The 247,591-nt window shown below is 46.1% G+C and overlaps 9 protein-coding genes across 12 annotated transcripts; 3 read left to right on the forward strand and 6 right to left on the reverse strand.

Moving 5' to 3' along the window:
- The first annotated feature begins 1,515 nt into the window (after positions 1 to 1,515).
- LOC131080241 (alpha-2-macroglobulin-like) lies at positions 1,516 to 38,329 on the forward strand. Of its 3 annotated transcripts, none has more exons than XM_058018402.1 (36): positions 1,516 to 1,742; positions 5,737 to 5,920; positions 6,618 to 6,774; positions 7,311 to 7,363; positions 8,045 to 8,065; positions 10,830 to 10,998; positions 12,872 to 12,956; positions 13,653 to 13,776; positions 14,502 to 14,616; positions 14,743 to 14,852; positions 15,261 to 15,422; positions 15,689 to 15,916; positions 17,210 to 17,273; positions 18,499 to 18,641; positions 18,986 to 19,135; positions 19,347 to 19,517; positions 20,237 to 20,336; positions 21,714 to 21,840; positions 22,118 to 22,346; positions 23,424 to 23,550; positions 24,151 to 24,272; positions 26,655 to 26,706; positions 27,345 to 27,428; positions 27,536 to 27,712; positions 28,594 to 28,678; positions 28,863 to 29,019; positions 29,253 to 29,327; positions 31,454 to 31,619; positions 32,481 to 32,704; positions 33,072 to 33,290; positions 33,646 to 33,773; positions 34,123 to 34,213; positions 34,783 to 34,857; positions 35,064 to 35,166; positions 35,746 to 35,787; positions 37,206 to 38,329. In XM_058018402.1, exons 1-36 carry the CDS (start codon positions 1,654 to 1,656, stop codon positions 37,229 to 37,231), a joined length of 4,434 nt encoding a protein of 1,477 aa, XP_057874385.1. In that variant the 5' UTR covers positions 1,516 to 1,653; the 3' UTR covers positions 37,232 to 38,329. The 3 variants fall into 3 exon arrangements, with proteins under 3 accessions (XP_057874385.1, XP_057874386.1, XP_057874388.1); XM_058018403.1 differs by having other exon boundaries at positions 20,237 to 20,330; XM_058018405.1 differs by having other exon boundaries at positions 20,237 to 20,327.
- A 1,738-nt stretch (positions 38,330 to 40,067) lies between these two features.
- Positions 40,068 to 69,702, reverse strand: A2M (alpha-2-macroglobulin). The gene is made up of 36 exons (XM_058045433.1): positions 69,617 to 69,702; positions 67,767 to 67,950; positions 66,507 to 66,666; positions 65,574 to 65,626; positions 65,042 to 65,062; positions 64,526 to 64,694; positions 63,225 to 63,309; positions 62,344 to 62,467; positions 60,787 to 60,901; positions 60,438 to 60,547; positions 59,781 to 59,939; positions 58,244 to 58,471; positions 57,857 to 57,920; positions 57,231 to 57,373; positions 56,435 to 56,584; positions 55,606 to 55,776; positions 54,844 to 54,979; positions 53,045 to 53,153; positions 52,503 to 52,731; positions 52,112 to 52,238; positions 51,356 to 51,477; positions 50,040 to 50,091; positions 49,467 to 49,550; positions 48,892 to 49,068; positions 48,327 to 48,411; positions 46,993 to 47,149; positions 46,616 to 46,690; positions 46,176 to 46,341; positions 44,946 to 45,169; positions 44,360 to 44,578; positions 43,877 to 44,004; positions 43,437 to 43,527; positions 42,125 to 42,193; positions 41,636 to 41,738; positions 41,015 to 41,056; positions 40,068 to 40,244 (listed from the first exon to the last, which is right to left on the reverse strand). Exons 1-36 carry the CDS (start codon positions 69,700 to 69,702, stop codon positions 40,219 to 40,221), a joined length of 4,443 nt encoding a protein of 1,480 aa, XP_057901416.1. The 3' UTR covers positions 40,068 to 40,218.
- Positions 69,703 to 73,027: 3,325 nt separating this feature from the next.
- On the reverse strand, positions 73,028 to 81,754 carry LOC131096818 (killer cell lectin-like receptor subfamily G member 1). Its single transcript, XM_058045442.1, has 5 exons — positions 81,637 to 81,754; positions 76,949 to 77,041; positions 76,113 to 76,264; positions 74,127 to 74,230; positions 73,028 to 73,139 (listed from the first exon to the last, which is right to left on the reverse strand). Exons 1-5 carry the CDS (start codon positions 81,752 to 81,754, stop codon positions 73,028 to 73,030), a joined length of 579 nt encoding a protein of 192 aa, XP_057901425.1.
- A 3,588-nt stretch (positions 81,755 to 85,342) lies between these two features.
- On the forward strand, positions 85,343 to 90,188 carry M6PR (mannose-6-phosphate receptor, cation dependent). The gene is made up of 7 exons (XM_058045441.1): positions 85,343 to 85,498; positions 86,922 to 87,092; positions 87,261 to 87,433; positions 87,524 to 87,633; positions 87,824 to 87,954; positions 88,518 to 88,644; positions 89,190 to 90,188. The coding sequence occupies exons 1-7, from the start codon at positions 85,434 to 85,436 to the stop codon at positions 89,310 to 89,312; spliced, it is 900 nt and encodes a 299-aa protein (XP_057901424.1). The 5' UTR covers positions 85,343 to 85,433; the 3' UTR covers positions 89,313 to 90,188.
- On the reverse strand, positions 89,711 to 109,277 carry PHC1 (polyhomeotic homolog 1). 2 transcript variants are annotated; one of them, XM_058045439.1, is made up of 16 exons: positions 109,219 to 109,277; positions 105,283 to 105,439; positions 104,568 to 104,678; positions 103,308 to 103,385; positions 102,772 to 102,813; positions 102,413 to 102,562; positions 101,340 to 101,495; positions 99,916 to 100,414; positions 98,840 to 99,597; positions 97,051 to 97,198; positions 96,742 to 96,950; positions 96,038 to 96,152; positions 95,319 to 95,427; positions 94,492 to 94,642; positions 93,739 to 93,970; positions 89,711 to 93,439 (listed from the first exon to the last, which is right to left on the reverse strand). In XM_058045439.1, the coding sequence occupies exons 2-16, from the start codon at positions 105,394 to 105,396 to the stop codon at positions 93,285 to 93,287; spliced, it is 3,027 nt and encodes a 1,008-aa protein (XP_057901422.1). In that variant the 5' UTR covers positions 105,397 to 105,439; positions 109,219 to 109,277; the 3' UTR covers positions 89,711 to 93,284. The 2 variants fall into 2 exon arrangements, with proteins under 2 accessions (XP_057901422.1, XP_057901423.1); XM_058045440.1 differs by lacking the exon at positions 102,772 to 102,813.
- Positions 109,278 to 115,201: 5,924 nt separating this feature from the next.
- Positions 115,202 to 143,938, reverse strand: LOC131096813 (alpha-2-macroglobulin-like protein 1). The gene is made up of 37 exons (XM_058045436.1): positions 143,780 to 143,938; positions 143,001 to 143,184; positions 141,709 to 141,759; positions 141,223 to 141,367; positions 140,512 to 140,564; positions 140,178 to 140,198; positions 139,600 to 139,759; positions 138,950 to 139,034; positions 138,447 to 138,558; positions 137,052 to 137,160; positions 136,410 to 136,519; positions 135,461 to 135,625; positions 134,491 to 134,709; positions 133,536 to 133,599; positions 132,947 to 133,092; positions 132,227 to 132,373; positions 130,845 to 131,018; positions 129,751 to 129,853; positions 129,089 to 129,197; positions 128,769 to 128,994; positions 128,425 to 128,551; positions 128,162 to 128,283; positions 127,937 to 127,988; positions 127,533 to 127,616; positions 126,867 to 127,043; positions 125,563 to 125,644; positions 125,309 to 125,465; positions 123,231 to 123,305; positions 122,339 to 122,492; positions 120,737 to 120,918; positions 120,118 to 120,333; positions 118,798 to 118,919; positions 117,990 to 118,080; positions 117,273 to 117,341; positions 116,917 to 117,019; positions 115,731 to 115,772; positions 115,202 to 115,329 (listed from the first exon to the last, which is right to left on the reverse strand). The coding sequence occupies exons 1-37, from the start codon at positions 143,845 to 143,847 to the stop codon at positions 115,304 to 115,306; spliced, it is 4,332 nt and encodes a 1,443-aa protein (XP_057901419.1). The 5' UTR covers positions 143,848 to 143,938; the 3' UTR covers positions 115,202 to 115,303.
- Positions 143,939 to 145,637: 1,699 nt separating this feature from the next.
- On the forward strand, positions 145,638 to 169,457 carry LOC131096812 (alpha-2-macroglobulin-like protein 1). The gene is made up of 36 exons (XM_058045434.1): positions 145,638 to 145,708; positions 147,861 to 148,047; positions 148,386 to 148,548; positions 149,265 to 149,317; positions 149,608 to 149,628; positions 150,321 to 150,474; positions 150,904 to 150,988; positions 151,542 to 151,662; positions 151,774 to 151,891; positions 152,755 to 152,864; positions 153,214 to 153,384; positions 153,834 to 154,058; positions 154,185 to 154,248; positions 154,755 to 154,900; positions 155,047 to 155,196; positions 156,032 to 156,229; positions 156,906 to 156,993; positions 157,616 to 157,769; positions 158,555 to 158,783; positions 159,148 to 159,271; positions 159,450 to 159,571; positions 159,894 to 159,945; positions 160,342 to 160,425; positions 160,787 to 160,963; positions 161,275 to 161,356; positions 162,221 to 162,377; positions 162,941 to 163,015; positions 163,171 to 163,342; positions 163,827 to 164,041; positions 164,336 to 164,551; positions 164,965 to 165,080; positions 165,733 to 165,823; positions 166,109 to 166,177; positions 167,394 to 167,496; positions 168,193 to 168,234; positions 169,288 to 169,457. The coding sequence occupies exons 1-35, from the start codon at positions 145,638 to 145,640 to the stop codon at positions 168,231 to 168,233; spliced, it is 4,404 nt and encodes a 1,467-aa protein (XP_057901417.1). The 3' UTR covers position 168,234; positions 169,288 to 169,457.
- A 342-nt stretch (positions 169,458 to 169,799) lies between these two features.
- LOC131096815 (alpha-2-macroglobulin-like protein 1) lies at positions 169,800 to 191,512 on the reverse strand. The gene is made up of 34 exons (XM_058045438.1): positions 191,454 to 191,512; positions 190,667 to 190,850; positions 189,584 to 189,746; positions 189,013 to 189,065; positions 187,033 to 187,053; positions 186,383 to 186,554; positions 185,900 to 185,984; positions 184,488 to 184,599; positions 184,070 to 184,184; positions 183,532 to 183,641; positions 182,850 to 183,017; positions 181,655 to 181,745; positions 181,163 to 181,308; positions 180,731 to 180,880; positions 180,337 to 180,489; positions 179,651 to 179,735; positions 178,760 to 178,874; positions 178,027 to 178,252; positions 177,788 to 177,914; positions 177,102 to 177,223; positions 176,584 to 176,638; positions 175,878 to 175,961; positions 174,749 to 174,925; positions 174,528 to 174,609; positions 173,592 to 173,748; positions 173,305 to 173,379; positions 172,773 to 172,935; positions 172,177 to 172,391; positions 171,834 to 172,049; positions 171,605 to 171,729; positions 171,210 to 171,300; positions 170,414 to 170,482; positions 169,967 to 170,069; positions 169,800 to 169,840 (listed from the first exon to the last, which is right to left on the reverse strand). The coding sequence occupies exons 1-34, from the start codon at positions 191,510 to 191,512 to the stop codon at positions 169,800 to 169,802; spliced, it is 4,110 nt and encodes a 1,369-aa protein (XP_057901421.1).
- Positions 191,513 to 195,671: 4,159 nt separating this feature from the next.
- On the reverse strand, positions 195,672 to 217,162 carry LOC131096814 (alpha-2-macroglobulin-like protein 1). Its single transcript, XM_058045437.1, has 35 exons — positions 217,112 to 217,162; positions 215,960 to 216,122; positions 215,552 to 215,604; positions 214,666 to 214,683; positions 214,019 to 214,178; positions 213,340 to 213,424; positions 212,448 to 212,562; positions 212,001 to 212,115; positions 211,486 to 211,595; positions 210,773 to 210,940; positions 210,240 to 210,470; positions 209,783 to 209,846; positions 208,898 to 209,043; positions 207,772 to 207,921; positions 207,292 to 207,408; positions 206,615 to 206,762; positions 206,071 to 206,182; positions 204,621 to 204,846; positions 203,999 to 204,125; positions 203,590 to 203,711; positions 203,040 to 203,094; positions 202,239 to 202,322; positions 201,666 to 201,842; positions 201,423 to 201,504; positions 200,918 to 201,074; positions 200,646 to 200,720; positions 199,395 to 199,557; positions 198,539 to 198,756; positions 198,141 to 198,356; positions 197,536 to 197,660; positions 197,083 to 197,173; positions 196,572 to 196,640; positions 196,249 to 196,351; positions 196,115 to 196,156; positions 195,672 to 195,748 (listed from the first exon to the last, which is right to left on the reverse strand). The coding sequence occupies exons 1-34, from the start codon at positions 217,160 to 217,162 to the stop codon at positions 196,116 to 196,118; spliced, it is 4,137 nt and encodes a 1,378-aa protein (XP_057901420.1). The 3' UTR covers positions 195,672 to 195,748; position 196,115.
- Between the last annotated feature and the right edge of the window lie 30,429 nt (positions 217,163 to 247,591).

Raw genomic sequence — 247,591 nt, forward strand, 5'->3', positions numbered from 1 at the left:
TATTTCATTTCATTGTGTGTCTTCCTGTTCCTGCTTGGTACAACTTGTAAAATGTTCATATTTTCTGAGGTTCTTTTTAATAGATGACCTTCCCTTCACTGTGATCTGTGAAGCATTTTGTCTCCTATACAATGAGAAACCCCTTTTTCTGTCTTTGGGTGTTGCCATTATTCCTATTGATTTATCTAAGTACTTTTTCCTGTCATACTTCTTTGTCATACGAAATAAATTGCTTTGGGTTTGTTTGCTTTTGCTTTTTCTCAGGCTGGGAAAACTAATATCATCATTTGGATTTCCTTTAAAATAACAATACTGATGTTTGTGGTTTTTTTCTCTCCTGTAGTATTTTTTCTGCCTTTAGCTGAACAGCTAATACAATTTGTTAACTGGAGCTGTTCATATAAGTCTTGAGTTTTACAGTGGATTTTTCCTCACCTGTCACCACACAAAGCTGCTGGCATTAAGGAGAGACATTCCTCTGCTAGAGCTGCTGGTTTCCAACAGGAGTTCTTGGGTGAAAGTGCATGGACCACCTTTGGCATGATACAAGTGTCTTCAAGAAACGTTTCCACAGCTTTTTCTTTTCACACATGCCTGTTCTTCAAAGGTTAAAGTTCACTTTATTGCTTGGCTTTGGCCTTGAGGGTCGAGCATTGTGCTACATCCTTGAGGAGACTGAACAGGATCACATTAGAGAAACGAGTGTCTTTCTTGGGATTATTTACCTTTGGTGGCAAAGGTGCCAAAACTGTTTAAGACTTCTGGAGCAGACAAGGATTTCCACATGTACAAGTGTTGTGAAAGTACAGAGAGCATTTACAGACACCTTTTCTTCTTGCAATTGCTGTCAGCAGCGAGGAAGCACTCTGCTTTTGGACAATTGGCAGTCACCTACAAAGCTAAAAAATAGAAACTGAAAAATCAGAGGAAACTATACCAGGATTGGGTTAAAGTGATTAAAATTAAACAGCTCAATATCTTACTTTGTTTTCAAGGGAAAATGTGTTTTCTATAGTGGTTATAAACTTGGAGGTGTAGGACACATCAAATTTTTGTGTCATCTTTGCCAGGCAAAGCAGTGAGGACTGTAAGGCTCGGAGGAAATTTTGCAGAATGAGGCATGCTGTGACTGGAATTCATCAATATTCATGATGGCCCGTGTTAACTTATTAATTTCACCTTCTGTGTCAGTCAATCCAAATCAAAACAATATATTTTAAAGTGCTGATAAAGAGGAACTGTGAAGGAAATATTGTGGAAATTTAAATCAGATTGCTGTGATTGGATGCTGCCCACAGGGAATATTACCATGTGCTGAACACAGTTCACATCCCCAACACTGTGGATTTCTGATGGGTTAAGGAAAACAGGGTATGAATCATTCAAAGATTTCTAATATAAGCATTACCCAAATAAATACCCTTCCCCCACTTGCAGAGTCTCTGGCCAAATACTGTCCCTGTGTTCCAGCTCCTCCTTGCTGCCTCTCCCTGTTTCCGGATGGGCCCTGGCCCCCAGCCCTTATCTCCTCCAGCCCCTGGGCTGTTTGCAGAGAGCAGCTATAAAGAGGCTGACAGAGCACCGAGTGGAGGGGAATTACAAGGTGCAGGAAAACAGCAGCACTGCTTGGCTCAGCACAACCTGCTCTGCACCATGGGGAAGGACAAGCTGCCCAGCAAACCAAACATCTTCCTCCTTCTTCTCTTCTTCCTTCCTGGAAATACTTCTCTCAACACAGAACCGTAAGCTACACGTGCGGAGGGGGGAGGGAGGTCTACGTGCTCCCTTTTTCCTGCAGTTTCCTTCCCACTAATAACCAAGCCCTGAGTTTCCTGCACAGCTCTGACAGTGCTCCTGCTCCCATCCTGTAATCCCCCGGCTGTCCAGCCCTGGGACCCCTCCCCACCACCATCTCTGCCCATGGCCTCCTTCCACCCTCCCCAAATCTCTGCGGACAGTGCCCACAGTCCTGCCCTGGTAGTCCAAACCTGGATCTTCTCAATACCTTTGCCCAAGTAGGTTTCTGCCTTGAAACCTCTCAGGGCCTGGGATGTTGTGGGCATGATGCCGGGATCCAGGTGCTCACCTTTCCCGGAGTGTCCTTGTTTCAATCACTGAGTTACTTCTCCCCATTCTCCTGTTGCTTCCCAAGCCAGTTTGTTCCCCTTTCTCCTGCCAGTTTGTTTCCCTTGGCAGCCTCAGATGTGCTTGTTCTCGGAGAGGATCTGTGACCTAGATTCCCTTCCTGCGGCTCGGGGCTGGTGCCAGCACCCTCCCCGGGCACCCGCACCAGGGCAGCTCAGCCCGGGAGCGCGGCTGCAGCGTGGGATCTGCCGGGAGAGGGGCAGCCCGGCACGGGACGGGCAGGCTGGAGCCTGGCGTGCCCACCCCAGCCTTGCCCGCCGGACAGTGCTGCTCTGAAGCCTCTTGTCTGGGTGGGAGCAGCCCCTCTCTTCTTGGCTGGGTTCCCCTTGCAGTGCTGACAGAGGCACAGCTCTCACCAGCACTGGTCCAGCGGTGCTCGCTGCAGGGATTTCATGCCCACGAGCACTGCCCCAGGGCTGGCAGAAGGTGCAGCACTGCTGCTGCCACTTGCTGTGTGGTCAGAGGTAAAGCTGCCACTGGGTCAGCCTGAAGGACCTTTGACTCATGCTGTACCATCAATCCCTCATTTGTCTGCCCTGTTTGGGTTCTTCTGGGGTGGATCAGCCAAGCAAGTCTGCTTTGGGGTCAGGCTCTGGTCCCCTGCAGTTTTCTGATTTCCAAGTTATTAAGTAATCTTCATTCATTCTTGCCCAACATCAGGGGGAAAGGGAATGAAACCATACTGCTCAGACCTGTGGGGAGCACAGAACCATAGACTGGCCTGGGCTGGAAGGGACCTTAAAGATCCCTCGGTTCCAAACCCCCTGCCAAGGACAGGGACACCTTTCTCTAGAACAGGTTGCTCAGAACTCTATTTAGCCTGGCTTTAAGCATCTCAAGATGGGCTATCCACAGCTTGACTTGGCAATCTGTGCCAGTGCCTCACCAGCCTCACAGTGAAGGAATTTTCTCCATAATATCTAATCTAAACCTAGTCTCTTTCAGTTTGAATCCATTTTCCCTTGTCCTGTCCCTTGGACACAGTCTCTTTCCATCTTTCTTGTAGGCTGCATTTTGTCCCTTAACTGAGCCCCATTCTGGGAGGGAAGAACAGAGAAAGGCAGAGAGGTGAGAGAGAGAGGGGTGTTGTTGGGGTCCCCAGAAGGAAGGCAGGAGCCCAGTGAGGAGGCAGTTCTGAGCAGTGAACTGCTAGGTAGCATAGGTAGTTTTGCTGTGGGTGCAGCATAGATCAGATGCTGCATACAACACAGAAAGGAACCAACCCTTGAACTGAAGACAAAATAAACTTCCAACCAAGACTTGCTCCCTGTGCCCTATGCAAGTGGGGGTATCACTTATTTGGGCAGAAATAGCTGCTGCTATTTCTGCTTCAGAGGTGACCAGCTGGACAGGAGACACAATTTAGGCTCAGATTGCATATTGCAAAGAAACATATTCATCAAATTAGTGCAGCACTGGAACAGATGACCCAGACAGATGGTAGAAACTTCATCTATGGTGTCCTTTGCAAAAGTCCTGTTCCAGGAGGGAAGGTGGGCTTAAGACATCCAGAGATCCTCTGTAACCAAAATTTCAATTATTTTGGAAGAATGCAGCCAAAGGTATTATTCTCCTACTCTGGTTGTGCATGTAAGCTGTTTTACAGTGCAGTGGACATGCTTGGGAGTACTCTGCATTTGGTCATAAGTGTAAGGCCATAATGACACTTTAATTGGCAGGTATTGATTTGGGCTGATGAAGTTCAATGCCTTCTTTGGCTGGGCGCTTGCTCTAGTGAGCAGCTGAGAGTCAATACTCAGACAGACATTATTCCACCTTCAGCTACAGTGTTACCTTCTCTGTAGAGACAAACTCACCATTTTTGCCTCAGCCTCCATCTCTGGGGTCTCCCATTCCTCTTTGATGTGTGCCTCTGTCAGAGTCTCTGCCTCTCTCATCAGAACAGCTCATTGCATGCTGAGGTCTCTTTTGGCAGCCCAGATGCTTTTTGTCCTGGAATGTGTGTACATGGGTTTTGTGACCACAGTTGCTTAAAACACTCATGGTGATTTAATTCATCTGTCTCTTCTAAACAACACATCCCCAAACACCTAAAGAGAGGTCTATAAACAGCATGGTTTATATCTCTGTTTCAAAGGCAGGGAAACGGGCCTAAGGGGAAGTTCTGCAAGTTGGCCATAACTTCAGCAGAATAGTGAACAGGAAGAGAAATGAGGCCAAATTCCCCACAAACTAGGTCATGCTGTCCTTTCTGTAGACTGGATGTTATTGTCACATTGCCAGTGCCACTGACAAGGGACAGAGGGGAAGGCAATAGGGGAAGCAGCATGGGCTGAAGCCATGGTAAGAGGGTTGTGGAAGAAAGGAAACGCTGGAGAAAGCAGAGAGTCACAAGCTGTAACTCACTCTCTGGGAGGCTGGAGTTCCCTCCTTTCACAGCTTCTGCAGCAGCACTGGCTGAGCAGAGCTGCCAGCAGGCTCCTCACTACATTTCACCACAGTGCTGCCTCATGGTGAAGGAAATGCAGGAGCTGCTGGGATCCCACTGCCTCCACAATGGCTTTAGGACTCCCCAGAAAGCTCAGAGCCCAGGCAAAAATGTAGCTCTGGAGGGATGCATTTGTACTTGTCCTCTATTCCTTTCTGAACCCTTCCTGACAGTCAGTTACTTATTACTGATTGAGAATTTTCCAAAGCTGACCAACAGTGGTCAAGTCTGAGTGGTAGGAGCTCACTTATTATGTTCCCTTTATGAACAGTTCATTTGCTATTTTTGCTACTCAGTTCTATCATACAAAAAAATCTTTTCCACAAATATCTAAGTCGATTTTTAGAATTTTCTTATCCTGCACAATTATGAGAGAATTGTACTTCCAAGATCATTTAGGTATGTACTGAAAAACAGGGGTCTCAACACAAACTGGAGGTTTTCACTGGTTCCTACTCCTTCTGCCCTATCTTTCAACCAATTAATCCAGGAGTGAATTAATGACTTGATTTATTAGTAACATGATCCCTTTTATTGAATAGCAGCTTAGTTTAAGGGTCCTCTGTGAAGGACCTTTCTCAAAGCTCTTTGAAGATGCAAGTACACTTGAGGTGCAATAAAACACTACACCCCAAAATCCTTTGTGGGCTCATCTTAATAAGGTCCCAACCTGCAAGCACTCACATCTTTGCTCAGCATGTGAAGGATTTGGAAACCTGGATAGGCAAACACTGGAGGAATCAGACAAGTGGGTGGGTTTTTTCCTCAACTGTTTTTAGCTAATGCCTTTGAGTCTCAAAAGGAGATTGTGGGATATACAAAATTCAATTAACAGCCTGAAACCTTTCAAACCATCCTTACTCCCTGCTGTGAAGCCAAACAAAACATCCTTTGTAAAGCACTCTCCATTAGCATAGAAATTGTTCCTTCTACTGCAAGCATTTTCCTGCTTTTAGGCTAATTAGTTAGACCGTTTAATATGTATAAACCCAAAATAAAACGAATGCTCATGTTATATGCACTGCAATTCGCAGGGATGGCAATGGATTAGGCATGCTGATTTGTTAATTTCCCTTCACTTAATACTGTTGCCTTAAAACTGTTTCACATTTCTGATCTTTCTTGCTTCCCTCTCTTCACAGGCAGTACATGGTGCTGGTGCCCTTTCTGATCCACACAAATTCTCATGAGAAAATCTGTGTTCAGCTGACCTACCTGAACGAGTCTGTGACCCTGAGTGCCACACTCGAGTACCTAGGGGAGAACAGGAGCTTGATTGATGACGTGGTGTCAGAGAAAGACGTGTTCACCTGCATCCCTTTCTCTGTGAGTATCTCATCCTCATGGGGTGGGCTCTTGTGCTTATTAATGTGGGACAGTAGATCCAAACAGTCCAGAAACGAGAAATGAGACACAATGCAATCAGAGACCCCTAAGCTAAGTCGAACAAAAGAATTAACTCAATGTGAATGACTGACTGTGGTAGTTTTACAAGGACTAATTTTCCCCCATTATCAAATTCTGTGTCCCACATGATACTTCTCTGCATGCTTGCATTAGAGAAGTATTTTGGAACTTTGACTGACAGAATGTGCCCCATGTTTATTTGACATGAGTAAGCCTGAGACAAAAAATAGTAGCGTGGAGTGAAAACTGTAAAAGTTGGGGAATTGTTAAAGACAGTGAGGTCCATGAAATCATATGACTGCTTCTGGAGTTTATTCCAAATCTTTTACTGCAGAAGGCTGGTTGGTGAGTAATGTAAGCAACAGGTTCCATACCCTAATTAATGAATCTGGGTTAATTTTCTTTTTGATAAATCGTGTGACAGAATAAGATCAGGTTCAGTATTTGTCTAAGAAAAGTATATAAATGAAGGAAGGCAATAGTTTTTTTCTTGCTCCCTGCACTGAGTCATTTTTGTCCCTTTAGGAAACTTTCTGACCCAGCTAGCACTTCTTCCTTCAGTGCTCAGTTCAATGGGGTGGATCAGTAATACACTCATCCTCTTCATTCTCCTTAGCTCCCAAAATCCAATAGCACATCAGTGGCATTTCTCACTGTGACGGTGACAGGGGACACACTGCACTTCAAGAGCCGCAAGTCAGTGCTGGTCAAGAATTCTGAAAGCTTGGTCTTCGTCCAGACAGACAAACCCATCTACAAGCCTGGACAGACAGGTACTGGGAATTGGGCTGGTATTGACTCATAGCAAAACATCTTAAGGGCTCCATTCTCCAGAGGTGCCATACTTGTATTGAAGTTTTCTGGTTTCTTCATGGGGGGATCTAAAGTACTCAGTAAATCTTATTTCTGTCAGCTGAGGTCTAGTTCACGGCACTTTCATCATTCCTAATCTCCATTCTCCAGGCACAGCATCTCAGCCAGGTGTAGGCACAGGCTCTGATTCATTCTACTCAAGTAGAGACACAAAACTGGGATGACTGCAAAGCATAGTCTCCCTTGGCTGCACCAGAATCAACAAAGCAGGACAGGCACTCCCAAGAGATAATTCAATTCAGCCAAGACCTGATTATCTTTCTAAATTTATCTGCCCCTCACTATCTGCAAGAGAAAGACCCTGAAGTAATTGTTTCTATCACTTAGAGATCTCAATTCAGAGCCTGTTGATCCCTGGAATGAACCTGGGTAATAAATTATTGAAACATTTCCTGGGATGGCTACAAATTTAACTGTGGAATTTCCTTTTCTTCAGTTCAGTTTCGGATCGTCTCTCTGGACAAAGACTTCTACCCGCTGAATGAGAAGGTAGAGCCTTAATTCCTTCTTGTTAGCCAGGAGATTTAATTCGTAAATTAACACCATTGCTGTCATCATCCAGAACCACTGAAGACAGCCTTTAAAGCATATGATACTCTCTCACACCATGCTTTACCTGTTCCATAATCTATCCTAGGACACATTCTACCTCTAAAAAATCCCCCTTTTCAGAAGCATATAGATGTTTAAAACCAGATTTGCAAATCAATGTGTGTGGCTAAGCATGTGGGCAGGGATGTCATTACTGAAAAAATGTGTGGGACAAATTTGCATGGGTAGTGACAGGTGTGAAGTTGTTTCTGGCAGTGGCTGCAGTCCCACACTTAGAGAGCAGCATGACAAGATCTTGGTTTTATGGAACTGACCAGGGGTGCAAGCCCACCTTTTGTTTTATTTGACAATCAATTCCTTATGCAGACAAATTCTTTGAAAATTTGTGCTTCATCACATCTTCATACAGTGGTAAGACAAAAGGTCAGGGCCCCAAAATATTATCGTAAGATTCCCTTAGCCACCAAGATCCAAGGAAAAAGAGCAAGTACAGAAAGGGAACAACCCAAAGGACTTCTTAGAAGTTCTTTGTTCTTCTTCCCCTCAGTCCAAATCTGCAAAATAATTCAGTGTGATTAATATTTCTAACATTGATTTTCTTTTGATCTTTCCCCACAGTTTCCCTTTGTCTACGTTCAGGTGAGTGGATAACTACATTATTATTTGCAGAAGAATGTGCAGGCACAGAGCAACCAGTCCCAGCAGTGTTTTCAGGCTGAAGGGCAAGGGAAAAATCACAGGCCTGTGACCTTTTCCCTTTGGTTAAAGGAAGGCTGAGTCGCTGGGCATCAAAATAAGCTCCAATAATTATTCTTTGAGCTGTAGGAGAAAACTAATTAACCATTACAAGTCATGCTGTGAACAGAACTACACTTGGCAGTGTAGTCTTCCCAGTCAGAACTGGGTCTCTGTCTGCCAAGTGTGGTTGAAATTAGAGACCAGTGTTAAATAAGCTTTCAAAACCAAAGAAACAAAATTAAATAAATAGACATCCCTTGTCCTCCCAAGCATGTTCTTTTTGTCTGGCTTTTTTTTTTTTTTAATTATTGAACTTCAGTGACAGGCAAAAGTTAATAGAAAGGATGTTTCAATGATTCAAGCACTCACTTTTTTCAGATGAGACCCCAAAATTTATAATTATTATTTGAGATATCTTCTTTTGAAAAAACTTATGATGAGGGCTCATGGACGGATCCTGAAATTAGTGTGCACAAAATTTATTTTGGTTTACACAATTAATGGGCTCTGTGTAGTCAGTCCTTTTACTGTTCCTTGCTGTGTGGGGTTGCTGTGTCCATTCTGCACCATCTCTGTGTAGAGCTGGAGAGTCATCACAACAGAGGTAGGCCAAAACCAGGCTGTGCCCCTCTTTTGTACCCTCTTTTCAGAGTGCTGTCATTCTCTCTTCCCATCAACAAACTTCCAAAAAAGAGCTGCAGAGCTGGTGGGCCACTGATGATGTGTGAACATTGGGAAAAAGAAGAGCAAGACAGTGGGAGGTGTGGATTAGCAGGTGGAGGGGAGCATCTCAGAGCTACCTTTTGTTAGGGATGTCCTATGGGGTCCCTTCCCTTTCAGTAAGATTATAGTTTACTGAGCACAGAAATTTAATAATAGGAGCAAAAACAAATACATCTTCCAGAAATATGTCCTTGCCTAACAAGCTGAATAATTTAATAACCTTTGTGTGTGTCAATACCATGGAAGCCTTCACTTTTATATCCCTAGGAAGGCCATCTGTGTTTTCAGCTCTAGTCTGTAAAGCATGGTGTTTGTCTGTGCTGCTTAAACCAGCTTATGTAGGTCCTTCATCTTCACCATCCCCTCTCCCTTGCTCAGTGCTCCTTCTCAGCCCAGTACCGCCCTTTGTTTGGATTTCACAGCTGTCTACAAGACACTCTTGTGGAGGGGGGAACTCCCAGGGCAGAAAATTCACCAGATTACTCTAGAGTACTTTCTTCAGCCAGATCAGATCTGTCAGTGCAGTTTACTACATGATTGCATGAAATTTGGACTGGACCAAAGGAAGGAGTGGCAGGAGTGAAGAAAGGTGACAGCCTAAGCATCAGCATTTCTAAGGAAATAAATGTCTGAAAATCCACACCCTAGTTGTCACTAATTTATCTTAGTTAAGCACAAAGGCAGAAGTCAGTACGAGTCTGCTACTTCTGAACTATTATCCTGACCTATTGCTTATGTAATTAAAAAAAAAAACAGAGCACATTTCTGAGGAAGAAAACAAACTGGTTTTCAGGCTTTCCCTATAGATACATCACAGGAATGGCAACAAGTTCACTAGCCCAGCTTGAAATGTAAACATTCACTGTAAACATTTTCTTGAATTCCTCTTCTGAGGAAGACCAGTGGTGTCCCTCACAATAAGTGGTGAACTTTTCAGCAGGGTTGAAACGTGATGATGAAGAGAATTTGGTCAGAGCCATGGGATGCATTTTACTGACTGTGCCACCTGCCCAGCTGGCTTTCTGGGAACATGGCCCCCTCTTCTGCCCCCTGACTGATGACCTCCAGCTGGGAGAATGACACTCACATCTCACATCTCACATTTTTCCTAAGCCCTGAGATAATATCTCAGTGAAGTAAATGCACATAGTCACATACCTTGAGTTACACACCTATCTAGAGTAAATAAACTTTTGTGACAGCCAAGGTACAAGGATGCATTAAACTAGGCAGAACAACTGTGCTGTTTTAGTGACTTCTACAAGAAATTTGGGGCTGAGGTGATTAATTATTGATGGTCAGTTAATAATGAGCAATACACAAATGTAGTAGTGGTGAGACTTCATCTCCAGCATTAGGAGCATGGAGACACAAGGGAGGGCTCTCAGCTGGATGCCTCTGTGTGGGAGTATACTTTCCTCCTTTCCTCTGTTCCTGTCACCATTCCCCCACCCGACCATTGGCTTAGGACTCTTATACATGTACATTTCTCAGTCCCGTAGGTAAGTCAGGTGTCTGATTCCTCAGCTGATTGTTTATTGGTACTTCAGCAGTCTTCATTCCAGCCGGGAGAAAACTAAAACTTTTGCATGCTGTATGGCCAGTCAAGAAAGCTGAAACTTCCTCCTTTTCTCCATGTGCTTCACTTATTTCTGATACCAGTTCTGTTCCCTTCTGTTACCCTGCCAGTCTGCCTTGCCTAGCTTCCTGGCCCCATCCTTTGCAGGTACAGCTGAGGGGGAGACAACACAAAAGTGTTTAAAAGCTTTCTTGCTTCCAAGTTATGCAGAATTGGCAGGTAAGTACTTTCAGAACCTCACAGACTGTTGAATAATTACAGATAGGTATTTCCCAGCTGGGATGTGCATACACTGGGCACTGCACTGCTCTGTTCCTGGCACTCTCCTGTACTGTCTGGTGACACTGTTACCCTCACCTGCAGGACCCCCAGAGGAACCGTGTGTACCAGTGGCAAGGGGTGGAGCTAGAAACAGGCTTTACACAGCTCTCCTTCCCCCTCACCTCGGATCCCATCCAAGGCTTCTACAAAATAGTTGTGCAGAAGAGCATCTCGTCCCATGTGGAGCACTCCTTCAGTGTGGAGGAATTTGGTAAGGAGAGGAATTTGACAGTAATGCCTTTTACTGTGACTGCTCAATTTGGAATTTCCTTGGAACAGCAAGGACAGGATGTAACAGGCAATGGGATTCATAGCGGCGGAGCCAGAAAGCACTAAGTGTCAGAAGTGTTTGCTGACTTTACGGCATCTCTGCAACCTGCCCAAGCTCGTATTTGCTCAAAGTGCTCTGGGGAGCACAGGACATGCCAGAATTCCTGTGTATGGCTTGTGGCACCAATTTCAGCTGGCTTTGTCTCAGTTGATTCCAGTCCAGCAGCTTGTTGCAAGTAGCACTAAATATGAATGTAAGAGATGACAATATTTTGGTGGCTCTATTTTGCTTCTCTCATCATCTGCATTAGGTCTCTTTCTCCATTCGTGGTCTTCGTAGCCCTCTCTATTTTTGCTCTTCCTTGTTTCTGTAAAAGCTTAGAAAACATGTTTGGTAGAAAACTTGTGATTGAAGAACAGCCCATGAATGATACAAAAAGACTGCTAGGAGAGACTGAGTAAGAAGAAATGTGCTGCTGCAGGGACCCTTTTAATCCTCAGCTCTCTAACAAAGCTTCTTGGGTGATCATAGGTGTGTATTCTGACCACAGGTGTAGATGTGTATTTTGACCATAGATGTGTATTCTGACTGTAGTGCACATTTGAAGAGGCTGATTGGCCAGTGCTTCTGGCTCTCCATTAACTCTGCATGAAGACCAGATGTTTATTCCAGAAACAGCAGATCCATTGATCAGGACCTGCTGTTTCTGGAATATGCAGCCCATAGATTGCTACTGAAGTCCATGAGAGATGGCTTATTTGGCTTTGAGTCAGGAATGGTAAGTAATGTGACCACAAACCAGGCTATAGGCTTCAATGTGCCATGGTGACAGATGGCCTGTTCCTTGTCCCCCAAAGGCCATTCTGAATGCCCTACAAAATTAAAGGTGTTAAGTCCTGTTGTTAGCCTCCTCCTAACCTGATTTTTCTTTCCTTTGTCCTTTAGTCTTTAGTGCACCCTGGGATTGAAATATTGAGCTTTGCCTCCCATCTTAGAGACAAATTTATGTCTAAACTGTATAACCCAGGGTTATTTCCCATTTCTCAGATGTGCACCCACTCTGCTGTTATTTCCTTGCACTGTGAAAAAACCACTCAGCTGCACCACCTGGAAGCAGGACATTACATGCTGCATTCCAGTCCTGGGCATGAGGAGTTGGAGGTGTAGGGCTGCAGGATGCAATGTGGGAAGAGGGATGTAACTTAATATGTAAAAAAAAAAAAAGTAAAAAAATATATATATTACTTGTGCTCCTTTATATTGGGCTTTAGTGCTACCTTTTCCACTTGAAAATATAGATCTGAGAATCTGTGGCTAGATTCACTTGAACTCTGTGGGTATGCAGGACGATATCCCACGGTGCAGCTTAGTGAGCCTAGGAGCAACTCTGCATCTCCAGAACAGTAAGAATGAGCCAAGAGAATCAATGATTTGGGGCATTTCAATGTGGTAAATTACAAAGGTGGCAAATATGCTGCTCTAAGTCCCACCTGCAAATTATGCAGGTTGTGAAGACACCACACAGGACCAGTGTGTCCTTGTGAATGGACTCAGGTGGGGGATCTGCTCAGCTGTCTGGAGCCACATAAGCCCATGCTGCCAATAAAGCAAGGTAAAGACTACAACCTTCCTTAATTGCCTTTGAACCCAAACAGTGGTGAAGGCTCAGAAAACCTATGAAAGGGATATGGATGTATGCTGGAGACCACAGGGAGGGTCATATGAAGATGATCCTGGCTCTATGCTTGGGTTTCTGTGTAGTACACAGCTCTTATTCACTCTTCTCATACCAGACTTTCTCTCTCCCATCTAGTGCTGCCCAGATTCGAGGTCCTGGTGAAGGTCCCAAAGATGATCACTATTAAGGACAACGAGCTTCCAGTGTCTGTCTGTGGTCTGTGAGTCACAGAGCTCCAGTAAATCTCTCTTGCTTATTCTTCACTCTGCCTCTTTGCTGAGGACCAAAAGAAGTGCTCAGGGAGGGTTTTTAAACTTTTCCAAGGCATGTAGTGAACACTTATTTCATTCTGTCAGTCCTGAACGTGCTGCTTGGCCTGAACATTCAAAGTGAAGGGATTTCCTTGTGTTCCTTAAAAGATTATGTCAAACAAATCTGCATTTTTCTCTTCCCAGTTTATTTCACATTTTCTCTTTCTGTCTTTACATTTCTTCAGTTAGAGTTTGTCTATACTCCATACTCCAAGATGTTAGTTCAGACATCATTTAAATTGATGATGCTAACCCAGTGTTCTCATTTTTAACTCATAAGTTGCTCCTTCTGAGCACCTGGTTGTCTTTCCATTTCTTCACTGAAACCTGAGCAGTTTGTAGTACACAAATGCTCCTGGCTGAAATAATTTTCTAAAGTCAACCTTTTTCTGCAGAGATGTCCCACCTAGAACAAGATGAATGTATCTTCCATGGATGATGGAAGAATCCCACTATGAAAGTGATGGAAATCATTAAAATGTCAGATTAGTCAGCCTTTCAGAAGTATTAGGAAATCATCCACAGAGGTCTTTAAGGAGATGTGTCTGTGTGACTGTGCCTGATTGTCTCCCTATCTGATTCATTGTTTAACACACTGTGATTAGGTACACCTATGGGAAGCCCGTTCCTGGTTTGGTGAATGTCCAAGTATGCCGGAAATTTTCTCAGTCTGCTTCAAGTTGTTATGGAAAAGAAACAGAATCTGTGTGTGAAGAATTCACTAGGCGGGTGAGTCCCAAGATCAAAATGTAATGGTTTTTCTGAAGGTTAATGGGCCATCTTGTCTCAAGAAAGATCAAATATGTTGGGAGAGAGTAGGGCATTAGAGATAGCATTCTCTCCAAGGAAAAGCAAAGAATCTCAGAAGAAGGCATTCTTAACAGAGAGATCATTTAGCTGGAAACAGAACTGATGATGAAAACCTGACCCCATTGAAACCAGTGGCAAACCTCTAGCTGCCAGCTATGAGGTCTTTGCTATTGTTCCACAAACTGAGAAAAGAGTCTTTGAAGGAATTTTCTAACTGTGAGAGGGATTGACTGTGAGCAAGGAGCAAAGATGAGGAGAAAACAAGAAGGCTGTATAGAGAACAAGGAACAAAGATGAGGTGGTATTGTATATGGGTCAAGTACAGGAGAAAGAGCAACAGGATGAAGAGAGAAGACAATGGAAGAAACTGGAAGAAAAACAGAGCTAAGGCAGGAGGGAATTAACAAGGAAACCAGTGTGGCCCTTAGAAAACTGTGTGTCAGATACCTCACAGAACACAGAAAATATGTGGATGAAACACTAGGAAAGAGGCTGAACACAAGTTCTTGGAGACAACCCTTGAAGAAATTCTGGAATTTCATGAACAGAAGTCAAGCATGTTGGGTTTGGGGCATCTATTCTCATTCCTCAATGCACAAACTTTGTTCACAGAATTTCAATTTTCTCTCCAATCCCTCGCTTAGGCAGATGCTCGTGGGTGTGTTTCTGGTGTGGTGAGGACCAAGGTGTTTCAGCTCCTACGCAAGGGATATGAGATGAGCATTGAGGTACAAGGCAAAATCACAGAAGATGGCACAGGTACGTAGGACACAAAGAAGGCAAAGTGATGGCAGGCATAACAGGAGCAATGGGCAAATACAAGGAAGGTGGAGTAATGTGACTAGAAAATCATTCATAATCCCTCTTTACTGTGCTCTGTTGCAGGAATTGAGATGACTGGAACAGGCTCCTGTGGTATCACATCCACCATGAGCAAAATCCACTTTGACCTGTTGGACTATGCATACAAACCAGGAATCCCACTCTTTGGGACGGTAGGGAACTTCTGAGACCCTGGGCAACGAGTGGCACAGCAAACACACAAGTGCACAATCTCACCAGATGGGGTCGTGGGGTGTGTGGGTTACATGGTTCAAGAGGCAGGTGATACATGATGGAGGGCCCAAATGAAGCTGGCCGGGGGAGTTAAAACTACTGAGGAACTAAGGATACTAACAGATAATTCACATGGGCTGACTGGGTTGTTTTGCTGAGAATTTTCTTAGTTGTACCCTCAGACAATTCCAGAGGGCATGCCTCACACATTTCCACATTCTTTTCCTTTGTTCTTGTATCAAGAAATATCCTGCCTGGCAAGGAGGAAAAGAGAGAAGAGGATGTATTACTTGTCAATTGCTTTTTGTTGCTAGTCTAAAGCCTGAAGTTTGTTATTGCTTTGTTAGGTGAAGCTGGTCGATGGCACCGATGCTCCACTTGCCAATGAAACCATCACAATTACTGTGGGTGGAAACAAATACAAAGGGAATTACACTACAGATGAGCAGGGACAATCCTGGTTTTCCATAGACACTACCAGCTTCACAGAACTCTCCCTGGAAATCCGAGTGAGTGGCAGAGACAGGGGTAAGCCTCTGTCTTTCTCTTCAACAGGGAAAATGTCTGTCCATGGATTATCAGTCTTTTCTGACAGCTGGAAAGTAAGGCAAGTTTCTTGGTGGGTCACCTCACTGCTCTCTGTCTTCTCTGCATGTTATCCACAATCTCCTAAGCATGCAAAATACAGAACACATCCAGAGTTTTTTCTGTGGATTTTTATGTGGCTTTATACCTGTATTTGTTTGGCCATGAACCTTTTATTCTTCCTTCTCAGGCAGAGCATAAACCTGTACTGAACTGTTATGACAGTGACTGGATGACACCGTCCTACGAGCATACCACGCGCAGAGTGACTCGCTCTTACTCCCTCAGTAAGAGCTTCCTCAAAATTGAGCCAAAGCCTGAGACTCTAAGCTGTGGCTCCTCAGCAGAGGTCCAGGTGCACTATATCTTCACACCAGAGGCCATAGGGGAGCAGAAGAAAATTGTCATTTATTATTTGGTAAGACAAAATTGGGGTTACTTTGATCTACAGCCACAGAAAGTAGTGTGTAGCCTCTAGCTGTGTTCCATGATGAGCAACCAGAGCACTGCTAGATGGCCAGTAATGATGGAGAGCATTGGAAACCTTCAACAGTGCAATCCACATACACTTTGCTAATCTTTCTCTTTTCTCTCTCTCCTGTGTGCAGAATTTTGGGAGACCACAGTAACTGGAACAGACTGTAGCATACTGGCATTAAGAACTATGAATTTGTTCATTTTGGAGTTCAGAGAAGAGAGACTAATTGAACTGTGACAAAACAATGACATGTCAGTCTCTTTTGGGAGAACGGGAATATTCAAATGAATATCCAAATAGAATGTCTTTCTCCCTAAATTTGTTTTTCTGGTTATCCCATTTAATGATGCTAGCAGAGAAGACAAGAGTAGCTTTGGATAACAATAAAAATATCAATAAAACAGATACTTCAGTTCTGGTGGACTGCACGGACCATCAGGGGACTTAGGCTGGTATTCAAAAAAAATAGAAACTTGTGCTAGAGATGTCTATGTGCTTATTTTCAAGACTTCTAGCAATTCATGGAAGGACAATATACTAGTTTACTCACTTGCCTGGGAAAATTGATTTTAAGTACGTGCATACAGCGGGTAAACAAACAGTGAGAAACTTCCATTTTTAGAGATGTGGAACCCACATCTTGAAATTGAAATATGGTGTTATGGAATAAATATTCCATATCAAAAGTAACTGAATAAAAAGCATTTTTGACTGTGCAAAAGGAATCTTTTACTAGAAATTACATAGGGAATTACAGGAGGCATTTAGGCTATTGCCTACTGTCTGACTTCAGGTACCTTGTTCAAGCATATTCTTTGCAGCTTGTGGTCTCCTGTCCCAACTTAGTGCAGTTATAAAACTAATCCTGGTGAAATTTTTCTTCACACTGTTTCACAAACCAACTGAGAGAGGAATGAGGAGACTTTATGGTGTCCAGTCTGTTCCAAATTGTTAGAAATGTGCAGATGACTCCCAGAGTTATGTGTGATTAGAGGCAAAATGCATTTTAACCTGATGTATATATGTAATATGTACAAAAGCAAAGATGTGTTTGATCAATGTGGTGCTCCTAGGAGCAAATATTTCTATTTCCAAAGACACAGTAAATTCCAGCCTGGCACTTGTTGAGCATCTTCTTGGTGTTGCTCACACTCTTACAATTAACCCAGTGAACATTCCTTCTCCTTTCAACACTGGAAACACCAATTCCAGGAAGATTTCTCTGTTACACAGGTGATGGCCAAGGGACAAATCGAATTAGCTGACACCCATGATCTGACTGTGAATCCTGGAGATGGTGAGCAGATCTATGCCTTTTTAACATTTCTGATGGTAATTTGGGGCAGAGGGGATGTAGGTAAATTGCTTCAATTCAAACATTGAATTTTGTTCAAACTGTGCATTTAATGTTTGAATTTTCAAAATTAAGCCTTTTTATATGACATGGCTTTGGTTAGTTTTGTTTTCTCTGGGTTCCAACAGGTGCTAATTTTTTAATGAGAAAATGTTAGAAAATTTAACCAAAAATAAGTATAATATTTTGGCCATTTCATAAAACCAGCACTTTCTGATGGCCACTCTACCTTATTCTGATTGTGGATGCTTACCAGTGTTGGGAGACTCACATGTACAACAAGCAGGAAGAGCATGCCTCCATTTCTTTGTCTCTCTCATTTCCCCTATTTTTTTTTTTTGTATTATTCCTGCCTTGTAAGCATGCAAACACATGCATATCTATATTCTAATCAACACATTTAAATTTATTCACATAAATGCCCAAGATTACACATTTAAGTACCAGAGACTGTGATGCAACTTTAAATGTCTTTTGAAAATGAGAAGAGGGAAACATTTTGCAAGTCTGTGAGAAGGAGTTTTACTGAAGTGGATATAAACAGATTGTGGCAGTAAAAGATCTTGTGTGCTGTACAAAGTTCTGTATCCTCACTAGGAGCAGGGACTGAACTCCCACCCAGGCTGGTACCAAGGGACGTTCTGTCACCTTGTCTAGATTATGACATAAAGCCCAAGCCCTGAATAGAGTTTTCCACCACAGAGGGGCATTTTCTACCATGTTTGGAGCAGTAGTTTGGTGTTCAGATAAGTGCTTGCTTAGCAATAACCTTGCCAAGTTATTCTTTCAGTCACTCTGCAACCTTGACTCCTGTCACCCTTTGCAACAGTTATGTTACGTTTTTGCCTCAACTATTTTTTTTAGATCTTGGAGCTTGAAAGGAAAAAAAGGTTTGGGAGCATCAAGAAATTGTGCCACGTGTTAACTGGGGAGAATCTAGAAGGCAGGGAGAGGCCCTCCAAACTCATGAGTTTTGTCAATTCACAATCAGTCCTTGAATGCAGACATCTTCAGTAGCAGCCATAAATTTTAGTCATGTGTCAATCTGCCAGCCTCTGATAACTAAAAATGTTCATCAGGAGTGAACTTGACTTTTTTTATCTGGGGAAGGCAAATGCATATAGTGGAACCCCTTGCATATTGAATAGCCTTTTGCTCTCTCTGTCAGCTTCTGGGACATTCCAGTTGAGCTTCCCTGTCGAGGCAGCAATTGCTCCCGTGGCACAGATGCTTGTGTACACCACTTCACCCAGTGGGGAAGTCATTGCCAGTTCACAGGATTTCCAGGTTGAAATGTGCCTCCCCAATAAAGTAAGTACAAGCCATGGTTTGTGCAACCCATGTTTGTCTTGTGGACAGCAGCTCAGTTTAGATTACCAGAATGAGGGCAGAATTCACAATGGATTCGTGAAATGTTCTGACCTGATGTTGACTGAGGATTGGTGACCAGAATAAGCTACAAAGCTATGAAAATTTTAAAAAGTGGAGCAAGACAGAAACAAAAAGAGAATCGCTCATCTTTATTAATTACATTGATCAAAGATGAATATCTATTAGACACGAGCCAATTTCAGTTCACACAGCTAGAAGTGTCAGAATAATAATGTAACAGTGTCTGGAAAAATGATTGCTTGAATGTCCTTTTGGATTTGCAGGTGAGATTGAGTTTTGCACCCAAGGAAGGTCTTCCTGCTTCCAACACACACCTGCAACTCCACACCTCTCCAAGATCCCTGTGTGCCCTCCGTGCAGTGGACAAGAGTGTTCTCCTTATGAAGCCTGAAAATGAGCTTTCTCCCAGCTCTGTGAGTCTTGGCTACTTTTGGTAATGAGCAAGAACAAGAACCAAGCAAGCCCTCACTAACAGCACTATAGACACGGGGCTATGTATTTTTACAGTTGCATTCCTTTCACTTGCTTTTTAGAAGCTGGCATTTACCAGTGGAGTGCTAGGTAGAGTCTGTCCCTGTAAGTGGTGATCTGCTGCATTGTTCCCTGTTATTTGCATTTCTCCAGGTGTATCAACTTCTTCCATTAAAGGAAAGCCAGGGTTATAGCTTCAGGGAATACTACTTGGAAGAAGACAACGTCAATCCATGTGTGTCACTTGACAACCTGCCATTAAATGGATTTCTCTACGTACCCATTTCTTCTGATGGCGAAGGGGATGCCTACAACATTCTCAAAGTAAGCACCAACCTTTCATTTTTCTCTTTTGTTCCCTTTTTGAATTCAGTCTCCTCTCTTCTTCTCACCTCCCCTGAAGGGCTTTTTAATAAAAAGATGAGCTCATTTGCTGTAAACTTGCTCATGTTTGCATGCAAGAAAATAACCAAGCCCAATTCCCACATCTATTTAGCCCATGAACAGTAACTGAGCGCTTCTCCAAACCATTAAAACTTTGAAAGGTCTCCTTATAGTACAGACAGCTGCAAATGGGCTTGGATAAGGCAACAGACCTGAAAAACTACCGCTAGTGGCATAATATTAGAAACTCCTCATTCACTCATGTTTTATTTCTCTGGTTTAAATATGTCTTTGTTAAAGTATCAGTTAATTTGATAACCCATAAATCCACGCATATGCACCCAAAGTGTCCCGCACAAAGTTTTTTGGGTACCTTCCCTCCATTTCATACATGCCATTTTCATGCTGGCAGCTGTCCCCAAGGTACTTTCCATCTGATCATGACAGGATTTAGCCTTAGTAGGAGAATAACATGATAGAGACTCCGCATCTGTGTCAAACCAGCCTATCTGGAATTTACATACAAGCCTTTCTTATTCTGATCAATACCAGACTCAGGTACATCCATTCATGACATACATACATGACATATCAAATAAAGTTTATTTTCAAACCATTTTTTTGCATATTTTTTGTTCTTCTTTCTCTTTGTTTACTAGGAATTGGGCTTAAAAGTCTTCACTAGCAGCAAGATCCATAAGCCTGAACTCTGCGAGCATTACCCAGAACACATGATGGAAAGGAGTTACAGTGGTTCTAGTACCTTTTATGTTTTACCTCTCACACAACCTCCTAAAATTTACCACCCTGCCTCTTTCCTTCCCTCTTTGAATCTTTGAATATTAATTACACAGGCAGATCTGATTGCATTCAGATATACTGACCTAATTCAGGATCCCTCCCTTCTGGACCTAGTCCTGAAATATGAACTGATTCACCTCTGCCTGCATCTTCCCAGGCAGCCAGATGTGCTGTCCCAGAGCTGTGTGCTTGGTGACTCCCATGCCACCCCTACAGCAGCAGAGAGCGAGTAGACACTAAAGGAATCTTTCAGCACAAAGTAATGGGGTTTTTTTCCCATCAGATCTGAGTCCAGCTATGAAAAACTAAAAAAGGAGCATCTGCTTCTAGGCAGCCAGTTCTAGGAATAGCTAGAGGAACAACTAGGGTAAAAGTGGGGCAAGATAAATGACAAAGTGGTACAATCCTGTGGTTCAATATTTTATCACTGGGGGCTGAGAAATTTGGCTCTGTTCCCAGTTTCCCCATTTACATGACTATAAGGGCTCAGTAGGTCATGTCACTTCTCTGTAGGTTCAATGACTGTGAAGATAGAGAGAATGATGCTGCTTTTTTTTGCTTGCCTTCTTAAACAGATCTGAGATTAGAAAGACTATATAAAAGACTCACCTATATCACTTTCAGTTACTGAGTTTTATGGTGCAGTACCCCAGCTCCAAATAACCAATTTAGCTTTTGGTCCAGTGACAGCTTCTAGCCTCTTACTCATAAGGATCAGATATTTGGTTTTGAAATGGAAGGATTGCCATCAGAGTATGGCTCAAGACAGCTGTCTGCTTCGAGAAGATGTAAAGTCTTCTAAGCCTGCTAGAAAAGCCTTTTGTAAGGCACAACAGTATGCAACACTGTGAGATGGCCAGAGATGTTAAGACCCATGTTCATTTTTTAAAAAATTCCTAGATGGAGTGCTAAGTGTGGCTTCTGTTTCTGGTCATGTATAAATGAAATCAGTTCTTCAACCAGATTATCAAACTGTGTGCCACAGTAATATCTGGGGACAGTAAGCTTCAGATTTGATTCTGTATTGCTATAGAAATATGCCCTCAAATCATCATGTATGGTTCTTTTGTCACTGAGAGGTTTTCTGGCAGTGGGGGAAGAATGCTCAACTCCATCCAATCTCTGTAAGAAAAGTAGCAACATTAAGAAAAGTTAAATACTGTGATGGCAACAGAGAAATTTATGTTTCCAGTGGCCAAGATGTCAAAGCTGTTCTTTCAATCTTAAAATTTGACCTAAGAATAGCAACTACCTGGAGGGAAAGTAGTTGTCCTGGTTTAGACTGGAGTTTGACACATCTTTTCCTTTCTTCCTGTCCTTGAATAAATTTGCTAGTCTCTGCAATGAATCTGCATGGAGAAATGAGTTATGACATGGTGGAAGATATGGTTGATGGCAATCCTATGGAGACTGTCCGGAAGTACTTCCCTGAGACATGGATCTGGGACATAGTTTCAGTGAAGTAAGTGTTCAAGAGGGTGTAGAGGGTGGTCACTAGGCCAGAAACTTGGACTAGGTTAAAGCCTTCGTGGATGCATCGGTATTTCAATGAGAGGAGTATTTCTAGTAGACAAAGGCATTTTTTAAGGACATAAAGTACAGGATGCTTTAGAGGAACATGCAAAAGCCAGTGCCTGTATCCCAGCTGGGCAGGGGTTTGCTGTCAGCAGATGTTGCTCAGTAGGAGAATGGATGAACACCAGAATACAACTGAAATCTTGTTCTCTGTCCCTCACCAGCTCTGAGGGAAAAGCTGATCTAGAAGTGACCATCCCTGACACCATCACTGAGTGGAAAGCCAATGCATTCTGCACTTCAGCAGACACAGGCTTTGGCCTGTCCCCAACAGTGTCCCTCAGAGCCTTCCAGCCCTTCTTTGTGGAGCTCACCATGCCCTACTCTGTGGTGCGTGGGGAGTCCTTCATGCTGAAAGCCACCGTTTTCAACTACCTGCCTGCCTGCATCAGGGTAAGGGATGCTCACAGCTCTGCTCAGCCTAACAGCCATGGGGAGACTGCAGTGGGCCCTTTTTAACCAGCTGTTCCAAGCCAGATGACTGATCTGCAAATGTAATTTCATGTAGGTGTACGTATCTACAAATCCTTGTTGTATTCAGTGAAGAGGGAATGTGTTTTCCTGTCAAAGGTTTGAAAGCTGCATTTGATTCAGAGCCTGAAGTGCTGCTACTGAGAGCCCCAGCCTTGTCATCACAAATTTATGTCACTGTTCTACAGAAATAGAGAACCTGGGTTTTCCACAGATCTCAGAATCATCGCATGCCCAAATGGAAATTCCAGGTTCTCCAGGGTGGATATTTCTGTTCAGCCTTTAGTCTTACCTCACAAAACTCCACAGAAGATTTGCTGGAATATGCAGACTTTCTGTAATTTGTTGCATCTGTCCCTAGAACACTGAGGAGAGCTATATAGCTTCACCATTCTTACCTGCATTTTGTTCTAACATATAAAGACAAGAGAAAATTTGGAAAGGGATTAGTACATAATCTCAATCGCCTTTGCTTAGTTTTTTATAAATACAGATTTTTATTCCAAAAGGAATGAAGCTGAAACAAGGAGGGGCACTTATCCGGTCATTCCAATGCACTCTCACTTGTGTCCCTATATTTCCCATTTTGTTTGCTATTTTCAGGCTCTTTATTCCACTTTTCCTTGCTCCCTTATTCTACTTTTCTTTGTTCCCTTACTAGCTTTCCCACTGCTGATGTTTTATCTCTTCACCTAACTAATCATGAGGGAGATCTTTAATTCATGGCACGACTGGTCTGTGCCATTCATTTTCCCAGAATCCATTTCCTTTCCAAAGATGCTGTTCTCTACAGTTACCTCCCTGATCTCCTACAATTGCATAAATTTCAGCAATTTCCTCCTTTGTCAGGCAGCACTTGCTCTGCAATACCCATAATAGATAGCTCCACTACCAATTATTAATACCCATAATAGGTAGCTCCGTGTACTGCATTGTCTGCAATAGCTCCAGCTTCTCTCCAAGTCCAGACCTCATGACCCCTCTCTGTACAACTGGCAGGTCAGTGTGTCTCTGGCTGAATCTACTGATTTCCTGGCTGTACCAGTGAGGAAACAGGAGGAATCCTACTGCATCTGTGTGAATGAAAGAAAAGCTGTTGCTTGGGCAGTAACGCCAAGATCTCTAGGTAAGAGACCAGACGACAAGAAGATATGGGGGTCAGATAGCAGTGTGTGGCACCAGATCTCTGGTGTGAGGAGCTAGGTGACTCCAAACCTGTTTGGAAGGATCTTCTCTGTGTCAGAAATCCAGCCCTGAGGTTGAGACACTACACTGGGTGCGGTGTTTCCAGGTCCTAAACAAGTGATGTGTTACAGGCCATGGCTTTCCCAGCATTTTAATAGAAATCACAAGTTCCCTTAATGCATGCAAAGAACTCAGGCATTCCAGCTGTGGAGCTAAGAATGTCTTGTCTTAACTTGGTTGGGTCCGAAATTTTTTAATCAAAACTTGCTTTCTCTGAAGCCTCCCAGAAAAAGACCATTTGATTTATGAGACCTTCCCCATCACTACTCTCCATGCTGATAGACTAACACCTGCTTGGGCGGCCATAACAAAGGAGGGGATCTGGAAGGCTGCATCTGGATCAAGATAAAACCTTGTCTCGGATTTAGTTCTCCTCTTGGAAAAGCTTCTCTGTAATGCATCACAGAGTTCCCAGCACAAATACAAATCCGTATTTCCCTGGCTCTGCCTGGCAGGGCTGACTGACCCCTGTTTCCTCCAGGGCAGGTGGAGTTCTCAGTGACCACTGAGGCCCTACAGAGCCAACAGCCCTGTGGCAATGACATCGTGGAGACCCCTGAGAAAGGGAGGAAGGACACGGTCATCAGGCAGCTGCTGGTGGAGGTATGTGGGCTGCTCGTTCTGGTGGCACAGAAAAGCAGCAATAGCAACAGCCAGAGCTCCTCTGTGATAAAGGTTTTCTGGTTTAGCCATGAGAACAGCAATAATGGAGTGTGGGACTCTTATTCTGCAAGCTTTTACAGAAGAAGCACTGATAAATTGAACACAGGCCAATAGAGGCCATAACTCATAGTGCTGCCATCTCACAGTCAAAGCAGGGTCTTACATTACGTGGAGGGACAGGAATAATAAGGCAGGCAATAATGACAGGGGTTTTTCTGAGACACATCATATCAGAGATAAATGAGAAATCCTTGTGTTTGCCTGTAATAAATCACAGGGAAAGGCTGTGAACAGAACACTATCCAGAAAGCTTATGCTTCTCCTCCAGCCCATGGCCAGTACTGTGGAATATGGAACGGTCACTGCAATCTACAAATATTTCTAAACAGAATTCTGTTTCGAATTATTTTTATTACACCTCTAAGAATGTTCAAAAAAGTGTAACTAACCTTTTATTTTTGCATTCTTTTGTACACTTCTTTTCTTAAGCTGTGTTTCGCAGTGATAAAATCATAGCTTTTCACATGGTAAGTTGCCAGTCATAAAATTAATCCTCAGTATAAAATTCCCAGTGATGCTATTAGCAAAAAAAAGCACCAGCTTGTTATATAGAGAAATTTATATCATAATCAGTCCTCCTTACATTGCAGACATTCTGGTTTTCAGTAAGGCAGAGCTAAGATTCATGTAGCTTCAGGAAAAATTTGCTAACTGGAATGTAATGATGGAACAACAGTCCTATCTGCTAGGCTTTTTTTGTTTGGCTGGTTTTTTACAAATGGATTTGAATGTATAATACATGAACAACTGGTTTATATTTCAGGAAATTTTCCTGATTTCACAGACCCCTTCAGGAAAAAGATTGTTTGTTTAGTTCTTTGAAGATACAGGAAGATATAGCACTGTAAAATCTTTTCTCACAAATGGCAAGGGAATGTAAATTACTGAACAAGTATTAGAGTTACTTCTGTCAGGGTGTCTGAGAGATTGCTCATCCTATCCTGTTATTGTAATGTGGCAATTAATCTACAGCAAGCCCTGACAGGATGAAATCAGAGATTAGCATCCAAGGATGAACAATTAATTAGCAGGGATGGATACAGTGTAACATGCTTGGGGTGAGCTGCATTGTCTTGAGCACATGGATGCAACATTCCCTGCAGCAGGCAGTGCATCCCAGAGAGAGAGAGAAGTGAGGGTGCCAGAGGCCCCAGGGCATCTTCCTGCCCCTTGAGAAACCAAGCCTCATTGAGGGCTCTTTGGGAAATGGGATTTTTTTTTTTTTTTCACCGAGGAATTTCTCATCTGGAAAGGAAAATCTTTCAAACCATTGCAGTTTGTACATTTTCATTTCCTGTTGGAAATCAAACAAAACAATGGATTTCTCATTTAGTTGCATACCAGAATGACATACTGAGACAAACAAGAAGGTGCCTTTTCAAACAAAAGCATTTAGCTCTGTCATAGTTTATCCAGAAAACTTTTTCTCTTTTTCTGTTGTGTTTTCCTGCTCTTTTAATACTTTTCTGTCCTTTCATACTGAAGAATGAGAGACAATGTATTCTGATTGTGAGAAAGTGAAGAAAATAACACCATTGTTTACATGCTGGGAAAAATATATCAGCTGGCAAATGCTGGAAACCAGTAGTGAAACAATGGGAACTCTCCTATTTAGAGGTTGAAAAACTGGTGCAGGAATCTCACTAAAATAAATTCTGACAAAAACCAGTTTTCTAGTAAACATTTGATTCCTGAGTTCTCTCCAAAATATTTTCACCCATCTTAACAGAAAAGAGGGAGTCTTTTCTTACTTCAAAGACTAAACTAGAACTTATAAATCGGTTGACCGTGGCACACATTTATATTTTGGTTGTTGTAGATCACATGTAGGTGCATTGGGGTGCTCTAGCAGCCACCAGTCAAAGTTCTTGCATACACATTCTCCCAGTGTGCCAGGCACTCAGCCATCACCACAGCCTGGAGAGTTCTGCTGGACTGGGCCACAGTGAGTGGCAACTCATATCACCAGGTCCCGTGCTCCTGTTGATAACATCACCCTGCATGTTATCTCCATCTCAATCTGTGAAGCTGCAGGGCCTCTCTCAGTAAAAAGAAAGAAAAGAAAATTTATTACATTTCATACTTTTTAGCCAGTAAGTTGCCGTTCACAATTGTCCCCAGTCTAGCACATGGAAGAGAAATATTTCTAGGCAATTTTCAAAAAGTGCTTTTTACTTTCCCTTTTGATATTTCTTCCTTTTCTTTGTTGCTGTTTTTTCTCACTTTTTTGCTTTTTTTTTTTCCCTTGCCCTTTTCACCAAGCCGGAAGGGACTGAAGTGGAAACCACGTACAATTCTCTGTTCTGTGCATCTGGTAAGAGCCATTTGTTTTTCAAAACTTTCTTTGCTAAGGTAGAAGCTAAAGACAAAGGTGGGAAAAAAGATTTGTGAGTGCTGCACTCTACAAAGAAATGTGTACGAATCTGATAAAATTGAACAAACTAGATGTACGTTCAACTGTTAGTGAAAACAATTCTTCCTGTGGAAGAAGAGCTGAGGGTGTCACAATGTCTACAATTAGAGAGGGAGAAGCACATCTTTTAGGAAATGAGGCTGGCCAGGTCAATGCAAGGAGAGAGTGTTTGGGATTTGATTCAGTTATCTCTAATGCCTTTCATTTAACAGATGTAAAATCAAAAACCAGACTCTGTGGTAAGCCAGGTCTGCCCACCAAAACATAAAGGGCCAGAAAAATAGGCTAGGAAAGGTGTATTTGTCAGTCAAAACTGGTTGATGATGCCGTGTAGAAGTCCATGACCACCTGTGTGTGCGGATATTGCAGGCCCAATACAAAATTTGTAGGATGGGAAACTTCATCAACAAAATTACAGATGAACGGATTTGTTGAAGTCAGGAAACCTCTCTTCAGTTTTCTCACCCATGGATAGCTGCTACCCATGCATTGTAGATACATCTGGAATTGTGACCAAATTAATCTGCTTTTTATCCCAGAAGAGTCAGTGTCGCAGACAGTCTCCTTGGCTCTCCCAGAGACTGTGGTGGATGGCTCAGCCAGAGCATATTTCTCAGTGCTAGGTAAGTGAAACCTCCTCAAAGTGTCACATGCTATTTTGAAACACTGCCACTTCAGGCTGTGCTCAGTCTAATGGCCAATTTACACTGTGAATTGTCCCATTGCCCAGGTGACATCATGGGCACTGCCATGCAGAACCTGCACCAGCTCCTCCAGATGCCCTTTGGCTGTGGGGAGCAGAACATGGTCCTGTTTGCCCCCAACATCTATGTCCTGGACTATCTGAACAAGACAGGGCAGCTGAGTGAGGAGATCAAATCCAAGGCCACTGGATACTTAGTGAGCGGTGAGCTTTTGCCTTTGTTCATCCCTTCCCTTGGCTATTGGATAAGGACACTGTTGGCCACTGGCCTGGATGATCTGTTGGAGGCTGTCTCTAGAGAGGAACAGGGTACTGGCAGCTTAGGGGTATTCAATACAGGATCTGTAAGAAGGAATCCCATGCTCAGTTGGAGGTACAGGGTGAGAGACAGCAGCATCCAAACAGGAACACAGAAAAAGCCCAGGGCTGGCAATAACTCAGGATTTCCCTCCATAAGAAATGGTTATATGAACTACATAAATCAGACTATAGCCATTAATCATGGTAGCTGCTTATGTAGAACTTGAATTCTCCTTAGGATTGAGGTGTGAAAGTATTGCTCATCTTTGACCAGGGCAGAATTTTACCACATTAGCTAGCGCATGATGACAGACACAACATCAGTACATGCGCACACAGTGGGCATCTGCCGACTAGCAAGGGGTGGTTGTGACTCAGTTATTTTTGCAGGAAAATTGCATTTCCTCTAAAGAAAATTATCCTGTCTTCTGCATTCCTAACCTGTGTAGGACTCATATTTTTAATCAGTTCTCATTTGGGAATCATTCTCCCATTTCTCTCAAGTTTGGGATGAATTTACCTCTCGTCCTGAAGTCTTGGGCAGAGAGCAGCAGTGACTACAGATAGCCAGGTTCCAGGTGTTTTTGGAGAGAGGAAGAGCACAAGAATAGAGATATTCAAAGTTCAGGGTTTCCCTGAACTTCCTTTTATAATACTGAGCAGCACAGGCCACATTTTTGCCATAGCCAATGGGGACAGTGTGTCCCATGTCTGCTGCATTTCCCTTGCATGGCTCCTTGAAAAGCACTGCAGCAACTGAAATATATTTTCACTCTTCATTTCAGGGTATCAAAGGCAATTGAAGTACAAACACCGGGATGGTTCTTATAGCACCTTTGGGCCACGTTATGGGCAAGTTGGAAATACCTGGTAAGACTTCAGTACCTCTGGCTTTTCGTTTCTGTTTTTACGCCCTCTTATTCCTAAGTGTTCTCTTGTACTTGGCCATTGTGGGGTTTGGAATGGAGGTGGAGATGAAGCGTACATGGGCCATACAACCTCTGATGGATACAGGGCCTACTCAGGACATCTTGGCTCCCTCAATCACTTTCAGGCTCACAGCCTTTGTCCTCAAGTCCTTTGCCCAGGCCCGGCCTCACATCTTCATAGAGGAGAAGCACATCCAGGATGCTTTGATCTGGCTTACTCAGAAGCAGAAGGAGAATGGCTGTTTCCGCAGTTCTGGGACACTCCTGAACAATGCCATGAAGGTAACAAGTCTGCCTGGTTGGCTCCACATGGGCTTTGTCAGGCTGGAACTTGACCATAAGTCACTCTGGCATCAACAGAGTTATTTCAGCACTCGGGGTGTGGGAGGGAGCAAGGAAGCAGGAAGAAGTCAGCACCATCTTCTGAAGGATTAAGCATGGATGTCAATATGTAGCACAGGGAGAAGCCAGCGGCACTCTGTGGGATCAACAAGTACTTCTGTGTTTCGCTGCAGGGTGGAGTGAATGACGAGGTCACACTGGCAGCCTACATCACTATTGCACTGCTGGAGATTCCTCTGCCTGTAACTGTACGTGTCTGCACCCCAACCTGAGCCACAGATGGTACTAACCTGCCCTACTAGTGTCCCCATGCCCAGATTACCAGGTTCCTTTACCTTTGGAAAGAAGAAATCCTGTCTGAATAGTATTTCCATTCAAGCCTAGACTGAAGGAACATCTTCCTCCATTTTTTTCCCCTCTCCCATTTTATATACACATTTTATTTAACATTTTTCTGAGTTCTTCTGTGGATGATAACAGATTTGCTCCATACAGCTTGGATTGACCGTGAGTTAAATAATATTTAATTCTCTGAAGTATGCCAAATAGGTTTTCTACACCCACAGAAATCTCCTTCTGTTTCTTAGAATAGTACAATCCTGTTGAACCATTCTTGGGCCTGTTAGGCAGATACAACACCACAGGTCTGTAAAAAGGGATGGCACACTCAGGCATTCATTGTCATTTTCTCTACTTCTTGTAGATGGTTTTGTGGGAAATCCCCATCCTTAATGCTTGAAGGATAAGGTATATCTCTAGGGAATTCCATCATGGCACCTGTGGAAAGCCTAAGGCCTATATCAGAGCAGTGTGGGTTTGGTCATTCTGATCCCCTCACTTTGAATCAAGGTGGTTGGGCAGGTAAAAGTGGGGTATGAATCACAGCAGAAGGACAGCTGAGCCAGTGTGGTTGCCAGGCTGTTGCAATCCCTCTGCTCCAAATGTAGTAGAGTATGTTCTGTGTCCAAAGTTTTTTTCCTGTGTAACAAGGACAAGCAGAAGGAATTATTGTGTTAGTAAGGTGACATGCATGGCCCTAACTTCACCAGAAGAGCATTCTTCCTTTGTTATGTATTGTGTTTAGAAGCCAAGCTGTCAGACAGAGCCATATTGGATAACAAGGACGTTTCCTAGCTCCCTGTCTGAGTCCAAAACTGCCACTGAATGTAAAGGAAGGAGTTTGTCACAATCTGAGTGGGGTATGGGGCATCTCAAGTTAAGGTGCATGAACTAAGATTAGCACAGTCCTTAAGTAATTAAGGCTCATACAGAGTATTTCTGTAAGTAAAATAAGCCATGTTAAACCCTGATAAAAACCTTAATAGCACTGTCCTTAGCATGTGTGTCTACTGCCACATCCTGTCATTAGGCTGCACTCCTCCCCAACATTTACCTTGCAAACAGTAGTAGGCATAGACACAACCAATTTTGGTTTTATTCTTTGCTTTCTTAAAACTAGCTGAACTTTTTCTCCAAAGGGGATCACAAAAGATTTCATCTTGCAGTACACACACAGTGAAATTCAAAGCACAAAGCAACAGAAACGTATGTCTTTTCCTTCTAGAACCTTTATTAAGCTGTAAATGTGCTGTTAGCTTTCAGGTCATGGCATGCACTCCCTGCAGAGTTACTTTTTCAATTTTATAGCAGCTTTTGCATCACAAATGAGGAGCAGTCATGTCTTGCTGAGGGTTTGTGGTGTAACAGTGTGTGTTATAACAACATGTAAAGTATTTTACTTTGCTGTAGTGATTGCATTCTTAAACCAATACATGTATTGCTACTGTGAACATCACAAAAAAACTTCCAGAAAATAGAAAAAAACACACCTTTTTTTTTGTTTTTTGTGTGGAGATAGAGTTCACCAGCAAACTAGAATCTATATTACTTCCATAAAGTGAATTTTTTTGAAAATGCCCTGGAAAAGGGGAAACAAACAAAAAGGAAAGGATAGAGCAGAGGGTGAAAGCACAGAACAGTATCTGGGTGATAGCTGGAGGAGGAAAGCAAGTATTCAGTAAACCTAAAGCAAGGAAGTATTTCAGAGAGCTCCTCTTACCCCAGAACACAATCAGACCAGTAATTCTGCACAAGGAAGAAGAATTGGAGCACTGCTTCACAGTCTTTAAATCAAACAGAGAAAAGCCATTCCAACAAGACATGTTAAAGAAAAGTAGATTCAAGAAAAGGAGCAGCCTTGGGCTGCCCATTTGTTCAGGAATCATTAGGCCTGGAGGAAAGGGGTACACAAGGGTAAAATCTTTGCCAGACTAAAAAGTGGGATGCTAAGGGTCCACAGGTACCACCCTATTCATATTGTTCCAAGATGAAGCTCAGTATGATCACCTCTGGTTCAGTCTCTCTCTCCTTCCAGCACTCAGTGGTGCGGAATGCTCTGTTCTGCCTGGAAACAGCAGCAAATCAGAAGGAAAACCATGTGTACACCAAGGCACTGCTGGCATACGCCTTTGCCCTGGCAGGGAACAGGGACCAGCGGAAGGCATTGCTTGACTCACTTGAAAAGGAAGCTGTGAGAAAGGGTGAGTGTTCCTTGTGGGACGTGTCTTTCACCAGCCTTACACCTTCCCTTGGTGTAAGATTGGCGTTTGCTGGTGGGGCAGTGGCTGCAGGCACTGGCCTCTGTGGGTGGGGAAAGGTGCAGGGAGAGCAAAGACTTGTGCAAAGGGATTGCTTTTCTGAGAGGTTCCTCTCAGGGCCCAGTCCTTCTGTGCTCGGAGAGAGCTCACCAGGAAGCACCAGGCACCATTCCCTTGGTGCTGAGCCCTTGGGGGGCTCTGCTCCCATCTCTCCTCAGCCCCCTCCTCTCACCATGCCAGGCACAGCTTAGCAAAGGCTTAGCAATGCCCAGGGACATTCCTTCCTTCCTTCCTTCCTTCCTTCCTTCCTTCCTTCCTTCCTTCCTTCCTTCCTTCCTTCCTTCCTTCCAGGGCATGGTCTCAACACAGAACAAAGGTGACCTTGCAGAGCACAAGACATGTCAGTCAGAGGAGAGATGGGTGTGCTGAGACAAAATGAGCATACAGGGCACTTTGGAGGCTGCAGCACAAGTTCTGAGTCATCAGGGGAAATCTTGTAATCCTTCAGAATTATTCTGTTTAACTCAGGCTAGAAAGTGTGTTTAACCAAGCTGTGGGGACTGTAGCCCATAAATGTGAATGTGGAGTCTAGGACAAAGTGGTGTCTAGGCCTGAGGCTCAGCAGTCTCACGCTCATTGTAAACCTGCAAAATGTGCAAACCTCACCCTTCCCACATCACCCTGCATGGCAGACGCATCGCGGAGGCTCCGTCCTCCCAGCTGGGTCAGGCAGCAGGGCAGGAAGTCCCTTGCAGTATTTACCAGTAACAGCTGCTTGCTATCTCTCTCCCTGGCTCTGTGAAGATGGCTCTGTTCACTGGCAGCGGCCTGGCAAGGAGCCCGAGGCTGATCTCCCGTTCCATCGCTACCGAGCTCCCTCTGCGGAAGTGGAGATGACGGCCTACGTGCTCCTGGCCCAGCTCACCTCACAGCCAGCCCCTGCCCAGGAGGAGCTGGTTTCTGCCTCCCTCATTGCAAAGTGGATCAGCAGCCAGCAGAATCCCAATGGAGGCTTCTCCTCCACCCAGGTGAGCTGCTTCCCTCCGGCCACCTCACACATCAAGGTGTCCCAGAAGATGGCACATGTCAGAGAGCCAGGTGGGAGCACAGGAAGTTTTGTCAGGAAGGTGGGAACTGTAGCCCTGCAATGGATCCTTGCAGTACCTCCCATGGCTGCCAGGTTCCTGAGAAGCTGCAGACAAATATGTCAGGTAGTGCCCCTGGCAAGGGAAATCTGTTGAAGCTGCTCTTTCCTTTTGTTTTTTCTTCTTAACACTTTTGGAGAAAGTGAGGATGGAGGGGAGTGTGCCAGCTGGCAGAAAGGGCAGGCTGTAGGAGGACAGGCTACAGGAGGAGAGGCTCATTGCATCCCCTGCTGGGACTCGTCTCTTTCAGGACACAGTGGTGGCTCTCCAAGCCTTGTCCCTGTATGGAGCTGCCACCTATGCCAAGAGCGGGGCAGCTTCCAAAGTGGCCCTGCAATCTGGAGGGGACTTCCAGCAAGACTTCCAAGTGGATCCCAGCAACCGGCTGCTGCTGCAGCGCGTGCCCCTTCCCCAGGTGCCAGGGGAGTACAGCGTGGAGGTGTCTGGTGAAGGATGCGTCTACCTGCAGGTGAGGCTGATGGGCACAGCTGGCATCCTGGAGGGGAGCCCCTGGCCAGCCTGGAGAGGACACAATCATAGGATCATCCAGGCTGGCAAACACCCTGAGATCATCAAATCCTTCTATTGAGGGAAAGGAGAGTAAAGGACAGAGAGAGGGGAGAGGTGGAAGGCTGTGGGTAAAGGGCAGAGGATAGAAAGAGTAGAGGGATGTGGAAGAGAGAGTGGGACTGAAGGAGGGCAGTGTCTGCAGTGTGGGGGAGCTGTGAGAAGTGGGGAGGCTGGGGGTGAGAGGGTGCCCTCTCTCCCACGTGGAGCACACACACACTCCAGACACTCACGCAGAGCTGCTGGCTGTCCCCTAGACCAGCCTGAGGTACAACGTGCAGCCCTCGCAGGAGGAGGCGCCCTTCCTGCTGCATGTGCACACAGTCCCAGAGGCCTGCGGGGACTCCAAGGCTCACAAGGTCTTTGACATTGCCATAAATGTCAGGTGAGTCTGCATTCCGGTCTGAGCTTTCCTCTTGAGCCCTGGGAGCTGGGGGAGGCGTGCATGTGCCCAGGGTGAGGCAGTCTGAGAGTGCAGCACATTCCTGGGAAGGTGGGCAGGGGGCGGCTGTTGTGTGAGGGGAGGCTCTGGAGGAAGGACTTGTCCTGCTGTGTGGGCAGCCCAGGGCTGGGCTAGGGGGAGGCTATGCAGATGACTAGGAGAACCTGGCACAGCTGGAGAGGAAGGTGCTGGACTGCCAGGTCTCAGTGGGCTGCCAAGTGTTATGGAAAAGCTGGAATCATGCCCAGCTCTGAGTTGATGTGCACTGGATCTTTGTTGCTTGGTTCCTCAGTTACACAGGGGAGCGCAATGTCTCCAACATGGTGATTGTTGATGTGAAGATGCTGTCAGGATTTGTCCCCTTGAAGTCCTCAGTGGGGAAGGTATGGTGCTGTGTGAAGCATTTCTTTGAGTATATCTGTTTTTAATATGGGGCATCCATTTCTTTATTTAAAGTAGCATTTAATTATTTTCCTGGAATCTTCACCACTCTTAGACCTGTCCATTTTTTCCTCCAGGTCCCCCGCCTCTCAGCTCTGGAGTAGGGGTGCATGAGGGATGCCAGTAGCAGCATTCCCTTCCACTTCTCAAGTTCTTGTGGTAGCTTGCACTTTTATGTGCTGTGTAGCCCCAGAACAAAAGATGGAAAGAGACCATCAGGTCTAATATCAGGGACTCAGGAGCCTTGGGAGATATATGACAGCCATGACAATGATGGTCCCTCATTACTTTCTTGTGTCAAGAAGGTGAAGGAGCCTGAGATGGTGGGAGCTGGGGGAAGTCTTAGTATGTGGCTTTACAGAAGAGTGTTTGACAAGTCCCCTGGGAAGTACACTTCCTGTGCTTTACTTCTCAGCCCTTCATAGTGAGATTTTAGTGGTGGGGAGAAATTGAAGAAGATTGACTAACTTCCCTTCAGAACATCAGCCTCCTCCACATCTCTTTTTCGCAGCTCTCAAACACACGGTTTCACCAGATCCAGCGAACAGAAGTGAACACAAACCACGTTTTGCTGTACATTGAGCAGGTGAGGACCAACCCAGTGCTGCCATGGGGCACACACTGAGCTCTGCAGCACAATGGCAGTAGCACAAAATGCAGATAGAGAGCACTGCTAACATCCCCAGAACACGGGTGGCCAGGGAGAGTGTGGGAGCCTGGGCTCAGTGCAGAGGCACAGGGGAGCCCCTGCAGTGCAGAGCCCCCCTGAGCCTCTTCTGCTTCCCTTCCCAGCTGGGCAGGGAGAGCCTCAGCTTCTCCTTCACGGTGGAGCGGGACATCCCCGTGCGGGGCCTGAAGCCAGCCCAGGTGAAGGTCTATGACTACTACGAGACAGGTGAGTGCCAGCAGTGCCCGTGGCAGCGAGCCTGGGCAGGGCACACGTGGAGGGGCACGGGAGCGCTGGGGACCCGCACTGGAGCTCTGCCCCAGCCTGGCACTGCCACCCCAGCCCTGCCCTGAGCTCTGGGAGGGCACAGGGACTGGGGCAGAGCCATCCATGCTGGGGGTGCCATGTTCATTTCTGGCCCTGCAGGGTGGCCTTGCCTGTGCTTGCAGGCAGACCTGCTGCTCCTTGGGCCTCTGCTGTCCTGGCTGCTGTGCCAGGGTGGCAGTGACAGAGCTCTTTGTGCCCACCTCAGCCCAGTGTGCTGGGAGGAGCTGTCTGAGCAGCCCTTGGCTGCGCTGGCAAGGAGACCTGATGGAGCTGCCTGTGTGGGTGGCTCTGCCTTGCTGCCACTGCCCCAGACAGGGCTGGCACTGGGGCTGCCCCCACTCCAACTGGCATCTCTGGGGGAAACTGGGGATGCTGGTATCAGCCTGCTCTGGGGGTCTGGGAAAAGCATCTCTGTGGCACCATCCCTCTGCCAGCAGTGCCAGGGGTCATGACAGCTCTCCCTTCTCTTCTGTTTTCCAGATGAGTTTGCCACACAGGAATACAGTGCTCCCTGTGCCACAGGTAGGGTACTGCTTCCTTCACCGCTCTCTCCATCTTCTTCATTATATTTTTGGTCTTCCAGACAACACTTGTCTCTTCCTGTTTGAATTTGGATGACATTGGCCCAACGAACAGGCACAGAATCTTGTGTGTAAAATAGAGAGCATGGGTGTTACAGACATGGCAAGTTTGCCTTTGGCTGCTGCTGTCTGGAGGAACAGCTGCCTCCTGCTAAGGTTCCTGCTGCCCCAGGGCCTCTCAGGACACTGCTGTGCCTCATAACCCTGGGCAGGCAGCCCTCAGTATTGACTTGGAGTCTGAGCTGTCAGGACAGAATACTGTCATCTTTGGGGTATTCTCTGCAATGCAAGGCCATGTGTGTTTGGCCTAGGAGCACAGGTAAGTTAGGAGCTTCTGTAATATGGTCTGACCAAGGTTATTTCTCCTGTCCTATATGGAGTCTTCCAATTTTCCGTCAATAGCCCAGATTCAGGTGTTTGGAATATGGAGGCTTCTGGAAAGCAGAGTTCCTGGGAAATGGTTTTTCACAGGACCTGACTGTGACACCTGAGAACAGACAAAAAGTGATTTGGACTTGGAGAAGGCAAAAGCTTTGCCTTCTGCTGGTGGTAAATGGTGGCATTTATCTCCTTTAGCATTTCTAACTGGAAAAGTAGAAGAGTCTGAACTGTCACACTTCTATTCCATAGTGCTTGTTAATCTAGGCCGTGTCCATAGGTACAGCTGATTTCTGCTGATTCTGGACCTACAACCTCCCTTCATGGAAAAATATGCATAAGTCCAAACATTGAGTGGACAGTAAAACATTTCCAAAGGGTGTGGTCTGGTTGTCAAGTGTGAGACTCATGGGGAGACCTTAGATTTTAGGCTACTTTTCCCCAGTTCTGATAAAAGGCAGAGATTTTATCTTCCTTGGAAAGGGGGATGGGAAATTGCCACTTAAGAGGCTTGTCCACTAGTTTAAGTGTACAGAGGTGGCCTGCACTGACTAGAAGGCAGATCTCAGTTGCCAAGCTTCCTTCACTGCCCTGTATAGTAGAGCAACAGAGTGCAGTGGTTTTCTTCCACTCTTTGCAGAGAAATAAACAGAGCACACCTCACTGGTACACCAGCCAGCTTTTCCTGTTTGCACTGTGCACATCTCAGTTGTGACAAATCCCACTCTGCTTATCTCTCCCCGCGGGTCAGAGAGAACTTCAGCCCTCTCTCAACCTCACACTGCCTTGAAGGTGACACAAGTAGTGAGTGCTGTGGATGACCCTCCACCCTGGTAAAACAGCAACTCTCTCCTGTGCTATTCTCCACACACAACCTGGCTTCCACATCCACATCTTGCTCCCTCTGTCTCTCAACCTTAGAAAGCAGATGGACATATCTCTCTGACTCCTGTTCCCTCCCATCTTCTTTCATCCTTGCAGAGGAAGCAGACCAGAGAAATGACTGAAGAACACTCCCAGATGCTGGAACCTGCCTGCCTCACCACCACCACAGCATGACATTAATAATGCCTGCATGGAATGGAAAGTTAACTTTACAAATAAATTAACTGTACTCACCAATGATTTTTGAACAATTTGTTCCCTGTTCTGATTTTTTCTGTTCATCTTTCAGTCACAGCTTTAATCTCCCTTGCTTCTTAGGTTAAAGAGTAACCCATCTAACAATGCCTGTGTGCAGGGAAATAAGGCTAACAAGTGAGGGGGGGGGAAAAGAAGACAGAATGATCTAAGTGGGGGTCAGCCTTTCTAATGTATCTGTCTCTGTGTTATGTTCTCTGAACTTATCATCTGAGATGGAGTCTAATCAATGGAGAAGGATAAGAAGTTCTTGGGAACCACTTCTCTCCCCTGGCTTACAAACCACATCCTCCATTGAATTGGTCTCTGCAGAGGCCATGTGTCCCACCATTAGGCAGCCTGGAAGATCAACTAATGTTACATGAAATTCAGCCTCTGCAACCTTCCCTGTAGACATCCCTCCTGGGATGGTTTCTCGTTTGTAGAAGAGTGGGAGGAGACAGAGTCTGCCCTCTTCAATGATTAGAGAGTGCCAGCGGGGCAGGGGGGATGTGTGCATGCATCATGCCTTCAGCTGCTGCCTTACAATGGCTTGGTCTCCAGCTGAAGATTGAGCCTTCTAGTGGAAGTTTCCATTATCTCATGTGTGCTGCTTCTGGAAAATTCCCAAGAAGAAGCTAATGGCATTTGCCACTAACCTATTTGCCTATGTCTAGTTTAAATGGCACATTCATTTAAATCACATAGCTGCTTTGATGAAACTGTCTACAGGCCTCTTAGACACCCTCAGGAATGATCCTACTTTCTTTACTTTGTCTCATGAAATTGTGACTTTAACTTCTGAATGCAAAAAATCTTATATGCCTGTTTATTCTCATGAAATGCTAACTGTTAGGTATCATGGCATGTTGTGCATCCAAAGTATGCTCAGTTGGCTGTTTCATCCAATTTTTGGTTTAGTGTACCTGCACAAACAGTGTCATTGAGAACAAATAAAATTCTTCATCTATTTTGCTAGATATTAACATTATGTCACTTTGTATTCTGTTATGTTTGGGGTTTACACACTCAAGGCCTTTTGACATCTCATATTCAGAGGAGACTGTGAAATGAACCGGCTTCAGTGACAGCTGAGCAAGATTTATATACAGTTAAATTGCATTTTGTTTTGAATTAGAAGTAATATAGCCATCTATTTTTTCTACCATGAGGCAATTGCTTTTCCAGAGAAAGGAGGGCCTGTATTTGTGAAATAAGCTATATGAGGGACTCCTATAGGTGTATTTGCTTAAGCCCACATTGGCAGGGTGAAAGGCACCTCTGCATGTAGAAACATGTAAGTAAAACACACATGGTGCCATATGATCTCTTGAACTGAAGCTGACTGCCTCTGCATCCATGTGAGACATCCAGAAACCATTTGGAAAATGTACATGAAAAATGTTTAGCCCAAATTAAGAGATATGAAGCCAGGTCCTCCCCACTGAAATCTGCTGAAGCACTATAAGCCTAGTTGTGAAGGAGAAAAAAAATAATATTAAAATTACTCAGACAACCCAGAGGAGATCTACGGACCTCCACTGAGGATAAGATGATAAAGTTCTTATGAAAAATGCAAGTGGTTCTTGGTTGAATTTTTGCCTAACATTATCTTGAGTGCCATCATGTGTCACATACAGGAGAACCAGGTGATCAGATCCAGCTAGCAGAGGTTTAGGAAAGGCAGGTCCGGCTTGACCAGTCTGATCTCCTTCTATGACAAGGTGACCCACTCAATGGATAAGGGAAAGGTCATGAGTGTAGGTTACGTAGAATTCAGTAAAGCCTTTGACACAATTTTCCACAGTATTTTCCTGGAGAAATTGACTGCCTGTTGCTCAGACAGGTGCACTGTTTGCTGGGCAGAAAGCTGTCTGGATAGGCAGGCCCAGGGAGAGGTGGTGAATGGAGCTACAGAATCCAGCTGGTCACCAGTGGGCTCAGTGTTGGGGCCACTCCTGCTTTATTTTATCAATGACCTGAGGGCATCAAGGGCACCCTTTGAAGGAAACACCAAGCTGGGCAGGAGTGTGGATCTGCTGGAGGGCAGGAGGGCTCTGCAGAGGGATCAGGACAGGCTGGATCCATGGGTCAAGGCCAGTGGTATTAGGCCAAGTGGTAGGTCCTACGCTTGGGTCACAACAACTCCATGCAACCCTACATGGTTTAGCCGAGGACTGGGCAATTATCGGTTAATAGTAGAACTTGACCTTAAAGCCCTCTCCAACCTAAAAATTTCTATGAATGACACTCTGAAGGTTCCAGTCCCTCTCTGACTTCACTTTAGCTGTTTAGAAGCAAGCAGACCCTGAAAGAATGGGAAAGCCCACAGGTCTTCACTTCTATCTGGGCTGCTGTAAAAGATGAGATTGGACAGGTTCACAGTGTCCTGGCACCTCACAGCAGTGATTTCACAGCACACAGGCAATATGTGATATGGGGTTCATGTCCAAGGATCACCTTGCAGAAAACACCCCCTGTAAAGGCAGAGTGACAAACTTCCAGTACATAATGGATGAGATACAATGTCCTCTCCCTTAAACAACTGGCAAGTATGGAGAAAAACCTCCCAGCTACTAAAAGCTGTCTGCCTTCTGGTATTCCTGAGGAGTTCTCAAACACCACCTTTCCATGGATGGCTCTGGATTGAAATCTCAGGCCATGACATGGATAGGAAGAGACACAAGCATAACAGTAACAGAAAACAAGGCCAGAGACATCTGATGAGAATCAAGAATTAATTTATTTACAGTGTTGCTTCGTTTTTGCTTTTGAGGTGTCCTCCTCTAACTTCTAAATATCCCATCCTTAACAAGACCTTCCAGGGGCAGAAAGACATGAGCTGATACAGCAAGGCTCCGACAAGATGCATTCTTCAGGAATTTCCTTGTTCTGCCTCGACTGGAGGTGGGAAAAGAACAAAGTGAGGTAAATATTTTGGTGAGTGGTATCCAGAGCCCTGGATGTCTCTGTGTTCTGGTGGCTATGTGAGTCCAAGCCTGTTAAACTCTGAGAAACTGCTTCACCTAAAAATGCTCAGTTGCAGACAGATAACAGAAAGGGGATGACTGGACACATTCAAAATATCTATGCTACAGAGAGGGGAAGCAGATTTGTCCTGGAGATACATGAGCTATCCAAGCACACATTCTCTCTCAGCAACTGCATTTCCCATGAGAAAGCAAAATCAGCCCGGGGAAGAGTTTGAAAGGTCCTCGTTAAAGAGATGTGAATAACACCAACATTTCACCAAGGTATTTGGAAGACAATTCCTCAGTACCTTTCAGTGTCTGCAGCATAGCAGATGTGGCCCTAAAAAGGGCAGAGACACAAACGGCTGAGTACGATGTTTCATCCCAAGGGAGACCCAAATCTTATTTGCATAAAGTGACACTAGCACAGAGGAAAAGACAATTGCCACTGTACAAACAAAGGCAGTAATACCCAGGTTGGAGGGAAGGAAAATGAAAGCTGTATCTCATCCTACAGGAGAAATTGGGTGGCAGCGTTTCTTTTGGTCTCTGTACTGACATGGGGACTGCAGTAGGCCCAGTGAGGAAAATGCTGAGAGTAGACACAGGCCAAGAAAACACAAGATCTACAAAGACTCTAAGTCAAGACAACTTGCAACAGTCCCTGCTGGAACATCTCAGGTGTTTGAGTGCACCTACCTGTGGCACAGGGAGCACTGTATTCCTGTGTGGCAAACTCATCTGGAAAACAGAAGAGAAGGGAGAGCTGTCATGACCCCTGGCACTGCTGGCAGAGGGATGGTGCCACAGAGATGCTTTTCCCAGACCCCCAGAGCAGGCTGATACCAGCATCCCCAGTTTCCCCCAGAGATGCCAGTTGGAGTGGGGGCAGCCCCAGTGCCAGCCCTGTCTGGGGCAGTGGCAGCAAGTCAGAGCCACCCACACAGGCAGCTCCATCAGGTCTCCTTGCCAGCGCAGCCAAGGGCTGCTCAGACAGCTCCTCCCAGCACACTGGGCTGAGGTGGGCACAAAGAGCTCTGTCACTGCCACCCTGGCACAGCAGCCAGGACAGCAGAGGCCCAAGGAGCAGCAGGTCTGCCTGCAAGCACAGGCAAGGCCACCCTGCAGGGCCAGAAATGAACATGGCACCCCCAGCATGGATGGCTCTGCCCCAGTCCCTGTGCCCTCCCAGAGCTCAGGGCAGGGCTGGGGTGGCAGTGCCAGGCTGGGGCAGAGCTCCAGTGCGGGTCCCCAGCGCTCCCGTGCCCCTCCACGTGTGCCCTGCCCAGGCTCGCTGCCACGGGCACTGCTGGCACTCACCTGTCTCGTAGTAGTCATAGACCTTCACCTGGGCTGGCTTCAGGCCCCGCACGGGGATGTCCCGCTCCACCGTGAAGGAGAAGCTGAGGCTCTCCCTGCCCAGCTGGGAAGGGAAGCAGAAGAGGCTCAGGGGGGCTCTGCACTGCAGGGGCTCCCCTGTGCCTCTGCACTGAGCCCAGGCTCCCACACTCTCCCTGGCCACCCGTGTTCAGGGGGACACAGTGCTGTAGGGTGGGTTGAGGGGCAGGGGCACACCCTGGGACCATTCCCCACCCTCGGGGAGGCTCTGCTGCTGCACAGGGTGGACAGAATGCTGACTGTGGGATAGGTGAGAAGTAGTATTAAGTCTAAAAACTTGAAGTTTGTAGTCAGAAAAAGACAGTAAATTATTCAGTCCCATTCTTAGCAGAGGCATGGTAGCTATGAGTCCAGAATTTTTCCTCTACACAGCCAAATTTCCCAATGCCTGTGTTTCTGCCCCATCCTCACCTTTTCCAGGTATAGTAGAACGTGGTTGGTATTCAGCTCTGTGCGCTCAATAACAGGGTGGGCTTCCAGCTGAAGAAAGAAGACCAAGATATTACTGCATTGAAGGAGGTCTCCCTGTGCCCCTCGCACAGCCCTGTGGGTGGGATGTAGTCTGGATGAAATACTGCAGCACTCAGGGAACTAAGCCAGCCAGCAGCACAGAGCTGTCTCCTGGGTGGGCCACACAAGTATCATGGTCTCCAGCTCTCCCTTCACCAGGCTGGCTGAAGAAGCACAACCTGGCTCCAGAAAAGCCTCAGCACTGGACCAAACACAGTGATGGAATGATTAAATGAAAATACATTCCATCTGGCTTGCTAGTTGTGCACTGCCTTTATTTTCCAGTTCATGTACCTAATGAGCATCTCAAACAGTTACCTGACTCCTAAAGAGTCACAATGTTATAAGATGGTTTTAGATCAGCCAAGGGAAAAAGGAAACAGCACTATTTTTGAATGTACTACGCATCGACAATGTTTATGGCGAGCTGTTAGGACACAGTGAAAATAAAAGTGCCCATCATCAGTCTAAAGAAAAAATTACTTATTCTATTTTTTCTTAGACTGATCATGTCATCTCCCCTTGTGCTGGCCTTAAGCCATGCATGAAAAGAGACTACTGTACATGCCAAATGTGCAAATGACAGTGACAAAATCAAGCTGAAGCTTTGTCGTTTGCTACAGACATTTGAAAGGTCCCTCAAATATAAGAAAGTGGATGTTTTCCCTTTGTATTTAGCATTGGTGATGCTGCACATTGAATTCTACACTCAGTTTTGGACCCCTCACTCCAGACCTTGGAGCAACTCCAAAGAAAGACAATGATCCTGGAAAAGGGACTGGAATGTAAGTCTTATGAGGAGCAGCAGAGAGAAATGAGATTGTTTCGTCTGAAGAAAAGAGGCTCGAGGGAACCTTATAGCTCTCTACCACTCCCTGGAAGGAGGTTGCAGTGAGGCAAGGAACAGACTCTCCTCCCAGACAAATAGTAATAGAACAAGAGGAAATGTCCCCAAGTTGTGACAGGGGAGATTCATGTTGAATATAAGGACAAATAGCTTCACTAAAAGAGAGATTAGGCATTGGAAGAGGCTTTCTGGGAAAGTGGTGAAGTGACTGTTCCTGGAAAAGTTAAAAACAAGAGTAGATGGGGCACATTGTGATATGATAATAAGCGGGTCTGGTTCTATTTCGTGGAAGGTTGCACATGGAGAATTTTTCAACCATAATGACTCTATGATTCAATGTTGCTCACATGACAAACAAGATCCTACCTTCCTCACTGAGGACTTCAAGGGGACAAATCCTGACAGCATCTTCACATCAACAATCACCATGTTGGAGACATTGCGCTCCCCTGTGTAACTGAGGAACCAAGCAACAAAGATCCAATGCACATCAACTCAGAGCTGGGCATGATTCCAGCTTTTCCATAACACTTGGCAGCCCACTGAGACCTGGCAGTCCAGCACCTTCCTCTCCAGCTGTGCCAGGTTCTCCTAGTCATCTGCATAGCCTCCCCCTAGCCCAGCCCTGGGCTGCCCACACAGCAGGACAAGTCCTTCCTCCAGAGCCTCCCCTCACACAACAGCCGCCCCCTGCCCACCTTCCCAGGAATGTGCTGCACTCTCAGACTGCCTCACCCTGGGCACAACCACGCCTCCCCCAGCTCCCAGGGCTCAAGAGGAAAGCTCAGACCGGAATGCAGACTCACCTGACATTTATGGCAATGTCAAAGACCTTGTGAGCCTTGGAGTCCCCGCAGGCCTCTGGGACTGTGTGCACATGCAGCAGGAAGGGCGCCTCCTCCTGCGTGGGCTGCACGTTGTACCTCAGGCTGGTCTAGGGGACAGCCAGCAGCTCTGCGTGAGTGTCTGGAGTGTGTGTGTGCTACACGTGGGAGAGAGGGCACCCTCTCACCCCCAGCCTCCCCACTTCTCACAGCACCCCTACACTGCGGACACTGCCCTCCTTCAGTCCCACTCTCTCTTCCACATCCCTCTACTCCTTCTATCCTCTGTCCTTTACCCACAGCCTTCCACCTCTCCCCTCTCTCTGTCCTTTACTCTCCTTTCCCTCTATGGAAGGATTTGATGACCTCAGGGTGTTTGCCAGCCTGGATGATCCTAGGATTGTGTCCTCTCCAGGCTGGCCAGGGGCTCCCCTCCAGGATGCCAGCTGTGCCCATCAGCCTCACCTGCAGGTAGACGCATCCTTCACCAGACACCTCCACGCTGTACTCCCCTGGCACCTGGGGAAGGGGCACGCGCTGCAGCAGCAGCCGGTTGCTGGGATCCACTTGGAAGTCTTGCTGGAAGTCCCCTCCAGATTGCAGGGCCACTTTGGAAGCTGCCCCGCTCTTGGCATAGGTGGCAGCTCCATAAAGGGACAAGGCTTGGAGAGCCACCACTGTGTCCTGAAAGAGACGAGTCCCAGCAGGGGATGCAATGAGCCTCTCCTCCTGTAGCCTGTCCTCCTACAGCCTGCCCTTTCTGCCAGCTGGCACACTCCCCTCCATCCTCACTTTCTCCAAAAGTGTTAAGAAGAAAAAACAGAAGGAAAGAGCAGCTTCAACAGATTTCCCTTGCCAGGGGCACTACCTGACATATTTGTCTGCAGCCTCTCAGGAACCTGGCAGCCATGGGAGGTACTGCAAGGATCCATTGCAGGGCTACAGTTCCCACCTTCCTGACAAAACTTCCTGTGCTCCCACCTGGCTCTCTGACATGTGCCATCTTCTGGGACACCTCGATGTGTGAGGTGGCCGGAGGGAAGCAGCTCACCTGGGTGGAGGAGAAGCCTCCATTGGGATTCTGCTGGCTGCTGATCCACTTTGCAATGAGGGAGGCAGAAACCAGCTCCTCCTGGGCAGGGGCTGGCTGTGAGGTGAGCTGGGCCAGGAGCACGTAGGCCGTCATCTCCACTTCCGCAGAGGGAGCTCGGTAGCGATGGAACGGGAGATCAGCCTCGGGCTCCTTGCCAGGCCGCTGCCAGTGAACAGAGCCATCTTCACAGAGCCAGGGAGAGAGATAGCAAGCAGCTGTTACTGGTAAATACTGCAAGGGACTTCCTGCCCTGCTGCCTGACCCAGCTGGGAGGATGGAGCCTCCGCGATGCGTCTGTCATGCAGGGTGATGTGGGAAGGGTCAGGTTTGCACATTTTGCAGGTTTACAATGAGTGTGAGACTGCTGAGCCTCAGGCCTAGACACCACTTTGTTCTAGACTCCACATTCATGTTGACATTTATGGACTTGGGCACTGCAGGGAACCAGAGACCTCAGGAGGATGCCACTCCTTCCCTCTGTGAGTAGAAATGCCAGGATCTGGCAGTGACAAACTCTGTGAGGCCAAATGGCCCAAAGAATGTGATCAGGGCTTACCCCACTTACCCAGTCACCTGCAGGTGGAGAAGGCAACAGGTGTGTGGGACACTCCCTTCACAGTTCCAATCCCCACAGCTTAATTAAACACACTGTCTAGCCTGAGTTAAACAGAATAATTCTGAAGGATTACAGGATTTCCCCTGATGACTCAGAACCTGTGCTGCAGCCTCCAAAATGCCCTGTATGCTCATTTTGTCTCTCAGCACACCCAACTCTCCTCTGATTGACATGTCTTGTGCTCTGCAAGGTCACCTTTGTTCTGTGTTGAGACCATGCCCTGGAAGGAAGGAAGGAATGTCCCTGGGCATTGCTAAGCCTTTGCCAAGCTGTGCCCGGCATGGCGAGAGGAGGGGGCTGAGGAGAGATGGGAGCAGAGCCCCCCAAGGGCTCAGCACCAAGGGAATGGTGCCTGGTGCTTCCTGGTGAGCTCCCTCCGAGCACAGAAGGACTGGGCCTTGAGAGGAACCTCTCAGAAAAGCAATCCCTTTGCACGAGTCTTTCCTCTCCCTGCACCTTTCCCCACCCACAGAGGCCAGTGCCTGCAGCCACTGCCCCACCAGCAAACGCCAATCTTACACCAAGGGAAGGTGTAAGGCTGGTGAAAGCCACGTCCCACCAGGAACACTCACCCTTTCTCACAGCTTCCTTTTCAAGTGAGTCAAGCAATGCCTTCCGCTGGTCCCTGTTCCCTGCCAGGGCAAAGGCGTATGCCAGCAGTGCCTTGGTGTACACATGGTTTTCCTTCTGATTTGCTGCTGTTTCCAGGCAGAACAGAGCATTCCGCACCACTGAGTGCTGGGGAAAGGAAGCCAGTGATTAGGAAGGTGGGGAGAAATGAGGCTTTTGCCTTACTGAAAGCACACCATCCTACTGAACTTTCAGGAGGGGACTGACGGAAGGAGGTCTAGAAAGAAGTAGGGTACAATGTTTCCCAGATATAGCAAATACGACAGTTGTTATACCACAGGGCTCAACAACCAAGTAATTTTTCCAATCTGGAGCAAATTGTGGTCACTACTGTGTTGACTGACACAGCACAAGTGGCCCAAGTTAGGGTGCAGACACATACAGTCACGGGCAGGGGAATCTCCAGCAGCGCGATAGTGATGTAGGCTGTCAGCGTGGCCTCGTTGTCCACTCCACCCTGCAGGGAAACACAAAGGCAGATGCTGACCCCACCCACCTTCACAGCCTCAGTCTTTTCTCCCACTCCAGTAGGAGCAATGCACTATTCTGCATTGCCGTCCTTTAGCTTGCCTCCTTCCTTTTGCAGCTGACCTGAAGGTACCTCCAATAAATACAGAACAGTGTGTGGCTCCCTCCCCAACGTTTGCCACTGGCATGGGAATATCCCATCTCCCTATGTGCTCAAGAAGCTCAATGGGCCCCATCTGACTTATGGCCAAGTTCTAGCCTCACAAAGAAACAACCAGGAAGACTTGTTACCTTCATGGCGTTGTTCAGGAGCGTCCCAGAACTCTGGAAACAGCCATTCTCCTTCTGTTTGTAGGACAGCCAGTGCAAAGCACCCTGGATGTGCCTCTCCTCTATGAAGATGTGATGCCGGGCCTGGGCAAAGGACTTGAGGACAAAGGCTGTGAGCCTGAAAGTGAGAAAAAGAAAGGGCCTGAGCAGGCCTGTTGCCCATTTCAATTGAGAGGGCCCATGCACACTTCATCTATCTGAAAATATACAAGAGGACCTGGGAAACTGTGGGCCAATTAGTCAGACAGCATGTATATTATATCCTCATCTCAAAAAATTCTGTCCAAAAATTGCTTTCCACTTTGATTTTTGTCTCTCAGTTTTGGCTCAAAAAACCCTGTAATCTTTTTGTGTTGAGGCTACAGTTTGAAGGACAACGATAGTTCATTTGTCTTTGAAAAAAGCTCTTTGAAAAATATCCATAATTGCATGCCAATTAGTTAAATATGCATAAGAGAAGTACTCAAAATTACAAGGAAGAATAATTAAATTCCTGCAAGCTCATGGTCTGCTGGTAGAACTCTTAAACTGTAAATCCATGCTTTATGAGTTTCTAAGAACTCTCCTAGAATTTTAAAGTAAAGCAGAACATGTTAAAAGAGTTTTTGTTAAGAGTTGTTGCAAGCAGTTATGGAGAAGAAGCAGGCATGTGGTAAGAAGCCAACATGCTGTCAAAAGCCAATTACCATTTCAGAAACTAAAAGCAAACTGAGGGTGATGAGTTCTTCCATTATTATCCTTACTTGAAATTGAAAACACATGACAATGGTATATAGGAGCAAGTCAAAACTTTTCAATAAGTCAAAACGGCAACACACATGCTCCTCCAGCCTGTCTTTGCTTAGTAGCATACAGTTAGAAAAAAAACCATTCAACACTGTTCTTGGATTATCAACCTTTCCACTTGTGTTTCCTCATATGTTTCCATATGGAACCATCTTTTCCAGCAGACTTTTCAGCAGATGCTAGTCAAGAAGAGCTGCCACTGCAACTTTTCAGCCTTCTTCAGTCAGGGTGTTAAATCCCTGCTCCCTTCTTCCCCAATTTATCTCTATTTTCTTTTTGTTTGTAATGGTCCTGGAAGCCACTGGTGGGAGGAAGCACTTCACCCATAAGCTGGCTGATGTAGCCCATTTATTAAGAAGGAGGCAGCCTAGAGACCACACCAGCCTTGGAAAGCCTGCTGGTCTACAACAGAATTTCCTATTTACTGTCAGGCAGCATTTATTATAAATGTGTGGGGGAGAAAGAGGAGCATACTGGGGGGAGATGCATAGGTGGCATTGAAATCTCACCAGGTATTCCCTGGCTGGCCATAACGTTGTCCAAAGGTACTGTAAGAACCATCTGGGTGCTTGTAGTTCAGCTGCCTCTGATAACCTGCAATGGAAAGATGAGGCAAGATTCAGATGCAAGAAAGAATCTGCTGAGGGATGGGGAAATAGAAAAATAGCTCCATCAGCAAAAGCAAATGGGAGAGGCATAGGTCAGTCCTATCCTAACCAATAGGCAGTGCTGCTACATCCCCATCTCCATGAATGAGGAAAAGCAACACCTGTCTTTCTTCAGAAGGATGACAAGACCTATAAATGACAATGAGTGAGTCACTGTAACAGTGACAACTCTGCACTGCATTGCCACCCCATGAGAAAAGTGCTTGCAACCATCAGGTACAGTAATGCTTAAGCAACACAAAATAATAAAGAAAAGAGCAGCAAAGGGCCCCCTCAGGCATACAGCAGAGACCATCTGTGTATGAGAGAAGACCTCTTTCAACATCTGGCCAGCATTTGGCAGATCTACCCCAGGCACGATCTAGAAAAAAGCCAAAGCAGAAGCAAAATCCATGTCCCAGCTCACCGCTCACTAAGTATCCAGTGGCCTTGGATTTGATCTCCTCACTCAGCTGCCCTGTCTTGTTCAGATAGTCCAGGACATAGATGTTGGGGGCAAACAGGACCATGTTCTGCTCCCCACAGCCAAAGGGCATCTGGAGGAGCTGGTGCAGGTTCTGCATGGCAGTGCCCATGATGTCACCTGAGGAGCAGGAGGTAACAGAGGGATGTTAACAATATTTAGAGCTGGCTATCAGAATCAGGGGAAGCTACTGAATGACAGAGGCAGGACATATCAGAGAAAAACAAAAAATAATCTGGATTGATAAAGATCCTGGAACAAAACACAGAACATCAGAGAAAAAGAAAAAAGGGAAATGAGAGAAAGGTTAGGGGATGAGAGAAAGGTGGGAAGGCTGAGACAAAAAGACTTGCAGAAAAGGAAAAGGAATAGCACAAACAGAAGGGCAAGTGCTCAGGACAGAAGAGATTAAAGACAAGAATGAGCTGTGCTAGAAACCAAGAGAAAGCTGTGAGGTAGGAGGTCAACACAATGAGTGAGAAACAGCACATGGTTCTACTGTGAGGCTGTTAACTCACCCAGCACTGAGAAATATGCTCTGCCGGAGTCTGGTACCACATTTTCAGGTAGCAATAGGGAAAACTCCTCTTTCACAGGCACTCCTGAGAAAGAAACAGCTTCAGTGCAGTTCCAAGAAATGGCTAATGGAAGGGGAGGGGGTCTCAGTGCAAAAACGGGAACTCTTCCTATTAGAAATGCCCTGATTTCAGTTACTTCATATTTCCCTGGCTGGAACAAAATCTCTGCATGAAACCACTCCCAGCCACTTCTAAGCACTGCAGATCATGTGTCTACAACTTCCTCCTGAGTGTGCAAGAAAACAAGAGTACATGTAACTCCAGTGCCAGAACTAAAGAGAGTAGGGATGCAAACATCCATCCTAAATCTGTCCTAGCTCATACCATGCTTAGGCAGGAGGGTCAATTCTTTAGGACTTTCTTCTGTCTTATGTCTCAAACTCCATACCAATGGGGCATGTGTTGACTACCCAAAAATGTCAGACTACATGAAATATGGTAGAGGCAGGCCTAAAACATCCCACCCCTCAAACCACACAGGAACAAATAGAAAGTGTGCAGAGTGGGCTTTACCTTTTCCACAGAGCACAGAATTCTGGGTCGTTTCCTTCTCAACTCCTTCAGGCTTGGATGGGATGAAGGAAAACAAGAGAGGTGAGAAATTAGTGAGACAGGAAACACAGACAGGAATCCTCACAAGGACAGCAGGATATGTAAAAAGAAAGTGAGGGAACTGAAGAAGGAGACGCAGTTACAAACATTCCCTGAAATATAGAGCTCTGAAATAATTTAAGCAAATAAAAGAAATGTGATCCTAGATGACTGGTGTTGTATGTGGAGGAACGACAGGAAAAAGAGAGGAGAACACTGGAGGACCATCAAATGGATGACCTGCAACTATAGCACACAGTGAGAGACACTTAACATCCTCGTGACAAAGGGACTGCAGCATTACAGAGGGCTGTGCTGAAGAGAAGTCTGCAGTGCTATTTATTGTGATGCTGCAGATGCTTTAGGGGAAAAAAATTGTGCATGCAAACAATAGAAATGGAGGATGTAGTACAGTGTAGTATCTGTTGACACTACTGCTAGCACATGTGGGCAAACATTAGGGGGTTTTATGATATGGAGGAAAGCTCAGAACATAGAACCTCACTGCCAGATTATCACCCTCAGTATATAATAAACCAATGATTTCCTGTAAAGGCTATCCAATACTGCCACATAGTATTTCCTTCTGTTCCACATCACATCAGCAACTCTTCCTGCCACAGGAAATGGGTAAGCTATAAAATTTCAACATGTTTTCTTGTGTAGTTTTAAGGGGATTTCTTTACAGCCATCAAATTCCCATAGGTACTTGTGAATCCCTCATCTTTGTCCTGGTGCCAGTCTTTGTTACCAAAGTGTAATTGCAAAACACTCAGCTTAAGAGGCAGTTTGTTTGGCCACTCTGAGGCACAGAGGCAGCATGTGCTGACTGGCACATTTACTGGGGGCGTGTCAAAAGAAGGAGAGAGGCTGTAAAGACAGTTTATTGAAATAGCAGGTGATGGGAGACCTGCTTAGATGGGAGCTAAAGGGAAGATGGATTGCAGTTACAGTAGAAGTTACAGGAAATGTTAATTGCAGCAGTAGACACAAGACATATTATTATGCTGAAGTCTTTATGCAGCCCTGCCAAAGTACAAAGATGATGTAAAGCCATCATATTACCATGATGCATAGTGATGCCATAAAATCATAGACCAGACCAGGTTAGAAGGGATCTCAAAAGATCTGGTCCAACCTAACAAGAAAGGGAGCTAGATGAGATTATCTAGCATGCCATCCAGTTGTGCCACGGTGTGAGCTAAAGGCTCAGCCCTCCCTTCCCACAGCCCACGTACCTCCACCAGCAGCTGCCTGATGACCGTGTCCTTCCGCCCTTTCTCAGGGGTCTCCACAATGTAGTTCCCACAGGGCTGGTGGTTCTGTAGGGCCTCAGTGGTCACTGAGAACTCCACCTGCCCTGGAGGAAACAGGGGTCAGTCAGCCCTGCCAGGCGGAGCCATGCAATGGGATTCACTGCTATGTTCAGGAGTTTCACCTTGTAGGCTCATGGATGGAGATTTCTGTCACAGCTGGGCCCTGCTTCTTTCCCACAAAACCCAAGCTCTCTACACGAGCTGTGCTGTCATTGAAAGGTGACTCTGTTTTGGAGGTTCTTTCACAGAACCTAGGACACCACAGAGCTGAGTGTGACCAGTCCCACTGCTGTTCAGCACATGCTGCCCTGCATGCACACCAAAGCTGCTGCCACAACAATGGTGAAAACAAAGTGTGAAGATCCCATGTCCTCCCTAATCTCTGTGAGCAATGGAGCTAGCAGAACATCTCTGCTGGCCAGCAATATCTCTGGCCTCAGGAGATGCTGTCCAAGGGCTATAAGGCTTGATGGTCCTGCATGTGATGCCAGACACACAGTTGGACCCTATGAATCCCCCAGTCTTTACTTCCCAAATATCAGTCTTTGCCCCCAGATCAGTCACACGCCACTGAAGTGCTTCCCAGGAAAATGTGTTGCTCTAATATCAAATACTGAACAGGGAGAACAGCACAAAGAAACCCTTCCTGCAGTTTTCAGGAAACCCTGAGACCTTTACCTAGAGATTTGGGAGTCACCAGCCAAGCCACAGTTTTCCTTCCATTCTCACAGAGACAATGAGATTCTTCCTCCTTTTCCACCAGAGTAGCCAGGAAATGAGTAGACTGAGCCAGAGTCACACTGACCTGCCAGTTGTAGAGAGAGGTGCAATTAAGGGTGATCATGAGAAACAGGGAGCTAGGAAGTCATAGAAACAGCTATTTCTTCAGTAGCAAAGGAGCAGGGAACTGGAGTTATGGGTTCTGCATTTGGACTATATAGGAGAAATAACATAAAAGCTGGGGCAAAGGGTCTAAGGGCTAATGAGAGTTAAGGTAAGAAGGCTAGGTAAAGGCAAGGGGTGCACAAGAAGGTACCCAGCTACAGAGAGTAATTTAAACCTCCCTTACCCTGATGCAGGCAGGCAGGTAGTTGAAAACGGTGGCTTTCAGCGTGAAGGACTCCCCACGCACCACAGAGTAGGGCATGGTGAGCTCCACAAAGAAGGGCTGGAAGGCTCTGAGGGACACTGTTGGGGACAGGCCAAAGCCTGTGTCTGCTGAAGTGCAGAATGCATTGGCTTTCCACTCAGTGATGGTGTCAGGGATGGTCACTTCTAGATCAGCTTTTCCCTCGGAGCTGGTGAGGGACAGAGAACAAGGACAGAGGGATCAATGTTACAGCATTTTGGTGACTACCTGCACCCCTTTTGGCCCACTGAACAGTATTTGCTGTGAGAATGATGGGGCACAGTACATTTGCTATTCTAGGACCACTCTACATCTTCCAGTCCACTCTTTGGACAGACCTAACAATGGCTGAAAGTAATTTCATCTCAAAGGATTGCCAAATAGTATCTGCAAACAGTGAAGGACAAACACTTTGGGATTCATGTTTTCATCTTATGAACCCAGTTTTATTAAAAAGGAATGAGGTAGCCCAAGGTACTCACCTTATAGGTACTAAACTCCAAATCCAGGTTTCTGGGAAATACTTTCGGACTGTCTCTGTCACCTCTTCAGGAGTGCTTAATTGGTAAGAAGCTGTCTCTGGTGAAATGTCTGAATGTGGAGAGATGAAAAAGAAATCAACTATTGATAATTCCAAACAAGCAAGACCTATATCAGCATCAAGCTTCAATCTGAGAAAGTGTCAATCAGAAGCAGATGCTTGTGATTGTAGTGAGCTGTGGTACCAACAGCAGTGGAGTTTCAGGGACAAGTCTTATTGGCAAGAAGAGCTAGCCTTCCATTATTTTCTGCTGGTCTCCAGCAGACCTCAAAGTTTGGAAGCCAGCACTTTACAACTTTAAAAAAAAATATTTAGAGCAAAAGCCTATTTAGGCTTCCATGCAAGCAGCCTTTTCTCTTTCAGGCACAGCCTTCATGAGATGGTCTTCTCCATCCTAATCAGTCCAGCCAGCAATGGAACATCCCTTGTTGAAGTGGTTTTTGTAGGGTCATTGTGACTCAGACTACCAACTTCCTGTCAAAGCTATGGCCTCCTTAAGAACTAGGCTGAAAATGCTCAAAATAAAAACAAGCAGCTGGAATTCGGGAGGGGTAAAAAGAGCTATTTTGATTAAAACAAAGTTTTCACATAAAAATTTTTTTCCAAATAAAATATTATGTGTTTGACATGAAATTTGTTTAAACATTTTACTTTACTTTTCAATAACTGGAAAACAAAGATGGGGTGAGTGGGACTTGGTTTGCTTGGCTTTCACAAACAGAAAGAGAAATGCATCCGAGCAGAAAAAGAAGAAAAGTTCTTAAAGAAATTCTAATTTTTGTCATCTTTACTTTGGCTAATTGAATTTCTTCATTTGGATAACAATTGAGTAGCCAACAAATATCCATACTAAGAGTGCAACATGCATCTCCAGAGCCTGAGAAGGTCTCAGGGACAGGTGAAAGATGCTATCAGAGCTATATTACTTTGCTCCTGGTAAAAGTGGCAGGCTGCTTGCTTGTGTTTTTCTATTGTAGTATTTCAGTCTTCTTAGTGATGGTTATTTCAGTTTAAAATAATTGAAAGGCATCTATCCTCCATCTTAGCAACTTCTGTCAGAAGCTGAAATTGTTTTCAAACTGGACACATACAAAAGCACAGGTTCTAGTGCCAAAGGAAAACTCTTTGAATCAGCTATCCAGCTAGAAAAGCTTAAAAATTCTAAGATATTTTCGTTGATATGAGACTGAAGGGTGATAGGGCCAATTGTGTTGCCCTAACTGTTACAGTGTAAGAATTAATATAGCCCTTAAAAATAGGATAATAGGATTTATCCATTTCAGACTGGACTTCTATCATATATGTCTTACAATGCTAAGCTCCCAAAGTCTACCAGCTCATCACTGAAAAATCTGCCACCCACTTCATAGTTTTGACCATACATAAGACTGGCTGAGTCAATGAGAACAGCCTGAAAATGGTATTGGAGACTCTGTAAGCGATAATCTAGGAATAGAAGCACACTGTAAAAACCTAATGAACAGGATCAGCAGGATAATATCCTCTGCTCTGCCAAGCTTTGCTTACTGTCTGGTTCTGCTGATTTCTTATGTAGAGTTACCAAAGTCTGTCTGGAGATCTACACAACCCATTCAGAAGCTGAAATCTGCGAACCCATCAGCTCAGGACTGCTTCCAAGGTTTTAATTCACAGCCCCAGCTCCTGTTTAAGTATTAACCCCAAAACACAAACAGGCTCTCTGTTGAGAACAGAAGCAGTAACAACATTGAGTTCCCTTACCGCTTGACCTCATTGCAACCATGGCTGCAGGTGCTCCTAGGCGACTTGCTGCAGGGACAGCGTAGTTGCGATTACTCGGGCTGCAAATCCGAGGTTTCTTCACGTTGGTATTCGTGAAAACCTTTAAACCCATCTCCTATGGGAGAAAAACCAAACATAACTTTACTACTGAATCTTGTTGAGATTTACACAGCAGACTTGACATTGGCATTTTACCGCCTCAAAATGGAGAAGCTGTTACTGTGTATGGATTGGACCTTGAGATGATCCCCTGATCTTTGGGTCTGAGTGCCTGGGCGGCTCAGAGAGCCCAAAGGATTTATCTGCTCTTTTTCTAGGACACTGGTTCCAGCCCAATTTCAGCCTAGGTGTCAGGATTAGCCAGGAAGCAGATATAAAGTTTTCTCTCTGGAATGAAATATCTGTGGCTACAATGCAGCTCAAGGACATACTGATTTATCTGAGGTAACTATAATGGCATGGGATCATTTACCTCCAATTAGAATCTCACTTCAAGTCAACCTCAAACCTTTTCTTGCAAGAAAACTTGAGACTGAACCCTTTTCCACCAAGTGTGAAGCATATCTGGCAAGACAAGTAAATCTTATGATCCTCACTGAATATGCCTCTGGATAAAAAGAAGTGCCAGGTCATTCAGATGCAGAAACCCTTCCCTTGCTAAGTTTCATGATGCCACAGAAGACTTAAGCATCCCAAACCTTCTCCCACTCCACTCCCTAAACCAGGCCAGGGGGGCTATACCTTTAGGATGCTGTAAGTGTCCTCTTCATTCATCCCCATTTCTGGAACATAGGTGATACCATCCCGAACTATTGGCTCCACAGTCACACAATTCCATGAGGACTCCTCCAAGGGTACTCTTGAATCATAGACATAGCCACGGAATTCCTTCACTGGAAGTAAGTCATACACCTTGGCAGAAAGAGAGAAAGTATTTGGCTTTTTAGTGTCCATTGTCATGAAACACAACTGAGGGAGTTGGATACAAGCACCATAACAATCACATCACCAGCTCATACATCCACATTGCCATGGTCCTCCCTGTGCTGAGAGCAATAAGAATTTGGGAATCAAAAAAAGGATCAAAATTCGGAGATACTGCCTCTTTTTTTATGCTCTGCATGTTACTCTGGTTATTCTGGCTCAAATATGTAAAAAGTTACATTGGCCAAACCATCTGCAATACCTTGTCCTTACTCAGGGATTGTCATTTTCTGCTTGGCAAAAAGCAAATAAACTCTTTGACACTTCCAGATGCTACACCAAGAAAATTAATCCATGCATGAGGAGAATAACTGAAAAATTATCATCAAACGCATAACAGCATTTGGGTCTGGCCAAGACAAGCAGGCCCCTTAAAAAGGCTTTCTAACTGCCATCCCTAAAATCACACAAAACCTCTAAGAAACAACTGCTGCCCAGTTCTCATCTTTTTGCCCACTGGAGGAAGATGAGAAGCAGCCCAGGGGAGCCTCCCCGTGTCAGCTCTGACAAGAGGGACTGTCCCCTGCTTCCACTCCAGCTCTTGCTCCGAGCAGGCTCTGACTTGTTCCACAGACCAAGAACTTACAGAGGTGGGTGACAGGTCAGCTTCTGGCTTCATGAGGAGCACACTCTTGTCCACAGCACGCACAGCACAGAGGGAGTTCGGCGAGGCTTGGAACTGCAAGTGAGCATCCGAGGCAGGCAGGCCTGCCGAAGGGGAGAAGCTCAAGTCCACCTGCAAGCACAGGAAAGGCTATGTCACAGATGCCCTACCCTCACAGGACTTTTCCTTCCAGCTGAGTGCATTCAGTTCTAACTTCACAAGGTCCCCATAGCCATGCACACTTCCCTCTGGGCTACTGCTCCTTTCCAGGAGTGTCAGGGGAATCAGCACCAAGCAACTTCAAGCATCACAATCACTCATAAAGTTTTTAAGGTGATTGTGGGTTTTGTGGTCATTGTGAGTGTGATGAGGCAATCCCACATAGGGGCTAGATGTGATCAGACAGTGGAGCATGTCCTTGAACTAGGACCAGTCACTGTACTGCACCCAGAAACTGTATGTGGAGAGAAAATCATCTTGCAAAGACCCTGCTGTTGTTCTCTTTTTCTTAGCCTGGAGCATCTGCAGGATCAGCAGTTTGACCAGTTGCTAAAGGGGGTTTTATCAGTGTAGCCCCTGCTAGCACTTTTTTTCCAGCAGTTGATCTCCTCCAGGTTAGCACAAACCAGTAAGCAGTGAAGCTGCCTACAACAATTGATATGTTGCCTGTCCAGTGTTAGTGTACCTAAAGAAATTAGCTTAACCAGGCTGAATCTAAATAAGTGAGCTTGAACACACTGCAGTCTTGTGGCTGCTCCCTCAGGAAGTGGACACTAACCTTATTGTTGAAACATAATTCTGTGTAGAACTTGGCTGAATCAGCAATCACCTCCTTTCTGGAGACTGTGGTGTAGACCAGCACTTGGGCCACTGGAGCAATATCAGCTTGTACAGACAACTGTAGTGAGAAGACACCATTGTCTAGCAAACAAAACAATGGCAAAAAGTTAAGGTGCAAAAAACTTTCTCTGGGAGCAGACAGAATTCTAGGTTTGACTTTATGCTGAACTTTATCCTAGCCGTTATGAAATTCCAGGCATCCAAGTGGGATAAATTGTTGCTCACAGTGATGTGTAAGTCTCCCTGTCTGACTAAAAAGGCCTGTTTTCCAGTGCACAAGTATGCTAAATTTTGCTTCAGCTTCTAAAAACAGACTATCAGATGTATCTCTGAGAAGCACTGGACCCCCAGAAAATGAAGTGTCAGGAGAAAGATAGTGGCACAGAGGATTAAAGCAAATCTGTGAAAAGCCTAAAGGCAGAGAAAATAAAGGTCAAGCTTTTCCCACATCTTAGAGGACATGCACATGTCAATCCCTGCATTTACATGGAAGCAGAGTGTATGTCTGCCACAGTTGCCTAGCCCTCCATAAGAGTGAAAATTTGGTGCGGGAAAGGAACTCACCACTTTCCTGGTCCAAATCCAGAATGTGAGTGCCTCCTTGCTTAATGTTTCCCTTGGCCATCACCTGAATGGAAGGAGAAACTTTGCTGTGATTGTGGTTTTGCATTAGACAAACCTGAAAGTGAGGGGCCCTGCAAGGAGAGCTCTGTGTCTGCTGCTCACGCCCAGCCCTCTGCCTCCCTGTAGCAGAATCCCTGGGCTCACCCAGAGGGTACAGGGACATCCTTACTTTTTACTCCCAACTCAGACCCTCCTTTTTGTTTCTAAAGAACATGTGAAGGATGACAAGAAAGTGTTTAAAGACCGCTGCCACAAACCACAGCTTTTATTTCTAATCCCCCTATAACTGCCAGTGACAACCTCACTGTATGGCAAGTGCAAACTTACCAGGTAGTAAAAGGTGATTTTCTTCTGCTCTCCTACAGCTGCTGGAGTAAGGATATAATGCACCCAGATGTCTGTGGTGGAGCCACAGCTTAGTGGCTTATACTTGGGCTCAATTTTGAGGAAGCTATTACTGGGAGAGTAAAAGCGCTTTAGTTGGAGATAATGCTCTCCGTAAGATGGAACAACCCAGTTATGATCATAGCAGAAGATGTTGTTTTTATGAACTGCCTGGAAAAGGAGAAAACACATACATAGATCCTCAAACACAGGTGGCCAAACCAGAGACAAAAACTCACGGCCTAATATTAAAGCTTTAGTGGTTTTTTGGTACTGAAGTAACACGAAAGTCAGCAAAATGAAAAAAAAACCAAACCCCAACACATGAGTTTGGAAAGTGCAAGACAGGATGGTGGCATCTTTAGCAAATCATTGGGAATTATCTCACTCACACAGAAGCTGGAGTTTGTGTCAAACAGGCTGAATCATATCAGATTTTTGCTTACTATCAGTGTCACTTTAAGGGCTTTTTACACTAATGCATTGCCCTCTCTAATATTCTAGTTAGTCTAAAGGGAAAAACCAAAAATTTTCATTTCTTTCCTTATTATTGGCACTGAAGAAGGGATAGTGCTGCTCAGTTCAGATATTAACAGTGCCAAGATCAACCTACAGATGCTATAAAAAAGAAGGGCAATCTCCAACTAATAATTCAAAACTTAAACTGAATAGAAGTTTAGGAGGAGAGAGTTCAGGTCCTCATAAAAATGAGAGCAAGGGGAAGATCTTTCACATTTAGAAGGGCACTTCAGAATTTGATATGTCTCACATGCCCTTTTTTCTTTATCTTTCTCATTACTTGGGAACCCTTGACTTTTCTTTATCCTACAAAAATCTGAAAACTTCAACTATCTAGTAGTAACTTCTGGAAAATTCTTTAGGGTTTTAGTGTGTGACAAGGGACTTGTAGGGAGTAGAGCAAATATAATTCTAAACACAATTATTCTCCCCTACTCCAGGACGTGATATTACAAAATATGCATATTACACAACAAATTGCATTTCCCACTAACAAAGAGATGCTCAGCAGCACCTGTTTGTCTCAGACAAACAAATTCCACAACAAACCAAAACAAAGCAAAACCAAACGAACAAAAAAAAACCCCCACAAACCAACAGGACCTGTATTTAGCAACTTGAAATGCTAAATTAAACTGAGATATGCAGATGTGAGACAGACCCACCCTTGACAAGATAGGGCTGGTGATCTCTTGGAGCAGAATGGACTATTATGATCTCCTGATGCTCCTTCTAACACTGTATTGCAATTGCTAAGCAGAAATCAAATATGTGCAAGTTAAATGCTATCATGACCTACAACCTCAGTCTGCTGTATGACTATTTCCACCAAACTGGTGTCAAGTTCACACAAACAACAAGGAACAATAATCTAAGTATTTTGCATATATAGTATAAATTTTAGAGCTTCCCCTCCAGCCCTGTGGGGGGCTTCATTATCTTCTCTGTCTAAAGGACTTACCCTAATTCCAACATTTTCCAAGGCCAATGAGGAAGTGTTTAGGGCAAACTCTGCAATGCCCTCTTCGTTTGTTGTATAGTTTTGTTCCTGTCTTCCTTGAACAGAAATTCTCACAGTTTCATTGGCAATTGGAGCATTAGACCCATCCACTAGTTTCACCTGGAGGAGCAAAACCAGCTCAGTTTAGAAGGAGAGGGATGGCTGCCACCTGAACAAGACTGGTAGAACACCAAGGTAAAGACATTGAGCCTGTGTCAGACAAGGAAGCCTCAGCAGCACTTTACATGTATCTCTTTCTGAGACAGCTGCAAACTTTCTGAATACTTTTTCTCTGCCTCTTTCTTGTCTCTGCCTCTGGGTCAGAGGAGTAGATGTGGAGAATGACAAGCACTCACACCCCCGGGGCCTCCAATTGAACAGGTGACTGTAGGAGGAGAATTTTAGTGGACTGGAGAGGCAGAAGCACAAGGATAGAATGAAGGCTGTGCTCTGAGCTGCTGTTCCCCAGTTTGAGAGCTTCCAAAGGAAAGGAGACCTACAGGGATTAGCAGCACTGAGGTCCAGCATCCTTGCAGAGCTGGGGCATAGATCTGACCAGAAGGTTCAGTAGCATCATTGCTTGGCACTCATGGCATTCCATTCTCATGGTTTTCCTACCTGCCCAAAGAAGGGGACTCCCCGCTTGTAGTAAGTATCTGAAAGCTCAAATGTGACTCTGCTAATGGTGGTTGTGATCTCAGAGAAGCTTGTTCCAGTCAACTCCACTCCTGCAGAAAGAAGCAAGAAGAACTAATTTGCCTCTGCCTAACCAGAATTCCTTTTACTCTAGGCCAACCCTCCTTTGCTGGAAAAACTCTTTGCTTGATAGTCCTGGACTAGAGGCAGGAAAATTCTAAGGTTCCAGAAGAGAGAGAATCTGCTTTTATGCCTCATTCCTACTGGGCAGGCCCCTCTGCTGGTCTCTCCTGGGCCCATCACATGGCTCTTTCATCCAGATGATCCATACCTGTATCCTCCTCTTTAATCTTGGCCTCTACATGGAGCTTATTCTCATATCCTCTTCTCTTGAGCTGGAATAATTTGGTCTTTACCACTTCAGAAATGCAGCCATAGATGTCTGTCTGTTGGAGGAAAACAAACAAGACCATTATATTCTCATTTATACAACGCTTATCCAACTTAATGAATCCATCACTGTGTGTTGCTCTGAACTGAAAGAGAAGCCCACAACCTCACAGATAAGCTACCTCTGTTGTTGTTATCAAAACTGAGAAAAGACATAAATAACTTGGCAAAAAGCATTTTGAGATATTCCAGTAAGATTAGAGGAAAAAAGGTTTGCAAACTAGACAATTTTTGTGTATGTTTGTGAAGCTTGAAGCTGCCAACACTTGGTACGAGTGCATAAGGAATTAGTCAATATGTGCCACATAAGAAATGTTTGTCAGGCATCAGGTTTTTTGGAAAATAAAGCTGCTTACTTAAAATGTGCAAGCCATATGAGTGATACATAAACCAAAGCCTGTGTATTTGTAGAAAGAGGATGACAGCTGGAAAAGTATTTCCAAACTTGCCACCTCTCTTCAGCAAACTCATGTACAAGGCAAGTCTCCACAGAAGAAGTGCCTAGAACAGAGGTTAGCACCGCAGTATTTATATTTTCTTTTGACATTTGTAACAAGATTAGTGGAAGAGGTAGCTGTGGACTCATGTGGCTCATGCTGCAGCAGAGCCCAGGGACCACAAGAACATCCATATGCTTTCTTCTCTTGGCATATTTCCACAAGTTATTACTCCAACTTCTGCCAATTAACCCAGTATTGTTGCATCTGTCTGTGCTCCAAACACCTTTCAGTTTCACTCTTGCCAGTTAAAAGGTGAAAAAAGCGGGGTTTTTTTCTGTCTGTCTTTACCACGGCTGCTAAACCCATATTTCTTTCCCTCTAGCTCAAAATGCATCAGCCTCTCTCCTGGTTTCTGCTCCTTTCCTTCCTCTAACACCAGCTTCTGTCCCCACACACTGTCTCCAGTGTAATCCAACTCCAACTCCGTTCTCATTGCTCATGGCTTTTCTATCTTTGCTCTTACAGTCTCTACACTCCATCTGATTTTTCTGTTATTTCATCTCTTAATTCTCCATCAGATTCCAGCCTTTACACACATTGCTCTCACTGCTCAGACCTTCCCCCTTATTTTTACCTTTCACATTTCATCTTGCACCCAATCTTCTCTCATCCTTCAGCCTTCCTTAAAATACATGGATTGTCACAGAATCATAGAGTCTGTTTTGATTGGAATGGGGCTTAAAGGCAATCTAAGCACCAATTCCCCTACCATAGGAAGGGCCATCTCCCAATATAGCAGGTTGCTCAAAACCCCATCCAGCCTGGCCTTGAGCACTTCCAGGGATGGGGCATCCACAGTATTCCTGGACAATCTGTGCCAGTGCCTCACCACACGTTAACACTAAGTTTGTACGTACTCAGAGCAAGCCTGTGCCTACAAGGCAAGCTCAATAATGCTTTCTCCAATCACTCTTCCCACCAGAGTAATCCTGACTCACCTGTCCAGAGAACTCCTCACAGACTGCTCTAGACTCTTCACCATAACAGAACATGGATGCACGCTCATAGTTCCGGCAGACACGGAAGTTCACGAGGCCGGGAACAGGCTTCCCAAATGTGTATCTACAAGCAGGGAGGATTGAAAGGAAAACAGAGACCTTAGGAATGTAGCAGGGATGTAGAAAAACTACAGGCTCATCCCCATTGATGCCAGCTATCTTCCCTAGAGCTGCCTCCTGGATACACAGGGCCATCATAGGAAATAAAAAGCAGAAAGGAGTTTGGTACCACACGCTAGTGCTGATTTTGTTGTGATTCCCCCTCATCCTGGAGAACATGTTGCAAGCATCTACCCAAACACCCAATTGTGACAGAACTGTTTTATGTATGTATGAGCACTGGGTCTTTACTCTCACTCTTCAGCCCAAGCCATGACTCTCCCTACAAAATGTATGGAACACTGCAAGGCAGAATCCAGTGAGGTGGCCCGAGGGAAGGAGGGCAGCTGCATCCCTTAGGGTTTCCTCTCCACAATAACAAGCAGAAGATACAGCTAAAACATCATTCCTGGGTAAACTGAACTAAAGTCCTCATCCCTAGTACTGTGGCTGGTGCGAAATCCTCAATGACTCAAAAAATATGCAAGAAACACTCTCACAAAAGAACAGATCAAAAATACATTTCTATATGTTACACACAAGGTGCATCAAACAGTAACTGTTGCCTTTTGTCTAACAGTAGATATAGTCTGCTTGATCCTGGGACCCCAAAAGGATTGAGAAATATAATAAAGTCTCATCTCTCAGCCTCCCGACTGAACTTTCATCAGCAACTCAAGAAAACATTGAAACCAAGCAGAATTTGAAAGAATGACACTCACAGTCCACAAACTGTCACCTTCAGCTCCTCATCAAGAATGCTGATCACCTTGGGCATTTTCACTGTCACTTCAAATTTTGGCAGCACTGCAGTAGAACCAAAAGAAAACAGTCTATGTGGTAGGGAATAACATCAGAATGTCACATGAAGGTGCTCAGAGGCTGTTCTGACAAATTATCTAAAAACCTTTTACATCTAAAGGGTCAGATTTCAGAGGCTTCTGTCACCTGCACATCCCACTGAAGTCATTGAAAACCCCTCAGCCAAGCATGGTGCCAGGTAAGAAGACAAGATTACTATACCAGTTATTAAAATTGAGCAGCTTCATAGGTAACACATGGGTTATCAGTCCCACAACAGCAGGATACAGTAAAACAGAGAGAAAAATCAGTAGAAGTTTCCCACAAATATGCAGACTGCAGCCTGGTGTCTGCATTTTTAGAGCATGTAGATCTTATCAATGTTCAGTACAGGAAGACACCCTGGCTTCTCCAGTGATACATCACAGGGTGGTATCTCATCCACACCCAGTTGCAGGAGGGGAAGTGGAGACCATCTTGGGAGAACTAGGAAGAGATTCTTTCAGGGCAGAGGACAGAGCACAGTCTGCAACTGGAAGAGGTCAAAGCACTTTGAGACTCATCTATCAGGACACCTCTCCACTGCATGAGCCAGGCCACGTCAGACAATGTAAGAAAGGCTGCAGCTGGCTCACTGGGGTGGGAAGATATGCTGGTTGTTATCCTGTGCTGATGTGTACTGGGATACCATTTTTTTAGCCAAGCAGATGGAAGTGCCATAGTGATGAGAGCACTAAAGGGAGGTTAAGGCACTACAGCATCACACAAGCTACAGGTTTAGCTTGTGGGGCAGAAAAGGCAAGATTTAATTTACAGCCTAGACAGCCCCAGCCTAGACCCAGACTTATGGTGTGACATTTGATAGGTGTGTAGCCAACTGGACATGAGGTTGTGGCCTAAAAACACCTCAGAAAGGAAGTAAGGCTTGTGGCTGTCAGCACAGACTGATCCAAGCACTTTGCTCCTCCTGATAGGAGCCTTGCTGAGGTGGGCGTTCTGAAAAGCTGCACTCCATGGTCTGGGGCTTAGGGAGGAGTGGAGATAGGTCACTCAAGTGCTTTAGTCTTCTCCTCCTAAAGAGAAGATTCTTGGGAGGAAAAGAACACAGAAACAAATTTCCAGCAATGTTGGGCATCCTGGTCAGATCTCCTGCACTGTTCAATTAAGATTTCATGTCCCATGGGACTAGCTGTTAGGAACTTGAAACTGCAGTGACAGTTACCATACTCTTCCACAGAGAAAGAATGCTGAACTTTCTTCCCAGAGGCCTTCTGTGCCACCACAGTGTAGGTGCCTTGCATAGGTTCAGAGGTGAGGTTGAAGAACAGCTGTATAAATCCCATCTCTAACTCTGCATTTGTCCACTGGTACAGACGATTTTTCTTCGGGTCCTACAGGTAATGAGATCACAAGGAGATTGTGAGAACAATGGGAGTCTGTAATGAGGTCTAGCAAAGCAGTAAAGGGAGGGACAGCCCCTGTGTTTCAGGAGGCTGCAGGCCAGGAGTGGAGGGCACTAGCAGAGCTTTGGGGGGAGTACACAGCAGGATGGCAGGGGAGCTGTAACCTGGGCCCAGGTACATGGTAGCCACCATATGAGTTAAAATTCTGTATAGTTAAATTAGCATAAGGGAACGGCTTAATAAAAAAATAAACAAGAATCATGTTGAGGCAACTGTTTACTCTGCCCAGGCTGAGGTGCAATAGATGTGAATGTGAATTAAATGTTTGTACATACCTCAATATACACCAGAGGAATCTAGGAAAAGAAGAAAGGAAGCAGCATGTTTAGACAGAGTGCAAGGAACACAGTCAAATGACATGGGCTATGACCACATTTCAGGCTAAAAGCTAATCATCCAGTGGAGTAAGGAAAAAAGTTGCTGGTATGGATCATCAGAGCACTTTGGGTGTGAGAAGATGGGGACAATCCTTATTCTCAGGCACAAAAGTCAGCCAAAATTACTAATTACTAACTCTGGATGATCTGCAGTTCTAATAAGAACAGGTGCACACTGTGGCAATGGCAGATTGCTCACTGTTTATACCAGCACTGTCCATTTGCAGTTTGTCAAACCTTTCCAGGAATGCAGAAGGCAGCTTTGTGCAGAAATTTGACAACAGATCCTGTTAAAAAGATCTGAGGTGACCCGGAATTTTCACAGTTATCTCAGTATACTGAGAGCTCTCCCCAACAGAGACTATTTTTCCTCCTTTTTCCCACATTTGACTGAAGGCCAAATAAGTTGAAAAACAAGTATCTTGCTCACCATTTCATTCACAGGTCGGAACTCCTCATCCAGAGAGACAATTCTGAACAGGACTGATGGAGAAAGAGAGTGAGGTTCCACAGTGCAATCGGTAACCAGAAAAATCAGTTGCAAAAACAAATGGTATAACAGGCAACAGGGTTGTTCTCTTCCAAGGAAATTCCATTGACTAGAATGCTAGGTCATGCTAGAAGGTTACCCATCTACTATGGGTACATGAATAAGAGGATATTAAGAGCAAATCCATAGCAGTGTGAACATCTTACTGATCACGGGCATCAGAATCTCATTGATCAGGGACAAAGTTAAATTTAAGTTGCCTTTGTCTACTTTGCAGTGAGGCATTTTTATGCCAGAATTCACATGGGTCTTCTAATTTTGTTATAAGTAGACTGGCTTCCTAGGAAGGATGAATGCAAGCAAATTACTTCACCACTTGGCTGCAAGTTTGTGTTGGCTCTGGATGGAGAGAGTACCTCTTTTAGGACATTTGTTTTTATCCAGGCCAAATTTAGGAGATCACTGTCCCAGAAGAAATAAATAGCTTACATAATTCTTTCTGTCTTCATTGAGCAAAATCAGCTGCTGCTTTGGAAGCTATTTCATGACTAAGTCTGAGTTTTGGCACTGTTCTTTATAGGATAAATACCCAGTCTTTCTCTGGTTTTAATGCAGACCTCCTAACTGCGTGGACCACAACAACAGAGCCCACAGTGAGAGAGGGAGAATGTGCAGGTGCCCCAGATATTTGCATGCACCTAAAGATTCCCCAGTTTTTCCCTTTATGGAGCAATAAAACATAAGTCTCAGCCACGAGGTTGCAGTTCTGGCCCCCCTGTGAAAGTAACTGATATCTGGCCAGTATGATCCAACAGTTTTAGTACAAAGTTTGTTTCAAATGTTTGTTTCAAATCTTCACCCCTTTCCCGGTACCTGTCTGTCCAGGCTTGTAGATGGGTTTGTCTGTCTGGATGAAGACCAAGCTCTCTGAGTTCTGGACCGCCAGCACTTTGCGGCTGCTGAACTGCAGCGTGGCCCCCCTCACTGTCACATTGAGAAACACGAAGGATAATGGGACTCTTGGCTTTGGAAGCTGGAAAGTAAGAAGGAAATTGTGTAACAGACCACCTTTAAAGGCTTCCTGAACTGAAATAGCCTTCCTGAAATAAGAGGTCTAATATAATTCTGATGGATCCAACACAGAGGTGAGAGGAACAATAATCAGGAACAAGAGACTGATTTTTATTTGTCCCATATATATATTCCTACCCACTCCTCCTGCTGTGCAGTGATTGTGCCAGTATTGAGCAGCAAAGGAACTCCTAGCTCTAGCACCCAATTTTTAAAAATTCTTACTGCCCTGACCAAACCTTTCCATCCTTTTCCTTTTGACATGCAGAAGCAGAATGGAATAGTCTGTCTTCTCCTTCAGGTTATGTCCCTAGTCCTCGCAGAACATTTCCTTTTCCAAACCAGACATGCCAAGACATCTATACCTCTCTTTTGCAAGTGACTAAGTCAGTCTTCAGCCTAAATCTGACAAACCAAGACAAAAATGCCAACCTTTTCAGTGTCTTGAAGACCAATTCCTCACTCTTCAGGCCAAAGACGTAATCTAGGTTGTATGTAACTAGGAAAACCTGATCATTTAGCTCAGAGCATAATCTAGGCTCTGAGCTAAATGATCACGTTTTCCTAGTTACATACAACTCATTATAGTCCCTGGGGTTTCAATTACATTAAATCATAAATTTCCTCCTTTGCTGGGTTTTTTTCAGATACAGGCAATCGCAGTTCTATGTTCTTACATTAATTCAGTATACACCAGGTGGAAAGTATCTGAGGTCCAAAAGCTCTACCACAATTTGAAGGTACTGAAGTGACAAATTGAGGATGTTGAAGGATGATGTGGAAAGCCATTTCACCAAACAGCCATCAGGAGTGTCAATGTACTAAACCCACTTTCTTCTCCTGTCCTAGAAAAGGGGTGACTTTCTAGGATTCAGCATCCCACAGTCATTTAGCTTATTAAGGAGATCTCAGCAGTAAGAGGGTGTTGAGGATAGACATGAACACACCTTTAATCAAGAGGTAAGTGAATATCTACATAGTGTTACTCTGGTCATTACTTCTCAGTGGCTTTACATTTTATGCCTGGCACAAAGGATCATCCCACGAGGATGAGATACTCACAGAGAAAGGGATGCAGGTGAACACGTCTTTCTCTGACACCACGTCATCAATCAAGCTCCTGTTCCCCCATAGATCCTCAACTGTGGCACTCAGAGTCACAGACTCGTTCAGGTGGGTCAGCTGAATGCAGACTTTCTCTTGAGAATCCGTGTGGATCAGATAGGGCACCAGCACCAGGTACTGCCTAGGAACAAGGGAGAATGATAGGTCAGAGGAGCAGGAACAGGTAACAGGAGCTGTGTAGAAAGAACAAACAAACCAATTGGATGACTACAGCTTTGGCTGCACAGGGAGAAGGGTGCATTTTCTAAGTGTGTAACAACACTTCCAGCATGTCTGTAGCAGCAGAGGAAAGCAGAGGTCTCAAATGTAAAATACCAGAGGAAATGCTACACACAAACATCTGGAAAGGATATGTTTTTCTAGGTTCTGACACAACAGCAGCACTTCTTCCTGGGATCCTGAATAAAGGCGGGGGGGAACTCAATTGTCACTTTTGCTAGACACTGTTAGAAGCATTCAGGAGCCACACAAATGCCAGTACCCAGTGAAAAAATTCCATTGACTACACACTGCGAAGTGTCTGCAGCATTACTCTCACTCCTCGCAAAGATTCAAAACCGCCACAGCGTGGTGCCAGATCTTAAGCAAAAACACAAACAAGTTTCAGGTTTTCAGGTAAGCAAGGCTCTCTGTCTCAGCCCGACAGGGGATCCCTGCTCAGCCCTGAGCAGCCTCCTTCCTTCCCAGGGTGGCAACTTGCTGGTGGTGTCCCGGTGCCCAGCACTGCATCTGGGAATCAAGCCCGATCCACCTAACGCTAACCACGCTCCCATTTTGGTGGACAGGACTGGCCTCCAGTGGGCACACTCAGAGCAGAGAGCAGATGGGAGAAGAGCCCTCAATACCTCAGCAGTAAGGCAAAGCATTCCCTTCAGCAGTGGCAGAAGCTCTGGCACCTTTTTGTCCAACAGCTGGTCTGCAGGGATCAAGCTCTGGCCCCTCAGATGCCACTGTCTGTTTCCCCTGCATTTGATGAAAGCACTACAGCACAGCCTTGCTCAGAAATTCCCCTGCACTCCTTGTGATGGGCTCTGTGATGGGTGAGGCGCTCTGTGCTTTGCAGGGGAGGAAAAGACATTGCAAAAAAGCCAAAGGAGAAAAGCTTTGGGATGTCAGGACACTTCATGTGCTGCTCCTACCACACATATACACTCACGCACACAACACAAATGCCCTTCACATACCAGTGGGGCAAAAGGGGGTGAAGAAGGGAAGCAGGACACTATACCCTCAGAAACCTGGACAGTCACAGTCTTACAGTGTCATATTACCCTGCATGAGAAGGGAATTTTCATTCCATTGGCTGAGCTGAAAAATGTGAATTAAAAAATAAAGCAATTTCCAAGCATGCCAGATGAGCTATTTGTTAATTTTCTTCTATTTATCATTTTTAAAAAGCACTCCCAGCTCCTGGGCATTTCAACTGGGAGTAGGACAGTCAACCCAAAATTAAACCTTTCATTGTCCTTTCAAAACAGTTTGTCTCTTAAGAAGACCTCATTGCACAAACATTTATGAAAAGTTGTCTTTCAAAAGGACTAATTTTGTGCATAAAACTTAGTTGAAATCCTGTCAATCCCCTGAAGTTTTACTGATATCTCAGTTTCACAGCTTGTTTTGCATCTCTCTAAAGCACTAGAGTTCCCATTTGTAGAAGGCACTTTACCCAGCCCTGGTATCTTTATTCCTGGATAAAAGAACTTAGATAGAAGACAAGGGACAGAGAATAGACACAGGAATACAGCCAAGGTCTCCTGCCTGCCCAGAGACCCCCCAGCATAGCTTACGGCTCTGTGATGGGTGAGGTGTCTCCTGGAAGGAAGAAGAGGAGGAGGAAGATGCTCGATTTGACAAGCAGCCCGTTCATCCCCATGGTACGTGGTGAGTCAAGCAGGCACTCAGTGTGTCCAGTGCTGCTTTTACTCCCCCTCTGCTCTCCCAGTCAGCCCCTTTATACTCTCCTCTGCAAACAGCCCAGGGGCTGGAGGAGATAAGGGCTGGGGGCCAGGGCCCATCCGGAAACAGGGAGAGGCAGCAAGGAGGAGCTGGGACTAGCAGCTCCAATCTGGGCAGAAGGCCAGGGCTGGGGGGGAGAGGGAGGGGAGGGTTCCTGGCAGGCCAGAGCTCTGTCTCTGCTGGGGCAGGACAGAGGCAATGGAAGAGGAAAGGCTCTAGCTAAGGAAAGAAGGGCTAACGGCAGAGCATGAGGTGAAGGCTTCCATTTCTGGCAGGGCTCTCTGCATGGAGCTGGACATGGCACTGGTCATGGGGATTGCTGGAAGCACAGGAGCTGTTTGATTTCCTTCAAACTGGGAGCAGGAGATTGAGCTAGGAATTTGGAAAAAAACCTGGGTGTGTCTAACTCCCACTAACAGGTTGTGAAAACAGGGAATGAAAATTAAAAAAACCTTCCCTCTCCACCCACGCTGTTCCCTCTTGCTCCCTGTTCCTGGTCCCATCAAAGCTAATGCCAGGAAAAGAGGCCACAAAATGCCTGGAAATTCAAGTCAACTAAAATGATCTGGCCTTCACCCTGGCAGAAACAGGGACAGTGACATGACGGGAAGCTGCCAAAAGTTCAACCCATTAACAGCATGTAACACATTAACCAAGTGGCCAGAGCAGCAGCTGCCCTCACACAGCAGAACATATGTGGCCTGGGTCTTACTTTCCTTCTACTAGTTCTGGTTCCAGATTAAGTTATTGATACATCTAGATCAAATTATTGCTGTTTGATGGAATCATCCTGATTTAATTAAGTGCATATTCATGTAATGCACTGTGATGGGCAATATTGTAACAGAGAGGGAAATGGAGTCTTCAGACCACTGTCTTTACTTGGGCTGCAGCAGAAGGATCAATAGCTCTGGTAATTATTACCCTTGCAAGTGGGAGTAGAATATCTGTCTTATTTATAGTTCTAATGCAAACTCCAAAGAATGGAGATCTATATTAGAGGATGTAAAGCATGATTTTCAGATTAAAAAGTGTGCAGGATAAAATGATTTTCTGTCTGTCCTACCCTTCTCCTCATATAATCATCAAAACTTTGTTAAGCTGAGTAACTCTGGAGTTAAGAAATCCAAGTGCAGTGCAATTACAAACCTTCATTACCAACCTCATTCTGCCCTGCAGTGACCTGCATAGGAAAAAAGAGGATAGTAGTGCATGTGCAATTTCCTTGGGGAGAGCCCAGATTTGTGCTCTTCCTTCAGCATCTGATACTAAAGATGGCTTTGCTTGCCCAAAAGAAACATAATCCAGGAAAGTCTGCCTCACCCACAGAGGAGAGGATTTATACATATGGGCTGGTCAAAGCCTTTTAAAAGATGACAATTTACAGTGGTAAAGGTCAGGAGCTGGACTGATGGAACACCAATCCGACAGGACAAGATGCAAAACTGCACATGGCAGAAGGATCTCTACAGAGATCTACCCTTTTTGTCAAACAGCCAAACAGCTCTCACAGCTCCCAAGCCTGCTCCTGATCATTAGGAGCTTGGTCAAAAATGTGCTCTGTAGCCAAAAACTGAAGAAAAATGTTTTCAATCCATTCAGGCAAGGTAAAGTAGGCAAGCTCAGAGACATTCTCATCTCACCTACATATGATAATATGAGAAGCTGTTTCTTCAGTGATATTCTCTGGTAAGGTAACTGATAGGTGCCCTTCTACAGATGCCACCATCATTTTGACAAAGCAAGCTAAGTGTTCAGCATTATTTCATAGTGTCTGGCAACTTTCCAGAGGTCAGAAACAACTATCTTTTGGTATTTGAATGGACTCTGGCACAGATAAAATGACTCACCCAAAGAAACTTAGACAACCCAAGATGAAAATTCTGTTTTGACTTCCTACCACACTGCAGTTCCCCAAGGTCCGGCTGCTGCAGTCATGGTTATGAAAAAGCAGACTCCTCCTTGCTGTAACACATTCTCACCTGAGACCCTCATCTCTGTGAACTCTAGATGAGGCTCAGTAGACATCCACTTAGCTAAGTGTGCTAAGATCCATAATTTTGTCTTTATCCACCTTGATACCTTCATGTGTAGCATCCTGTTAAGCAGGTGGAAGGTAATGCCACTGGCAAGGATTTCCTGCAATTATAATAAAAATATGAAGCAAATATATGTAATCTGAATTGAAATGTTGAAGCTGGTTATTGTGCTCCTATGATTGTAGGAATAAAATCTCTCCTCTGCTTTCTCTGCTTTAGAATAAACCATCCCAGCTGTCTGAGCCTCTCCACAGAGGGGAGATGCTCCAGTCCTTTTGTCATATTTGTGGCCCTGTGTTGGACTCTCCAGTCAGTATGGCCATGTCTCTCTTGTACTGAGCAGCCCAGAACTGAAGACAGTGTTCCCAAATATTCACTGTGGGTTTATGGCATTCAAACTCTGAGCCTGTCTCTGCTCTATTTGAATTGAAAGATCATTGCATTAAGGGCTTGCCCACTGCTTCCTCTATCTGCAGTAAGAAAACACACAGGTGGGGAGGAAAACAGGTTCCTGGTGGATTAAATAATTACACAGAATTAGCTGTATTCCTTTGACTCCAGAAGGCCAGTTTCTTGACTAGCTTGCTTAAACATGCCTAATTCCTTCCAACAGAGAGAAGAAGTGGCACAGGTACAAACTTTTGTTTCAGTGCAGTCCAAGATTTATTTTCACTGCTGGATTTACAGAAGCTGCAGGTTCATTTCACCCTCTTCTCTCCCACTCATACCACTGTCATGCAAAAGGAGAAGCTGCCACTAGGAGAAATATGTTTATATGTTTCTGTCAATGAACAGCAGGCCTCCTTTCCTGGTCCTTCTGATATCAGACAATGGAGTTGCAGGGAATGGAAATGAAATCTGATACTTAGAAGTGAGGGAAAATGACTAGGTCCCCCTCAGAGGTCTGAAGACACCTGTTGTGACAAAGCTTTTATTTGCCTTTATTGGATAAAAAAGGGAAAGAGTAGGTCAGGGAATACGTCCCAGGTCTCATCTGGTCACAAAGAGCAGTAATCCAACACTTGTGAACTGAAAATAAATCTATACTGAGAGTAATTGGACAACAAACCTGTCCTTGTAAAACACTTTAGTGAGGGTATGGAAAAGGCAAGTCCTTGGTCCTGTATGAGGCTACAGTTTGCAGAGCAATGATCAACTCATACCGCTGATGAGGTTGTTGTGAGATGAAAAAGCACATGGGATTTATCTAAGTGTTTTCTCACAGATCCACTGAAACAAAACTTCACAGCTGGAGGCACGAAACTGATCTTTCATCAGGACAGCACAACTTTGCACACGGCTGTTAGCATGGACCCTGCAAGAGACATGGAACAATAGTGAGAATGAAAGAAAATACTGAGATTGTCTCCTGGAGACAAGAAATTAAAAACATCTGCTTTTGAAGGGTGTAGCCCAGAGGAAGAGAAACAACCTGACCTCCAAAAGGCAGCTGTTAGAAAATAAAATGTACAAAAAGAACCTATCTACCTGCCACAGCTAAGTAATTTTGCCATCACAGAACCCAAATCAGAACCAAACTCAGACAAAATTCCCTGTAGTGGCAGTGATAGGCATCAGCATGTGAGTGGCAGTGGTATTTGAATGAAAGTCTCATGGAATGATCACTGCCTTCAAGGAGTTTGTAGGAACAGAAAGCTGAATTTATTCAGGGAACTAAGCCAAGTGCTCAGAGTACTGACCTGTTGACAGTGAGATCTTGGGCAAGTTTTGCTTGCTGGAGAGGCTTTAGAAACTAACTGCCATAACTGCCTTAACATTGCCTTAACTGCCATAAAAAGGAAAGGGCCAGGCAAAGTCACCAGATAAAAAAATGTTTTCCCTCATGGAACACACTGACTTTTGTCCAAATAAAGACTGAGATAAAATTAAAGTTCTCACTTAGGTTGGCACCAGTAGAGCAGGAAAGGGCTGGGTTCTTGCACCCAGTGACACCAGCATTCTACAGAATGGGTGCAAGGTGGCTAAAGCCAGTAAAGCCATTTGTCTTTCTGACCAAGCATCTGTGTGCTGGTGCAGGTAAATAAAGCCCTTGGTCTGAGCAGCTGGAGGGAAGCAGAGAATGAGATACTAATACTTGACCTGCTTTTGACAGGTACATGCCTTTACAAGGTACAGGGCAGTGAAAAGTAAACACTATTGAGCTTAGTGCAGTACGGTGACGGCAAGAAGAAAATCTGCCCAGGAAGAAAGCTCCTGACATCTGGAGGAGGAACTCTGGCTGTTCTGGAACACCAGGCAATCTGAATAAGCACTATTGTTATTAAAACAGAATGAAACTCACCTGGTATCATTTAATACAGAGCCATCCTCCCAAATCCATCCAGAGCTTGTACTGTTCCTCAGTCCAATCCAGAAATGTTCTGCTTGAATATGCTTGAACAGATCCTAGAAATGATGATGAATTACAAAGTGACTAATGAAAACCAGCTTGAAAATTGAGATAAGTAAAGAGAACAGAGAGCAAGATACATCCCCTCACCTCACTGTTCCTTAAGTGACTAACAATACTGCTTCCCCACACCTTCTAATGACACAGCCAGGAGTCAGATTCAATGATCCTGATGGGTCCCTTCCTACTCTGCATATTCTGTGAGTATATGATTCTATGAACTGCACCCCAGTCTCCTGGAATTTCCTGCACAGAGCTTTATGTAGGAAGATATGTTATTAATATTAATATCAACACCCTACTATACAGCTAACTAGCAAGCTAATAAGAAGTATTAACAATTAAAGGTAAAATCAGGGCAAGATGGGGCAGGAAGTGCAGGCACCAACAGATATGTGTAACGAGCCCAGTATGAAAGCTTTTTAAATTTCATACACATTTTCCCCCTATGTGTTTTCAATGTTCATTTCCTTTTAGCTAACTTTTAATCTCTGATTATTGTTAAAAGGTGAAGCCTGCAACAGAAATTAAGCCCTGAAGTAAATTCCCCATCCCCAACCCTCCTCTCTATAAAAAAGACAAAGCCAGGAAATGTAAGTTTATCTTGTCCACCTTTGCAACCAAAGAACAGCAACCTGTCAGAGGTATGGCTGGGCTCCATCCTTATCTCCTGCTGCCATAAGCAAAGCTTCAGAGAAGGCATCTTCAGAGAGAAGCATTAACAAAGCTGGCTTGGTAAAGTTGTGGGAATAGGAGCAGCTTGAGGAATCACTGGAGTGTCGCTGGTGGTTTGGAGATGACTATGTTTCCCTACCACTTGGAGGTTGAGCAATCACAGCCTTTGCAGTACAAGACATGGATAACTAGAAAAGTCTTGTATAGATGGGTGAGTCTAAACCCTAACCCTAATCTAACCCTAACCCTATCCCTGAGCAGGGATAATGGGTAACCTAGTAGCTGAGATGGTGGTAAGAAAGCAGTGGGAGCAGGAAGGTTTTCTTCATGCTGAAGAAATGGGTCATCTGGGGAAGATGCCTATTTCTCAAGGAGACAGGATTTGTCTAAGCAAATCTGAGAGCCTGGTAGATACTCCCAGTCAAGCAGAGACCTGGCTTTGTAATCCTCCAGAGGACATCACACAATGCAACTTCTGTCCACGGCCTGGAAGCTGTCCACGTTCATTGGACCTGAGCTAATAAGCCCTGGCTTGAGCAAAACCGGATCCAGGTTTCTGCTCTACTTAAGCAGATGTGCCTCAGCGCCCCAGTAATCAGCACTGCCCCTTTCTCTAGGGACAATACGTGCCCCTGCCCCCAGAGAGCACCTGCAGTGGAACACATGGTCCCTTATTCCACCAGCACAGCTGAGGTATTACGGCAGAGGGAGGAAATAAGCATTGAAAAGAGACTGAGAAAGAAATATCTAAGCATGAACCCAGGGAACGGCATGGGTCACTGAGCAGGAGGAGCTGGAGCGCTCACAGGGAGAACAAGTATTGCTTTTGCAAAGGAAGCACTCCTTGAGAGGGGGGACATATCAGTTTGTAGGCAATTAATACAATGACTGCTCCGTGCCACTGTAATCATTCATATCAGTCTTATTGGGAATAGGAGAGGAGGTGGAGAGGAACAGTGGAGAAGGCTGTCTCCTACCATCCCTCATAGGGTGCTCTGAGTACCTGACAGTGACCCTCATCTCTCCGTTCTCCCCTTTGCTTCTCTGCTTCCTGCAAACTTTGTGATGTGTAACACCACAGTCATAAAGCCCTCCTCTCCTTTAAAACCAAAATATTGCTGAAGTGACAGCACTGCTTGTATGCCAGTCACTTGGGTATCTGCAAGGAAATGGGAGATCCTCAAAGCCAAAGAAAACAATTACCATCTCCAAGGTATCATTGATCACCAGGAGGTGAGCTCCTTGTGCCCTGCAGAATTCCCGGCTGGAATTCCAGTCCTTCTTCTCTGTGGAGAAGGAGTAGCAGCTCCCTCTGTAGGCCACCCACTCTTGAGGGCAGTGTGGGTGGCCGTCACCTGTAAAGAAGTCAAAATACTCATCTTCTTCTCTACCATTAACCAACAGAAACACTTGTCAGCAAGGACCTACTGAGAAACAACTCATTTGAATAGCTGAAATGCAGAAAACTCAAATCAGGACAAGATTCTGAAAATAATAGTGTAATTTCAAAATCTTGCAAGCATGCACATACTCACCTCACCCCCAGGTTTCCACTAAACCTCTCAGATACCCAATAATGGGTATCTAGATACCCATTTCAGATACCCAGCTGGCTATCTGAACACAGATCATGCTCTGTGGGTATGGTGTGATCACATCTCAGCTTGAGTGGATGGATTTTAAGCAACTAACAGGAAGTTAGTCTAGTTAGTCCACATAGTCTTGCACCATCTGCATGCCTGCAAATATATTACAGACCTATTTGTTCTATAGTTTACCACTACATTTACCAGGCAAGTCTACGAAGACTTTTCAATATATTTAACTGTTCTTTGCCACAGGATCTGAAATGGTTTCCTGGAGTCTGCATGAGGAATCTATTCTTCAAAATATTCTGGACAGGCAGTGGGTACATAAGGCTGGTAGAAACCTAGAAGAGTTCCTGGTTTTAACTCCATAGGATGGAGTTTCTGTGGTTAGATGTGTCGCTGCTCCCTTGCTGTTGGTTGCTCCTGCTCAGCAGCCCTTTGTGCACTTACTCATCTTCCAAATCAAAGCAATTGCCAGGGAGATGCTCAGTGTGCCAAAGCCTATGGCCAACCCTTTCAGAACTGCTGACCACAGACGGGGAGCTGTAAAAGAGAAAAGAAACCACAGTGAACAGAAGCCACATGAAAACTGACTGTGGTTTTACATAGTCCTGGGCATTTCCCCAAGGAACTGCACTATTTAGAGCATCGTGTCTGTATACACTCTGCACATAGTAGACATCACTGTCCCTGCCCAGCCAAACTGGAGCCTCCCCATCAGCCCAGAGCCCCATTTCAGCTGGATTTGGGGCCACCAGTTCCTGTCTGAACTTCCCAGGGGGTACCTTTCTCTACATCAGCCATAGCTCTGCCCCTGCCTGGCCACAGAGCCTGCTGCTCCAGCCTCTGTGGTGGCTGACCCCAGCAGAGGAAGCACCTACCACAAGTGAGCTGGAGCCACCGAGGCACTATGTGACACTTCCTGCTGGCAGGAGCCTTCCAACAAATCCACTCCTGCCTCAGAATTGAAGCTTGGGGTGACAACCAGAGAGCTGCATTGCTACAGCCACCATGTTCCAGCTTACATGTAAAAAAGAAATCATAAGATCTTTCCCCCAGCTCTCCCAGCAATAACAAGAGGTTTAATCTCAGCATCCTGCTCACAGGCTCAGACACATGGTCATGTTACATCTTCCCAGGATACTCCCAAGGCAGTTCTACATTTTCATCATCCATGGTGGGGCGGTAGGATGGGTGAGCCAGCCTTGAAGACCCTGGGACATCTCCCACACTTTCACCACCACTGTTTGCTGCTCACTGGCTGCCAGTGGCAGAGGGTGAGTCCTTGGGGCAACTTCCACTGTAGCCCAGCACAGCTTGCTTTCAAAGGGCTGGTCAGGACTGGCCTGTAGAGGTCTGCTTATGTACAGCACAACGTGTTCACCTCCAGGCTACATGTTGCTTTTCCACTGCCATCTCCTGGAGCTGTGTTTGACCCGAGAGGCATTCAGTTTGCATAAAATATTTGAAATTTCAGCACTAAAATCTCTTCTCTCACAGACAGAAGAGAGGATGACACTTACTGGTACGGATGAGCTTCAGGGGAGTTTGGTTTGCTTTTTTTATTAATCTCAGTACAGCAGCTGCACAGACAACAGCACTCTCTAAGAAGCAGTAAATATGCAGCTAACTTATGTACCACATCCTGATCTTGTGATGTTCCAGAGCCTTCTACCCAAATCTAGCAACAAAATCCCCATGGATCTTATGAAATTTGAAGTGCTTCTCTCTTCATCATGTCATGAGACACAAAGAAACACATTTGATCTCTTAGGCAAGGCTGAAAACAAATGCAGATCACATATGAAGAATATTGTGAGAAAAACAAAGAAAGCCAGTGCTAAAACAGAAGGTTAAGGGAATCCAGTTACAAACAAGAACACATTCTTTACACACTGGAAGCTTTGTCCAAATACAGAAAGTAGACCAGACCAGTAAATAAATAAAAATCAATTTATTTTGATCTTGAGCAGTTTGCAGGCTCACTTGTTAAGGCCAGTTTCTCATCTACAGAGACACACTTAGGCCTGTGGTTTTACCTAGAAGTTTCTAAGGTAACAAGGAAGATCATGAGGGAGCGTTGTTGTAAGCATAATTCTTCTGGTATAAAGATCTTTTCTAAGATAGAGGTTTTCTCACGTTTCCTGAAGCTTGTAGGATCTTCTAGCTCTCCCAAACATAATTTAAAAATAGTATAATTTCTTATTTTTTAAAATCGTTATTACATAACATTTTCAGAGACAAAATACAGAAATACTTTTCAGTTACACCCTACTCCTCAGCTTCACACAAAGGAAAAGCAGGAGAACTGAAGGACTTGGACTGGGTCTGGAACTTAAACTTAATTCTGCTCTCTATTTCTCTTGTTTGTATCCCTGGCAGCTTGGGTTTTGTCATCAGATTAGGCCTCAAGAGAATTAAATCAGCCCAAGGTTAAGGGGTAGGGTGGAGATTTTTCTCGGCAGATTACAACTGAAAACTTGGCAAAAGTGGATAAACATCTGATGAAATATAATTCCTGGTTCTGAGATCACATCTGTACTTTTGTTTTCTGTCCTCTCTTGCGTCTCCAAAGAAGCTGTCTCCTGCATCTTTCTGATCACTCTTAGATTTTAGGGAAAACTACCAAGACAAGGCAACCAGGATGGCAGCCTTTGAAACAGTTAATCCTTAAATGTCATCACCAGGCAATGAACAGAGCAGTTCACTCTCTATTGTTTCAAACCAACTGCAGAAAAAAGGGAATGATTCATCATCAAAACAAAATCCCAGGGCACCTCCACAAGCCCAGCAGTGGGAGAGTCACTAAAGTTCATAAAAATGAAAAAAATATGGCATTAGATAATTTTGGAAGGAAAAAAAAAAAAACCAACGTGAAGTGGGAAAACAGGAAGTGTTTGAGGTGAATTTAAGCTTCACTCGAACTGCAGAGATCAATTCAGATAAGTGGAATAAAGTATTTCACAAATCAGGATTTTTACCAGCTGCAAAAGGAGCCCCTGCAGTTCACGCTTTTTAAAACAAGTTCAATGGTTTCTGCGTGAACCTCAGTCCCCGAACTACATGTGAAGCTCTTGTAGAAGTGGATGGGAGAAGTACCTAAGATGAGTTTGAAACTAGAGGAAAATCTGAATGGAGCATCCAGAAATATTTCCATGTAGTTGTCTGATGAATTGTGGAAGAGTCTGTCGAAGGGGGTAAGTGGATTGGTGGACATTTAATGTAAATATCCAATGTTATCACTTTCTGTTTACAAAACACCCCAACAAGTCTCTCAGTGCTCTGGAGAAATGACTGATACTCTCCATTCACTTGCAAGCAGTATGACCCAATATTTTTAGGTTTGTGAGTCCAGATTCAGTTCCAAAACTGAAAGCTGTTAGCATTTTTCAATTCAACTCTTTAGGACAATCTGAAGAATATCATGGCACTGTCCCAAACAGCTCCCTTCAGCTCCTGCCTACCTCAGTATGGGAGCAGCATGACTACCTAGAGCCAAGGAGGAGAAGTTGAGATACAAGGATTCTGTTCCTGGCTGTGGCACAGACCTGGTTATTGCTGTTACTACAAGCACACTACACAGGCTAAGTGACTGCTGTACTGACATTCTGGTAGTGCTGCATATCTAAGGCTCTCTGGAAGCCAAACAGAAGAAACAACCAGGGAAACTTTTCATTTTTGAGGAGTAGCACCAAAATTTGTTGGTTTGACCAGAGGACTGATCTACACACTCGTGATACTGTGCCTACAAAGTCAGCAAGGGAAAAATACCTGAGAGCATATCTCTCAGAAGTGATGGAGGCAGGAACAGAGTTGAACATAAAGACCTTCAAAAGAAAGGTACTTAAAGTGAGCTCAAGAAGTGTGTTCAAGTATCAGCTTTCTTATTTTCAGTTGTCTGACCATAGCTCAAAAAGATGAGGTTCCATAAAAGAATGTGGAGAGATGTTTAAAAGAAAAATGCAAACATCTAAAGAGGGCATTGGTTAATCCCCTTTCAACAGGGTGGGGGTGAACAGGAATGGCAGGGAATGAAAGGATGTTACTGTGTTTTTCTGATGCAACAGAAAACATAATTTCTGGTGAAAACATATGCAAAAGAAAGACTGCCCTCCAAACAGATGGAGTGTGAGTACCAGATAGGAACTGGGGAGTTTCACTTGTTTCCTTAGTGAAACAAGTGACCAGACAGCAGTAAACACCTTAGGTATACAAAATTATTCTGATCAGGGTATAGAAATCTTGTATCCCACAGTGAGAATCACCTTTGCTGTAACACCTCTGAGAATTTAAAGTCAACTATTAGTGTTGCAGCCAACACAACAGAACTCATCTAAAACTCAATGGCATTTCATAGAATCATAGAATTATCTGAGCTGGAAAGGACCCTAAAGCTCATCTAGTTCCAACACCTCCACCTTTTTGCATGAAGGAAATGCTTACAAAGAAGGATCACCAATGCAAAGTTTGACCCTTTGAAGGTGGTATTTCTACATTAAGCTGTCAGAGGAATTGTTTGGTGCGACATCTGCAAGTCTAATCAGGGGTAATGGAGAGGAAATTAGAAAAGTAAAAGTTTAAGGAAAGCACTAAGAAAATTTTCCTGATAGTAAAGTGCTCTGAAGAACTGTTTCACAGCAAAAGCTGAAAATTTTCTCACTGGGAGGTATGTAACACTAGAACACAGAAAACAGCAAAAAATCACAAAAGAATTCTGCATAGCCCCACAGGAGAGAGGCTGGATGATCTCATATGCTTTCTCTGTCTCTGATCTCTGATTAGCATGTGCCTCTAATTTATCTGTATTTGCATCTTGCCTGCCCTTCAAAGAACTATTGCTCACAACCTCTTGCTGCTGACAAGCAGACAACTTTAAACCAGTTTTGAAGAAAAGGATGCCTGGGTTGAATGCCCAGTAGACACTGAAGGAGGTCGGTGAGAGGGAGGGGAAAAATGCTGGGTCTCTATAACTCGTCAGCTTTAATCACATCAAAATATCCACAGTAATTTTAGAACCAAAGCAACAGCTCTCTAAGCTGGCACTCAGAATCAGTTGCCAGTTCAGAGTGTTTCTGTTAAATCTTGCTTTCACTCAAAGTAAAATTTTTGGTTGTCCTACCTGATCCATCTTTCCTCACCTCTTTTCTCCTGTGGAGCTTTCGGCCTTGGAGGAGGAGTCTGAGAGAATCTGACAGAAGTATACGTTACCTCCTCGCTCTCATCAACTGCAGAAATTTGTGATCTACTTGCCTCCATGCCAAAGCAAGGAGTGTGCACAAAAGGATGTTTCTATCAGGCTGTTGAACAACAGGGCTGTGAAACAGGAAGCCTGAGGCTATATTCAGAAGACAAGAAATATGAAGCTGCTACCTCTATCTCCAGCTGCTAAGATAACCAAATTTACAACAGAATGGAGAGCAGCGGAACTGCAGCAGCTTTCATTTTCTAACCTGATGGAGGATGTCTCAAGAACACCTGCTAATGGAAAAGGTGATTAATCACAAAGTTCAGGGGTACTCTAATTGTTGCCAATGCAAAAGGGTGTGGTTACCCGGATGCAGGAACTGGGAGGATTCGTGCTGCTCTGAGGAGCTGCCTTCAGGGCAGAGGCAGCAGGATGGTGACAGCACAAGGCAAAAAAGGGGAATAGTGAGAGTACAAGATGAAAAGTGGGATAAAGCAATGGCTATGGCAAACTGGCAGCCCATCTGGTGTGAGACAGGATGTAGATGTGGACAGCACAGGTTTGAAAAGGAAGCTTTGTGAGCTTTGGACAGTTCCACTTCAAACTGGGAACTGTCTATACCCAATACCAGTGTGACTGTGCTTGAGACACAAGGCAGGCCCTGAGAGCTGGCATTCCTCAAGTCCTTCCAAGGCAACATCTCAGCAGCATCCGTACAAGGAGGACAGGGACATACTGAGGAGAATCTACCCAAGGGGCACAAAGAGGATAAAGGGACCAGACCTTCTGTCCTGGGAAGAAAGACTGAGAGCTCTGGTACTGTTTGGCCTGGAGAAAAGATTGCTTGGTTAGGATCCAATTAATGTGTATAAATACCTGAAGGGAGGCTACAACAAGAACGAAACTCTTCAGTGGTGCCCAGTGACAGGACGAGAGGCCATGAGCACAAACTGAAAGACAGAAGGTGTTGCCTCTGAACATCAGGAGACACTTTTTTACTCTGAGGCTGGCTGAAAACTGACATAGGTTGGCCAGAGAGGTTGTGGTGTGTCCCTCAATGGAGAGTGGCCTGGACACAGTTCTGGGTTGTAGGTGGACCAGGTTGTAGGTGGCCTGGCTTGAGCAGGGGATGGGACCAGATGACCTTGAAAGGTCCCTTCCCAACTGAACCATTTAGTCATTCTGAGGTCAGCAACAACAGGAAAGGCTACTTTTCTTTTGAAGCATTGACCATTGATGAGAAGAGTTCAAGTTGTGAAGTTGTGCCAGGGGAGGTTTAGACTGAATACTGGCAAAAATTTATTCACCATATCAAGCACTGGGACAGGCTGCACAGGGAAGTGGTGGAGTCACCATCCCTGCAAGTATTTTAAAAAGATGCAGATGTGAGCTTAGGGACATGGTTTAGTGCTGGGCTTGCCATGGTCAGGTTAATGGTTGAACTCAATAATCTCCACGGTCTTTTCCAACCTAAAAGACTCTGTAACTCTGTGGTGGGGAGTACAGATGTTTCCAGCACCCTGAGAAATCTCTTAGCTGTATGGTTGGCTGGTTTTTGTTTTAATCCACATTCTGATCCCTTCCCTTTCATGCTTAGAATGGGGATATTGGTCAGGCTCAGGCTGCACTCCTTCAGCACAGTATCCTACAGTTAATTTCCAATAATTGTTTGGGCATGCTCAACAAAGGAGTTGGGATGACTGCTACCTCCGACAGGGATGATTGTTCCCCCTTCTGGTGACATGTTCTAAATTCAAGAAATGATTGCACGGGAGGATGCTTACCTGACACTGAGTGGCCAATTTGTTACAATGCACACGCTGGGGAAGGGATTGGATATTTCTGCAAATTTCTTCACTTGCCTCTAAGGGTGGCATATTGGACCCACAAGATTCCTTCTAATCCTAGGTGGGGCCTGTGGACAGCAGGATAGGGAATGTGTGCTTGAAAGGATGAGGAAGGCATAAGAGAGCAGAGCAAGATGAGAGGCAGATCTCTCCTCAATGCTTCAAATCAATAATAGAAAAGTCTAAAGAGAGCTCTCAAACTCAGAGAATTTGCTATACTAACAAGGGAGTTTAGCTGGGAATACAGTCCATATAGCTGAAAAGTAACTAACAGGATTCAGACACAGCTGAAGTGTCCAGATCTGATTTTGTGTTTCTTTGGTAGATTCTCTCCAGTATGTCCATGTTCTCTCATACTTTGGAATAAAGGTGTTTCTCCCAGTTCCTGCCAGTTTTGTCACTTTTTAAGTGCCCAGGCTGCCTGCTGGCCCAGAGTGACTACAAAGACAGAACTTTTTGTGAAGAACTGGAGAAGTGAAAGCTGGTGGGAAAGAATTAAGACCTGTTTTAATGTGGTTTATCTTTTTTTTCTTCTAATATCAGCAGGACAGGAAGTGGAGTGGGAGGGATCACACTGTTGAAGGTGTGAAGGCAACTCTCAGTTATTAAGTGTGAATAAATAAATCTGACTAATGCAGCTGTGCCATACTGTCAGTATGGGGTCACAGCAGGACTAAACTGATCAGTTTTCCAGGAGTCAGCAGCACTTCTTCCCTAGCTCTTCACTGCTGAAGCAGCATACTGGAGAGAGACCCTCCCAAATTTCTCTTAGACAGGTACCTTTTCCAGCATGTTGGTACATTCACTAAGTGCAGCATTTCTTTCTTAACTAGAGGATGCAAGAGCCTCAGAACTCTGGCAAAGAACATCTGTCCCTTCCAATAACAGACTCCTGGAAAGTGGATGTGCTCTGGGAACACATCATAAAGAGAGAGATGTCCTTTGAACAGGCCAGTCTTGCATCTCACGTGTATAGCTTTATTAATGACACCCAAGATGCTCATTACACTAACTTTGTGTGCTAGACCTGGAATTCCTCTACAGTGGCAAAATCTGCAGGAGTTGGGGGAAGCACCTTTATTCCAAAGTATAACAACAAAACATGGAGAGAATCCACCAGAGACACAAAGCAGGGACAAAATCAGAAGGATCGAGGCCACAGAGCAGTTTTGTGAAGCGGTCGAGACGCCTCGCTCCTGCAACACAAGTCACTCTGGAGGCACCTGCTGGGTGGGGACGGCAAAGCCCAGCGACAGAGGGACTGCTGCGGCAGCGGGAGCGAGGGAAGGGCGAGGCCCAGAAGCCTTTCACCCCTGCCGATGCGGCCGCCTGCCTGCGGCTGCTGCGAACCTGCGCGGGGCACAGGAGAGGGGACAGCGCGACGCCAGCGAGGGACAGTCACAGAGCACTTGGGTGAGTTGATGAGCAGCCTGGAGCCCGGCGATCCCGATCCCGGTACCCGTCCCCGTCCCCGTCCCCATTCCCGTCCTCGTCCCGGGGAGCTGCTCCCCGCTGTTCCCCGCCGCCTCGGCATCGCAAGGGCGGCTCGCTCCGCGCCGTGAGGGCTCCTCCTCTCTGCCCGCCCTCGTCGTTCATTGGCAGAAAGGCGGGCGGGGGCGGGGCCCCCGCGCTGAGGCTCACCGCCCATTGGCTGATGGAGAGGAAGTGGGCGTGCCCCGCTGCGCCCCCGGCCCTGCCCGCCTTTCTCCCGCCGCGCTTCATTCGCTCCGCCGCGCTCCTGGGCGGGCGATCCCCGCCGCTCCCGCGCTCCCATTGGCGCCGGGCTCCAGTTCCGCCACGCTCTTCCCGGCTTCCGGCTGGCGGGGCGGGCGAGGGAGCCGGTCGGGACGCGGAGGAGGCCGGTGCCGCCTGTGCCTGTGGTCCCCGGGCCGCCCAGCATGGGATGCGCCTGAGCAGCGGGTCTCTTTTCCCTGTGGGCGGCGGCGCCTGGTCCCGGGGCGGCCGCAGGTGGGTGCGCGGCGCTGAGGACGTGGGGAGCGGGCACAGCGAGGCCGCGGGGCGAAGCCGCGCTCCGTCCCGGGCGGGTCTGGGCAGCGGCCCCCGGCTGGAGGAGCCCGGCCGGGCCGCTCCCAGCGCAGCGCAGCGCAGCACGTTCCCGGGGGAAGCCGTGCCCGGGGCTGAGGGCAGGTCCTGCTCTTGGCCTGAGGAGAGAGCAGTCACGAGCCCTCGTGTCACGGGCTTCCTCATTTCGGTGACCGCGCACTGGAACAGATTGCACATGGAGGCTGTGGAGTCTCCCTCACTGGAGATATTCCAGAACCGTCTGGGCACACGTGCTCCAGGACGACTCTGCTTGAGCAGGGAAGTTGGACCGAGTGACCCACTTTGGTTCCTTCCAGCCTTACCCATTCCGTGATTTCTGCGTTCCTAGCCTTCTTTGGGTGCCCCATGGCGAGCAGAGCCCCCGCTCAGCAGCCGTGAGCTGTGGCGGTGGGCTCCGGGGGCTCTGGGGAAATCACTCGCTTCTCTCAAACGGGCTCTGTGCCCGCCTGCAGCCAGGTGCTTCTTTAATGGAGGGCCTGCCTTCCACCAGCGACTGGAGCATTACCAAAATCTGCGGCACAAGAAGCAAAGGGAGATCTGTTGCACTGCTTTGTCTGGCTGGTGCCATCATTGAATGTTTCATTTGTGATTTTAGCATGAACCTGAAAGCCAAATCTCATAGATTATTATTATTATTATCATTATCATTATTAATTATTACTGTTATTATCTTCATTACTGCCTTGTTGATTGGATCTTGCGTACGATGCCGTGCTTTCCTCCTTTTCTGGTGGAAACTGGGAAGGAAGGGAAGGAAGAAACTGCTCTGTGAAGTTGCAGTTTAGCATTATTAATGTCTTTCAGATTTTCAGTTAAAGGAGTACTGAAAAGATCATTATAAAGATTAAGGCACTTGAACAAACAGAGCCTGACTAATCACAGTGGCTCTTCCCTGTGAGCTCTTTACACGAGAGCTGTGAAGATGATTGATTAGAGGCCTCATAAATAATTTTCTGCTGACTGGCTTCTCAGTGCAACGCCGTAACAAACAGTGGATTATGCCTGAAATATACTCCAGCGTTCAGTCTGCTGGACTCTGCTCTGGCAGCTAATTAACGTGCTCAGCAGCACAACTTTTTGTGGTCTCAAGGCAAATTCAGAAGAGAGCCCTAAATCGGCCCAGTGAATTGTCTTTGGCTGCACAGGAGATTCAGATTTAGTGTCTCCTGGGAACTGTGAGTTGTTTCTAGATTTCAACTTCTCCTTTTTGCAGTCAGAACTGAGGAAGTGGCTAATCATTGACTCCATGACCCTGAAGTTAGTTTGGAGGGGGCTGAAACAAATCCTTTCTGAAGTTAATCCTGTGTTCTCTGTGGCATGTGTCCAGGATGTCACCACCTTGCCATACCTCTGCCTTGCTGCTGGTCTTTGTGGCCCTGGCTGTAGTAGGGGCCGAGCAGTCAGAAGAGAGGAGCTGCGATGTGGTTGGTGATGAGAGCAGTGAGTCACAGATGGAGAGAGCCCTGCTGAAGAAACTGGAGCCCCTGAGCCACATGAGGTACAGCACAACACCCTGCAGGCCTTGGGGCTGCACAGTGGGCAGCAAGGAAGGGAAGGTTTGGGTCAGGCTGCAGAATGGACTCTGGTGGGCTACCTGCTCTGAAGTGCCCACTGCTCCATGTTCTTTGTAATCCAATGGGCTGTCTTTTCTGTCTTCCTGCTGCAGGTTTAACGTGACTGTGGATAAGGACAAAACAGAAAAATACATCTACCAATTCAGGGTGTGCAGGGAGGTTAACAGCACCTCACATGACTTTGGTGGCCTGGTGCAAACAGATAGACAGAGTGGAAAGACCACGGTGATAGGAAGAATCAATGAGACCCAGGTCTTCAATGGAAGTACGGTTCCACTCAATACTTGGCTTACTCAGTAGCTGCCTTTTGCCTCCTGATGTGGATCTGCAGCCTGTATTGTTTCTCTCCTGGCAGGTGACTGGATCATGCTGATTTATAAAGGAGGTGATTCATATGGCAGGCACTGCAGTGGTGAGAAGAGGCGAGCTGTGATAATGATTTCTTGCAAGCGGGGAGTGACAGCGGTGAGTGACACCTGGGGTGGGAGAGCATCAGGGGGCTGCCAGACCAGTGGCTGGTTGTGAGCAGAGGGGACAGTGAGCTGGCCTCCAGTGTCTGGTGCCCAGCTGCACCAAAGGTGATAAAACTGTCTCCTGGTAAAGTTCAGTGTGCGTGGGCACGTTTTCACATGACTTCACTTTTCCCAAATTGCAGAGTTCATTCAGCATTATTTCTGAAGAGCGGGAAAAGGAGCAGGAGTGTTTCTACCTCTTTGAAATGGACAGCAGTGTTGCTTGTCCAGCTGAGAATTCCCACCTCAGTGTTGGCTCCATTCTGCTGATCACGTGAGTCATTTGAAGAGCTGTTTGTGCCTGAGTCATTATCTCCAGTGCTATTTAGAAACGTAGCAAATGCTATAGTAAGACTAAATTACTGCAGTGTACCTTCCCACAGCCACCATTAGATGTTACTATGCCTCTGAGCTTTTTGGACAAAAGCTCTTGCTCAAGGCGTGATGCTGGCTGGTCTGTTCCCAGTAAACGTTTTCCTTCATAGCTTACAGACAAGTGCACTGAAGCATGAGAGATTTGACTTCCTAAAATTATGTGATGGCTCTTTGCCAGAGCTGGGAACTCAGACCGGGAGTCTTGACTCATTTTCTGTGTTTGTGCTTAGAGGCACTACTTCACATAAGGCTGCTAAAAGATTTATACAAGCAGATTGATCACTTGGGGACCTTTTATGGTCTGGTTTCTGTTTACAGCTCTGTTCTTGAGTGGTGCAAGCATTGTTCCAATGATAATGTGACGCAGGTAGCTGGCTCAGAAGAGATTTTCTATAGGGTAGGGTTTCCTCACCTTTGATTTTCCTTTTTTTTTTTTTTTTTTTTTTTAATTCTGCCTTTTAGGTTTGTGTCACTGATTGCAGTCTACATCATTGGTGGGTTCCTCTACCAGCGCCTCATTGTGGGAGCAAAGGGCATGGAACAGATTCCTCACTTTGCCTTCTGGCAAGATCTGGGCAATTTGGTGGCAGTGAGTAAAAATTCTTATGTATTCTCAGCCTGGCCCATGTTAGGAGAAAAAGGCATTGACTCTGTGGCTTGGGTAGACCTACCACCAAGGTGGAGTACTTTGAAGCAGGAGAAGAGGGTGTCTGTTTCCTTTTTGTTGAGTATGCCACTTTTTAATCCATGCTGAGAACAATTCCCTGCCTTTTTCCTGCAACTGCTCCTTAACAAACTAGAACATGTGCTCCTCAGGAGTTGACACTTTCCAGGTAGAAATGTTCACCCGGGGACTGTGAAATGCTTACTTCTGACTGTGAAATCCTTCCTTGGTCATTGTAGGCAGTGCTATTTATTCTCCATAATTGCCTTGGCCTGATGTTGCGGCGTAACTGTCCAGAGCTTTTAAGACTGAGTAGGATGTTTTTAATTCCAAGGTCTGGGGAGATGTTTCAGGTAGCACAAGGATAGGCATAATCCCTTAGTGAAAGAGAAATGGCAGGAGCTGCTTTGGTGTGGATGCTGAGTCAATTGCAAACAGTCTGATGCTGGTGCTGTGTCCTGTGCTCGTAGGATGGCTGTGACTTCGTGTGCCGATCCAAGCCTCGGAACGCACCAGCCGCGTACCGCGGCGTGGGGGATGACCAGCTGGGAGAGGAGTCAGAAGAACGGGATGACCACTTGCTGCCCATGTGATAGGCTTTCCACACCAAGATCTTTTCTCCCCATCTCCCCAGTGCTTGTTTAGCCAGGTGCCTCCCAGCCAGTTCTCCTTCTCTCACTTCTGATTTTCTTTACACTGTTTGCTTCCGCTGTCTCTGGTGTCAAGTCCCATGGATGCCTCTGGATGTGAACAGCACCGGTTCCTAATGGCATGTCTTATAAATATAATGCTGGGTTGGGTTTTAAAAGTGCAGCAGAGCCCAGGGGAGAAGTGCTGGCAGTTGAGCAGAAAACAGCAATATGAGTGTTCAGCACTGAGCAGGAATGGGAGATGAATCACTAAGAGGAAAAACAGGGGCATGGATGGGTGCAGAAAGGGAAAAAGGCTATGGGTTAAAACAGATGACACTGTAAAAGGGATATTCTGTGTCTTTTTATTTTTTTTCCCTAGGATTTACAGGATCTGTAAGACACTGGAATTATTTTTCTCTGAATGCATTTTCAGCTTTTCTAGCTTCTGCGCTGTTATACAATTTCTGGCAGCATAACTGGCACGGAGTGCTCTATGCCAGACTCTGGGGGTGAAGAGGCATTGGCACCTCTACAATCTTTTGTTTCCCTAATGGCAGTGGTGTGAACTTCTCAACAGTTTCCTTCAACAGCTGTGCAGGGATGCATGCCATACTCTCAGAATGGAGAGGGACAATGCTGAAAAACCATAGGAGTTAAATGGAGTCAAAATATTTACTTCAGTCAAGTATTGACTCAGTCTTCTCAATCAGTGAGAAGCAAAAGGTAAAGATGTGCTGCTAAGGAGAAGGAACATTGCTGAAACTGAAAATGACATCAAGACAAAATGAGACAGGTAGCTGCCACTTGAGTTCTGACACAGGCTTCCTGAGGTGACTGCCCACACACCTCAGTCACTGTCAGCATTGTGATTTCACGCTCCCCAGAAGTTTCTTGTTTTGCAGAGGGTTTTCCTATGAAGCCGTCAGAATTTATTTTTATATCAAAGGAACCATGGAAGTCCTGGCTAAGAATGCTAACACACTGAGAACTGCATAAGGGACTCTTACATGGTCAGGTTTCATAAATCACTGTCCCCTTAAGCATGGTGCAGGCCAGTCTTACGACACTTGCCCTGTGCAGATGGTACTTAACATACTGCCACTGGCTGGGAGTGAGAAAGACCCTCTCTTTGGGCCCTGAAAAGCAGGTACACTTGAGTTGTAGACTTAATGGGAACCTTCAGGAACTTCACACCTTGATTCTAAATTGCTTTTTATTTGAGAGGCTAGACTGAGCAATCCCATTCTACCCCACTGTGGACTGGCTGACAACTGCCCTCAGTCTGGGGGGCAGAGACTGAATAAGCAAGCCACCACTGTGTTAACAGCAGAGTACAGACAAGGTTTATGTATTTTTAAGACACTGAGAGAAAAGGGGTAGCCCTGCTTTCTTTCTGGGTTTGGAGTGGGCAAGCAATTCCTGCTTTCTTTGACTTTTGTTACAGCCTCAATCTTTCTCATAATATGGGAAAAATAGGAAGTCAGTAAGTCCGTTACTGTTTTCATGGTGGTGTCTTAAGGTAATTTTTTTTTTTTTGTACAAAACACAACTTTCAAAAATAAAGTGACCAAAAAAACCTGGTGAAGTGTTGTGCTGATGTAGCAAGAGCTTGCTTTGGTGCCAGAGCACCTTTTTTCTCACCCAAAAGTCAAGGGTCCTGAGTGTGGGGTGCCTTCTGCCTGAACCCTTGCCTGTAGTGAACACATTTTGGTTAGTTCATTGTTTTTGCTGCCACCTTATTTCACTCCAGGTCCTCTCAGGCCTAAGAGGGAAGGCTATCCACATCTTTCAAAACTGGAACTTTAGACGCTCAGGATGGATGGATTATGCTCCATATTTTTCTGCAGAAATGGCAGTCAGAAATAACTTCGTGATGAGGTTTGTACTTTCCAAACACTTAGGGGTTAAGAAGCAGCCAGACCTGCAAAGCCTGATCAAGCATTTTTTTATTAAGAACACTGAACATGAAATGAAGAAGTGAAGCCTTCCCATTTGACTGAAATAAAATCCAGTCCTCAGGAGTAGCTGGTAACAGTGACAGGCTACCTGTCTGCCTACCCTGCCACAGCCAGCCTGCTAAGGATAAACTGGTTTAAGGGCAGCCTTCCTCTGCTCACTGCTGATTCTAACCTCCCCCTCCCCTGTCCCCAGATTACATCAGACCAAACTGTGGTGCCAGGGTGCAAGCAAGCACAGGCAGCTTCCTTTGGGCCTATTTGCATTCACAAAGCCTCAGAAGTCTTCTCACATAAAAAAGGATGTCACAAAAGTGAGATTCAGCAACACAGTTAAGACTAGGAAGCTGCTGCCACATTTTATCCAACTACTAAGCACTTTCCTTCCTCTTTTTCTAACGGGTCAATAAAGAGCCCATTTTAAAGATCTCTAATGTTTTCCTACCTATGCTATAAGGCTTTCTCCCATGCCACTACAGCTTTCCTGCAACAGTAGGTGCTTAACACAGAGAACAGTCTTATGTTTCACTCAGGTATTCATGTGAAACTTCTGGAAACAGAAAAGCTGAGATACATGGTTTATAACACCATCTTGCTCTCAGGTATTTGGCTCTAGAGAGCACTTATGTCTTCACAGTTTGTGTAACTCCTTCAGGTGTTTTGCCTGTTTGAAATAGAGGTGCTTGTGGAAGAGAATAACTCTGCCCAGGTTTTCACCTCTAGCAATTTGGCTACAAAACTGCAGAATACCACATTTGGTCCTTAAAAAAATTAAACAACCAAAGAACCCCTAAGCAAACCTGGAAGGGCCGAGTAGGAGAAAATCAGCCTGTAACATGAATTCTACCCTTCAGAAATGAGAAGTCATATTAAAAGATCAGTATTCAGTTCTTTTAGGGTGTGTGTTTGGTTTCTTGTAACAGAAATACTTGTTTTACAACACAAAAAAACCCCAACAAAAACAAAAAACAAAAAAGCCTGAGGCAAGCAGTACAATCCTGTCAGCCTAAATTTTGTCCTGTAAGCTCTCCTGAGGATAACAAAGACAGACACAAAAAGGAAAGAATACAAACTGGTAAGAAAACACACAAAACCCCAGCTCATTTCATGAAGAGCCTTGGTGCTTCTGGAGACTGCTTTGGATCTGTAAATTATGCTTTAACACAATGGGAAGACAAACCTCGTGCTGCAAGGTTCTCTAATGTAAAACAATCCCCTCCCCTTTGAGTTTCCCATCAATTTGTCATAAGTACTCAGGAAAAATCCTCTGACTGGTTCTGAGAGGAGCACCTGGAGTGAATAGCTGCCACAACACTTTAGCTTTACTGTCTCCTGTAGACATGCAGAGTGAAGACAAGACAGCTCCTATTGCCACAGGCCTTCAAGTTTGGTATGCATGCTGGAATGGCTATTAAACCCAGTTCATGAGCAGCCTAGGTATTTTTAAAAGTGGAAAAGCAGCAGCCCCTTTTGCTCAAATTCTTGTCACCTCTGTCACTTGCAATTTGTTAGTTCCCCTTCACAAAAGCCCCAAGCACAGGTGCTCCCACTGTCCGTGTGGGGCCAGCTCTTCCTATGCCTTGAGTTCTGGCAATGATATTCAAAGCTAAGATCTAGCAGACCTGCTGTGGCAGAAAGGGTTGAAGGCAGTTCCCTTTCACAAGTCTTTCAGGACAGAAAGAGATCCCCTTTACATCTTTATGTGGTGTATACAGGGGAGGCATATTCAAAATCAGGAAGAAGGAGAGTTGTTTAAAGGCCCCAGGTGGCAGTTTTCCTTAACCTTGTAGCACCATTAAGAGACCAAGAGATGGGCTTGTGCATGGCAGTTTCAATCAGTTAAATTCCTTCTCGTTCTTCTTGAATGCAAGACCACAGGGGACTGACTGTCCCATTCTTCCCCACCCCAGCAGGATGCTCCAAAACTGGCAGCTGCCCTGGGGTCAGAGCAAAAGTGAGAACTCTGGCTTCAGAGTTCTTAGGTCTCCTTGAGGACATTGATCTTGGCACAGATCTTGAGAGCTGGTCCCAGCTTGATGTTCATGGCACTCATGAGATGTTCCTCCTTCAGAAGCAACAGGGCCTGACCATCAATTTCCTGTGACCGAAATTCCTCGGCAATTTCTTGGCACCCTGTGGAAGCAAACAAAAAAAAAAAAAAACAATAAGGAACACATGTGCATTGGGCACTCCCCTCATTCCTCCTGCATCTCTGGCAGGTACAGAAAAGCAAGCCAAGACTCTAACCAACCCCTTTCCACACTCTAGTCCACACTCTCCTTGAGCACACAGGCTACTTGAGAAATAAATGTTGAGAATCCATCTCTATGATCTACTCAAATTCAGAAACATGTCCAAAAGCAGTAGGCACCACTGAGCCCAACTCCCCATGCTACTGGATCACAAGATGCAGGAGAGGATCTTAACTTCACCTTGCAATGATGCAATGAACTCGTACACTTCCTCCACACTCCAACGACTAGGGTTGCTTGACAGGAAGACTGGGTTGATGCCATGTAGATCTGGGGTGGGGGGGGCCATATTAGAGTTTGCCAGGTCCCTCTCTCCATGACTGGCCCTTACTGACAGGGGTCCTGGAGATGTAGGGGACAAAGCTTCATCATAGCTGGAATTATCAGAGCCTCGACTCGAGTCTTCCTGGCCCTACAAGCCCATAGGAAAGAAAGAAAATAAAAGGGGTTTTGTAAGAAATTCACAATTACAAGCTGCAAAACAAGACATTGGGAGCAGCAGACTTTGTCCCAACAGTCTGGAACAAATGTCCCAGGCTGTTGGTACAGAGGCAGCTGACACAAGAGCTCCCTCTCTTCCTCACATCAGAACTGAGGCTCATTCCATTCATCTATAGCCCAATTCAAGTCATTCATGTGAAAGACTGCTAATCAAATGGGAAAAGTAGATTGTTTTCTGCCAAGGCTGTCAGCAGGTCTTACTCACTGAGACCTTCAAGATGCACACAGGAGCGAACACAGAGTGCACAGAACAAGTACGAACGTGAATACGCTTCCTCCAGTCCGTGAGGGATTGGAACAGCTCCCTGTGCCTTGTGTAACAAGTGTGTCAGCATGCCCACGGCACATCCTACATGACAGCATCCACTGTGACAAAGGGGTACAGCCAGAAGGGACAGCCCTACACCTGCCTTGACAGGTGTGTGTCCTTACCCTGTGGCGCTTGCCCTGGATCTTGGTTCGAGCGATTTCGGAGCTGCTGCGCCGTGGTCCCCGTCGGCGCACACGGGCATAGTTGGCTTCCTGGAATTCCTTCATCTTCTTTCTCTGCAGCCGGAACTGATGGCTGCAGCTGACATTGTACCTCAAGTAAGCAGGAGCAGAACAGCAGTTAGAAAGCAGCAATTATCTAAACCAACTACATCTCCTTGCTCTAGATGGGGATAAGACTCCTCGTTACCATCAAGTTCTGTTCCTCCTCCTTCTAAGACTTCCTCTTGGAAAGAACCAGTCCAGACTTCTGACACAAGCAATATTTGGACACCAAAGTCTTGATCTAACATCTGAAGGGTCAATTAAGTAATTCCCCTAAGGGAAAAAAGACCCATAACAAGCACTCTGCTATCAAGAGGAGGCAGCCATGACTAGTCTAACTTTTCCACATTTTTTTCCTCAATGCTCCCTTGTGTCTTTGTCTAGTAGCAATGCATGAGACAGCTACCAGTATGCATTTATGTAGTGAGTCAAACGTACATTCCTCTGAAGAGAGGTTCTTTACAGCCCCAGAATTTCCCCCTTCACAGTTTATTTTCTGAGCAAGCTCGAAATCCTGTTTATACCCAGCATCACATCCACCTCTCCAGACGCAGAAGCATTTACAAATCATTTAGAGTGGTAAAGGATCTCTGTGGCCAGTACATGCCACAGGAGGAGGATCAGATGTACTGAAAGGTGGTACACTACTTGGAGAAGGGGACAAATGCCCAGTTCCAGCAAACATATAGTCACAGATAGGGAATATTACATCTTGCTGTTATTACCTTTTAGCACAGGTCATGGAACAAAACCTCTTGGAGCCACGGAACTGGCTTGCTGGGGCATACTTCCCACAATATTCACACTTCAACAAGTTTGCCTTCTTGTCAGGCTCTAGTGAGATACAGAGTAACACACCAGTTGGTGATCTGAACTGAAGCATATCACACACTCAATGATTCCCCATTCCACTGCTCTTCTTCTGAGCAGACAGATGCCAAGCACTATTTTCTACTGAATCCAGTAAGTAGTTAGCTTGGGAAGCAACTGGGAAAAGAGAAGCACAAGCTCCACTAATTAGGATTAGGGTTAGGGTTATGGATATGGAACAGAGCAGTTTTTTTCTCCTGGTCAGTACCACTTAATGAAACAAACGAAAAATAGCATATTCCTCACATCCTACAAGGCTGTGGAGGAAATCCCCATCACTCTGCCCTGTCCACACATCCTTCACAGCTTACAGTCATCAAAGACACATACAGTTCAGAATCTCCTGCTTCCTACTGACACAGGATGTGTAGATCATATTCACAAAAAAAAAAAAAAACCAAAAAAAACCATTGTCAGTCTTCTGGCACTCAAAAAAAGCAAGATCCTAGTTCCATAGGTCAAGTCTCTAAGGAGCTGGCAGGAAGAGATACAAGTCCATAATACTTTAAGTTAGTAATACAGAGCAGAAACTTTCTGTAACACACTAGCTAGTCCTCCTGGTCTTGAAACTCACCCATGGAAGCACTATCCTCTCCCGGAGAATTGCTGGACAGGTTTTCATTCTGACCAGAAGGAGCCTCTCCCTGCAATGGTTTCTCAGATTCTTTCAGCAGCTGAGAACAACCCACCTGGATAGGGAGAGAATGAGTTGGACCCACCAATAAAGGATTCCCCGCGTCCATCACCCTCTGCCAAGGTATGTGCAGTTCAAAATTCAACTCAGAAGAATATCTCTGCCTAACACGGAAGGAGAGATGCTGAAAAAAAGTCATTACTGCTTCCTGACTCACAGGCTTGGTTGTTCATTTCAAGGTCCCCAAGCACTATCTGCCTTGAATAATGTCCAATTCCACGTAACTCCATTTCCCCCTCTTTACTTCAACTTCACTTGCTGCCTATTCAAAATGCATGTCTCTCTCACAGAGAGGAGAGCCTCCTTACAATTGCTGCATTAATTATTGCTTTGGTGACAACTGGAGTAAGAGTTGCTGCAACACCTGTTTTACTCCTTCAAACCCCTTCTCTTTAATAACACCTCTAAATGTCTTGCTTCATTCACGACACTGCCTTCCCTTCCCTTCCTCTTTACTGTCTGTGTCTCAGGCTAAAAATGCTGAATTGGAATATGGGAAAAGATACTCCTATGCAAAGATGGAAGCCTACCACCCTCCCAAGAAAGTGCTACACCTCCTTCCCCCACAACAAAAAAATCCCTACTGGAAAGGGCTCTGCTCCCTCCTGGATGACAAAGCCTTCAATGATGTGTGTGAGGATCTGGGGCTTGACGATGGCTTGAGGAGGTTTGGAGTCTCCCATCTGACGTGACACCAATGCCAGGTTTGGGGTGGAAGCAGAGGTGGGAGTGGCTGAGACTCCCTCACTTGATGTGGCATTTGGGGTTGCAGTGGCAGCAGGATCAGAATTATCTGGAAAGTTAACAGCACAGGCATGAGCTAACTTTGCTCTACCTCTCTACCTACTTCAGGTCATTAGCACAGACAAGCAGAGCTCTCCTTTATGCCTCACCTCCAAGGCCACTCTTCTCCTCCATGTTTTTGGGGTTGTCTGTTACAGGAGAGGACCTGGCAGGCACGAGTGTGGTGACACTGGCTGGCTCCTCCTTCTCTTCCTCTGACTCTGCCTTGCGCTTTACTGCCAAGGTCTGAGATTTGCCCTGCATGAATACAGAGAAACACGTAAGCAGATAGAAAAGCTCCAAAGCAAAGAACAAGCCAGATTAAAAAAAAAAAAAAAAAAAAAAAAAAAACAAAAACCCAAAAGAAAAAACAACAAAGCATCCTGCTCCATCATACTTGATTTCCAGCCTGGTTTCTTCTCGAGATGCCTCTAGCTCCCACAGCACATACCTCTACTTGGGAGCATTTGTCTAACAAGGAACAAAGCTTGAGGAGACTCACTGCCACAGACTAGGATCTGATGTCCCAAGTCATGTTGGTACACTGGCAAAAACCAAGACACTGTGTGAACCTCAAAGGATTACTGCAGGAAGAAATGGAATGGCATTCACCCAGCAGTTTCCAAACAGATTTTTTGGATAAATCAGATCAGTTTCAATGAAGAGTTGAAAGAGCAGGGGACACGCATTCACCAGGAGCAGAACTGACCCCCTGCTCTAAAAATCAAGACAAATCCTGTGACACCTTCCTGAAGAAGCAGACAGAGTTTAGAAGGAGTCTCAGCAACTGGCTAAAAAGGTGTTCAAGGTTGGATGGAGCAACCTGGTCCACTGAAAGGTGTCCCTGCCCAAGGCAGGGGTGTTAGAATTATGTGATCTTGAGGGTTCTTTTTAATTCCAATTACTTATGATTCCATGATCTAAGCTGGCGAAGTGCTGTTGTCTCAGGGATTTAGGTAGGCCCTAGCTGGACAATTCACAACAACATGGATAAGGCCTATGGAATTTGAGTTTTCCTCTGCATAGCCTGTTGCTAGGGGATCCTCTGAGGCATAGTCAGTGGATGGTACCAGACACCAAGAGATCTGTAACCCAGAAATATCCACATTGGACCAGTTAATGAAAAACTGCAGCCTCTGGGAAAGACCCGCACTGGAGAAGGACTTTATGAAGGACTATATCCTTTGTGAAAGACTGTATCCCATGGGAGGGATTCCCCCATGCTAAAGCAAGGGAAAAGCATGAGGGAGAGAGAAAACCTTATGAGCTGACCACAGATCCCATTTCTCGTCCTCCTTTCAGGGGGAGGAGGTAGAAGAGTCAGGAATGAAGCTGAGCCTCTGTAGAAGGAGGGAGGTGTTTTTTGCATTTGCTCTTACTTCCAATTATCCTACACTAAACTGGCAGTAAAATAAATAATTTCCATAAACTGAGTTTGTTTTGCCTATGATGATCACTGGCAAGTGATCTCCACATCCTTATCTCAACCCACAAGTTTTTCACTGTATTTTTCTCCTTCTGTTGTGTTGTGAAGGGAGAGTGATGGAGCAGCAACTTGGTGGCCATCCAGCAGCCAGCCAAAGTGAACCAAACCCCATTGTTAAATGGGATACTCAATATGTGATGTGGATACCCACCCCATCTGGGGCAGGCTCTGAGTCTCATTTATTAACTTCATGCAAGCCTTTGAATGACAATGTGGAAGAGAAATGCTTGTAGTCAGTAACCCCAGGGGTAGGATTGGAATTAATGTTTTTGAGGTAAAAAAGTCTCCACATCCCTTTCCCCAAACCCCTTACCCATCCCATCCCACTGACCTGGGCCTGGACTGCGATTGGTGTCCTAGGAATGAACAAAGAGAATCCATATGCTATTCTCCTTCTCAATGGTATCACTTACTGGCAACTGGACAGACTGCATGTAGAATGCTGCTGGCATCTGAGCCACAACTGGAGAGGAAGCTGGGCTCTTCACCATGTGGACCGTGCCTTGAACTTGTGCCAAATTCACCCCTGTGGTGAGAGGGGGAGCTTCCTGTGAGGATGCTGGAGCTGAAGATGATGATGGGGAAGCAGCATGGGTTTGGGAAACAGGCTGGACTACAGCTGGCATTCCCCGGGAAGTCGGCACCGCTGCAGCAATCTGAGCCAAGCCCAGTGCTTGGGCTTGGCCTGAGCCCTGCTGCCGAGTGCCCACCACCTGCACCGGGATGTGTGGAGGAGGCTGCTGTGCTGCTGACATTTTGGCAGGCCCAAGCTGAGGGGGTTTGATGGGGGTGACCAGAGATTTTGATTGGATAGGAACAGGTGACTTGGTGGCTGGCTGGCACGGACTGTCCTGCTGGAGCTGTAAATGCGGTGGCTGGGACTGCAACATAGGCTGCACCACAAGGGTCTGTGCCTGCTGCTGGGTTTGAGGGGGAGCCTGCTGCTGTGGAGGCTGAGCTTGCTGCTGCTGCTGGGTCAGAGATGCTGCTTGCTGCTGTTGCTGCTGTTGAGCCAGTTGGAGATGGGTGGCTGTGTGGAGGAGCTGGGACTGGCGGTGCTGGAACTGCTGCTGGTGAATGGCTATCTGCTGCTGGATCACCACCTGCTTCTGCAGATGGATCTGCTGCTGCTGCTGGATCAGCGAGTGTGGCTGGATCTGCGTATATGTGGCTATACAAAAACAGTAAGAAAAAACAGAGCACAGAAGTTAGCAACAGTGCAGCTGGGAACAACAACAACAAAAATAAGGCAGCCACTGCACTGCTTTGAGACATTAAACTCCAAAATAACTGACAGCTTACTTGCAGAGGACATGACGGATTAAATCGACTTCTTGTGCTAATAGAAGGGGATAACCCCTTGAGACAAGTCTCTGGCAGGACCAAAACTGGGAGATATGCTGGAAAACCTTTTACTACCAGGCTTCCAAATGTCCTTTTTGTGAAGGCCCAATGATTTTGAAGAGAAAGAAACAGCTGAGTTTTTTACCTGAGCTGATCAGCGTCTGGCTGGGTGCTGGTGTAGCTGTCCTGGTGAGGTTCATGCCCACTGTTTGCTGTCCACCAGTGTCTGTGTCACCCTTCTTTGCAGCTGCATTCTCCGTCTCTGTCTGGCTGCCCTGGCTGACAGTCACGGCCTGGGCAGCCGCCACGGGCAGTGGCTGAACCACCCCGGTGCCCTTCCTCTGGCAACTGCCAGCGGCACCCGCTGAGGAGCTCTGGCTCAGTGCCATTGAGGGCTGGCTCCCACCGGTGGCCACCACGCCCCCGGAGACACCATTGCTGCCCGCTGCAGCCTGGCTCAGGTTGAGGGACTGGCCTGCCCCGCTGGAGGAGGCCTGGGCCACGGCCATGCTCTGGCCCGTGCTGGCGGCCTGCGGTAAGCCCGAAGCCTGGGAGCTGCCTGGCAGGGCCGTCTTCTGAGCAGAGCCTTGGAGCTGGGCGTTAGTGGCAGAGGTCTGCTGGCTCCTCACAGCCAAGTTCTGCACCTAGAGACACACACAGCAAACAGAACCCATGTGCTTTATACACGGTGCTTGCCGGGAGTGTGACAGAGCACACAAAGCAACGCACTCTGCAGGGATGCAGGCTGAGCTGGTGCCTCAGGTCTCGTGTGAGGAGCTGCTAACACTGCAGGGCAGAGCTCAGCACGGCCCTCCCCAGGAAGCACATTATGCTGAACTCTCTCCTGCCCAATCTCTGATGGAAGTAACAGATCTCGTGGCACTTAGTGAACAGGATCTGGGGACACAGTCTTTCTCCAGGGCATGGGACAGACTTCAGACCTGCCTGCCATACCCTGGCATGGTTAGTTCAGCACAGCTCTAGAAGCACTGAGTTACCCCTTTAAAGACCAGTCATTCATTTTCAATTTTTGTGCCACCTGCCTGCCGCAGGCCCATGGATCTACTCGTGGCCCACACCCTTTCCAATTTCACTCTGCATTTTGGTGCTGCCATCCTCTGTATTTACTTCTGCTCCAAATGCCACATTATCTCCAAAATTAGATCACAGCTGACTTTTCTTTAAAAAAATTGCTTCAGACAACTCTTTGGCATCTTTACAACAATGAACCAACTGGATGAAGGAATACTACCTCTGGCAAAGACTCTTAATTGGAGTGTGACTGAAAACTGTACATAGAACTCAAGAGTTCTTTTCACACAATCACAGCCAAGAAACTGTGAAGATGGGATTGATCCAGCCTGTGCTCACCTCAGAAATTTTAAGCAGAAATTAATTTCATCTCTGGAGGCAGACAGCAAACATGAAAACATGGTGGCAAAACCTCCTGCCTGCAGAGGGACAAGGGCTGGGGATAAAATAGCTCTAATGTGCTATACAGGGACAGCTTGAGACAAAGAGCAGAGTGTGGTGCGGCAGAAGCAGGGGAAAGGGAGGACGGTCACTGACCTGGTCTGTGTCTGCGTGCACCCCAGGAGACTGAGTGGGTGGTACCTCCTGCTGGACAGCAGCCACAGCCCCATTGGGCATCAGGATGAGCTGGGAGGCGAGAGGCACATTGCGGCCCAAGGTCCGGTTCACCTGCAACAGGTTCCCCAGCTGCGGCTGTTGGCATCAGGTGGTGTGCAGTGCAAGGAACAGAGGTAGAAGAGAGAAAGGAAGACAAAAAAACCACAAGCAAACAGATCATCAAGGAACACTAGGCTGCAATGTCACTCATTGCAAAACCACCAGCCCTCCCTGCACTGTAATACTGAACATAACCCTCCGAAGCAAGAAACTGGGAACAGTTTCCTTATGGAAACAACACTCCTCTATCTAACATAGGCCTGGGCTAACTCCCACAGACTGCCCAAGGCTGTGTTATCTAGAACTGGTTGAACAACAGTGATAAAAAACATACATCCAAGATTAGTGCTGCTTGAAAAGTAGGGGATTACAATCTGTATCTGAAGTCAACTGGAAAACAGAAAGTAGGTACCGAAACCCCAGACTGGACTCCACAGTCCAGCCTAATGCTTCCCACCTAGCTGCACTTCAAAGCAATTAAAAGGATGACATTTGTTCACATTGATTTATTTGTCTAGGCTTACTTGAATTCTGACTTACATCCCTGAGCTCAGCAAGCAGTAGAAGAGTAATTTACCATGTATCTGTTCCAGCATTGAACCAGAAGAGTAGCTTTATTTCTGTGAGCTACATTCAAGTCTAGGACATGTATTTCACATTTACACTCTAGTGAGAAGTGCTATGGAACCTTTAACATCTGCAGAGCAGAGGCACACAGAGTTGTTAATATTCTCACCTGAGCCACACAATACACAGCTCATCTATCTCAAAGGCTGAGCCCAGAATCAAGCTTGTGGTTTCAGGGATGAGACCTTCCCCATGCAATTTTAAAATATACTGCAACAGCCTTAAAGCAAGGTTAGTCTGTAGGTGCTGGTAATCCCAAGCAGTGAAACTCTGCAGAGGCTGCTAAGTGGGGCTCAGTCAGGACACACGTGCTGCCCATCTCTTACCCGCAGGTACATCTGTGCCTGTGACTGGTTGAGAGGAGGTGAGGTGGTGTTCCCGAGGAGCACAGACTGCGTCAGCGTGGTGGCGCTCGGGGAGCTCACGCTCTGCGACCGACTGATCAGCTGAGCAGCTGACGTGGTGGCAAGGTTGATCTTAGAAGAGAAAAAAAGCTTCAAATCACATATGAAGAGATGGAGACCAAGAAGTAAGTACAAATATGCTTAGTGGGGTACAGTCAGAACGGACATTTTACAGTTTTTTCCTGCATCCCACAGGGGACCAAGAAGAAGAAAGTTCTTGTCTTAGAGGGCTTGTCCTACAGGCTACACAATCTATATTAGCCAGAGCCCTGGATACTGACCTCATTTGTATGCTGAGCTTGAGAATCACTGTTAGCATGCAACTGCAATAAGAGATCCAAAAAAATACATCATTTTCTCCAGCCTCCCAAGTAAAGGTAAAAAACCCACAAAACCTTCTCTATCAACTCATCTACTCTCTGAGCAAATCCAAGCTCCTCAACACTCACTGCAAAACCAGACATCCTCTCATTCAACAAACTACTGCTCTGCCTAAGACAAAACCTGCTCACAACTCCTCCTTCTTACAATTCCTGTGCCTTTTCTAATCCATGACAATGTATCCCCAAAGCCTCAGCAAACAGAGATCTATGTCTACCTTTACAGCTAAGAGGCCTCTCCCACCTAAAAACCTCATCTGGTATCCTCAAGCCCCACCAATAACAACAGCACCCCAAATCCTCAAAGCTGTCTGCATCCTGTTGATTCCCAGGGTTCTTAGAAGTTGTGTGCATCCTAAAAGACAAGGAGGAGACAGAACAAGGTGGGGAGGGGGAGGGAGGCTCTGATATGTGTGTGAGGGAGCAGTTTTACTTACAGAAGCCTGGGTGGTGGTGGTCTGTTGCGAGGTGCTAGTGTTGGGGGAGCTGGCCTGTCTACTGGCTGCAATTGTAGCCTGCAGGAGAGATTGGCAGAGAAATGAGTGCCTGAACCAACCTTTCAATCCAGCCCAATTATTAGGCTCTGTCAGAACACCCAGTCCCTTACCCTCAGAGTGCATGACCTCCAGTCCTTCCACCCATGGGTACATGCACTACTCTTGCCCAGCCTGTCATAGTACACTCTGCAACCCTCACCCTGATGCTGAAATCCACTGTTAGCACCCAGACATTCCCTGCAATATTAGCAATTTGTTGGGCTAATTAGCAGTTTAGTAGCAAAGCAATGATAGCACTCCAAGTAACAAAATTCAGATTAGAGAGCATATGGTTTGTGGAAGAATATAAATATTGATAGACTTATTTCCCCCTCTCTGATGCCAGGGGAATTCCCCTGCATGAGTTTAGTTAGTTTTGTAACTAAGATTTGTGCAAAACTGATGAGAAGATTCTATTTCTTCTATACTATAAGACTGCAGTCAGGGATTTTGAGAACAATGACGTACTGGACTAACTGCCAAGGAGTACAGCTACTGAGGTATTGTTACACAAAAAGAATGTATTCATGTCACACATAATCCATTTTGAGCTGATGATTAAGTCTAGTAGGTGAGCAAAGGTGATAAAGGAAAAAAAAACACTCAACATTTATGTATCATAAAATATATTGAATTATATTGATCTGTGTATGTCTCAATTAGTGACAGCCTCCTGGTTGGACTGGCTTACCCTCCTGTTGGTAAAGAAAACATGACTACTAAGTTTCAAGACAGAAATTTCAGAGAATGCTGCCTGAAAACCTCATGCAAACACAAATGTTTATTCTCAGAGAAGCAACTACCCACTGATCCCTTTAATACGCTTTTTAAGCACTACTGCATCCACTGTTGATTTCACCACCCATCTTTTAGTTAAAGAAGGTGCAGGGGGTAGTAATAGGCCTCTGAAGTGCAAGTTCCTTGATGGTGATGTCAAATTTTATCTTCCCTTGCTCTGTAGCCAAAAAAATAAATTAATCTTTGCTTCAGGCTTCCAGTTGACTGGCTGTTTGTATTAACTCTAAACAATGTGTTTAGGGACTCATTGTCTTATCAGGGATCAGGATGACTCGGTGCACAAGGCACTGTATAAAAACAGAACCTCTGGATCTTCCCCAGAGAATGATCCAACTCCTCTCCTTCTGCCTCTTGGCAACTCACCTGCTGGACAGCAGCCAGGCTGTGAAGTTGGGCACTGTTAAACTGCTGCTGGAGCATAAACTGATGGAAGTACTGGGCTGCATTGGGCTGTCTCTGGAGTGCCTGCAGAGCCTAGATAAAGAAGAAAACACAATTGTCAAAAACTGCATGCCATTGAAATGTGATTGAAGAGAGCAATGACAAAGTGAGCCAGCCATGAGAACATCCCTAGACCACAAGAAAAAGCAGGCAGCAGATCAGCACATCCAAATCCATAGTACACTTACAGATTTGGTGACACACTGAATCACAGGTGTATTCCAGGACAATGGGAATCACACTTTGCAAGACTTTAATAAACTTTAGGAATCTGGGGTTGTGCATGCTCACACTGGCAGACAAATGTTCCTGTGCAGTTTGTGTATGGAGAGCATAGAGAAACTGGGATGGCAAACTGATTTGCTCTAGAACAGCAGGCTAAAACCTATCTATTGAATCACAGTACAGATTAAATCCAGGAGGCTGGACACCAAAGGAGTAACCTATAAAACAAGAAGCCTCAGGCTACAAGAACTAAACATTACGTGTAGTATAAGAATTTCTAAATCTGAAAAGATGACAGTCCTCTAAGCACAGTCCCACCTTGACACACAATAACGCAGAGGAACACAAAAGGGCTCACCACCACCTTCCAGTGATGGAGTGCCGTCCCAGAGCACAGCCTGGGATGTCTCACCTGTACTGCCTGCCGCTCATAGAGAGACATCTGCGAGATCTGAGGCCGGGTGCTTCCTCCAGAACTGGAGCTCCCGCTGGTGGAGTTGGAGTTCTGCTCACTTTCGGTCTCCATGGCGACAGGATCCCAGGAGCTCAGGCTGAGATGGACTCCAGATCTACATTGAAAGAACTGGAAACTAAGTCAGGCTGCAGAAAGAACCAAACTGCATTTCATTACATTACACAGCTTTTGTACTAGAATATCTCAATACCAGTCTCCATGCTCATCCTAGCTACATGTTAGGGACCAGGGAAACTGGGATTCTAAAATCACCCAGAAATCTTACTCACAGTTTAAATCTTTTATTACCACCAGAAACATAATGTGCATATTTTCATACTTTTATTGCCATGCTATAGTTGCAAGCTACAGTATCCTGAAGTCTTAAAAAGGTACTGGAATGAAGCAGCAGCTGCAGCTCATTAAAACAATTCTGGTTACAGACCTGACCGCCTCTCCTGTCAGTAGAGACTAGCAAACCGAGGCAAACTGCACTGTGCTTCCAGTCCTGCAATGCACTTTGGCAATTTCTGATTCTCTCTTCCTCCAGTCCCTCAGCTCCAATGCCCTACTGATACCAACTGAGTCCCTCTTTCTCCCAGTTTAGCCCCCAGCCCTTGACTCTTTCTTCTTCTGATCACATGAACTTTCCAGCTACTTGTTGCTCTCAACACATCTTAACTTGAATATTAGATTAGAATCTGGTATCTGTGGTGGCAAGTTCCTTTCAGGAGGAACACAGTCAGAAGCAGAGTGGATTAAGTGTTCACTGGCAAAAGCTGCTGAAGAGGTCATGCAGAACCAGGGAGACCTTCCAGCAGCAGAAAGATGAGTTGCAGGACTGAGAAAGGACTGGAGAAGGCTTTCATCAGCTAAGAGGAAGAGAAGTGAGACTGAAGAGAGTGCTTGGCAGAAGAGTAGCACATTTGAGATGATCAGGGAGTTTCCTGCAGCAAGAAACATGAGCTACAGAGGGAGTAGCAGCAGGAGGGGCTAGAGTCAGAAAAGGGAGAGAAAAGTGATTATACAAAAGAATTCCATTGGAAAAAAAGAAAACCAACCTGAGTTTTTAGAACTCCATGCAATATTAAAAAAAAAAAAAAACAAACTTCTGATAAGTCTTTTCACCAAGACAGCCTGTTTCCAAAGTACCAGCTCATTCCTCTGTAGCATATCTGAGACCTCTAAATGAGACCCCTATAAATGAGCTTCCAGGAGCCAGAGCAGCAGCACAGCCTCTTTATCTAGCCCTTTTAAAATCCAGATTCTGAGCTTTATAAATGTCACCAAACATTTTCCTGGTGTATAAGCAAACAGACCCGTGCAGCAGAAAAGGAGACACAACAATACTCTCAGCCAGACAACTTTTTAAATTCTGAAATGGTGCTAAGAGCAGCAGATGACTTTAAAGTAGGACAACAGCATTAACTCTGCAGAGAATGGATGGCTAAATCAGGGAACTGCTGCTTCAAACCTGCTGCTCAAAATCTGAAATATTCTTTAACTGGCAAGCAGAGTGCTGCTGCTCCAGTCTGGTCTTCCAAAATCATCTTCACCTCTGCCCTCAAGTCCTGCCCAGGCATCTCCCTGCTGAGGAAAACTGGCTTCCTGCACTGCTTCAGCAGTGGCCACCTTCTCCTCAGCTGAGACACACCTCCTCCTAACTGGCCACTACTGTCTTCAGGCACAACTCTATTTCAGCTAGAAACAGCCTGTCAATAAACCTACCCAGAATAAAAAAGCTCTTGCAAAAGCAACTGCCTTAAAGATCTTCCCCAGAGAGGAAAAATTAAATGAGGCCTGAAAATAAACACTGAGAAGGGAAAGAATACAGACTTTTTGAAATAACGAAACTGTGGTGGATAAATAAAGTAGTTTGAGTGGGGTTAAAATGCACATGAACACATTACACCAAGTTCTCCAGTAGCTCAGACGCCATTAGGAGACAATTTATGTTCCCTTGCCCACCTCAACATCCCAATGCAGATCCTCCTCCTTCACCTCCCTTCTAGGGCTCATTAGATCAACTTGGGTAGCTGCAGGAAAGATACCCTAAAACCCTATTTTCTGTCACATCACAGAACTGAACTACCTTACTTGTGATGCCACAAGTGCCCACGAGAGAGGAAAGGATGTAAGTGATGTTCACCTTGGCTACAGCAAATACCCTTGTCCTCAACAGCTTCAGCAGGAGAAGCCAGGCTTCTGCCTTGGTGCCCTGCTCCACCAATCTGTGTTTCCTCAGGAAGCAGCACCACCAATTCCTAAGATTTCCAGCATTCTTGAGAGTTCCATATTGATCTAGATCTTATTAAAATCCTAGCATAAACAGAATCTTACTGAAACACCTCTGCATGAGGCATAGAAAAATTTTGGTCTCTCTGTAGGCAGAAGGCCTTTTGGAGATGTGGACAGAGAAGCATACGCTCACTTTGCAGAAGGGCAGTAAGAATTTTAAGTCGCTTACAGCAAGGAGAGTTATCCAGCAAAACTCTTTCCAAACAAAAAAGTGAAAAGGCACAGCATTTCCCCAAGCAAGTTCATCTAGGGATGCAGCTCCATGTTAGTGTAATCCGATCCAAACACAGGCCATTTCCACACAAAACAGGAGAATTACACATTCTCCCCTCCTCCAACTGCATCCCCAAGCACTTTCCTCTTATAAAAACCTAGTGATCACTGGGCTATCACATCACTTGACTCAGCTAGCTGCTCCGTGAGATGGATAACCTACTAAAAATTATTAAACCATGGATTTTCCAAACAAACAAACCAAAAAAGGAAAACCAACACACAGTTAACAACGTGGCCACTACTGGAAATTAACCTTTGAACAGTAGCTAGAACTGCATCCCGAAAAGGCAGACACAGAAGGACACAAAAGCTTTTTAGCACCATGGCAGGAATGACCACACAGCAAAAATGACGGGTAGGAGAAGGGAGAAAACTGGCTCAGGCAGCAGTACAAGCATGAGAACATGGACCACTCCAGAGCCTAACCCACACTTGCTGCTCCCAGCACACAACGAGAATACCACAGGTGGCCCATCTACAAGTTCCTGACCCTTCTCAAGCACAAGGGCAGACAAAAGTCAAGCCAAACAATACTCTAATCACTAAGCACTAGGTAGGAGGTTGAAAAGTTTGACTTGCTCACCCCATCCATTCCCCGGGGACATGACTGCTGCCTGCATAACATTTTCTAACTTTCCTAAGTGGTTTTGTCACTTCATCCTTGAGAAACTAAGTTAGGAAACACGTAAGATTTGCACGGGTTTACTCCACAGGTTTGGAGGAGCAAAGCTAGCATCCCGTACTACAGCATACTCGCTGCTGCTACTATATGTCTCTACAACAGTTTCCAAGCCACACAAGCAGAGGTGTGGAACTGCCGGGACAAGCTGCCTGCTCTGGGATGCTCTGGAAGCAGCAGTGGGTGCGACGCTCCAGCACTGCGGGACCCTGGCACCACCTGGTCCCCACCCCTCGGTGCCCAGCCCGCCCTTCCCCGCCAGGCGCCTCGCCCGGCCGGCGGCGGGAGAGAGCGAGGCAAGGATGGAAGGAGGGCAGGATGGAAGGGGACGGCGCGGCTGCAGCCACCCAGGCCGCCGGCAACTCCGGCAGCAAAGTTCATCCGACACGGCGTGCGGGCGCCCTGCCCGCCCGTGCCGAGCCCGCAGCCCCGCCGCGGCGGGAGGCGGGATGCGCCGCAGGATGCCCGGAGCCGGCCGGGCGGCGGCTGCCCGGGGGAGCGAGCGGGGCTGCGCGGGGGAGCTGCCCGGGGCCGGGCCGGCCAGACAATGGCTGCTCCGCCGCCGCTGTCAACTTCCATCCCGCGCCGGCCCCGGGGAACTCTCCCCGCCGCGGCCGCCCGCGCCCCGGGCCCCGCCTCACCTGCAGCCGCCGCGGCTCTGCCCCGCTCCGCTCCGCTGCCCCCCGCCCGCCCGCGGGACCCGCGCTGCCGCCGCCGCCGCACCGGAGCCCCCGCACCGCCACCGCGCCCGACACGCCCCCCGCGCGCGGGCAGCCGGGCCCGGCCGAGCGGGCGGGGCGGGGCGGCAGCTCCGGTGTCGGAGCGGGCGGGGCCGGGGGCGGGACCTGGCGGCGGCTCCGGCGGGGCCGCGGTCTGGCGGGGCGGCCCCGAAGGGGCGGGACCCGCGCCCGCTCCGCCCGCCCCTCTCCCCGCGTCCCTCTTTCTTAATCCCTTTTTTGCCTTTCTTGTTTCGATTTTTTTGTTGGTTTTATCTTTTTTTTTTTTCCTTTTTTTTTTGTTTTTTTTTTTAAATCTCGGCCTCTGGGGCTCCCCCGGCGCTCCGTCACTTCCTCCCTCGAGGCGCTTCCGGGCACGTGGTGCCTTCCCGGGGCGCCGCTTGCCCGTTGCCCCGGTGACGGGAGCGAGCCGGGCGGCGGCGGGAACGAACGGCGGAGCAGCGCCCGGCCCGGCCCCGAGCCGGCCCCGCTCCTCGCCCGCGGCTCTTGCTGTGCCAGCGCCGAGGCGTCACGGCGCTGAGGGGAGTCACAGCCCGGTGCTGCGCCAGCCTGAGCGGGTGTGCCCTCTGCCGGGTGTCGCTTCGCCGTGCGTCCTTCTGGAGACTGACCAACCTTGTTAAGTGCCAGTCGTTTTGTGTAGCACGGCATCAGTTCGGTTGGAAAGGACCTCTGAGATCATCGAGTCCCGCCTGTGACCGAACACCACCATGTCAATAGACCATGAGTGCCACATCCAGTCTTTCCTTAGACATCTCTAGGAATGGTGACTCCACCACCTTCCTGTGCAGCCCATTCCAATGTGGAATCACCCTTTCTATGAAGAAATTCCTCCTGTTGTCCAGCCTACACCTCCCCTGGCGCAGCAGCTAAAGACTATGTTCTCTCCTGTCGCTAGCTGCCCGGCAGAAGAATGTAAGTTGTAAACTTTTTGTGTTGGTACCTGCAACAAGCTTTGATGAACAAACAGGACACAGCAGGCAGTTTTTTGCCTTCTACATATGTACACACGTAGAGGTGCACAGTAGAAGCCTGCATGAACATTAAAAAAAACACAGTGCCAGAGCTCGCTGGCAGCTTTTAGAAGAGAAGCTGTGCTGTGCAGGCACTCGGACCTTACTTCTCTTGATTACTCTCAAAGAGCATCAGTTTGTTGCCTGTCAGTTGCCTGGCTTACGGTATGAGTGGTTGATTAAGGCAAATTTACGAATTTTGAACTGTAATGTTGTCATCTTTAGATGGTATGTGAAGAGGAAGTATGTGTGCATGCAGTGACAGGACAAGGGGCAATGGCTTCAAAATGAAGAGGAGCAGGTTTAGATTAATTATTAGGAAGAAATTCTTTCCTGTAGGGTGGTGAGGCACTGGCACAGGTTGCCCAGAGAAGCTGTGGATGCCTCACTCCTGGAAGTGTTCAAGTCCAAGTTGGATGTGTGAGAAATAACTTTGATCAACCCAGTCTAGTGGACGGTGTCCCTGTCCATGTCCAGTTGTTTTGGAACTAGATGATCTTTAATGTCCCTTCCAACCCAAAGCATTCTATGATTTTACGATCAACATATTTGTTTCTAAAAAAATAAATGCCCACCGGGTCAGACCAGTGGCTCATCTTGATGAGAGCTGGTGAGTTTCCATTCAGAATGCCAGCACCAAGAACAAGTGGGATGCAGCAAAAGACAAACAGGAATGAATCACGCTCCATCCACGTGTACAAGGGGCAGAAGCTCAAGCACCACTGAGGCTATGAGCACCATAAATACTCCTGCAAATGGCATCTTTGAGCTTCATCTTGCAAGAAAGTTGCATCTGGCTCTGTAATGACATCTCTGTAATTGCATCTGGGCTATCAGTTCACAGGAAAAAATTCCCATTATGAATTGCAGTCAATTCGCATTGACTTAGAATCACAGAAAAATATTTTCTGCTGCCTAAAAATCAGCAAAACACACCGTACAGGAGGGCATTTGGGCTGTTACCAAACATACTTGCTCTAAATGCTGAGGGTTCTTTTTCAATTCAGATGGAAAACTGTCTGGCTGATTTTCAAGGAGATATTTAAGGTTATTCAAAACAAAAGGTCAGACAGTGAACAAAGAAACAATGACAAGGCAGGAAACTCAGCAAACAGTAATCCCCGGGAATCAACCCCGCCTAAAAGCCCCAACAACTGGATGAACGACTAAGCCATTTGTCCCACTTGCAAAACCCACTGAAGTGGATTCAAAGGAGGAAACTCTCTGGAATGTATGCAAACGAAGGGCAGTTACTGCAATACGACTAGGGGAAAATACTGCAATAAAGAGGCTTTAGGACTTACTGAGTTAGCAGCTGTGAGGGGATGTTGGAACCGATAAAGAGAATTTTAGGGTTTTCAAAACTGCAATGGTATGCTTGGGGTAAAAATCACAGGCAGGGAAATGGAGGGATCAAGGCGGATCAAATGGAGAGAAGGTAGGTATAAACAAAACCAGTCAAATGCAATCAGTATGTTTGTGTGCACAAGATATCTGATCACAGTAACCTGCATTACATTTTTAATAAATTATTTTAATTGTTTCCTGTATTATTGTGCTCTTTGTTTTGTGGTCTGTCTAGTCAGCAAGATGAAAGGTTTATAGGGCCAAAAACCTGACACCTATGAAAATGCATTTGTCTGAGTGCTGATCCTTAGGAAAGGATCAGGCCAGTGACACTGTGCTGATGAGGGTGTCTCTGAAGCATTAACCTATGTGTACATGTCTCTTGTGGACTTGCACACCACTCTGCTACTGCTGGGGTGTGAAACAAGAAAGCTCTCACTCACCTCCACTGACCCAGGAAAAAGGAAGCCACTGGAGCTTTTATTCCACGAGGTTCACCTGCCTTTAATAGTTTCAGGGAAAGCAAGTGCACCTGGCCAATATCTATGCTGCTTCCCAAATGGTGAGATCCCAGCCTTTTTAGTGTCTCCCGATAAAGCACTTGTTCAGTGCCATAATTGTTGTCACTGAGGATCATGCTGCAAATTGCAAGATGGTTTAGAGGGTCTGGCTGGAAACCTGTCAAATGCTTTGCCTACACATAAGGCAGAATTCATTGCCTAGATAGCTCACGGTTCATGTGCAGCTCTTCCCAGCTCCGGGAAAAAGGAAGAAGCAGCCCATTTTCATTCCAATGATTTTTCCCCCTCCATTCCAGCCTGTTTTAGAAACGGAGATTTATTCCCTGGAGAAACGGCATCTTGCAGAGCAAGCCACGGAGTGATGGTGACACTCAGTGGCCCTGCAGGAAAAGTGCACCTTCCGAGCTCACGGGTTTTTTTCCAGTTTATCGGGAACACAGTGGCAGTAAATGAACCTTATAGACAGGCGAATAAACAGCACGTAGCATAAGCATGAGCCTGCATACTGTGCCATACAGATTCTTATAGTACAGGCATACAAACAGACATGTAGTCTATGTAACTGCATTTGTCTTCTTTCCCTTTCCCACACCCATATACTCACTTCAGCCTGGAAGTGAGACCATCACCTTCAGGTACCTCAGAAGGAGCACGTTGTCTCTTGTTGTGGACTGGTCATTGTGCAGACTACTTTTTTCATGTACAGATTTTTTTATATGCCATTTATTTTTAAAATAATGCCCTAACAAGGTCAGAATCCATTTGGGGCCATCTTGTGTGCTTACAGTCATCCTCCTGCAGAAAAATCCCTTGCTGTCTGAGATGCTGGTGACCAGAATGTCTGTTAGCTGCTGCCTGCATGATGCTCTTCTGGACCTTCTTTTTCATGGATTAAAGCATCAAAACTTTGCAGGAAATTTCCCAGTTGCCTCCAGGCTATTTGGGCAACCAAGATCCACACAGCTGCTTGTAGTGAGGTGGTGGAAGGAAGTCTCCTGGCCACCTGCCCTACCTTTGCTTACACATTACAAGGGTTCCTTTCTTGCCCTGGAAGGTATTTCCTATGGATGTCACCAAGGACAGAGACCACTTTTCAACAGCCACAGAACTGAGCATGCATCAGATTGCCCATCCAGCACAATTAGCCACTTATTGCATTCCCTAATATTTAATTCAAGAGGCAAAGAGCTCACTGACTTCTGCTGTAAATTTCCTATCTTATGGGAGCTTGCCACACAGCAGCTTTTTTTTCAGTTCTCTGCTTTGCCAGCTTCCTCAACCCCTCATCTGCAGCTGAATAATATCTATCTGGTTTGAAACCACAGCCTGGAAATACCTGTTTGTATTCATATTTCACACACTTGTTTTTCTCACTTATTTGCCCCACGCAGGTACAAGGTGCCAAGACATCCTATCTTCAGAAGCAGAGGAATCTTGGTGGGCTGCTTCTATCAGGATCTAATTTAATGGCAATCTGATCCCATGAACTGTAAAGCAGATCCTTGGCACGTCCATTTAGAGAGGGGAGAGCCTGGCTCACAGACACAGTGAGCATGCTGGGTTACAGACTTCAGGTTTTATTTACAACATTCTTATTTGAAGTTCAACACATCAGAAGGCTTTAACCCCAAAGCTCTTCCAGTCCATCCCAAATATCCAGAGGAAGAGACTTGCCAAGAAGGCAACCAGGACAGGCAACAGGTCTCACTTTGCTCCCTTTGCAGAGCACCATTGAACAGTGTCTGTTGACTCCCACCATGTCTTGGGAAGGGACAATGCTAGGGGAACAATCCTTGGAGGTTTGTCCCTTCATATTTTTGCTTCCTTGAACTCAACCCTACTTTTTGCATCAGCTGTCCACAGAATGTATCACTTGGTTCCTCAGGTTTTCTACCTCGTCTAAATGCTTGTTAAGCACTGCTGTGAGACATTTATTTTCCTTTTGTCCCCATGTGGAAGGGCTGGTTCTGCTCACTTTATGGACCAATTGTTCTGAATGGTCAGAGAAAAAAAAAATATTTGCTGTCCTTTTGCAAGCTGTGTTGATCAGGCAAAGGGCTACTACACAGGGATAACCCAAACAATCCTTGTCACACGACCTGCTTCACTTCATGTTCCTTTTTCCCTTGTTTTTCTCCCAAAGTACTTCCTGTTTAGAAGCTCATCACTTCCCAAATTCCCAGCTTATCTTGCTCACTTCTTTTTCATTGCCCCTGGGCTTGTTGACTTCATACCTTACTTCATACCTTAATACATTTTTGATATGACTGTCGTGGTAATTTATCTTTTGGCAATCAGTTCTGTGAATCTAGTACCCATTTTTTCTTATCCAGTATCCCCCTTTTTATGAGTGCTGTCTCCCTAATGGCACTGCAAATCCCTCTGGGCCATCTGCATACACTCGGTTGTCTTGTTGCATGTGCTGCATCCTGAAATTCCTCAGATTGTTGTCTTTTTTAAGTAGTGCCACAGGTAAGGATTAGTCATTTGGGTTAATGTCTTCATAGGATGGGACTAGGTGTTGTCAGAGTCTAAATATGCAGTGAATGTGTAGTGAGTGTTATTTTGGTTTCATGCTCTCCCTTCACAAGACTTTGCTGTACAGTTCTTTTCTGTCTGAATGAACTGGTAAAGTATTTCTTCCTCAGCATTCCCTTGCCTGTTCCTACTCTTGAGTTGTGACAGAAAAATGGATCAGGTAATAAACTAGCTCAGGGTTAAAAATGAGGGGGGTTTTTTGCATGGAATTTGGTTGCAGATCAGCTATTGAGTTAATTGAATTGAAAAGGGAGCTCAGAGATGGGACTTGGGGATGAGAGAGGTTTAAATCACTATGGTGACCAAATGCAAAGTATGTAACCACAACATGCACAGTGTTTCCCTCTTTTTATGCACTGAAATCTTCATCAACTGTCAAGTCACTGCCTTCTTTCCAGGTTCCACATACTTTATTTCACCTGCTTCCAAAATAATGCGTATTAAGCCAGTTTTCACATGGAAACATATGGCAAAGGAAATAGGGTGTTTCCAACACAGCAGGGAAGGGGAGAGCTGGAGCAATGAAGTTTTCCCTATGCAGGCAGAAAACTCAGGTTGCAGAGTCAGAGCATACTAGGAGGAAACCTGCTTTGAGGCATCTGTAGAAAGAAAGAGGAAAGAAAATGCAAAGTGCCTGATAACTTTTAGGAAAATGTATGCGGACTAAGAGATCTTATGGGATGAGTTGTGACATCTTTTTATCATTGACATAGGCATTTCAGTTGTACTTAGACTTGGAATACTGTGAGGACTGCATGGAAATGAAATAAAAAGAGATCATTTTAATCTTCCAGGGTATGCTCAAGCCTTAGTCTACAATGAGATTAATACCTGGGCTAGAAACTGTGCCCACAACCAGTAAGTAGATCCCAATTCAACCTGCAGTCCAAGAAGGCCCTACATCACATGACAGGATTAAATGCAGAGCAGGGGTGGGATGCTTTGCCTGCTTACCACCAGTCCTCTGCCCTGTCCCGGCTGGAAGCTTGTTGGCACTAACCTGAACTGCAGGGGAAAGCATATTCTCTTGCTGAGCGTTCATCTGTAGAAACAAGAGGGACAGGGTGGTGAGCTGCAGGACTGCATGGCAGGGTACTGCCAAACTTCTTTCTCAGTAGCACAATCAACCCACTGCCTTAATTTTTCACTCCTCAGACCGTGAATGCAGGAGCAAAGAAATGTCTCTAGTGGGTCAGGCCAGCAATCTGTGCCCACAACATGTATTCCACACACACCTTGTGCACTGTGATGCCTTATTATGCAAGGACATTTTTTGCAAATAAAAAACCTTTCCACAGCATGTCCTGACAGCCTGGCTTATTTAGTGATAATTTGTATTTTCATGTCAGATAACGCTCTTTAAATTGTATGTACTAAGCCCAAAAATTCTTGTACAGGATTAAATAGCAGAGGGAAAGCATATTAGGTGTCAATATTTAGCTCTGTAATAGCTGGATTAAAAAGTGTCCTTTTCTTGCCACGGTGGAAAGGGGAACAAGAATGGAATTTAGTATATGACTCATAGTGCTGCTTTTGAAATCTCCAGTGCCAGTTTTTCCATTTTGTTCTCAATTTTTTTAAAAAAATAATTCTTAATGTTCCATCTGCTGTTTTGTCTCATACTGAGCACAGAATAATCAGAAAGACTCAAAATATAATCAAAGTCTCTCTTCTCTGTGCTAATAATTCTTTTATAGCTTTAAAGGGTAACAAATTATTTTCCTATTTTTCTCTGAGGCATGACAGGACACAATGGATGGTAGGATTATTACACTTGCCATAAAATGCATACAACTAAATTCTGCCTTCTAGTGGATCAGGGTAGCACTGCATAATACTGATTTTTAATAAGTGCCTAAGTATTCCCAAGAGAGCTTAAAAGCTGGAGAACTCATGGCAAATTGTGAGAGAAGTCTTCTATATTGAAGCTAGATGAAAAAAAAACAGTCATGGCACACTTAACACCCCACATCATAATCCTAGTGCCAGGCAGCCTTGTCTGAAGAACTTTTCTAGGCCACTGGGTACCTGAATATTGAAGTTTTGTACAGAGGAAACCCAAGTTTGAAATTGCAGGAGGACATGCACTGGAATAAGGGGATTAAAGAGAATTAGGGTCACAGCCATAATTATGTCTGAGTGGGGGGTACAGTAGTTACTTTACACCAATGTCAGTGAAATCTCACCTGGCTTGTAGTAGTCATAGACGTGCACTGTTGCAGCTTTCAGATTCTGCACTTCAACATCTTGTTCCACTGGGATGTTAAGCTTTAGGGAACTCTCACCCAGCTGAAGAGAAGAATGGAAGTGAGCAGAAATGCACTGATCATCTCAAAATCACCTACGTACTAACTTCACTCCTTCTGCATCAGAGGGGTTTTTTCCTTCCTTTCCAGGTTCTTCTACCTTGTTCCTCTTCTGTGAAAAGTTTAGCCTGCTTGACCAGCCTAGAGGTTTGTATTTCTAATCTGCAAAAGTCCCCATGCAAAGTACTTCTGTTGCTACTACATGAATGGGCAGTTCCCTGTGGTCTTCCTCTTACCTCCTCCAAGTAGATTGTGATTTTGTCTGGTTTTATCTCCATCTTTTTCACGAGGGGTACCTTCTCCAGCTGTATAGGAAGGCAAGAGATAAGCTTGGTTAACATCGGCTTATTGGCCTTCCCTGTTTCACAGCAGGTTTGGAATTTGTTAGTGCACCACTGTTGACAAAAGCACTTAGCCTAGCCTGAGGACTAGTCAGGTTTGCATTCCGTGGCATTGAGATTGCTGGGAACACATCAAGCCTTAGAAAACAGTTTTCAGTTTTGGTACAAGTGTCCTTGGACCATGTTCCTACTGTCATCACTTGTAGCAAAGGGAAAACTGGTTAGTGTGAGGCTATGTCAGATCTCTCTAGCTATTGTGTGGAACACTGGAGCATGTCATTGAACAGCACTATGGGATTCAACACCACTTTATGGAATATCCCTAAAAATGGCACTGGGAAGTGCAAAGGGGCCCAATGCATGCCAGATGATTCTAACTAGGTGCTTTTTCATCTTCTCTCTGATCCCTTCCTGTGTATGCAATCCTCACTATGAACATGAAAACTGCGCAACCACTTGTGCAAGTGGAAAGTTGCCTTGTGAAATAGCCTGTTATATCTTCACTTGTAATTACCGTTCTACGACACTTTTTAAATGTTTGGATATTTCTGACTGAGCTACATCTGGAAAACAGATTTTGATATCCTCAAGGAAAGCCAAAGGAAGTCTTACCTCCTTCACAGAGCTCTGAACAGCAATGAACCCTGACAGCATCTCCACCTCCACCAGGGCCATGTTACTCGTCCCACGGTTCCCTACATATCTGAAGGAGGTCAGGAGAGAAGCAGGTTAGATGTGGAAGGCAGCACAGCATTTCTAGGAGATACAAATGGACACTTCCAAACTTTGCTCTGCCCTACGGTGAAATGAAGGCTCAGCCGTATGTCTAACCGGTGGGACAAAGGGACAAAAATTGGTCCCCATCTACTCACTCAATATGGACAGTGATTGTACAGCAAATGTGTTATGGTTAATGTGGAAATAATATGGCTTCCTGTTGCCCTCTCCAACAGGTGGAAATGACCTTTGCTGTTACAGGCTGAGAGTGGAAATGTTGCTAATGTTCTCTTTCAGTAAGGACAGTAAGGCATGGATGATATGGATCAAGACTCTCACTCTAGACATTTGCAGGCAAGTGAAATATGGATAGGGACTGGAGTTTCTGCTGTCTAGTTCCAGCAGTGCTTCACACTACAGGGGGATGCATCTCAGGGCTGGTTCAGCCCAGGATGCCAACATGGGAGCTCAGCTGCTGCTGCTCTGGAGACTGCTGAGCTGGTTACTGTGGTCATGCAAGACACTACCAGTGCACTGCCACACTTCTCCTGGCCTTAATTCTTAGTTAGCAATCTCTTTGGGATCTATAGACAAGAAGAAAGTAATCCCGTGTCTGTGATTCTACAGACAGGAGGCTTTCATGGGGTTCTAGTCATACAACTGGGTTCATACTTTTTTCCACTGAAGAAAGAGGATCTCATACCTGACAGACACATGTATGTCAAACTCTTTCCTGACACCATCACATTGTCTTGGTACTGTTTCCACATCCAGGAGAAAGACCTCTTCTGTTTTTGGTGGTGGGATGTTATAGTACCAAGTAGTCTGGTGGGGGAGAAAGCATCTCTGTGAAGTGCCCCAGAGTTTCCCTGAGTAAAGCACTACCTGTGCATCCAGCTTTAAGGGATTGGTAGACAGTGGCTAACACAGTTGGACTCAAATGCACTTTCTGTTCAGAGATGTGCTGTTTAGCACATTGCATCAGATACACCTGTCAAACTTGGAGACTGAGATATCTCTGATTCAAAAACTCATTCAGTCTCATAAAAAAAAAATAACTATCTGTTAAGGATCAAGGAAGCACATTAGCTAAAACTGCCACACGAGGAGAAAGAGGTGTTAACTGTTAACTCTTGATATGCTAACAGTCAGTAGCTCTAGGTCTTAAGGGGAAACTACTGGTAGAACAATTACAATCCCTTAAAAAAGAACTAAAACTTGGAAGCAGACAGCTCAGCAGGCAGGAGGATCAGTCATCCAAAGAGCAGCATAGGCCAATCTTCCTCTACCTGCCTGGTGATCTGACTGCCTCCCCAGCCTGTGCTCATCAGGTCTCTTATGCTCATGGACTGTAAGCAAGTGTAGTATGGTTCTAGTTACCTCCTACATGCATTAACAGTTCTCTGTGAACATCATAAGATTCTCTGTGGGCATCATCTGAACAGAAGTGACCCAGCAGAAAAGGTTTTCACAGGGAGTGAAAACCTTTTGAAGTTTTCCTTTTTGAGTTCTTTGCTGGATGAATGGCTCACAAGTGAACAACTGTCAAAACTGCCAGAAAAATGAGATATATCCTCCTGATGAACCAGTTGTGTCGGTGTACTGGAGTAAGAGGACTGTGGTATCACATCACTCCTCCTCTCTGCATATGATAAATACCCAAAGAATTTTGTGTCGGCAGTGTCCAGCTCCTGAAGCAGTGGCACCAACAACACACATTCAAAATCAAAGCATGTAATCTTCTGTGTCTCATTACTCCTGACTTCAGATCTAGCGTTTTCTTAATGATGACATGCGTCTGTAGGATAGGACAGCAAAGCTGAGACATTTCTGAGGAGATACCAGAGATGGTTACATGAAACCCTGTCAACAAAGTACACCTGAGTACCTTCAAGTTTGACATGATTCTGCCTAGAAGGCAAAATCCTACTCAGAACTTGAGGCTATAGTAGCTGCTTAAAGCCAAACCTCCCTTCGGTGTCAGAGGCAAAGCCTGGGAGCTCTGTTCCTCACGCGTACGCACCTGCACATAAACGCAGCCACTGCCCGTCGCTTGCACTGTGTAGCTCCCTGTGTCTGCAGGGAGAGATGCCTGATGCAGGACCAGCTTGTTCTTCCTGTGCACATGGAACTCCAGTGGAGAAGCCCCCTTTCCCTTCACTGCCACCTTGACATCTCTCATCTCCTGAGGAATCAGGGCTGCATACTGAGCGAGGGCCTGCAGGCTGACAACCGTGTCCTGGAGGGAGAGTCAGAGTCACTTTGCTGCAGGACAAAACCCAGCACAGCAGTTCAGGGACTGCAGAGAGAACTACAGTCCTCGTGGCCCTGATTCACACTCTGACACAGGCAGGCTCTATCCCACTAAGTGCATAGATAGAACCTATGCCACAGGCAGCAGGATGATTTCTGTTACCTAGAACAGGCAGCTTGTGAGCTCTGGGCTTAGCAGTGCCAGAGATCCTGGGTAATCCCAATTACACTACACAGAGAAGAGTTTCCCCATGGCACTCCCTTTTCCAAACAGGGCTCATATACCTTTGTCTGCAAAGGATGGGTCTAGAGTGACATGCATGTGAGAGATGTGCACATCACTCCAGGCACAACAACTTTTTCCCCCATGATTTTCCCTGGTTTGTTACCTGTGTGGAAGCAAATCCTCCAAAGGCATTTCTTTGTGCACTGAGCCAGTGCACAAGCTTGCTCACAGAGGCTTCATTGAATGACAAGTCTGGTTTGGAGACATGGGCCAGGATGATGTAGGCTACAGTCTCAATCATGGAAGAAGATGTTTCATCAGCAGATTGCAATTTCAGTAGCTGTGCTGATGGGGGAAGAAATATGTGGAAGAGAAGGACTGTAGATCCCTGTATATTCAAATTTATGTCTCCGAGCTCCAGCATTTTTGCTGTTTCTGCATGTGCATAGCATAGAATAACAGGACCCCCTATGCTGAAAAGCTCTAGGACTTATCTTTCCAATCATTTGTGCCTGGTGTACAAGACCTGCCCAGTCTTTGAGGGAGAATTGCTGTCAGGCTACTGGAGGAGAAAGACTACCCAACTTACTTTGCTGGCATCCTCACTATGCAGTGCATAGTGAAGGGCAATTTAGGCAAGAGCTGGGCTCCCACTTCAGGTTCAAGCTCACAAGCACTGAATACATCTGAGTCCAATGGAATATTTTGCTGCAGTCATAGTAGGAGACTAACCAAATTCAGCTAAGAATTTAATCTAATCGTGCCAGGTTTAATTATGTAGGACTCTTCCGCAATGGTACAAGTGTGAAAACCTGAAATGCTTTTAAATTCAAAGTCAGTTTTCAGAAAAAACCTTCACTTGTTTGCATAATACCAGCTTCAATACTTCAGAATTTAGCTAAAGTCCTCTACAGAGAACCTTCACTATGTTTATCACAATGGAAGGTATTTTCCTTCTTCCATGTGCATTATCACAGAGGCAGCTCTGAACAAGTACTGCACTGAATGCGTGCAATTCTACTCCTTCCTGTTCCAGCTGGCAGCTTGAGTGGCTATGCAGTGAGCAACACTCAGCACTGGTAGCTGGTCAGGCTGAAAAATCCTCTCTCCCTTTGTTTTTTTAATATGTTATTTTTCAGCCCTCAGTGTAGTTCACCACACTGCCAGACAAGGAAATGTGGGGAAGAACTTACTTAAACCAACTTAGGTAATATTACCAAATATTTAACCATAGGCTTAGGTGTTTTGAACACCTACCCCAGTGTCTTCACTCAGGACAGAAGTATATTTTTTTCCCCGAGCTAAGGAGACAAAAGGAAGAATCAAGCTCAGCGGCACAGCAGTAAAGGTCCACCCACCCAAGGGCCCTGAGCTGAGTAGAGCAGCAATGGAGAAGCAGTCAAAAGGTTTGAATTTTTCATGTGAATGTTCTGACCAGCAGCTGAACAGACATGGTGAAACAAGTTTGCTCTGCAAGATCTCTTGTACTATGTATGAATTGCTGAAGAATGACAGGAGCACCATGACACAAATAAGCATTTTAACTGCACAAATTAAGCATGGATAATTACTGCTGCTTTTGATTAGAAATTGTTTCCTGAGTCTGAGAAAACTAGAGATTGTCATAGTTTGAATAAATTATGATTTTCTGACACAAAAATGTATTTGTGAATAGCTAAATCTCCCAGAATACTGCAATTAAATGCTACAGATATCAGACCTTGAACACTGTCGTGATCTCTAGGACCCCAAAGCAACAACCTACCAGTTTCCTTCTGTACCATATCCAGGAGCTGCTTTCTCATCTCCATGTCTTTACTCAGTGTGAAGACATAAGCCATCAAAGCCTTGACATAAAGGCTTGTCTCATCAAGTGTTACGTTCTTGAGGCAATGTAAGGCATTTTCCAACATGGTGTCCTGAAAAAGGAATCCAAACCAAGTGAATTTCCTCTGACCAAACACCATGTTGTTGTGAACATCTATCCCAGACACACCCTTGATGTACTTTAGTGCTAGCATCTCTCCCAGGACTGTGAGGTGTGAGGTAGAGGGGTCACAGCATCGCTGACTGTGGGTTGAAACAAAGGTGTGCTGGACTTATTTTTGGGATAGGGAATTGCTAATACACTGGAGAATCCAAATGTAAAGTGTCTGGTAACATGCTGGCTCAGAATTGTCAGTCACATGCTGTGGGTGTCTGATCCTGAAGGGTATGATGTTTTTAGAACTGTACCATTAAGTCTGGAACATCAGTTGTTTTTTTTTCTAGAACAGTCTACACTTGTCTTGAATATCACTGCTTTCATCTGGGCAGGGGGGACAGTGCATACCTGAAAAGTAGTCTTTTTTTCTCCTTCAGCCCTGTTGCTCAGTTTAACGGCCCATTGCCTCTCCCTGCAAACCCTTTGTTATTTTCAGACACAATTGTTTCCCTTGAGATGAGCTGGGAAGAAAGTGCTCTTCTTTGCTGCAAATCAGGCCATTTATATTAAGAACTCCTCACCAAGATAAAATTTTCCTGTTATTGTGTAGCAAGGGGGGAATGACAGAACCTTTTACCAGCTCACGCTGGGTAGCCCCTGAAGCCCCCAGGCAGGGGAGGAATGAATGGAGGAGCATGCTCCCAAGCCCTGCAGGAGTTCAGAGGTGACTTACATTCCTCTCCAGATGGAGCTCCAGCAGTGCAGCAGCAATGTAGGCTGTTAGGGAGATTGTGTCGTCCACACCACCCTGCAAGCACACAGTCATCAGGAAAGGACAAACCCAACCACTGCGTGCCTGTCATTGCATAGCCCCAAAACCTGCATCTGAGAGAGCACAGCAATGTGCTTCTGGGCATTCCTGGACAGGAAAGCCCTCCAGGCTCACTTGCTGAATAGTTTGCTGTTGAGGGCAGTCTCAGCCATGTTGTTCAAACAGCCTAGACATCCCTTCTCATAGAAAGGCATGAAACAAACTGTAAAGCAATTTATCTCATTAAATATGTTACCACTGTACACTTGAATAAAGTTTTTATGATGCAGGATTTGCATCATAAAGAAGAATTTATGCAAGTTTACAAACAAGTCATCTGGCTTTGAGAAACTACAGGTTAGTATGTGTTTAACAGGCTTTCAGGAGCTGCTTTTCATCTCAGAGGGCATTCATTCTCGGGGAAGTTCTGCTTACATCCTCAGATATGAGATGAGAATACATCTAAAATGAGAGGGGGAAATTGGGCTAAGATGCTAAGAAGTTTCATTCACACTGACTAGAAGAAACTTTGTAAGTGTGAGGCAGGTGGAGGTGCAAAACCTATTCCAAAAAGTTCTGTTCAGATAGAAAGCTCAAGGTGGGAAATTAGTGACAGTCAGACAAGGATGAACAGTCTACATGTACACTCTGGTTTTATTTTGTACTGCATTCAAATTTTAGGAAAAAAATGTCACAACCCTTTGCTTTATGAATGTAGCAGCCTGTTTTCTTTCAGAAATTAGGCTTGTATTTAACATGGGCGATTTTGTAATCTGACCAGTGTGGATTATTTGTACCTTTACAAAGGCGATGAACCCACATATTGCCATACTGCACACGCACTGCTCAGCACCAAAGCTCTGGGGCATGTTCACCAAGAGTTTGGTGCATTTCCAGCTACACTGCAGGCATCATTTGGGGGATGACAAGCTCTAGGAGGAGTCATAGTTTTGGGGCAGTGGAGGGACAACTGTGTCTTCAGACAATCCTGTATTAGAGCACAGAGTATTGTGCACTGTAAGGTATGAGAAGAGGGAGAATCCAGGCAGGGTATTCTAGACAAGCACTAAAATAGAAAAATATTTCTCATTTCCCTGCGCCCTTGAAGTGCCTTGGCACAATTAGCTGTGTTTTCTTTTGGCTAGAGTGAAAATTAAGAAAGCCTAGCAGAGTCTAAAACCTCACACAGAGGAAATGACTGCTGGTTTAAGCCATGTTTTTCATTCAGCTCTGGGAAGATGCCTTAGCTGTGCTAGGCCATGGGGACATTGCTTTGTGCTACTGCTTGTCAGGACCCAGGACATCCCTCTGGCTGTCCTGGACTGCCAAGACCCCTGCCAGGGGGCTCAGAAACCCTGGCACAGAGCCCAAGATGCCTCTGGTTTTGATTGTGACCCATGGAGCAAGTTACCAACCTTAGATGAAGATCTGCAAGCCATGACAGTTTAAGTAGAATGACAGCAAATTTATCACAAGGTGAAAAAGCAGATTTTGGGGTTTTTAGAATGGAGGTTCAGGGGACAAGATGGAGGGATCTGGGTGTATCCTGCCTTTCTCCCTCTTCTTCTTCTTGGCCTCCATCTTCTGCTGCGATGTTAGCACTTATAGATTGGTTTAGAGTAGAAGCTCACTGTCTAACATAGGTGATAGGCATTGGAAAGTTATTGTAAACATTGTACACGTAGTTTTTAGTATAAAGACATAACACTGCCCTGGGGGAGGCAGAGTGCCTCTGACTGTCTTGCTGAGCGGACCTCGGCAGGACAGGAGAGAGAATTTTATAGCTAAGATACAATAAACAACCTTGAGAGCGAGAAATGAAGAGCCCTGACTCCTTCTTTGAGCGCCAGGCTGGGAAAAGAGACTTTCTAACCCATCTTGGGGTCACTCTGACAAGCTAAAGATCCCAAAAACAGCTCACAGTGGAAAAGGCTGAGGAAGCAACCCCGTGCCTCACCATGAGTTCCTCCTGCTCCCACTCCCATGTCTGGCAGCCATACCTTCAGGTCATTGTTGAAGAGCTTCCCCACGCTCTGGAAGCAGCCACTGGGCAGCTGGTGCTTCTGCAGCCAGCACAGAGCGCTGTGCACGTGGTCCTTGTCAATGTAGATGTGGGAGCTGGCCTGCCCAAAGGACCTGGCTACAAAAGCTGTCAGCCTGTGAGCAGAGCACAGAGGAATCCCATGTCACAGCCAGGAGATGAACCAGCAAGGACAACGGGTTTAGGGTGACAGTAGCAGTTGTGGTCACTCACCACGTGTTGCCCTGTTCATCACCTTTCCCAAAGGCACTGTAGGAGCCATCGTCGTGTTTGTAGAGCAGCTGACGCTGGTAGCCTGTGACAACAAGACATGGCTGATTGTGAGCACCTGTAGCACCTCAAACTGTATCCCAGCCATGCGAAGATGGCTCCACAGCAAGAGGATTCACCAGTCTTACAGTCAGAGCTGCTGAGACAAGGGCACCGGCCCCAGCTGCCCCTGCACCCCACAGCATCAGTGTGACAGAAGCAGCTGCACAGCACTGCTGAAGTGGCCAGGAGGCTGCTCTGCATTACTGGAGCTGTTTGGAGCCCGTGCTGTGGGTTCCTGCCCTGCTGTTTGGCAGAAGGGTGGCATGCTCAGCCACCTCATGGCTCCCCATGTGCCAGGGAGCCCTCAGGGGCTTTGCTGTGAACAAAAAGGGTGGTAGGAGTGAGGAGGAAGGCTTTTCCTAGAGGGGACACAAATGAAACACTAATTACTTTTCAGCACTCCTCCTAGCCCTGCTGAGACTCAGCAAAACACTTTTTTTACAGGATGTACAGGAAGCAACAAAGCCATGCCTTTGAACCTTGAGGGCAGAATGCTGTCTGCATCTGTTTGGTCTACCTCCAGCCTCCTCATGGCCTTGGTGTTTACCCTTTGTCTTTCCTCTCTGCCACCACCATTCTCTTGGGTAGACCCCACTCTCCCAAATACATGAACATGATCTCAGTACGTGCTTGCAGTACCAGAGAAAAAGGGGGAAAGAAAAGGACTCAAATCCTGTCCAGACAAGGAGACTGGCAGGCTGAAATATGAGGCCCATTACAACATGAGACACAAACATAGGCACTATATTAAATTCAGATTATACTGGAGAGAATTTACATGACTCCAAAATATATTTTCTAAAACACAGAGAAACATTAAGCTACTGAACTCCTATTTACTCCCAAAGGCTACTCTTTATTCCATGTAATAGCAGCTGATGCCATCTTTTCACAAGGTGCTTCTGTGAGCCTTGGACTGATAAGGGAACTAACAGGCATCACATAATGATGGAAATCACTAATTACCTATATCTTTCTCAAAAAAGCGGACTTAGTACCTCAATTACCAGCAGAGACAAGTTGTGCTTTCTTCAGAAACTTTTCTTTCCATGAGACATTTCCCTTTTCTCTGTGATGCCTTCCTTTGTCATAGCTCTGGCAGTCACTCCCACTCCTGCCCTTCAGCTCCCCAACACATCTATGCCCCACACTCTTGATTTCTAGCAGCTTCATTTTGCAGCAGAAGGAAGAAGGACAATGCTTACCCATTGTCAGAAATGCCAGTGCTATAGCCTTAATTTCTGGGTCCAGTTGTTTAGTCTTGTTCAGGTACTGGAGAATGAAGATGTTTGGCGCAAACTTGACCATGTTCTGTTCACCACAGCCAAAGGGCATGTCTAGCAGCTGGTCTAAATTTTGGAGTGCTGGACCCATGATGTCACCTTACATTTGAGAGGAGAGACATGAGAAAGGAAAAGCACAGGCACTGAGCAGTGTGAAGCAAAAGGACTGCTGCCTTCCCTAGGCTCTGCTGGGATCCTAGAAAAGAGCCAGTCCCTGTCTGAACAGACATGATTGAGATTTCTGGTGACCCTTCCTACATTAGGCCAGCACAGAAACGAAAGCCATCATGGTTCTGGGAGGAGGAAAGGAAGCTTGAGGGGGTCTGAAGAAAGGTAAAGAGAGCTGTCATTCCTGAGTGGGTATCAAGATGGGAAAGGAATTGCAAAGACAAAGTTGGTGGAAATATGCAAGGATTGTTTTGGTTCACTATAAATATTGGAAAGGATTACTTGATCAATATTTCTGAGGCCAATGTCACACCCCTTACAAGTTATCTCATTAGGAGCTGGGTCAATGCATCAATAAGGCCAAAGCTTTATGCAAGTTTTTTTCACGACAGACTCAAGAGCAGGAAAAGCCTTTCTCACCAATCACAGAGAACGTGACTCGGGCAGATCCCTCCAGCACTTCTGCAGGCAGAGTCAGGGAGAACTCTTCAGAGATTGTGTTATCTGAGGAAGGCAGAACCCAGACATTTATCCCATGGAAGAAGCCATTCATACAAGTGAAACATCCAAGGAGACCCAGGTGAAGCATAATGTGACATCGAGTCACAGGAGCCAAAACTTGCAAACACATGCCTCAATGCAGGAAATTTTGCCAGGTAGAAGATTGACAAGGACAAATTATAGTGGTTGTTCTCCCAGGCAGGATGGTGCCACCAGCGCTTGCTCTCTGATTAATTCCCTCCCACCTCTGGGTATTTGCAGTAGCCCTGTCCCCTCCATCCTGGTGTCATGATCAATGGCAGTCAGGAATTTTTGTCCCCTACCTGCAGGACAGAGAAAGGCATTTTGGGTCTTCTCTTGTAGAACACCTCCTGGCTGCAGATGGAGAAAGAGTAGTTCAGATAGGAAGGACAGGAAAGGAAGTCACCCTGCCTTAGCAAGTTGGTCTGATGTCCAAGAAGGTGCTAAACTTCCTCTTAGCATCTTGCTGACTGCCCCAGGGGACAAACCCTGTTGCCAGGGGTTCTCCACCCTGAGATGTGACCAACCTTCACAAGCAGAGATTTTATCACCGCGTCTCTCCCTCCTTGCAAAGGTGTCACAGCAATCTTGTTAGCACACAGACTGTGTGACTCTTCTGCCACGCTGCTCACGGTGACGTTCACTCTGCCTGCAGGGAGCACAGGGACACATTGCTGAGCGCTTCCAGCTGACAGCTGTATGTACAAGCTGTATGATCCAGACATGCAGACGTGGGCAAACTCCACCCCTCCTCCCAGGAGCTGCCACGCATCCCTCTGCCCAGCCTCACCCAGCTTGGTCGCCCTCACGTTCCACACAAAGGTTTTTGCTTCGTTGGCACACAGGCAGCTGGTGAACTGACAGCTTGGACAGGCATCCACCTTCAGTTCTGGGGTCTCTGTGAGAGTGGTGTGGACCTGAGCATGGTTGGATGTACAGACACACATTGGGTTAGTGTCAGTAACAGGCACTGCACCAAGCAGCAAATACCTGGGTGATAAAGTACGAGGTTATGCTTTGTCGCCCAGATACCAGCATCAAGGGCTCCTAAAGAGTTCAGAGTTTGTCTTTGGGCTCAAGATTTTGTTCTGACAGAGGCCATGTAATTGGGGAAACTCGCTTGGAGGGACTCACCTGGATACAGTCCTTGAGGTAGTTGAAGACAGTGGCTTTTAGCTTGAAAGTCTCCCCTTGGATCACAGAGTATGGCAGTGATACATCCACAAAGAATGGCTGGAAGACCCTAAGAGAGGTCAGAGGCGAGAAACCAAAGCCAATATCGGCAACACAGAAGGTGTTGGCATTCCATTCTGTGATGGTGTCAGGTACAGCAACTTGGAGAGACGCTCGTCCATCATCCCTGCAGCAGGAAGCAGAAGAGGAGGACATGCTTAGAAGCAGTCAGAATATTCCAGGAGTGCCCCTGGAGAAGGATGGCAGAGACTGTTACCTACCCGACAGACACCAAATCCCAAATCCAGGTCTCTGGGAAAAGCGTCCGTGGTTTTGGCTTCTCCTTGTCATCAGAGTGAGGTTTAGAATCAGCATGGGTAACTTGCCTGCCTGGTAGGAGCAAGTGATACCTCAGAAAACAGAACATATAGCTGCAGGTGAAACTAGCTCTTCATTCACAGGCAATCTAACACAAACCACAAATGTTTTTTGACACAGAATGTGAGTGGACAGGGCTGGTGTTTCAATGAGAATCTGACACAGTGTGGGTATATTTGGGGAAAGGAGCTTTAGGGAGACAGAGCTGGATAAGGTTTAGCCCAAGGCTCAGTCTGACAGATCCAAATTTGGTCTGGGTCCAGCAGGAGACAGCACGCTGAAATGGAGTCACACTCCTTTAAATAATCTGTGAAAGTGCTGGTAGAAAGCACACTACATTCTGTATGAAAAACAGTGAACACAGGGACACCAAGAAAGCATGGAGATTTGAGCTTCTCCCTGTGATTTGTAAATCAGGTCCATTGAAATGGACACAAGCTTTGTTGCTGTTATACACAAACAAGAAACACAGAAGGATGGGGCTCAGTTGTCTCAGCTGCAGGCTGGACAGAACTGGAAGAGGGAAGACCCTTCACTAAAGAAGTTGGACATGTCTGTTCCTTACCAAGAAGAGGGTATTTTAGAGATATCTTTTTATGAAACTCTGGAAGCACACAGGAAACGGGTTTCTTGATTCTGGTGTTGGTAAATATTTTCATGCGCAGTTTCTGGGAAAATAGTACAGACAGTAAATCACTGATAAACAAAAGGGGACAAGGAATGTTGAAATTATCTCGTGATCATGGGTGTCAAATGGGGGCTGGTGGCCAGTGGTGAAACATTTTTAAATGCTGCTTCTTTATATGCATAACCTTGTGGCTCAGACTCTGACCAGTGCATGAGGAATGGAAACCAGTTTCTGAGGAATACTGGGAGCAACTATTTCTTCTCGTACAAGCAGATTTCAACTAGATGTGCACTTCATATGCCCAACCCTAGCAATGACACACGAAGGAATAATCATCTAGGAGACAGCACAATAACATGCCTTTTGAAGGGAATCAGGTTCTGTATTTGTGTGGTAGAGTTCTGTCAAATTAAGAAACCCACACAATTCAGACATTTTGGGTTGTTTTCAGTGTGTTGTTACCCTCTTCTCCTATTTTGAGGAGCTTCAACTCATATATTTTGCATATATTTCATTAAAGAGCGTTCTGCCAGAAGCAGCACTCAGCACTTCTTGCATTTCAGTTAGCAGACATGTTAACACTTCTCTGGCTGTCATGCTTGTTAGCATATCAGTTTGTTTCATTGTTTGTCTTGACAATTAGCTATAAAGCCAAACTGTGAAAGACTTCCTTTTATTTGAACTGGTTGAGGATAAGTAAGGAGATGCTCAATGAAACACAGAGTAAAGCAGTTTGTAAATACAATAATAGCCAAGTGGTGATTGGTCAGAATATGGTGAGGTGCCCAGGTATTCTTGCCACCCCTCCTTTGTAGTTATGGGAGCCTGAAGTAAATTTGTTCATTTTTACATTATCTTCTTCCTTATCAGGTGGTTTGTACTGTGCTTACTCAGCTTTCCCCATAGTCCCCAAACGAGTTTGGCTACAGCGGACAACATGGAACAGACGATTTCTTGTAGGCATTCAGGACAGCATATTGGAACTCACTAGGGCAAAGTTGGGAAAGTTTAGAGGAGGTGCAGGCACTCACCTTAAACAGGTTATAGACATCAGCCTCACTTTGGTACCATGGTGCACCCATCCTAGCCTTTTTGTGGGGTCTGGGCTGCTGGGGCAGGCAAGGGTATGCCTCAAAGTCTTCCAGGCGGTAAGGAAAGCCTCGTCCTCCTAACATGAAGCTGTTACGGAAGATTTTACCATACAACTGCAATGGAAAAAACACAAGTCTTCAAACAGAGCTGGCCAACAACCACATGTATGGGTCAAACTTTTGGGTTGTAGCCTTCTATTCCATATTGAAGAGCTTTGCAGTTGAGGAAGTTGGCACTGACCCAGCTTACACTAAAGGACATAATATAAAGGACATATATAGGATAATATATACTAAAGGACATAATTCCAAGCAGTGGATGTAGACAAGCAGCTTTTAGGCTGCAAGACAGTTCAAGCCTTTCAACACTAGGGTGCAAAATTAGGATAAAAATGCTTCAGTTTAAATACAAGGCATTGGCACATCTGATCTACATATTTAAAGATTATTACTTTAAATACCTGTCAGCAGATGATGCAAGTGCTCTGCACTACACAGCATCCCTATGAAATGGACACCAGATCACACTGTGGCTCTATAAACTGGTGTAGTGCATCCCCCTGGATTTGGTGAGGCTTCTTTATAACACACTGTACTGCTATAATTTAACTCACTACTTTGCATGAGGCATGTACCTGTTTTATCTCTAGTACACATTGTGGATTTCTATTAGGATTTTCAGGTTTCGCAGTATTTTTACTCCAAGTTTTAAATTAATTCCTCTGAAAGACACAGCTGCTTTAAGGCAGGTGCTTCCAACCCTTCTGATTCTCAGAATCCACCTGGGTGCTGACAAAATACTGACCACTTTTCACCAGCCACTGGGTGCTCTGGCTGCTCTCATGTAGCGACTGTTTTCTAAAGAACTGCTCCAAAGCACTGTTGTGTTGCATGGTTTTAACTCAGCAGTGGTTGGGGCAGAGGGATAGGAGGACCCTGCCAGGGCAAAATTCCATTTTAAAGGCTTAAAATCACAGTTTGGTGGAAGATGGTAGAGCAGAGATGTGGATGTGAGGGAGGCTGCTAAGCACTCTCCCTCCAAGCAGAAAGCACCAGCATCTCCTTGAAGAGGCCCTCCCTGCCTCCCCCTGCAGTGCCATGTAGCATCCACCTCCCTTCAGGCAGAGGCTCACAGCACAGGGCTGAGGGTGAGAAACACAATCACCCCATCACTGCTCAGGAGAGGCCAAAGAAGGGGCATGGCAGGGCAGCCACCTAACACTGCAGCTGTCCTGGGATGTCCTTTGGGCTCCCTGCCACCCATGCATGGAGGCAGAAGGCAGGCAGACATTATGGGGTTGGACAAGGCAGGCTGCACTCACGCTGTCTGCTGTTAGGATTCGGTTCCTCTTCAGGAGGACGCTCTTGTCGACAGCCCGCACAGAGCACAAGGAGCCTGGAGCAGCCATGAGGTTCAGCCTGACTTGTGAGCCTGGCACCTCCTCCTTGTGTGAGAATTCCAGTGCCACCTGCAAGAGAAGACAAGGTCTGGGGGCTTAGCCTTGGAGAGTGGGACCCTCTGACTCTTATATGTCTGGGTTGCAGAGGGAAGGACTTTGAATAAGGTAGGGAAGGGGGATGAAGTGCTGAGTCAAGCCATCCTGGAAATCCATTGGGAAGGTTAAAGGGGCTGCAGTGCACACAGCCCTAGCCAGAATTCCTCTACCACCACACATCCACCACCCTCTGATCCAGAACTACCGCAGGGAGCTAAGCAGACAGGTTTCTCTTCTGTGTTAGGGAGCATATGAGGGACAGTGTGTTCCCAAGTCACTAACAGGGAATGGGCGGAAAAAAGAGTTCAAGGGAAGCTGGTTTACTCCTTGAGCAAAGCTTGCCAGTTTGTGTTGTGGAGACCAGAACTAGGAATTCAGGGAGAAGGAGGTTACCTGTCTTGTTTCCCACCCAAAATACTTGGGCATCTGGTTTTGCATATATCCAGCTTACACCATTTGGATGAGGATAAAACAGGACCAGGAACTACAGCAGAATCAGAGCACATCAGCAATGCTATAAACACTCCTTGTGTGATTTCTGCTCACCTGATGGCTAAAGCACATTTCTACATCAAACTGCTCCATATCAGCCACCACCTCTCCGTCTGAGAAGATCGCATACACCAGAAGCTTGATGTTGGGCAGGAAGTCATTGCCAACAGGCAGAGTCAATGAGAAGGAGCCCTGCAGATCTGCAATAGGCAGCAGCGAGGAAGAGAGGGACAACATCCAAACAAATCAACTCACTGGAGTGGGACACACATTAAGAATCAAAAGAGGGACTTAATAATTTCTACCTTGCAGATAAGAACACTCCACACAGACAATGTCACAAATTAGCAATAAACCAAGCATACCAGCCATTGCTTTGACTCATGTCTTCTTCAAAGGTACAAGTTAGCAGCAAAGTCATAAGATTGGATGTTATATCAATTAGAGAAGACAGAAGGAGCAGTTGCCTAGAAAGACCCTGAATTGAGAGGAGGTTGTGTTGGTCTTAGGGGAAGGATCACCACTAAGAACTCAGTTCAATATTTCCCACCTGTGGATAAGAATAACACCTGCAGACAGAGTCACTGTAGAGTGGTCAGTTTTCTGGAGTGTGTTACAAGACACTTCTCATGTTTTTACTCACTCTCATGCTGAGTAATTGGCACCTTCTTCTTTCTGCTGAAAAGGATCTTGCCTTTTGCTATCACCTGAAGAAAAAGAGAAGCACCACTCAAGGGTCTGAATTCCAAGAGCATGAGGAGAGTGTGAAAAGAACACAGGAAGAGAGAATGGTATCTGACAAATGTTGCCCCAGAAGTTCCTCTGGCAGGACATGATTTCCATTTCCATCTCTGCAGCAGAGATGCTGATGGTATAACTGGGTAGGACTTGAGAGGTGTTGGTTAGGCCATGAGAAGGTGAGGCTGCTTGCAAAGCCAGGTACTTCTGAAGCTATAGGCTATGAAGCTCTGCTCTTAAGACCTTGTGAACTGTGATCTTTGTATTACTAGTATCCAGTACTTTCTGATTGTACGAGTGAGTCCAGTCCAGTAACCAAGACAGTCATAACCTCTCAGCTAGGCCTTAGTCACACCTTTGCTTTGACTCACTTTCTTCAAAGGGGACTTCATGAAAACTCTATTGCATACCTCTGCTGTGCATCAAGGCCCTGTGCAAGGGCTCTCAAGCTTTTCCCTGCAAAGATACAGGCGGGGCAAAGTCAGCTGCCCCAGAGATTGCCTCCTAGTTCTCAGACAGATTGCCCCAGACACAGATAGACATCCGGGGCTCACCTTCTGGGCAGAGTTTGGGCTAGCCAGCCAATGCCGTCCATGTGGACATAAGAGAAAGAGGGGCAAATGGCAGGCATCTATCACCCAAGCTTAAGTCAAGACATGGATAACAAAGCAATGCAGCTGGGGGCTAGGAGCAAGTCCAGGAACTGGAAAGTAGGCCCAGGTTTGGGCAGAACAGAAGTCACAAGCTGACTGTCTAGGAGTAGCTTTATCTTTCCTTTGAGCATCTCTTTGCTGTGAGAAAAGGGTAAAATGCCAGTAAGCATAACCTTGCCCTGAGAATCAGCTGTCTTCTGTGCTCACCAAGTAGTAGAAATCAATGTGGTCTTCTTCAGAGCTGAGTTTATTCTGGGAAAGGATATAATCCACCTGCACTTCCTGCTCTTGATCACAGGACATCATGTAATCCTTGGCCTTGATCTCCAGGAAGCTGTTGCTCTCAGAGTAGAATGGTTTCAGCCAATGGAAGGCCTCTTCTTCATCAGAAAATGAACTGTTGTCACTTGGAGGGCGGTGGGTACCCTTCCGAGCACATAAACACGAGGTGGCAACACAGTTAGTATCAAGTGATGCAAGGGAACTTGTACACCTGCCAAAACTCTGTTGTCACCTGACCTGATGGCAGACTGCACATCTGTGTGCCTAAAATAATTTGTTGAAACATCATTTTAAAGTCTCTTACAAGATTTCTTCTTATAAAGTTTTAGCAAAAATCTAAGCCTAGTAGATTTGACCACAATCTCATTTTTCCTCTTATCTTTTCATGGGACACATGTTGAAAGCGAAGGGCGACGACCCATCCTTTTTGATCAGCATCGAACTCCGATTTATTGATCAAAAAGGCATGTTTTTATAACCGTGTTAATTAAGTTCATACATATCGCAAACCCGAGCTCATCATAGGCTACAGATCAAACATTAACCCCTCCCTTTGTTTTCAATACCTGTGGTTTGTTTATTGAAACCAAGATTTGTGTTCTCACCCTGATATGAAGGGTTCTCAAAACCTCCATGTCTGTTCCCAAAACAGCCAAGGACAGAATGTTTACCTGTTATGAGAAGACTGCCTGAGAACCCTGCTGTTTATAAAAATGTGCCTGAGAACCTAGTTATTTACAGAAACAGGCTTGGGAACTGCTGCTTACATCTGCCTTTTACTTTTCCATCAGCTGTATATTTTCATGGCCTTTTTTCCTTCAAGTCATGTCTGAGCAAAATTCTCCAACAGACACACCCCACACCAGACAAAAGATTTTCAGTGGCTGATACTCACCCTCAGAGAAACCATTGTGCTGTTCCAACTGGTGGTATCCAGTGTGAAGTGAGCTTCCCCCATCTCATCTGTGAGGAATGACAGCTGTGTCTCCTCATCATTGACATCAACTATTAGATGGATTGTTTCATAATGGAGGGGAGAGTCTTCACTGTAGAAGACCATCTGGAGGGAAGGGGTGGAAGTTAATACCCTGTTGTGCCAGACTCTGAGGCACTGACAGTGCTTCATTTTAATTGCTTCTATCACTTGGTTCCCTCAGCCCTTCTAGCTTTCAGACCAGTTGGAAGGATCCAAATAAAAGTCCAATAAATACATGAAACCAACAATTTGAAGCTGTTCAGGACTGAAACAAAACAGTAATACAGGCAAATGAGACACCTCTATTGGGGGAAAAGGTGAACTCTTCAGACCCTGAGGTGTTTCTTGGACAATGCTGGAGGATCTTTGATGATCAGAAAGAGATTTGTCCCCAACAACTTAACTCTTTCTGTTCCTTGCCCTCTGTGTTGGGGTCAGTACCAGCCCAGGTGAAAGTGTTTCTAGCCCCAGGACAGCAGTCCTAGCATCACCCAGGTGACCCGAGTCAGAAATTAGTGCCAGTGAACTGATGTGCAAGGCTTTAGAGATTTCTGCCAAGTTACCATGAGTTTTTATCCAAAGGGAATGTTATGTGCCTGCTGACGCACCCCCATCCCATATGCACAGATTAGTTTCAGGAGATGCTCCTGGGGAAGCCTCCAGAAACTGCAGCTGGCCCCAGAATTCCAGTCCAGGAAATATACTATGTTAGGATGGGTAGAAAAAAATTTCTTCTACACGAGGCTTCATTCCTAGTTTCTGGGTGCTAGCAGAGCAGCATTGACTTTCCTGGAGACTGTTCCTTTCTTCCCACAAGAGGTTTCATCTGTGATGCATTCTGAGCAGAGAAGGGATCCATGAATGTTACCTTCCCTGTGTATGGTATCCCTCGTTTGTAGAATGGATGGAGGTCGACAAACTGTAGAGCTTTCTTTATCCATGCAACAGAAATTTGAGCCGTTTCCTCAGAATGGGCTCCTGGGTGGGGAAATGAAAAATCTGTTGAATCTGAAGCAGTGCTCTTAGGGAAGCAGAAGTAAAAAACATACTTCAACACTACTTACAACATCTACAAGCTCTAAATTTAGGAGAGAAAATATATTCTTCTAGGATATTATTCCATCAAGCTTTCTGGGCTTCCTGCTTCATGACATGATGCATAATAGGCTATAAGTGTCTATTTACATGTTTATTTGTTTGTGTTTTTTGAAGATGAAGGGAAACTAGATGACTGTTTAAACAGTCTAGGGCTTTGCAACTGGCTGAGGAACAGCCTGGTGTCCAGACAATCACTATGAAGTTACCCACACATGAAGGGAGGTGAACGGTGGAAGGATTAGGAAATCTGGTAAAAACAGACGGAAGAGGTACTAGAATAGAGACTATTGCCATAACAGAAGACATGGGAACCTTCAAGTTACTTTTTCAAAAGAAATTCCACTGCCACATAAAGACCAAAGCCAAAAATGTTGCCTGTGAAGAAGAGAATGCTCTACATATTATCCAGTACCTGTTCCATTTTCCACCACTTTTCCTTTTGCAATTATGTAGCTGTCAGCTTCATTTATTTCCAGAGCTTCTGTCTTTATTGTGAAAGTAGCGCAGCCATCCTTATTTGTCTGCACAGAGAGGAGAACAGAGAGAATGAGTGTGGTGTGGAGGAAAACAATCTGTTCCATAGATGCCAGGCAATCCTAAAGAAGTATTTCCAGATACTTTTGGAACAGAGGAAAGCTCCCAAATCCTAACTGCAGAAACCCATCATGGATACCTTAGGCAGAAAAGAAATCAATATGCTTGGATTAAACAATCACAAAAAAGTAGCAAAAAAAAAAGCACTTAAGGCAAATCACATAAGGGTTAATTATGTCACAGAGAATCTCAGGAGACTGGATTCAGCCCAAATCCTGTAGCTGAGAGAGCATGAATTTCATTATGTGAGCTAAAGGTCCCGCTGAAATGCAATGGCCCTGATGAATAAAGCCTGACAGTGTGGCTTTCTAGACATGACCATTCCCGTGACATGGCCATATGAAACACAGGCATCCTGCCAGGTACAGATGGCAAGAGCTTTGCCAATCATTGAGGCAGAGCCTGGGTATAGCCAGTGTTTCTAGCCATGCCTGAGAAGTGCTCCTCAGAACCTTTCAGGGCCTTTTACATGCCATGTGGAGCTGGCATTCAGCTGATGTTTTGCACAGCTAAGACTGCACAGCATTCCAGCTGGAGTGCATTTTAAAAAATGCAGAGATCCAGCTAGATTTTTCTATTCTGGCTCATTGCTGGCTGGTCTGACATTTAAAAATATTTTCCTGTGACTTTCAGGCCAAAACCCGTGCATCTGAAACCCGTGGGGAAAAAACCAAATGCAAAGTATAACCACAAAAAATAATGGACACAGATGAGAAGAAAACCAGCAATGGACATAATTTCAGACCAGACACTAGCAAGCTTTGGATGACTCATTGTGCAGGGGTAGAGCAAGAAACAGGGCATGGATCCACAGTCCATGTGATGCTCTGATAGCCTGATTATTGATGTGCGTGGTCACAGGGCTGAATAGGCCCTGGTAGGCTATTGGTAGGCTATTCAGGAATCTGAATAGCCCCACGAGGTGGGGTGATCTGATTGCACACAATGTGATACAGACCCTTGGAAAAGGTCCTAGGCACCACTGCTTCTCATGGCTTACACTTTCTCCCAAAGCACGGAGTCAGGAATGCACAGCTAGAGCAGTAATTCAAGCACAGTGTTATGGGAAGAGGAATCAGTGGTCTGATCATGTCCAGCATCTGAGAAGACACTAGACTGAACAGCTTGGTGCCCATCTGAGGTGCATTGCAGCAGGTTAAGGGGGCAGAAACACATTTCCAGACACCTTTTGATCTCCTATTTGTTCACCTACCCAGCTGTTTTGCTTCTGAATCGCTGAACTTGTAGAATTGCCTTTCCTTTCCTGGGAGCGTGTCATAACAGTGATTTCTACTTTCCCTTGAACAGGCTTCCCATAAGTATACCTATGTCAAAAGAGAGAAACATTCACCAAAGACAGTCTGCTGACTGTCAGCAGAAATATTGGTACAGGACACCTCCCATCCTCCTCAGGGGAAGTGGAGCCCAGAAAGCTTTGCTTTGTGCCTTGTTTGCTCAGGAACTTTAGCTCATCCTTTAAAATCATTTTGCATCCCTCTCCACCCACTACACCCAGCAACTTTAGTGTCCTTCAGCCTCACAGTAAGTGACCAGGTGTGACAAGGAGCCCATTCCAGAGTGTGATCTGTCTCCCCAAGACACAGGGTAATGCAAAAAGATCCTACTAACAAGCGGAAGAGCACTCCTTTTTCTTGAGCAATCTGGAGGTGACAGTGGAGTCATAGGGCAGAGATCACAATGGCATCATGTACTCACTTGCCACAGACAACCAGCTGAAATTCCTCATCTGATGTAGTGATATATGTAGGGTACTCAATTTCCACCTCAATTTTTTTCAGCACTGTATGGAAGAGAGTAGGATAAGGATGGAGGAAAAAACCAATAGATGGTGTGGATTAGTATGGACACTGAGAGAAGCTATAGCTGCAGTTCAGATGAGGGAAAGACAGTGACATCCCCAGTTCCTCATCACCATGGGGCAGTCGAGTTACTCCCTCCAGCCACACCACTCTGTACTTGCTGCTGCAATTGCACATGGGACTGCCTTCTACTCCAGCTCAGGCAAGGCACAGGGCACAAGGTTTTGTCTTTACCAATGCCAATTAATGGGACCAAGGCATGATTCCACTTCCCATTACAGGATCTGACTGGAGTGGATGACACACCTAGCTCAGCAAAACATTACAGGGCCCAGATGCAGGTAGAGTGAGATGTCACCCCACAGCCTCTCCTTTGTACCCTGCATAGCTGCAGAACCTCCAGCCCCATGTGAGATGTGCCCACAGACCCATCCATCCTTGTGTCCATTCTGTTGTTCTCCCAAGGCAAAAGGTGGGATGGACACTCTGCTCTCTCCTCCAGCTACCCACACTGCTTTTCCCACCCCTCTGATGTTGAAGTCTCACCATACTCCTCAACACTGAATTTTTTATGAGCCATGTTCTGCTGCACTGAGATGGTATAATTCCCAAGGGATGCTTCAGACGCCAGGGGGAAGGACAGATCCACAATGCCGTGATTTGACTTTACATTCAGCCACTCAGCAATACGGTTGTATTCAGGATCCTGTTTGGGAAAGGACACGCAGAGCCACAAGTCACATTGGGCACATGTACCTGGCAGGTCCAGCCACGCTCAGGCACAAGAAGGCACTACAAGGGCTTGAACTTGACCCAGTAGAGAGGACTCTAGATTGCCAGGAGAGATACGTTTGCTTCCCTCCAGTATTATTTTAGTAAACTTAGGAATTACAGAGGCTGCCTAGAACAGTAAAGCTACTGGGAAGTGGCAGCATCATAACACTATGGGAAGGAGAAGCAGCTGGGCTGACCACATAGAAGCTGACCACACAGAAAAGCCTTCAGCTGAAGCTGAACTGTAATCATAACTTCATGAAGTTACATTTGTGGCACAACTCTGGGAGTGAAGGATCACAGTAGAAGGATCACAGATATATCCCTTCAGTCACTTCTTTGTCACTTACCAGCAGCCATATCTGGGAATACTGTAAAAACAAGAGAAACACAATCTCAGTTTTGTAAAACAGCATCCATGTGAACCAGTATAAAGAACTCTGCCTGACATGGGTCCCTGAGCGGAAATTCCTGCCCCATCCAGACCCCACAGTACATCTTCTCCTCCCCCTGTGCCAGCTTACACCTGTCTTTCTTCAAGGGACCAGTGGATGAGTGGTTTCCTCCTAAAATAATTTATTCTTATGGCTTAACAGGCATGAAAGGAGATACCTTGTTCATGAGCCTCTCAACATGTCTCATGCTGAAGCTCCTACTTCTAGAAAAGCACAAAGCAATACTCACCTCATTTTTAATGACCTTAAGGTTCTCATCAAGGTTCACAATTCTAAATTTCACTGTAGAAATAAAGAAAAACATAGTAAAGTATTCTGGCTGCAACATGTCCTTGCACAAACTTGCTTCTCCTTTTCTATGCTCCAGTATTCATGTCTCTCTGTTTACCTCAGAGATGCTCAGGCCTTTTCCCAACCAGCCCTCCCCAGAACCTCCCACCCCAGAGGGCTTTGTCTGGGAGGCTTATACCAGCTGTGTGCTGCAGAACCCCACTGCCTTTACCTAGAGAGATTACAAACTGGGGTAAACAGTGGCATTGTCTATAGTGGAGTCTGTCTGCAGTCTGTTCATATTGTGAAGAATGTGGGGACTCTGTAATTCTACAGTTTGGAACTGACACTCTAGGTTTTACTCAAATATGAGCAACAGTCTTCAAGGCTGTCCAGTGTCCTGGAGAGTCCTGGCTTTCCCTTTAGGTCTCACTAGAGATATGGCACCAAAACAACACCCAGGAACAGCAGGTTGGGAATTTGCTGTAGCACACCTTGGAGGGGAGCATCCTGCCTCAGACTGTTCCTAGAAACACTGGATAATAGAGATCTGCTTCCTTCCATCTCCAACAACCTTAGCTTGCTGCACTTGGTGAAATCTTCCCTCCAGGTGTGGCTGCTATCTTTGACCCTTCCCTCCCCATTTCAATATGCTGCCTTCTTGCCTTACCTGTTTCTCCAGGTTTGTATAAGTCCTTGTCTGTCTCTATCAGAATTATATTCTTCTGGGGCTTGATCAGAACTTTTTTGCTACCATCAAGGAGCACATTGTCTCCACTGTGGATCAGGACATGCAGAGAAGCCAACTCCTCTGACTGTCAGGTTAAAGAAAAAACAAATTACCTCAGACTACAAAGAGCTTGAAAGCGAACCAGAGGCACTTGTCCTTCCAAAATCTCCAATGTCCCCCTCCTCCTTTCATCTACTCTGATTAAAGTCTCTCCTTTCCCCAGTCATAGTCTTCTTTTTTTTTGTCCAGCTTCTTCATTCCCTTTTCTTTGCCCTTCTGCTTGTCATGTTTGCCTCTTTGCACACTTATTTTTCCTCTTTACTATCTTTTCCACACTGTGTCTCCAACATTAACATGGCTCAGGCCCAGGAGAGGCTGAAGCTCTCTAATTTGTAAGAGGAGAGGTAGACAAGAGACATGTCCTACCTCTGTCTCGGAATCATCTGTTCCTGCAGGAATTAACATGAAGTCTGGCACCTAGGTTGATTGACACAAGGAAATGGAAAAAAATTCATCAGAAACTTTGCATCTTATCACATATATAAGATATCATCTCACTGTTAAAAAATCCCCAAACTTCAGAGTCCAAATTCTTCCGTGTGACTCTGTAAGCCACTTGTGAGGGAGAAGCAGTCACTGCCTTGTTCATGAACTTAATAGTGAACGGACCAACATGTCCTTCTCCCACTTAACATGAATGAGAGAGTTTTATGGAACTAAGTAAGCCATAGGAAAGTCAGATCCTAAGTACTGAGAGGTGGGATACTGATGAGGCAAACACGGGACATCTCAGCATCAGAGAGACCAAGCTCAGCAGGAGGAAGATTTTTTTTTGGTGGGTTTTATTTTTTGCTAACAGCAGACTTCCTTGACTTTCCAGAACCAGGACTTGCTCTCTCCTAAGGATTGGCACCAAACTCTTAATTAATCATTGTCATGTTGATGTAAAGCCTAAAAGTGACTACAGCCCCTCTTGAATTCTGCTGAGCCTGCAGGGCAATCAGGGCATAGGCACAGTGACTTTGTGCTGTGCTGAGGAAGACAGGGGCAGTTTGTAGAGCCTCAGCACCACACACATCTCCATGGCTCTCCAGAAACGTAGCTGAAGGTTCTGTAGTCAGTGTGTCTAGATAAGCTAACCACAGCAGTTAGCAATGACAGGAACTCAAGCCACTCCAGAAATATCCAGAAATATCCTTGGTGAAATTCAATTCATTGTTGGTTCAGTGCCATCACAGCTAAATTAAAGCAAGCTCAATGTCTATGCAGGCTGCAACTACATCTGGCAATGTAGGTGCAACTTTAGAGCACAATGGTCCTTTTGGAGCTGAAGGGGCAGGCTCCTGAGGAAACAAGGATCAAAAGAAAGTATTTGCAATTCATTGACTTTTGCTGTGATATACAAGCACTTTTAGGGGCAAAACACTGATTAAATTGAAAATAAATATTTAGCACCACGCTTTAAGTAGGATGAAATGTGCTGATACAGATCAAAAGAAATCTGTTCTTTTCTATAAAAATCTTTTTATACATAGAAAAGATGCCCTACTATCTTAGACTCCAGGACACTTGTATTTTGCCTAGCACTGGTAGGGAAATATACTTAGCCTGCTTGGAAGCTATGGCAAGGAAAAGGACAGTGTACCCAGAGAAGTGCCATGCTCTTGTGTGAATGTGAAAGCAGCTCCTGTCAAATCAGTAGCCACAGCTACACTCACCTGGAAGGTGATGCTCTGAGAAGTGCCTGGCTTCTCCACATCCTGCTCCACCAGTGTGTGATTCTGGGTTTCTGTCTGCAAGGTGACAGCCAGGTGGACAGCCTCAGTCAGGGAGCTGAAGTGAATGTAGAGCTTCTCCTCCTGGCACTGCCGAAGGATAGCAGGGAACACCACCATATAGTGACTAGAAGAGAGCAGAACATGTTCAAAAACAGGTCAGAGGCTGAGGTGGACAGGCCAGCATCCATCTCTGCTGCTTTCATGAAGAGGTAGACCAAGGGTGAGAAATGTCTGGAGGACTGCACTGAAGGAAGTTTAGCTCTTTTAAGCTCCTTTTCAAATGAGAAAGGAGGAACATGCCCAGTATAGAGAACTCCCAGTTTCTCTGTGTCACCACCCTGCCACCAGCCAGACACAGCTGCCCCGTCCACGATGCTCCAGTTGTGAGTATACAGAGCAAGGCTGTGTGAGGAAACCAAAGAAGCCAAACATGCAGTGGCTGAGGCATTAGGCTTCCATCCTCACACCAGATTTCACTCCAGCAGCACAGCACAAACAGAGGCAGAGCTCCTGTGGCCTCTGTAGTGCAGCTCCTGCACAAGCCAACACTGCAGTGCTCGATGCCCAGGACTCTGCAGGAGCTGCTTCTGCTCAGCCCCCTGGGAGCCAGGCTCCCACCATCCAGCTCTGGGGTGCCAAAGAGTGCAGCCCCTCAGCACCACCCCTCAACAACAGGCCCTTCTCCCAAGCCCCCCAAAATCAAAAGGAGAGGGTCTCACGGTTCCAGGCTTGCTGCAGCTGCAACTGGGAGTAGGGTCAGGGCTAAGAGGAGCAGTGGTGCACCCATTGCTTGGGCTGGGACAGAAAGCTGACAAGATCCACACTGGAGGAGAGAACTGCATGTACTGATGGGTTGGAGCAATCCTAAACACCCCCTCAGATGCTCCTAGGTTCAAAGAGTAGGGGAGTTAATATATGGAGATAATATCTTTTCTAGGCTAATGACATGAGCTAATATTTACTTGCTCCCACCAACAGCAGAGTGAAGGTCACATAACACAGTTCTCCACCCACATTTACATTCAGGTGGTATTCCAGGCCGTGGGTGCCAGGACACTGGAAAGGGATATAGGGAAATATGTGTCTCTAACTCAAGCTGAAGGGGACTTGGGAGAGTCTCATCTCATCTGCGACTGGTCTGGATCTTGGCTGTAGTATCTGATGAGAGCCAAATCTGCACATCAGCTACTGACCTCAGTTTGTAAAAAGTAACATTAGTGATCTTCCCCTCATCCAGTCGTTACTCCAAGCTGGGAGTAAAATCTTTTCAAATCACCTCCATCCCATGCATTCCTACCTCTGTCCACCCATCCGTCCCAGCCATGTCTGATCCTCCTGAGCACTCTAGAATCATTTCCAGGGCAGTTCCTGCTACCTATGCCAACTCCTCTCATAGTTCCACTGTTAGGCCTTTCCAAATAAATAAAATATGTGTGAACACTTTAAGTCCACACATATTTTATCAAATCACTACTCTACATGTGCCCAAGCTGGATGCCCAGTCTTCTGACAGATTCCCCCTGCAATAAGGTGATTCTACACTGACACCACCTCCTCCAGACTCTTCTTGGGCACTGCACCCTTGTGTGTTGCAAAAAACTGAATAACTATTTAGTGCAATACAACACTTGTGTTTCCATCTCCTGAGTGGCAGCAGTGAGGAGCACAGGGCTTGGATGAATTTGCCCTCCAGTTACAACCTCAATTGAAGGTGCACATCTTCATTCAGTCCTGGCCCCTGCTGTGTTTTAGCAGAGCACAACCAAAGATACACAAGCACAGAGAGAATTTGCCATCTGCCTGTGCCTTGCTCCCAGATGAAGCAATCCCTGGATTTACTTTGGCCAGTCTGCATCCGTGTGCTTAGCACCCACGCTCTTAGACCGCAGTGTGATGTAACAGGGGCACACCAGCCTTTAACCTAGCACTGACACTGCAGATGAACCTCGGGTTAAAGCACTGTATGTCACTGATCTGGGAGCACGTCAGTCTCCAAAATTAAAATGGGGTTTGAGTTCAAGTCCAGCCTAGTTAGCCAAAAACAGAAAGACAACCAGCAGGAGTGAAATTTCAGTAAGAAGCAAATAACACTAAGAAGTTCTACAGAAGAAGAACCATGGAGAAAAATCCACGGACATCACAAAGAATTAATTTGTATCCAAATGTTTCTGATGACGTTCCGGTAAAAAATTGGGGAAAATTTTATTTAAATTGGGCCCCTGTACCAAAATACAGTAACTAAGTACTGCTGCTGCCAGCAGCTGTGCTGCCTAAGGCGGACAAGCCCTCTCCCGGGGAAACACCGACAAGCCTTACAGAGTCTGGAAGCAGCTGCCTCTGGTTTGTAGGCAGTAAACACTGTCGCCACCCCTTTCTCCCGCCCACATTCCAGCCACGAGCAGCCGATCTCCACCTTGGTTTTGAAGCCAAGGGAGGAACGGGCGTCTGGTTAGGGCAGGAGTTGCGTTCTCCTTCGGCTCTGGATGAGGGGGAGAAGGAAGACAGCAGGAGCAGGGAAGAAGGGGGTATTGAGGAGTGGCTAAGCTTTCCTTGGAGGAATTCGACCGGCATTCAGCTATGTGGAGGATCATTTTCCCGTGGGGCTGCATCCTTCTCCTGCCTAGCACGGCTGGAATGCCTGCAATGCTGTAAGAACATCACTGCTTTGCAAATGTGCTCTGGTCTGTGAGGGATCCCCGTGGGGGTGGCAGTAGATGACAGAAATGGGACAGAAGTCTTAAGGTGAGGTGTGTTTTTCTGGAGAGGCATAATTTCTCAGGTTCCCAAGGTTTTGCTTGATTTCCATGTGCCTTTTCCCCACCTTCCCCCTGCTAATTGGCTCTTCCTTTAGTGCCTTTGATGTAGACCATGTGTTTCAGCAAGGACTCAGGCAGAATGACTCTGCCAGCTTTCTGCATGTGCTTAATTCTGACCTTCCAATATCTCACATCTCCTACTGTGTTCCAGAACATGTTTCCTTTGGGCTAAGCCTTTCTTCCCAGAGACGTAGGTCACCATTTAATAGTTTAGCCAGCAAAGCTGGGTGTCTACAAAGTGAGCAAACATGAGCCCAAGTATCTGGTAGGGATGCTCTTGGTACAGCAGTGTGTTTGTTCAGGCTTGGCTGGCCATCTGCTCCCACCACACCTTTCCTCCTACCTCTCTCAAGGGCAATTCCTAGCACAGCTTCTCTTCCTATACTTTGTCAGGAATGCAGCTCCTGTTCCAGCAGACACTGCTGTGATGTCCTGGCTTGTGAACTCGTTCTGGCTTTTTTTTGATGGCGTTTGCTTTTGCAGCCATGGCACAAGTGCAAACAGAAGCATGACTGTGCTTGAGCAGTAGATGTTACAGTGAAAAATACAGCAGTGGGTTGTAGCTGGGTTCCCTCCTGCTGCATGTGGTGTGCTGTGCACAAGCCTAGTTTTAAAAACCTTCTCCAATGGGAGTACTTCCTCTAGGACCTGTTCCATAGGCTGACAAGCTCCCACGCAAAGGATGTGCTTTACTGCTGTCTGCTTGCCATTGTTACCCTCAGCATGAAGCTTTGCTTTAGGGAAATACCACTTCCTTCAATAGGCTGTCTGCTGTCCTGCCTGTATTCCAATTTTTTTCACAGATTTGTTATCCAGCTTGGATCTTGGGACCCTTGGATGACAGACCCAGAGATGTTCTTTCTTACTTTTATAGCTCAGAAGGCAAGGGCAAGGATGAAATGTTAATGGGGTGTAAAAAAATGTTCCAGAGTAAAAGATCATTAAAAGCAAGGAAGGGTATGGGAGGTTTCAAGCAGTGAATTTTTAGTGCTCGTCCCATCCTTTGGCACAATCGGCAAGTGGGAGGTGCCATGAGTCAGCTCAAGTAGGAAAAACAAAATGTTGTTTTTATGTGTTTTGAGATCCTCAAGGCAGCTTGGCAGCACTCGAGTGTGACAGCAGTCAAGGGCTCCTGGCCAGCAGGACTTTGACTCCTTCTCGCCAGGGTGCTGAGCTCCAGCTGAGAACTGCCAGCAGGTCATCTCCCTTCCTCCTGCTTTTCTGATCTTTCCAGGCCCTGCCCTCTGCTTCCTGCAAAATATGCTGCTGGCTGAGCCTGTCCTGAGGCAGTGAGTGGGAGGAGTCAGTGACAAGAATTTTGAAATCTGCTTGAATGTTGGCTTTTTGTTGGTCCTAGGTGATACAGTACAGTAAAAGATGGAAACAAAGTGTGAACAGCTCTCTGGTGTTATGGATGCAGCTCAGAGTAGATGCAGGGGTGGCAGAGCAAGTAGAGTGCAAAGAGGACAAGAGTGTCAGGAGCTGAAGTGAAGGTGCTCATGAGTTTCTGTGTCTGGGACATGAAGCTGGGACACTGGGTCCCTCACAGAGGGCATTGTTTCTGAGCCCAAGAACAGTGGGAAAACCAGCCAAAAAAACCTGATGGTGGTAATGTAGTGTGGTTCCGTGAAAACACTGAAGACTTGGGAGACCTGCAAGAAAGCCAAGCTGGTGCTGATCCCTTGGATGACATGGGGAGGTCCCTTCACCTTATTTTCACTTTCAGTTTGTAAGGCAGTCACTTTATAATTTTATATGTGCATGCAGCATACAGCATATAGCACTGCCTCAGTATCAATGTCTGCAGTACCCATGGATGAGAACAGCGTCATGTCCCACTGGTGTCATGACAGTGGGGTGAAGAGGGCAGAAGTCTGTTAGGAAGTACCTAAATACAGGTCAAAACCTGCTTTCTTAGAAAGTCAGTTTAATCTTTCTTCTCTTCTCACTCTTCTCTCTCTTCTCTTTTTTTCTTTCCCAACAGAAACTATGCTGTGGCAATACCATCTCAGCTCTACTACCCCTTCTCAGAGACAGTGTGTCTCCAGCTCAGCAGAGAGCAAGCAGTCCCAATCCATGTGTCGGTCACCTTGCAAAGCGGAGCTGGGAATGAGACTCTGATCTCTCAGTCCATCTCTCAGCTCCCCTTCTTCCATTGCACAAGCTTTCAGGTGAGGAAGATACTTTCCAGGGTTTTCACTAGGGTGGATATGGCATGGGTTCTGCTCTTGCTGGGCAGGAATGCAAAGAGTTGTGCCTTCCCATGAGGACATCTTAACTGGCCAGTAAATCTTCTGCTCCAGCCTGCGTAGATCTGCCAGTGTCCTTTCTGCTATGTAGCCCCACTAATATTTTACCCTTCTAGAAAACTTTTTGAAATGTTCTGTGAACTCTTTTCAGGCAAGAAAAACTAGAGCAACCCAAAAGTTATATCATAATTGTTATTCCAAAAACCTCGGGATCAGTGAATGGGATCCACTCTGAATGATGGTTATAACTATACCTGCAGGTCCCTCCTCCTGTTGGAAACCCTGAGGAAGTGGCTTTTGTTGTTATCACAGTCATGGAAGCCAACTCAGAGTTCCAGAAGAAACAGAAAGTCCTAATCAAGCATGCAGACAAGAAGACTTTTATCCAGACAGACAAACCTGTGTACAAACCTGGACAGATTGGTATGGACAGAATGCCATGTCTTGTGAGAGACAGACTGGTCCTCAGGCCGCAAAATGTGGGGTACTCTCTAGTCCTCTGAGCAGGACCTGCTCAGGAAGGGAGATGGCCACATCACTTCTAGGCTTAGAGGGGTTTGGGAATATCTCTCTTCTGTGTCAGCGTGCCATATGCCGCTGTGAACAGGGCTTGTGGGTTTTCCTTGATGTGTTAGAAAAGATTTAGAAGCCACAGTGTTGTACTCATGATTGCTCCAGTCAAAGCCATGTCTGTCTGTCAGGGCTCTCAAGCCCTCTCTTCCCCACAGACTTCCTCAGGTGAGGATTGCAGACCCATAGGTCCCACCACTGCCCTTGCACAGCTCGGATCACCGCAGGGTTCAGCTGTTGGGCCCATGCCTCTCCACACTTTGCACTGGGATGGCCTTCACTGCAGGCAAGACTGAGTGGCCCACCACAGGCCCACTGTCCAGAAAAATGCTGTTTGCCAGCCTTCCCAGAAAGCCCCAAAGTGCCTCTCCTCACACCTTCTTTTCTAGCAGGCTGCCAGCTCCTAGCAGGGCTTTGGGCATAGGCCTAGGAGTGGAAGGCTCTATCTGCTGCCCACACCCTCTCAGTGAAGCACATGCACACATCTTTCTTAGCCATGTGTTCTTGTTATTTACTATTGAGAGCCTTGATTTCATTTCAACCAGTCTTGTTTTCCTTTTGCTTTGTAGTCAAGTTGCGGATTGTGACCTTGGATCAGAACTTCATTGCCAGCAGTGAAACAGTAAGTCAAGAGGGAAGATGCCTGAAGTCTGGAAATGTTATGAGCTGACTGCATGTCTTCTAGATCAGTGCTTGGCCCAGCCAGGAGATGTGTGTACAGCTGGTCTCAAAATTGCTTTTGGTGCTTACAAACAGTGTTGGGCACCACAGCAGCTGCTCATGGGTTATGGGCAGTCCCTGGGAATTGCTTAGAGAAGACTGGTGGATGGTTGGGGAAATAAAAAATACCAGGGAGGTGGACGTAACTTATCTGAAAGCATCCCACCAGTGACTGTTATTTCCTCCCCACAGCAGCGCCTGGTGGAACTGAAGGTAAAGCTCCTACTTTATTGTAAGTGATGAACTCTTCTCACCTTGGGGAGGACACGGGTTCGGAGATGGTGGTTGGGAAATATCGATGCAGAAAGTCAGTTACCTCAGGATGAATGGGAGCAATCCCATCAGCTCATCACAAAGCTCCTACTGGCTGGGCAGTGTGGCTGTACCTGGAGTTCTACACCCTGCCCTCCCAGAACCAGCACTGGGAGAGCACTGTCCTTCATGACTGGGCCTCAATGGTTCCCCTGCATGGAGTCCTGGACTCATTTCCCCATTCCTTCCTGGGGATTCAAGACATCACTCCCCCGTAGCTTGTGCCTTAGGCGGAATTTCTCTACAGTGACCTTGTGGGCTGTGCCAGCTCAGGTGACCACAGAGATCTCTGAAGGACCACTTCTTTCTCTTAGTGAGACAGGCAGGCAGTAAACAACAGCTTTGCAGCAGTCAGAGATGGCAGTGCCACCAGGAAACAATGATATGATAGATTTACTTTGTCAATGAGACAGGGAGCAATGTCCTTTGCTCTTTGAGCCTGGGCTCACCTGAGCACTGTTGCTGTGCCATAGATAGACTTGGGCCCTCAGGACAAGAGAATATGTGGTCAGACCATGCCCTGGTATCTTGGACATCCTGCAAAAGAGTAGTTTTGCACTGGAAAATAACTAGTCTCTGCTCCACCTGTGCAGGACCCCAAGGGGAACCGAATTGCACAGTGGCTGGATGTTGCACCTGTGGGCGGCATTGTGGATCTGTCCTTCCCGCTGGCTGCAGGAGCACCGCTTGGAGAGTACGCCATCAGAGTGCCCGGCCTCACACGCACCTTCAGGGTGGAGGAGTATGGTAAGAGTCTCAGGAAGCTGGTGGCAGCAGAGAAAGGTGTTTTGCCAGCCTCCAGCCGCACCCCCTCACACAGAGCTGGATGGGCCATGCAGCTGTCAACAGCTGTGCAGGTTGTGCTGTCTCCTGGGAAGTGCAGCTGCCTGCCCACAGGTGTAATCACTGACCTTCACCCAGGCCCACTGGATTCCTCCTCCCCCATGTCCTGAGGATGGGACTGAGACACTGTCCCACAGCTGTGCTCTGGGGAGGAGACTCAAGCTGCCTGCTGCTGTCCCATTCTCCTAACTGGGCTGTTGATGTATTCCTACCAGGCCATGTGCTGGAATGAAAGGAGAGATTTTATTTTCTGTAAACAACCACTTTGGAAGGATTGGAGCAAATTAAGTCTTTCTATTCTCACTGAATTATCTTTCTCTTGCTTTCACACAGTGCTGCCCAAGTTCAGTGTCTCCATCCAGATGCCTCAGGTGGTCACCATCCTAGAGGAAAACTTCCCTCTCCACGTCTGTGGCATGTGAGCTGACTTATCGTGGCAGAAGGTGCATTTTTACTGGTTTGGAAAATGCACAGCCATCAATAACTGAGCTCAAAATGTTCTCTGCCAGCCCTACCCTCACCCCAAGAGTTGGTACCCTGTCATCCTTTGCCAAGCAATCCTCCTGGACTCTCACCTTTCTCCATATTGTCTCTCCCTACTTTCTCTGTGCGTCTGAAGGTGACAGTGCATTCCCTCAATGTAGCCTGTGCCCTACAATACAGCACCTCTGCTGTATTTGTTAGTGACAGGGTTGTAGGAATAATGGCTGAGCTCGTGGCCAGCACAGTGTCCCCTAGCCCTGCCTGTTGGGGCTGGTGTTGGCTTGGAGAGAACTCGCCCAGCAGCGCCTTCTGCCTCAATCTGATGAGGCCATTTGTACTTCTTGGCCTCCTCTGCTGAGCCGATGACCTGTGAATATACTGCAGGCTGCTGGGCTGTGTGGCTGCAAACCACAGGGTAAAGCTGACATGCCTCACACCTGAGGCAGTGTTTCTGTGTGAGTGTAAGCCCTCTGTGCTCCCTTTGCCAGGTACAGCTATGGGAAGGCAGTGCACGGCAGCGTGAGGGCCGTGGTGTGCCGCAAACACATCCGCTATAACCGCAGGTCCTCCAAAGGCAAGCGCAGTATCTGCAAGGACTACAGTGGCGAGGTGAGCACGGGAGCACCCACCCCTCCTGCAGAAGGGAGGGGAGAGGGCAAAGGGACAGAACACTCTTTTTGCCTTCATGATTGGTTAACAAATGCAATTTCATATTCCCAGACCAATGAGGATGGCTGCTTTTCCACTGAAGTGAATACTAAGATTTTCCACCGGAAGCATGGTGATAATTATGATTTCAATCTGGAGGCTGAGGCTTTTCTGAAAGAAAGTGGAACAGGTAGAAAAAAACTGATTCTACACTTTGTAGAAAATCTTCTATTTTACACTCGTAAAATGTACTTGTCTTTGGGGTTTTATCTATAAGACAATTGAGTTCATCCAGTCATGATTCCTGCTCTGGCAGTCATTTTGTTTTGACAGAGATAGGCAGGACCTGCTTTCTCTTGTCCTCTCATCAAATTAAAAGTGTGTACAGAGGTGGGCCAAGACAGGTTATCTTGTTTATAAACCACATTTTAGGACAGTCTATTGAAATGAAATGTTATTCAGAGCAACTAGACATAACCAAGGCTCTAACTGTATACTGTTATTAGCTCCTCATTAGATTTATCTCTACATCCCAGATAGGGAGATAATGTTTTTTCTAAGGTTCCCACTCTCACAAGATTTTGCAAAGCCTTCCTTTTCTTCCTGCAAAGAAAATGTTTTATGGCCCCTTGCCAGAAACAGTGACACACATTCACTTAGCAAACAGCTGCAGTGATTTCAGATGGGCACACGGGAGGAGACATCAGGCTGAGAACTGACATGGGAAAGGCAAGGAAAAATGCTGCCTTCTAGTGACTGCTGTGAGGAGGGAAGGAGAATTGAAAGGGACAAATGTGAGTTGGACCTTCTTAAAGTGGGAAAGAGTGTTTGAGAAGTGTCTGACAGAGACCTCCAGACAGACAGCTGTCATTCTGTCACGTCAGAGTGTAGGAGGCACTCTAGCTGAGTGCGTGTGTGTTGAATGACTCCTGAAGCTGCATGGAGAAACTGCAGTGCCCTATGAGTGATAGTCCACCCCTTAACTGAGTTTATCCAATCTTGATGCCTGCTTAGACACTCTGCTCACCTGCATGTTCTTCCTGTCTTTCCCAGGGGTGGAGTTCAACACCACTGAAAACTGCAAGGTCACTTTTGATATCACAACTCTCCAGTTCTGGGGGACGAGCTACTACTATCAGCAAGGAGCTCCCTACTATGGAAATGTGAGTGAAAAGGGAAGAAACATGGAAAGCCCAGTGGCTGGGCCCAAGCAGGTGGTAGGCACAGAAGTGCCCAGGGGTCCTCTTGTTCTGAGCTGCCCAAAGCTGCCAGCACAATCCTCTGTCCCAGTCCCTCCTTTGACATATCTACCAAGAGGTTATCCAAAGGTATGACTGCAGGATCTGTGGCTTTGCCAGATGAGATGGCTGCTACATAAATGGGGAAGGGTTGGAGATGTCAAAATTCACACTGAGAGTCCCTTTACAGAGAGGAGGACTGGGACTTCTACTGGGAGGTGGATTTTCAATCCTGAGGCCTCCAACTCTCTGACTGTTCTCTGCATTGTTACAGCTGGAACTCAGAAGTGCCAGTGGGACACCCCTGAAGAACAAGAAGGTGATTCTTACAGTGTCCTATGGGAGCAGGAAGCAGACCAAGACCTACCTCACAGATGACACTGGGATGGCCTCCTTCGTCTTAGAGACATCAGCATGGGACAACAGCAGTAAAGTTATACTACAGGTTAGGAACCAGTTATTGCAAACCAGTCTGTAGCTAAGCAGATCATTAGAATTGAAATACATTAAAAGGGCAGATCCATACTAATACTTTACCCAAATATACCAGATAGAAGCAAAGGCTTCAGTGGTTTGATCCAGGGGCTGATAAACCACTTCACATAGTCAAATGATCTGGCTTGCTCCCAGGGTAGCAGCAGCATGGCAGAATTTCAGACTTCAGCTAAAGCCCTAGCAGCGTACAGCTCCCTGCTCCTGTTTGGGCACTAGTTATCCCAGAGTGTGGGACAGCAGGCAAATGCCAAGCTCCACAGAAAAGGACTGATTGAACTTGGTGTAGGTGGAAGTAGACACCCTATGCTGGGATAGTTCAGAGCCCACTGTTTAGTCAGCCTTGGTTTTGGTGTATGAAGAGCTGTAGGAAATCCTCAGACACTTTTTTCTGTGCCGCAGGCAAAGTCCCAGCCGGAGGACACGAACGGTCGGAACGTGAAGGTTTCTTACGGCACTGCATCGCTCCCACTCAGGGCCTTCTACTCCTCCAGCCGCAGCTCGGTGAGGATCCAGCCCCTGCAGGCAGTGCTAGCCTGTGGGGACGTGCAGCAGGTCACTGTGCACTACCACATACTCGCCACAGAGCTGGGCCACCGGGCTGCCAGGGCACACTTCTACCACCTGGTGAGTGCGGGCAGCGCCAGCGAGCGCAGCTCTGCGCCTGGTCTGTGTCAGCACAGGGCCCTTTGCTGGCCCAGAAACGTGGAGCAGAGGCACTCTCAACCCTTCGTTCTGTTCATTACCCTTTAGGTTATGGCCAGAGGGTCCCTTGTGCATCATGGCCAAACAACAGTGCTTCTTGATCCACCGTCAGGTAAGGGCATCTAACTGCCAGGAACAGATTAAGGATCCAACGAGAAAGTCTTTCAAGCCTAGATGGAGAAGGAGACGAAAGAGACCTGACACTAACAGGAAACCACAGAGGTGGCACAAAAAACCTATAGGAAATATGCTATCTTTTTTTCTGTCTTTTAATTTCCTTCTTTTTCTTTTTCTGATCAAATGATGAAACTGTCAGAGTTTATCTACCAAGCAGGAAAATGGCAAAGTAACTTATGGAGTCTTTCTGAGCTCAAGTGGAAAGACTCATTTTTCTTCCAACTCTCACTGTTGCCGAGGTGTGTCATGATACAAGGTTGCTGCTATAAAAACCTCCATTCTGGCCTAGCTGTGGCCTCGCCAGAAGCAAGGCAGAATAGTTTTTATGCAAGAATCTGTACAGAAGTATTACAGAGGAAGACCACATTGCTGCTGTCATCCTTGAATTGAAGACTTCTTTGCACCTTGCCATACTTTTTCAATTTTTCCTTCATCCTTCAGGTCAGTACAGTGGGTCTTTCAACATCACTCTGCCCATTGACCTCATTTCATCCATGGCTACCCTCTTTGTTTACATTGCCTTCCCTGAGGGAGAAGTGGCAGCTGACACCTTGCGTCTGAAAGTCTCCAGCTGCTTCAGGAACCATGTAAGCAGTGCACAAAACACAGAGGGGCAGGTAGGCTGGAGGGTGGATAATGATCTGCAAACTGGCAGTAGATATGCAGCAGACCACAGCTTCCCCTTTCCTTCGTCTCTCAGTGTCTGCAGCCCCCCTTTCTCCTGCTGTTTCAGGTGAAGCTTGGCTTCTCAGAAGCAGTGGCACTCCCAGGATCGACTGTCCAGGTCCATTTGCAGGCTGCACCAGGCTCCCTGTGCAGCATCCGTGCAGTTGACAAAAGTGTCCTTCTCCTGAGGCCAGAGGCTGAGCTGTCCAGGGATAGTGTGAGTCACTCCAGTGCTGACCTTTGCTGGCTAATAAGGCACGGTGGACATACCAACAAGTGCTTGAATGGGGACAGGGCATGGCTTAATGAGAAAAAATGAGGGCCAACATCAAACATCAGCCAAAATTTCCAGTGTCTAGAGGGTGTATTCTGTTAGAATAACCCATAGTCGTCCCCAGCTACAGCCTGAAGTCACATCCTGGTTAAACTTACAGTGCTTTACCACAGTGACAAGAAGAAGGCAAGAGACATCCATCTCCTGAACTGATACATGGCAGTGGTCTGAAAAAAAGTCATGTTAAAAAAAAAAAAAAAAAAAAAAAAAGCCAAGCATGGGGTAGGCTCCATGTCTTTGTTCCAGCTCGCATGAACCAGACAGTCCTTCCATTCACAGAGTGGGCTCTAGGTGGTGTATTGGCAGTGGAAGGGTTCCTTTTCTCCTCTAGACCTTGGTTTAAGGACACCTGAATTGCCTCTTTACACTGGCTTGGTGGATCCAGGATGTGCCTTCAGTCAGACAAGAAGCTGTCCAATGTTCCTCCCATGCAGGGAAGGTGTCCTCAGTGTTTGCATTCAGTTCACAGGTACAATTATTAAGCTGGAGGTGGCCACAGCTATGCAGCCATACCCCAGAGGGGCTCATGTTCTTCTCCGGTGCTATGAATCCAAAGTTTGTGGAGGCTCTCCATAAAATTCAAAACCCCTTGGGGCTGGGTTTTTGTGACAAGCAGGACCTGACCTTGGCCTCTGAGGTCACAGGAAATCTCTGGATAGAAATGAAAATCTTCACACCTCTTACACTGACCTGTACTGTTTTCATTCTCTCTCTGCAGGTGTATAATATGTTCAGCTATGCTCAGGAGCAGCTCAGCACCCTCACAGATATCTACAGTGACTACTGCACCATCCACAAGAGCCCAGGCATCACTGGTGCTTCTAAGGCCACCCCTTCACCGGGAATGATGTCACCGTTCATGTACAACAGATACTCTTATGCAGTGTCCCAACCAGATGTTTATGAACTTCTGAAGGTAAATCTAATTTCCAGAAACGCTGAAATATAAGAGCTGAGCCAAGCCCTTTTGTATCCCAGGTCAGCACTGGGTAGCTTTACAGACTGTCTTTCCTGTAAATGCTGGTGACTTCACAATCTGAATTTGCCAAGCTTCTGAACTAAAAGATCAATGACACTCTGTCCTCCCAGCATGATAAATTCCCATTGATCAGGCAGATTCCTAGAACTTAACTCCCCACTGGCCCCCTTTAGACTTTCTATGGATTGGAAGGAGTGTGGATTGTCAGCCTGTGTCAGAGAAAATTGGAGGTTGGAGAAGCAAAGCACCCGAGAGAAAAGGGGAGCCCAGGGAAAGGAGAGAAAGAACAGTAGAAAGGAATGGCAGTGAATGATAAAGAAAAGTCTGGGTCAGGGTGGGCAGCAAACGGTGGTGTCAAGATAATGACTTTGTGTACAGGCATGCACATGCAAGTGGTCATCCCCACAGTCCTTTGGCATGAGGACCAGGCTCTGGGAGCAGGACAGTTCTGCTTTCTTGCCTGATATAAATTTGCAGGTTGTGCTGAGGTGCACAACCTGCAAACAACACAGAGTAGCTGTGGTATGCTGGGAGGAGGGGGAAGAGACAGACCCTCGGACACACCAAGCCCTCCACAGAAATATGCCTTCTTTTGTCCCCTTCTTTCCTCCAGAATGCAGGTCTAACATTTTTAACCAGCCTTAAAATCAAGTCTCCAATTGAGTGCCGCACCCAGACCACTTTTGACTACGACTACATGTGTACATCTCCATTTTTCCTGTTTCTTTGGAGAGCACGGGTAACATATAGGCTGCACATGGGCAGCTGAACAAGAATGTGCTTAGGAGCTGGGATGGCTTACAGGCATGAGTGGGAGGCTGTACAGGAGCTGTGCTCCACAGGGAGAAGGGAAAAGCCCCGGCAGGAGTGTGTGTCCAGAGCACTGGAGGGGCAGAGAGGTGGCTGCAGGGTTCGAACCTGTTTGGAAGCTTCAGCTGGTGAGCAGGAAGATAATATGGTCAAGGAGGGAAATGGGGCATCTGTCTCAGGAAAGAAATCTGTTTGTGAGACTAGGAGAGGTCTTTTTGGAAACCAGAGAATGAACCAAGATTGGCATTGGGGAGTATCTAGGCTTTTCTGCAGGGAATGAGAGCAAAACTGTGAGCAGGTAAAATGTCTCATGGGGAGGAGCACATGCATTGGAATCCCCCTGGCCTTCTGGGTAGTCTTGTGGAAGACAATAATGAAGTTGAGGGCATTTTGGATAGGACAAGGGGGTTTGGGCTGGGAGTCAAGGGAAGGAGAACTGAGCTTTTCCTGGCTGGACTCTATCCTGGTTTCACAGTTGCTCTGCCTTTGAATGAATGCTCGTATTCCCAACAGCTTTTGATGAGCTGGAAGACCTGGAGAGCTTGTACTCAGAAGCAGATGCTGCTGTTGAAGCTGCTGAGGCAGAGCACACCGAGCTGGGCAGCGAGTCAGCAGCAGCACGTACCTGGTTCCCAGAGACATTCATCTGGACTCTGGTTCCCATCAAGTGAGTAACTACAGGCTGTGGCTCCACAGGCGTACAGACTTTCTACCAGACACAGTAGAGGGAATGGGGAGGAGCAGAGACAGGGCATTGTTGCCTTCTGTGCACAAAGTAAAGGAGGGAGGTATGAAGTGGATAAGGACAATGGAATTTTTGTTCAGTTCCTGTCTCTGCTTGAGATTTTCCAAATGCTTCTAGGAATTTAACATCACACACTCTTGCAGGATGTAAGAGGCCTCCACAGATCCATAGCTCAACATTGTACACGAGGCAGGTCTTGTTAGATCAAGTTGTAGTAAAGTACTATGTATCCCCAAGGATGGAGATTCCTCAAACTGCGTTTCCATGTTTGACCATCCTCATGGTATTTCCTTATGTCAGGTCAGAATCTCCTGCATTCCAGCTGTGTGTTACCTTTTGTCCTGTCAATATGCACCTCAGAAGAGACATGTTCCATTGTCTCCACACCTTCCCAATAGGAAGTGTCACACTATACTCCATGGCACAGACTGGATGTATAACACACACCCCTGTGAGCCCTCTGTGCCCACACAAAAGAAGAATTTCCGGTGCAGCACTGCTCAGAATCAAATTTTGGGTTGCATTTTCCTCTCAAGTCATTCCTTGCCTATCTATTTGCTATTCTTCCCATACCTCTGTCCTACTTGCCAGGAATCCTCATGCCTTCACATGCACTTCCATTTCATAGTCTGAATTTCTGCATTTGTCTTCCCAAGAGAAATCTATCCAGGATGGGGACAACCTCTTCCACTCTGTTTTCTCCTCAGTGATTCAGGGGCTGCTGAGCTAGCTGTCACAGTACCTGACAGTATCACAGACTGGAGAGCCATGACCTTCTGCACCTCAGAGAGCCATGGCTTGGGAATCTCAGAGACCACCAACCTGCGGAGCTTCAAGCCCTTCTTTGTGGAACTCACTCTGCCCTATTCTGTTTTCCGGGGAGAGTCATTTCCCCTGAAGGTCAAAGTCTTCAGCTATCTGGAGCAGTGCATGGTGGTGAGTGGCTCCCTCCAGGATGCTTTGGAGCACAAGAATGTGTGGGAACTCCTTTACTAATAGAGACCCAAACAGAGGGGCTGCCTGCTTAGGCACTTGGCAAAGGACACCAAAGAAGTTATTCAATTTAGTTCCACACAGAGCCATCACTGACCAGTTTATCCCTCCCCAGAAGCCAAACCTTATAAATGTGGATTGCATGTCCGTGGGACACTGCTGGTGTCCCACAGATACTGCAACAGCCCATCAAAACACTCACCCCTGGCTTGTGGGATTGATTGTTATTTGAATCAAGGACCCGAATGGAAAAACACAGCAGCAGCAGCAGCTCTGTATCCTGAACTCCCTTTTGTTCCACCTCTAGCTCCAGCTTAGCCTAATGGACTCCAGGGATTTTGAGTTTCTTCATGAAAATGTCAGGTTCACTGTTTGCCTGTGCCCCGATTCAGCAAAAACATTTTCCTGGGATGTGAAAGCTACAAAATTAGGTAAGGGATCAAGGGAGGGGCAGGGGTGGGAAGCACTGCTAGAGCTGCTTGAGGAACCCAGAGCTGGGCTGGAAGGGAGACTAGATTCTGTGCAACACATGAGTGAGCAGCCCAAGGCTGAGCAAACTAAAACATCTGCAAGATGTGCCAGCCAGCCTCCTGATGTTTTGCTTTTTAGGGAAGGTGAATTTCACTGTCACTGCCGAGGCGGTGGAGCAGGAAGATGTTTGCACGGAGCGTACAGCGGTTGTGCCAGAGTCAGGAGGGAAGGACACAGTGGTTAAACACCTGCTGGTGAAGGTCAGGCTGCACTGCAGGGCTCTGGCGAGGCTGGGGCTGGGTTGGGCTCAAGACAGTCTGGTGGGTGGCTCTGGGAAGGAAGAACAGAAATGTCAGAACTGCTTGCTGGCAGGGCAGTGGGGTCAAAGGCCATGCAGCAGCTTAGAAACCTGCTTCCCAGTACAACTTCACTGTTGGCATGGATGTCTCTGCTGTCTGTGTGAAGCCCTTAGCCAAGGCCCATGAGGATGGAAAAGGTGCTTGCACAAAGGTGGGGTGCTGCACAGCTGGTCTCTGATTTTACTGCTCTCCTTTCTGAGCTGACCAGCCTTTTCCCCACCAGGCAGAGGGGCAGCTGGAGGAAAAGACCCACACCTCACTCCTGTGCCCTGAAGGTAGGTGCAGAGAGCCCCAAGTACTGTCTTACTGGGGCTGTGCTTATGCACAGAACAGAGAGATCAGATGGAAGCAGTGTGATGTTTGAACAACTCTAGGACTCTCTGAAGGTGTGGAGGGAGCAGAAAGTCAGGGATCTTGGAGCTTTTATGGGTAGGCAAAGCCATTCAGCCCTACCCAGTACTAAAAGCTCCTGGCAACATCAAGTCACAGCCTAACCACATCACAGACCCTCATCCATGGGTGGCTGGATCTCTGTCTGATCCTCTCTTTTGCATGCTGATTTCACCAACAGATGAGGTGGTCCCAGACCTGTTTACACCATCTCCTGGGGGACACCTGTAACTCTGCCATCTTCCTCATGCCTGTTGTTCTGATGTTTTTGCTGTTTGCAGGAACTTCAGCTTCAGAGACAATCTCTTTCACTCTGCCAGAGAACACTGTCCTTGGGTCAGAGAGAGCCCACATCTCTTTCTTAGGTGAGTTTTTAGAAGAGTCTTGGGAAGTAATATTTTGCCATGCACATGTCTTCTGGTGCCACTGTGTCCTCTTTAGCAAACAAAGTAATGAAAGGGAATATGTACAGCAAGGTGTGATACTGTGTTCCAGAGCAGTGTCCTGTCTCTCCTATACAAGTGGCACTGGATGGATGTATAATTTCACCAAGCCAGGGGAGAGACAGCCAAGTAGCAAATCGCTATTCCTGCAGTCTGTAGACATCACATGAGCAGAGGTGAACTGAGATCAGTCCTAGCAGGTTACCTGGAGAATCTGTGAGACCAGAGTTGTTTTATGTGCAAGAATGCGTATGGCTTCCAAAGCTGTGGTTCTGTCCTGTAGGTGACATTATGGGAACAGCACTGGACAACATAGATGAGCTTCTCCAGATGTCTAGTGGCTGTGGTGAGCAGAACATGGTTCATTTTGCCCCAAATGTCTTTATCACACGATACCTTGAAGAAACAGGACAGCTGACTCCAGAAATCAAACAGAAGGCCATTGGCTACCTGGAAAGCGGTGAGTGAATTCCTACTTGTGAAGCTGGTGGTGTCCACTACAGTACTTGTGTGGAAGGAGCCTCAGCAGAGGCCTGGTGCTGAGCAGGATGTGTGCAGCATCCCTTGCCTGGCATCATAGTAATTGCAGCAGTGTAAATCAGGCTAGTCAGTTCTGCATGTCAGCGGAACACGCAGTACACGGCACCCCTCTGCTAAATTCCTCAGAGATAATGCTCTCTGTAATGATCAGCAGGATTGGTGGGGCAGGTTGGCTCCTGGAGAACAGGACAGGCACACAGCATCTTCACTATCCCCAGCCTCTTCCTGCAGGATATCAGCAGCAGCTCCTGTACAAGCACACAGACGGCTCATACAGTGCCTTTGGGGAAGGAAGCGAGCCAGGAAACACTTGGTAAGCAACAATATCCAGACATAACTGAGGAGCAAAAGTTTGACCTGGTAAGGCTCAAGCTGGCTTGGATTTTGGTCTGGGGAAACTGAGGCAGTCTGAAGGTGTGGAGTTTCGAACAGAAATTACTCCTGAGACTTTTTGGAAGGTGTCATGTCTTCAGCCCAGATGGAAATTAAGCACCACACAGCTGTTCGCTCAACACCGTCCTCATGCCAAATCCAAAACATGGCAGTGTAACAGCTACTGAGAAGAAATTAACTCCACTCTAGCTGAAACCAGAGCAATATCCATCTCTTACTCCATAACATTTATGTCATGCCAGGTTTCACACTCCCCAATATGCCATCACTTTCCCTATTTATCTGTTTTGATAAATATACAAAATCTTCCTCTTAGTCTATGGGACACCTCTTAGTCAAATATGACAATGCGCTAACCTGAAGTACCCCTGTTGGATTTTTTGTTCTTGAGCACCATAAAAAAGACTGATTCTGAAAACTTGGCAGCAAAGGCACCTTCTTTACAGGTTTTCAGAATGCATGGTGCTCAGACAGGATTGGGAATGGGTCTGAGTGAGCTCACTAAATGTCAGCCCTCCAGGGCAGCAAAGCACCCTGTTGAAATTAGCGGAGCTCTGAAGGTCTGAAGAATTGAATTTTTTCTCTCTTGCTGCACATGGCTCTGACCTCAAGCTTCTTGGGCTCATGTGCACTGCTTCCAGTTCTCCATCTGCACAGGGGCTGTGGCCTGCTAGTATTTCTACAGGCAGAATGTAGTAGAAGACACAGAGACTCCTGTCTCCTCTTAGAGACGTGCATCAAGTGACAATTCAGTTCTATATCCTTCTTCCTTCCTTGGCTCTAGGCTTACTGCTCTTGTCCTGAAGACCTTCAGCCAAGCCCGGGACTTCATCCACATAGATGAACAAAACATAAAGGATGCTGCCAGTGCCTTGATTAAAAGTCAGACTCCATCTGGCTGCTTCAAGAGTGTGGGGAAGCTCTTCAACAATGGTCTGATGGTATGACGTGTGTCAATGGTGGTTCATTAGGTACTTCAGAGCTCCTTCACTTTCTAGTCCAGTTTAGGTGCCAAGAACAAATGAACTCTTGCAGGAGGAAGGCTCTGAAGTGCCCAGGGTCACCCTTGGGTGACACTCAGGGTTGCCTAGTCACTGTGGCACTTTTTCAAGTTATGAATGATGAAGGTTTACATTTGATGATGTGCACTTGGGAACTGAAACAGTGCCCTGCCCTACCTCCATCTCAAGGGCTAAGACTCGCCACCTTGCAGCAGCGTTGTGGGAACATCACTTCCTCCTGGCATTGAAATCTGCTACTGAAAATATTACATTTGGGAGGAGAAAGGGAAGTGTGCTCAGCAGAGGGAGGGAATCAGCTGCCCACAGGAGATTGGGGAACCCTGGCAGAGAAGTGCTCTGGTAAGCAGGACCTTTAAAAGTGGAGAAGGAATAGGGCCAGCACTGTTTCCTGTGCTGGCATTTGCTAGAGGACCAGAAGGCACTGAAAAACTCCCCTCTCCCTTCTCATAGCATCCCTCATCTGTGTTTTGTGGTGTCTGCAGGGTGCAGTGGAGGAAGGCCTGGGGCTGAGCTCTGTGATTGTGATAGCTCTCATCCGCTCGGGGATGCCTCACTCCGTGAGTATCCGCAGCAGGAGTGGGCTGTGTGCGCAGCCTCTTGCAGGCAGTGCCTGGGCTCTGCCTTTGGTTTCCATCCTCTTCTGCACACTGAAATCTGCATTCCCTTCCCAAACACCCTGCTCGTAACGAGAGTGCTTTCAATTGTATCCTAGGACCCAGTTGTGGGGAAAGCTCTGAAGTGTATAAGGGACCTGGTCCACGCTGACACTGGCAGTCCCAACCTCTACAGCCTTGCACTGGCTGCAAACGCCTTCGCAGTGGCAGGGGACAAGGCCCTCAGGCAGAAAATCCTCAAAAGACTGGATAAGGCTGCCACAATATCAGGTACCACAGACCCTGGGGCAGGAGGGAGGGCCACTGGCAGAACCGTGTGGAAATCCCTGGGTTGAACCACCACTGGAATGGAGGGAAGGAGTATGGGGGGACGGGTACTGCCAGAGCTTTGTGGGGAATCCAGGGCTTGTCTATCCAAGCCTCAGTTTGCCAAGCCGTCCCAGGTTATATCCACACTGTGAGACACATTGTCTCTATGGGTCATCTCACAGTCCTGGCCTCCCAGTCACCCAAACCAGGGGAGCTTCACAGATATAGTGGAACTCCTCCCCAGCCTGCAAGCCAAAGGTGTTGCTGGAAAAAGCCAGGTGTGGGCAGCAAACAGGGATGCAACAGCAGATGCACGTGTATCTTGTCCAACTGCATTATGTCCAATGTACATGTTTGTTTAGTACCTATATACAGGGGCTAAGTAGAACTCCAGAGTCACTAGACGCAGCTACACATTCCATTGATGTTCCCACTCCACCTCTAGATGACCAAATATTCTGGAGTCAACAGTCCAAACAGGAAGAAGATTCCCTATCTTGGTATCGGGCTCCATCTGTTGATGTGGAATTGACATCTAGTATCCTCATGGCTCACCTTACAAAGTCAAGTTTGTCGTCAGATGAAATCAAAAAGGCATCCAAGATTGTGTCTTGGCTCACCAAGCAGCAAAACCCATATGGAGGCTTTGCTTCAACCCAGGTAATCCCCTTGAGCCATCATCATCATCATCATCATCATCATCATCATATTTGATGCTGGTTTTTTGAGAGCAATGGGTTCTAACAGCCCATAGTAAAAAAAGAAAAATTAATCCATTTTAAAAGGGTGTATGGTTTTACAGATCCTGGGAGTTATGGATAATCCCATGCTAAAAGCCAAAGGGAAAAGTTCAACCCTTATTGTGGCTGCAGTATGAGGGAGGAAAAGGCTAAGGTCTGGGCATGCATAGGAAGCAGGAATCTCACTTTTCCTGATGTTTTTCTTTTTCCTCAGGACACGGTTGCTGCTCTGGAAGCCCTAGCCCTGTATGCAGCCAACATCTTCAGCAAGGATAGCCCTGATCTTCAGGTTTCTCTCACTTCCAAGGGGTTCAGCCAAAACTTCCAAGTAGACAAAAGCAATCGCCTGCTGCTGCAGACAGTGGAGCTGCCAGCCATTGCCCAAGATTATACCTTGCGTGTGCAGGGCCATGGGTGTCTTTTCCTGCAGGTAAGCCCAGCCAGGAAGAAAAAGTCTGTCTGATGAAAAGCCCTGAAAGCCAGAGAACATTTTACCTTGCTACTTAGCCAACCGTGAAAACAAACTGCTGTAGTAACTTGCAAGAATCTGGCTTTCAAGGCTGGTTGGGGTAACTGTGATGCAGCAGGAAGGTAACATCTACTCCCCAAATGAAATCTGGATCATCTCCATCCAGCCAGAGCAGCTCTTCTCCTCCAAGAAATCCACCAGGAGCAGTGCACTACCAGCAGAACCTCTGCTTCTGCCACATGGTTTTCTCTTACACCAATACAAGACAGCCAAGTCAAGTTTTCTCTTACACCAATACGAGTCTAGCCAAGAATACTCTCCAGCAAAGAAAACCCTGCTATTCTCTGCCATCCACCTTCTTTCTGCCCTGGCAGGCCATCCTGAGGTACCACATCCCTCCCCGGATGAGCGAGGCCACCTTTGCCGTGTCCGTGCAGACGGAGTGCGCCGTGCCCAACGCCACGCGCTTCCCTGTCACCATCCGTGCTCGGTAGGAGACACTCAGCTGCCCCTTTCCTCCCCCGTGCTGAGAGGCTTCTGGCACCACACCAGTCTCTTGCTGGCAGGGTTCCCCTTCACTCCTGGGGAACTCCAAGTGCTGCGGTGACCCCACTGTGCTCTCCCCAGCTGGGTGAGAGGCACAAGGCCCCGGAGGGGTGGCTCAGGCTGTAGTCCTGCCTTGTCCCTTGCCCCTCACCACAATCCTCCCAAGGTCTGTGGGTCTCACCCCTGTCTAGGATTAGGTCTCAAAACCTAATGATGTGAAGGTCTGTGGGACTGCCACATATCCCTAAGTGTTCCCTCCTCTGCTCCTGGCTGTCACACCACTGTCCTCTGCTGTACTCCCACCTGGCTTGGGACAGACCTGCCAAGAGAACAGGCATAGGATGTGATATTCCCTGCCATGCCTAAAGAAGGTAATACCATAAGGCTTCCAAGGAACTTTTTCTCCTTGGCACAATTAAAAGCAAGAACAAGGGAAGCACAAAGATTTATTACAGTGTAGAAACAGGTATGCTTACAGGAGAAACACTGGAAAGAAAGGCACATTCCTCCACCTGAGTACCAAAGCTGGGCTGGAGTATCTGGAGATCATGGCTCAGAAAGTAACATTAGTGCTGTCCCCTGGGTTCCTGCTGCAGCTACACAGGGAACCGTGTGTCCACCAACATGGTCCTGATCCAAGTGGAGCTGCTGTCTGGATACAGCCCCGTGGCAGGTTCACTGGAAGAGGTGAGACTGTGAATTTGTGTCCAGCTGGGATGGGAACAGTGATGGATGTCCATCATGCAGGACTGTATGCTGAAATGTGATCATTCCTGTGGGCAGAGAAACAGGTTATTTTCTCTCTAAGAAATCCTTATACTCAAAGTCTCTTCCAAGCTGCACCTTGCCTTTCCCTACATGAACAGCTTCCCTGGCCATGTAAATATTTGCCCGTACTCTCACAAGGACAAACACCCCTGAATATTTCTGCTTTTTATTAAAGCCTTTCTGATATTTTCCCCCTATTTTCAGCTGAAGAAAATGCCTTTAGTGAAGAAAGTTGAAAGCAAAGCTGACCAAGTCGTTCTCTACCTGGAGGAAGTGAGTATAATTGGGGCTAACATCATCATTAAAGGGGCTATGGACTGACAGCTTTTATTCTTGTTTACTGGTTTCATTACTATTTTAACTGTCCAGAGCTGTTGTTCCTGCATAGCAGCCACATTTGCTGATCTAGAAACGTGTTAGTTGGCAGTTGTTCATCCATACAGCCACTTACAGGGCTACTTAACTTGAGTGAAACACAGCAAACTCTTATGTTAAGCCTACATCTGTTGGCACTGTTAAGTGACTATTGACAGTCCATATATATGGTGCCTGAGTAGGACTGAGGAGTAGTAATAAGATCCATCTAGCAAATCCAAGCAAGCCTGAAATCTCAGAAAGCTCTTAAGCAACCTGAATGCAGCAGAGATCATGCAAGATTACTCATGGATTTTGCCAAGATCCTTTGAAACTAAACCAGATGGTTGTGTGAACAGAAGTGCTTGCTCCACAGCCTCATGAATCAACAGATTAACAACCACTCCAGCCTTTTTCTAGCTCCATGAATACCTAAACAGCACCAGAAATGAGACCTGGCATGTATTTAAAACTCCAGCATTTCTAAGGAGCATTTCTATGATCCTTCATCCTCAGTTTCTGTGAGTAGGATGAGCTAAGCTGGCCCCATAGCAGGTGGGTTAGTGTCACATGGATGCATTAGGCTTGCAGAGCTGCTGCTTTCATTACATCTACAGCACAGAGCAGAAAATACAGAGCAACATTTCAGCTCAAGCTGCCAGGTAACACAAGGTGCACTGCAATCAACAGCAGGTCATGTAACTACTACCCTACAGCAGATGTTGGTCCACAGCTTGTATTTGTCTGCTTAATGATGAGGGTTATGTGAGACTGGAGAATAAGAGCTGATGTCACTGTGAATAAGAAAGTAGCCACTGAGGCCAGGTGCATGAAGGAGCTCAGAGTAGAGCTGGATGGGAAGGTGGGATTGGTGGGGAACACTAGCACACCATATAGGTAGTGCACACTGACTCTGCAGGTTTTTTATGTTCCCCCCTGAGCTGAGTTATATTTGGTGACCAAAAAGTCCCAGAATGGGAAGTAAAAGATACTTCTGAGATGGACTAGAAAGCAGAACAAATGTGTTACAGTGGTGAGGTATCTACAGAGCCTGAGTGCAAGTAGGTGAAAGGGGTTGTCTTACAGGACTTTTCTGTCCCTTTCTGTTTTTAATCCTTGCATTTTTTGGTTTTAGCTGACTAGACAGCCTCAAACCTACACTTTCCTGGTGGAGCAGGACATGCAAGTGAAGGATCATAAACCAGCCAATATCAAGATCTATGATTACTATATGCCAGGTGAGCTCAGATGCCGTACTGCAAAAACCACCCAAATGTACTTCGGGAAAGACGATTTCTGAATTTTGTTGAGTCTAAGACAATACCATCTCTCACCTCGTTATCTGACTGTCCCTTAGAAGCTCTCTAGGCATGAACTTAACCTGTTGGTGTTCAAAATGGTAGGTCCTCCTCCCTCTGGCTCTAGAACTTGCAGGCCTGAAGCTGGTGTGTAGAACCAGAGGGTCTGGCTCTCCCAACAAGGGTGGAGCAAGGAGCTGTGCTTCTGAGCACTTGCTTTCTGGGAGACAGAAAAGGCTGAGAGACCACACTGGGGGGATGACTCAGAAGAGAAAGGGCCCCATTAGGAGAATAAAACCAAAACCAGCTTGTCCTCTGTTCTGTGAGGTTCCTAGTGGGAAGAAAAGCTAGAAATATGTCAGGGATTGCTATTCCTTCAGAAAGTGAAGCATTCATAACTGCATAGCATTCATAACTGTGATGGAACTCTTTGGGACTTGCAGCCTCCTGCCTTGGGTGAATCCTGCCAGCTGCAGAGGCATGGGCACACACCAGTGGTTTCACATGTCACATGGAGGGGAGTTATAGCCTGTAAACGGAGGGAACACCTCTCCTAGGAACAGTGGCTCAATGCTGGATTGCTTTTGTGGGTTTTTGACAGTGTGTCTCACCAGTACTTTCTTTCTTGTCTTTCAGAAGAAACTGCAGTGATGAGCTACAGTGTTCCATGCAAGTGAGGTGAGGGCCCAACACCTCTTTTGTTATCACAGGCTTGGTCCTGAAGAATATGGAGGGGGAGGGAGATGCAGGCAAAGGCCCTTGCTCAAGGAACTTGCCAGACTGCAGGTCCAGGGTAGAAAGCAATTTCCAATGCCAAGTAAGGGTGAGTTCCTGTACCCCCGTGGTTAAATTGAGGGAAAGAGAACTGAAGTAGATGATTGGATGTGACAAGATCATGACAAAGCTGGAGATATGTTCAAGAAAACAAGGACTGCATGTACCAAGTACTGTCACCAGTCCTGGCCCTTTGCATCAAATACACTTTATTCAAGCCACCACAGTTCCCTTTCTGGCACTTTCCCTGTAGTTTCACAACCCTCCAGCCCTGTGCATACAGCGTGCCATGCTCACCTTTACTCCAGGGCCAGGCCAGGTTTCAGTGCCAAGCCTTTCTCCATCTCAGCCTGGCTTCTGATCCACACTAGGGAATGGACACCTGCCCATCCTCTTTCCAGGCTGAGCAAAGACAAAGCATAAGCTTGACCAATGCCTGCCCCTACTCTAAACTTTCACTTGCACCTGTGTGCTTTCCTGCCCACAGCCCACAAGACAAGGAAAACCACCTGCTGCATGAATCACCTGTAGGGAGGCACACAGCCCTCTCCTGGGATATCTGCCACAGGTTCCACACCCTTACCAGAGATTGTAACATAAGCTTTGTATAGATAAAGTGAGAGAGAATCTTAGGTCATAAAACATTCTGAGGTGGAAGGGACCCACAAGGATCACCCAGCTCCTGTCCCTGCACAGGACAGCCCCAAGAGTCACACCATGTGCCTCACAGCATTGTCCAAATGCTTCTTGAACTCCATCAGCTTTGGTGCTGTGACCGCTTCCCAGGGAAACCCATTCCAGTGCCCAAACACCCTCTGGGTGATAAAAGCTCTGTCCTTATTGGCCTGACAGTGCCATTCAGTCACAAGGTACAAAAAAGGCCCCTAAGTTCCCAGTAGTTAGTTTTAATACTTCATGAACTCTTTTTTTTTTTTTTGTCCTCTATTGTCTTCACAGGAACAGGGGTAGATCCCTCCTCTGCAGTCTCTTCCATCAGTCCTTTGTCACCCCTGCCAGCTGTCACCTCATGGAGATACGAAGAAAAGAGAAAATGCTTGGAATTTCCTGCTGAGCAGTTAGTTCCTGGAAGGCTCAGACTGTGTGTGGCATCTTATTAAAAGTAGAAGACTAGATCTGTCTGATTGAATGATTATTCAGGCTTACTGTTTTTCTCCCAAGCCAGGAAAATTGCATTTAAGAGCAGCTGGGAAAAATAAATTCTCTACCTCTGCTCATGTACAAAACTCTGCCCCTCCAGGTGCAGACGTGCACAGGAGGAGATAGAGCATTAAAATAACCTGATCCGTAGACCTAGAAAGAGATACTTCATGTTTCTAGCTGGGTACATGTTCCCCACTGCTTACCATTCCCCTTCCTGTCTTTGCTTATATTCCAATGTTTCCTGCCCAAGACCCACCATTTCCTCATGCATGCCACTGTTGGTGTCACACAGGAACTTGCTGCCTACCTCAACTACAGACAGCCCTGTATTCAGCCAAGGCTCGCTCCTCTGCGGAAAGAAATGAGGAAGGTGATTACACATGGATGCACACAGAGAGGGCTGCGTGTCTCTTCCCAGCCAGAGAATCAGGAACCCACCTCCCCACCCCCAAATAATAGGAAATCTGCAACCCACCTGGCTGGTAGTAATCATAGATTTTGATGCTGGCTGGTTTCAGGTTCTTCACCTGAATTACTTGTTCCAGTTGCAGAGTGAAAGTCTGAGATTCATCATTGAGCTAGTGGAGATGGAAGGCAATTAGCAAGGAATGGGGAGAAAGAAGTCACAGCATCTTCATCTTCCCTGATTTGAATGTTTTCCTGCACTACATTTCTCCAATCCATTAGAGACTCTAGACTTTAAAATGGAGTGTTGTGTGAGGGATAGCACACAATATTGTGCTAGGAATTTTCACAGTATTGTGTAGGAATATTCTAATCCAATGACAATGAAATTGGGCCAACTCCCTCTGCCCCCAATTCTACCAGTGCTCTTTTCTTACCTAGACCAGCCTCAGGCTTCTCACACAGCTCCTTGTTCTCTGACCTTTTGCTCTCACCAAAGACTTTTACTCTCACTTACCTTCTCCAGATAAATGTAGACCACATTAGCTTTCACTTCTATTTTCTTAACAATGGTTCTGTTCTCCAGCTAGGATAGGAAACAATAATGGAATGAAATTTGTGAACATTTTCCTTAGGGATTCCTGACCTGAGGGAGCCAGTGTTTTTTGGAGGGAAGGTATAGACTCTGGACTCTGTCTGGAACTGTACATTTTTCAGTGGTTATATCTTTGCTAGTCTCTCTTGGACATCCCTTGTGAGCATCTCATGTGTGAACCACACTGGCCCTGCCCAGGGCAGAGAAATCTCCCTCTCTGGAGACCAAAGGCTGTGTGGGTAGTATGTACGACTGATATGTTGGTGAGCAGATGGGTGCAGACACCAGTAGAGGTTCTTATTTCATCTCACTGAGTCTTCAACTGCTTTTAAAGACCTGCATGAGGGCTGTGATTTAATTTATGGTTTAATTGGAAAACAAAAGAATCTTTTTAGCTAGAGCTAGAGTATCTCTGAGAAATCCTGTCTTAGACTTTCTGACAAACAGATCCTGGTGTCAGCACACCCAGCAGTACGCCTTGTTTCTGGCCCAAGTCCAAATACTGCCAGTGGGAGAAGCTGAACCACCGCTGATCTCCCTTGTGGGGGCTGTAGGAAAACAAGAAGTTTTGGTGCAATTGCAACAGCAAAGGTTGCAATTGCACCAAAATTAGCTACAAAATTAGCTACTGCCTGGCCCGAAATGAACAATTCTCAACAGGAGCAAGCAGGCAGGACCCATTTACCACAGATGGGTTTTCTTATTCCAAAGTTCTTACCAACATTCTGGATCTGGAAGTCACGATGAATCCGGATAGCAGGGAGACCTCTATGATCACCATGTTGGATGTGACTCTGCTCCCGATGTAGCTGGAGAAGAAAAAGCAGACGGAGGGTCTGACTCTGTGAGGACAGTGCCCTCCCAGCTCCTCTTCCCTCCAGTATCACGCCCTGAGCCAGGTGTCCCATCTGGGACTGGGGCCATGGCAGCCACTGCTCCCTCTCACAGGAGTTAGCCAGCACCCTCCCCTCCAAGCCTTCCACCTGTCCGATTCTCCCTCCGTCCTGTTCACCCCAAGGGCCGGGTCTCTCCATCAGAGCCCTGAGACTCTCCTGGCTGCAGTCCCCAAGCTCACTCCATCTTGCTGGAGCAGGAAGCAGCCCTTGGAGTCACCTGGTGAGGATGCGGACGGTGAGGAGGCGCGGGTTCGCCTGGCTGCAGTTGTTCAGCTCCGTGCTGACACGCAGCGTGAAGGTCACGGGAGTCCGTGGGGAAAGCTCGTGGTACCTCAGCACCGTCTGCAGGATAAGCGCCAGGAGCAGAAAACACAGGCCAGGCATGATCTCATGCAGGAGAAAAGCGGCAGAGTGCTCCCTTCCCCACGCTCATCCCACCTGCTCACCTGAGCCAAGACGCAGCCGCTGCCGTGGGCCTGCAGCAGGAGCTGCCCCGGGATCTCCACCAGCACCGCCTGCTGCACCAGCAGCCGCCTCTGCCGGCTCACCGGGAACGCCTTCCCAAAGGCCCTCTGGGAGCGCACCCTCAGCACGGCCTGCCCCGAGGTGCTGAACGCCCTCGCTGCGTACTTCGCTAAGGCTTGCAAGGCAACAGCCGTGTCCTGCAGAGGGAGAGACGGCTCCTCTGAAAGCATCCGCCGTAATGGCACCGGCTTGGAGCAGGAATTCCTCGAGAGGACTTGTGCTGCCAGGCTAGGCTATAAAAGGCTCCACCGGAGCTGCTGTTACCTGGGTGGAGGCAAAGCCCCCGTGGGCATTTTGCTGCCGCGTCAGCCAGGCCACAATGGCAGCTGCGGTTGTCATGTCACCGGCGTGCACCCGGGCCTTGGACAGGTACGCCAGGAGCACGTAGGCTGTGAGCTCTATGTCCACTGACTGCGTGCCAGGCCAGAAGTCTGTGGAGGCTGGAGAGCTTGGCTTCGGGCTCCAGTGGATCTTTCCTCCTGCAGAAGGAAAAGGATTATGAAGGCTATTGAGGGAGGGCATAATTTGGGTTTCAGAGGAAACAAACCCCACAGTGCTTTCAGGGCTCCTTCAGTACATTCCCTATACTCAGGCCAGGATTGCTTTCTTGAATTTATTCTCTAAGGCTTCACCTCATTTTAGCTGACAGACTTCTACCTCCTCCCTCAAAGGGATCTTGAAATCCTCCAGTCTGAGGAAACTATTTCTAAGTCATTCTCACAGTTTGTAAAATACCTTACTGTATTTTCAGTAACACAATGCAGTTACTGCACAAATACAAGGAGTATCTATAAATACATGTATAATTTTCAACTGCTGTAGCTGGGCACACATTGGTCCAGAATCCCAGCAGGCAGCACCTGATTTGATGGCCTGTTCCTCCAGTTTGTACAGCAGCTCTTGGGTTGTCTCATAGTCCCCAGCCAGGGCAAAGGCATAGGCGAGCAAGGCTTCTGTGTAGATGTTGGTGATGTTGTGAACCACCTTCTGCAGGCAGCGGAGAGTAGTCTGCATCAGCTTGGCCTGTGTTGGGAGGAGACAACGTGCCAGACTCTGACAGGGGTGAAATAGGGGGCTAGGAGCCACACTATGTCTTCCCAACATAGCTCCAAAGAAAACAAATAATTTACAGACTGTTTCAGAAAACAGGCAGTGCAGCCCTGATGTGCACTGGGAGCCATTCCCACCAAGCACTATACTGCATCAGGACAGTTTCACAACACTCACTGGCTCTTTTGAGGAATGACTTCACCATTTGACCAAACCTTGACTCATTCCCAGAAGCTCCCTCCCAGTTCATGGCCTGGAGAATACCAGAATCACCAGCTGGCACACCCCCGTGTTGTTGCCCAGGAGAGCAGGAGGGAGCAGGAGGGAGCAGAGCATGCTCACCTGCAGGGGCAGACCCATCTCCAGCAGTGCTGCAGCGACATAGGCCCCCAGAGAGACTTCATCATCCATGCTGCCCTGTGAGGGGAACACATCTTTCACTCTTACAGGGTGTTAGGAGGGCCCACTCCTCAGAAGTAAAAGCATTCCTCTCATGTTTTACCTCTCTTTAGGGCTGGCACAGGTTGCAGAATGACTTTCTAGGACCCTTTGGGATCCCACAATCTTCTGCTGTCAAAAATCTCTCCAGGCATTTCCCAGCACTGCTACCTGCCCTGGCCCACCATTACCTTTAGGGAGGAGTGGAAAAAGTTCCCTTTGGTGGCAAAGCAGCCACTGGGGAGCTGGTTTTGCTCTAGCCAGCGAAGGGCATCCTGGATGTTCTTGTCATCTACGTAGATGTATTTTCTGGCTTGGCCAAAATTCTTGAGTACAAAAGCTGTCAACCTAAGAAGAGGATGAGTTGTGAGAAAAAGAGGCAAAAAAACAAACAAAAAAAAAGCAAAGAGAAAGTCAGAGGTCTCCTGGCACTTGCCTCTGAACTAGTGACATAGTGGGGGTGCAAAAAAAGAGTAATTTTCAAAAAGAAAGTCAATCTAAAAGTGGAAATGGTCCACAGGACTCACCCCAATGGCTCCTCTCCCTGCCTCTGTCTCCACAGATATATTACTTGCATACTACTTAGTACTTTACCCAGTAATTTCACCCTCCCACTCCTTTTACTTTTACCTGTTCCACTTCATGTCCTCCAAATCACTGACACAATCTGGAATTCTCCCTTTTCTTCCTCCCTTCCTTTCTCCATTCATCTTAGCCAAGCACGATAGGTGTAAGTTGTGCCAAGGCAGCTCCCCTCCACTCACTGAGGAGAGGATTTTTTATAGATCTCACCTGATTTTTTTCCAGACATGTGTACCCCTCTTGGCTGCCAGGTCATCAGTAGCATGACCTGATGTTGTCTGTGGGCCAACAGCAGGGGCATAGAGACAAAAAAAAAAGACCTTTCATTCCCTGGGACCACATCTTTGCTGTTCCACTTTCCCAAAAACTCTGCTGCCCTCCCTGACTGCTTTTTCAAGTGGCTCAGGTGCCTCAGGCTCTCCCTGTCAGAGAGTTCCTTCTGTCTCCATCCCAAAGAAGGAACATCTTGTCAGCTTCCTCAGATCCATGAGGTGCTCTAACCCAGACAGGAAATATCAGAAGTGAGGGATGTTTGCAGTGCTTACCAAGTGTTTCCTTCTCCATCCTTCTGCCCAAAGAAGCTGTAGGAGCCATCCCTGTGCTTGTACAGAAGTTGTGTCTGATACCCTGGGGAGATGGGAACAGTGATTAATGTGGCTCAGTAACACAGAGGGGACAGTGGTGACAGAATGGGCGAAGGGCAAGAGTTCCTGGTATGCTGTGCACAGGGGAAGGCAGAGGGGCAGGGTGGCTCTGTTGCACTCACCATTGCGCAGGAATCCTGCTGCCCTGGCCTTGATCTCAGGACTCAGCTGCCTCGTCTTCTCCAGGTACTGCAGCACATAGACAACGGGGGCAAACAGCACCATGTTCTGCTCCCCACAGCCGTGGGGCAGCTGCACCAGGTGGTCCAGGTTCTGCAGTGCCAACCCCATGAGGTCACCTATCCAAGGGTGCAAAAAACAAAGACAGTGTAAATATTATTTGAGGTGCCTTTTCAGCCAGGCAGGGGGTAACAGTGCTTTAACTCAGCAGGGGGAAAGCACCGGAGAAAGGAGGAAAGAGAAATAAACAACTGAGTGCAAGATGGAGAGTGGTGACTGTTTTGCCTCTTTCCAGCTTGGCATCATGACAACTCTATGGAGTCCCTGAAGATGAGTTCCCCTTATCAGCTTTTGCATTCTGAAGAGCTCCAGCTGTAACAAATATTGTTTGTAAAAGGCTGACAGCAGAGCTGCACCTGCTCAGTCTGTGTCATATAGACAAGCAAATGTAACAGCACTCAGGGAAAGGCTGAAATGCCAGGTCTTTAGCCAGGCCTGTTCTACCCGGCCAAGCCTGAAAATGTGAAGAAGCCAGCAGGGGTGCTAGTCAGATGGTGTAAAGGTGTCCATACATCCTCCAGCCAGTCAGAAAAGCCTTGTGTTTTCCTCTGTTGGGGTTCTGTTGCACAGTATTCATGGCTACTTATGCCAGGCCTGGCTTCATACCAGTCTGGCCTGCAAAAAAAATATGTATTTAATGGTAGGTATGGCCTGTCTCAGTACCCTCTCCAAAGTGCTCATTTGCAACTTTAAAATGCTAAGAAAGACTTCTTCTCTCCAGAAGCTTCTGCTGTAGCATGGTTTTAAGCTTTACTGTTTGTATCTACACAGAAATAGCCAAGGTCCAAAGTCTCTGCTCCAAGATCCTAGCTAGAAAAAGAAGGATTATTCTCCTGTGCAGATTACTCTTCTATTAAAGCCAAAAATCTGAAAGCTTGGTGTTTACAGGGAATAGAAGCACAGCATCCTCTCTTCTGGGCAGTTTCATGCCAAGTGGATCCTCTGACACCAAGTTAAGCCTTGCTCTGACACAGACCAGCAGTCTGTGAGCCCACAGTAGAAGTCACTCACCTGTGATGGAAATGGAAGCCCTGGCAGAAGCCTTGACTACATTGTCAGGGAGGCGAAGGGACACGGGTTCTTCCGCCACATTTCCTGATAACAGCAGGATAAAAGGTGTAGCATGAAAAACCAAGCCAAAAGCCCCTAACTGGAGAGACAAGACTGGCCTAACTAAGTGCCTACATCCTGCTCACACTGACTGTCCTGGTCATTGGACCGAGTGCATTGCCTGGAATCTTTTCAGATTAGGCCATACATGAGAGCTGCTGGTGGGGCCAAGGGCCCACCAAGCTTCACTTCAGCTCAATTCACTGCACTTCAGGAGGCTCACACGAATCACAGCTGGACATCACTCAAAGCTGGACATCCTGGCAAGATGCACAGTGCTGCAGGGATGGGGTGGGAGGGTTGGAGCACCTCTCACTGGTGACTACCAAGTCCCAGGAACATCCCAGGGTTGCACTGTGGGAAGGAGACTACAGAGCAGGATTTTGCCACTTATACTCAGCAGCAAATACATGTAGGACAGCGCATGTGGGAGTAATATTTCTTATTCATTCGTGGCCGATAGGAAGTGAAATTTCCTATTAGTGAAAAATAATTTCAAAACATTCTGTCATGAGCCCTCCCACAGTTTAGTTCTACTTTCAGGTGTACTTATTTCAGGCTGCAGAAGCCATTGAGGCTGTGCACATACCTCGTCTCAGGCACATACCTCCTCTTGGGCACAGAAGGGAGCTGTAGGACTTCTCCACTAACACACCCTCTGGCTGCCAGGGCACAAACATGCACGTGGGACAGGAGAAACAAAAATACACATAAAATTCCCAAATGACACCAACATTTCAGAGAAAGTTCAAGTCTGAATTCAGAGGTCAGGGACTCCACCCTCCTCCTTTTTGGCAGGTCTGCCTGCTTCACTGCTCAAAGGATCAAAAGCTAGCCCGAGGGACAGGGCTCTCTGGCCAGTGAGCACATACAAAAGCTCAGGTACAGCATGAAAAGCAGGGAAAGGTACAGGGAGAACACAGACATGGGAATGCAGCTCAAGAAAGAGTACTGCAAGAACAGGCTTGGCTAGGTCCTGGGAAAAATAAAGTGAACTAAGACACATCTTTGGTACATTATTGCTGGCCAAAATCTGAGGTGATAAAACTATTTAGCCCACGTCAGGCTGCCTTCCCCCTTGGGCAGGGATATTATAGACAGAAATGCAGCTGCTCTTGTACTGACCTGGACCAGCAAGTGTTTGGTCAGTGTGTGTCTCCCCCTCAGGGCAGCTGGCAAGGGCTTCCTGCCCCCACACCGTGACGTGGAGTCCAGCACCTCTGTCCTCACTGAGATGTTCAGAGTCCCTAGCAAATAAATTCAACAGAGTCCTTTTCTCATACCTGCGGCCAAATGGAGTAAACTTTCTTTAACCCATAGTGACCTGAAATGCTTTGGGTTGTTGGGCTTCATGGCCTCGGTGGTTTGGCCAGTAAAGGTGAGCCAGCCAGTGCTGACAGCTTGTTCAGACACCCTGAGCATGAGGAAACTCAGTAACATCTCCCCAGCAGTGACTTCACTGCAATGCAATATGATTTGAACAACAGAGGGTCCAGCAACCCTCAGAGCCCAGCATGCCCTTCCCATTGCATATGAAGCACAGGACCAGCAATACAAAATTCCCCCACCCACATCCACACAGTCTCCTCCTCCCCAGCTGGCCCCACATCCCTCTCTTCAGGACTTTCTGCCCTCTCTCATGAGTCTGTCTAAGAAGAGAGAAAGAAAGCAAACATAATGGATTGCATGTTTGCACCATTAAGGACAGACTTCAGGATCCAGAGGAGACCTGGCTCTGCCAACTTCTCTGGGCCTCCCACACCCTTTCAGTTTTAGGGTTCCCCATCACCAGTCCCTTTTTGCTGCCACACCCAGTTGGACTGCTGTCACATTCCACATGAAGGTCTTGGACTCCTCTGCACACAGACACTCCTTGTCCCTGCAAGTCAGACATGGCTCCACCTGGAAGTCTGAGGATTTAGCCAGGGCCACCTGGATCTGTGGGAATGACAGATGCAGGTGAGTGACTGGGCAGCTCAGGTGAGATGGCTTGGCACCATGAGCTCTGAAACTGGAGGGCAGAGTAGGCCTGTCCCACACAGTGACGCACCTGCATGCACTGCTGCAGGTAGCTGAAGACAGTGGCTTTCATCAGGAAGGTCTCTCCACGGATGACAGAATATGGCAGCGTCACGTCCACAAAGAAGGGCTGAACTGTTCTGAGGCTCATGACTGGGGCAAGGCCAAACCCCCTCCCAGCCAAGCAGAACGTCTTGACTTTCCACTGTGCAGCAGCAGCAGGTGCTGTGACTGAGACATTCCTGCTGCCATTGGAGCTGAGAGGAAGAGAGAACTTGCCTGAAGAGATTCATCTGCTATGGGAGAGGGAAGGAGGTGTAATGAGGAGTGCTCATGGCCCTGCTGAGGGAGGTGACACAGGTCCTCATGCTTGGATCAACTTCTGCTGTATTGCCAATAACTTTTGCTCCAGTGGCTCACAGCAAGGCACTTCTCAGCAATTTTTTCCCCAGAGCCATAAACCCTCTTTAAATGCCATCAGTAAAGGCTTTATGTCCTTCTAAGCAAGACACTGCCCAAGCATTCCAGCTCTGTACACTCATGGTGGTTTGGTTTTGGAAGTGTACTCCTGTTCCTTAAATCTGTGTACACTTCAGTTCTGCACCTCAAAGTCTACTAGTTTGACACTCTACAAATGCAGGGAAGAGCCCCATAATTTGCATGCAGATGTCTCTTTGCACCTCTTTTACACAAATTTAAGGCAGCCAAGTCTCTACAGCAAAGGGTCATCCTTCTGTCCATTTGTAAAGTCAGAAATCACTTACCCAACAGAGTACAGATTCCAGATCCAAGTTTCAGGGAAACAGTGGTGAGATCTTCTGTGAGTTGTAAATAGGGGTTGTTCCTCATTGATTCTTTGGTCTTCTGTAGAAGGCACCCCTGAAGGAAAGAGTAAGGAGTCCCACCAGAGTGGGGGAGGTGAATCCCACCAACCATAGACAGTCTTGCAGTGGGGCTGGAGGCAAAGCAAGCAGTAAGAGAGACATGGGAGAGTCTGGCAGAGGAAAGCACAAGGGACTGGACTGACTTCATGGGACAGATTAGAAATGAAGGAAAAAAAGTGATAGCAGGAGAAACAACTTGTAGTGAGCTAATTGCAGGGTTTCCAAGACTTGGTTAGACAAAGTCCTTTCCTGAGCTGACCCAGAGATTTTGCCTAAGAGACTGAGAACCTCCAGAGAGCCATTTTAACCAACACTTCTATAATTCTGTGAGTACTAGAACTGTTTGCTTGCTGGACAAACTCACATTCCACAGCAAGCAATGGTTTAAATAGAGGCAGGCACACGAGCCAGCTTAGTACAGTTATCAAGTGCAAACTGAGACACAGAGGAAGAACATGAGGCTGTCTCTGTGGCTACAAATGGGGACAGAAGCTGGGTCTCAGTACAGCCTGAGCAATGGGAATAGACACTGAGAAACAGATTCTGGGCCCTGCTTGGGCTTGTCTGTGAGGAAAGGGAGTGTCATCCTTTAATGTCAGGGAACATCCACGTACTGACGTTCTTCAGAGCCCTTTTTTATGGGGACTGGGTCACTCCTATTACGTCTGGTGGACTGTGGCAGCAGCACCCGGTACTCTTAAGAGAGACAATATCCACCACCAACAAACCCCAAAGAGCTCATGTCCCAGGTAGGCTCAAAGTGCAGCTCACCTATGATTGGCTTCCTATCCATCCGACGAGAGCATTGAGAGGGCTTCTTGATTACAAGGTTTGAGAAGACTTTCAGTCCCATGTTCTATTAGGAAAAAAGGAAGGGCAGGGGCGGCAAAAAAGCATCTGTGAATGGGGAAGACTGACTGCTGCTCTTCAAATTACTCTGGAAAAGCAGAGATAATGCAGTGCCCAGGCAACCCAGAGCAGCACTGGCCCAAGCAGACACAGTGCTGAGGGAAGCATGAAGGAGATCTGCCCTTAAGACACCAAGAGGTCTGCCTGGGACCTGCCCAAAATAGTGGCAAAAAGCAGCTAACAACTAAGCCATGGCAGCAACCCATGGACTAATGCTTGGGATTGGTCCCTGTCTCTCTTTTCTCTAATACTGTAGACTAAGAGTACACAGCCCAGGAACTCATTCTGCATTCCTCATTCCCATTCAAGTAAAAAAAAAAAGGAGTTTGATGATCCAGGATTTCATCACCTTGCTTTGTGCACATGTGGAGGGAAATACGGATATTCCTACTCAATGGGGTTGTACACCTTTTGAGACAACACAGTTCAGTCAGGGCAGACAGCAGGGTCAGTCTAGAGGAGGAAAAGTCCTCTCAGACTGCTTGGGGAGAAAATGTCTCTGATGCTCATAATTACAAGAGCTCTGGAAAACATCATGAGGTGATTACCCGGAAGAGGTTGAAGATGTCAGGCTGAAAGGAATGCTGTGGCCTTCCCCGTAGCAGAGACGACAAGGACTGAGGCTGCGCACAGCGATCTGAATGCTCTTCTACTTGGGCAGGGTATCCACGTTGGTAGGCAGCAGGGAACAAACCATAGACCTAGGCAAACTCACAGGCAGGGAAGGATTGGGCACGGAGCAGATACCTCCAGATGCTTCACTCCATCCTCCCCTAGCATGCACATCAGTTCCTGTCCTTCTTCCCAGGCAGGCTCTGCTTTCTCCTTCACACACAGACCTCCTCATTCATTGGCCCCCAGCTCCCCTTGCCACAGCCCCTGCCTGCCTCGCCCAGCTCATTCATCACTCCTGAGGTTTTGCCTGGTTGCACAGACACTCACCATTTGGCTGGTCAGCTCATGGTCTGGTCTGGTGGTGAACATGTTTTCATCCACTGCCTGGACTGCACACAGGGAGCCAGGTGCTGCCTGCAGCTGGAGCTGCACTGCTGACCCTGCCTGGGCTTCTTTACCCGGGAATCCTACCTTGACCTGGAACAACACACCAGGAAAGGAATATGAAAAAGAAAGAGATGTGAGGAAGATGACAGATAGATGGCACAGACAGAAAGAAGAAGACTGGCATCTCCCATGCTCAGCCACTGCTATCAGAAGTCACTGCTGAAGCTTTCCCAGTCTCTGGGCACTGTGCTGCAGATACCCCTTCCATCTCTTCTGCCCAGTGCTCTCTTGGAAGGATCTGAGGGTCTCCTTCCCTCAAGCCTCCTGACTCCTGCTGATCAGCTCTCCCGCAGCCACAGAGGTGAGTCTCACCTGGTTTTGGAAGCACAAGGCAACATCCAGGCGGATGCTGTCAGCTGTGACCCCTCCGTTGGGGAAGATGGAGTACACCACTAAGGAAGGTGACGGGGACAAGTCGGCAGTGAAGGTCAAAGGGATGGAGAATGAGCCCTTCAACACTGAAGAAGGAAAGGCAGATTTTCACCATAGGCCCACCAAGACCTCCTTCTTCCCTTCTTTTTGTGCCATATAATCTCAAAATGTCAAACCAATTCGTGCTGCTGCACTGTCTGCCCTCTCCCTCCATTCTCTGATCCTATGTATTCCATCTTCCCCTACATCCTCCCAGTCTCTCTTCCCATCATTGTTTCATTCTGTCTTTTTACTCTCTTTCACATTTGACACAATTGCTTCTTCAGCCTCCCTCTGTCCTGTTTGCTGACTTCTCCAGACCTATAGATTGAGGGAATCTGGGAGAAACTCTGGCAATTCTCATGTCCAACCTAGAAACCAACGAGGTGCAACCATTTCCACTTCCCTGCCATGACTTACTGTTCAGTTTCCCCATCTGGATATTCCTCTGGCCCCTGACAACAATTCCAGACTTGCCAGTGACCTGCAGGAAGAGGGACATGGGATGAGCAGACTGCTGTTTGCCACCAGAGTGCATCCACACTTACCTACATGCCTCTGGTTCTCAAAAGCAAAATAAAGCCCCAGAATTAACTGTTGGTACAATCCACATACTTGAGGAGATTTGCAGACATCACAGGTGGGAAGAGAGGCTTTAACACAGGAGTCTCTGGTCTAGTCTGTTCAGTGAGGACAATGTATGGGTAGTGGGCTCACTGCAGATTGGTGAGTGATAACTAAAGTGCTTCTCCTCTGGTAGGCTGGCCTGTAGAACAGACCAAAATCCACTGAGCAGCTATTTGATAACCAGAGTGGAAAAGGAATACCCCACCTGTTTTAAAGGGAGAATAATTTTCCAGTTGCAGCCTTGGCAGAGGCTAAGGGGGTGATGGGTTACAAAGACAGAAACCTCCTCCTATACACAGAGGTGACTGGAACCCCAGCACCAGGATCACAGTGTGGCCAGGCTGAGCCCTACCAGATGTAGCATTCACCCAGTCCCCTGAGAATAAGGTTTAGCTGTCATCCCTCCAGGGATGACCTAAATTATATCCTCAGCTTTCCACTGAGGTCTGGTCCTGTCAGTGCAGCCTTTCCCCGCAGGTAGTCTACCACCCTTACTCACATAATATGCAAAACTTATACGGCTGGTGTCTTCTCCCAGGTCATCCCTGCTGAGTGTGAAGGTCACCTGGACATTGTGCTTCAGCCCACAGGGCAGTGTTTCTGTGGGTGGGTGTATGTCCAGGAAGCTCTTGGTTGTGACATGGAAGGGCTGCAGGTGATGGTAAGCGTTCGTGTAAGGGAAGTCAGGCCTTCGAGGAGTGCGCATGAACTCCTCCAGTGTGAACCTCCCCTGGAAGGGCACAGAGACACACAGAAATGAGGAGTTCATGCTTCAGTGCTTTGTTAGGCTGCCATCAGCTTGGTTTGGAAAGGCTGTTGCCTTGGTGCCTTCAAGCTGGCTCTATGCAGATCTGCGTGGTGAGCCCAGGCCTGAGCTGGCAGGGGGGCTGTACGGCAGGAGGGGAGAGCACAGGGAGAGCTCAAGGACTCTCACTGTCCCATATGCAGAGGTGGTGTTTACCTCCAGAGAGACTGATGAGCTGTTCCAGGCAGTAGTGTCGAGGTTGAACGATGCTATTCCACTGTCATCTGTGATGTACGTTTTGATAAATCGACGCCTCATGAACCTTATCACAAGATAAACTTTCCTGTTCTTCATACCAGTTCCATAGTGATCCTGAACCTTAATCTGGTGACAACAGGGTGAGGCAGGAAAGCCAAAGTCAGATATTTCTTCCAAAGTCATACCCAAAACCTTCCTATCTCTGACAAGCATAGACCTTCCTGTGTAGGTCGCCTACAGACTTCGGTCTGCCCCAACAAGACAGGAGAATCGCGCAACTCCCTCATCTCTGTACAACTCCCTGATCTCTGAGGTGAAGCTGAGCATGGTTCAAATCTCTCTGCTCCAAAAGGTGTGTGTGGCTAGAACATGACGAGTTTCTCTCCTAGCCTACAGCTGAGACATCCTTGCAGCATCCCTGCTGAGACACCACTCATTGCTCTCAGCAGACACGGGAGGTACAAACACAACAGGGAACCTGAAATGCAGCAGCTGTAGCTACACTGTGAAGCAATGAGACACAGTGCAAGGTAAAGTACTCTGTCTGAGGAGCAGGAAATGCTTTGGGCCAGTTAGATTTACCACATGCCATATTCCTTGGCAAATGAGAGGTAGCAAAAAAGCAAGGGAAGAAAATCACCTTCCCCCTGTACGGCACTCCAGGGATGTAATATTCATTGGGTGTCTCAAATACTGCCCTTGCAGCTGTCCTGGAGATGAGGATTTGCCTGGAGGTGTTGATCTGCACCCCTGTTGAAATGCAGAGTGCAAGGGAAGAAGAATCAGTACCAGAGGTGACTATTGCACTGTAGTTTAATCTCACTTTGTTATTCCCAACCCCTCTTAGCAGTGTATGTAACTTCCTCCCCAAAACCAGCATTCTTCAAGGTTTGGAGGCTGCTCCTGTGGCAGCTGCTTCTTTAGTTACACTGCCTGCAAGCCTCTTTGTAGCCTCATGGACCCACACCACTCATCCAGCTCCCAGCCACTCCTCATCCTCCTGCTGCTGGCAGAGTAGCTCTCCATGTCCCATGATAATCCCAGCAGCAGGGAGGAGGAGAGGAAGTTAGAGAGGAAGGAGAGGAGGAGAGAAGAGGGAATGTGTGCCCTCTCTAATCCTCAAGCCCCCAGAATGGGTCCTCTTGCCCCTGAACTCTCCATGCTGAGCCCCTGGGTACCTGTGCCCATCTCCAGGAGAGAGGCTTCTGCATAAAGTTTGTTGTCTTCCTCGCTGGGAGTCAGATTGAAGATTGATGTGCTGACAGAAGGGGTGAAACACCCATTGCTTGCTGTCTGCAATAGGGAGTGACAGGTATTATTTGGGGCTGGGGAGAAGGGTAGGGGCCAGAAGTACAAGGGATTAGTCATTCTGTCATAACTATCAACTACAACAAATAATAATGCAGAACTCGTGAAACACGGTCCCCAGGGAGGTGGTGGATGCTTCATTCCCAAAACATTCAAGGTCAGACTGGAGCAGTTCAGCTCATTCAAGGTCAGACTGCTCTGAGCAGTTCATTCTGTTCACTCAGCCCTTGGCACTGCATCCTCTGTGGTGCTTCTTTAGTGCCCATATGTCTCCAGGGTTTTACTCACGGCACCGCGGTATTCCCTGCAGATGTCCTTGCTGGCACTCTGGGGCCACCTCCTCGCTTTCTGGCACAGAGCCACGTGCACGGTCCCTCGCACCGCTTTCCCAAAACTGTACCTGCAGGGAGAAGGCCACAGGAGCTTCTGGGCGGAGGCACTGCCTGCTCTGTCCAGCACATCACTCCACACATGTGCCTTTGGTGATGAAGGTCTTACTGCAGCTGGCAAGCAGGCAGGCACAAATTAAAATAAAGCACTTTGAGTACTTTGGGGGTGCAATAGTGTGGTCTGGCATCCAACTGATGCAGGAGTAAAGGAATAGATGCAGAAAACAGGCAGGAGCAGACCCACAGCCTCTCCCACTTCTGGGCACTTGCTCTCTTGGAATTGCAGGCAGACACAGAGGGTGGACCTGATTTATCCACTCAGTGAAGATATTAGTTTGGGGGGGAAAGCAGCAGAAATGGGTGTCCCTGCAGACAGCAAACTGCAGTAATAGAGCCACAGAGTGACCTCAGACTTGCCTCACTATGGGCTTATCTCATGATCAGGGCTCTTGTTTCCATCATCAGACCTGCCCTGCTGATTTAGACTTTTAGGTATTTCCTCTGCCTGCTTTGCTGCCTTTTCTTGCTTTGAGTCCTCTCTGACTTGCCCTTTGGAGCAATGCTCCCAACAGTATCAGTAAAAACTTGACATCTGTGACCCATTCTGGTGATGTGGAGTGGTGTGCACTATTTACTACTACAGCCTCATATGACCTGATTGTAACTGTCCCAATAAATGAGAAATTATGTCAGACCAATCAGTGGCAAAAGAGACACCAAAAGTCTCCAGACAATGCAGCCCCAAATACAAATGAGCTCACCAGATTTTGAGTGCTTTTGAGCTCATTGTCCTCCCTTCTTTGTGTTTATACTTTGTGTCAGAGGTTCTGCCCTCCTTCCCACCCTCATCTGTTCCCTTTTTGCTGATAACCACATAACTAGAGAAATTTATCTACTCTTCTAAGGTAATAAGTTCAGTAGCATATAAGTGAGAAGGAAAGGCATAAACTCCGAAAGAAATGCCTGCTCCTGCTCCTTTACCTCCACATGTCTGTCCCTTATCTGGTAAGTGTTTTTCCCACATGAGATCTTTCAATGCTGGACAGACACATACTCCTCCAGAGGAGGGTATCTGTGGCCTAGGGCAAGTATCCCTGTAGCTGGATGTTCTCTCTCCTGTGTGGCTCAGGTACCTCTTCCCCAAGGAGGAACCCATTAGCTTAACTCTTGAACTATTTGGGATTCTTCTAAAGGAATGGCTCTGTTTGACCCTTTTTGAGCCGCCTGTCTTTGATGGCCCGAAGAGACAGGAGACATATGGTGGGAGAGACACAGTTTTGATGGAATCTTTCCCCTGAACATTCTCCTTACCTGCCACACACTTGCAGTGGGATGGTTTTATCTGAAGCATGAATCTGAGCTGGTCCCTCAAAGAAAACATCAAACTTTTGCAACACTGGAACAAAAACCTCAGAGTTACTCCATCAAGGGCAGAAGACTACCTGGGCACAGGATCACAAAAGAGAAGAGTATGTTCCCATGAAGGAACATGTTAATGAGGTAAAAGCAAGTATTAATTAAAAACAGGGAAACCAAAGAAAGAATCCTTTTTTTCCCCCAACAGTCTTGCAGAGGTCTTTATTCTATTCTCAATGTGCCAGTAGGTACCTTCTCCAGAAATCTCCAGCACAATCTCCCTTGTGTTCATTTCTATATTGCCCATAAATTTGTGTTCAGACATAGCTCTCAGACAGTAAATCCCATTTTACAACATGTGGCTTTACATTGTTATACAGACAGGCAAGCAACAAACAAGCATCAAACTTCTTCCATCCCTTTCTTCATTCTCCTTACCACGTTCCTCCACCTGAAAGGTGCTGGACTGCACTGAGCTGGACTTAAAGGACTGGGCACTGATGGTGTAAGTCCCGAGGGAGAGTTCATCAGCTAACTGGAAAGAGAGATCTGCAATGCCCTGTTTTGGTCTCACATCCAGCCACTGGCCAATGCGGTTTTGGTTCGGGTCCTGTGGTGCAAGGGAAGGAAAGAAGAGGGAGTCATCAGCAATGCTGGCTGTTCTCCACCCAGAGCCCACTGGATTCAAAGGCACATCAGACATTTCAGCGGCTTTCACAGGCTTCTGCTGGTTTTAGCCCAGGTGGTGATGCTGGAGCACCAACAGAGGTGAACCCGACCCACCCAGGTTTGCTCTGCTCTGCACAGCCATGGAAAAAGAAGGTATGGAAGGTTCTGACGTTTAGACCCTGCAGCCTTCAGTAAAGATGGACTATAAAAATTAGCTAAAGCCTGGCCCACATTCCTGAATGTAGAAATGGATGAAGTCAAATCATTTGTATCATCAAGTCTTGTAAACAGGAAGCATTTGGACAGAGAATGTGCATGCATAGAGATTAAGAAAAGTAATTTGAACCAGTAAGCATCCTAGGCACTATCCATACTGAAATACCTTTCCTCACAACACCTGAGGAGTCTGGAACACCCACCTTGATTTCCACCATGGAGTACTGCAAAGCAAACAGACAGCACATCAAAAACTGGCATGACACAGCAACCTGCCCATAAATTTCTCTTACCACCCAATCCCTGTACTATGACCAACATTATGGTACAAGAAGCTTGATCCTACGGAAAGCAGGGCAGCTACTTTGAAATAGTAAGGAATAGTAAAAAATCTATGGTATTCTTCAGATTTACTTTCTGATTCCTGAATATTTTAGATGCATTTTGGTAGATATTTCACAATGATGAAAGCTAGAATTTGCTCTAATAAAATGGGGAAGAGTAGGAAGACTCTCAAATACCGTCATCCCAAGTTCACAAATGTTAAATGGCCTCAATTTTGTAACATATATCCAAATAATTAGCAAAACTGCATCACCTATAGGAAGAATACTCAGAAAATCTTCCTTTAAAATCCCTGGCATAAGCGATAAAGCTGGAAGTTATGAATTAATACTGACTGCAGCTGACAGTAATAGGGAGGGACAAAGGAGGACAAACTTCAGCCCTTCTAGGCCCATTAATTCTCTGTTTGTCCTTATATCTCTGCATCTATCATCCAGGAGACAGTATTGGTGAAGAGCCTCTAATCTGAGATCACAACACATAAAGAGGCACAGGAGCAGGGCTCAGGAGAATAACCAGACAGTAAACACGCAATTTACATGTAATTCACATTATTCATCATTCTAAGCTTTCATGCAAGTTATCAGAGGCAGCTCTGTTTTCACTGAAAAAAAAAGAAAAGTGCAGATTAACCTGCTGGTGAACACCACCCATATTAACTTCAACTCATCTATTTTACAAACTAGATATTATAGCTTCAGTGCTGCAGTGCGGTCAAGCCTTTATAATAGCTTTGGCTAAACACAATCTCTTTGAATTTCCATCACAGCATAATTAACAGTTACAATGTTAATTTGTTTGTACTCACACACAGACATCAAGCCTTTACAGTCAAATATGTACATGAACCAATTGTAGGCATGGAAGCAAATGTATTGTTTATACTTCATTATCTTATTAATATAAGATATATGCCTTCCCTTTGGGGAGAAGAAAAGAGTGTTTGATCCTAGAACCTCACCAATAGCCCAAGAAAGGGGAAATTAAGTCAATAATAAAGAAGCTGGAAGGATCTCTCCCTTTATTTTAGTCTAGAAGGATTTGGTCCAACTCCCCTAATGTGTGCCCTTCAGTGTTTTAATTGTCATGGCATGAATTCCTGTTGGCTCTCCCTAAATTGCTTGAGGACTGAGGAGTGAAATGGCTATAGCTGCTGGCTGCAGATATAGTTGCTTACTGAGGAATGGCACTAGCCTTGCAGTTTCCTGGCCACCACATATGTAAGTCTCTGGCAACCTCTCACTCCCTTGACATGGGGACAATGAGCTGCTGCCAGCAGCAAGGCAGTATAATTTGGTTATACTGTTTTCTCTCCTTTTTTTAATGATCACTTCCTGTGAATCCTTCCCCATATTAATTAATTTTTCTTAAAATGTTGCAGTTTGCTTCAGGCTCTCCTGCCACGTTCAGGTGCCACACACTGCACAAATCACTGAGCTTTCCAGAGCTGTGGGAGGGGGTCTTTGAGTCTTGTGATGTCTGTGCACAACTTTGTCTGATAATTATGCCCATGGTCAGCAACCCACAGACTGGTCCCCAGAAGCCCTGCCTGCTTTTTTGGCAAGGGCAGGTGCACTCAGATAACTCAGCTAGCTGGGAATGCTGGCACACTCCCCAAACACCATCCAACCCTCTCATCAACCAGCAGCCATCCTACAACAGCAACAGCAGAGCCATCAGCCAACAGGAACTGCTGTTCAAATTTGGTTTACTCAAGGGTTGGCATTGACCACCCTGGGTGCTGGGACTGTCCCAGCCTCCCTGGCATGGGGTTGGTAGAGGAAGCAGAACCACCTGAAGCCTGGAGATTTCCTTGCCTCCACTTAGACAGGCTTTACCTTGCTGTTAACAGGAACAAAATCTTCAGTCAGTGTCACAATCCTGAATTTCACTGGAGGGAGAAAATCACATTAGAGTGCACATGGGAACAGACTTGCCCCGCACTTGTCTCACCGCAGAACCACAGCTCGCACCCAGCCCTAGTGGCAGCCCCATGCCTGCCCTGCAGCCCCTCTCACCCTTTGCTCAGCCCCACTCACCTCTGCTTGCCCCAAGCACGTGGCAGCAGCACAGCTGCTTCACAATTTAGGGGTTTTCCCATGGGCTACAGCCAGAGTTACCCTTACATCTCCTTGTCTGCAGTGTAGGCACACCAGTCCCACCTGGCCCTGGCCAAGGAGACCAAATTCAGGTCTGCTCCCTTTTGCAAGCCAGCTCTGCTCCTAGAGCATGTCAGGCCTCCCCTCCCAGGCCCCTCCTGCTGCCAAAACATGGGGTCCCTCACTGCAGCTCTGTCCCCACGGAGGTCACATGGCACAAAGTGCTCAGCACTCCACTGACAGGAAATTGGGAACCAAGCCTGGGAGGTCAAGGCAGGGCCACTGTCAGGGTGCTCTGTGCTTTGCTCACCTGTCTGTCCTGGGTTATAGATGGGCTTATCCATCTGAATGAAGGTGCCTGGTCCAGCCCAGCGGATCAGGACCTTTTTCTCTTCACTTGCACTGAAGTAGTGGCCATTGGAGATGTGCAGGTGCACAGTGGCCACCTCCTGGCTGCCTGCAGGTCGGGGCACCTGGGACACAGAACAGGAGAGCCACGAGGTTAGCAGGCATCAGAGCAGTGCTCTTCTGGCTTCAACTGCACTGCAAGGCCAGGCTCTTTGCCATCTTACTCTGGAGGCCAGCACAGGGTGTCCCCTCAGTGGCCAAAGGCTGTGTCTGTGGAAGCACACAGAACAGGGCTTAGCAGCTGGGATGGATCTTGGACGAGAGAAAAAGGAGTCTGCTCTGACACAGAAAATTGTTTACTCCTTCATGGGACCACTGTTAGAATCTGCATGGAGCAAGATGGAGAAGATTTAACTCAAGGGAAGAAAAGGTCTATGGTGATGAGAATTCCATTTCCTAGAGTGTGAGGTTCACAAAGTCTGAAATCCTACCTTATTATCAGTGCAAACTAAGAAAATAAGGATCATGAGTTTGGCAAATAAGAAAGATTTATACTGAGATTGTGTGTGTACACCCTCCCATGTCTTTCCTAGTCCTCCAGGACATGTTCAAGCCCAGAAAGAAAAGCTTGGAAAGAAGCAGACATGAGGGAAGCTGTCTGAGTTGAGAGCTGTGACTCTTTCTGCATTACAGATTCACAAACAACACACTGTGACATTGCATGCTCCTCAGGGGAGAGAATGAGCTGCACGACTGCCACTTGGGTGCTTCTAAGCTATCCATCCTCCTCAGACCTTTGCTCCCTGGCCAGGCAGCCTTTCCCCAGTGTGCCACCAGGATATCCCACAGGAAGAGTGCCATGCAGACAGACAAAGGCAAGGAGCAAAGCCACCGGGCTGCCACTAAACCCTCCCCGTGATTTTGCATTCACTTCTCTCCATAACCCCTTATCTTCTGCCTTCCTCATTCTCTCTCTCTTTAGTGAGAGGCAAATGAGGAAGCTGTGAGCTGCCAGCAAGGGGTCCCTGCCAAGTATGCCTCTGACCTGGAATCTGGTGCACTCGAAGATCCAGTTGTTCCGGACGACCTTGCGGTAGAGGGTGAGGTTGCCAGATGGGTGCACGAGGGTTAAAGCCACACGAATGGGCTTTTCAACCCCACGAAGGTCCAAGCATGCCCTCTGGAATGAGGGGTAGGGCAGGGCAGCTGGAATGATGATCAGGTACCTCCTGTAGTGGGGAAACAAGATATCATCACATCCCGGGAGCCCTCTCACCCACTCTTGGCACTACAAGGCTGGCCTGAGGAAACAGGAGAGTTTGCCATCTCTTTGAGGCTAGGAGGTGCTGCTCTGCTGGGGAGACTGGGACAGATTGCCAGAGTGAGAACCTTGCACAGGGGGATGGAAAGTATAGAATTCATTTCAGATAAACACAAGACGAATACTTTCAGGTGACAGAACAGAATTTGCCCTTCTTGCTTTGACATGGCTCCTCAACTACCCTGACAGCAGATTGGTTCCTGCTTATCCATCCCCTGCCTTGCAGCCCTTTTCATTTGCCCTTCACTTTAATCTACACCTTTTCCTTCATCCCACCTCATCCTGCACTCCTTCACTCTTGTTCCCACCACCAGTGCTCACCTAGTTCTTGTACTGCAGAGATGTCCGTGGGAGAGGTTCCCACCTTCAGGAGGGCCCTGCATTCACAACAAGGCTCTGCACCCCACCCTCCTTCCAGGAGCTGACTCACAGGGTCCCACACTCTCTCCCTGCTATCTTGGCCCCTCCCTCAGCATTCTTATCAATCACTAGATTTTTAAATGGCACTTACGGTTGTGCCACTATCCCCAGGGTGTAGAGCAGGCAGCTCAGGAGGAAGGGAGTCCACATTTTCATGGGAGAACCCCAAAGGAGTGGCTTCCTTGGGAGGGCTGCTCCTCTCCTTCCAAAGTCTCCAGGACACCTGCTGTTGTTGCTGTTTGTCCCAGGAAGCAGACACAAAGCCCCAAGGTTTCCTTCCCTCCACCTCTTTCCTGGATTTATAGTGCTGCAGGCACAGGATTGTACCATCCAGGATGTTCCCCAGCCAATCCAAGTCCTTTTGGACTCTGGCCTCACTGCTCTCCTACTCCCCTGTGGATGGAGCAGCGTCATTCAGACAAATGTGCCTTTTATTTTGCCAACCAGCAGCTTGTTTCCTGCTCACTGCACTGCCCCTGCTCCCTGGGCCAGTTGCAGCCCAAGTCCCATTGTTTGGCCTCCAGCTGGATTGTCCCATGACCCCTTGGCATGTGCGCCCAGCTGGAGCTCACTGTGAGCCCTTGTGGTCATACTGTCCCCAGGCTTGCTGAGTCTGTAGCACCCAAGGCAGGTCTCAGTCCTGAAATGGAGACCAGGCTTTGTACAAATTCAGTATATTTGCATAGCTCACTGCTCCCTCACAGAGGAGGAAAGCACAGGGAGCAAGCAGAGCTGGAGTCCTCACCTTGCCTCTACCCTACAGTCATTTCAGTTTGAAGAGAAAATTGAACAGCTGCAACTCACCCCAGCTGTATCACATTGCTCTGTGCTACAGTTCAAGGCCAACCTACTCACACCTTCACCAGCAGAGGAAATGAGGGTTAAATATTGGTCAGGCAGGTGAAAATCTGTATAGCTGAAGTCCTACAGGGTCTTGCCTAGCTACCAAAGGGCTGTGCTCGAGCCCTGGGTGATGGGAACACACACTATCTGGTTTGGGGCCTTCTTTCCACATGCTATTTTTATGTATGTTAGTCCACTGATTGTACTGAACTTTTCCCTGAGTACCTTACCATAACTGAAAAGAGAACTTGGTTCTTGAAATTACTCATTCTCAAAATAAGGAGTTTTTCAATTTTAGTATCAAGGTAATTTCATATCAAAATTCTTCAGTACCAAACTGAGCTCTTAAACATGTAGAGCCTGGTAATATCTTCCTTCGCTTTAGTACAGGCTGACCATGACAAGGAAACAGTTTTGGGGCTTTCTTTTACCCACTCATGCACACACATGTAATGGGCAGGTACAGCTCCTCTCTCTCTCTTCCCTCTCCGTGGGCTTTGTTCAGGTCAGAGCTGCTGGTGCCAGCAGTTGAGAAAAATGCATAAATGCACCTGGACAAACAAGCAAACAGGAACTGGAGCAAGAATGTGAATCATTCTGGCACTGAGCTGCCCTTCATTTCTTTCCATGGGTCTCAAAAAGTACAGGCAGTGCCTGTTGAACAATCCCAGCTGACATTTGTTTGTTCACAGCAGATCCACAGCAGTTCCAGGGGACAGCCAGATCCCTCAGAACAGCACAGGGGCTCACAATGGCAAAGGGTGTCCTGACTCCTACTGCCTCCAGCAGCTGTTTTGTGAGAGCAGGCATGTAAACACCTCTGAGGTTCTGGGCTTGGCACTGATTGGAAAGCTACACTTGAGCACCCAATCCAGTCTAACTCCCAGTGAAACAGAATTTAATAAATGTAGGAGCCACAAAAACAAAGTGGCAGGCTTGGTGTGTGTGATTCACCTGCCTCAGTCCTATCTCCATCACCTACTGCCAGCACAGTGACCAGCTGCTGGTGGGCAGGAGGCACTGGCGAAGGGAGCACCTCTTCGCAGGGCGCTGCACCCCCCGGGATTTGGTGACAGGGCACACAGTACCTGGGTGCTGTCCTGTGCTAAGATCTTTCCCCAGCCCACAGATCCACTCATCAGCTGGGCCAGAGACAGGCAAGAGGCACATCCAGAGTGGATTTGTGTCCCTGGAAGCCAGCAGTTCTCAGTGCTCAAGCAGTGAGCTGATCACAAGCTAAATGGAAGGATGCACACCAGCAAGCCCCAGCCTGAATCACCACTACCCCTCCATTTTGTGAAGGATAAAAAAAAAATGACTGGGATGTTTGACATCTGCTGCTCCAAGCAGAGAAGGGGATGTTTAAGCCAGAGAGATAAATAATATATAGATGTGTTTTGTAGAAAAGTGGTTTTTTCCCTGTCTAAATTCTCTTGGAAGAGAGCCACCTCCTTCCAAATGCTCTTTAGTAGCCAGACAGGTATTACTTTCTGTAATACCATCACAGGTATTACTGTTTAAATCTCATAAAGAACATTTTAAAGGACACAGAAGAGTTGTTAAGAAAGTGGAATAAAAATAACAATGGATATTGAGCCAAAAGTGACAGTTTCTGTCATTTTTACCCAGAGTGTGTGTACACATAGGCATAGGAGTAGCGAGAGGTTGTGTGTGTGACCTCCTTATGTAGTAATGAGCTCCTGCATGAGCTGCCCCTCATGGTGTCAGCAAGGGGTAGGTTGGATCCCTGTGTGTGTCTAGCCACCACAGGAGTTGTTTTCCCAATAATCCTCTGCACTGGGGATTTTTCTCAGACCGTGCTTTGCTAAGCTCTGCAAAACAGATTGTAAGGATGTGGTGGCATTGGCAGTGGTAGATGGAGTTCCTCCCTCTCTGCAAGACTCCAAGATCTAGGCAGTGCACTCTCCAAATACTAGTAACAGCTGTAGGCCTGGCTGGCTCCAGTTCTGCTCTTTGGTATCAGCAAGGACAGAGTTTGCCAGTGGTAAAGGCAAGGGAGAGAGAAGACATTTGCAAAGAAAGCAGAAATGTTTGCAAAGTGTTTTTAAAAAGCTTCAAAGAAAGTAAATAAAAATTCTGTTCTGCGGAGTTGAGATCTGCATTGCTCATGGACTACTGAGGAAATTGAATAAAGAGAGGAGGAAAAGCACCTGTTTAAACAAAGGTGCAACATCAGCTCGGCCACTTCTGGTGCTGCACAAGGTATTGCTACCATCCAGCTGCTGCTGCTTTCATTCTAGCCCTGTTAAACTGCACATGAAGCACGGAGCAGGCTGTCAGCAACCTGCCTTGCTGGCACATCTCGTCAGTGTGTTCACTCTCAAACAAACAAACTTGCAATGCTCATGTCTTTGTCTCACAGACAGGAGTTGCTGAATCTTCAGGATTACTCTGGAGCATCATAGTTAAAATTTAAACACGCTCTCCAAGTCCCTCCCATTAAAGCACCACAAATCCCAGCCTTGCTGCACGGTAGGGAGAGCTTTCAGGGCTGTAACCAAATCCTGACCCTCAACCCTCACCTGTCTTCCAGGCCTTCCACTCTTAAGCCTGCCTTTGCACTTAGCTATCACACTCCTAGAGCCAGCTCTAGGGGTGTTCTGTGGAGATTCACCTGTTTATACGGAGAATTGTCTCTGTCAACCTCAAAGATCTGTGATCACCAGCACTTAAATAGTGAGGTTTGATTTTAAAAAGCAGCAATAGATGTTGAATTTTCATTTACTCTTTGCCTGTTGAATTGCCTGTCCAGCTCCTTGTAATGGGGCAAAGACCCTGCTCACTTTCCTCACTCATTAGCAGGGGCGTCAGCCCCAGGGCACCACCCCTTCCTGACAACTCATGTTTGACTTGTCCTGTGCAGGATCCAGCTCCACAGGAGGTGTAGAAACTAAAATCACTCCCTTTCTGCTTTCTATTTTTTTCATACACAGCAGGGTAGATTTACATCCACATAAAGTGCACCAGCAGCCAAGACCTTATGGCTCAGCTACATCTGTGTGCAGGAGATGATGCCCAGTGGGATCAGTCTCCATGCAAGACTGGGAGTCCTCACCCCATACTGATGACTGCATAACACTGCTGGAGGAGAATCCAGTGCTGGAGGAAATTAATGCCAGTGACACAGCTGAGATACAGAGTTTGCTCACTCTTCCCAGGTAAAGGCTGTCACAAAGTCCAAACACACACCACAGTAGCCAGATTTGTGATTTGTATTTTATTTTCATTCTTTTTGCAAGCAAGAAAATCCCTGGATTAAAACAATCAGAGTTAATCAGACATGCCAAAAAATGCACAAGGTAATGGCTGTCAGGATGAGCAGCTTAGCTTAGGCTGGAGTTAGTCCTGAAATCCAGCCTGAGATGTGTCCCAGCACCAAAATCCCAAGCCTGAGATGTGACTTTCCAGGTGTCTCATTATACCAGGAGCAATAATGCAGAAGCCCCACTGTCCTGAGGCATCTTGCATTAGTGGGATCCCTGGGAGCTGAAGCAGTGGACAGTGGGGAAGCAGTCCAAATCCCTGGAGAAATGAGAGCAGAAGAGAGAGTAACCCAGAGGGCAAATAATATGACCCAGATTATTAATTTGGGATGTAACAGCTAGGGAGCACAGACTCTCACTAAGGACTCTAAAGGAAAGGGGTTTTCTGTTTGATCCACTATCTTTGTGTCACTTCAGCCCCTCCCCAGTAAGAGAAACTCTCCACACCCAAATATAATAAGCTGAAACTAGTACCATAAATTCTGCTTAGGGAGTTTCAGATATAGTCCTGGATGAAGGGAACATGCTGAATCAGAGATACACAGGGCTCCAGCAGGACACAGAGAAGTGGATGGGGTGCACAGGAAGGTCTGTACAGGGGGCTGAGGTGGGGATTTGCACCTACCTCAGATACAGAAGACATTGTAGTCAGCCAGGGCCTGCTCCTCTGCAACAGAAGAGGAGAGACCTAAGTTATCCTTGCACAGAGCCAGGTGCAGACACCCAGGCAGCCCTGGCACCCCATGGTTGCACACTGACCTGGGCTGTAGTAGTCATAGACCCGGACATGGCCTGGCTTCAGGTTGGTCACCTCAATCTCCTGCTCCAGATGCAGGACATATGTGTCAGAGATATGGCTCAGCTGGGGAAGAAAATAAATTACAGTTCACTTATGAGCTGTTCTTTTTATTCCTCACCTGAATTTGATCCTACTAACTAACAATAACAACTCTGTAGACTCAAACATTGGACTTCAAGATGAATCTTGAGTATACTGATCTGCTAGCCCCAGTCCTGGATTCTCCCAAAGATTCTGGCATTGCCCTGCACTTCTTCAGGTTCTCTAGCAGCACAGACATTACCTTGTCCAAGTAGATGGCAACACCTCCTTGTGTTTTCTCAGTTCTTCTCACAGAGTGTCCATGCTGCAGCTAGGACAGGAGAGAGCAGAAAGCAATTCAGTTTCATCTTTTGAAAGGAAAGTGTGAGACACCCCAACAAGGTTTATCTGAGTTGGCAGATTCTCATTCACTCCCTTCCAAATGTATTTTGGACTCTTTTCTCTTCAGGCTGATCTCCCTGCAGGGCCACTCAGCTCCTGCAAACCCCAAGGACAAGAGCCTAGGGCACTTAGCTGACAGGAGAATGCTAAACTGATTGGGTCAGAAGTATCACCATGCTCAAGACTCACAGAAACAGCCAACAGTATGTGTTCAAGTTCATTGTGTGGCAGAGAAGAAGGGATGGTAGGATTGCTCAAGGAAGAGACAGGCAACACCTTCCTATACAACCTTCCCATACAGCCTTCCCCTCTCCGTGGGCATGGATGGTCCCACTGACACCACATCCCCATCCTGATTCCACACATCTTACAGACATCCCAGATCCTGGGGCCAGGGCAAATCCAGTCGGTAGGGACACCTCCAGAATCACCATGTTGGAAGTGGATTTCTTCCCATTGTATCTGGGGGAGAAGATGGAAAAGAGAGTCTCTGGGGTAGAACATTAAAAAGAGAACGTCTCCCAGCTTTCCCTTCCCTTTACCAGCAGACCCTGTGTGCAGTGCCCTGAGCCAGGCAGCCCAGCCAGGGCTGGGAACAGGCAGTCACTGCTCCCTCTCACAGGGTGCAGAGGATGGGGCTGCAACTGCCCTGAGCATCCCCAGTCTGAGCTGATACTGCACACCTCTCTCAGCAAGAGCCAAGGCTCTGCATCCTCCCTCCTGCTGAAATCGCCTGGTGCCTCCACTGCAGCCAAGAAGCATCCCTCAGCTCTCCAGCCATGCCCAGCTTTCCTTCCCAACTGGGATGCGATGTTTAAAGTCACCTGACATTGACATGGACAGTAACGGAGCGTGTATTGTCCTTGGTGCAATTGACAGGCTCAGTTTTCACTTGCAAGGCAAAGGATGTGGAGTCTTGTGGGGAGGGTGTGTTGTACCTCAGCACCAGCTGCAGGGAGAGACAAAAAGACAGACTAAAACATTGATAATTAGCTTTATATCATCTATGACACCTTTTTTTTTCCACTGGCTACTCGGCTCCTTGAGACTGGACCCCAGACAGTGAATAGATAAATGACATGCAGTAAGCACACTCATCCCAGTACCCAAAATAAAGGTCACTCAGATTGGAAACCTTCCACGGGCTCCTTCTCAAACTTTCAGTTGAGACTGTGCACGTGAGACACACAGCAGTGGGATCACTATAAAGCATTTTCATCTTCCGGTACTCTTGAGAGCCATGGAAGCATCATGGTCCTCATAGTTGGGCAGGTTCTGTTTCCTCTCACACACAGGTTTATTGCATTGGCACCAGGCTGGGGTTAAGGCACAGTCAATGCACATTTCCTTCCACAGAGGTGTAGCAGGGTTTTGGTTTTGACAAGATGAGGGGATGAGGGTGGCCACAGCGGGGTCTGTGGGAACCTACCCGAGTAAAGACACAGCAGCTGCCATGGGCCTGCACCAAGAACTTGCCCGGGACCTCTGTCAGTGCCGCCTCCTGCACCAGCAGCCGGTTCTGGTAGGAGACCAGGAACTTCTTCCCAAAGCCTCCACGGGACCTCACCCTCACCTCTGCATCCCCCTGTCTGCTGTGTGTCAGTGCTGCATACTTGGCCAATGCCTGCAAGGCCACCACTGTGTCCTGAAAAGGAAAACACAATTACATTTGCATCTCTGACATCCAGGGACACTTGAAATCAGCATCCTGAGGACCTTCATATCCAAGGACTCCTTTGCCCAAAGCATTTACACTTCCATACATTGTGTACATATCTTGCAGAAGTTCTTTCTCAAGAAACATCCCCTTCCTTGGCCATGAGTTACCTGTGTTGAGGCAAAGCCTCCATAGGCATTCTGCTGCCTGGTGAGCCAGGCCACGATGCCAGAGGCCATGGTGAGGTTGGACTCTGTGACATTTGGCTTGGAGAGCAGGGCCAGGAGGACGTAGGCTGTCAGCTCCACATCCACGGGCACTGGCTGTGACCAAGTGCTGGTATCGGTTCTGGGCTTGGATGAGGTCTGACTCCAGTGGATCTGCCCATCTGGGAAAGAAAGGTAGCAGAGGGACTCCTGAGGGATATGAGGGAACAACTCCTGTGGCCTGGCCTCCTAGACACAGTGGCTTGTGTCTGCAGAGACCACTGGGTAAACACCTTTAGGCTGGGTCATCACATCACCAGGGCAGCTGAAAATCAATGTATTTTGCAATACCAAAAACTCCATATCCCACACCAAGGTGACATGCAAAAACTAATATGGCAATAATCTGCATATGGATTACCTCCCAGTTGTCCAAATTCTGTATTGCCTTGTTTGCTAGGTCCACTGACAACCTGGTACTGGCCAGCTGTCCACTGGCCAGCCCTGAGGGTCAGGGACTAACAAGACATGGGGCACCTTGCTCTCCTCTCTGGCATTTTGCAGTCCTGCACAAGAATGCCCAAGTCTCTCAAACCCCAACCTCCACTTTAGAAAAGGGCAAGAGATCTGAAGGAAATCAGCACCCACACCACAGTGTTGGCAGCACACGCCATGAGCTCATTCAGTGTATGTCTAAAAGCTCTTCTTGGTGAAAGGCCTGGAGGGTGAGGCCGTGCTCCCCCCATCTGCACCTTACCAAGGGCTCAGAAATGTCACCTGTCCCTTCTCTGGCGTTCCCCTGACTCCGAGGTCCCCGTACCTGCTCTGATTGCCTTTTGGTCAAGCACGTTGAGGAGCTCTTGTGTGCGCTGGGAGTCCTTAGCCAGGGCAAAGGTGTAGGCCAGCAGGGCCTGGGTGTAAGTGCTGGCAGCCTTGGGCAGGGCAGGAGCGATGCAGCCCAGAGCCCTGCGCACCACCGAGCTCTGCAGGGGAGAGGGACAGGCTGCTGGTCACACACAAACCCCTGGGACACGAGCAGGAGCATGCACGCATTCCTGTGCCAGCACAGAAAGCACCCCATTCATTCACTGCGGTGACTGTATGCCCGGGCCTGCACTCTATCAGCAGCAGCATCTTCAGCCCTTGGTGGAAGATGCTCGACAGACCTCCCCCCTGAGCTGGTTTTGGGCTTCAGCAGTGCTCTCCCACTGAAATGAGCACCTTTCCTGAGGGAATAACACCACCGTGTCTTACTTTCCCAGGCCAAACACAACAACAGCAAAATCACACAACTGTTAACGAGTACACACAGCCTGCTGAGCAGAGTGACTGTGTTTAATTCACCTTCACAGTGAATAATTGTACTGATGGTGAAAAAGGGGTGACCTGAAGGACATCTATTGCCAGAAAGAAGAATAATTTCCATCTGTCTTCCCTTTTTTTGCCTAAGCCCACTGCTTTCTGTTCCACTAAAAAGCATTGCTTTGTCATTTACTTTTCTGACTTCTAGAGAGCTTCATTTCTCAATTGTGTTTCTCCATCAAGTTAATTGGTTTTTTATTTGCCTGTGCCACAGCCTAGTGACTAGCTACAATCCTTAGCACTTGTAAGAGCTCCCTCTTATTGTCTTTACTTAACCATGCAGTTACAGCTGCCCTACAGCACTCCCTTCCCAGACTTCTGCTTTATTTGTGAAGCTAAACCCTATTAGGAATTACATTATGTCTATTTACTTGACTGTGGGAGCAGCTCCACCCACCTCATGATCAGCCTTCAGCTGGGTAGGAACAGCAAGGGCATGGAAGGAGTGGGAATTAATAACTCATTCCTGGGAAATGGCCAACACGGTAGCTAGCCATGAAGTCCAGTTTAACCTCACCTTCTCCCTGCCAGGGATGTCATCCTCAAAGGGAGAGTTTTTCCTGAGAAGCTGTAAAATCCTCCTCACCCACTCAATTTCTTTGCCCACAAGTCCCTCCAAGGTGCTCTGATGCTTGCCCCAGTGTTACCACTAAGCTCTTTAAGATTCAGATGTTAAGACAAGAGCACGGCAAAGAATCCCAGGATTTACCTCTGGTGTTACTCCTGCCTCCAAGTATGCAGCAGTGATGTAGGCAGCCAAAGGGACTTCCCCATCTACACCTCCCTAAAAAAAGCATAGACATCCAAAAAGCCAGGAAAATTAATAGGCAAATACTGAAGATTTTAAGGAGAGGTCTCATCTGTCCCTAGCTTGCTCCCCCTCAAGAAAGCACTACAACACAGGCAAGTGAATTTAAACAATTACCAGCACACATGGCAAGAGCTGCTTGGTGCTGTCCTTCAAGGTACACTGGCTCCTACCTTCATGAATGTGTGGAAAAGTTGTCCCACATTTTTGAAGCAACCACTGGGAAGCTGGTGGAATTCCAGCCAGCTGAGAGCAGCCTGGATAATCCTGTTGTCCAGGTAAATGTATGGCTTGGCTTGGACAAAGCATTTAACCACAAATGCAGTCAGCCTGATTGAGGAGAACAGAAAAAAAAGGCATGAAAGAAGGAAGAGAGAATCAAAGAGAGGTGGAGAGCATGAAAGAGCAGGAAGAATGAATGGAAAGAAAGAATCTAAGCAGAAATTGGGGGGGAAAAGTGGGAGTTTGAAATTGGTGGATCTCTCTTTACCTATTGTGCTATTTCTAATGTGCTGGTTCAAGATCAGTTCATCCCCTTTGTGGTGCCCTAGTCCACAAAGCTTCTAGAACACTTTGGATCCAATAGGACAGCAAGGGCTTCATGCTGGAAGCAGGAAGCTGCCCACCTCCTGGCTGTCAGAGAGCAGGTAGACAGCAGGGAGAGAGCCCAGGGCTTACCAAGTATTACCATACTCATCCTTGGTACCAAATTCACTGTAGGAGCCATCAGGGTGCTGATACTGCAGCTGTATCTGGTACCCTGGGAAGCAGGATGGGACATAAGTGCTCACAGTGGTATTTGCAATGAAATTGCTGTGCAGGAATGGGATGGTTGAGTGCTCCAGGTGGAAGGGGAGTGGGAACCTGGGACTGTTGGACACAGGGGAAGGCAGAGGGGCAGGGTGGCTCTGTTGCACTCACCATTGCGCAGGAATCCTGCTGCCCTGGCCTTGATCTCAGGGCTCAGCTGCCTCGTCTTCTCCAGGTACTGCAGCACATAGACAACAGGGGCAAACAGCACCATGTTCTGCTCCCCACAGCCGTGGGGCAGCTGCACCAGGTGGTCCAGGTTCTGCAGTGCCAACCCCATGAGGTCCCCTGAGACAAAACATAAGCACCTTCATCACCTCCTAGGCAGTAAGATCCACCTCCTCCTCCTACCTGTGACCATTCCCAGCAGTGCACCAAGCAAGGCAGGCCCAGCACAGCAGTGTGGGGACTCCTCTGTCCAGCCACCTTATCAATTCCACTGTGCCCCTCATATGAGCTGTACACATTCCATCCTGGCAGGGAAGCTCATCAACCCAACACTCTCTCCCTTGTTGCGTGTTTTAGGTTGTCAGTGATCAGGAAACACAGCCATACACATGAGAAGAACGTGGCAGTGGAGCCTTGGAAACCTCAGAAGTGGTATGTGGGGAAATTTGGGCTTTCCTTGGGCTAAACTCAGAGATATGGGATTTGCAAGGGTACCACCATAGCTTAACTCCTTACCAGTGACTGAGACGGTGGCTCTGACTGAACCTTCAACCACATTTAGAGGCAGCACCAGGGACACAGACTCCTCTGCTGGATTCCCTGACACCAGTCCAGCAAGGTGTGGGGAGAACAAAAAGAAACAGATTCTGATGAAAAAAAGCCTTCAAAACCCCAGAAACTGTTCAAGGCTGTCTTGTGATAACTTCCCATTTTTCTGTCACAGAGGCTGTAAATCACTTCCAAAATCTGTGTCCCATTCCACCCTTAATTTCCTCCATCCACCTCATGGTAACTGTGCTGTCCTAACACCCCTCTTTATAAAGAGGTTGAGAGGATTTTCTCCTGGAAAACCTCAGGGGTCAAAGTCACCTATTTTTCTCTACAGAAATTACTCCATCTCATTTAAGATTTCAGTTGCAGGTTTGTCTCCTCAATGCTCCTCATGCTCTCAAAATCAGCTGATGCCCCATCATACACCATAAAACTCAAAACAGGAACAGCAATCCTAAGCCATGACCTCCAGCCTCGCCATGTTCAGTAGTGTGGTTTTATTTCCACAGGTGAGAAAGGGCTCAAGCTGTCATATTAGTGCCAGGGATGTTGATGGTTAAAGAGCAGACCTCACCACGTCCCTGCCTCGGAGAAAGCACTAGCTGGCACCACAATTAGAGTACGCTTCTGGAGCTTCATCATGTGGACAGAGGAAATTGTTCAACAAGTTTCCACCTGTTGAACTATTCTGGGTTGAATACCCAGAAGGTGGTTGGACAGGAAGAGGGGGATGAACAGGGCGAAAGAAGAAAGCAATCCATCTACCTTTTTCGGGACACAGGATGGAGCTGTGAGTCTTTTCTACCAGCACTCCCTCTGGCTGTTGGAGCACATAAAAGTAGCATTTTAATGAGCACCCAGGAGAGAAACGGGATTACAAGTGGATTAGAAGAAGGTATGTTCAGAATCCTGGTTCTGGGTGGACAGTCAGCTGGAGTATCATCATTATCACACAAAAATACAAACTACTTTCAGCCGTTTTCACTTCAGATCAGAAACCAGCATGCATTTTCAGAATATCCTAATATCCTAAATTCTGAATATCTGTGAAAATGGTGCCATAAGATTCAGCAGAGAACTCAGGAGACAAGGACATGAAAGAGTGTTTAAAGTTTCCCATGGTATGAAGTGGAGGACATCCCTTTACCTTCTACATCCATCAGCCCTCACAGCTGAGCCCAGCTCAGGCCCTGAGATGATAATTGCACATTTTGAATAGCATTTTGAATTGTAACTCCCAAAATTAACATCCACAAAATCTGGGAATTGCACAAAGCCTACTTTGTGGCTTAGGTAACAGAGCAGCTTGACTGACCCGGACTTGAATGAGCTTGGTGATCGTGTCTTTCTGTCCTTGCTTTGGGACAAATGGTATCTCCTCACCACAGAGCTCTTTGGAGGCCACAGCCTCTGTGCTGAGGGTGATGTTCACAAGCCCTGAAAATAACACACATTTAGGTGCATAAGACACTTTCTGAGGAAAGACTTCCTGTTAATACAATAGACATCACCTGCTGACAACAAAAAAATTGATCAGAGTCCTATATGTTTTTTGTACCTCCTAACACAGCCTTGTGAGTATCCGTGACCATAGGATAAGTGCAAATAAGTACTCTGGGTAGCAGAGCAAAAAGCTCCTCACTCTACGTCAGCTCTTACAAAACACCCCCACCTTGGTCCCATCCCTTCCCAATTTCAGCACCCCACCTCCCTGTGCTTCTCACCCAGCTGCTCAGCTGTGACACTCCACTGAAAGGTCTTGGCTTCCCCAGCACACAAACAGCTGCTGTAGGCACAGCCTTTGCATGGCTTCAGCTGGAAGCGTGCAGACTCCTCCAGGGTCACTTGGATCTGAAGGGGCAGAAGGGATGGCAAGTGGCAATAAATAACAATCAAGAACACAAAAAGGAAGCCCACAGAGGGTAGAAGCAGGGCACAGCCTGAGAGGAATACACACAGATTGTTTGACTAGCCAGGGATCAGGTTGGGAAAGCTGAAGTCCTGGCAATCTGGCCAGGGTTATCAAGGGCAACAAGTGTGTCTGTGTTTGTGCTTGGGATTGCCCCGGCCCAGGTGTAGGACCTTGCACTTGGCCTTGCTGAACTCCATGGGGCTTGCACAGACCCAACTCTCAATCATATCAAGGATGCTTCCTTATTTCTCTTTTTAAAAGTGGGGGTAATGTTTTTCCAGTCAGAGGGAACATCACTGAACTACCATGATTTCTCAAAGGGGATGTGGAACTGGATGATCTTTAAAGTCCCTTCCCCTATGAGTCTATGATCACAGGCCACAGGTGTCAGCCATGTCCTGCCTTCCTTGCAGAGGCTATCAGGGCTCACCTACCCTCATGCATTGCTGCAGGTTGTTGGAGACTGTGGCCTTCAAGTTGAAGGTCTCACCCTGGACCACAGAAGATGGCAGTGGCAGCTCCACAAGAAAGGGCTTGGAAACAATCAGCCGGGAGGCTGGAGCAAACCCAAAGCCATTCCATCCTGTGCAGAACATTCCTGCTTTCCATTCTGTGATGGCGTCAGGCACCGTGACAGCGATGCTCTTGTTCCCACTGGGGCTGGGGAGAAGTGGACATCAACAGAAGCATTTAATTGAATGATGCCATGCCAGGTGACCTGCTCTGTGTTCTTCTCTGCAGAGCACCCCATCCTCTCAGTCCAACCCCTACTGAAGTTGCAGCCCTTGCAGGGTAACAAGTCCTTTTACAAGTGGGGACGCCATCTCAGGCGCTTCTACTGACAGAACACTTGGGTCAATAGGGCCAATAGACTGCAAGATGCCGTCATTTACAGGCAGCACTTGCCCTTTGCACGTCTAAAAATGACTCACAGATGTCCACAGTCTTATTTTTCTGGCCTAGAAATGGAGAACCAGAAACCAGAAACCAACAGAGCAACAGGACTAGCAGCAGTAGGGCTTAGCAGATAAGGTTGATCCAGCCATTTTCTGTCCTGTGAGACACTGACAGCTTAAAGCCCAGTATGAGGGCAGAGCAGAGACTTGTCCTGTGCACACATCACATTTGAGAGGAGCAGACTGTTCTGCAGCTGCCACTACAGCCAACACACAAAGCAGATACAGCTAAAGGTACTGGTATTATTCAGCTTATTTCACTGTGCATGTACAGGAAGGCAACACATACAACACAGAAACTTTTGGTGGCTAGGACCAGGTTGGTGAACAAGTCTAGAGGAAATATCTGCTACTAGCGGTGAAGAGGTAGATGTATCTGTCAGGACAGTGGAGGTGGGAGAGGGCAGATGTTGATAAGACATATACTCGGGATTTCAGTCTTCAGAGGACACACAAGAAAATCTTCAAGTCTCAGATGAAAAATCTCCAAAAGCTCTCTCAGCAGACCCTGTGTACACACTGAGCCTTTCTCACAGGACACAATTTTCAGTCTTATGAAAGACTTCTATGGACATCAGCTCCCCCTGGATACCAGGATACATCTGTGAGCACATTTTGGGAAATGCAAGCCCACAGGACTACCAAAAGCAGAGTATTGGCAGTAAACTAAGCTGGTTTGCTGCACCTCATGCTTTTCTATCTTCCTATGCCAGCCACCTCTCATGGATGACCAGCACTCCTAGTAGAGGAAAATGCATTTAATGAATACACCAACTCTAGCAATGAGCAGCCTACAGGTATGAGCCCCATGATGTATGTCCTTAAGTGTCTTGCACAGCTGCCTCTGATCTAAACACAGCTGCATCTGCTGCCTCTCCCAGCCACACAAAATGACCCAGGCTAAACCCCCACTGCTCAGTTTACTCACCCCACAGAATACAAATCCCACAGCCAGGTTTGGTGAAAATGTTTGTGTGCTTTCTTCTCAGCTGCAGAAAACGGCGGAAACATAGTGGGCTGGTAGGTTGATGTCAGATGCTCTGTTGGAAACAACAAAGACCTATAGTCACCACAGGGTCCTCAGGTCCTGGTTAAGAGCAGAGGAGCTCCAGCACAGCTCAGGCTGCAGCAATTGCAGCCAGCTCTTGGGAAACATGGCAACAGAACAGAATGTACTGTCCCAAATTTTAAAATCCCTTGCCTCATTTCAAATGTCAGAGGTGCTTTAGGGTTTACTTGCACGTGGAGGCACCATGGGACAGGCAATATTTCCTTCACTCCAGAGATAAAACCTTGGATCAGACATCCCACTAACAGCGCTCACATTAGCACAATGGGTTTAGGGACAGGAAACCCTCTTCCTCCTCCATTTGCACTTACAGCAAGTCCTGCCTCTTGGCTCAAATCCAGGACTGCTTTCACATGAAAGACTAAGCCTCCCATGTAAGAAGAAAAAGCTGTCAAATGCTTACTGTTATACAGTTTATGGGGCTGGGCAAATGTCAACATGGGCCTGGAAATAGATATTCCTCTTCCCCGCAGCATAGTTGTCAATGGAGTGGTCGGGCATACTCTGGGTTTCTTGATATTGGTGTTGGACATAATTTTCAACCCCATTTCCTGTAGGAAAAAATTAATCTTTAGAAGATTGTCCTCTCTTCTCTGCCCTCTGCCCTTGTGCCTTCCTGTCCCCTCACACAGTGGAGCTTGGCTGTCTCTGTATTCTCTTGCTTCATTTTAAGAAGGAATAATTCAGATCCCCCGCAATGGGCAAACAAGCTCTTCTAAGGTAATTTATCTGGCCTGAGTCAGCCAAATTTATTCCTTTCAAACATATGGTCATTTGAGTACCATGCCTTCTCTGCCTGCAGGGTGCAATTGCTCATGCTATGAAGATTAAACAAATTGTGTGAAATCCAATTAAAGTAATGAATAATCCTTGGCATCCTGAGTCACACAACCCAAGTGTGGCAACCACACAATGATTTTTCCATATACATTTCAAATCACCTATTCAAATAACAAGGCCTTAAACTGCACCTGTTCACTGTCCTGTCTGCAGCAGCATCCCTTGGATATTGGTAAAGTCAGGGCCCACATTTCCCTCAGTTCATGAATTATCTCAACCCACCAAATCAACCATTTTTACCCTGAATGCTGTAAACACATCAGGCTCATCGGAATTTGGGAGCCCACATGAGCGATCATCTTCAGACACTTGGCGAGGATACCTGGCAGTATAAACAGATGGGAACAGCCCATAGATCTGAGAAAGCAAGGGGAAAAAAATCAGTGCAAATTAAACCTGGCATTCCCTTCCTCTCCCACATCCAAGGCCTGTTTGAGTTGCTTCTGGCTACTGTACATGAACATGTGCCAGAAAGCCCAGGATCACTGTCACTCTTCCTGGGCCCTCCTCTGAGAGTGCCAGCACAGAAGCTGTTTTACCACCGAGTGACGCTCAACATCTTCCTTAATCCCTAATCCCTACCCATCCACACTGGGAGCACTGCTGATCCCTCCAGACTGTGCTTTCAGTTTCCTGGAGTTAAATTCTGCACAGGTGCAGTGGCCTCCCTCCCACATGGCGTCAGGAGGGAAGGGAAAACGTCAGGGCAGGCTCCCTCACCGTGTGGCTGCTCAGTTCTTTTCCTGGCTTCATCCAAAAGGCGCTTGGATCCACAGCCCAGAGTGCACACGTGGAGCCAGGAGCTGCCTGCAGGCGGAGGCCAACCTGTGAGCCAGGAAGAGTCTCTGGCGCGGAGAAGCTCAGCTCCACCTGGACGGGAAGAATGCAGGCAGTGCCTGAGTGACATTTCTAAGGGTGGCCACCCACCACTTCCCAAGCAGGGAAGGGACCTACATGAAGAGAGTTTCCAAGGACCTGCCTTGGATAGACAGCCAAGGAACCTCCCAGGCACCCCCAGGAGGTATTTTAAAAAGACAACACTGAGGTTCTAACAGGAAACATGCCAGAGGGGGAGCCATCAGCGTGCACATGGAGACATTCCTGTGTCAGAGCACAGCTCTCTCTTCTTTACCCAGCAAACCAGCCAACCATGGTGACACACCTCACAGCTGTCTTATGAAGCCCCTTCTTCTGGGACCCCAGATCAAAAATAAGCCTAGTCCTTATCTCCAGACTCTTTGTGGGAATGGCTTTAGTTTCCTGAAACTCCTCCTGTTCTTGATTGATTCTGACTTTCTATGGCAGACAAGCAGCTGTGGAGCTGTGGAGCTATGCAGCAGGGGTAATGCCCTCTCAGAAATTCACCTTTGGAGAGAAAGACACAGCCAAGAAAGCAGATTGCCAAGGATGTCACAATGACCAGATGCACTCAGCCCTTTCTGGGTGGCCAGTAAAATCCATTTCTTCCATCACACACTTTCAGATGCCATCCCAATACTACATATGAGCAATTCTAATTGCTGCAGCAGCAGAGCAGCCCTGAGCTCTCCTGAGAACCACACAAATTATCTGTGCTGGGCTGGATTATCTATGATCCTGCCAGGCTGCAGTTGCCCATGGAGACAGACAGCAACTCTCTGCCTTTCCCAAACACTGCAGCAGCCCCCACAATGCTGAGCACACGCTTTCTCCAAACATCACAGCACACCTCACCAGCCACAAACTGCAGTTCCTGTGACAGCATCACACACAGTGTCAGCCACACACAGCAACACAGCTCTCCTTTCATGGCAGCAGACACGTCCCTGCTCACACATTTAGTCACAACCTCAGACACAAACCCTACCTTGTTTCTGAAACACGTGGAGACACTGAATATGGCAGAATCAGCAATGATTTTTCCATTAGGGAAGATGACATAAACAACAAGTCTTGGAGCTGGGGCATAGGTCAAGCTGAATGTAAGAGGGATGGAGAAGGAGCCTTCCAGCACTAGATGGAGAAGAGAGAAGATTGATAATGAAAACTGAGTCTGATCATCTTTGCCATTCTGCATGTGTTTAAACCATTTCCTCCTTTACTGAAGTCTTTCAAGACCAAAGAGATTTCTGGAGACTTATGAAACAATCAGCACATCTCTGGATCTGGTATTCAAGACCAGCAAAAGACTTTTCTATTTATTGCCTTGGGGACACGAAACAGTACTTTGGAGTTCAAGCTTGGCTCCACAAAGAATGAGATTCTCAGATGTCTTTCAAAGCCTCCTCTCACCCAACATCTCCCATCCCATCAGCAACAAGAGATGACCTTATCCCAGAATACTTATAATTCAGGAATCAAAAAACAAGAGCTGGAGAAACAGGCAACAGTGGGTCAACAGCCATCAAAATTATAAAATGTGGCATCCTAATCATCCAGATTATTTGGAGACACTGTTGCCATGGAGAGTAAGACTGCAGTTTTGTGCTGCTCGCAGGAGCAGCAGCAAAAGGAGACTTGAAGACAACAGAGACTGAGCCTATGAGCTGGGAAATGCTGAATATTCTCTTGGTACAAAGCAGGAGGGCAAAGGGAACATGAAATCTGGAAAGGCACAGGTCTCTGACACAGCACACAAGTGGTGAGCCACCCCCCTGCATTGCAGGGAGACTTACACCATTTGTCCAGATAAGAGGGGATGCCACAGACCCCTGAGTGCTTGCTATGTCATGACACTGGGGAGTGCACTTACTTCTTGGCAGCCCAACCCAAACAGTCTGCTGACCTGCATGGACTATCCCTCTTTTCCCTGTGACCTAGAGAAGAACACAGAAAGGGATGGTCACATAGTCACATAGTGTTTGAGATCACTAAGAAATCCTGAAATTAAATTGGGATATTAAATGGGGGCTGGGGGAGGAATATTAGCTTTATTTGCTCTCAGCTAGTAAGGAGAGCTCAGAGATGACATGGTGGCAGGACAGGTAAGGCCAATACCTGCCCTGCACCTCTGCAGAGTCTAAAAGAAAGGCTCTGCCTTTGTTGCTATTTGTTTCTGCAGTACCAGGATCAAAACCAGTTCCATGATGACTGGAGGAACTCCCTGTCCTGGCCTGAGCCAAGACTTTGAAATATCAGGCTTGAACCTCTAAGAGATGCTGATCTTGGGCCTTCAGCTGTCACCCACTAGTGCTTCCTCAGAAACTCACAAAGTAGGAGAAAATGACACGCTTGGGCCCATGTTCCAGGTCTTCCTCATAAATTTTGAAGTCCACCTGGACAGACTGTGTTTTATCACAGGGCATTGTCTCTGGCACACGGATGATAGAGAGGAAGCTCCTGCTGGTGCTGTAGAATGGGTGTATGAAATAAGAGGCTCGCTGGTAACTCAAGTCAGCTGTCCCAGGCTCTCTGTCTGAATCTTGATGCAGGACACTTGCCTGGTGAGACAAAACAACAAACCAGTTAGTTTCTCTAGTTAAACAATTCAGCTGCAAATCACCTTTGTTAGACAATCTGAGCAATGCCAATGACAGGTCTCTCTGTGGAGGGCTCATGAGGAAAGCAACCAGCACCTGGAGAATAAGCTCTCAAGAGGGAGAGCCAAGATCTAGAACATGCTGAGGTGTTTCAGGTTTGAGTTACTCTCCCTTGGGAAGGAGCAAGGAAGATGTTTGTGGGAGAGTAAACAGCTCTGACATGCACACGTAGCCCTGCCACAAGACCACCCTTCCTCACTTACCTCCAGGGAGGCCAAGGTCCTGTTCCAGGCAGAGGTATCCAGGCTAAATGAAGCTGTTCCAGAGTCCCCAGTGATGTACTTCTGCCTAAATTGCTGCTCAGCACAGTTTACTACAAGGAGAACTTCTTTGTTCTTCAGTGCTTTGCCTTGGTAATCCATTACTTTAATCTGAGAATAACATGGGGAGCAAGAGAAGTGCAGAAGAATCTAATTAGCAGACAGAATCTCTGGTTTCCCCAAGTCAGGAGCAGTGTTTCCAAAGACAGCAAGATCACTCTTTCAGTCACTAATAATTGTATCAACACTGCCACTGCTCCTGTCATATTACCACTTGCACTACCATGTTCATTCACAGAATCACAGAATGGGTAAAGTTGAAAGGGATCACAGTGGGTCATCTGGTCCAACCTTCAGTGCTCTCCACTCCTTCACAGCAGAAGACTTCCTGGCTGCTGAAATTCCAGATGTTTGGGTTTGCCCCCCCCCCCCCCCCCATATTAAAGCCTGTAACTGCTCCCCTTCATGGGTTATTTGGTAAATGGCAGTCTTGGGTGTTATTCTGACAATAGACAATTCCAGAGTTTTGTTTCTGGGAGTCATTTGTGCTCTCCCAAGTCCCTGGCTAGAGATGGGGTCAGAAAAGACAGTAAGTAAAGGTTACTGTGAAAAATTGCTCACGCTTTCCCCTTCAAAGAACTGAAACTCGGAATTACCTTTCCTTTGTACACCTGTCCAGGGTGGTAGTAAGAATTCACATCATCAAACAAGGCCATTCCGCCAATCCGGGAGATAAGTAATTTGTGGGAAGCATTGACCTGTATCTCTGAATGAAAGCAGCAAGACAGAAACATGAGAGAGGGAGCGAGAAAGCCAAGCACTCCTCAGCAATTTCCCTGCAGAGTGACCCACTGGTAATAGGGATGGACATGTTCAGCTGCACACACATTTCACATCCCACTGGTGATCTGCCCAAGATTCTGGGGATCTGGTCTTTCTCCCATTTAACTCCTAGCTTTTAGAGAGCCTCAGCACCTGACACCACACTCAGAGTGAGTGTGTCACGCCATCAAGAGCTGCTGTCTCTGTCTCTATCTGTGAGATTACACAGCAGGCCCCAATGGACTCAGAAGACTCAGATCTCTTGCTAGCCTGAAAGTCTCCAGTGCTTTTGGTCAGATTAGCTCATCCTCACCCGCCTCCTCCCAAGCAGCAGAAATCCCAGAGTTACCTGTGGCATCCTCCACCAGCGAGGCCTCTGCAGCTATGCTGTCCCGATAGTAGCGGAAGTCTCGGCTGAAGGGGGACAGGCTCACGTTTGTGGAGAAGCAGCCTGCCTCATCTGTCTGAAGGTACAGGGAGGAGAAACAAGCTCTGAGAGGTGCACCTGCATTAGAAGTTATGGGAGAGGCAGAGGAGGACTGGCACGGAACCCCTGCTCTCGGGGTGCTTTTCCTTTTGGCATTGCAGCCCAGGATGTGGAGCAGGCACACGACGAGCCCAGTCACAATCATCAGGCACAGCTGCTGAGAGGCAGCGCCAGTAGCAGTGGCCAAGCAGCCAAAACAATGTGTTAATATTGCTGTTATTTCAGCTAAAAGACTCAGCAGCCTTGTCTCACCCTGAGGCTGAGCACAAATGCCCCTGAACACAGCTCAGCCCTTCCTAAGCATCTCACCTGGCTGCTGAATTTGTAACAGAGATCAGGTTTGGAAGCACTGGGCAGGAATGGGGCTATCTTCTGACACAGGCTCACATGAACCATCCCCTGGATGCTTTTCCCACGTGTGTATCTGTTTGGGGGAGCAGGGAGAGGAAGAGACAGTCACACACAGTGGGAGAACATACAGCTTGCTTTGCACAGCCCCAGAGACCTCTCATTGCCAGATACTCACACTCTAGCATGAGTGGCAGCCATACAGCAGGCCCAGGACAGGTCTGTGCAGTGCTGGGAGATCAAGGGCTTTATGATATAATTAGCACCAAGCTAAATTATTTTGGGTAACTAGAGTGTTGTAACTATATATCAGCATCACCTGCAATAACCCCAGGATGGGCTGAAGCCATTCATCCTCTTATGGCCAGAAACATGGGCGATTAAGAAAGTGTCTTCTATTAAAAAATTACCTTTACATGGGGCTAACTGTAGCATTGTCCTTGGATTATACCTGGGGTAATTCCTTTTTTCCTCCCTCTAGTTTCCACTTGAGCATAATCTGGAAAAGCTTCCCATCATTTCCCATGAGTTTATTCTTCAGGGAGACGAACCCCACATGTCTGTCATGTCCTGTCCCACAAACAGTTGCTTGTCAAAGGGCAGGCTGTTCCCCCAGGTTTTGTGTGAGGAGATTTGTGAAGTGTTTTTAGAAAAGAGGCATTAGAGTATCAGAATGATAGCTACAGGAATGTTTTGTGTTGCCTCAGGGTGCAAACAGCTGCGGTGGAAGGTTCTGGCTTCCTGTGACTGAAGTGTAGTAAACTTGCCCTATAGCTCCTCATGGTTTCCCATCCAGCTTGTGCACATCAGGCCAGAAATGAGCACAGGGCCATCCCTCCAGTCAGATCCTCACCTGCCACATACCCGGAGCGGGAAGGTTGTCTCTAGTGCATAAATCTGGTTTGGGGCCTCAAAGATCACTTCAAATTTTGGCAGCACTGGAAGGGAAAAACAGAGAACTGTAGGAAACACAGGCCAGGAACAGCCTTCACAAAGAATTAACATAAAGGCAGACAATGGTGGCATAAGGGACAGGAAATGGAGAAGGAAGGTGGTAAGAAGGGAAAGATTTTCCATGTATCTTTAACAGATTTGTGTGTAGGCCCTGAATGATTTGCTCCTTCCCAAACTAAAACCAAACACACCCATGACCCTGGTATTTCTGACAGATATTTTCAATGAGAGAAGGCTAGCCTCCCAATATAGCTGATTAGGGAATGAAAGTGAAGTGAACTTCACTGGACTTCATATTCTCTGGAAAAGTCCATCCTAAATTGCCTTGTTATATCTGACTCCAAGATCCATAGGAATCAGCTGTGCCAAAGGTCTGGGGCCATGCACAACACTCCTCCCACACTCTAAGCCAAGGCCCCAAAGCGATCTCCTCCCCTGAGCCTCAGCTCAGACTCTTTTCTATGACAGATTCTACCACTTTTGCTCCTGGGATGGTTTGGCGGAATAAACACCCTGCTTCCTGGGCCAGGCGTGCAGGGTGCTGCCAGGAGCTCAGACGAAGCCCTGTGTGCTCGTACCGCGCTCCTTGACGGAGAAGCTGCCGTAGGCGCTGGCGCTGGTGACGTTGATGACGTACGTTCCCAGCTGGGGCTCCTCACTCAGCTGGAAAGACAGGTCTGCAATGCCATCCTGAGGGACCACCTTCTGCCACTGCTCTATCTGGTTGTTCTTAGGGTCCTGCACCCACAAGAAAGAGGAAACTGATCTTCAGGATTTCAGTGTTGTGGAATACCAGGTTCTATAGCTAAAGAAAAGAGGTTTGGTATAGACTGATCAGGAAATTTGGAAGAGATGATGATGCTCAGATTCTGCTCCCAGCATCTGAGCCTCCTTCTGCACTTATTTAAACGCTGATTTTAAGCAAAGATTCTTAGCAGTTGTAACTTTCTTTCATAAGAATCTAAGTTTTCTATTTATTCTCTTGCAAGTCTAGAATAACAGATTTCTACTGAAGTGCCTGGGAGCATAACCTAAAAGAGGTGCATAAAAAAGAAGGTAAAAGGAGTATGTTCATTTAAACATTTAACATCCAACAACAACAAAAAAAAGAAGATCTACTATTCCACTCAGAGGTCTGTAAAATCTTCCAGAAGCTGAATATGTACAGCACGGTGAAACGACTGCCATCACCATTACTCTAACATGAGATTTCAGCATCACTTACCAGGAGAAACAGGGAAATCTGGGGAGGAAAAAATGCAAAAACATTAGAAGAGAGAAACATATGCCAGCACCACACACAAGGTACTTCAGACTCAGGACCCTCTCTGAAGGATGTGCAAAGTGATTTGGAAACGTAAGAGCATTGGCAACAATACAAAGTAAAACAAATGCCACAAAAAAAGGAGAAATACCAGGTCGGTTCATTACAGTAAGGTGTGAATAAAAGGAAAGGAAAAACTAATCTGGAGGTCACACAGTACTTACTAATGGCTTCCCGACAGAAAAACTCAGAAGTCACTACCCAAACAAACCTAGTTCTGGTTCAGGTGTGGTCTTAAGAGGGTTACAGATGTATAGGATCACATAATTTGGAATAACCCTTTGGAAGCCACCTAATCCAACATCCTGCTAAAACATGTCTTCTTGAGCAGATTGCTCAAAGCCTTCTCCAGCTGAGTTCTGAGCAACTCCAATGATGAAAATTCCTTTTCTGGACATATTTCCACATTGTTGCAATCAAAAAGTTTGTCCTAAAAATGTCTAAGCAGCACTTCCCACATTCCATCTTGTAGGGTGCAGGTTAAAAGCACCCTTCCCCACAAGAAGGAAAACCTGATTTGCAATCTGCTCACTCCCCCTGTGACACCATCACATCAGGAATCAATGTCCCATTCTTGCAGCTGCCTGACCATTCTACCAAGATGGGCAAGAGACATGCACACCTCTGCCATCTCCCTGGCAGCTCCTATTGCCCTCTGCATACTCATAAAGCCTGCCGGGGTGAATGTGGAAAAGCTGGAGCTTTGGCAGCTGAGCAGGGTGGAAGGGAGGTAGGATCCATGCATGGTACAAGGCAGCCTCTCCTGCAGCCCCCAGGACGCGCTTACCGAATCGTTGAGTGCACGGAATTCCTCATCCAGAGTCACAATGCGAAATTTCACTGAAGAAGGAAATCAGGAAATATGTTATCAGATCTCAGTTTTTCCCTACAGACCCCTGTTCCATGTGCTTCCCCAGATCCTGTCTCCATTCTAGACACACTTGTGGTAATGTCTGACATAAACATTCCCACATGGAAGGTACCATGGACATGGTTATCATTATCTACTGCCACCTGCACCTCCACAGCCATCACAAATCAGACATTACAAACACTGAAAACACCATTCAGCAAGAGATGTGGTCCCAAAGCCTTCTGCTAGGGCAGTTCATGCATTGCAGGGCATCACAGTCTTTCCACATGGTGCAACCAGCAAAGAGCCTGGGACCCTCAGCTGCTCCCATTCGCATCTCACCTGTCTCCCCAGGTTCATAGATGGGCTTGTCTGTTTGGATGATGGTGCCATTCCTGGACTTGCAGATCAGGACCTTTTTCTGCTCCTCAACATTGACCCCATCTCCTGTGATGGTCAGTTTTACAGTGGCAACCTCCTCTGTGCCATCAGCTGGAGGGGCAACCTGCACAGACAGCGAGAGGAGAACGCACAGGCCCCAGGTGATCTTCTGACAGTAAAGAGGAACAACTCACTGGTTCCCTCCCACTGTGCCAGGAGGGAGCAATCAGCAACAACCTCTGAAACCAGATCACATCCAGATCTCACACAGTCCTGCATGAACAGCAGGAGGCCCTGCATGCCATGGAATCTCTCCTTTTTCCCACTGGTGACAAGCAAGCACCTGACAGTTTTCGGTCTTTAGACTTCCTCAGGAAGATGGGCAGATGACAGAAAGGTGAGAGATGCTAGCAGATATTCAAAAGAGAGAGATCAAGCAGTTGCGCAGCCTCAAATGCTAGGCTTTCAGAGCTACCCAGCACTTACAAGCAAGAAATCCAAAGTAGAAAACACAACCAGAAAGACTCTGGATGCCAAGGACCCCAGCAGCCTCAGCACAGAATATACAGTATAATAGAAGGGATATTGCTTAGACATGTCTGCTTTATCCCAGACCTTTGCTAAGGTCTCACCAACAATAAATAACCTCTAAGATGCTGTTTAGAAAAACAAGAATATTCATTTCCATCCAACTAGTCTTCAGTAGCTCCCAAGAGCTGAGTTGCTGCCTGACTTCAGGTGCTACAGAAACTGCAGTATGTCCTGCAAGACACCATTTCCCCGAGCTTTAGCTGTGAACCTGCACAAGTCCTTCAGAATGAGCTAAACCTGCTTCCTCTGGTCTGTAATGGAGGAGAGGGACACAGGTGGTATCCAGAACTCTGGCAGATTTTAACAAATGTAAACTTCATTTCAAAGTTCGATTCAGAAAGGAAATTCAGTGCTAACCAACAGGCTGTGTTGGGCTGTGCATCCCTAGACACCACCCATTCCCTTCCTGAAAGGCTCACACCAGGACAAAGTAGACCCCAGCCATGTCACCCTTGGTTGGGAGTAACACAAGCAATTTCCTGAAAGGAAAATCAGTGATGGCTTTTGCCTAGGGTGGCTCACCCAGAACTTAGTGCACAGGAAAGTCTTCTTCTTCTGGATGGTTTCTTGCATTAAGAGCTCCCGTCCTGCAGAGCGCTCCAAGGCCAGATTCACTTGAATTTTTGCCTCATGGCAGGTGATGTGGAGGCAGGCAACCTGGGTGGATGGGTACCGGAGAGCTGCAGGGATCACCACCAGGTAATGTCTGTGGTGGGGGAGACAGCAGAGGTGGTATCAGTCTGAGCTCTCAAGAGGTGTAAAAGAGCTGCTCTGCTGTGGCCCACTACTGCAGAATCCTGCAGCAATGTGCCATGGCTTCCCTCGACATTCAAAAGCAACAGTGAGCCCAGCAAAGCAGTTGCTTCACTGAAACTTGAGAAATAGTTTCTGCTTGATTAGCTTAAGTATAGCCCTTTAATCTTTTTCAAACCCCTTATTCCAGTAATCTCCTGAACTCTCCAAAAACATCCCATGCTGTCTTCAGAAGAGGTGGGTTCATAACCTTACAGTCTTTTGATCTGCATTGCAACTGCAGAGCAAACATCTCTGGGCTTAAGGACTGACCTGAAAGACCCCCAAAAAGCTTGTATTGACCTGCAGGAGTCAAACTAAGGCATGGGAAGCAAGGTGTATGCCTCAGCTACTCCTTGGGGTGACTGACAGAGCAGGAAGCATGAGAGCTGGTGGCATGGGATGTGGTCCATCCAGCTAGACTGATGAAAGAGACTGAAACAGGAGTTCAGCATCACTCACAGTTGGTGAGAAGCAGCTGCAGCATGGAGCAGAAGGCTCAGGAGGATGGCTATCCTCATCTTGGGGGCTCTTGCTGCCCCGTCTCAAATGGCTCTCTTCCTCTGAAATCTCTGAGGCTGTTTATAGGGGGGCAATTTTTTTCTAGCACAGCCTAAATGAAGAGGTGGGATGTGGGGAGGAGCCAGCCTCTCCCCACCTCTCCCTGTCTCCTGAGATTCCACACAGCAGCTGCAAGGATGAGTGCTCTGTGCCAAGTGTCCCTTAGCCAATAGCAGCCACGCTGGCTGCCAGCCACCAGTTCAGAACATGCCCTCCTGCAAGGCTGCCGTGGAGACACCTGACCAAATGGACTTCTCACAGCAATAAAACAGCGAGAACTTTGCTGACCAGTGACCCAGGCCAGGTCCTGATCACTTGTCACTTGCATCCCTTTGTTTCAGCTGGAGATGGATTGCTGCTGTGCAGCCTGCAGCAAGAGCTGCCCCCTGCACATGCAGTGTCCTCACTGGGGACAGAGCTCAGGAGCCCTGGACCAGATTAGGGGTGTGGATCTCCTCAGCCTTTCGGCTTGAGAATGGATCAAATCCTCCCATGTGCATAAGGAAGCAGCACTGCCACCAGCCAGCAACCACTAATGAGCTAATGACCTAATGACTTTTCCTTCCCTGCACACCACGAGGAAAATGGAAACAAATCCTGGCCCACAGAGGTCTCCACCAGTGCCCTGCAACACACATTAGTCATGGCATCATCTGCAAGGGGGGTGGCTCAGGAACAGCTTCCAGTTCTTCATTATCCTGGGTCTGAAAGTTCTGGCATCCAGGGATACAGCCTTTTGGTTCTGATTTTGAACCTGAGGGTCGGGTTAAAACTCACAAATTAAATTTGTGGGACATCTTGTAAGCACAGATGGCAGCCTGTACAGTGGGCAGTCATTTGTCCTGGTTAACCAGTTTTGCTCCAGAAAAGCACAGTCACCACATTAAGTGCCTGCTGTGAGCAGTCCACAAACTACATCAGAGTCTTATGTGAGACAGCCTGAGCTGAGATGTACAAGGGACTGTCCTAATAATACAGGCAGCTACAGGTCTGTGCCTGGAAATATTTCCCAGTGCTGTTTAACAGTGCCAATGCAGCCTAAGCTTTCCATACCTGCATCCCAACATGATGTTATTCAAGCAATCAGCTGGGATCTCTTCACCTGGCAAAACCAGCAGGATGCACAGAAGTGTTCAGCTAACTCGGGAGCCCTGCTCCCAAGGCTCTCCATAGTCTCTTCCCAGATGGAGCTGGGAAGACTGGCATGCATCATGAGGGCTGCACATTATGTACAGGATGTTAGTGCTAGCTAGTATTGCCTTTGTCACAAGTGAACATCTCACCGTTCACTTGATTGAGATAACTGGCCAGAGGCTGATAGAAGTCAACTCTGAGTTGGTCTAAATCACTGTTAGGCTCCTTGGCAAGGGAGACTAGACACTTTTTATTTTGAAGAACACATTCTCCCCATTCTTGTCTCTTTGTGTGCCTCTCAAAGAAAGAGGCCACATTACTGAGGGTGTCAGTCACAGAATGGGTCAGGTTGGAAGGCACCACAGTGGGTCACCCGGTCCAACCTCCCTGCTGAAGCTGATTCCTCCCGGAGCACACTGCACAAGATGTCATCTAGTCAGTTTTCAAATATCTCTTGTGAAGGACACTCCACAATCTCTCTGGGCAATCTGTTCCAGTGCTCAGTCACCTGCACAGTAAGAAGTTCTTCTTCATATTTGTATGGAATTTCCCATGCATCAGTTTCTGCCCGTTGCCTCTTTTTCTATTGCTTAGCACTTCTGAAAACAGTCTGCCAGGCAAACTTACAAATTTTTTGTCTAGAACCAGATTTTCCCACAAAAAGCATGAGCCAGATCAATCACAAATCACAGCCAGAGAGGTCCAGATGCTGTCAGATTTCTGGCAGGAGCTGCACCCACTGGGGCCAGCACTGAGGAGATCTCTCTGACCCTGTCCCACCATGCCCTCCTACCATGTTTGCCCAGGTGTGCTCTCTATTCCTTGTTTAGCTTTGGCAAACCTGGCTTTTGGTCACATGAACATACATTTGAAGGATCTGCCCCAAAGGCAGTGACTGACAGCTGCACAGGTGTCACAAACTCAAAGTCTCTGCAGCAGAGAAAGCAAAGCAAGGTTGTGCAGCCTTTCTAGGTCTTCATTTTCTTTCTCTAAATGGGCTCCAAGAAGGCCTTTGTGACAGAAGTGTTGAGCCAAGATTCCCGTGGGGAGTAAGGGATCTATTCCTCCTGAAAATACACTTCAGCTGGAGCAAAGGACATAGTCCATTCTGGCAATGCAAAACCACATAGAAACCTCTTCTCCACAGTTAAAACCTGAATCAAAAACTGAAAAGGAAGGGAAGTCTCAGCAAAGGTCATACATATAATAAATTGATAACATTGTCCATGGTTCAGAATGAGGAAAAGGACCTTGGAAATCACTACTGTGTTCTAATATCTTTGAAGAAAATAAAAAGGCAGTGGTCTCAATGAGCTACATGAGGAGAGTACTGGACAAGTACCCATATCTGCAGAGCACTTTGATAGGAGACTGTGCAGAGGGGAGGAAGTCCTCACTTTCTTTGAAGAAGCACATGTGTTGGAGAGCCTGTAGAGCAGAGTAATTCATCAAAGCAACTGAATCACTCTTCATCCTCCTCTAGACACTTATCACTGATGTTATACAGGCCTTGGGCCTCCTCTGCTGTTGCCTTCTTTCCAATCACAAATTTCATGCTTCTCATCACTGACATTTCCAGCTTGCCTCTTACACACACACATGCTCACTCCATCAGTGCTGTGTAGCAAAGACAATGAGATTTGTTATCTTTGTGTTCTGATAGTGAAGTAAACTTGCTTTGAAGAATCTCTCCACAATGGCAAAGTAGACTGCTGCACCCTCTTTCTGCTGCCTTGGCAGCGGATTTGTCCATTGCACCAAAACCAAGCAAAGAGCTGAGAACACACCTGGACAAACACAGCAGAAGGAGCAGGAGCTGACTGGGTCAGAAAGCTTGAAGGCAACACAGTGTAAACTGTTCTATGCCTTTCTCAATGCTTGGCCCCTATACTAAGATCATTCAAAGAGCTGCAAATATTTTTTTTCTTTCTATTTTTTCCCCCAGCTTTTAGACTGTAAGCTTTAATTTCTTTAGTTGGAATTCAATTTGGGCAATATCAAATGATGCCCAAGGGATTTTGGAAACTGTCATAAGATGTGCTCAAACCACAGGCAAGGCATGGATCTCTCTCCAAAGAGCATATGTGAACCCTGAGACCTGCAACTTTGCATACTTCTCACAAAAGGGAGCAGTAACTAGAGCACAAGCTAACACTCAGAAAATCCACACGTGCCACTGAAAGAGTCTAATCCCTTCTGAGCCTCCTTGGCCCAACACCAAACCCCTGGCTCTTGCTTCACCTCTCTCACTCACCCCACCAAAGGGAGGAAATCTCAGCAGCACTCTGGGCATGGTGACTTCTCTTAACCACAACATCCTGACTTGTTCATTCAAATCTGGCCATCAAGTAGATATGCACTTATAGAAATTGAAAATTGTTTACAAATTGATAAATTGGCTCAGCCAAGCCCACAATTTCCAGATCTTAACACAGTGGCTTAGGAATCATCTCTAGTCTCAACAAAGAATCAAAACCCAAAATGGACCCTTGTGGTAAAGTTTGGTGTCCTACATAAAGCAAGTTCCACCCTGAAAAACTGTGGTGAGGATTTAACTACTTGTAATGTATTTGTGGGAAGATTTTTCAGGTCTTAGGCTAGATTCTTGATTTTGATCAGGCCACTTACTTTCTCAGTTAACTGGCAGCTTTGATTACATCCAATGAACTCCTCAGTGGAAAAACCTAACAAAACTCATCTTCTACAGAGATAGTTCTAGCAAACTGACCTGAGACATTGCAGAGAAGAAACCAGACCCCAGGATAAAGGCCTGCAGGACTAAAAGAACAAAAAATCATGCAATTTTACAGGCTCGGGTTCAGACCTTAGAACCAGTTTTCCATGTTCACCTGCATTATTCGCTACCCTGCTGTAGTGACGCCCCACCTGGAGTGCTCCATCCAGTCCTGGGGACACTGGTACAAGAATGACATTCACCTCCGGGTGCAGGTCCAGAGGAGGCCACCAAGCTGATCAGAGGGCTGGAGCTCCTCTCCTGTGGAGACAGGCTGAGAGAGCTGGGGTTATTCAGCCTGGAGAAGGGAAGGCTCCAGAGACACCTTAGAGCAGCCTCCCAGTACCTAACTGGAGCTTATAAGAAAGGTGGAGAGTGACTTTTTAGCAGGGCCTGGAGTGACAGCACAGGGGGCAAAATTTTAAACTGAAAGAAGGCAGATTTAGTTTGGACATAAGGAATAAATTATTTGCCATGAGGGGGTTGAGACACCGTTTTGTTTTAGAATAGAATCAAGTAATTACAGTAAAAAAGTTAATAAAGCTCTACATGTTTCCTACAATGTCTTAAAGGCAGACTATTGAATAAGCAAAAGTCAGTGGTGAATGCCCAGAAAACACTTTACAGAAGTGTTCAGCCAGTTTTTAACAAGAGAGGTCTGTTCATGCCTCCACAGAATATTTCCTTTTTTTTTTCCTGTTTATTCACCTGGTTCAAAGTACTGACTAGCTTATTCAAACTGAAAAAGCCTTTGGGGACTGCAAAAGCATGGAAATTTCTTTTGCCCTCCATATCTGCAAATAGGAACTAGTTGTGAGGAGCTCAGCCCTATGATTTCTGAAACACTGAGGAACACATTGACCAGAAAAAGAGAGAGGAAAAAAATCAATCAGTTAATTATTTTTTGAGAGATAAATCTTGCCTTGCTTAAATTGAATCCATGTAAATGTCAAATATGTTTAGACAAGCTTACTTTCAGTGAATCCAAAACATCTAAGGCAGCTTTATTTAGTGACGAATTTTAGGTGCTGAGGGATTTGTGCAGTAATTGAAGTCTAGATTCCATTAAGCTGTACAGAAATGAATTGTGGAATGAAAAAAAAAATTATATTTATCTCATTATATTCTTGCCATGAAAAACTACAAAAGTGAATGCTCTAAAACATTAACTTAGCGGGGTTGATCAAACATGCATAGCCACAGTACACTCTTTTGGATAGCAAAAATAGGTTTAAAAGGCAACGTTGACAATATTTGTTCAGTGTGTACTGGTTACCCGCTCAAAGGAGGATGAAATTGATTAAATAAAGGCTTCTTATTTGCTCATTGAAATCTATTTAATCAAATAATTTATAGCATTTCAATTGGCATCAGTTGACTTCAGAAGCATTGCAGTTGTGACTCCAGCTCTTTTCCCAGCACTGAAATCTGCTGTCTTTTGGTGAGGGGCTGGGAACAGAGTCAGAGGAGGAAAGAGGGATGGAGAGAGAGAACTTCAGAGCTAGGACAAAGACAGGAGGAAGTCAGAGCCTAATCAGCCAGATCTAACACTATTTCCCCCTCCTAGAGTCCTTCCCCAGTCCACCAAGACACGCCTTCCTCAGTTATGCCATCTAATTCAAAGGTGTTCCTGCATTCAAAAGGATGCAGTGCCCTTCACTTCAGAAGCAACTTTCCATACTTCCAACATCCTTCTCAAGGTCAAGGAGTCTCTGAAGATCCACAACAAGCCTGTCATTCCCACTACCTGGGAAAAAAGTGCAGTGCATGTCCAGTTGAAAACTCCCCTCTCTGAAAATCTTTCCCATTCCTTCCTCCTCGATTCATGCCATGAAAAATACAATGAGATCAGACAACAAGAAGTGCAGCTGCAAAGAAATGTACCTGGGGATATTTAAACTATCAACCTTAGCACAAGGAGTGCAAAGGTCACAGCTAGTTACTGTGCCTGGAAGAAGAGGAGAGCCAACAGCGCGAAGGGGTGGAGAGATGTTGTGGTTGCAGAACCCAGGAAATTCCTCTGGCTGCCCTGGAGGGCTCGAGCCCCTGCCCAGGGAGCTCAGATACCTTGGCACAGAGGCCAAGACCCCTGTGCCTTTGATTTAGCCCTTGGAAAAAACAATAACCAACCTTATATAGAGAATTACAAGCCACAAAAGTTTAAGTAGAATGATACTGAATTTTTCATGGGGTGAAAAATAGATTTTTGAGGTTTTAAGAATGGGGGCTCGGGGTCCCAAGATGGAGGAATTTGGACCTGCCTTATCCCTTTTCCTTCTTCTTAGCCTCCATCTTCTGCTGTGACGTTGGCACTGGGGGATAGGACAGCTGACTGTTTCCAACAACCACCTCCAGGGCTGTCTGAGCTAAGGACAGAGCAAAAAGCTGCAGTCAGGACCACTTTTGCCATTGCATCTTGGCTTTGGCCACCAGTGCCTCATGCACAAGTCCCCCTCCCACCTCTCCCAGAGAAGAAGTGATCCACAGGGTCAGGATGACAATCATGCAGAGCCCCTGCTCCAGCACAGGCCAGCACCCAGAGCACGCCCTGGCTTTAAGGAGTCTCCTGGGGTGCTGCACTGTGGCTGCAGGGGTAAACAGCCCCTCTCACAGTATGTGCCCAGCTCATTCACATGATTCCTACATGTGTTGGGAGAGTAGCTAGGAATTGGAAAAGTACAAGGCCATAGCTAATTCCAAGTCCTGCACCTGCAAGATAGCGTGTCCTTGGGCCTGGCTGTAGTATGATAACAAATAGTGAAAGAGACATGAGAAAAGAGAAATGTAACCCCTAAGGAATGGAGAAGAGCTGATGTTGTGGTGTGGCCAATGGACGGTGTAAATTACAGAATATTCATGAACTTATTACTTGCTGTATAAGTGTCTAATACTCTCTTCAATAAACGAGCTTGCTGATCTCATATTGGGCGTCCCAAGTTTTCCCTGCACCCGACAAATGGCTCATCCCTGACAAATGGCTCATTCTGCAACAAACGTGCAAACTCCTCTTGAAAAGAAAATGGAGGAAAAGAAATAACGACAGACAGCAGCTATGCAGAGAGAGCATGACTTGCTGAGCGTGAGATTCATCCTGGCCATCTTTAAGCAGCTACATCTGAACTAATTCTTTAGGCCTTCTGTGACACCATGGCAGTGACTGCCTATTCCTTGTAGGGAAAATCCCGTGGCAAGTGGAATGAGAGAAGGAAGCTTTCGCTATCCCTCTCTTCTGTTTCTACCTTATAAAGAAGAGGAAAGATAGGGTGAAACTGGAGAGGGAAAATTGTATCTACTCAAATAGCTCTATGAAAAATTTCTCAGCACAAGACTGCTAGTCGCTTTTCAAAACCCTGCTACAATCCCCCAAAAAAAGTTATGCTAAATCACAAAAATGTCCAGCTTCTCCCTCCTTTAGGCCTTTGGCTGCACTACCTGTGGGGGAAAAAATCCCATAACTGCTCTTTGTGGTTCCCATATCACATTATATCCAACTATCTACACCCACTGGGCACCTACCATTATCCTCAGCCCCCTAAGTGAAGAATAATACATGAACACTCAAACCAAGCTGCCAGTCTCCTTCCCCTCCTCTTCCCACGGTATTCCCTGTGCCTTTACTATGTTTCTGCCATCAGACCCTTCATCCAACATTTATCCAAAGCTGTAAAGCACTTGAGGTGGGAAAAATTCCTGGATATTACTGGGTAGGCGCTCTCAGCAGACCAAGCTCTGTCTAAAACTCACCAGCACAGCAGAACAACTTCTGTACTGTGGCTGCTATTCCCAGTGAGCATGAAGTGGCAGAAGATCACAGGTATGGGGTTTGATGGCTCATTTCGGTGAGATTTAGCAGACAGCTCAGATTGCCTCACCTAGGAAACATGATTCCAAGACACACAGAGCACAATTTCCTGGGATCTCTCACAGATACCTTGACTTGAGGGAAATCAGTGTCACCAGGAATCAATTCCATCTGGCCTCACAGCTCTGACTTTTCAAGTGTGCCAGTGTGATGCTGGAGATGCCAGGGCACAGTTTGAGGTTCTGTCGCTGTTAGGCCCTGCACGGGGCAGGTGGGACAGACTGAAACCTTTTCAGATGCTAATAACTTCCAAAGAGACAGCAAAATAACTGGGAAAGAAATGAGTAAACAGTTAAGCAACTGGATGAACAGCTCATTTAGCCAGAGGAAAGCAGTTGCTGGAATGAGACTGTTCGAAGGGGAGGCTGCAAAATGTTGAGAGAGAACAATGGAAACAATTATCCACTGCTCAGAATGAGCCTTTTCTGAATATTATCTACAGATGTAAATTTTGGAGGGTATACTGCTTGTTAAGATTCACATAGTAAAAGTAAAATTCTGTTTTATTGATGTATGCAGGTTATTTTCTATTCATCTGCCCTCTAGTAGGTGTTACGGCAGCCTGGAAGCTCCAGGATTCCAACAAAAGTTGCTTATATCCCTCTTTTTGCATGCTGAATGTACACATATGCCTAGACCTATGATTTCCTTTGTGGCTTTTTTTAAGTGTTCTTGCATATTTGCACAGAACTGTAACTTGAACAACCACTGCTGCAATTTTCCAGTCACAAATATTTGGAAATCAAGATGTTGTTGGAGTTTATAGCAGGGAAGCTCCTCTTTTAACACACTTCAGCCACAGCTAATGAATCAAGGAACACAAGTTTCAGAAATAAGTTCTGTTTCTGGGTATTGACAAGTCCATACCAGCATATTCTGATTTTTCCTGTCCTTGCATATCGGTAGAGTGATTTCTTGGAAGTATCTCAAGAACTATGGGAAGAGTTCAAGAAAGTTTTAAACCCCATTGCAAGGCTGACAGACACAATTACCACCAGCTGTTGGATGCTGTTTGGGTTTTTTGGTTTTGGGTTTCTTTAAAAAAAGCTTGCAAATAGATATATGAGTCTTTCTCTTAACTTTTTAACTACCTCTGCCTGATTCTCTCAGCTAAACAAAACTGGAGGCTCTGAAAATGATTCTACTCTTCTCACTGGCACCCTAATTCCATACTGTGTTCCCAGTGTGTCTCCAGGCATGTTGTAAAATACCAAGAATGTCTGTCCAGCCTAAATAATCTCTTTTGTTTCAACTTGTGTACAGGGACTTGGCATTCAGGCCTTAGGACATTAGAGTTTCCATGAAGCCACATTTCACTATTTAATTTATTTTAACACTCAAGCAGCTCTGGCAGAACTCCCTGAGGATTTCCAGTTTAAAGTGAGGCAGGACAGTAAGAAACACAGATACAAGTCAGAAAGGCCAGAGAGGGGCAGATAAAGATTATACCTTTTTACAATGCTTTTTTTTTGCCTTGGTTTTACCTTCATAAAAAGAGCATGAATCTCAAGACAGGGAAGCAGAATCACAACCTAGAAACTATGTTAAAGTTGTTAAGATCAAGGCAGCAGAGAAATATTTAGAGTAAAGCTGAACAGGCAGAGTAGGTAAAGCTGAAGGGTGATGGCAAATTCAGGCTGAATATCAAGAAATCCTATTTAGCAATAGGATTTCCCAGCAATACTGGTAAGAGCAATAAAAGCCATTAAGAAAACTGCCCCTTCATTATTTGAGAAGGAGACCCTATCCTGAAGTTTTTTTAAAAACATTTGAGTCAAAGTGTGATCCACTCAAAGACCCTCGTGTGTTTTATGGCAGGTCCCCATGACCACATGCCAGGAGCAATAGATGGGATGTTTTGCTCACAGTGTCTCTTTGCACATCGTTTTCCCTGAGCTGCCTTTCCTCATTCTCTAATGTTTTGTCCTTTGCCTTCTCTGCCTCCACTTCAGATCTCCTTAGGAGACAAACCTAGCAGGCAGCAGGTGGAATAAAGTTTCTGACAAACTGGAATTCCAAGAAACCTCCACTGAGCACTTACCCTCAAAGTTTAAGGCAAGAGTCCCACAATGACTGCAAATAAGCTCTGGGAACTTGATATCAATTTCCACATGCAGGGAACTGTGGCCTGTCCCCAGGATCTCCAGGTGCTCTTTGCTGTGAAACTGTTCACAGCCACTGTAATGGCCATAGGGGAGAGTGGAAAGTGCTTAAAGTATTGGCTGTTTGCACTGAACACCTTGTCTCCACAAAGTAAGGCACCCAGAAAGGGGAGGAAAAAAGGACCCACAGGCCCTTCTAAGAGAGCATTCATATACACTTTGCTGCCATCAGTCATGGGTACAAGACATAGAGTTTCATTGCTGACATGGTACTTGTAGCTGGCATCACTGTCTTCCCTTGTGATGTCTAAAAGCTGCATGTTGCTAACGACAGGTAATTTCTTGAGTAGTTTTCCTTAATTTAGAGAACCTAAGTCCATTGCTTTTCATTCAAGACTTTGCCTGGAACAAACTATTGATAATTTTACAGTTTCATTTCAATTGGGACTTAGAAACTACAAAGGCACGCTCAGAAATTGCAGACAACAGACTTGGAAGACAGACAGCTCTGAAGGCAAAGCACTTCTCTGCCTCAAAGCAAAATGAGATCAGCTGCAGACAAATAATGAGATGTTGAATCAATTAACAAGAACAAAAGATGTTTTTGAAGTCGGACAACAGCATCAGATAATAAAAACCAAGGGAGCATTTTACTACAGAAATCTTTACTGGGCTTTTAGAATCCTCTTTCTCCTCATCTATGGCATAAGCAAAATACCTGGCACTTGGGATTTCTGCCCAGAGGTGGCTCCACTCAAATACTGAAATGTGGATAATCAGGAACTGTTGGGCAGCTTGCTCCCCAGGAAACATCTGCTTTCCAGAGTAAAGGAATGTCACTGATATAGCTGTGCCTTGCAGGCAGACATGCCCTCTTTACACAAGTGCTGAGCAGTTGCTGCTCCAGAAGGGATTACCTGAGGAGATTCCATGATTGTGGCTGCAACTTTTACTTCTGGGCAAATTTGGGGTTCATTCCATGTGTGCAATAACCACATAGACCATGCAAAACCTGTTTCTTACACAGGCCAGAAATTACTTGAGAGTCCAGGTTAATCTAAGCAAAACTGTAGCACCTCATTAAGGTTCCTTCTCCTCACTGTAACCAGCTGGTTTCAGCTGCAGTTACTGGCTCTGGGTCACATTCTCCAGGGCTGCATTTTCCTTGCACCAAACACTTTGAAAGCTTCTGCCACAAAGTGCAGGCTTTCCCAAGTATGAAGGTAGGGAGCTCTAACACTGAATTTCAACATCGAAATTTCCCAGAGATCCTTCCTTATACCTGGCTCTCATCGGAACTGCAGCTTGGAAACAAGCACAGGCTCTCTCAGAATGTGCTGGCGTTTAAGAGGTTGATGAAGCCTCCCTGCAGTTCTGACTAACCCACCACATGTACCATCCCCACACAGCAACTTGGCTAATCCCTTTTTAGCACTCCAAAAGTGAAGAGGGATTTTTGCTTCAACAGCAAGAAGCAAATGCTTGTGTTGAGACAGGTATTGACTTTGTCTGCTCAAAACCTTCACTTCCTTCTCTGCATCACCACTCAGTAAGTGAAAGGCAGATGATGCTCAGCTGCACAAGTGTCAAAAGCAGCACCCAGAGGCACACACAAGGGGTGGATGGCTGCAGGACAGCCTGCAAGCAGCGACTGTGAATTGCCAGACTTGGCCACAGAACTCTCCAAGAACCAGAACCAGCAGCACTGAGGCTACAGGGAAAGCAGGGAAATAAATTATTGAGAAGTTTATGTATACAACCAGAAGCCAAGAAAGAGAAAACCATTCAAAGGTGGGGGACAAGGAGCTCTCAGCCTAGAAACCAGTGGGAACAGGGAAACAATTGTGTGAACCACCTCTATGTTCAGCTACAACTTCTCAAGCACCTGCAGACACACAGGAGCTGCACACACAGCAGCTTAGAAATACTTCTGCATCAAAGATAATATGTACCCAACGTACTTCTGTGTCCCACTCCCAAGCAACAAGAAGTAGAATAACCCTTTCTGTCTTCACTTAATTTCTTATTTTTCTAGAATGTTAAAGTCACAGGCCAAGTACAAGAAGATGTGTCATGGGATTTTCACTTGCTGAAAACCAGTAATAGATCCGTAAGTCTTGGAATTCAAAAACAAACCATTTTTTTTTTTGTGGATCCCACTTATGGTAATGAACTACAGCCTGGGCTTGGCAGTGCACTGAGCTGGGAGTTCACCTGAACACTTCCCTCCCTACAGCTGGCAGGTAACACTTGCAGCAGCTCTGAAAACTGTTTAGGAGACCATGAAGCAGAAGATTCCACTTGTTCATGGAACAAGCTGTTCCAACTGGATGTGTCTGCTGGCCTTTGATCCAAATGTTCTGTGCTGTCAAAAGAAGGTACAATCAAAGAAACTGCTAAGGGGTCTCACTTTGTTTGAGTCTTAGGGCTTAGAATGTCAATCCATAATGGTGTGACAGTTTTGCTTAATTTCAGAATGATTCGGCTCACTGGGAAAAAACTCAACTACACAAAACAAACTTAAAAGCAAAGGCATTCGTAAGTCTTGATCATTACAAAAGTCTGACACCCTTTTTTTAGATAAATATGGGATTATGTTTCATGGTTCTGAATAGAATACTTTGGAAACTTTGATTTTGACAAACAGTTTGTCTTTGCAAGCTGAAATAATAACCACTAAAAAGTCATCTTTGTTAAAAAATAATAGACTGAAGAAGAAAATAGTGGTTCAAACAATGTTTTTGTGAAGGGTTGAAAGACCTGAAGTGCTACAGGGATGAAATCTTCCTGGCTTGGTCTGAGACACTGGATTTTTATTGCACTGGTAAGTAGCAGGCAGATATTGCTATTGAATGTAACTCTCTCCTACAGCAAAATAAGTTCTAACAATGACAAACACTCTGAAGCAACTGAATGTGAAGATTGTATAAAGCATTTTCATTTTCAGCTTTGAAAAATATTTTCACTAGTCTGGCACAAAAGAGCTTTGCTGTAGCATTGTCTAGGTATCTGTAAAACAATTTTGTTTTCATAGATGTTCCTCAGAAATACTCCACACTATAAGCTCAGGAATTCCAGTCTTTATGGAACAGTAATTCTGAATTCTGCACCACACTATGATTTTGAGTAGCAGTAATGACTTCTGCTGATTGTGTCAGAGAATATAAACCCCAGAGCTCTCAGGCTTTAACTGACATTGATACCACTGAGCACTGTCCTCTCTACCCCTTCCCTGAACCCACTTACACTGAGAGGTGCTGTGTACCAGCTAAGGAAATCTCTGAATTACCTGCTATTGATAGTGAGCTGTTCTGTTAAGAACAAAAGGAAGAGAATCTGCATTATCTTAGGTCAGAAGAAGGCCCACCTTGGAGGAGGTAGGTATCTATGGAATACCCAGGGTACTCTAGGTGCTTCAGGATCAAAAGACACCTGCAGAGATCATTCCTGTGTGGAACACAGGGGCTGCCTTGCTTAGATGGTCTCTGCCAACAGCTTGTCCTCCCTGCAGAGATGCATAGCCAGTGAATTTATTGGATCTATGATATTCCGATCTCAAAACACATTAACTCTCTAACTTAAATAGTTTCATTCCCTGTGCTTGCTTAATGCTGCCAGATAGTCCAGGCTCTTACACACAGTGTTTTTTCTTTTTTTTTTTCAGAGAGCCAGCTATATTCTGGGCTGCACCAAAAGCACTGTGGGCAGCAGGTCAAGGGAGGAGATTCTCCCCCTCTACTCCACTCTCATGAAACCCTGCCTGGAGTGCTGCATCCATCTCTGGTACCCCCAGCATAAGATGGATGTGGACCTGTTGTTCAGAGTCCAGAGAATGCCACAAAGCTGATCAGGAGGCTTGAGAGCCACTGCTGTGAAGACAGGCCAAGATTTGTTTAGATTGTTCAGCCTAAAGAAGAGAAAGCTCCAGTGAGGCCTTAGAGTCCCTTCCAGTGATGCTACAAGAGAGCTGGAGAGGAACTTTTCACAAGTGATAGCATGCAGTGATAGCATGAGAGGAAATGGCTTTAAACTGAAAGAGATCCAGTTTAGATCAGATATTAGGAAGAAATTTACTGTGAGGGTGATGAGACACTGGAACAGGACAAGGGTCAAAGTTTTAAACTGAAAGAGGGTAGATTTAAATTGCACATAAATTGCACATAAGGAATAAAATCTTTATGATGAGGGACAAATTTAAATGCTTCTTGGGAGTATGAGAAAGAAGTAGCTTCAGAAGCTTGATTTTGAGGAAAAAAACCATCAGCAGTATTAACTCCACACCAGCAGAGGGAAACACAGCCTCAAGAAAACTAACTTGCCCTCCTGGGAGATGTTTTTCACCCATCACATCCACTGAAATGGACTGATTAAGCAGGGATAAATTAAACCTGTTGTGATGCAGTAGGATATGCTGTCTTGTTTCCTGTATTTACTAAGGACACCAACAGAAATAAGTAAAAGAGATCTTTGCTTCAAGATGTATCTGTTAATATCTGAATCTGTGATTCAGACATCTTGGGCTTGATTTTTTTTTCCATGTTTGTGTTTCCTACTCTCCATTAAGTTTATGGGTCCGATGTGCACTTGGCAAAACAAGATCCAAGTCCAGCATACTTAGAAGTGACTTAGGGATGCTGGAATTCACCTCTTTCACTGCAGAAGATGCCATTTAAACACCAGTCCTTGGTAGGTGCCTGTGACAAAACCACAGCTGGAAACAGACACAATTGGCAGCTCTTCTGACATGCCAGTGAGAAAAACAAACCCTGCTGGCCCACACCTCTTCATGCAAAAGACAAGTGCAGGGTTAGGATAGGTTTTATCAGAAGTTCAGTGATAGGGGAGCACTGCTGCCTGAGGAGGTGTATTCAAAACTCTGGGAGGGTTTCCAGAACCAATGGGGAAGACAGGAATTGTAGAAAAAGCTTCCAAGTGTAGCATTGCATATGAGCGTGAATTTCACCTCTCTGAAAGCACTTCACCATTCTGGGCTCATAACAGCTGCTTCCAAATCCCTCCAAACCAGCTTGCTTCTCATCCTCACTGTTCCAGCTCCTATGGGTTACATCTGTTAAAGGACACTTCCCAAACCACATAATTAAAAGATGCTGAACTCCTCCAGGCAACCAAAGCAACACATTATGACCTGCTTTCCAGCTCTACACAAACAAAACAATGCACCACAGTGTGTTCTGCTCCAAGGGATATTGAATGCAGCGACATTAAACACCAATCATGTGGGCTAGAGGAAAGAGATGGAAATTTAATCAAAAGTTGATGGCTGTGACTAGTAATTTTGCAAGATTTGGATACCTTAAAAACATGTTCAAAAATGGGTCTGCAGTGTCCTCAGTGCTAAATTTCTGGGGCTGCATCCTTGCTTTTGTTGCTGGCATCTTCAGCTGCATGTAGCTCACTGGGGGCTCCCCTCATGACAGAAAACTGCACCTAAGCCCGGGCAGGTGGGTCCCTGCTGCCCTTCCTGTCGCTGCACAGTTGCGCAAGAACAAACATTTCTACCTGCAAGCGTGGTGTGACTCTGGCAGTAATTCCCTATAGGAGGGTGAAAAACAGGATGAATGCAAAGAATAGTGGCCAGCCAAGAGACAGAATCTTGGTTGGTTTTCATCTCTTTCCAGCCAATGGACTCTACAGCATAATGGATATCTGTCACTGCACCACAGATGAGTTACAGCTCATAGCTCCCAACATGCTCTCTTCCCGTGTCCTGTCACATTTGTCATCTGCTTTGGCAATTGACCTTCCAGAGTAGGCTCATCTTTGGTAGGGTCTATAGTAACACATGCTGAATGCCAGCTTCACCTCAATGAGTAACTAAACTTCCAAGGAAACACAGCTAACTCAGATGGTGTAAAAGCCAGAGGGGCTCCACACCAGTGATGCAAAACTGCCTCGCACAAAGGGACATTAACCACAGCCCACAAAACTGAGCAGAAATATGTAATTCTGTGCCCCAACCCCATCCTTTCAGGTGAGGTAACAGATACATAAATATCTTTAAAACAATGGCCAGTCTCAAGAACTTAATTTGGTTGCAGGAGAGAAATCTGCAACTGTTAAAAACTGTCGACCTTGGAAATTAAAGCAAAAAAGCCTCCTACCAAATCACAATGCAAAAAAGATATCTTAGTAGAGCAATGGGAGGAACAGGAATAGAGTTTAGACAGGAAAGCATCAGTAGGAACCCATCTTATCCTTTTGCTCCTACACCAAACAGTCACCTGCATCTAACCAAGGCTGGACTCCTTTAACATCTCCCACCTGAAGTGACTCCATGTGAAAATTGATGGTATCAGAACCAGCACTGTTATAACAGAAAGTTGCACACATACCCCTAACTAAATCTGGAAATTTAGATACTGAAAACACTTTCTTTCCTTCCCTCTACTGGGCCTCCTCTCCTATTTCAAGGGTTGCTTGTTCCAGAGTGAAGTCTCATAACTGGGCTGCAATTCTTCATTTCCATTCACTGCTCACAAATTCAGCTGTTTTCAAAATACATGAGCTGTTACTAAGACTGGGCTAAGACCAGAGATCCCCAATCCAAGACACAAAAGTATTCAGGCTGCAGAGAGCACTTTGAATGATTCTGAGAGCACTTCTTCCCTCAGAATCTTACCTTGCACACAGGACCGCAGAACGCTGTGCAGAGGGATGCTATAGGGAAGATTAGGCAGATATTCTTCCCTGTAACACAGCACTGTCCACAAGTCTGGAAAGAAGGCACTAGAAAACCATGGAGATTGGTTTTGTATTTTTCCAAAAGCCCGAGTTCTCCACCCTCCCTCATCCCCACAGGAATGTGTCTTCTGGTGCATTAGTGACATCACAGCTGTAAGGGATACTGTCCCTTCCTTCCCTGCTTCCTATATGAGACTGTTAGGGACAACTGTTGTTACTGCTAAGCTGCTGAACATGGATGGTTACCAGGAATGCTAGAGAGCAGCCTCCCAGTCTTTTCCCTTGGAAGGACATCACTGTATCCCTGTCTTTTTCTCCTGATTCTTGGGGGCTGTAGGGAAGAAGCAGCAGGTTCTTCCCTAGAGACAGCTCCAGCAGCTGCTATATACGCCCTCCAAGAAGGAAAAGATGAGCAGAACTAGAAGGAAGACTTTTGCCTTCATTAGAAATCTTCAGAAGAAGCGTTGTTATAAAACATACAAATATGAATTAAAATGCTGATAAAAATATAGAGGTGTATTCCATCTCTGACAGAAACCCTTCCTAATGTGTTTAACATGATTTTGGAGCCCAGTACTACTTGCTCAACTCCCTTCCACCAACTGGGATAGTAGATCCAAAGCAGATGAGGGCCAGCGTTCAGGAGACCAAGGAGCTTGGCATCATCTCAGCACCAGGCACATGTGCAAAGCACAGAAGAGCACAGCAGCAGTGACCCACTGATGGCTGATCTCCACAGCCAGCCCATGTCTAGGCTGAAGTGCCCAAGCCAGGAAGCAGTGTAGGGGTGAGCTTATCAGCCTGTGCTTATCAGACTGGCCTGTGCACCACCAGCTAAACTAAGGGGGTCAGTGCAAGGGAAAGAAGCACACAGTGGCAGCCTCTCTCCCAAGGATTCCACCCTTGGGGCTTTTGAGGTGACCTGGTTGTTGCACTGCACGCTCTCCCTTCTCAACATTACCATGGCAGCAGGGCAGCCTCCAAAGCTGTGTCTGGAAAAACACTGAAGTGATGACAGCATGGAATGACAGGGTCAGAAAGATGATGATGCAATGTCTGATTCCAAACCTAGATTTTGCAGACCAGAGAGGTAAATGCACAGTGATAAACCAAGTTGTCTAGACAGGGAAAGAGTGGATTGGAGAAGCAACCAAGGTGATAAGGGAAAATATAAGGAAAATGACCCAGAAAAATAAGACAGTGGTCAAGACATAGCTGTCTGTTTACATCATGCACAACTGGGAATGCAGTCCAGACAAGTTACAGAGGTTTTCCAGATCTAGTGCTAAACAAAATCACAACCTCTCTGCAAGTCTGGCCTCAATACAAATATACCCCACCCCAAGATCTCATCACACTAAGCAAAGCAGAGTTTTACAAGTACTCCACTTCTGTAGCTGGCACAACAGCGCAATTCCAATTAACAGGAAATGCAGATGTGCAAAAGGAACTGTTTACACCCTGATCATCTCAGCACAGGTCACTATTATCACCACTGAACTACTATTATCCTGTTTTCACTATGCTGTACAAGTAATATCAGAATATTGTATCATGAATATCCAATCACTATTTAATTGTTGATACCTAGTACTTAAATTCTAAGGAAGATAAGAAAGACAAAGGAAAGCAAAACTTTACATGACACCAAACAGGTTCTTGACCACAGATCTAGAATTTGAGCTTTTAAGTGGATCGCAGGACCAATGGATTGTAGGACCAATCCCTCTCAACAAAGACAGATAAATGAGTGCAAAAGCCAGGAACTTTCTCCTCAGTATTGCAATTTGCTAACTTTCACTCACTACTAAGACATTACACAGTGATAAACTTCTTTTAATTCCTATTCTACTTCTAACACATTTAGGGTTGTGAAATGCCAAAAGGAAATGTGTAGTAACAGAGCATTTCTCACTCTGAAAAAAGGAAAACACACTCTTAGAGTAATACAAAGAATGGTTATCAGTGATAGACAGTGAGTAAGAAATATTCTTAGGCTACCATATGTGCGTGTGTGCTTCAGACAAGGATAAAAACATGTGGGGCCAGTTAAGAGCAGAAGAAAGGCCAGGGGGGAAAAAGGAAAAAAAAGAAAAAGAAAGACTACGAAGGCAGGAGGAGCAAACTTGAGGCAGCAGAACAGAGAACACTGCTGAACACACACAAAAAAATAAGAGAACTGAAATACATACAGGGCCTGGAAGAAGCTTAGCAAGATGGGATATATGAAACTAAGAAGAAATTTAGAAAGTTCTCAGCTGTTCTACTTTTTAGGCATGAAATATTAAGGCAGAAAAGCACTTAAGGAAGCATCAGCATATGCATCAGCACACAAACAGGCACTGAACCACGAGAGATGAAATGTCCATTACTGTGTTGGGGCAGCCATTCCACCCACTCACAGAAGTGCCAGAGGAATGGTGTGACACACAGATTTGCAAAAATTCCAACCAAGAACTGCAGCTACTGGAGCAAAGGCAGAGCTGCAGACAGGCTACCAGCCATATTTCTAGGTACATTCATGTGTAAATTACTAGAACAAGCACAAAGAAAGCAGGAATTAAAATTTGCATGAAATTAATATCCTGAATACATGAAATAAAAGGAACAGGAAGAATGTCAAGGATAAGAGGTGTTTACTGATAATGTACCAACTCAGCATCTTGAGAAAAAATAACATTTTTTTTGCTTCACTTTTGTAAATTCTGTACAGATTTCAAGTAGGCACATCATGAAGATGCCATCACTATGTGTCTAATCCTTTGCAGTGCTTCACTAACAACAAACCAAGAGAGCCATGTGCAAGATCTATAACCCATGGTAAGATTAGCTGTCTTCAGAAACAACAGATAGTAAGAATGTCCATGCCCATGTCTGTAACAAGCCCTGCCACTGTGGCTTCAAAACCCAAAGGCACATTACCTCTGTAGGTTAACCAAGTTGCTTCTCTTTTTCTCTAGCAGTCACCAAAGTGACCATGAAGTACAGCATGATCAGTATGGTGACTTCACTTTTGAAACTCAGGAGACTTGTACCCTCAGTGACTTGGGTGAACTCGTAACATGACTGATAAAACCAAAGGCCCGATGCTAAAATATCTAAGGCATTTGGGAAGATTATTCATGTCAATATAAAGCATTTGGAACTCTTAGGAATGAAATTCCTGGAGGGAAAAAAATGGTTAATAAAGTGAAGAATACCCAATAGGTTTTACTCTTCTGGCTTAGCTGCAGCTTTGATACAGTATCAACAGATTTCTCAAGTTAACCACCCCTTCAAAAAGGGGCAGATGGTGGAAAAGGTACAAAAAAGAACCTCACACTCTCATTAATTACAATTTAACTTTTTTATTCAATTCTCCAAGTTAGTGAGACAGGGATCATGACTGTTAACACCACACGTGGACATCACTCCATTGCACATCCCTGCTGATCCATCCTTTCTTCCCTTCACTGTGAAGGAGGCATTATCAAAAGGCTATGTGTCCCCATGAGAGGCAGGAGAAGACCTGCTGCTCCTGCAAAAAACCTAAAGAAATAAATTATTGAAAAAGTTAGTCTTTGCTCCAAAATATGAACATCAGAAATGCAAGCAGATATCGTACAGAAATCTCTGTATCCAGCACCTATCTGGCTTCCCTGATAGCTGGAACACAGACACACCAAGAACTAAGCCATGGGTACCAAACTCCTCTTCTAACCTTGGAAAAGGCCTTTCCAGATACAGGAGTGAGATGCAGTGCGGACTGTGTTCTGAAGATAAAATCTAGTTCCTGTTACCTTTCCAGTGGGTAGAGTTCCATCTCTGCACCTGGTGATCCAGCATCTTCCACACGCCTTAGATTCCTGTGGAAATATTTCATGTGGAGGAAAAATTGTGTAAAAGTTTAGCTAAGTCAAACTGCAGACTTTTCCTGCCTAGCTCTCCCACTGATAAAACTTCAGTACTTGCCATCTAGTAAACAACCATTTCTATTTGGGCATGGACAAGCATTCCTACATCACACTACAACTGCACTACCCCTCCCATACAATGTTGTAAAGGTCGGTGGGCACGGTAACTGTAACATTTGTGTTGTTTCTGTCACCTTGTGTTGGTTAGATGCATGGGAAAATATATACACAAACACACTGAGTTTCCTCCTAACACTCACAAAATGCAAGTTTCAGGCTTAATGCACAATACCACTGAACAGAAAGAATCCAGAGAATAAAGACTACCAGGCAGTGCTCTGCACAGTAGCAGCCAGGAGGGGAAACTGCACACACCCTCTTGGACAAACCACACTTCTTGCAAATGAAATATTTACAGATGAAATATATACAGCTGCACAGTCAGTGTGACATTCCCATTCCTCATCAAGGTGTAACTGAAACATTCATCTGGACTCCTGGCCTCCTCCTGTCTCCATCACCAAAAGGATGACTGTGCATACAGCTACTGCTGAGGCTTCTTTCTCTGCTTCAGAGCACCTTCCCGTTCAGTACATGTAACATCATGGACAGTTTTCACCTCTTCAGTTTCTCTCTCCCCAAAATGTAACTATTTTACAACACAGATAAACTAAGCATCAAGGAAGCTCAGCAGCGTCACTGTTTCCAGGAAATCGCCACAGAAGAAATGCATGACTGGCCAAAGAGGTAGCAACAACTGAGTTACTGGCTTTTGTAACATGGATCTTCCCTCCCTCTCCAACAACAAATGATAATTTGTACAAGAGGGATTGTCCTAATAAATTCTGGAAATTAGCAATTGTGATAAATTAATTTATTTAATTTTATATATTACAACAGTGAATAAGGTTCACATTGGGCATGAGGAGGAATCTGTTCACAGAAGGGTTGTCAAGCATTGGAATGGGCTGCCCAGGGAGGTGATGAAGTCACCATCCCTGGAGGTGTTTAAGAAAAGACTGGATGTGGCACTCAGTGCCATGGTCTACCTGACAAGATGGTGTTCATTCAACCATCTGGACTTGATGGTCTCAGAGGTCTGTTCCAACCTAACTAATACTGTGATTCTGTGAAATCAGTTTCTTCCTATTAGAACACTTTATTGAAAAAAATTCAAATGACCTTCTAATGAAACATTTATTTTTCGTTCCTGTATTAAAAAAACCTCAATTATATTGTAATTTGTCTAACACAAAAATGGTTGTTCTTAGCTGTTCTGCTTCCTATAGAAATGGATAACAGTATTATATATTTAACTGTCCAAACACAGTTCCCTCCTTCCAAATAAGCAAAAAATATCTATTACCCTAAGAAAGAATACTGTACATAGCTGCATACCATGCATGTACATAGCTGCAACCTGCCTCCAAATAAAAAAGCAGACACAGAAATTCACATAAATCTTTTATAAGCCCTTCATGTGCAGACTTGGCAGAGCTTAATACAGACATATTACTATGCAGACTGTATATTCTAGTAACAGTTGTACTGTTTCTAAAGAGAACAAAGGACGGATGCAGAAATACCTTGAAAATGCTTTGCATGGGTGCAATGTGAATTTTAAGTTTTTTATCAGCCTAATCCATCACCTACTATTAAGTCAGCATGAGGAACCTATCTATTTCCTCTTTTCACAAATATCACCCCTTGCCTGCCTGTGAAAGTCTATGACAAGAATGGAAAATAATCTGTCTTCTTCAAATCTCTACCACATCAAAGCTGCAGAAAAAACAGGATGCTTTGGGGTATGTCACATCTAAAAGAAAAGAAAACAAAACCAGAACTGTTTTGTACTGACAGACACATGGAGAACCGTGGAGGATCTGAAAGTGTTCTAAATGCCTTCCTGTTTATAACAAAAAAAAAAAAAAATCTTTCCTGACCAGTGACTAAGTCACCTTGGTCTCTGCTCATCAAAAAAGCTGACATATCTTTATGTGCCTCTCTCTCCTACTAAGCTGAGAAGCAGCAGTTACAGACCCATGTCCAGGGCCAGAGGAACACCCTTCTTCCCAAATGTTACTGTCATGTAAACTCAGTGCAGTTACACCTTTAATCCCATTACAGTTACACCTTTACACCCATTCAAGTAGGCAGGTGCTACACTTAGTTTGTGCATCACTGGACCTTTCAGCTCTTCTCCCCAAGATCCAGTTCCCAAGGGCCAGTATGCCTAGCATATATTACATACGGCAAGTCTGGTGAGACTCCTCCTTACAGCGACAGCTGGGAATGCTCAAGATCAGCAAAATCTATTTTCCTGCCTCATTTCTATCTCTGATGACAGACTGACATGAGCTTCAGATTCCTTTGCCTCTACTATCAGAAGTTATTTCTCTTCATCACATCTCCAGCCTGACTGGATTTAAAACTCTTTCTCTAAGAGCTTCATCTCATATACAGACTTTGCTCATTATTATATTTAACAAGATCCAAATCAATTCTCTATCCAAAATATTTTCCATTTTGCACATGCAATCTCACTCTGCAAAAATTCAGTTCTGGGATTTCCAGCCTGTGGTCCACAGAATACCTTCAAAGGCTGTATGATAACTAAGAAGCTAATGAGAAAAGCACATCAGTTGTCCACGGTCCTAAGTGGTACCTGATGTGCACTGGAGACTATTTAACTGCCTGGATATCAAAATTCAGATCCAGCTTAGCTCCTGTATATAAGTGTTGTTCCTGATTTTAGTGTGACTACTCTAGGTAACAAGAGAAAACAGAATTTGGAATTTATCTACTGATGCTTAGCTGTAAATGAAGTAGAAACATGTATGAAAATACAAAAGCTACTGCTGTATTCTTTGTATTAGTACATATTCTGACATAATTCCTTTTTCCCAATCCACTTCGAAGTGTTTCTCCATATTATCAGCTGATCCAGACACAAACTTCTCCTGTGTCAGGCAGTTCATCAGTGTTTCCTGTGCTGCTCTCTCCTCTTATTTTCTTTTCAGAAGGAGCAGTCATCCTACTAGAGAGTCAGCATTTTAATCTCTAGTAGGAGAATTACTTAGCATGGAGGTTTTGTAACCGTGGAACATCCTGATGACATCTGCAACAGTAAATATTTATGGTGTCTACATCAGAGGTCTCCAAAGAGGAGCCCACACTCCCCAGGAAGCTTTGCAAGACAATCTGTAAGGCTGCAGGGTGAAAATGGTTTTTTCACCATTAATGAATACAGTTAAGTAAATGTTTCAAAATAGTCTTTATTTAATCTTTACCTCATCCTTTTTAACTTCTTAGGTTTATGGAAGTTTTACAACATATGTAGTAATACACATATGTACCTTGGGAAAACATCTGATCGGGGAAAACATCATGCTCAAAACGTTTTTCCTGATAGCAATGTGCAACCAAAGAAGTTTCAGAGCCATTTAGAACTGAAGAGATGGCTGAAACTACCAACTCTTAACCACAAACTCAGAACCATTATATAATTTGCATTTCCCACTTCCAAAAAGAATGTTAACTGTTGGTGATTCGAATCTTTTTTTGCTACCTTGAGATTTAGGAAATCTCCAAAAATAATATTGTTCTTTATTATCATGGCATTTCTAAGGCATACATATATCTTAAGTAGCAAAAAAAGCAGTCAGACTGTCAGCCTATGAGGCTGACAATTGGCTGATGGTAAGGATGTTTTTTACCTTCATAAAATAAAATTCCGTATTTTGCAGAATCTTCCTCATTTATTCCTTGGTTTTTAAACTAGGTTACAATGAACATTTCACCAATGGCACAAATATGAACAGTCTTCTGTGGAGCAGAGAATGACTGGGCTAGATGCATTCTTTTCAGTCTTATTTTCCAGTACTCTATAAATGTGATGATTTTGGTGAAATTTAATTTTTAAGACAAGTACTATGCCTTATAAAGGCAGAGGGGAAACTGGATTGTTCAGTCAAAGAAGAGAATTAGGGTATCAGGTAACCAAACACCAACTGAGAGAGATCAATGTGCCTCTTGTATTACAAGCAGTTTTTTGATGGTCAGAATTCTGTAAATCAGACTCACCATTCAAAGGGACAGTTCAGGGACTCTGCCTCTCTTCTCCATTCCCCTTACTCCAGTCAGTACTTTGCAATCCATTTCTCCCAGTACTGGAGGTTTCTCAGGTCACAGTCATGAGTGTCTTCTGCTGCTGCTGCCACCTACCAGTTTTATTATTCTGTTGCAGCAGAAGGGCATATAGAAGAAGTTCTGGTTCAGCATGCAGATAATCATCATCCCTTGTCTAAAAGTCATGGCCTATTCAAGTTCTACATTTCCCCATACTCTAGGCAAAGCACTGGGCACAACCAAGATCAACACAAGGCTTTGAAAGCCATTCCGTAAAGAGGAAGGAGCATGATCTGTAAAACCACCTTTCAAGCAACATTAAATATTAAAACTTGAAATATTAGAGAATGCAGTAAATTTTGGTAAACTCTCCCCACCAAAGATGAATTGCAGACTCTGCAAAGAACTAGTACTGTATTTCTTTCAAGAAAATCTTCACATAATATGTATCCAAAATCAGGTTAGAGATGCAAAACTTTGATCCAACATGAATTAATGAATAAATCTGAGGAAAAGAAATTTTTATTTTTAGACATTATTACAAACCCCAAAAAGACACCCAACCACATGCCTGAAAGTGTTACACCCGTGTCCTATAGCAGCTGATGCACAAAAATATACACAAATAAAGGAATAGGCCTGCCCAATGCTGAGACGCAAGAAGTGGGTATGTCTGAAAGGAAAAAGCATTGGAAACATAAGTATAACAGGTTTGTAAAATTACCTTGCAAGTAAAATTAAAAGACACAAATTATACACTCAATTATACCAGTGAAATCGGATATCACTCCACTGACTTTCACAGAGTGATTCCAGGTTTATCTCAGTGTAATTGAGAGCAAAATTTGGCTCTAAAATTATTCCCTCCCACCTTAACTTGAAGCTACAATTTATTATGTTGCTGGTAAGTTTGCTTTCTTTCAGGAAAATACAAACTGAGACTATGAAAAATTGACTATTTTATGATGGTATAGAGGAGTCATTAATGTACACAGAAAAATAATATGAAACAAGTGCTAATTCTTTACAGATGTCCTGGGAAATATAATACGGCATCAGGAAACTTGGAAGCCTGTTTGCAGGCTAATATTCTTCAACTTGGAAGGGTATTCCAATTGTCTTATATTTTACCTCTGAGTAAAATACAACATTCTCCCCCTTAAATTAAGTAAAAAAATATTAAGTACCCAGTACTTTTACATTGTTTGAGATTAAGGGAGAGAGTTACCAGAGAAGGATAAAATGTACAAGTGCTTTGATACAGCAGTAAGGGCAAGATAAAATGTGTCACCCCATCCTCCACAAACAGAAATCATCAGCTCAACAGTCTTTTTCTGCAGCACACATATTCGTCCATCTGTCCTCTTTACAGGATCCTGTCTATTGAATTTTAATAGAATTAACATTCTTAGTACTAGTTCGTTCATTCCTATCAGCTACTTACTTCTGCAGTTATATTTTATGTTCACTTAGCAAATGGAAAGCAACAAATCTTTCAAAAATCTAAGCTAAAACAGTACACTTGAAGACAACCTAAAACTGATAAAGAGGAAGGAGAATTAAAGTATTACAAAACTATCCCTCATACAGTTGCATGGGGGACTCACTTTTGTCTCACCTCAGTAAAGCACAATGACAGTTTTCTTACAAGTCAACAAGTACAAGGAGGGGAAATAAGGAAGTAAAGCAGGGTTTTCTCTAAATCCGGTTAAAGAAATCATTCAACAAGTATCACCAAAATGAACTGATGGGAAGAAAGGAAGGCAGACAAGTTAGCAAACTTATCAAGGTTAGAGTAAGAGCAGAAAAGTGTCAATTTACCTGACAACAGGTCGGTTTTGGATGTCACCAAACTGCTGCATTTACCATTTTACCCGCTTGCATTACTGGGGGGAAAAGTTTAGGAAGGAACATTCGCAAGGATTTTTCATAAGTTCTCACTCTTGCCATCGGAAAGGGGAGAAGGGGTTTTCTCTGGATTGTTTGACTTTTTTGGCTCCTGAAAAGTTTTGCAAAGAACAGTAACAAAGTGTGAACTGTTAGAACACATTTCTGTAAAAAAAGGGAGAATAAGTCATCCAAAATAGCACAACAGCAAATCCCACCCGAAATCCGCACAGTTAATTTGTGTCATTGTTTTAAACAAATAAAAAAAAAAAAACAAAAGCTTTTCAACTCAAATTAGAAACATGGGAGGCTTGGAGACTTCCAACAGCAGATCCACTATCAGAATGCTCCAAGAGTCACCCTCAAAGGTTAAGAAAGATTTAAATAAATAAAACAAAGGAAAAGGCAGCAAACACCTGGTTATAAATACTGCAGTGTTCAGTTTAAAACAATTCCTAAAACAGTGAAAAAATTAAAAATTAAAAAAGACAGTAGCAACAGAAGTTACCTGTCCGAGCACCTACTATTCCATAGAGAGAACAGGAGTGGGTCGTGTGTCTCACACCAGCCATAAAGCCCATAAACCTTCTCAAAAAGAGTGAGCCATGAGAAAGATACTGTACAATCTGTTTTCAAAGTCTCTCTAAGCCCTTATGGTCCCTTATGTATTTAACTGACAGATTTTTGCAATGAGGGAATTTAGCCAGAGTCACTGGTTTCATTCGTTGGATTCTGTAGTCGGGTATAACATCTGAAGAAGTATCTCCTTTGCGTCTGACATACCCAGATGTTCCAGAGGTTATTTCCCGAGTAAATATCTCACAGCAAAGATAGCACACGAAGTGGGAGAAAAGGCTTCAAGACTGACCGTCAGCTCAGAACAAAAAATGTAACAGTCAATGTAAACATCAAGCATTGACACTGTTTTACAGATAAGGTGTTGTAACATTACAAGAAAAGATTTTATAAAACACATTAAAGCATTAAATACAAGGATTAGGATACAATCCATACATTGACAGCAAGACATCAATTACAAACACAGTAAGCTGAACAGAATAAAATCTCCAGTGTTACAGAGAACAAAATTTCATCAGACGTAGTTTAAGAAATTTTTTCCTGCAAACAAATTTCTAAGTGGCTCTTTCAAACATTAAAATATACAAAAATAGTTGTATCACCATCAGCTGTATTGGCACCACTGTAATCCACCACTATGTTGACCATTTTTTCAGGCCATGCTTCCAAACCCACACATGGAGGTAGTGTTAGTGCAACTGTATGGAAGTTTAGCATGTGATTTTCAGAAGATGAAACTGAAGAAAATAAAGTGTATAAAGCTGATATCTGTGGAGTTCACCTTCAATGGGAAACACTGCCTGGTTACCATGGACTAGTTTAGTTGGTGTTTTTCCCTTTGAGTAAAAACAAGACACCCCCCGTTGCACCCCCAGGCCATTCTTTGCATTTCACTGTTTCAGGAGCAATGGGTTAAGCAGGGAGTAATACATGAGACAAGTGTGCCCATTTGTACAAATGAACCCTCAAGCAAGGTTTTCACTCAGCATCAGTACCCGATATATAAACACATGCACAGGATGTTTCAAATCCTGTCTCCCTCTGTGACCACTATGCATAGACTTATCTCCAAACTAGTCATGGAAGCACCAACAGAGGAGCAACCTATCAGAAGGGAGTCAAAGTGCAAATCTCTAATCCCACTTGGTCTTTTTTTAAAAAGTCTTATATTTACTTCACGAATTTTATAACTGTGAGGTGTAACCCAGACATTCTGAAAGGGTGCTAGAAATGTAAGGTTCCTGTGAGCTACAAGATACTATGGGGATTCAAAAAAACAATCCAGAATATTCAGTTAACTTTCATCTAAGAGATATTTCCTGTGATAGAAAAGGCCTTTGTATACCAACTAGCACCTGTTTACTCCCTGCTGTTATTCCACATGTGCTCAATGTATGTCACAGCTAGAAAGGGAAGGATTGATCCTATCAGCCTGTCAAGGAATGCAGGCACCTACCAGTAAAAAGGAAGAGACAAAAAAAGAAAAAATAACAACAACAAAAAACAAGCCACCCTCCACCCCAAATTCCCCTTGGATAAACAAGCAAGGGAAGTAGAGCTCGTGGAAGAGACAATTTACTGCTCAGTGACTAAAGAATTAGGTTACTTTCATGTTCTGTCATTCTGTAACTCTTCACAGAAGCTGAAGACCTTTATATTCTTCAGGTATAACCTGTGCACTTGAAGGCTCAGTAAGAAGGATTTGAAAATACCTTTACTGCTGATGATCTTTTTTTTGCTGGACCAGCAGGTCCACCCTCCTGCTTAACACCAACAGTCAACCTTTCACTTGATTTTAATAATAATATTTAATTCTACAAAAAAAAAAAGTCATTTTATTACATTCCTTTTAAAATAAAAAAACGAAACTGTACAAAGAAGCATGATCAAACCTCCATAAAGTAGGTTAATACTGTTCTGTTTATTGCCTCTTGAAGACTCTCTGCATAGTGTCCGTGAGTTGTGTTTAAGGTCCAAGTGAAGGTAAAACAGCAGAGCAGCAGAGAGGTGAGGAAGGGCCACAGAGGTGGGCAGTGCAGAACCTCAGAGGGTACATGGGACATGCTCCATTAAAGTATCCAGAAAACAGCAGCATTGCACACACACAACCCCCCTCCAAACAAACCTATTTTCACAAGATGATTTTTCAATTGTAAACGTTTTACTTTTAGTTTTTAAAAAAGAGGCTTATCTTTATATATATATTTATATATATATATATATAGTTCCAGGGCTTTATGAACCCCGAGAATAAGAGGGGAATGAAAAGGGAGAAGGAGGAAAAGGAGGAGGAAGACAGGGACTGAAAAATGGACTCTGTATCTGTTTTGGTTATCTGTTTTCCAAACCAGCTCAAGGCTAATGACAAAACGCACAGCCAGAAGGATTAAGGAAAATCAGGAAGTCTGGAAAAAAATTAGGAGCTAAACAGCCAACACTCTCAAAAAAATAAAGCAAAACAATTGTGCACACACAAACACACACGAGTGTGTGCACTCACACCACACACATGTAAGGGTCTAGGATCAATCCCTTAATTGTTTGTGGACCTAGGGTTTTGTTGGTGTTTTTTCTTTTTTAAACTCTGGCTGAGCTCTTTTTTTTTTTCTTTTTCCTTCTTTTTTTGGT

Source organism: Melospiza georgiana, chromosome 2 (assembly GCF_028018845.1).
Source record: "Melospiza georgiana isolate bMelGeo1 chromosome 2, bMelGeo1.pri, whole genome shotgun sequence".
NCBI lineage: Eukaryota > Metazoa > Chordata > Aves > Passeriformes > Passerellidae > Melospiza > Melospiza georgiana.

What these genes read in the sequence shown, in the direction of transcription:
- LOC131096814 (XM_058045437.1), bottom strand. Translation starts at nt 217,162, where the DNA reads ATGCAAGAAACCATCCAGAAGAAGAAGACTTTCCTGTGCACTAAGTTC. An exon ending in CATCCTGTGTCCCGAAAAAG is followed by an intron (nt 202,323 to 203,039) that starts GTAGATGGATTG and finishes GACTGGTGTCAG; the next exon opens with GGAATCCAGCAGAGGAGTCT. An exon ending in CCCCAGGATCTGGGATGTCT is followed by an intron (nt 196,641 to 197,082) that starts GTAAGATGTGTG and finishes CTCCTGTCCTAG; the next exon opens with CTGCAGCATGGACACTCTGT.
- LOC131096818 (XM_058045442.1), bottom strand. Translation starts at nt 81,754, where the DNA reads ATGGAGGCAAGTAGATCACAAATTTCTGCAGTTGATGAGAGCGAGGAG. An exon ending in TGCTTTGATTTGGAAGATGA is followed by an intron (nt 76,265 to 76,948) that starts GTAAGTGCACAA and finishes ACTTCTTTACAG; the next exon opens with GTGACGGCCACCCACACTGC. An exon ending in TCTGTATTAAATGATACCAG is followed by an intron (nt 73,140 to 74,126) that starts GTGAGTTTCATT and finishes TGTCTCTTGCAG; the next exon opens with GGTCCATGCTAACAGCCGTG.
- LOC131080241 (XM_058018402.1), top strand. Translation starts at nt 1,654, where the DNA reads ATGGGGAAGGACAAGCTGCCCAGCAAACCAAACATCTTCCTCCTTCTT. An exon ending in ACTTCTCTCAACACAGAACC is followed by an intron (nt 1,743 to 5,736) that starts GTAAGCTACACG and finishes CTCTCTTCACAG; the next exon opens with GCAGTACATGGTGCTGGTGC. An exon ending in AAATGTGCCTCCCCAATAAA is followed by an intron (nt 18,642 to 18,985) that starts GTAAGTACAAGC and finishes TTGGATTTGCAG; the next exon opens with GTGAGATTGAGTTTTGCACC.
- LOC131096815 (XM_058045438.1), bottom strand. Translation starts at nt 191,512, where the DNA reads ATGTGGACTCCCTTCCTCCTGAGCTGCCTGCTCTACACCCTGGGGATA. An exon ending in CTATAACCCAGGACAGACAG is followed by an intron (nt 189,066 to 189,583) that starts GTGAGCAAAGCA and finishes TTCTCCCTCCAG; the next exon opens with TGAAATTCAGGATTGTGACA. An exon ending in GCAGGGAATACCGCGGTGCC is followed by an intron (nt 184,185 to 184,487) that starts GTGAGTAAAACC and finishes TCCCTATTGCAG; the next exon opens with ACAGCAAGCAATGGGTGTTT.
- LOC131096812 (XM_058045434.1), top strand. Translation starts at nt 145,638, where the DNA reads ATGTGGAGGATCATTTTCCCGTGGGGCTGCATCCTTCTCCTGCCTAGC. An exon ending in GAGCTCCCTACTATGGAAAT is followed by an intron (nt 152,865 to 153,213) that starts GTGAGTGAAAAG and finishes GCATTGTTACAG; the next exon opens with CTGGAACTCAGAAGTGCCAG. An exon ending in AGCGAGCCAGGAAACACTTG is followed by an intron (nt 161,357 to 162,220) that starts GTAAGCAACAAT and finishes CCTTGGCTCTAG; the next exon opens with GCTTACTGCTCTTGTCCTGA.
- LOC131096813 (XM_058045436.1), bottom strand. Translation starts at nt 143,847, where the DNA reads ATGGGTGCACCACTGCTCCTCTTAGCCCTGACCCTACTCCCAGTTGCA. An exon ending in GATGAACAGGGCAACACGTG is followed by an intron (nt 125,466 to 125,562) that starts GTGAGTGACCAC and finishes CTCTGCTCACAG; the next exon opens with GCTGACAGCTTTTGTAGCCA. An exon ending in CTATGACTACTACAAGCCAG is followed by an intron (nt 115,773 to 116,916) that starts GTGAGATTTCAC and finishes TTGTTTCTACAG; the next exon opens with ATGAACGCTCAGCAAGAGAA.
- A2M (XM_058045433.1), bottom strand. Translation starts at nt 69,702, where the DNA reads ATGGGGATGAACGGGCTGCTTGTCAAATCGAGCATCTTCCTCCTCCTC. An exon ending in AATTATGTTTCAACAATAAG is followed by an intron (nt 56,585 to 57,230) that starts GTTAGTGTCCAC and finishes CTGTGCTTGCAG; the next exon opens with GTGGACTTGAGCTTCTCCCC. An exon ending in GGTGACTCCCAAATCTCTAG is followed by an intron (nt 51,478 to 52,111) that starts GTAAAGGTCTCA and finishes TGTTTCCTCCAG; the next exon opens with GGCAGGTGGAGTTCTCAGTG.
- PHC1 (XM_058045439.1), bottom strand. Translation starts at nt 105,396, where the DNA reads ATGGAGACCGAAAGTGAGCAGAACTCCAACTCCACCAGCGGGAGCTCC. An exon ending in CCAGACGCTGATCAGCTCAG is followed by an intron (nt 99,598 to 99,915) that starts GTAAAAAACTCA and finishes GTTTTTGTATAG; the next exon opens with CCACATATACGCAGATCCAG. An exon ending in GTTCATTGCATCATTGCAAG is followed by an intron (nt 93,440 to 93,738) that starts GTGAAGTTAAGA and finishes TTGCTTCCACAG; the next exon opens with GGTGCCAAGAAATTGCCGAG.
- M6PR (XM_058045441.1), top strand. Translation starts at nt 85,434, where the DNA reads ATGCGCCTGAGCAGCGGGTCTCTTTTCCCTGTGGGCGGCGGCGCCTGG. An exon ending in GACCCAGGTCTTCAATGGAA is followed by an intron (nt 87,434 to 87,523) that starts GTACGGTTCCAC and finishes CTCTCCTGGCAG; the next exon opens with GTGACTGGATCATGCTGATT. An exon ending in GGCTCCATTCTGCTGATCAC is followed by an intron (nt 87,955 to 88,517) that starts GTGAGTCATTTG and finishes TCTGCCTTTTAG; the next exon opens with GTTTGTGTCACTGATTGCAG.